At 38.0% G+C, this 252,996-nt stretch overlaps 6 protein-coding genes, 1 long non-coding RNA gene and 1 other non-coding gene across 10 annotated transcripts; 6 read left to right on the top strand and 2 right to left on the bottom strand.

Moving 5' to 3' along the window:
• Positions 1 to 9,909: 9,909 nt before the first annotated feature.
• LOC149075307 (outer dynein arm-docking complex subunit 2-like) lies at positions 9,910 to 12,000 on the top strand. The gene has a single exon (XM_089245397.1). The coding sequence runs from the start codon at positions 9,910 to 9,912 to the stop codon at positions 11,998 to 12,000; it is 2,091 nt and encodes a 696-aa protein (XP_089101523.1).
• A 7,511-nt stretch (positions 12,001 to 19,511) lies between these two features.
• Positions 19,512 to 42,720, bottom strand: LOC149075306 (uncharacterized). The gene is made up of 11 exons (XM_089242656.1): positions 42,296 to 42,720; positions 38,690 to 38,752; positions 35,992 to 36,130; positions 32,436 to 32,529; positions 30,854 to 30,956; positions 30,334 to 30,497; positions 25,983 to 26,018; positions 24,400 to 24,552; positions 23,143 to 23,231; positions 22,009 to 22,187; positions 19,512 to 21,894 (listed from the first exon to the last, which is right to left on the bottom strand). The coding sequence occupies exons 1-11, from the start codon at positions 42,366 to 42,368 to the stop codon at positions 21,728 to 21,730; spliced, it is 1,260 nt and encodes a 419-aa protein (XP_089098782.1). The 5' UTR covers positions 42,369 to 42,720; the 3' UTR covers positions 19,512 to 21,727.
• A 38,939-nt stretch (positions 42,721 to 81,659) lies between these two features.
• Positions 81,660 to 82,871, top strand: LOC149075305 (F-box/LRR-repeat protein 6-like). The gene has a single exon (XM_089245396.1). The coding sequence runs from the start codon at positions 81,660 to 81,662 to the stop codon at positions 82,869 to 82,871; it is 1,212 nt and encodes a 403-aa protein (XP_089101522.1).
• Positions 82,872 to 86,986: 4,115 nt separating this feature from the next.
• Grp170 (hypoxia up-regulated Grp170 co-chaperone protein) lies at positions 86,987 to 140,234 on the top strand. Of its 2 annotated transcripts, none has more exons than XM_089242652.1 (21): positions 86,987 to 87,165; positions 90,476 to 90,544; positions 93,905 to 93,969; positions 95,823 to 95,854; positions 96,860 to 96,938; positions 97,815 to 98,046; positions 100,685 to 100,813; positions 101,820 to 101,991; positions 102,570 to 102,756; positions 102,970 to 103,104; positions 103,597 to 103,812; positions 107,938 to 108,125; positions 110,859 to 111,003; positions 112,388 to 112,555; positions 116,602 to 116,637; positions 121,756 to 121,925; positions 122,326 to 122,536; positions 125,353 to 125,571; positions 126,505 to 126,721; positions 127,353 to 127,430; positions 139,276 to 140,234. In XM_089242652.1, exons 2-21 carry the CDS (start codon positions 90,487 to 90,489, stop codon positions 139,353 to 139,355), a joined length of 2,817 nt encoding a protein of 938 aa, XP_089098778.1. In that variant the 5' UTR covers positions 86,987 to 87,165; positions 90,476 to 90,486; the 3' UTR covers positions 139,356 to 140,234. The 2 variants fall into 2 exon arrangements, with proteins under 2 accessions (XP_089098778.1, XP_089098779.1); XM_089242653.1 differs by lacking the exon at positions 86,987 to 87,165 and adding an exon at positions 88,579 to 88,663.
• An 11,469-nt stretch (positions 140,235 to 151,703) lies between these two features.
• LOC149075302 (uncharacterized) lies at positions 151,704 to 227,349 on the bottom strand. Its single transcript, XR_016193979.1, has 3 exons — positions 226,386 to 227,349; positions 154,280 to 154,443; positions 151,704 to 151,948 (listed from the first exon to the last, which is right to left on the bottom strand). It is a non-coding gene; the product is annotated as an uncharacterized LOC149075302 (long non-coding RNA).
• Positions 164,534 to 238,441, top strand: LOC149075301 (uncharacterized). Of its 2 annotated transcripts, none has more exons than XM_089242651.1 (6): positions 164,534 to 164,939; positions 223,676 to 224,005; positions 224,091 to 224,234; positions 227,345 to 228,916; positions 229,019 to 229,144; positions 231,422 to 238,441. In XM_089242651.1, the coding sequence occupies exons 1-6, from the start codon at positions 164,891 to 164,893 to the stop codon at positions 231,643 to 231,645; spliced, it is 2,445 nt and encodes an 814-aa protein (XP_089098777.1). In that variant the 5' UTR covers positions 164,534 to 164,890; the 3' UTR covers positions 231,646 to 238,441. The 2 variants fall into 2 exon arrangements, with proteins under 2 accessions (XP_089098777.1, XP_089098776.1); XM_089242650.1 differs by lacking the exon at positions 164,534 to 164,939 and adding an exon at positions 218,907 to 219,586.
• Positions 188,828 to 188,899, top strand: TRNAA-GGC (transfer RNA alanine (anticodon GGC)). The gene has a single exon. It is a non-coding gene; the product is annotated as a tRNA-Ala (tRNA).
• Positions 238,442 to 250,286: 11,845 nt separating the features above from the next.
• LOC149075300 (armadillo repeat-containing protein gudu-like) lies at positions 250,287 to 252,137 on the top strand. The gene has a single exon (XM_089245395.1). It carries the CDS (start codon positions 250,287 to 250,289, stop codon positions 252,135 to 252,137), a length of 1,851 nt encoding a protein of 616 aa, XP_089101521.1.
• The last annotated feature ends 859 nt before the right edge of the window (positions 252,138 to 252,996 follow it).

Raw genomic sequence — 252,996 nt, 5'->3', positions numbered from 1 at the left:
CTACCACATTTATCGCCTTATGCGTCTAATACAGATCATTCAAATTTATCGCCAGCAGCTTGTACTTGAAGGGGTTAAGATACGACACTTTCTTTCAAACCGAGTACAACTCTGGTCTATCGCCATCTATGGGCAATTTACTACCCAGTGAGTTGTGCCGGAACTGTATGTGTAGAATAAGACAACCATAAGTATTCTTTATGGCATTGTATAATATTTTATCATGTGCATATATTGTTTACAATTTTTGTTAATTGCATTTTTAATTGGGTTGCTGTTTTTTTAAAAATATATGACATCCATATTTTTATGGGCATCTTTTTATCAGCCACCTCGTTGGGCATTTTGCCTGTTGTGGCGTTGTATTTGTATTTGTACCTAACAGTTGAGTGTGAATCTAGTGTTGCGTCTGATTTTGGGGGCCATTCAAGTATTACGTAAGCAGATTTTCAGCCATTTTTGACCCCCCCCCCCACAACTTGTCAGCAAAACACTGACCTCCTATCATCAAAATTTCGTCAGCAGCTTAGAATATTTCATATCTTCAAAAAAGGGGTGGTTGATGACGTAAGCAACCTTCAAATCCCCCCCCCTTGTCATCAAAAGCCCGGTAACTCCCCCCCCCCCTTGATGCTGACGTAATACTTGAATGCCCCCTTTTCAGTGCTGCCATGTATATTTTAAAGTAAGCGAAGTGTAATGATTGAATATTTGTACCGTTTGTAGAGGTCTGTTGCTCTCTGTGGCAAGACTTTTTAAAGGGGAGATCGACTCGCATTCGCGCCTCGAAGTTGGGAACCACAGAAAACTAACTTCTATCTTCACAGAAATCCATCAAATCAATTTAATAACTCTTCTTTGAAGCGGGAGGGTAATGGGTGCACCTGTTTACATTTTTCGTAGGGGTTTAGGAAAAATTGTCTGCCCTTCAAAGGATTAATTGAGTTATTTGACACGTATAGGTATATATCATATAACGCATTAAAATTCTACATAAAATTTACTAAAAATAATTGGAAGAAAAATCTTATTCAATCAATTATCACAAACGTGCTTCTGCGGACTTTTATGAGAAAACATGAAAATAGATTAATATTCTTCCTGAATCCAAAGGCAAAATTTATTTGTTGCAAATCCGAGAATCGCTCTCCTTATTTTTCCTATATTTTAGAATCATGATTCTCCGCGTTATGATGTCACGTTGCGTAGCATGAGCATAAGTTTTTTTATTTATGCGTTGCTATAAGAAATTTTCTAGCGAAGTGAATTCCTTGAATTCGTACGTTTGTGACCAGAGGCCTAGTACGCAAGAAAGAAAATAGAGGGAGGGGCGTCCGAGTCCTCCCCAAGGCGATCAAAAATTTAAAATATTTTTAAAGTAATAATAATCCAGTAAAAAATTTAAATATCGAAAGAAAACACCTTTACGTTGTATATCATCTTCTCATCAGTTTCTGTTAATTTAAAATGCGTTCTGATATCGAGTAGCTCAAAATTTCTCTGGGAGAAAAATTCCCCGTTCTCCCCAAACCCAATATGCCCCAATAAAGGTCGATCTTGTATACGCCTCATTACCAGGGTGCGAGGTATTGTAATGTAGTAGGTCGTCGTCTCATGATGCAACCTTTGCAACGCAAACTCTACCACAAGTCATTGTACAGCTTGATCATTGTCTCTAAAAACCACCCTCTACCGCCTTTGCTATTGCGATTCGACCACACATTCTATAAACAAAAGTGCTTGTTCAAGTGTTTTATGTCACCTCTTATTAAAGTTTGTCCCATGAATTTAGAATCACCCAGTATTACATTGTGAGAAACATTAATGAAGCAGAACCTCTTCTGCCACCTATCAAATAAAGCTATTACAATTTTATTTGAAAACAATTTTAGATTGAAATTAGTATTTGGTTTTTGATTAATGTCCTGCAAGAAAAAAGAAATATTATATGATACATTAGCTAATATTTTTATAAGCAATACTACACTGGTGTAAGAAATTAAGAGAATTTGCAGACTTGGTCGATTATCTCTAGAACTACTGTACCGATTTTAATGAAATTTGATATGTACATACATTGATACAATACAAAACAAATAACCATTCAATAACTGTAATACACACGCATGATCGTGCGTAACACTCGTTGGAGTCGGAAGGTATGAAACACAGTGGCGGATTACCGCACAGGCGCATGAGGCGCGCGCCTGGGGCCTCCGCAGAGCGGGGGGCCTCCAAATAGTTGTGTGCTTCATCCTACATATGAATTTACATGCGCATCAACAAATCTCTTGAACTAAGTACAGTATCTGCTCTACCATTTTTTTTTTTTAACCGCAATTTTTTTTTTTTTTTAATGTATACTGTACCTATAAGAGTTATGGAAGAAAAACGGGAACTGAAAGAAAAGAACAATTTACAAGACGCAGCTCTCAAGGGCCAGTTCTTCCCCGACAAAGAAAGAAGAGACATTGTAAAGCGATCATTCAGGGAGGGTCATTTTCAAACAGTATTTCCCTAAGGGCACAAGCAGGAGGAGGGGTGAGAACAGCAGGTCCTAATGTCTGTCCGAAATGAAAATTGGAGTGAAGGCATAAACAGATGTCTCATTCCACAATATTAAATGCTTTTATAGGCGCCAATAATACGACAGCTTTGGTGTAAGCTTTTGTATACAGTATAATGGATGACAAGATGGCTATCGGCAAGCGGCGACATCGACAGGAAGAGACACTCGTACTAATTAAAATGAATGTAGTAGAGCTCTTATTGTGATTTTGTCTCCCACTTGTTTGAATGAAATACTATAAGCTGGTTCAAACAACATATACATTTGCAATCTATGACTGGAACCATACGACCATATGACAAAAAAAAAGTGGGGTTTGAAATGAATGCTGAATGACATGCATTCTGAATCACGTGATTTTTCTGTTTCTCTTTTAACACTCCCTCCCCGGCTGAAAAAAATCAAGGGGGTTTCTTTTCCTTCTTTCTAAAAAAAAAGAGCTACATTTTTGGATTGATCAAGGAGGCTTGGGTAGACAACATCTTTGTGTCAGACCGAAAAGTGTTTATTGTTAATGTAATTGTAATATGTGTTATTGTAATGAAAAAAAATTTCATGCCGATCCTCAAGATTTCCTTTAGGATTTAGATGGCAGAATCTCCAAAAATAACGGTAAGCAAAACTAAAAATATAAAAATTATCTGATAAATTTTTATTTGAGCATTTCAATTCAACTACAGTAGTCTCTGGAGAATTCGGTCGTGCTCTAATCCAGCACGTCCAGTAGTCCAGGATATTTAGGTGGTGTGGTGTCACTTTTCTCCTGATGCCCTAACCCCTTAACACGTTCTAATATTTCTTAATTGCTGATCAAGTCCTGACTATGTCTTTGCACGAAATTTCATATATTATTTCAATGGGTTTCTTCAAAGTTAATCCAGCAATTTCGGTAAAATCTGGCACACCGTGGTCTAATACGTACCGGATTAGCGAGAGGCTACTGCAGTGGTCTTCAACCTTTGAGGCATAGCAGACCATATTGAAACATTTTATAAAGTACGCCGGCCACAATGTTATACTGTGGCATTTTTCGTTATTAAACGAAACGGGGGGGGGCATAATATAGAAGATTTTTATTCACTCTGAATACAAATAATACAAAGGCAAAGGCCACAACAGGCAGAGTGCCCAACGAGGTGGCTGAAAGAGAAAATAATAATAATTAATATAATAATAGTAAAAATAAAATAGAATAAACAAATAAAAAATAATAATTTCTAAAAAATTTTTTTTTAATAATTTCTTTCATTGACAATAATTTTAATTCATTATGAAATAATTTCTTTCATTAAATTTTATTCATTCTGACCTAATTTCTTCCATTAAAAATATAATTCTTATATTTACTCTGATATAATTTCTTCCCTCTATTGAAGAAATGTTTTTCTATTAAATATTATCAGTATCTTTATATCAAATCAAATATATTATATTTGAGATATTATCAAATCTTTATTAATCAGTAATATTAAATTACTAAAACTATGACGGATCTCCATTTTTGCCGTGTGGCTGGCTGAAGGCACCAGGACGGACATCTTAGATTACTAAAAATATGATGCAGAATTTTACTGTGATTTTTTTTTTTTTTTTTAATGGGAGTGTGATTATTTTTGATCTAGTACCAGAGAATATCATTATATTTCCTTATCTTATTTTTGTGTTTATGGTTTTGGTGATGCAAAAATAAAAAAAAAGTTATGATTTTCATAATACTGTTCATTTTAGTGAACCATCTCGTTCTTATTAGGGCCAAAAGGGTGCAGCGGTGGATAAACGCAAATTTGTGGGTGGGGGCGGTGGTTGTGACAATGTGTTCAATTTTTCAGGACGGTTCTGATTTTTTTTGGAAAAAATTCTGAATTTTCCCCCTTTTTTAAGCAAATTTATTTTCTTGGTTTGTTATTCAGTCAAAAACGTAGAAAATATTTTTTTTTTCCATTTAATTTTTCTGCTCTCGGGGGGGGGGGGGTGACAGCCCCTACCTTTAATCCGCCCCTGATAGGGGGGCCTCCAGATCAGGTTGCGCCTGGGGCCTCCCAAAATCATGATCCGCCACTGATGAAACAGCGGTTGCAGAATAAACAAAAAAATGGGTTAATAGGGGGTATGGTCCCCTCTTACAGATATACAGGTCTCGCAGCGTGATTTCATACTTGAAATAAGGCAGTTTATCATTTCCTGTGACAATTGGTCCCACTCGTTCAGCAACGCTGTTTTCATTCCCTGGATGGTTCCCGGAGGGGGGTTGCGAGTTGCAATTGCCATCCCCAGAGCGTCCCAGACATGCTCTATGGGGTTAAGGTCTGGAGATCTGGCTGGCCAATCCATCCAGTGTGTGTGAATATCCTCACTCTCTAGAAAATCGTCGAGCAGAAGAGCTCTATGTGGCCTCGCGTTATCGTCCATTAAAATGAACTCAGGGCCAACTGCACCCCTGAAAAGGCGAACATAGGGCTCCAAGACCTCATCCCTATACCTCACACCAGTCACAGTGCTGTTTCAGAGACATAGAGAGGTGTGCGGCCATCCAACATGATGCCTGCCCAGACCATTAAACCTCCTCCATCATAATGGTTGATTTCGCGGACATTGGAGGGTAGGTAGCGGGTCCCTGGTTCTCTCCATATGAACGTACGGCGAGAATCGGTGCTTAGGCTGAACCGGGACTCATCAGTGAAGAGAACGGTCGCCCATTGATCAATACTCCAATCTCTGTGCTCTCTGCACCATGATAAACGGATTCTCCTGTCCGTAGAAGTGAGCGGGACGCAAACAGCAGGTCTTCTTGCAAACAACCCTCTCTCATGAAGTCTTTTGGAAACAGTCACCCTCGATACACGGGTTCCTGTGGCTGCATGCAAGTCACGAGACAGCTGAGAAGCTGTAGCACTCCTGTTACGCCTCGCTATAATCGACAAATGGCGATCTTCTCTGGCCGTCGTGGCTCTTGGACGACCTTGCCCAGGCTTTCTCTCGATGGATCCGGTATCCTGGAAGTGTTTCCATAGGTTACACACGACGCTAGGCGTTAAATTGAACTCTCTACAAATCTGGACTTGAGATTGGCCTGCTTCTAGCCTCCCCACCTCATTCCATCATCTAAACGTTGGTGGTTACTCATTTTTACTGTTACAATTTGAAATTAACCGATTGCTGCAAAATAACACCAAGAAATTCGCCGAGGTGTGCTAGCGAACGAAATGCGTCTTAACTTACGCGCGCTTATAAAGTCTGTTTCTCTACTGGCTCCGCCTACACACACACGTGTACGCTTACGTATTTGACGTACAAGATTTGCATTTTTGTCTAGAAACAGTGGTTTTTCATTCAGTTCAGTTCTTTTCATGAAATCCGATAACATATGTTATCGAATAAGTTTTACTAAAGTTTATTTACCACATTCAAACGACAACTGTTAAAATTTTGAGGCAAAATTGATAATTTAACTAATATTATTGTTCATAAAATAGCAACTAATGCCATGATATTTTTTTTCAAGTTCACATTAATCAAAAACCTGTTGCTAATTTCTGTCGAAGAATTGTAACAGTTTTATTTGATAGGTGACGGAAGAGGTTTTAGTTCATTGATGTCTTTCTCACATGTAATGTAATACTGTATTGTATAACTGTTTTCAATATTTTGTAGAAGGCATATTTTTGCTGATGAAATTTTATTTTTGCCCGCCCCAGTAGCACAACGATATAGTACAATATTTGGACCATATCGTTATATATCGAAATGTCAGAGGAATATCAGATATCATAACTATGATATAGAACGATCTCGTCTTATATGGTGCAAATTATTTATGATGTTAATTGATCAAATGTTTAATTTTTCAGCCGAATATGTATTTGATTCCATGTGAATAATCTCTACTTTGAAGGACAACAACTTGGGACAATAAATTATTTTAATATAGTTTGAAAAACATAGATCTATATCGTGCACCTGACAAAGATCTATATCAGATTCTCGATATAGACCTGATATAGATCTATCAAAGACGACATAGCTCTATATCCTGAGCATGACATACATCTATATCGTGAACCTGACAAAGATATATATCAGATACACAATATGCTGATATATCACCATATTGTGTGCCTTTAAATAAAAATATTGCCTTGAAATAAAAATTTGGAGGAAATTTAAAGTCGAGTGTACAATTCTTTGTTTGAATTGAAATTAAAAACGTTTGAATTTTTCATATGAAATTTTGATTTTAATATGATTAATTATGTTGATATATCAAAATCATTTCGTCAGTTATAATTGAATCCTTACTGTGTATGTTTTACATCGTAGATGTTGGTATTTTAGAAGGAGCAAGAACTTATCCACCAGTGGCTTTAATTGCCACTTTATAATTGCACATATTTTTTAATTTAAAAAAATTGCTTTTGTTTTTGTTGTATGTGTGTTTTTCTTAAAATTATTTATTTTTTTCCTTTGATGTTTTCTTTTTTACCATACTTTGAGAATTTTAACTCTTTTGTGATGCATATTTTTTATTCTGTATTTTTTGTTTCATTAGCATATAAGTTAATAATTTTAAATAAATAATATACTACACAATACATTAATTTGTTTCTTGTGTTTTTTGTATTATATATAATTTCTTCAATTATAATATAATTTTTCTATTATCTGCCTCAAAATGATAAATATGTCTCACAATTTCTATTTTGTAATCTTTGTGCATACATGAAAATGAATAAAGTAAAAAAACTATTACTTGTAATTTAATGTTATAATAAGAAACTACAACCAGTGCTGTAGTGGTGGGTTGGTAAGGTACGGGGTTACAGATGGGAAGAATTCAGGGTACATGGGTTCAAATCCACCCAGCTCCAAGTAATTACACTTTTTTTTTTTCTTTCCCCGAAAGAGCGCCATCTATCGTCCAAAATTTGAAGTACTTGAATATATCACATTCACGATATAGATCTATTTATCTCCGACTATGCCTTTTTTAGCCAGAACGATATCGTGGCCCGATATAGATCTATATTGAAAACTGAAATTTTACGATATAGATCTATATCTTTGTGCTACTTGGGCGTTTACTGGTTATGAACAAAAGTGCCTAAGAAAGGTACCATTTTTTCATGGTGAAAAAGTTTACATATTGACGTTTAGAGTCTGAGAATGGGAATGCTCCGTGCACCAAAGTTTTTTTGCTGGCCATAAAAAAATACCCTATGTTGTATAAGGCGACATGTTATTTTGTCATTTCGCATAAATATCGAAATTCTGTGAGTAAAGAAACAGGTCCGTGCAAGTGAAATAAAAGGCAGTGCGTGTGCCCCCATCTGTAAAAAAAAAATTAAAGTGCACATTTCATGTAAGAATAACATTTGCCCATGATACTGCGAGTATCTCGGCCCTAATCATTCCCTCCCCCCTCCACCATAATGGAGCTACCCCCCACAAAGAGTGAGCTCTTTGGTGGAGCCTCTATTATAGTGAATTTATAGTGTATAAAAAAACAAAAACAATGAGGTTTGCGGCCCATTGCTATAGCCCTCCCAGCCCTACCCTTGTAGGGGTGGGACTTGAAACCATTGGGGATAAATGATTGATTCCATACTCAGGAGATATTCACCGACAACTCAGATGAAAATCCTATAATTCAATGATTAGCATCAGCGATGTGTCGGAGTTCTTTTGTGGGTGCTTTTCTTCTGGTAATGGTTACAATCAAAGCTCCGATTCGTGAATATATCCCAATAGGCTGACAGAGCTCTAACGTCGTGAATCCCAACCATGGCTTCAACTTGGCACGCCACAGAGACCCATGTCTCCATATTTTCCAGATTTTTTTTTTTTGCGGGTGTGTTTTTGCCAGGAAAAATTGTTGGGGCTGGTTTATCAATCAGTATAGTGGCGCCATCTGCTGTAAAAATTGGGGAAAATGGCATCACTAAGGTTGCGCATGCAGTCGTCCTGCTTCCTCAGTTTTCGAATCTGGTAACCCTGGTCGAGAAAGGTGACGGATTGTGTACGTTCGTTGGATAATCCGGTATTTTACGGGACACAGACGAATTCTCCCATATTATTCGGCTCTTGGGAGAGCTCACCCCACCGTCGCCGCAGTGGTAGTCGGCTGAAGTTGGTTTTTTGCAGTTCCCAACTTCGAGGGGCCGATCTCCCCATTAAAAAGTCTCGCCGCAGAGAGCAATAGGCCTACAACGTTACAATTATTCATTCATTACACTTCACTCACTATGAGTTGAGAAAAAAACTCATAGTTCAAAAAAATTGATTGCAGGTGGCAGCACTACACATAACAAGCATTAAACAGAAACAAACTTCACGGAAAAGGTTCACTATCCGTACACACACATTCCAACATGTACCAATTCGTTAGAACTTCCGCAGAGGAATATGGACGAGGTGCATGTCTGTTTTAGTAGTAGTAGTAGTAGCTCTTGGGAGACCTAAGTCTGGGTTGCGACCCACAGATTAAGAATCCCTACTGTCAGTGCCGTCTTATCGCATGGACCCACTCGAGCCCAGCCCTGGGGGCCCCTCATGAAAATGAGATCAGGTTGAAATTTTTGAAAGTAAGCATGTAAATTGGTAGACAGGCATTTCTAGCCAGGTAGAGAGGAGAGAGGGCCCTCAGAAAAACTATTTTGACCGGGGGGGGGGTGGCCAAGTTGTAAGGGCGTAGAGAGGAGGGGGACTTGGGGGGTGTGGTTCCCCCCCCCCCCCGAAATGTGAGAAAATGACCGAAAATGGGAAAAAGATGGCTAAATCTATTGCTCTATCATTTCGGTCCCCCTCCCGAAATGAAAGTGGTCCTCCCCCCGAACGAAATTTCTGGCTACGCCTCTGCCAAGATGATCTTAAGACGGCCTTGCTAGCTGTGCGTGAAAAGGGATTAAGGCTCAGTGCCGTCTTAACGCATGGGCCCACCCGGGCACGGTCCGGGGGCCTCAAGAGAAAAGGGACCTCACAAAAATGAGATCTGGTTGAAATTTCCGAGGATTTGCCTGGTAGGACCTCAGAAATGTCAATTGGACCGAGGGGCCATGATGCTCTTAAGACGGCCCTGTTAAGGCTGTTAAACATTGGATGTGGCGTCGTTGTGTTGGCCGTTTATAAGCTTATAATTTAGTTTTCTACGCATATTGTTCCGGATTTACATTGAGTTCGACGAGAATTTTCAGTGAATGTACGATCTTTCATCATTTCTGTCAATGATGAGTTTTAATATCGAAATACGTTTTTAATATGCGATTTTCTACTTCAAAAAAAAAAATCGCTTTGATTTTGATGTCGTGAGTAATGTAATTCCACCTTGACTCCCGTCGAATGGAAAAATGCCCAAATACGAACCCAGAACCGGGGTTTACAACTGGATCGAGTACAGGAAGAATCAGAAGCTGGAAGAGCGCGAGAAGGTGGTCCAGCCGGAAGAGTCTTTAGAGGATGACACCGGGGACAGCACCGAATCCGAAGAAGAGGAATATGTCGAAATCCGCAGGCAAACGGTCAAGATCTACGAGGAGGAGTTACCTCCGGATTTCTGGACGGTGAAGAAAATCGGCCTATACATCAAGCCGGGATGTTCTTCGGGCCCGGCAGTCGCAACGTTGGGCCTCTTGAGCCTCAAGCTGTGCAACTTCAACCACGTGACGGCGATTCAAGCTCTGAAGGAAAATAACCAGATCAGCGTCATGTTGAACTTCGTCACCTGCGGGGATATGAGGCTTCAGCGGGCAGCAACCCTGTGCCTCACTGAACTGGCGAACATCAAGAGCCTGAGATACGAGATCGTTTATTACGGTGGCCTGCAGGACATGGTATCGTTGCTGTGGGAGCCGAACGTACAACAGTGGATGGCGGCAGCAAACGCCATAGCCAAGATCGCCGTTTTCCACCGAGCCCGGAAGATCGTGCGCTTGTCCAAAGGCATCCCGTTGCTGGTCAACGTCCTCTACTGCGCCTACAAGCACCTGAAGAAGCAGCAAGCGCATCGTAGAAGCAGTAAACCCCTGCCTCGTCGAGGAAAACGCGACGTTTATTTCGAGGCTGCGGCAGCCGCGGCTCGCGCCCTGAACGTCCTGTGCGAAGACAGCAAGAACAAGCAGCACCTGATGAACTGCGGTGCGCTGACACCCTGTATTTTCATAGCGAGTTCGGACTGTTACGAGGAGTTGACAGCCGAGGTGATAGGTTTGCTCCAGACGTGTTCCATAAAAAAATACTTCCGCACTGCGGTCATTGACGAGGGGTTTCTGGAGATTGTCGAGAAACATCTGCAGTCGGAGAACCGTCACCTGACGCAGATCTGCGCCCAAGCGATATTCACTTTCACGGAAGACGTCCGAGCCAGGCGGTTTTTCGGAGAGGTGACGATGGAGAAACTCTGCGAAGTCATCAGAATCAAGGAAAACCATACGGATGAGGAACTCATGTCTTCGGTGACGGGAGCTCTTTGGAAGTGCAGCAAAAGCTCTGCCAACGTGGCCACGCTGTTCAGGGTAGGCGGCATTCCCTTGCTGATATCATTCCTCGGACTGAACTTTATCAAAGTCCACGTGCACGTCGTAGGATGCCTCGGGTTATGCTTCAGGCACAAGCAGTCTTGCGAACTGATTAAAAAGAACTGTATACTTACATTGGTGTCGATGTTGAATACAACACACGGACCTCTCATCGTGAACTTGACGAAAGCGATGGCCGAAGCGTCTTACGATTCTGAATGCTTGGATATTATAAGAGCTAAAGGAATCGTCGAGAAGGTTTGGTCGCACTTGCGCAATGCCGACCCGTGGGTCGGATCGAACGTGGCTTGGAATCTCTGTCCTATCCTTAAAAACATCCAACAGTCTTCGGCTATTGTAGGAGAGCTCATCGGCGGGATGGAGCTTATCGCGAAGTACCTATTGTCACGATACACCAGGTTGTCGACTCCAGCTTGTCAAATAGTCTGCATTCTGTCGGACTCGGAAGAAAACTTGTCCCTTCTCACCGATCACGGTATCGTGAAACTCCTCAGCTATAAAGTCGACACGAAATGTAAGAAACTCAAGTACTATCTCTGCGAGGCCATCGCCACCTGCTGCAGTAAGAAAAGCAACAGGAAATACTTTGAGAAGGAAAAGGTGCTGAATTCGCTCATTCTGATGCTGAACAGCAATATCATCTTCATCAGGCGGGCTTCGTGTAAGGTTCTCGGCAAACTGTCCATCAATCCTTCGAGCTGCAACTTCATTTACCAGAGTAAGGGGATCCTGAAGAACCTCGTGGATCTGGCCGAAGACAGGGAAGCCCAGGTACCTGCTCTCTGTATTTTACAGAACATTCGCCTATTCTCACTCGTGCAAGGAGGAGTTCTCACCGACTTGCTCTCGAGGAATATCTCTAGGAGACGCGAAGAGTGTCAGCGGTTGAGTCATTTCAAGTAGAGCAACGTTTTTCTCAACCTTTCTTAACACAAGGACCAGTAAAATGTATGGAACAATTCGACGGAACCTATCCCGTATTACGGGACATTCCAGTAATTTTAGTTGCTCCGAATTTTTTTTATACATTTGTCCCATTTTTTCAGTGATTCTTATTTGAATTTGTGATGTGTACTAAAATCGTGAATGAACAGCGTTTTCATACTTAGGTAATTGTTATAGCTGGAAATACAAATTTTCATTTCTCATATTTGTCAGGTTCAACATTTTTTCCTGAATTTTACAACGATTTTAACCCTACAATTGGGGATTTTGAAGACTTATGACAACGTTTTCAATGACAATTGGCGACGTCCCTAACCTAATTTAAGATCCCCCAGTTTCCCTTACTTTTCCCCAACGAAATATGTTCATCCTGTGGTTTAAATATTTTTTTCGTCAAATACAGTTTTTGTTTAGTGCAATTTACACAGCAGCCTTTTAGTTCCTCACAATTAACCCATTTTAGTAGTCGTAAATTACATTTTTTGGCTGCAATTAGTGATATCCAGTATTGAGGATCGCAATTTCCCGTATTTTCCTTGATGACGTAAGGTGAACCTAAGTCTGGACATACAAATTTAATTGAACCTATGTAGATATCGCGTTGATATCAATTAAAACAATTGAATAATTTTCATTTAGTTAAAATTAAATTTTCCAGTCTGTTTGCGGACCACCTGTGCCATCGTTGTGGACCGCCTCTGGTCCGCGGACCATAGGTTGAGAAACGCTGAAGTAGAGACCATTTGAAAAGCTTTGTGAACGGATCGATTCAATAATACGGGATTTCGAATAGAAATCATCGATGTTCGTCTTTTATTATCAACTGACGATCTTCCTGCCATATGTTTTTATATATATATACCTGCGTTCTTTCAAACATTCTCATAATTATATGCCATAATGCACCGAGAAACAATCAACTCGCTCCTCAAGTTACGGGGGCATTGAAATTGTCTCAGAAGCTTTTCATTACGCGAATTTTAGTAAATGATTGAGTTTATGTATTGCTTCCATTAAAAATGAATTTATATTTTTCATTACTTTCAATCGATGTCTAAGGAGACATCTTTTCTTTGTTAAAAACGATATAAAGTATTTTTTTTATTAAAAAGAAATTCTGTACATCTATTCTCAGACTGATTGATATTTTGTGTTCTTCATTCTGTGGCTTTTTAATGAGTGTGGCCAAAGGCCACAAATTATTCAGATTTTTAATTCAGGGTATCCCATAACTTCGTAAGTGGTTTAAAAATTCATAAATTTATTTTGGTACAGAAAAAAAATTAGTTCAAATTTTTGCCGATAGGGGACCAGGGGAACCAATCCGGCAGATCTCTTCTGTGTTCGAAACGTTCGTATAGCTTCAGCTGACCATTCGTGGCTGTTGTGAAACAACTTGACCAATAGTCCCTCTCTAACCACCAATGTCAACATCCCAATGGAAACCTTATGTAAGCGCTAGTCACAGGAAAATTCAGAAATGAGTTGTTAATCGTACTCCTTGTATGTTACAGAATTATGATTTGCCTTCATGCACCGTCCTCTATCGAAAAAAATTTGAACCAATTATTTTCCTCTACCAAAAAAAATCCCAGTTTGTGGGAATAACTTTTTTTTGCAAATTACATTTGCCACTTCGCATACAGCCTTTTGCCCCTTATTATATTTATACTAGGGGGGGGGGGCTCTCTCTCGTGGCCAACCCCCTAGAATATCCCAGGACCGCAAGGGGGACATATGGCCCCAGGTTGAGAACCACTGCTCTAACGAATTGGTACATGCGGGAATGTGCGTGTACGTGTAGTGAAACCTGACGTGAAGTTTGTTTTCGCGTAATGCTTGTTATGTGTAGTGCTGCCACCTGCCACCAGTTTTTATAACTATGAGTGAAGTGTAATGATTGAATAATTTATCGTTGTAGGCCTGTTGCTCTCTGTGGCGAGACTTTTTAATAGGGAGATCGGCTCGCATTTTAAGAGTAGAGACTTAAGGTCCGATCCGCACCTTCTTATGGTGCAGCCCATAAGTAGCCATGGGACGCGGAGATGGGCTTCCTGACTCTCATTGGAAAGCGTGAAATACTATGGCCAAAAACCCTTTTAAAAAATGGGTTGGTCATATTGCAAGAAAACAGGACAACAGATTGGGACCCCCGGTGCTAAACATCCGAGAAGGCATCCCCAAACAAGATCCGAAAAGTGACGAGTTAACTGAATGACATAAGCATCAGACACAGTAGAATGGAAAAATTTCACCATGATGAGGATTGAAAATGGTGGATGATGATAAAGATGAAATGAGGGAAAGGAGCATTTTTTGTCTGTTAATCTTTGCTGTCCTTTCATAGCTTTTCTTCGGTTTTTTAATTCAAATAGCTTAGAGAATATTGCACTTTGAAACGTGAAAATTTTTCTGTTGGCCTCAGAAGATACATGGCAACAATTTTCTAATTGGAAGTTAGAGTACAAGGGGACTGTATAAAAATTTAATTTTTTATTTTTGTTACACACACTATTTTCACTCTCAAAACTGGTACAGGGTAGTTTATGAACGTCTTTTGAGCATTTTTTGAATTGAAATCCATACCTCTACGACGGACGGTTGATGAGATGAAAGCAACATTAGCACTTACAAGACACTCTGCATAGCATGGCCACTACATGAACTGTATAGTACAGCCCTTGTGGTGACACCCACATGCCACTAACAACCGAAATCACCATAATGTGAAGAAGCCTAACTTCATTCTAATTCAATGTCGGATAAAAAAAATGTTTAAGCTTAAGCTCTTTTAATGATGAAAAACTTAATTTAGGAAACTGAACATGGGCATCATGCAATTAATTATACAAGAATTACAGGCAAGAGTATGTGAAAAAGACACGATTAAAGAAAATAATTCACAATTCACGAGCATTTAAACATCAGGCACTTTTATTGAGAAATGAATTCATTGTACACTTTTCTGTTGGTTTCATAGGGATATTCAAAGCTAAAAAATGTTATAACAAGTACCATTCAAAGTTTTTGAGCGCTTTTCTTTGTCCTGTATAGATATCGCAGTCATAACTCTCAGGAAATTTGTTTTTAGGCATTAAAAATATAACTTTACATAATTAGGTGGTAAAGGTCATACAAGACAGTAATGATTTATAAATTCTATTTTTGGCGACACAGAAATTCTTGAGAATGTAATTTAATTTTTTTTAAGCAAATAACCTACTAAGGCACATAATTCATCCAGATTTTTGAAAATGACAAACATCGCATTTAATGCAAATTGTAGCAAAATTAAAGGCAGCAGAAATCCCTTTAAAAAAACCCACTTCCCTATATGACATCTACTAACACCGCAAATCTACGTTTAAATTCATACAGTACAAATATCTATTCCATGGAAATATTTAAGGTAATAATGATAACATAATATATGCATGGGAAAAATGCATGAATCATTCATGGTTTAGAAAAATATTTATTGTACTACTGTAATATAAAACTTAAAAAAGAATACACGTGAGAGTCATTGAATCAAATATTTTAACATTCAAATGACACTTGATTCATACTTTGGTAAGTAGAGTATGTTTAGTATGTGAGGGGAAGGCCAATTTATTCTCAGCTTGAACAGAAATTTTTATACATAGAAAAATGACAATGAGTGACATGGTACGTCAAACGTTTCAAAATCATATCACTGCCTTGGCAAACTGTCACAAAATGTATATAATCACCTAGTGCTAATAACAAAAAAAGGAAACAACCCCCCCCCCCCACCCCCAGTATTCTTATGTTTTGCAAACACTATTGTATACATAGACATATACTCGAGATGTCTTCCCTTCAAGAAAGGACTTGTCATAGACGACAACTGACAAAAAACCACCTTAATGCATGGGTACACACAGCATTTAGAGCATGAGAAGCTCCATTATAACCTCGTATAACATTCAACATTAGTTGTGGCCAGCTCATATAGATACTAAGCACCAATTACATTTCACAGAGACCCTGTGATGCTGTTAAGATGGCACTGAACAGACCCGTAACAGAACTCTTTTGCCGATATCTCACTTCCTTTGGATGATAGATGGCGACACTTCCCGACAACCAACACAACAGATGCATAACACAAGACACACACCACACTGGAATTTTTCTTTAAATTTAAACTTCCAATGGCCAAATCAATATATTTTAATTTTGATTTTCCTTAATTTTTTTCCTCCCGTCTGATGAAGAAAGTATGGGCCGAAGGACACTTCCTTGGGATCATACTTTTTCCACTTTCTATCGATAAACTTGATCAGGGTATCTATGGATTGTTAGCAAATTTGTAGATGACTTGAAGCTGATGGGGGTAGTTGGGAATATAAGAGCGACAGAGATGCTCTACACCAGTGATTCCCAACATGGGCATTAACGCCGCCTGGGGGGGGGGGGGGGTAGAAGCTAAGAGTATAACATAGGATCCTATGGATTACATTGCATTGGGGGCAATGGGACAAAAAAGGTTGGGAAACTATGCTCTAGACAAACTTGAATATGATTGCAGTATGAGCTAATGAATAGGGCATGACTTTCAGTGTGGATAAGTGCATGGTGTTCATTTTGGTTTGAACAACCCACTTTTCACTTACGAGAGAGAGTTGAATGGTATTACTTCAACAATCAGTGTGTATGTATGTGTGTGTGTGAGACCCTAGTTGCATACATGATACTTTTAGGTCACAGATTTGGGAATTCTCATTGATGAGCAGCTTAGGTTTTCTGGACATTGCTCAGTGGTGGTCAAAAAAGCTAATAGAATGAAGCTCTGAGCAAGAGATTCATTCTTAAAATGGTCTCTTTGCGTTCTCTTAAAGTCTGCTTTTTTAGGCTTAGTTGGTCCTGCACTGGAGTATGCAGTAATGTTTTGGATATCATACCTACAGAGGGACATAGACTTGGTTGAGGGTGTGCAGAGAAGAGCTACGCATGATCTTGTTGACACACAAGTCTAGAACTATGAAAAAAGACTTGATTTTTTTAAATATGTTTACATTGGAAGAATGCAGGTGTCAGGGGGATATGATCAAAGTATTTAAAATTTTCAACAGGATGGATATGATGAACCACAAGTTGTTAATACATCGCCAGTCAACTGCTTCAACAAGGGCACACCAGTATTGATTGGTAAGGGACAATTCTAGGTTGAGGTGGCGCAGGGAGTTTTTCCTCTAATAGGGTTTGCCAATAAATGGAACAGACAGTCTTACCTCAGAAACAGAATAGTTTATCTCCAGGGGTCATAATTCTAACAGAAGTGATAGTGTTTGCATTTGTACAATTGGAAACATTGGCCATTGAACGGTTAATGTGTGATGTGGTAAGACACCTCTTAGTGCATCACTATTGAAATGAATCTACCACAGTGTTATTTTCCTTACAACTTGCTTGAATGCCATTGGACATTTGTGAGAACAGTACGAGTATGCTTTTTTCTCATTAGCAAAAAAAATGAAACACTGAGAAAGAAACTCATTCTAACTCTATTAGCAGACACACATAAACTACATAAATAAACTGTATATATATATATATGTATATAAGAAAATATGTTCCCGTGATAGCAATGAATTGCTCACAACGAAAGAAAATGACAAGTATAAAATATAAAAAATTTAAGACACAGAAAACAATTCTACTTGGTTTCCATTAAAAAACCAATTTTATAAAAAAAAACATTTGCAATATATCTAACAGAAAAAACATAAAATATAACAATAAAAAAGTATTTCAGGCAGTGAGGATGAAGAAACATTTTTCTTTGCGCGTGAGAAGGAACTGATTCAGTGCAAAAAAAAACGAACATTTTTCAAAAGAGCTGCCTGATGTGAAAACCTTGAAAAATAAAATTCTCAAATCATTAAAAAAATTTCATTAGCGGAAAGGCATCAGCAAAGAAACAGATAAAAAGTTCTACCTTGAGAAACACTTTCCTGATCTGAACAGCATGAGTATTTGTGAATGATCATAACACTTGCGAGTATGTGAACTGATATGATAACAACATTGACAGCTAACATTTTCAAGAAATAATACGATTACAATAAATAATAATTGTACATAAATGTAAAAACAGGAATAGGTATTTTAATTATAAACAATGCAGACCAAATAGTTCTGATATTCAAAATTTCTAGCTTGAAAATCATACTTAAATATTCCAAACATATATACATGAAAATTGTGTAAAAAAAATAGCTCGGGCCACAAAAGCCAGCAGAACATGAGATATGTATTTCATACAGATTCTGTACATGAAATATTGCTTTACAAATATGTAGGTAAAAATATGTGAATATAAGTTTATAAATATTAACGTTTCTGTTTTGTTAATTTATTACAAAATTAAAATATATATTAATACCATCTTTTTATTTCTAGAAATATATGTATTTTTTACTTACAGAATATCATGAAAAAAATGTCTTAGATTTAAACATTTTTTGAGCTAACAAAACATTTTAATGTTCACTTATTTCTGAAATAAATTTGTAGATAAGGAATCTAGAAGGGAAAAAAGAAGAAAAAAAAATCATTATCAAATGAATGTCTTGCCTGTAATTGAAATACCCCTATTAACCCTTAAATGTGAAATTTTTTTTAAATGATCATTATTTGAATTTAGGGGTTAAAAAGAGAAGCTAAAAAATATATTTTTCTTGTGGTACGGTATGCTATACACTTCCTTTTCCTAATATTCTTTTTTCAAAAAAATTTGAGTAAAATTATAAATTTATATGTATGTAATATAAGCCATTCCAGTTTGAAAATGCTTTTCACATATTAGCTTCTGCATTTAAGAGTCAAGAGTTTTGGTGTAACCATAGAAATCTATACAATGCTTTACTTTCATACAAATTTACAATTTCAAGGCACATGCATGCGAATGTGTGTATAAATGTCTTCCTACAATACTGTACATAAAAGCCTGTCTTTTTGTTGGAGCAAAACATGAAATATAATTGACTCCGAAAGTATACACAATACCACAAATAAAAAAGTACTCTTGAACTTACGAATATCCAAATATACGAATAAAAATATTATGGTGGGCTTGGTGAATCTGAGATTGATCTCGATAATGTTTGAGGTAAAATAGTTCAAACTTGGTCCCGATAGATATGACATTTTATGTTTCATTCAAATTTATTAGCATTAACTAACTTATCATAAAGATGATTGCGAAGAAAATGCAGCTTGTGTCGTTATCCTACGAATAAATACAAGATGTGTGTGATGTCACTCTCCACTGTTTATAGATATAGATAAATCATAGATATTCATGTGTGTAGACAACTGGATACAATGTGATGAATTTTTAGAAGGAAAATTCTGCACAGAGGTCTGTAAAACTTTTGCACCCTGTATACTGATAAAGTTTCTATATATGTGTGTTTTTTTCTAAATATTTATTTTGTTTTCTGTATACTTATGTTATATTTTAATATACTGTTGTATCTGTATTAATTGTGCAATGTCGTCAGAGAGAACCCATAGCCAATCTGGTGGGCTTCTATTTTATGGTCAATTTATGTTCAGTATACCAAATTACACAAGAAATGGTTATTTCTGTTTGGGATGCCGAAACTTTGTCACAATTTGTTGTCCAGTATAACCGAATTGCTTTATTGACCTTGGGTGAGATATGTTATACTTCATATCGCAGTTCAACTTATAATAAATTTGATTTACATACAGGTGTTTGAATCAAAAAAAGTGTAAGTCTGGGAGTGGCTGTATGACCCCCCACACCCAAAGGCAAAACTGAGAATAGACATAACAGTGAGATAGCAAAAGCAGAGGATAATTCTATGATGAAAAGAAAATGTGTAAAAGAACAAGAATAATATAATACTACTTGTAGACACACAATCTGACACATTACATTTTTGAAGATAAGCAAGGTTAAACAAACATAATCCAGGGGAAAAAATAGCTGCAATGGGGAAAAAACATAGCATACCAGCATCCTTTGCTTTATGCCAGGTATCTTCAACCCATTGCTCGTGAGCACTTGATCAACGTTCCAAGTAAAAAACTTGCAAAATTGCATTGGAGGATTGAAATCATCCTGATTTCACATTATTGGTATGTCAAACTTGCCATAGGGGTGCTCATCTTTTGATGATGGATACAAGCAGTGCTTACAACTAGAAAAAGGTTGAGGACTTCTGCTTTATGTGATCAATTGGTTCTGTAAAATCCTCACGTATGACAAAATCATGTAAATTCAGTTGAATTTAGTAACTGGTAAGACAGGGATTGGGGTTTTATCTTTCTTCAGAAAGATGAAAAAAAAAACCCAACTTCCAGCAGCAAAATAATTTTTTTCAATGAATTGAAACTGAAATAAATCTACATAAATGTAAGCTACATAAATGAATTCAATTAATACTTTCTACTTCTATCTTCAGTAGGTACTTCTGATTAATTCTAGTGAGTGTGATGTTTTCTTTCCTTAAAAAAAAAAGAGCCTGGTATGATAGGCTGATAATTTTTTTTAAATGGCACCATTTGAGATTCAAGTGACAAACAGCCAATGAAAAACGCTACTGATTTCAAAACGGCAATGAAAATAGCTGTCTCTATAAAAAATATAGTGATATCACTAGCAAAGACATAAATTCTAGTGTCATTAAGATCTTTTTCTTTGATTAAAATTCTGATATCCAATGTCATCAAAAGATGTTGATTAGTGTGATATGGCGAATTGCATTTGAGCATTTGCCCCAAATCTGCTCCTTCTAAATCATAAAACCCAATTTGTCACTTTAGTTACATCATATTTTAAATTTGCAACCCATTTTGAGTATTAACATCAAACTTCAGGCCAAATTTTACAGGTTGCAATTTTTTAAATAAAATTTCCAAAATTGTGTTATAGCGAAATTGTGTAAAGTGAGACTGCATAAAACAAGAGATACCTGTATGGTTTTTTTTTTTGTTTTACATCTATATGTATTTTTCTAACAGTGGTTTTTGGGAACAAACATTGGTGTTCCATGAAGACTGTGTAAATATTTCATAAAAATCAAATTTTTTGGTAATCCTTTCATCAAAAGTAAAATCAAACCACCCATTTTAAGGACAGTATTTTACACGATAAAATAAAATAATTATCGCTGAACAAACGTCTTGTAATGGTCTAATATTGTAATATTTGTGCAAGCTTTCACAAAAATATAACAATTGTTTACGCGGCAATATGAGTGTTTCATATCATACATTTGTTACAGCAAGTTTGAGAAATACTGATATAGACAGATCTGAGAACATCCAAAATGATACAATGTTGTTATGGATACATCTTGTATGCAGGATTCGGTAAAATATTTACTAAAAACAAAGGCTTTATATAAATTATGAAAAATAAAACACGAGACTTCAAGACTATAAAATACTAATTAAAAACTCATTTCTAAATTTAAAATAAATATGTGCATAATGAGTACAGCTATACTATCACTAGAATTTGAGAAATACAAACATTGTGATTTAAAACTCACAAAAAAAGTCATCATTCGGAACATAATATAAATTTGTCAAAATAAAACCAAAGATTTTGTTTTTCATGAATTTTTTCCATTCATTGTTGTTTCCTATAGCCGCTGATATGATTATATGCATGTAGAAATTTCTACTGAGTCTTGCATCCATCTTTATTCTTACGGTTTTTCTTGGCTTTCTCGAGAGTCTGTGGCCTTCTCTGACCTTGAATTGGCATGTACGGGGGTGCAACATCATCATCCTCTGCATGTAAGTAGAAGTTTTCATTCAAGCTAGTAGATGGACATAGCAATGGATCTGGAATGAATGAAAAAAATAACCTAACTCTGTGTTTAATTTTCTTCTTATATAGATCTAGATATTAATTTAATAATAGTGCTATCGCAAAACACTGAAGATTACACTATTTACCAGCTGGTGAACCCTTGGATGATGGAGATGAATAATCGTTAGGCGAATGAGGTGAAATCGGCAAATCCATTATATGACTCTGTTTGTTATATGTTGGATCAAGCATTGCTGCGATGTTGCCACTTGGATGACTGATCGTTTCAGAAACTGGACTTCTATAACCTCCTGTCACACCATAGCTATTGGGGAAAGGGGGAAATATAACATGAACATATTTCAATTAACAGTATGATGTTTCTCCCATTAATTCCACTATTATGCACTTGAACATTTGAAACAAACACCAAGCAGAATTAAGTTTCATACAGAATGCAAAAACATATAAAAAATAATTTTGTAAAGTAGTCCCATTATAAATTAAAGCAAAGTTTTCATCGCAAACATTTCTCTTGTTGTCTCAATATTTCATTCATGGACATGTTACGAGCAATGTTTGAAAACTTGGAAAAAATTTTTATCACATAAATATACAATAAATAGAATCTACAGGAACCACATGAAAGTATGTAGGTGTACACATACAGTTTTGAGTCAGGACCAGCCTTTTACTTGAAGGGGGGGGGGGGGGTTAGTAAAATGCAGACCTTAAAGCAGTAGTTCTCAAGACTTTTCCACACACAACTCTGTTGGCCCTTTCATCATTTATCTGTGGCTCCTCACATAGAAAAGAACCATTTCAAAGCACTAATGGGCATACATCAATACGCCAACTCTTTGTGGCATCCCCGACAGCCTTAGGAGCTGGGATATGTACTTTGGAGAACTATCTTAAGGGAAGGACAACTTGGTCACAAGCGTTTTTCTGAGTCAAAAAAAATATGTTAAACTTTTGGAGAATCAAAATATTTACAAGTGGAATACAGGAGTGGCTTTATAGCATTTTTTCCCCCATGCATCATGAACATTTCAAACATAATACAGGCAGATCTCTATATAACGTCTATAACTTTTAATCTCACCCAGCTTTAACATCAGTATTTATTTATTTTGCCATAATCAGAGAATTGTGGGCTTACTCATCATTAAACCACCTCACATGAAGTTTCATTTGATCTCTAGGGGCAATGCTACACAAAAAATTGTGCATCATATATACTTTTCTTTATTAGAAATGCCAAAAGTATTTTTACTTACCATACATTCTCTTTCATCATTACTTCTGTTTGACTAGTTTCAATATCTTCAATCGGACTCACAGCATAATGAGAGCTGTTGGCAGTGTTCTAAAAAAAGCAATCTTAGTCAGAGGAAAAAAAATTTAAATTGAAAATTATTTTTAAACTTTTAGATGAAGAGAAAAAAAAAAGGAATTCCAGCATATATATCAGACCTTATCTCTTTCATACATGAATGACATATGAATGTAAAGTCTCATATCTCTTTTTTGGACTGATTAATACAATGTATTCTTTATTCTCAATAAAAAATGAATTCTGCCAAAAGAAAGTTTTTACTAATTAGCGTGTAAGGATGTCTAGAACACTTTTCTAGGGTCCTGTTTTTGTGAAAATGATCCATAATTTTGTGCACAGCAAAAAAATCTAATTTTTTACAAAAGAAATAAAATTTTCAATGGTTCAAATTTTATAGTTTTGCTCATTTGTATTTTGTGATGTGCGTTTTCCAGATTCAGAATTTTGTGAAGAATTTAGAAAACAGCCCCGAATTTCGGCTGAAGAGATCCCTGTGTGTTATAGGCACCCGAGTACCTTGAAGTGTGAACTACTAAACCAGGATTTTGGGTGTGTTTGTGGGCCCCTCTTTCTATTAAATTAATCTTCTGATGAATTTATGGTATTAAAAATTTAGCTGTTGGAAGTGGGCATCGCGATGGACTCGCATCGCAAGGATCAAGGTTCGAATCCTGCTGGCAGCACAGTTGTGGTTGGTTGAAGTTGAGTTTCTGTGATTTTACAACTTTTAAAGATAGTTCCCCTTTTTTAAAAAAGCCTCAACAATAAGCAGACAAGAGATATACAGATATGTAAAATGAAAATTAAGGGAAATGCCATTTTTAACTTCCGATATGAAAGTCAGATGGCAGCACAACTTGAATATGAAACATAAATAACTCTGACACACATAATAAATATGTTTGAGCCACACATAACACAACTTTTTAACATGCACGAATTTATTCGAAATTCCCCAGAGAAATGTCTATGAGGGTCTTGTACGGTGTGGTAGTATAAAAAGTTTTTTAATAAATGAAGTTGATCCCAGGCCTCTCTTCCTTGTGGTGGCTGTAACATATAAAGATTTATCTGAAAACTCATCAGATTGCATCGTCATTTCCACTGAATTCTCCCTCACCAAGTCTTTTTGATGCCATATATATGCTTAAAGTGAGAGTTATATATAACTGAGATTGAGAAAATTTCCAATAGGCACCTCAGCTTGTTGTTGCTGGAGCATTGCCTTCTGTTTTGCACGCTCTTTAGCACGCCTCGCTCGAGCACGCTCTTGTTCTTGAAGAATTCTGGCCAATTCTCTATCTTGTACTTCAATGGCAAGTTGTTGATCTTCGGCACCGGGATTTCTTCTCTGGAAAAAAAAAGAATTTATATATTTTGCTTTATAAACAAATCAGGTAATATAATATGTACGATAAGATTATGTTTACAGAATTAATAAATTCACAATTCATCTGTGTGCGAAGGTTTTTATAACCTTTTCACACGATCCCTGCATGTAATGTTACTGTTAAAGTGTATAATTCAGTTATGTCATAGAATAGCTAGCTATTTCATGAAATAACGGATCAAGATTAATAGCTAATCAAAATAATTGATACAGAATTCAAGGAAATGCTGAAAAGTACATAACTTAATGAAAAAATAATTTCAGAATTAGTGAAAGAAATAATTTCAGCATTAGCAATAAGAATTATTTCATAATCAATAAAAAAATAATTCAAGAATTACTGAAATTTTTTTGGAATTAATGAAAGCAATATTTTTGGAAATAATGAAATAAATAACTTCTGGACACATTGAAGAAATAATATTAGGATGCATTGAAGACAATATTTCCCATTGATGGTATAAATAATTGCAGAATCATTTGAAATAAATTCAGAGTAATTTTAAAAGTAGTAATTAATCAGAAACCTTACCAAAAGTGGTTGAAGAAATGATTTCAGAATCAATAACCAAAAACTAACACTTAATGACAGAAATAATTTCAGAATAAATGAGGTTTTCAATTATTTTGGGCCCCATGGGGATCCCAACTTTGGGATCTTGTTGGCACTTCTGTTTGGATGTCACTGTGCCATTGTAAATCTGGAGTCCATCTTCATAATTCTAAATACCTCATATGTAATGAGTTCCGTGACACGCAGTCTTCGTGGGAAGTTTTAATTTAGCCCACGATATCCAAAATGTTGAAGAACCCTACGTAAAGGCTAGACAGACTGCAGCCAGGGGCTTAGAGGTCTGCAGAGGGCCTCAAAAATCTCAAACTGTTATTTTTTGGAGAAATCGATCAAAGATCATATCCATAAACTACCATATATCATATATTCAACAAAAAACAGTGACAACTAGTCATTTACCAAGGGCAGCTGGAGTTTGAAATATAATGGGCTCCAATAGCCTACAGCCTCATCAAACATAAATCCTAACCCAAATCTAAGTTAAATGTAAATGTGTTTCTTTTTAAATTTTAATGGAGTGTAGATTGTTTTGTATGAAATAACTAGTTAAAGTATAGAATACAAGCATTATGCTTTAACTGACTTGATCAGTTATTTCATTAAATAATTAGGTATTTTATAGAATAACAGGATTTCATACTTCAACTGTAGCATATATATACGACAGTCAGTAAAGCAATTTATTATTGTTTATTTATTTATTATTTTTATTTATTATTGTTAGCATACTTTTATTATTGTTTCATTTTATTATGATCATTTTTTAATTCACAATTTTAATCTCTTTGGCAAAATAAGATTTCAAATAAGAGTATACCTTGAATTCCTGGTCTTGTAAAAATTTTGCCAATTCCTGCAATAGAAGTAAGACATGATGAGCATATGGAAATATGCAGTAATACATTGACTTACATTCAATCAAATTCCCCCCCCTCCCCCCACAAATTTAATTATGGAGATCCTGTTGATTCATTGTATGATCACAAAATAATAAATTGGAGAATGCACTACAATCTAACTTGGTCATTTCGAAGCTCAAGGGAACAGCAAAAAAGTTCAAATTATCCGATTCACTTTATAGAATGTAACTATACTTTAACAAAAAAATCAAACACTCTCTTGACAATTATATAAATATACTGACTGAATCACTAACTTAAAATGCATGTTTCCTCATTGTTGCAATTAGTGTTCATATACAGGGTGGGCAAAAAGTCTGTAGAAACTTTAAAAATTCATAAAAACCAGAAAAATAACCAAAATAAAAACCGGTTAACAGAGTTAGCATCATTAGGTCACAGGAATTTTTTTAAGACAGGAAAAAAATAACTAAAAAACAGCCGATAGGTGGCGCAGACGTACACAAGTCAAAGAAAAGGTATGCAAATAATGAACAGAATGCCTCCAAATCGTTTATTACAGCAGTATGTATTCCACATGATCACCACCACGGGGGATAACATATTGCAGGTGAGTCACAAATCTAGCAATGGCTGAGTGCAGCAGGTCCACATACACGGTTTACAGTGGTGAACTGGTTGTGAATTAGGAGCCCAAGTTCTTATAACTGGTTGTAGATTGGAGCACAATTTTTTATAACCGTCTCATTTGCATATTTCCACCGAAGCAGCATGTATGCCACCTATCAGCTGTTTTTTTCCTATCTTAAAAAGTTCCCGTGATCTAGTGATGCCTGCAAACCATTTTTTATTTCGGTTATTTTTCCGATTTCTATTAATTTTTAAAGTTTTTACAGACTTCTTGCCCACCCTGTAAAAATTTAAATGATCTCATGAAAACTATTTCATTTATACATTTGTAATCTCCATTTTTTTTCACCGAATGCTCTTAAATATTGCACAAAATTTTCAAACTGATTTAGAGGATGGAAAAACTTGATTTTTGAGCTTAAACAGCATGTTATACATGTTCCCCGTAGCCTCTGTGAGTGTTGTAATAAGGACATCTTGCTTTCTTATAGTTATTTGCATCCTCTTCATAAAATGAAAATATGTCTTCAATATATGAAATATATAATGAAAATATGGTTCACTAATGTCTGCATTTCCATAAGTCAATTAAAAAAATTTATCCAGAGTTGAATGAGCACATGAACTTTGTTTGGACATGGCAGAAATTGTTGCTATGTTGCATTGATATTCCAAAATAAATGAACAATAATACAGTACTAGAAAGACATGAATCTTCAACACATTTTACCAGTATTTTAATAATAAACTGGGATTTCAGCACTCCAGGTTTTAAGCATAGTGTCTGTGGAGAAGTTTATTATCACACACATAAATTTTTCATATTTCCTGGGTTAGTAGTATTTGCATCTGTGATTGGCAGGTTCTAATGAAGTCATTCAAAATTCAGTAAAACTGCAGCTGCCAACGGAAAGACAAAAACATGTGTGTGGAACTGGCAACAAACTTCTTAACTGGAACCTTAGCAAAAAAATTTCAGATAGAAAGAGAGATTTTGTTGATCATAATTTTTTAATGTTTTAATTTATGGCTACATGTCTTATTATGGAAAGATTAGTAAGACACGTATAGAAGAAAAGTATAACTAAAAATTAGTTAAGAATTCAAAGAAAAGGGACATTTCACAAAAAAAAAAAAAAAAAAAATACGTATGATATCAAACTTTGAGTTAAGCATTGAGAAAAAAATTTAATTAAACAGGCAATTTCATTAAATTGAATAGGGAACTCCAAAGGGAAATTCTTAAAATTCAAGTTACACTAAAAGTTCTTTCATAAAACTTGAAAAATGCATCCATTAAGCATATCGGTTACATCCCAGTATAACCAATAGGGTTATTGGTTGTTTTGTTCAAGTTTTGTAAAAGATCCTTCATCAAACTTTTACAGAATAATTCAGGCTTTAGCAAAGAGTTTGCCTGTATTATATATCAGATGTAGACGTAAAGCATATGTTTGAGATTTTATTTTTCAGAGTACAAATTTAAAAACTATACAGTATTCTAGAAAATCGATGCAAATAATACAAATACAAGGCCACAACAGGCAAAATGCCCAACAAGGTCGCTGAGAAAAGGATGCCCATAACATGTATAGATGTCATACATTACTAAACTACAACCCAATTAAAAATGCAATCACAAAAATTATAAACAATGTATATATACATGATAAAATATTATGCAATGCCCATAAAAAACATTTATGGTTATCTTATTCTAAGTATGGATAGCTTCTCGATTTACCCCAACATGTTTATCGTATTTCTTTTTAAACGTGTCAATTGTGTTAGAATTTACTACCTCCGGTGGTAAGCTATTCCATTTATTAACAACCCTATTAGAGAAAAATTCCCTGTGATAACATCACCTAGAATTGTTCCTTACCAAATGATACTAGTGTCCCCTTGTAAATGTAGTCGATTGATGGGGAATTAATAAATCATGGTTCATCCTATCCATACCATTGAAAACTTTGAACACTTCGATCATATCTCCCGACATCTGTGTTCATCCAATGTAAACATATTCAAAAAATGAAGTCTTTCTTCATAACTCAGGCTGCATGTACCAAAGAAGACACATGTAGCTTTTCTGTGCACCCCTTCAATCAAGTCTATGTCCTTCTGTAGGTATGGTCTCCAAAACCTTACAGCATACTCCAGTACAGGATGAACTAAGCCTCAAAAAGCGGAAGAATGACTTTAGGAGAATGCGAAGACATATTTTTGATAATAAAACCAAGCATTCTATTCATTTTTTCTACCACCTCTGAAGAATGTTCTGAAAACATAAGACGCTCGTCAATGAGAATTCCTAAATCGTTGAACCTAGTTGCATCCGGGATAGTGACACCATTCATCTCGTAAAAGAAACGTGGGTTGTTTGAACCACAATGAGTGACCATGCATTTGCCAATGCTCAACTTCATGCTCCATTAATTTGCCCATGTTCCAATCCTGTTCAAGTGGGTTTGGAGCAACTCCCTATCACTTTGATTCCCAACTACTCCTATTAGCTTCACATCATCTGTGAATTTGCTAAAAATCCTATCGATACCCTGATCGAGTTTATCGATAAAAAGTGAAAAAAGTATGGGGCCCAGGACACTTCCTTGAGTAACTCCACTAGTGAATTCCCTGTCCACCATAGCCAGTTGTGACCAACCTCTCAACCACAATTCTATCCAATTCAGCAAGTTGTCCCCCAATCAGAATCTCGTATAAAAATGATTCAAGAGTTTACCATGTTGGACCTGATCGAATGCTTTCTGAAAATCAAGGTAAACAGCATCTGCATTTCTTCCCTTACCCAAAGCCTTTTATTTTATTACTCAATGAAACACCCGTGCATTGAATATTGTATTCTCTATTACAAACCGATGCGAAAAAGTCACTACACATACCTACATTGCTCTCTACCCTAGACCCTCCTATCGAGATAGGGGCAACTGTCCCCTTACATCCATTATTGGCGTACCTAAAAAATGATTTTGGGTTGGAGCCAATGTTATCTGCCATCCTAGATTTAACTTCCTTTTTACTATCCCTTACCGCTTTCTCAACTATCAGTAAACAATGACAGGTCACCTCGTCCCCTTTTATACTCTTTGAACGCTCTTTTCTTTTCAAGATAGAGGTTACGCATGTTATCTGTCAACCATGGGGGCATGATGTACAAACAAGCTTTTTATGAACAAAGGGAATGACATCATGCAAAACAGAAGATAGTTTCATACTAAATTATTTCCATTGACTTACCTGACTGATTCCAACCAATGTTTGAAAAATTCTGCTAACATTTCTCTCAAAACATCAAAGTTAGTTCTCAGAAAAAAAGGAACCAGGCTTTTGTTATCAACCTTACCCAAAGAAAACTTAGAGAAAACTGAAAACAGAAAATTGACGACACAATGATCACTGGAAGAAAACTCATCCCCCACCAAAACATGTTCAACAAGATCCTCGGAACTAGTAAGAACTAAATACAAAATATCAGTACTTCTAGTGGCTTCTGAAACAAAAAATTATAGAGTACCAGAGCAATTATCGAGCAATTTAAGAAAATCCCTTTCATATTGATCTCTAGCTCTATCACTATCCCCCTCTACCTCATCAACGACCACCCATTCACCCTCTAAACTGTAGTTGTTAATATACAGAGATAAGACAACAACTCACTGCATCTTGCTCTTCACGAAATCTTCTTTGCTCATCTTCAGTAAGATCACGGGGAGGCTTCAAACAAAGATCAGAAAAATCACGTTCCAATGGACTAGCAGAAGTTTCTTGAAGAGGTGAACTCATAGCTATGAAACCATTTTCTTGTTCAAAGTCATTGTGAGCTGTACAGTAAAGATCATAACTATATTATTGCAAATAATTTCATACGCATCCCACAAAATGTATAAATTTTTTTAAGCATAAAATATATGGGGGAAAATTTTCATAAATGAATAAAAAGCATCAAAATTTGTACAAAGAGTATCTGTGAGAACTAAAAGAGCATTTTGAATTTTAGAAAACTTTTCTTTTGGCAACTATACTTAAATTTTGTAAAAAAAAAACAAAAAAAAAGGTTTTAAAGTTCGAGGGAATATTTTGAGCTATTATTTATAGTTGTTTATATGCCAAAACTTGAATGAAAAATAGCAAACTTTTTCTTTTCATTATAACGTAGAAAAAAGCAGTATATTTGTACCTGGTTGACTCGCTTTAACTTTCTCAAGTTGTCTGATTTCCCTCTCCTGCCTCTTACGCTGAAGCCGAAGTTTTTCTTTTCTCTGCAGCTCCAATGCAATACGCTGTTAAAATATAGGTATACGCATTATGAAAATAGATTACAGAATTTTTTTGTTTTTGCATCTGAAGCATAAAAAAAATACATTGTAAAATAATATGTGTGTGTTATATTAAAAAAAAATCCACATGAGAACGCTGACTACACACATGACAAAATTTCTTTTCTAAAGACTTTCCAAAGCCAGATAAAAATGAATTTATCAAATTTGTTAACATGTTTATCACAAAAAATTTAATTAATTAGGTACAAAAAACAAACTCAAATATACAGGCCTATTTTTTAATGCAGTCAGACTCGCAACATGAATATAAACAAGAGAACATGAATATTACAAATTTTCATGGAAAATGAAGTTTGTTCATTTTTTTTGTGAATTTGTACACCTTATCTGTGCTTATCAAGGTGGTACAGATATAAAAAAAAATGTGTATGGACGATTCTCACAAAATTGGCTTAAATTGTGTCCCCAGCAGTCTACATTTAATATATTAGGTGCACAATTTTTTTTTCTCCGCCACCTTTATATTAATATTCCAGTTCCTGAAAAGTCGCCACTCTCCAATTTTTTCATCAAGAGATTTTTTAATGTCTGAAGAAATTTTCATTTGTTAAGGAAATGTCCTTCTCCTGGCTGTCCCCATCCAGAGCTGTTTCCTTTGTTATTTGTGCTTTGTGTCTGTCTACTTCCTTGTTTTTCCATTCAGATTAATAAGTCAATTGGTGATTATATCAGATTATATCGGCTTGGATCTATGTGATTCTTGCACAAATCAAAAGAGCTTTTTCCTACATATCTGACAGGATGTATCACTACCGCTGCGGTGGTCGAGTGGTCATAGTGACGGACTCGCATTGCGGGGACCCCGGTTCGAGCCCCACTGTCACCACAGTGGTGGTCGGCTGAAGTTGGTTTTCTGTGGTTCCCAACTTCAAGGCGCAAATGTGAGCCAATCTCCCCGTTAAAAAGTCTCGCCACAGAGAGCAACAGTCCTACAAACAGTACAAATATTCAGTCACTACACATCACTCACTTCACTTCTGAGATATAGATGGCAGCACTGAAAAATCATACACAACACTAGATACGCACTCAGACTGTTAGGTACACGCAGTTACACTTCCGGCACAACGCACTAGGTAGTAAATTGCCTATGGCAATAGAACCGAGGTGTGCTCAGTTGGATAAAAAAAGGATGTATCACTAAAGTTATCCAAAAAATAAAGAAAACTCTTTTTTTTGAAACAAACTTCTCAATTGCAAAAATAACTTGAGATATATCAATAATTTAGTATAAAATATGCTTTATGAGAATGAATGTGTACAGTATGTTCATTGTTTATCTTTTAATGCGCTTCCCCCCCCCCTCAAAATACAGAATGAAAAAGAGTAAGATGTGACCGAGTTTGAAAAAGTGAAAAAAATACATATTTAGGTCTATACTGTAACAAAATTTAAAACAACAGTGAGATAATAACTTGCCTTATCTTCCTCTTCGACCCGTCGTTGTTTTTCAAGCTCTTCTTGGATAAGACGTTCCTGAATTTGTTTTGCCACTTCAGCATCTGCATTTTCTCTGAAAGTTGGGAAAAAAATATAAGATTTGAGGCAAAGAACAAAATTAATTTTCAAATCTTTCATTGGTTTGTTTCTTTTTAAACTCAAAAAACTTTTTGTTCTTTTTCTTGTTTTAGTCAAAAATTTTTGTTAAACATGATGAGGAATGGGAATTTATTCCTAATATAATGAAAAAAAATTCAAATGTTATGACAAACTTTGAAATCCTTTATGAAAAAATTAGCTAATCATCAAAAGAAATATGGTGCCGTTAAGGAGTTTTTCTTTAATAGCGTTACTAATAAATGAAAAAGCTTACTCCTGGATGAAAAGAATTCTAACACATCTGACACTTCTAAGAAGAAATATGATGAATTTACAAGCTATTATAGAAGCTCAGATAAGACAACCAGAATCTTCTTTATGAGCAGTGTATTAGTTTTTGCTTTTGTGACATATGCTTTTATATCGGGTTGCTGTCATTTAATTATATTTGACACCCATATTTTTAATGGGCATCTTTCTTCAGTCACCCCGTTGGGCATTTCGCCTGTTGCAGCCTTTGTATTTGTATAGAAGGCAAGATCTAGTACACAACAGAGCTCAGATTATGCTAACATAATTTTTTTGCAGAAAAGGAATATGGGATGTCAATTTCAATGGGATGATAAATATTTCACATGGAAGAAATGAAATCACACCAAGCAAAATCTAAAAAATACATCATGTTTAGGACAAACAGAAAGATATCAAAGAAGATAGGCTAATACAAATTTATACGAAGATTTTTAACAGCTGGCTGATGCAAAGATGAACATAGGAAATAAGGAAAATTCAACTGTCCTTACTGGGAATAGCACCCACATCCTGTTACTTGTCGGGTGAGCACCCTAGACCACTAGATTACAAAGGCAATGAATTTCAATCTTTCCTTAGAGCTGGTGTGCACTGAATGAGACTGCACATGGACGGTTGGACCTAACTCAGGCCAAGCTCACAATTGCTGATACTACCACCAGATGGCTAATTATCCAAGGGCTATCATTTGTTCATAAATGACTAATTTGTTCAACTATGTTTGCGAATATTTTTTTGAAATACACTATTATTGTTTCTCAATTAAATATTGTCACTCTCCACTATCCATTCAAAGGCTTTTAACAACTGGCTGATGAGAAGATGAATTTAGGAAAAAAATAAAATTCAACTGCCCTTGCGGGAAATCAAACCCATGTTGATTTTTTCTATTTCAAAATTTCTTTTTTTCCCCCTAAATTCATCTTCATATCAGTCAGCTGTTAAAAACCTTCGTATGGATAGTGGAGAGTGATGTCATCCTTGGACAGGGTTGGTAAAAAAAACCGGTTTTTTTGGTTTAAACCAGGTTTTTTGGTTTAAACCGGTTTTTTGTTTTAAATAGTATTAACATTAAAAACAATGAAATTTCTGAAAAATCATTCAAACTTCTAATAATTAACTAAAATGAAATGGTTATTAATGTAATTAACACTATTCCCATACTAATTAATCAATAAATATTTCTTACATTTTAACAAAAACCAACTTTTGCAATTTAATTATTTTTTGCTCAACTCAATGGATTACTGTGTGTTTGAAAATTCTTTCAATGTTATTATTAATCATATAATATATAAAGGTTTTTCTCCAGTTACTTTCAGTATGATCAATTGGGAAGCTATTTTGAAAAAAGTAATAAAAATTAAGTGAATATAATGTATTTAATAAAGCATAAATAATGCAGATTAATTAGCAATGATTTACGATATACAGGATGATTATAACTAAGGTTCTGATTTCAAAACACTGTAAAAAAAGAACGATTGTCAGAATAACTTGAAAATTAACATGAATATTCTTGAAGAAATGGAATTTTATTAAGTAAAGGGGGGAAAAATACTTAAAAATTTAAAATTAATGACATCATCCAACACGTGGGAAATTTATTCCAGAATGGAAACGATAGCCAGTCATGGCAAAATGATAACTTAATTATAGCATTGCACGATTTCATAATTCATGGAAGCATCACAAAAAACGAAGTAATTGAACAAATAACTACAACTTACTTAAGAAATGTTAAATACGTTGTCAACCTGAGGTTGAAAGCACAAAAATTGTTGTTCAACAACAGAATCGGAGTATGCCATGGTCATGATGTGGATGTGCTTGCAATTCAGCTTCATTAAACCAAACGCGCCCCCATGTTAATATTCCTGAGGAACTTCTAACATACAGGGGATGTGCTGGAGATTGCAATTCACCAAATTTTGCAATCTGACCACTGTTTATGACATTTTGAGGTACCCCCCACAGCCAGAAGTTAAAAGGGTTAAGGTGCATCCTGTCAAAATGGGTTTTCAGCAGCTGCTTTGCTGGTATTGCAATGTGCATCTTGATAGAAGTTCTATCCACACACTGATGCTGTGGAAGTGCCAAAACGATGTGGTTGCACAAAATAGATTATACTGCTGGCCAAGTACAGCATCATCATCTACCTGCACATTTTGCACTACTTGCATTTATTTTTCCTTTTGCGAAAGAAACTTTCATTGCTTCAGGAATATTCATGCAAATTTTCAAGTCATTCTGACCAGTAGTTCTTATTGAATAGTTATGGAATCAAAACTTCAAATTATAATCACCCTGTATATAGCTGATTATTTTTCATAAATCTGTTATTATTATTCAGTAGAACCCTGATTAACTTTCTCTTCTTCTTTAACAGTGTGCAAGTATAAAAAAAACTACTATTGAATATTAAGACTGGGAGATATACGGTAGGAGACGTGCTACTTCTTATGGGAAAGAAAATGAAAATGTATGTGAGGTAATGTAACTACTAGTACACTGGTCTTTGTCCTTTAAGGACAGTTGGTGTCTTTATTGGATTATAGGACCACCTGCCCCTAGCATGATGGTGTCACTACTGTTGCTGCTTCTTTGTGAAGGGAAAAAGAAACCCTGTGAGATAATACACCACTACATTTAGATGTGTGATGCAATCCTTATTCATGAATTTGCTAAAGATAGAGCATCAGAATGTAGCCAAAGGGTAGAAAATGTTGTAAGAATGAGAAATTTTGGCTTTTGTATACTAAGATACTTCATATGAAATATATATATATATATATTCTGGCCACTTTTATGAGACTTTTTGAAAAAAACCGCTTATAAAATCTTATGTCATTTAAAGATATACCATCAGAATGTACCCCAAGGATATAAAATGTGGTAAAAATGAAACATTTTGGCTAATAATGAACCAATATGATATTTTTCGAGGAAAAAAATTATATTTAGGCAACTTTTATTTGAATTTTTAAAAAACCACTTGGTTCAAACCAAGGTTTAAACCATGGTTTAAACCAAACAACCCTGTCCTTGGATAATATGAATTTGATCCCAACAAAAAATGAAATCATGAATTATGGGTTACAACAAGTTAGAGATGAAGTCTTACTGGTCTAGAAGCATTTGTTCATATGCTCTCTGCATCAGTTCGGCTTCTTCTTCTTCTGATCGTTGAATCACTTTGGCCTCTTTCAGATCCGCTCGAACAAGCTGACTGCGCTCTTTGTTATGCCCATAATGGTGTTGGACTGCAAACAAAGTTTACATTAGTAAAAAGAAGAGTAATGTAGGTAAATGTGATGTCTATATCAGGACTTGATAAACTGGAAAAAAAATTAGGTGCCAGCCAAATTTCTTAAAAGCCACACATTGCTTTTTTTCCAGGAAAAACAAATAAGTAATCGTTACCATCCTAAATAACATTTTTTTGTCTTTTCCAAGACTTTATGACCTCTTCCCATGGTGGAAGACATTATGATGAAATCAGAAAATTTTGTCATTCTTTCATCACACTTTGGAAATTTTAGGCACAAATACAAGTTATTTGGTTGACATGGCAACCTGTCAGACCAGACAAGACCCAGGTTCTCTCCCTTCTGGGATGTAGGCCCTTTACCCATATGGGTCGGATCATGCTGGGGAGGACATGGCAATCTGGCACTTGTCAAGCCCTGGTCTATATGGTGTAAAAAAAAGATAACATTCACTAATGATGTTAGACCATTATAGGAATTGGGGGGGCCTATTCAGAGTTTTTTGTAGAGTTCTGTTTTTGTGCAAATTTTCTTTATTTTTTTGCCAGTTATTAACTTTGTGAAAAATAAGTAATTTTGTGTAAAGCGAAATAATCTAGTTAACTTATCACAAAAGAAATGAAATGCAGAATTTATGATTTTATCCATTTTTACTTTGTGAAGGGTCCAGAAAGTGGACCTAAATTTTGGCTGAACAGACCCCTAGAAATGTCTACTAGGTATGTGTGTGTGGTATAGTAGCAATCCAGCATGTATTTGTGGTCTTTTATACCACCTGTGTAGTTGAATATTTAATCTCAACTCAACTTTAAGGAGGTTCAAGTTATGAGACCAATTTATACTTCACCAAGCTGAAACTTGCTGTTCTGTTCATTTGTGAATGCTGGACATGTCTGAATAAGGCCCTATATAAAGTTCATATGGTTTGAAGAATCGTGTTTTAATATAGAAATTATAAAAACCAATTCAAACTTTCATTTTATTTTATATTTAGAATAAATGAACGTTTCAAATCATTTTTAGAATTACAAAAAAAAATGTTTTTGTAATGCAGGTATGATTCGGTTTATAATGTAACTAGGTACAATACCTGGTACTGTCCGGGTTTTCTTCAATTTCTGGGAGGATTGAAAAATGACAAACCATTATAAAGGAATAAACTATTATACATAACACCGACAGAATTAAAGAAGTGGCAAACCATTGTAAAAGCATATACATGTCTGAAATTCGTTGCTAGGGAAACCACGGTAACCAAAGTAAACATTCCGAAAGTGATTGTTAAGGGTTAAGGCCGAAAAAACATTGTTGCCCGACAGTTTTTTACACGTTTCATGCCCTGCTTTGACAAACTTTTAAAGTAGCCCATCGTTCAATTCTTGCCATTTGGTACATACACAAAATTTGGCAATGATTGATCTAAAACTGTAGATTTTTATACTGAACATATACACACACAGAAAATCAATTTTATATAAATTTGATGTTTTCATGTAATTTTCGAAACATTTATATCGAAGGAAAATAGGTGAACAACAAATAAGATTTGATGACTCTGGGAGGATTAAACAAGCCCATAGTTGCACCTTCCAGGTGCCACATATATATATATAGTCCATGCTTGCTATAACAACCACATTTGTTCTGACGTTATATTGGATGGTCATTATATTGCATGAAAAAAATATACGTGGGTCATTTTATGACATTTGGAGCTTATCCTACATATCCGTGTAATGGTGGTCACTACAACATGGAGTCCTTATAATGAACATTGACTGCATAAAAAACATGAAAATGTGACCGCATTATACATATTAAAAACAAGCGCTTCGCTCACATGGATTTGGTAATATGGAATATAACTCAAGTTCAAATGCTATATGGGCAAATCATCGCTATCATGATCCCCTTGGGGGTTGAATTTTCAGAAATCCCATTTTAGTGGGTGTTTACATTATAAAATATAATACTAATCAGATTTCATATTTATTGCTTCAGCGATTTCAGCACAAGCCATAATTTTGTCATATAGCTAACTTTTGAACTGCCTTATGACCCTGTCAGAGGTGGAAATTTAAAAAGTCCCTCCTTAGTGCGTGTTCCACATCATAAAATAAAACTAACTAAATTTCATATTCATAGCTTCAAGCGATTTTGGCTCAGCAATGAGATTGCTCCACATAACCTTTGAAGCCCCCCTTACGGGTTGCATTTTGTAATATCCCTTTTCAGTGAGTCTCTAAATGTAGAGACTCACTGAAAGACATTACAAAATAAAAATACTGAACGAAATTTTATATTTATAGTTTCAGCGGTATTGGCTCTGTGTGATGCCTCTATATAACCTAAAGACCCTCCTTTGGGTTGAATTTCGCAAAAACACTTTCTTAGTGAGTCTTTATGTCATGAAATAAAACTACTGACTGAATTTCATGTTTATAGATTCAGCAATTTTGGCTCGGATATGAATTAGTGACTCAACGAATTGGTCAGTCAGGACATGTTTTATTTTTATATGTGTAGATTTATATTTAAAAAAAAGTCACTCACTTTCTTCATTCTGCAGTTTGTAAGCCAAGACCCCATCTTCTCTGACAAGCCATTCACGACAAACTAAAGTCATATAGAAAGATAAAATTTATTTAAGAAAAAAACATGTAAAAGGACATTTTTTGCAATCAACACATAAACTTTAATAGCATTCTTTCTACATAGTCACACAAAAATTCCCATAATACAGTATCTAAACATTATTGACTCTTCTACAAAATCTTTTAAAAATCATAACCACCCTAAAACAGATTGAAATTATTATTCACTGCTGGGGTACAAAAATTAAAATAATGATTTAAATTGCTTGATTTAAAAAAAATCATTAAATCATAAAATTTTAAATTTTATTTTTTCTTTATATAACTTCAATGATATTGAAGTAAAAGTAACCAGGTGTGGTATGCATTCATACTCCGGGAACGCTTTGATATCTCAATGAGATGGGAAGCGGGGTGTGTTTGGTTTTTAATAGGTATGGAATGCATGTTATTGATATGTGTTAAAGCTCTTAATTAAAAGAAGTATAGGAGATCTTTAGTAAATACAGACTTGAACCTAGATGCAGTGTAGAAAGAAAGCTGTTCTATTTCTAGATTTTGTGCATTGAAAAAAAATTGCAGAAAAATATAGTTAGATGCACTTAGCTAAACTGCACTAAGTATTTTCAATGCATTACAATGGGACACTAAGGTTCCCCTTATTAAAATACAGAGGAATTATTTTTTTGTATAGAGCCTAGAATTCTGTGCCCTAATTGCTACATGTTGTACCAACATAAATATCATTGGGCTTTCGACTACTTTCTGTATTGAAATTTCGAGTTTGCTCTTTTTATTAAACCAAAACTCATCAAATCCATGAAAGAATAAAAGTGTGTAAACTATTAAGCAGCACCAGTCGGAAACACATCTAGCAATTGTGCAAGAAACAATCTTGCCAACATATAGAATTTGTTTTTTATTTAGTTGATGCTGAATGGCCCTTTGCTTGTACATAGAGTGAATCAAGAAACCTGCACCATATCTGTGATACTGAGTTGCCACCAGGCATTGGAGGGATGGTCCCCTCATGAATAAAAGCACTTTTCTCTATAAGAAAAATGTTAATCCACAAAGTTAATTCGGGCTCAACGACCTTTCACGTTACATAAACACAGATTTTTGGTGTTTGTATTTTTTGCTTATAGTTTGTTTTTAGTTTATTCATTAATGCTGAATTAAATTTGAGAGATTAGGAGGAAAAAAAACAGTTAGGTGATATGAAAATATGCATTCTTAATGATTAACAAGATTTACTTTAATTAATAAGCAATCACTTAATTTTAATATTAAAAAAATCTGATTTAAATTGAAAAGATCATGATTTTATCACTCTGACCATGGATATATGCATAGCAAATACATTTGATGACTCTGGGACATTTTTCAAGCTCAGTTAAAAATAAAGTAAAACAGTTTTTCCAATATTTTGATTATTCTACAACTTCTGGAAATCTTAATCTGCTTCCTTTGTGTCATATTGCTCTTTTTCTTATTATACTTTTCTTAAGCCCATAATAAAAGCTTATGCAATTTTTAAGAGATAATGTATCCGAGAGAAAACCACATATAGTTTACTGTATTCCTAATTTCAGGAAATTTTTTTGCATAAAAATTTTCTATTACAATTGAGCTTGGATATAATGAAGTCTGATGAAAATGTGAAAATCATTTGTTATATGATATTCATTCGAGTTAAATGAGAGGCATCCACTTAAAGCAGCGTTTCTAAACCTATGGTCCGCAAACATTGGGCAGGTGGTCTGTGGACAAACTTGAAAAATAAAATAAAAATTTTAAGAATTAGATGTTAGATTGTGCATTGCACTTTCAAGCCCATTCAGTACATTTTAATGGCCCTGGGGTTCACAAAGACTGAGAAACGCTGCTGTGAACAAAACTGCACATCCCTCTTCATTTGAGCGGTTTTGGGAATGAACAGAACCAGACCTATTTGTTATTAGAGATCGATATATAGCTGTAATGGTGCTGACAGAACAGTCCTCTCTCTGAATGGTACAGTAGTGCTTAACATTCACACTTTGTTTCTGTATTAAAACTGGAGATACAGAACATGCCCACATACATTGCATTTAAAAATACATTATTCAAATCATTCACTTCAATAGAGGATGTAGACTCTTATTTGGTATTTTGTATAAGCTAGAATTTATCCAAAATACTGTATTTTAGCATATATAAAGAACCCCGATTTTTTTGGATTAAAATTTGGAAAAAAGTTGAACAAAAAAATGTGTACATAATACTAATCATGTATCCTAGAATAGTGCTGACAGAACACAGCCATTCTCTGAATGGTACAGTAGTGCTTTACATTCACACTTTGTTTCTGAAGGAGAATTTCTCTTTATATGGAACTTCACTCTAGGAAAAATATACTATTCTGGCCGAAAATTTTGTTTTTCTCCAATTACTAATCATGTATCAAGAATTCCCCCCCCCCCATTTTTGGCAAAAAAAAGTTCCTAATACACATTAAAATATGGTAGTTTTTAATTCCGAGAAATTTGCTCTTGTTTGTGTTTTTTTTCCATCTATATATATATATATATATATATATATATATATATTTTAAATTTAATGTTTTGCATGTTTAATCATACATTAAGAATTTTGCCTTTTTTGGTGTTATCTGCGTGTGTTTTTTCTCTGCTTATCTTATATTTTTTGACAAAACAATTTTGTTTTGTTCCTGTTGTTTTTTTTTATGTTTGTTATATTTAATATTTTTTATTTTATTCCTTAATTACAATGTAATTCAGGGGTCTGTCCACATAACATTTTGGTCTGTTTTCCGCACCCTGCAAAAAATAAAAATGAATGAAAAACTATAAATTTGGCATTTCTTTTGCGATGAATTAACTAGATTATTCCGCTTCCCACAAAATGACTTATTTCCAGAAAATCAATGGCCCTTTTCACAAAAAGCAGGACCCCTACAAAAAAGGCTGGACAGGCCCCAGTAATTTTTCAGTCATCTGTACAGGCATTGTTTGCCTCTATCTAGATCAGTGATTCCCAACGTGGGCGTTAACACCCCCTTGGGGGCGATGGAAAGTTCCAGGGGGGTGGTAGAAGCCACGGGTATAACATAGAATCCTATGAGTTAGATTGCGTTGTGAGAAAAAAATCGCTGAAGGGGGCAATGGGACAAAAAAGGTTCAGAGATTTTTTTTCTCCCATTGCCCCCAACGCAATCTAACCCATAGGATCCTATGTTATACGCGTAGCTTCCATCGCCCTCAAGGGGGCGTTAACACCCACGTTGGGAATCTGATCTAAATTATAGAATCCCAACCTTTTTTGTGCAATCGCCCCCTCCCCCCAACGTAATCTAACCCATAGGATCCTGTTGTACCAGTATAGCTTCTACCACCGGAACATTCCGTCGCCCACGTTGGGAACCACTGATCTAAATGGTAAACATGTTCCCCCATAAATGCATTTAAATTCTGTGTAGCCTATATGAAACGTATAAATTAGATTTATTTGTTTTTTATAATTAAAAAAAATTATAATATATAAATATAACAAATTAACTTACCAGCTTCAACTTTCCCTTGAGGCACCGGGGGTTCAGCGTTTGATTCAGCCATACTTTGGATACGACACTCCATAACAAAGAGAGGGGAAAAATCACATAATCAGTCTCATTGACAAAAAGATTTTCAACAATAAATCCAAAGGCGCGAGCGAGTTCTCATTAAACCTGTCATGTCCGATGTCAATTTCATGTCAGTTCGAATATTGGACGAGAGACAACACTGAAATATTTGTATCACTTCCACAATTAAATCCCCAACATTTCATCTTTTGTGTTGGTCAACCGTCAAAAAAGAAAAAACAGCTGCCATTTAAACGGCGCAAACCCGTTGATTAACAAACGAAATAGAAGTCAACACACACACAATGCAACAGAAGCAACACAACAACGGACCAGTCATCAACAGCTCCTAGACTCTGTTGTGGAGAGGGAAAAACAAGCGCTCTTTTTATCAAAGGATTCTCAGCCTGTTTGGCGAGTTTATTAGCGCTCCTCTTCTCCTCCCCCCCCCCCCCCTCGAGATTGCTCACGTGACCAACACTATCGCTAATGGGAAAAGAAATACGTGCAGACAATTAGACAACAAAGGACTTTTTTTTTTCTCTATCAACAATCGTTGCTTTGCCACGACTGACCGTGACAATAGTATGTACCTCACAGTCCCCTCCTTCTATTGCTCCATTCAGTGAGAAATAATGAAACATTTAGAACTGATGAAAAAAAAGAAAATCCCATATGATTGATAAAAATTCGGAATTAATGTGAGGAATAATTCCAGAATTTATGAGAGAATTTTTCATCATTTAAATAATTGATGAAAATTCATAATTAATGAGAGGAATCAACAGCTCCTACTCTGTTGTAGAGAAGACATCATTTCCATAATTAATGAAAATTCAGAAATAATGACAGGAATAATTCTGGTTCTGGATTTGATGAAAAATCCCACAAATTCACAATTGATGAGAGGAATAATTCCAGAATTTATATGAGGGAAATTTTCATTATTTCCAGAATCGATGAAAATTCCGAATAAATGAAAGAAAAAATCCCAGAATGGATCAAAATTCAAAATTACTGAGAGGGAATAATTCCAGAATTGACAAGAATTAGAAATTAATGATTAATTAATTAGGAATTAATGGTTAATTAATTAGGAATGGCTAATTAATTGGGAATTAATGATTAATTTCGGAATTGATAAAAATTCAGAAATAATGGGAGGAATAATTCCGGAATTAACGAGAGAAATTTTTATAATTTCCAGAATTGATGAAAATTCAGAATTAATGAGAGGAATTATTCCAGAATTGATGAAAATTCAGAATTAATGAGAGGAATTATTCCAGAATTGATGAAAATTCAGAATTAATGAGAGGAATTATTCCAGAATTGATGAAAATTCAGAATTAATGAGAGGAATTATTCCAGAATTCATGAAAATTCAAAATTAATGAGAGGAATTATTCCAGAATTATTAAAAATTCAAAATTAATGAGAGGAATTATTCCGGAATTGATGAAAATTCAGAATTAATGAGAGGAATTATTCCGGAATTGATGAAAATTCCAGAATCAAATCAGTTGAAGCTAGAAGACATCTCAAACGGAGAAGATATCTCGTTTACTTCGAAAAAATATATTCATATATAACGTAAATTTTTTTCCTTCCTAACCGCGAGGCCCGGTTCCACCTCACCTGACGAACACGCCTATAATAATAAGGGCGGTTGTATCCGGGGCCTGCGTGTTTTTTTTCCTTCTTACCAGTAAGGGGGGAAAAACGAACATCACGAAGGCCCCGCTCTGCCTCAGTTTAGAAAGTTTCACTTTATCAAGTGGCGAAATATTGGCAATTACGAATATTTAGCTATGTTTGGTTAAATACGACCTAAATTATTAATTCCTAATACCATACCGCCCGTCTAAATCACTGGTCCTCAGCACGCGGCCCGGTTTATTCCTTTTTTTGTGAGCGGAAGGCAGGACCGCTTTTTCCAGATGCGGAGCCCGGTGGGAAAATAATAGCGGGGCCAGAAACGTCTTAATAATTTCAGGGCCATTTTATATATTCTGTGGATATTCAATATAAGGAATACTGACAATTTTCCGCACAACAAAACATAGACACACACAATTAAATTTGAATTAACAAAAAAAAATTTAATAAAAACTTCTTGCAGAACAAAATTTTAAATTCACGAAAGAAATAATTTCAAAATCAATTAAAATTGGGACCGAAAATTCAGAATAAATGAAAAAAATAAAACCAGACCTGATTAAAATTCAGAATTTACCTAAGAGATTATCATCACCGTAAGTGCAGGGGGCCCCCTAAAACACGGGACCCGGTGCGACCGCCTGTAGCACACTCCTAAGGGCATCTCCCCTAAAGGTGGAAGGCCTAATCATGCACGCAACTAATGTAAAATAAATAAGGAAAAATGAAACTTTTTTTCTATGTGAGAAACTGAATGTTTGGTTGGGTAATGGGTTGGTTGGTCAGTATAGATAACATAATTATGTTGTTTAAATTTTGGGTCCTGGTCAAATGCTTTACCTGCTCATACGGGAAAATATGAAGGCCCAGCCCAGCTTTGTGAAAAGTTGTTACTGGCCAAATTGACTTTCAGTGAAGCCTGCGGTCCACTAACTGGCACTGCAGTATTTGTACAGTAAAACCTCTCTTTTGCGGACACCGACGGGACAAAAAAAATTCGACCGTAAAAGAGGGGGGGTGACCGTTAATCATGGGTTTGAAATGCACACTTTTATTATACTAGGGGAAATTATTATTTGGCCGTAAAGGAGGGGTGACCGAATCTGAGGGGTACCCGTTAAGAGGGGTTTTACTGTAATTGTAAGATTCACACGGACTTAATGTCATACACAGTGGCGGGTAGGCTGATGGGACATTAGTTAAACATGGGCTCTGTGGAGAGACTTCTATTTATTCTTCTATTTCATTGAATATAAATTCTCATAAATTCTGAAATCCTTCCATTGAAAATATGAATTACTTTATTCAAACACCATTACTTTCATAAGTTTTATCAATTCTGAAATTATTTCTTCCACTGAAGAGAATTGATTAATTATTTTTTTTGTCAATTCTGAAATTATTTTTTCACTTATTCTAGAATTATTTTTCATTAACCACTTATAGTTATGAATTAGTGAATAAAAATTCACTAATTCTGTAATTATTTCTTCCATAATTCTGAAATTATTTTTGCAATTATTATGAAACTCCCCCAAATAAATAAGAAATTATTTTTGAAAAAAACTGTAGAATTACAATGTTTCCATTACTTGTTTTATCGATAACATTCAAATGATTTCTTTGAATACAGTAGTTTTCGACGTTATTTCTTTCATCAAGCTGTTTTCTCACAGTACTTATGTAAAATCTCCAAAAGAACAGTATATGACTTTTTTAATGCCGACTTTTGGAGGGGGGGGGGGGGCAAAAATTTGTTCAAGTCCTAGATCTACGCAGTGTTACTAATGAACCTGGAAAACAGTTAATTATAAATAAAGTGAATTCGTGATAAGTCGAACTCCATTAGCTCGAATATCTGTTTTAGTCGAAGTTCTGACTCAGCTATTCTAGACCCCAGAACTTTTTTTAGCGTTAAAATTTTCCCTTAACTCGAAGTTTTTTTCCTTTAAGTCGAAGTTTTCGGGAATGAGAGAAATTTAAAAAATAGCATTATCAATATAGAATTTATAATTTAACAACAGAATTTACCATTTAACAACAGAATTCAGCATTTAGCAATAGAGAAATTCTATTTAGCAATAGAGAAATTCTATTTAGCAATAGAGAAATTCTATTTAGCAATAAAATTTAATATTTAGCAATAAAATTTAATATTTAGCAATAAAATTTAATATTTAGCAATAAAATTTAATATTTAGTAATAGAATTCAGTATTTAACAATGGAATTTAGAATTTAGCAACAGAGTTTAGAATTTAGCAACAGAATTTAGAATTTAGCAACAGAATTTAGAATTTAGCAATAAAATTTAGCGGATTGATTTCGTCTGCCCGTAAAAAGTGAATGACTTTACTCACGAAAGGACAAAAAATAGACAGTCGATAATCACTGAATTTTTTGACAGAAAATAATCTCGTACACACTTCATTTATTTGATCATTTTTGCCGCGCCACGATCATTTCGTGCACACGAGGGCTCCAATAAATTGTAGACGGGATCTACAATTTATTGCCGATTCCGAACCGCAGCCTTTTTTTATACTCACAGAAGAGGTTGCTACCCCTCGGTTGATGTAACCCCTCGATATGGGGCTCCCAGCGGTAGCTATTTTTTCCTGTGGTCACGGCACCGTTTCTGTTGCACCACGGCGTTAAGAAAATTTCTGACAAGGACAAACCGGTATCGAACTCGTGACACATCTAAACATCCTTTGGTACTTTATAAGCGAGTATCTTATAAATTGTACTTCGTAGCTTAATACTTTTTTTAGAGGGTGTTGTATTCTTTATATACATATTTATTTTATTCTTCGTGATTTAGTGCTGAGCATTCTACTTTACGTAATTTTTTCGTATAGTCTCTTACGTATATTTTGCATAGTAATGTATTTTACATTATTTTAATTTCCAGTTAACGTTTCTCATTTTCGTATTGTTAAGTATTATTATTATTATCTAGCTTTAGCAATAGTGTTAGTATGCCTCGACCTCGACTAGTGTTGTGTAGAGCTTGCGACGGGAGGTTTCCCTGGTCTAGGGGTATAGTAGCTGATAGTTTCAATTGTAAAGGGTGCTTGGATAGAAAAAGGCTGGAAATCGAGGTCGAAGCTTTACGGGAAAAAGTTAGGGTGCTAGAGGGCCCGGTTATAACGGACCCTCTGGTCGTCGAGCCACCTGTTGATGAAGAAGCAATCTCCACGAACAACGACATTTTAGAGGGCGAATGGGTGGTCGTGGATGAGGTAGAGGGGGATAGTGATAGGGGTTTAATCATCGGCGATTCTATGGTTAGGGAACTTGGGAACCGAGTGTGTAGGGATTTTCGGGGTTTCGAGCGCTGTTGTCTTCCTGGGGGGAAGATTGGCAACGTTCGAGACGTTTTTCATCGCCGAAAGTTGCCCTTGCGGGTGATTCTGTGGGTGGGAACAAATCAGGTAGGAGCGAATATTAGTGAGTCTCTGTCAGAATACCGGGATTTACTATTATCCGCTAGAGAGGGGGGTTCAGATGTGGCAGTGATTCCAGTGCTGCCAAGGGGTAGTAGGGGATATAGGAGTAGGATCCACCAATTCAATATAGGCCTGAAGGACATTTGCTCCTCACTTGGGGTCACGTTCTTGGAGCTTCCCGCATTTACCGATAGGTGGCTTCGTTCGGATGGGATCCATCTAAATAAGAGAGGGGTCTGGGAGGTTTACGATAGTCTTAGGTCAGGTTTTTTACTCCCAGACCACGTAGTCGGGAATGCGGGTTAGTTAATGATAATCACAACAGTACTGACGGGGAATTACCCACCTCTGACTTGGATGGCTTCTCGATTGACAACAAACCACCGGGCAAATTAAAATGTGTGTTAATAAATGCCAGGAGCTTGGGTAACAAGAAAGATTTTTTAGAAACTATGATAGTTGTGGAGGACTTGGATCTTATAGCCATTACAGAATCTTGGGCAAGCAATGGGGATGAATCTTTCTTACACATCTCCGGATACGATACTTTTTTGAGAAATAGATCTGATAGGAAAGGGGGTGGAGTGTTGATATACGTGAAATCATGTTTGAAGGCTAGAGAGTGTAACGTGCAGAGAAGTGATATTGAAACCATATGGGTTGAACTTGAGAACAAAAGACGTCATAAGCTTATTGTTGGGGTTTGTTACAATCCACCGAATAGGGATCAAAACTATATCGCCAAAATGCATGATGAAATTTCCTACATGTGTAAGCGAAAGAGGGTTCTCATACTAGGGGATTTCAATTACCCGGGTATTGATTGGGAGAACCTTTCATCTGGAAATCAGTATGAAAGAGACTTTCTTAAGTTGGTGCTCGAAAATTTTTTGTATCAGCATGTATCAGAAGCCACTAGGGGTACTGCTATTTTGGATTTAGTTCTTACTAGTTCTGAGGATCTAGTTGAACATGTTTCGGTGGGGGAAGAGTTTTCTTCCAGTGATCATCGCATCGTCAGATTTCACTGTAACTTTTCCTCGGGTGAGGTTGATAACAAAAGACTGGTTCCTTGTTTTCGGAGAACTAACTTTGATGTTTTGCGAAGAAGGTTAGCGGAAGTTTTCAAAGACCGGTTGGAATCAGTAGGGGTGGTAAGTCAATGGGAAGAATTTAGTACGAAGCTGTCCTCTGTTTTGCACGACGTCATACCCTTTGTTCGAAAAAAGCGTGTTTGTACATCACACCCTCTATGGTTCACGGATAGCGTGCGGAACCTTTATCTTGAAAAGAAAAGAGCATTCAGAGAGTATAAAAGTGGACGAGGTGACCTATCATTGTTTACTGATAAAAGAAGACTATTGATGAAAGCGATAAGGGATAGTAAAAAGCAAGTTGAATCTAGGTTGGCAGATAACATTGGCTCTGACCCAAAATCATTTTTTCGATACGTCAATAATGGATGTAAGGGGACAGTTGGCCCCCTATCGATAGGAGGCTCAAAAGTAGAGAGCAATGTAGGCATGTGTAGTGCTTTCAATGACTTTTTCGCGTCGGTTTTTAATGGAGATAATGATATTCGATATACGGGTGTTGCATGAGGTAATAAAACGCTCAACGATATTCAAGTGGAAGACGTGGAGGTCCTAAATCTTCTAAGAAATGTATGTGCAAGCAAAGCACCAGGACCAGATGATATCTATCCCAGGGTTCTCAGGGAAGGTGCTAATGAATTGTTGGGGCCAGTCGCACAGATATACAGGAGTAGTGTTGCTGAGGGTATCGTCCCAAGAGATTGGAAACTGGCTAACGTTGTTCCGATATTTAAGAAGGGTAGTAGAGAAGTGGTGTCTAATTATCGTCCAGTGAGTTTGACGAGCTCCCTCTCGAAAATTTTGGAAATTATCATCAAAAGACAGTTTGTGAAGTGGATAGACGAGAATAATGTATTGTCGGATAATCAGCATGGGTTCAGGAAGGGGAAGTCATGTGTAACTAACCTCCTTTGCTTCTATGATTACGTGACTAAGGCTTTGGGTAAGAGCAAAAATGTCGACGTTGTTTACCTTGATTTCCAGAAGGCATTCGATCGGGTCCAACATGGCAAACTCTTGAAGCGTTTACACGAGATTGGAATAGGGGGCAACTTGCTGAATTGGATAGAATCGTGGTTAAGAGATAGGTCGCAACGAGTTATGGTGAACGGGGAATTCTCTGGTTGGACAGACGTCACAAGTGGAGTTCCTCAGGGAAGTGTCCTTGGCCCCATACTTTTTTCACTTTTTATCGACAAACTCGATCAGGGTATCGATGGAATTACTAGCAAATTCGCAGATGATGTGAAGCTAATGGGGGTAATCGGAAATGAAAGCGATAGGGAGTTGCTCCAGACCAACTTAAACAAGATTTCAGCATGGGCAAATGAATGGAGCATGACGTTTAGCGTAGATAAGTGCATGGTCGCTCATTTTGGTTCGAACAACCCACGGTTCTCTTACGAGTTGAATGGTGTCACTATCCCGGATGCAACTAGAGTCACCGATTTGGGAATTCTCATTGACGAGCGACTTAAGTTTTCTGAACATTGTTCAGCGGTTGTCAAAAAATCGAATAGAATGCTTGGTCTCATTTTCAAAAAGGTCTCTTCGCGTTCTCCTAAAGTCATTCTTCCGCTTTTTCGAGGCTTAGTTCGTCCTGGACGAACTGACAACGGTATGCTGTAAGGTTTTGGAGACCATACCTACAGAGGGACATAGACTTGGTTGAAGGGGTGCAGAGAAGAGCTACGCGTGTCCTTATTGGCACACAGGGCTTGAGTTATGAAGAACGACTTCATTTTTTGAATATGTTTACATTGGATGAACGCAGGTGTCGAGGAGATATGATCGAAGTGTTCAAAATTTTCAATGGGATGGATAGGATGGACCATGAACTTTTAGTACACCGCCAATCGACTGCTTTTACAAGGGGACACCAGTATCGATTGGTGAGGGACAATGCAAGGTTATGGTGTCGCAGGGAATTTTTCTCCAATAGGGTTGTTAATAAATGGAATAGCTTACCCCCGGAGGTAGTAAATTGTAACACAATTGACACGTTTAAAAAGAAATACGATAAACATGTTGGGGTAATCGAGAAGCTATCCATTCTTAGAATAAGACAACCATAAGTATTCTTTATGGGCATTGTATAATATTTAATCATGTGTATATATTGTTTGTAATTTGTGTTAATTGCATTTTTAATTGGGTTGCTGTATTTTTGAAACATATGACAACCATATTTTTATGGGCATCTTTTTATCAGCCACCTCGTTGGGCATTTTGCCTGTTGTGGCGTTGTATTTGTATTTGTATTTATCGACCTGGGCTACCGCGCCCACAACTTATTTTTAATTCGTTTCATTAATACGAGTTTCATTAGTGCGCGTCCGTTTCCATAATACAGTATATGCACGTCTGGTTTATTTCTAAATATTCTCATTCAATAATTAATTAAGATTGAATTACAATAACTTATCTTTTCGAATTTCTTCATCTGCAGTAGTTTGACATGTTTTACTAATTGCGATATTCGTAAATAGCACTGTTAATAAAATAAATCTTTATTTTTTCCCCCTTTGGAATCGGAATTTCCGATAAGTCGAAGTTTTTTTTATCGGCTGCTGCACATTCGACTTATCGAGATTGAACTGTACCGCAGTATAACGTCTCACTGACCTTCGTTCTTTATCAAATAATTTCTTTTTTTTTTGTCGAATCGTCTTGTTAAATACTATATTACTGTTATACTATAAATACTATATTACAGGCTGGACACTGCAAAAAAAAAAAAAAGACTTCAAGGACCACGTCTTGAAGACAACTGCCTTAATAGGTATGGATGGATATTTCATATTCATTTTTGACCGCATATTTTTCGTCGAAGTTTAACACATGTGATGATGTGAGACATAACACAATGAAGTAGAGAAATTGTAATTCGTTTGGACGATGTGGAATTTTCAATACCCAGTGTATGTCTACAGCTTGCAGCGGAAGTGCCCAGGACAGGAAACAAGTAATAATCACCGCAGCTTTTTATGCTAAGTGAATGAATATGGTTATCATAGGAAAGAAAGGAATGAAAAATAAGGCTCGAGCGTGTGGAGCAAGAACAATAATGGGAACAATTGATGGCTGATACGCTTTTCACACTATTTAACCAAGCGTTGCTAAGATTGTTATGGCGCCGTGAGCTTTATAGAGTTTTGCCAACCATGCTTGCTTGATCTTGATTTTTTTTCTTCAAGGTTACTCCTCCACGAGGAAACCGTATTCGCATCATTTGTTGTAAACGATACACCGAAATAAATGAACGAAAACGATCTCGTAACTAAACGCACTATTTGTGGATACACATTATAACCTCGGGTCATGAACTTCATGGCGGGAGTACAAGTTAAGAGCTTCTAACATGATTTTTTCGAATAAAATCTGGAATGTGGTCTGTGTTTTTTTCCTCCTTTCGATTACAAATGGCACGACTGAATCCGAAACCTCTATCGAAAAAGTCTCTGCTATTACCAATGAAAATGAAAATAATAATAATAATAATAATGATTTGAGGAACTTTCGAGTAAACAAGTCAAATTACAATTTTATATGGTATATCAACAAAAATAAAAAAAATTATTACAAGGATTTTCTCGGATACATGGTTAAACGCATAAACGATTCGGATGGCGTATTATTATGGTAATGAGCTCTATAATCATCCCTGTCTGTCTGTCGGGGGTTTACGGTCACGCTCAAATAGCCAATGAAAATAAAGAAGACTGGCTTTCAAGAAGCAAACAACAAGTGACCCTTAATTATACCGAGAAATGAAAACTTATGCTCGTTCGTATATATTTGAAAATCGATCCTGTTGTTTCCAGTTGACCGAATGCAGAAGAGGTCGTAAGCATGCGGGCACGATTCGATTTTGTGTGGACTTATTTCGGTTACACTTTCTCAGAACCTTTAAGGAGAATCAATGTGTGCATAGAAATATATCAATTGTAATTAATATATTTCGCAGTTGGTAATTGTCAACTGGGAGTTATAAGAACATTTTTCACTGTGAGAATTTATTTTGTGTGACGAGGATATAATACAGGGGTGTACAATCTTCGGCCCGCCAAGGGTCTCATCCGGTCCATAAAAGGTGCCCCGGGACGAAAGTATGAATACCCGCAAGCTCAGAGGGGAAATAGAGGTAATAGAAAATTAGAGTAAAAATATAGACCTTATACTTCTCCTCAATGCACACAACACGATAAATACCTAGCATGACCGTATTCACTTCATAGAAACATGGAAAATTGGGATCCCTAATGGACATTGGCAATTGCCACTAAAAAAATTGCCAAATGAAAATCAAGTTGGCAGCTAACCCTCAAAAGAAATTGTCAAAGGCAAGTACAGCTGGAAAATTTCTCTCGCCACAGAGAGCAACAGGCCTACAACGTTACAAATATTCAATCATTACACTTCACTCACAATTTGAAGTATAGATGGCAGCACTGAAATATCATACACAACACTAGCTACACACTCAGATTGTTAGGTGCACACACTTTGTTCCAGACTCTGCCACGAAGCTGGGCTGGAAGAGATCTCGGCAACGGGATAAGTCCGGTGGCAGAGACCCTGGTGTTCATTCAGCCGGAAAATTTGTCAAAAGCAAGTGAAGTTGTCAAAGGCAAGTAAAGTCACTTATACAGCCAAAAAAATTGTCAAAAGCAGAAGTTGCAAACTATCGCTACCATTGCTGAAAAATTGCGAATAACAGGATATAGAGGGCTACAACATGTCGCAATGGGTAAATGTAATTCATCGAAAAAACGTGAATGCTTGACAAATATGTGATATAAATTCTGATTAGGTCATAATTATCATTACATAACTTATAAGTCATGAAAAAACTTGATTCACGACTTCAAAAATTTCAGTAAATCTCGTTGTCTCGTAAAAAATAAAGGCAAAAACATGACATTTTCACAAAAAAAGTCGGGATCACCAAAATTACGGGAATGTCTCTTAAAATCAGGACCGTCTTAAGAGCATCATAGGCCCCGGGGCCAACTGATTTTTCTGAAGCTCTACCTAGAAATTTCTCGAAAATTTTAACCAGTTATTATTTTTGTGGCCCTTTTCTTGAGGCCCCCGGGCCGTGCCCGGGTGAGCCCATGCCTTAAGACGGCACTGCTTAAAATACAGGTCATATGGTCACAATACGTATACAACTTTCTGTCCCGCGAGCGGCAGAAATACTGCATATCAGGCCTGCGAACAAAAAAAAAATTGTGCACCCCTGATGTAATAAAATTGATGTAGGGCCATAATTCAAACCATGAGTCTTCAACCTTTTAGACACGGCGGGTCAAATCTGAACTTTCCAAGAAGCCCGCAGGCCACCAACTCATCTAATTCAGGGCATCTTAAAAGAAGGGGGGAGCGCCAAACACGAACAAAAATAATTGAAGACATTGGTTCTGAAATTATTCCTTTTATTATCAATTTTGATTAGTTCTTAAATAATATTTTTTTCACTGTTTCTAAATTGTTTTTGATTAACTACTGATTAAATTAATCAATTATGGGATTAATTTTAATCTGAAATTACTTTGAATGATTCTTTAATTATTTATTTTAGTAATTTTGGAACCACTTTCCTTCTCAATCTTGAAATCATTTCTTTCAAAAGTTATTTCTTTCAGAAGTTCTGAATTTTTATCAATTTGTTCCGGAACTATTTCTTTCACTTATTGTAGAAAAATTTCTTTCATTTTTATTGTAGAATTATTTCTTTCACATATTTATGCTATATATAAATATATATATATATATATTATTTTATAGATTTTTTTTTCTTCATTTATTCTAGAATTATTGTTTTTCAGTGTTTTCAATTTATTTTCTGAAAACGATCGGTGGGCCCCGACAAATAGCTCCGAGGGCCATATTTGACCCGGGATCCGGAAATTTTGCCTCCTGCATTTCGTCCCCGTCATCCCGCCCCTGGTAGGTTTCGCCTGCCTTGACCATAGGAGTGACCGAGGGAGTGACCAAGTACTTGACTGATGGTGTGAGTGACCATATAAACGGGATGAGGGACCTTATGAGTGAGTGAATGACTGGATGAGTGACCGAGTGAGTGTATTATTGAGCGTATGAGTAAGTGAGTGACCGTATGAGTGAGTTATTGTGTGAGTGACCATATAAGTGAGTTATTGTATGAGTGACGAAGTGATTTGCTCTAAGAGTAAGTATGATTGACTGAATGACCATATGGATGATTAGGCGAGTGACTGTATGAGTGAGTGAGTGAGTGAGAGTGACCATATGAATGACTATTTCAGTGATCAAGTGAGTAACCATGCTAGTGATCAAGTTGGTGACCGTAAGAGTCACAAAGTTAGTGACCGTATGAGTGATCAAGTTAGTGACCGTATGAGTGATCAAGTTAGTGACCGTATGAGTGATCAAGTTAGTGACCGTATGAGTGATCAAGTTAGTGACCGTATGAGTGATCAAGTTAGTGACCGTATGAGTGATCAAGTTAATGACCGTATGAGTTACAAAGTTAGTAACCGTATGAGTTACAAAGTTAGTGACCGTATGAGTTACAAAGTTAGTGACCGTATGAGTTACAAAGTTAGTGACCGTATGAGTTACAAAGATAGTGACCGTATGAATTAAAAAGTTAGTGACCGTATGAGTGGCCCAGACTCACTTGATATCTCATATAGTCACATACTGTCATTCACTCATCTGGTCATTCACCTCTTCAATTGGTCACTCATACGGTCACTCGCCCACTCACTTGGTCACTCATACGATCAGGGCAGGCGAAATTTCCGTAAAACATTTGCAACCGCTGGCCATGGGTTGAACACCCCTGATTTAAACAAATGGCTGGCATAATTTGGCTGACGGAAAAATATAAATTTCTAAGCATACTCAGAAAAAAAAATGCTTATACGAGAACGGATGCGTGGCTGTTTTGTTTGAGCATCACCGGTCACCAGGTCATCATCATGGAGACTTAAATATCGACCTCGGCTTAACGAAAAAATAAAAAGAAGAGGAAGCATAAGCTGCAAATAAATTGCATTAACTGCAGCATGTGTGTGTTGTGGGATGACCCAATTTTGACCCGAGATTGTCACAAATGATGACATGGCATGAAAAGACGAGTAATGGAAGGATAGTAATTTTTTTAAGCACGTACAATATATTATTTTGCATAATAACATTAAAGTTAAAAAAAAAGATTCTATACATTCAGACGAGCTTAAATAACTTCTGAATTAAGTTTAATTATCTGAAGAAATCGCGTCGAAAGGGCGGCCCTCAACCATTACTTGCTACAGGAATGCTGAAACTTATTCAAGCAAAAAATATTGACACAATATCAAATGTAACTTACATAAGTATGTAACATAATGTAATGGGAATTATATTACATAAATTAACACAAAAACTTTGTGTAAGCATGGTGTTGCCAATCTCTGTAACGGACCAATGGCCTATATGTAAATAAAATATTATTATTATTGTTATGAGATGTTTCTAAAACTAATGGAAATAATATATATAAAACCTAATGAAAAAAAAGTCGTTCCAAAACTAATGAAAATTCACATCTAATGAAAGAAATAATTCCAGAATTAATGAAAGAATAATCCTATTAGAATGATGGAAATTCAGAATTAACGGAAGAAATAATTACATTATATTGATGAAAATTAAGAAATAATGAAATAAATATTTCTACTACTGATGAACGTAAAGAATTTATAGACGAAATAATTCCGGAATTAATTAAAGAAGTAATTTCAGAATTAATGAAAGAAATAATTGCAGAATTAATGAAAGAAATAATTGCAGAATTAATGAAAGAAATAATTGCAGAATTAATGAAAGAAATAATTGCAGAATTAATGAAAGAAATAATTGCAGAATTAATGAAAGAAATAATTGCAGAATTAATGAAAGAAATAATTTCAGAATTAATGAAAGAAATAATTGCAGAATTAATGAAAGAAATAATTTCAGAATTAATGAAAGTGGTTCCATTATTGATGGAAATTGGAATTACTAGGAGAAATAATTTCAGAATTAATTGCAGTTAAAATTTTCGATTTTAATGTAGAAATGCGGAAATTTGGTGGAGTTTTCTGTCACATCAATAATTTTAAAAATTGTATTAAATACTCGATTTTTGAATTATTGAGTTCGCTTAGAGATATACGAAGCCCAGGAGATTAAATATGAAGCAATTAACCGGACCTACTTTCGAGTTGGATATCCATGCAATAACATTGATTTCAACTTTTTATTTATATCTTCTCAAGCATGAAATTAATGTCTCCGTATTGTCTTTTGATATTCAACTTCATAAATTCACATATAGTTTAGGTTGATTTAAAATTAATCATGGGCCCGTAAAAAGTACATCGAAAAAACTCCACAGCTTTAATTAAGCATTTTTTGAAGCAGAAACAGGCAGAGATGAATAACTTGAAGTTCAAAGGAGGGGAGGGGGGATCGAAATACCTAACACACCCTTTAAAAAAAGAAAAATATATATATTTATTTTTACGTTTCTTTAAATCTAGATTTGTTTCTTTCATGAGTCGCGCAGGAAGTCGCCATATTGGTTAACTTAGACACAGTGTGCACGTCTGTCAAAGAAAGAGGGAGATATCACGTGATCCAGAAAGCCCCATTGAAGAAAACCCGGGCAGCGCCGGGTATTATAGCTAGTGGTATATATTTTTCTACTTCTATTACCGTGAGTGTGCTTTCCCGAAAGGAGTAACCAGAGGCACATCTACGGGGTGGCTAAGTGGGTTATAGCTCAGGGTGGCAAGTTCAAAGGAGTGTTAAATAAATTAATTGCTGGTCAAGTGCATGAAATTAGAACGGGAGAAGGGCGACAAAATTTGAATACCTATCCCGCAAGCGGTGAAGCCATAAATCTTCCTTTGAGGGTGCCCGCACCTCTCGCAAACTCACTCATAATAGCTATAAATCATTGTACGAATTAAAAGAAAACTAGAAACTATCCTTCTCGAAATCCTCTATTTTTGATCCAAATACCGTACGTAATAGCCATCGATACATCCATAAATTTTGATGAAAATCCTCTGAAAACAGTACTCAAATGTGCGTGTGAATGCTGCAGAGTGTCTTGTCAGACGGTGTTGAAGACATCGAAGAAGAAGCCACCGCTTAGCTTTAGTTCACCGGTCACCACGCTCTGATTGCTTTACAGCAGAAAAAGGTATAGAAATCGGCCATTCGCATCACCATCACGCATGGGAAAATAGCAGCACGTCCGAACAGCAAAAAAAGTCATTCTTGTTGTAGGTAACTATGTATATAATTCAAACAGCGCGAGAATCGGAATTCTCCTCCACCGCAAGAGTTAGTTCTCAAGCCTGTTTTGAGAATGTTTCGTTCGAAATTCTCACGTTACATTGTTATATATGGATGTAAACAAACTAATTCGGAGAGAAATGGTGAGGCCCCCGATTTCCTTCTTATTAGTTCAAAACAAACAAGGAGGAAAACCTCTTCTTTTACACGCAAAACCATTTTTATTTATTTTTGTAAAGCAATACACAGTTTTTTTACAAGATCTTTTCGTGCCGAACACGCCCCGATTCAAGAGTTCTAAATTTGGCACCAAATCTTGAGAGCACCATTGTTGAAATATTCCCCCTTCCTTTTTTTTTCAAACAAACCTAAAAATAAGACATATGGATGTTACTGGTCTAATTAGTAGTCACTATAGCCATAATCTTGGAGCTAAAATCTCAGATTCAGTGCACCTCAAAGTGCCACGGCAAGTTAGTTTAGGCAGCTTCACTGCTTATAGATGAGGTGGCACCATATGGACCCCTCACTGTCCCGAGGTTTCTGAGGGCCGAGGAATGGTACGGGTGAAGTTCAAGTGAAAAGAGACCCATAGCACGTGGTTAAGGGGCATCGCCGAGATATGTGAAAAAAATTCAGATCTGAAGTTTTTTTACGTGAAATATGGTAGGAAAAAATATGACTAACTTTCAGACACACTTGCAGAGCTGCCGATAGAATCATGTCCATCGTAACGCATGAACCCACCGGGATATGTCACCGTCCATTGCACGGAGCCATTCAGCATATACATATGCTCCAAGGAAGAAAAATTCTATCTGTCTTCATAGCTTAATTGGTAGAGCACTCGTCCGGCATACGAGACATCGGGGTTCGAGTCCCCGTGAGGGAAGAGGTTTTCCTTTTTCCTGAAACATCGATATTTCCTCACTCAGCCAGTTACATATGGCTTATCATTTTCTCATCACTTTTTTTTAAACTGACCTACTGATAATCCTGGCCTTCAGTAACCAGACACACACAATCGGGCTTGTTTAGTCCACTTCCAACAAGGCCTTGCAGGTTCCTTCAAAATTTCATCATTTATTTTACCTTGAGCTCAAAAATGTCTTAGTTTCCGCAAACAATCTCGGCTTAGGCCTGCCACTTGACTTTATTATCTACCTCGCAAAATACAGCGAAACCTATAGAAAACACTGCTGCATAATTATTATTATTCCTTTCTAATATTTTCCAAGTATCGGTCCATCAACTCACAAATCAAACACAGATTCGACCTGGAAACCATTTTTTCATTTTACTCTGAACAATCTGGAGCTGAACTTATCATCTCCAGAACCTCATCAGTCAAATGAATGAGATTTTTCTAATTGATATGCGATATACAAAAAAAAATATATATATATATATTTACATAGCCCATACCCTCAATAATTTCGTTAATGGAAACTGAACGCTGGAGACGTTGATAATAGTCGTTATTTGTATGCATTGCCACTGCCGTCCGTCTGTCCGCCTGTCCGTCTTACCGTTTTCATTACGTAATAAAATAATGAAAAGCCGGTTTCTTCAGGATGTGAGAGGAAACGCGTGAATAGGAATAATCTCTATAGAACTATAGCCACTATATAAGGGGGCCTTATACAGTCGCCTTATATAGAACGGACTCGTTTTACGTCATCCGATTCATAAGCGGTCAGTTCTCTCCTCCTTGCTATCTTTTTTCACTCACGTAGCAGTGAATTATACGTTCCGTAAATTGGCAACGCCTTTCTAAAGATAATTTTGGGGGAAAAAGAACCAGAACCAGAATAGAAATTTTTCGGAGATTAACTGACCCTAAAAAAGAAGAAAGGATTATACCATTTACAGTGGAACTCGGGTTTACGATAGATTCGCAAAAGGACCAAACATTTTGAACTAGTTTTGACTCGATAAACGAGCTATTCATCTGTCATTTTAACTATAATTGATCATTATCCTATATTATATAAACTTTCATACACTAAAAACAATTCTAGCAAACCGTCCCACAATCCTTCTAATAAAAAAATCCAAAGCTCTTGATTATAGTGGCATTTCATCTTATTTAAATAATTATAAATTGTTCTCTTCTAAATATACTCTTCATCATCAGCTCGCCCATTTTCGTTTAATGAATTCATTTATTATGTCGAGATTGTAATTAATGACTTGACAAGATATATTACAACTAAGACTAAAATTACTCTTTTAAGCCTTTAATTTCACCAGAACTCAAGATCTATATTAAGACGAAATGAAAAACTTTATCTAAAATCTAAAAAATATCCATTTGATATTCTGATACAAACAGCTGTTTATCGTTGTATTGCATCATTTGTCAAATCAAACATAAAACTAGCCAAATGCATTTATTCTCAAAATCACTGCTTAAATTGTATTGCACCTGCTAAACGTTGGAAATTTTTCAATAAAATACTAGGATAGAATAAAAATCATATCATGTTGCTTTCAGGTACTAATATGATTCGAATAGCAAATGAATTCAAAATGCACATTTTATAAATATTTCTTTTCTATTTCGTAACACCTGATGTGATTTCAAAAACTAAACTACTGATAACACAGCAATTCCATCTTTCTTTATACAACTGCACCTGATAAAATACAAAAGATCATAAATAATTACCTTACAAAATTTCCAGTACTAACATGATTAATTCTAAAATTCTTAAATGTCTACAGCAGTGTTTCCCAAAGTGGGCAATATCACCCCCTGGTGGGCGATGGAATGGTCTAAGGGGGCGATAGAACCTACTGATTTAACATAGGATCCTATGGGTTTACTTGAGTTGGGGGGCGATGAGAGGAAAAAATTTCTGATGAAGGGGGCGATGGAACAAAAAGTTTGGGAGACTATGGTCTACAGGATGACACTATTGTGCTCCTGGCTGACTTGATTAACAATTGCATTGCAAATGGTGGTTTTTCCAGATTCACTTAAATCTGCTACTGTTTTCCCAATATTTAAATCACATGATAAAAGTGATGTTAATAACTTTAGACCAATCTCTATTCTATCTCCACGGTCTTTGAAACTATATTAAGAACTAGACTCCATTCTTTTTATCTAATAATAAGTTATATTCTGAAAATCAGTATGGTGTTTCCTGCCAAATAAAAACACTTGACTCACTATGACTCCGCGGTGAGCCAAGACAGCCGGAGAAAAAAAAAAAGAAATAAAAACACTGAATCTGCAATCCTTAAATCAACTTCTTCCGTTGTACATAACCTCGATGCATCAAGAAAGACTCTTGCAGTTTTTTGTAGACATAAAAGAAGCATTTCATAGCGTAAATTATAAAATCCTTTTGTACAAACTTTAAAAACACTTTACATTTATTTATTTATTTATCACACAACCCAGTAGGCAGATTGCACTTACACTGGTTTATATTATATTCCAAAATTTTCTACAATTCATTTCCCATCCACCCATGCCGAGCAATATGGCGTCGAACCCCTTAACTAATAGACTAAGGCTCCCGGGGCACTGCCCGATGCCCCCGAGCTGAATGAGAAGGGGGCCCACAGAAATTTTACACTTATTGCGCATAATAATCTTCCATAAACTTCTTCCAGGAAGACCCCAAAGAAAATCCTGCCCGGGTCCCTGAATGCTACGGTTCTGGTCTAGTTTCATTTTTTTAGCATTTGGGGGCATTGTGTCGTCACCAACCTGAACCAAAGATAAAAATTAATGCAGTTCGTCTGAAAAAGTGTTTGCACGATCACAATGCATAAAATTTCGCATTGCAAATATACAGAATCTTCACGAAGATTTGAGGATTTCTGACATTGACATTGAACTAACGTTTCTATTGAGGTCCCGGATTCCGCTGCGGTAGCAGTCCATACCAACACCTCCTATAACTACTAAAAATAAAACATATGGATTTTACTGGTCTAATTAGCAGTCACTATAGTCATAATCTTGGAGCCAAAGTCTCAGATTCAGTGCACCTCAAAGTGCCGCGGCAAGTAGTTTAGGCAGCTTCACTGCTTATATATTATCTAGCTATAGATGGCGTTGTCCATACCCCCTTCATCAATTCTTCGCCTTCTGCGCAGCGAGTAATGGAGTAGCCATAACTGAATGCAGAATTATTATAGTATATTTGTTTTCCTTTTGAAAACTAACCACCATTTCGGGGAGGACAAACAAAGAGTACAAGAAAGGCATTATTATCGATACGAGAAGATAGCATAGACAAGTGACCACCGGAGCCGTTATCCTATTTTGAACCCTTTTCTTCCTTCATTATTGAAGGATGGGGGGGGGGGGGACGAGGCCAAGTCGTAAGTCGTATCTGTCGTCTAAAAACGGGTTCTTCTATAAGGGCCAGTGGTGCCGAGGCACCGGTATATCATTATATATGCAATCGTTTGATAGTTTATCTACATCATTACATGTTACAATTAAAATATAAAAAATGAAAATGAAACCCTTCACCAAGATATGTGCAGATTATATATACACCGCCGGGCGGCGGGTTTTCTTGAGCCTCCTTCGTGCCAAGAATTCGTCTCTTTCGAAGTTCGAGATTTGGGTTAGATGGCGATGTTCTGAGTTCTCGAGAGACTCAAAAAATCTTGTGGCCAGTTTTTTATTAAAGTCAAGCAGCGTTTCTAATTCCGAGATATTTGGCTTTTAAAGTTGGCATTATCCAAGCTCCACTGACCTCGAGGACCGCATTCGGAGGGAGATTTTCCGGGCGTACGCCCGTGATCCACATAAAGATCGTCTTGTTTTCGTTCCTGCTGTCACCATCTTTCTATCTCTTTTGCAGTCTTTTGAAGGGCATCTAATGCCTTCAATGGGCTCCAGTGGCACTGAGCGCGACCGCACTGTCATGAGCGTAAAGGGCCGTGAGCCCGGTTGAGCTCACGGGGAAGTCATTCATGTGGTAATTACGAAGTGCCGGTCCGACAACGCTTACTTGGGCGATAGACGCCCGTAATGGTCACTCGGAGGAGTATGTATCATGAATTTGGACTTTGAAGGTTCTTCCTTCAAGATAATTTTTGACAAAGTTAATTAAGCTGCTGGGTAAGTTCATACCAATCAACTTATACAATAGCCCATTATGCCAGACTTTGTCGAAACTTTTGGATAAATCGTACGTTGCGATGGGTGCGAGCCCATTGAAGATATTCAATGCCCTTCAAAAGTTGGGTCGTGGTTGAGTGCCCATTTCTGAAGCCATGCTGCTCCGGAATGATGACGTCATGTTCATCGTTGAAATTGTGGAATCTCCGAATGACAATCCTCTCGAATACTTTGCCAAGGGAGCTCAGTAACGATATCGGGCGTCAGCTAGAGGCGAATGTCAGATTTTGTCCAAGTTTCGGCATTAATCTAATGACTGCGAATTTCCATATCTTTGGGAAGTGCTGATGCCGCATCATTTCATTGAACAGTCTGGTCATTCATTCATTCATTCAAACCGAACACAACTCCGGTCTATCGCCATAGGCAATTTACTACCGATTGAGTTGTGCCGGAAGTATGAGTGTGTCCCCCCCCCCCAAATACCCCGGGCCACGAAAGCGACTGTATGCATTCAACCGCCTGACACCTGGCCAGCCGTCACCCAGCCCTCAAAGTGCAGCCGCTCATCCGGCATGGTTTCAAGGGAGCTGCCTCGCGACCTTCGCCTACAAGGAACAGCTTTCGCCCTTATTTAATTAAGTCTGGTCAGTATTCTGACATGATTCGGTGGCATCTCTTTAATGATCCGGTTTGTGATGGTATCGTACCCAGGGTCGTCTTAAGAGTATCATTGGCCCCCGGGCCAAGTTTTTTTTCGGAGGCCCTTCCTGGTAAATCCTAGAAAATTTCAACCGGATCTCATTTTTGTGACGCCCCTCTTCTCTTGAGGCCCCGCGGTCCGTGCCCGGGTGAGCCCATGCGTTAAGACAGCACTGATCATACCCAGAGGCCTTTTTTGTCTTGAGGTCTTTTATAACTTTTTTCACTTCCTCTTCATCCGTTGGTACCAATGCCGTGTAGTATTCGAAATTCGCTGAAGAGAAGTATCTTGCCACTTTCCTGTTGATCATATTCACCCTCTGCCTTAGCGTGTTGTCATTTGGGCTGAATTGCTCCTCAAGGGAGTCTGCAAATATCTCGGCCCTGTCCTCGTCCGAATCGCCACAGAGAGCAACAGGCCTACAACGTTACAAATATTCAATCATTACACTTCACTCACAATTTGAAGTATAGATGGCAGCACTGAAATATCATACACAACACTAGCTACACACTCAGATTGTTAGATGCACTCACTTTGTTACAGACTCAGCCACAAAGCTGGGCTGGAAGAGATCTCGGCAACGGGATAAGTCCGGTGGCAGAGACCCTGGCGTTCATTCATTCATGTCCTCGTCCGAAACTGCAAGGCTGTTGGGACCGTGAATTGCCCTCATGGTTTCTGCTTTCGGCTTACACAGTTTATACACCTTGTACAGAGACCCGTCTTCGCAGTTACGAATTTCTCTCGAACCAGATTTTTGAAATCTCTGTAGTTTTGCCTAGTGCGTGCATTTTGCCAATTTCTACGCATTCTGTTCTTTTCTTTAATCATTTGTTTAAGCCTATTCGGCAAAACTAATGGGTTTCCAACATGGGGGGGGGGGGGGGTACACCCGAGATAAACTATCAATAGCATTTTTTATGCGTTCGGTTAATAAAACATGTTGTTGACCAAACATGCTAACTTTCTTGTCATCGGATCATAAATCATTTTACGGTCAAAAAGATGCAATATTGAGGAATCGAACTGTGATACATTGAAAACTTATTTTTTTGTCGTGGAGTTAATACTGCAATATAGGTGCATTATCCATGTTGGTAAAATCAACTATACTAATTGATACAATATAAAAATTTATATTTAATAGGGTTCGCTAATAATGAGAACTTTGGAAATAGTTTGACGTGATTTAGGGAAAATTCTTTGATTTTCCAAAATTTTACCAAATAAATTTATAAAAATTTAAGTAAAATATATACGATTGCAAATTTGGGGCCCCCCTTAAAACATGGGACCTTGGGCAAATTCCTATGTTGTCCATGCGGATATTGGGCCCTGCTTAGGCTACTAGATCTCTAAACAATCTGCCAAACGTTTACCAGAAAAAGTAGAGCCAATTTTCGATATTCCAAGACCTAAAGCAATATTCATTGTTTACGATATAATTTTGTATTGTTTCGGGACGTGTATTGTCAACTAACTCAAAAATTCGAGGTTTATTTCTCTGTGCTGAGTTCAACAATACCCTATCAAATACATAATAGTTACTGTTGGCATGGTATTGTTGACCATGAATTATTTTTGTTTGTACAATATATAAACCGGTGCTATAGCTATTTAAACCCATTGCACAAAAGATGATCAACGCTCTCAAATTCTCAGAGCTTGAAATGATTATACATTTCTCATGGGTGGGCGTGCAGATCTTCAGCATTTCTTTAGTTTTCATCCTTGCAACATCCAGCCGTTTCGGGAGAGAAGAGCGGGCAAATGTTCCAAGTCTTGGAAACCCATTTCACTGAACTTCGTAGACTCTACGAACCAGAAGACCGTCGGCAAGGGGCAGGTTGGGAGGACTTCAAATTTATACCGTGGATATATTTATGAATGAGCTACACATCTTTCTGGTTCGACTTTTGCATACGATAAGTCAGGCCGAGCCGCAGGGCCTCAACCTTGCTGAGCTTTCTCTGTTTGAAACACGTGGCCAGAGTGGGCATTTTCTGTGCAGAAAAGAAATGCTTATTACCGACTCTTATATTTACGAAATTAAAGAGAGGTCTTTCAAGTAAAGGTAGGGGAGAAAAAACAGCCGCCCTTACGGGTGTGCGACAGGTGCGGAAAAATCGGGCCTCACTCTCTGGGGCACCCGCGATTGCGGTAATGTAAATGAAATATATACTATATATATACAGTAATCTAAAATCTAAATAATGTAATGAATTAGCGAAAATTATTCGTCACACGCACTAAATATCTAAGGTGATTAAAAAAAATCATTGAATGTTAAAAATGAGGATCTCTTATCAATCTGTGGTGGTGTATAATACAGTATTATCTCACAGTTTTTATAAGGCAGAGTTTGAAACCTGGTATAAACTTACCTGTTCATTAACTCGATGACATAGAATGGCTAAAACATACACAGCACACACTGGAGGAGGCAAGTATGAAGTGGCACTTTGGCTGTTTTGAGTATTTTCGACTATCGGGATCCATATAATCACGGCCGACTAGACATTCATAATTGTTTAGTGGGCTATGATATAATACTGATTAATACGAGTACGAAGAGGAATACCCTGGAAGGATGAAAAATACATGTAAACGAGTTGAGTTCTGAAATGAGTCATACCAGTTTCGAAATCTCAACAGGTTTTATTTGATAATATTGAGAAATACTAAAGAATACAACATTTTTTAGAGAAGATGATGTGTATATAAAAACACCTGTGGACAGCAAGTCCCCAAATCAAACGTATTGACGTTTATAATTATTACCTACCTACTGACTATCATCAACTCCATCTCGGAAGCATTTTTCCCTAATTCTGGTCCATATGTCCATGGTGAATATCGTGGAGCTGCTGTTAAATATGGATGTTAGAGAACTCATCAGTGTAGCAAGCATGACCGACATCATCAAGCCACGAGCTCCTACGATGAGAAACGAAATTAACTCTTAACCATGTTGAACATGCAACATACATACATAGAGGGTATTTCGCAAAGAGAATGTCCAAAAGGAATAAAAATTCTAAGGTTAGATTCTAAAATTGAGTAAGCTACAAAAAATAGCAAAAAAAAAAAATTATATTGAGCTGGACAGTATACACAATTTTGTAAAGTAATTGGGGGAAGTATTGAAATTAAAATTTCTATCTTATCTTGTTTAGAAAATGGGATTTTTCCAGACTCACTCAAAAATGCAATAATAACCCCTATCTATAAAACTGGCGATAGTAATGATTTAAATAATTACAGACCTGTGGATCTTTAGAGACCAGATCCTTAGCACTGCTACTGAAATCCTGGAGACCATCATCAGGGACAGAATATTCTAATTTTTAAACTCTAATCAATTTTTCTCAAATACTCAACACGGCTTTCTCCCTAATAAAAATACAGAAACTGCTCTTTTCGAATTTTGTAGGCACATCATTGATATCATGGACAAATCTAAAAAAGCAATAGAAATTTTTCTCGACGTTCGCAAATGTTTAGACAGTATTAGTCATAGCATTTTGCTTGACAAACTCTATACATACGGCATTAGAGGAAACGCGTATAATCTTTTCAACTCTTACTTTAATAATAGAACTCAAATAGTCAAATGTGGGAAAAGTGTCAATAGTCCAATGATAAAAAGGGCATTCCTCAGGGAACGACTTTGGGACCTCTAATTTTCCCAATATTCATCAATGACTTTTGTAACCTCAATTTAAATAGCAAAATAATCACATTCGCAGATGATACAGTACTTTTATATTCATCAACAGATCACCACTTACTGTCTAACACAATTAATCATGATTTAATTAGAGTCCGTGAATTGTTTTTGGCAAATGACCTTCATATCATAACATATATATCTAAAACAAAATCTATTCAAACATTCTAACATTCACCTCGTTTTCCATAACTCTAACTGCCTTCCCAACTCACACTGTACCTGAAAATCACCATCAAATATCTCGGTGTCTACAATGACAAAAATTTTAAATGGAAATCACATGTGAAGTACATTCAGTCAAAACTTCTTTTCAGTCTCTACAAATTTTATCACATCAAAGGCAAAGTAAACCTTTCTTTCCTACTTTCATTTTACTACTTGTTTTTTCACTCACATTTAGTGTATGGCCTCACTATGTGGGGCAGTGATTACATTAGTACGATTCGCCCTATTGTGCAAATGCGAAAGAAAATAATTAGATCTATTACTTGCGATTACACCTCCCCTATACATGAACTTTTTAATCATTTAAATATACTTCCACTTGAGATATTTGTTCTTTTATAAATCTATAATTTTTCTTAAAACAATCAGATTTGCCTACCATTAAATGCATCGAGATCATCAGCCAAACATACCCTGCAAATTCCTCTGATACACAAAACAGTTAAGAAAAACCATTTGACTTATCTCATCCCAAAATTTTATAACAATCTTCCAAACGACGTCCTCAGTTCTATATCTCTTCCTTTGTTAAAAAAACGGCTCAAGAATTACTCATCTACCATAAACAACATCGACGGCCATTATGGAAATCTCGCTGTATAGATATGTGTGTGTGCATATATATATAGACGTATATACACGCAATTTTCGAGCTATAGATAAAATATAATAACGTTAATTGATACGTTTCTATTCCTCCAATCATTGCCCATAATAAAATGTTATTATTGTTATTATTATTATTATTTTTATATATTGTTTTTCCTATTTTAGCTAATTATGATTACACACTAATTTCATTGCATACGTCAGATTCACCAATAAATATTAATATTTGTGCAAATCATGACTTGTATAACAACCTATTATGTCTCTAGATATTACTCTGTTTTCTTCCCCCGTTTCCCCCTTTTTTTTTCTGTGTTCATAATTCTTTTTTTCTTCTCGTTAGTTTTTCATTTTAATGGATGTATTATACACATACATTATATACTTGATTCAACTATTGAAAATGACTGTACTCTTATGAAGTTGGTGTGTCAACCAGTATGGATCCTATTGGATCCCTTGATGGATTTTTCTTTTGTTTGATTTATGTTTTTTAACAATAATAACAATAAGACAATAAAAATGAAAATTAACCTTCGAATGCTGTATTAATAGAGCACACCAAAACACTAATTTCTTTTTTGATCATAAAATGCTGGTTTGAAATAAAATATTGCATTAGAACAAGATTGTTCCACTCGCGGTGATTATGTAATTTACATTTACTCTCATTCATTTTGATTATTATTGATTAACTTTTTTTTTCCCTCTGTCACATCTCGAAGTTTAGCCGCATCTTTTTCTTTTTGTAAATTAACCCCGTGATTGCAGAGACTGGACATTTACAAAATGCTTACCGATATTTTCGTGAAAACGTACAGCAGCAAGGCTAGTACCGAGAGGTAAATCCTAATCATCTGTCAACTCTTTTCAACTCTTACTTTACTAATAGAACTCAAATAGTCAAATGTGGGAAAAGTGTCAGTAGTCTCTTCCGTTGGTATTCGGACATAGTGTATACCTGAAGAATCAAAAAGAGTGAAATCGGATGCAGATAAGTAATTCGGAAACATAATGTATGGTGATATCTCGGCTAATGAAAGCCTCAATTCACGATTTTTTTGCCTAATGAATATTTTTCCCGACGTTTTTCTGCCTCAGCTAACATAAACTAACATAACTGCCTCAGCCTTCATAAACAATAAAAAACCCGCATTAGCCCCCCCGAAAGGGATTCGGCAGTAAATTGTCCCTAGACGATTTGCCGGGGCTATTGTCGGCGAATTGAATTGCCTCAGCTAACGAATATCAATTGGACTGAAGAACATTTCAACTGATATGGATGCATGCGCTCACATGAAACAGCCGCGTTGTGAGCTACATTTTCGTGCTGATCAAAATGGATCCAATGAATAACTACTGCTTTTGCCAGATTAATTTATTTCCACCCGGAACGGCTTTACAGACATATCCTTCTTTTTCTCCTTCAGAAAGATTTTGAGCCATTTCATGTGAATTAAATGATTATATAATCTAACAAAAAAATACATAAAAGGAAAAGTCTCACACACTTGAATGGTTTCAATGGATACGGCGAGACTCTAAATACCAAACTGAACACTCTGGACATTCTAGGAACTTATAGTTCTCCATCTGGTGAGAGCTGGGTCGCAACTAGGAGAGAAGCAGGCCTTGCCGCAAAACGTCTTCAATAACCCAAAAACTAGTTTTGACTATTTGAGCGATATCTATGTATGTAAAATTGATTTTCTGTGTTTCTGTCTGTGTATATTTCGTTCCCTCTACAAATTCTCAATTTACCAAATTTCACATATACTCGTAAACGAAACAGGACTCGACTTGAACGATAGGCTACTTCCATCCATTACAAACTTTTATTATAAACTTCTGTGTTTAAATTACGTTTTATGCTTATTTTAACTTCCTGTTTTTACTTCTTTTTGAATTCTTAATCAATTTTTTTATGCAGCATTTCTGTTATTATAAGTTACTAGCTATAATACCCGGCGCTGCCCGGGGTTTTCTTTAATGAGGCTTTTTGGATCACGTGATATCTCCCTCTTTCTTTGAGGGACATGCAAACCGTGTCTAAGTTAACCAATATGGCGACTTCCTGCGCGACTCATGAAATAAAAAAAATCCAGATTTAAAGAAACGTAGAAACGAATATACATGTGCATATATATATATTTCCTTTTTTTAAGGGGCGCCAAGTATTTCGATCCCCTCCGAACTTCAAGTTATCCATCTCTGCCCGTTTCAGCTTCCAAAAATGCTTAATTAAAGCTGTGGAATTTTTTCGATGTGCATTTTACGGGCCCATAATTAATTTTAAAACATCCCAAACTATATGCGAATTTATGGAGTTGAATATTAAAAGACAATACAGACATTTTCATTTTCGAGCTTGAGAAGATGTAAATAAAAAGTTGAAATCAATGTTATTGCATGGATATCCAACTCCAAAGTAGGTCCGGGGCTAATTACTTCATATTTAATCTCCTGGGCTTCGTATATCTCTAAGCGAACTCAATATTTCAAAAATCGAGAATTCAATAAAATTTTTAAAATTACTGATGCGACAGAAAACCCCACCAAATGTCCGTATTTCTACAGTAAAATCGGCAATTTTAACGCTGATTTCTATGGGATCACCCTTTGCCTGACCCTCAAACCGATGCTGATGATGACTATGACGTCTATTCAAAAAGCCTCATTACTGGGAGGATTGAAAAAGTGGCAAACCATTATAAAGCCATAAACTATTATACATATACTAACAGGATTAAAGAAGTGTCAAACCGTTGTAAAGGCATTGCCTTTATTGCCATAGTCTGAAACGCATTGCAGGGGAACCACGGTAACCAAAGTAAACGTTCGGAAAGTGATTGTTGAGACCCAAGAACCATTGTTGCCCGACAGTTTTTTGCCCGTTTGGGGCATTTGCCCTGCTCTGACGAAATTTTAAAGTAGCCTATCGTTTAAGTCGGGTCCCATTTGGTATATATATGCAAAATTTGGTGACGCAATATTCCTGCAGTGATGAGCGTACGTATTGAACGTGTACAGAAAAAGTTTTTGTGGATATTATTCCGGAAGACTTTTGGCGTGTACGTCCCAGATGCGCCTACTTCGGATCTTCTCTCTTTTTTCAAGATGACATCTCTCGATAGCAGACGTACAAAGCGAGATCTATCATTCTTTCACAAAGTTCTTCACGGCAGAATCGATGACTATTATCTGACGAGCCTTATTAATATCTCCGTGCCATCTCGCGAGTGACGCGTTCATAATTCCCGAAATTTTTTTATTTTCCTCGTGCACGCACGAACATTTTAAATGCTTCACCAATTTTGCGAGCATGCAAAAATTATAATATGGGTGAATTCCCAGATATTTTTCCAGATTTATTCCATGTTCTACTAGGTGCTACGTATATGAATTTGTATATATTTTCTTGTTTTCTCATCTATTTTCGGGTTTTCATTCTTTATTTTGGACGTTTTGTCTCTTCCTCATATTGAATTCTCAATGTGTGATTCCGTTGCGCGTATATATTTTTGTATTACATGTTTGTTGACGATTTTATTTTTAACGTGTAAATTCGTGAATTATTATAATTATTTGCTTTTCTATTAATTTTCATTACTTGTATTTATCGTATTCTTATGTCGGTGTGTTTCCCATCTGTGTAATTTGGCTCAGCCTGTTGAGATGTGTAAATAAATAAATAAATGATGAGGTATCATGAACAAATGCTACGTTTTTTAATCGCAATTCTATCAATAGCCATAATACAGACATCTTTTTTTATCCATTTCGTATCCTTAAAATCCCTTTATTCACATAATCTGCGCCCTGCCGTTAAAAAAGCATAATATTTACTGTTGCAAACAGTTTTCAAGAATATGCAACAAATTTCAAGGCGAGTAAAGAGTTTTGACCACGTTTTTCGCAAAACGCACCACTGTGGGACGCTTGAAATGACATCAAAAAGGATAGGGTTACCAGATTCGAATACTGAGAAAGGAGGACACTTGCTAGCTCTCACTTGCCAATATGTCACTTTTAAAACGTTTCACAACAGATGACACCACTATAAAGACAAAAAGAACAAAAAAAAACAACACCACCACAATAATTGTTCCCAACTAAACCAGAAGCGAAAAAAGCAGAAAAAAAGAGCAAATAGTGATTCATCTCTCTTAGCTTTCTTTATGAATTGTTCCTACAATCTGATCAGTGTTTTCGCTTTCTCTGTGAGGGATTTTCTTTGGCACAGAACCTTGTCTTTTGTTGCATTCCTTTGTATTTCTGAAAGTTTCTTTACCCTGAACACCACTACTACTAAACCAGACATGCATCTCGTCCATATTCCTCTGCGGAACTTCTAACGAATCGGTACATGTTGGGATGTGCGTGTACGTGTAGTGAAACCTGACGTGAAGTTTGTTTCTGTGTAATGCTTGTTATGTGTAGTGCTGCCATCTGCCACCAGTTTTTTTAACTATGAGTTTTTCTCAACTCGTAGTGATTGAAGTATAATGAATGAATAATTAAACCGTTGTTACCCTTTGTACACCCTGTATTTTTGTACCCTGAACACCACCACTCCTTCCCCAATCCAATTCAGGGCATTAGCCAGGGCCGGTCCTAGAAATTTTGCCGCCAAAGGCGAATAGTTTTTTGCCGCCCTTTGGATATAACTACAGTGGAACTTCGGTTAACGAACAATTCGCATAACGAGCAAAAAGTTTTGAAAAAAAAAATTGATTCGATGCAAGGCGCGTGTACACTAGCGCACGAATCATGCAATGGAAGCATTTGCAATTGGTCGCTCAGTAATTTGTACGGTGTTGCAAACGATTCTTGAGCTGTTTTCACTGGACCCACCTGGAATCGGTTTTTTCAACGAACATAAAGGAAAGAAAGGAACACAAAGGAAGTTTGTGTACCCACCAGTGGATTAGAACCGCGACTACTACTAAACCACGTATGCACCTCGTCCATATTTCTCTGCGGTACCTCTAACGAATTGGTACATGCGAGAATGTGCGTGTACGTGTAGTGAAACCTGACGTGAAGTTTGTTTCTGTGTAATGCTTGTTATGTGTAGTGCTGCCATCTACCACCAGTTTTTCTAACTATGAGTGAAGTGTAATGATTGAGTAATTTATCGTTGTAGGCCTGTTGCTGCTCTCTGTAAAGAGCAACAGGCTTTTAATGGGGAGTAGAGACTTTTTAATGGGGAGATCGGCTTGCATTTGCGGGATTAGAACCACTGCAGGGGGTGGTGCGAGATCAGCCACGCTAGTGTATACGCGCCTTAACGAGCGATCATTCGCACTACAAGCAAAAATTTTTCGCTTTGTCTATTTACTGACGCGTTATCACAACTGAGCTGATGGTTTTTCACTTTCGTCCACACACGCGCTGTGGAATTGTGGGTGTTGATATCCTCCCCTAAGGTCTCCGGTCAGCGTGCCTTACTCGAAAAATGAACACCAGTGTACGAGCTTGACTGTTTACGATACGAAACTAGATGTCTCATTGTAACCCCGCGTATGGTAGCATGAAGTTGTTGTTTTTTTTTAATTCTGTTTGGCCGGAAAGGGAGTGCTCACAAACTGATGGACCTCCATGCAGTGCCGTCTTAACGCATGGGCCCACCCAAGAGAGGCCTCACAAAAATGACATTCGGTTGAAATTTTCTAGGATTTAGCAGCTAGGGCCTCTCCGAAAAAGCACTTGGCCGGGTGCCCATGATATTCTTAAGACGGCCCTGCCTCCATGTATTGCATGAAAACAGCAAGTTCTTATGGAGGTATCTTTTCTGAGGAAGAGAGAAATATATATATTCTCACTTCAAATAAAATAAGAGATACGTGTAAAAATGCGGGAATCAATGCAAAATTCTGTAGAAAAGCACCAATCAAATAAATCTGCGGCAGGTGCGAGAAATGAATCCGTCCAAGAAAAATGCAAATTTTTCTTGTATCCCACAAGGGACAGAGCGGGGGCCATGTTTGGTGTTTGCAGTCCAGTGCTTGGATCTACGGGAATTCTGCCATTGTCAAGTTTGACCAAGTTTGATGTGAAAATGGTAGCAGTGCTGAGTAATTTTGCAGTTGAAACTCGTATGTTGGTGGATAATAATATTTTTTTTAACTTCGTGCCAGAGTGTTGATGATTTGAGGCAAGAATTGAGTTCACCAGCTGGCGTTGAATAGTTTTATTCTTTGTTTTGTCGTCGTAGTTGTTGTTCTCTGTTGTTAGTGACATCATGCGTCCAGCTTCTGCAGCGAATATTATTCAAACGCCTTTTAAACATTTTTTAAATTGAAACCGTACCTCTACGATAGGCGGTTGATGAGATAAAGGCTGCATTATCACTTAAAGGACACCCTGTATATAGGCAAGCAAAAATATCTGGCGCTTCCCGGGTTTTCTTCAATTACTGGGACGATTGGAAAAGTGACAAACGCCCTCGTTGGGCATTTTGCCTGTTGTGGCGTTGTATTTGTATTATAAAGGAATAAACTGTTATACTGGCAGAATTAAAGGTGTGACTAACCATTTTAAAGGCATATACATTTCTGACACGCATTGCTAGGGAACCACGGTAACCAAAGTAAACGTTCGGAAAGTGATTGTTGAGGCCCCAAAACCATTGTTGCCCGACAGTTTTTCGCCCATTTCGGGCATTTGCTAAAGTCTGACGAACTTTTAAAGTAGCCTACGGTTTAGTCCCGGTCCTGATTGATATATATGCAAAATCTGGTGACGGTCGGTCTAAAACTGTAGATTTGTATAAAGAACAGACATACATACAGACATACTTTCACATTTATATATAAGATATTATATATATTATGTTGTATTATTTATTATATTATTATTATGTTTTATTATTGAATGAAGAAATTTTTTATTAGTCACTTTTATGTGAATGAATAATTGTGGAACGAATTATGCGAATTTCCATCATTTCCTATGGGGATGTTTGATTCGAATAACGAGCGCTTCGTATAACGATCACGTTGGCAGAACGATTTAAGCTCGTTAACCGAAGTTTCACTGTGTATCTGAAAAGAGTTTTCGCTCTCTTTCTTCACATCTATTACCCCAATAAAGTTGTTCCGAAAGTGTGGGTCGGGAGGAGCGAGTCATACTGATAATTTAGGGCTGTTCTTTTCTCAATCTTTTGTCATCCGTGGTTCCACAACGTTCACTCGCAGCTCCCCAGAATTGTCTAAAACAGAACCACTTCAAAGTACTTATAATAGGCAATCATCAATGTCAACAGCTCTCCGCGATGTTCTTGACAAAGATTGGCGACTGCAAACTCGAAGCAAGCAATATCATTGAACCACAGAACTTACGTGAACTTACCGACACCCAGAACCGTCTTAACGCATAGGACACCTGGGCACGGCCTAGGGGCTTCAGTTGCGTAGGGGTCTCTAAAATAACGAGATTCGGCACTGTGATTTGAGAGTATAAATTGAGAGATGGAGCCCCCGGCACATATCATCCACGATCCCATGGTGATGTTAATACAGATTTGAAGACACACCTTGCATAAAAGATAAATACAGTGAAACCTCTCTTTTGCAGACACCGGTGGGACAAAAAAATTCATTCGTAAAAGAAGGGTGACCGCATCTGAGGGGTGTCTGTTAAAAGGGGTTTTACTGTATCAACAATTTGTTTGGGTTTTGTGTAACAGTCTCATTACAATCAAGGGTTTCGCCTTTCGCAGAACAGCATCGTAACCCTTAAGGGTTCCACGAGAGCTTTAACGTTGGAAACCTCTGATCTCAGCAGTCAGGGGTGAATTCAACGACAATCGCAGCTGGTGCGTGCCCGGTACCCCGACTTCTGAAGAGCCCCGCAAAACCTAAGGTTGCGGCATAACTCTACACTTTTTTCTTTCCAATTTTAGGTGCTCAATATTTTCTTCTTCTCCCAGGGCCTCAACCGGCCAATGAATGTGCAAATTTTCACTTTATTTTTTTTACCAGCTGGTTGCAGCGGCGGATTAAAGTCTCGGACGCAAAAGAAAATATTGGGCCCCTAGAATTAGAAAAAAGTGTAAAGTTTGGGTTTTTCGGGGCCCTTCAGAAGTCTGGGCCCCGGGCGTGCATCCGGTGCGGCCGCCGTTAAATTCGCCTCTGGCTGGTTGGATGCCTTATTTTTCTATCCAAGTTTCGTATGAAACTCGAGTGTGTGTTTCTCTATTGAAACACATGTTGTAGAACATTTTAGAAAAATAACTTCCATAGAATAACATGGTTATGGGTAAACATTCAAACGTAATTTCCCGCGTTACTGTTTTTTCAAGGTCACCAAACATTCTCAGGGCCGGATCTTGAAATCTTGCGAACTACGAGACAGCAGAAGGCGCCAACTGAAAGGGGTGATTTTTGAGGGCGCTAACTGAAGGGGAGGGACGATGTTTTTATCACCAAAATATCATTCACTAACACTTGTAAAATGTCCAGAACTGGCCCTGCACTTCTGGCATGAGGGGGGGACGATATGTAGAAATTTATGCATCTAAAGATTCTTTACTGCATTCTATTTTCCCTTATATCTCACACACACACACACACACACACACACAAATGCATAATTGCTCATTAAAATATATTACCTCTGTCGTATCGATGTGAATCGTGCGAAAGCTAAGTGGAAAAACGAGTTTTATTATCGAACAGAATTTTGATTGATGATAAGAATGATAAGAACACACACATGTTGCACCTGCTTCTCTCCATTTTCGACATCCCTAAAATTACCTCAACGAAATTATTTGGCAAGAGGGAAAGCAAATGACAGAAAATGTAAAAGCTCAGATGAATTCTATCTTTCCTTCTTCATAATACAGTATAACCTCTAGATAACGGACATCCTTGGGACCGAAAATTTGCTTCCGCTAACGGGGAATATCAGTTGATTACATTGAAGCCCGTTTTTACGAAATTCAAAAGTTTCCGGTAATAGGAGGTGCGCGTGAACGGGGAATGCTCGTTATGGGAAGGTTTCACTGTGTTCGATGAATGAAAATTATTTTACTTATAAAAAAAGATCTACAACGAGAGAAAAACTCAATAGCAGACTTTGACTTGAGGGTTTCGGGGTCAGGGTCGTAACTAGATGTTTGGTCATTAGGGGCAAGCATGCATTTTAGCGCCCCTTTGTAATGTTGAAGAAGAGGTTAAAGAGTGAAATTTCCTCCCCACCTTGTCCGGTGACCGGGGCACTAGATCCGCCTGCTTCCTATGCTGAATTTTGATATTTGCTGAATCATTCATCTGACATGAAGTGGTTCAAAAATTTTTAGAAAGAGAAGTGCAGGTGTTCGAGAAAAAGGATTCCGAGGTGGACATGAGTGAATCGGGATCTAATGACAGTCAGCGTAGATTAGTGCTACTCCTCAATATTTTCAAGAGTAATTTTACTCCTTTTTAAAATTTTAAGAGTATTGTTTGTAAAATTGTTTGTAATTTTTCGTAAAAAGAGGGGCACATTTTTTTGCCTTTATACAGTGAGAAACAACTATTTAAAAAACACCTAAAATTTGAAGGAGTATTTTTTACTGGTGATGTATTAACAACACCCCTGTCCCAGCCCTAAGGCCGCGCAGAAAAATCCGTAAATCAGACGCAGTAGTCCTGCCCAGTAAAGTACTTGGCTGGGCGAAACGGAAATAAATCCCGAGTCAAGTGTCAATGGGGTCTGATTCGAGAGTGGGGGGGGGGTTGTCCCTCTTAATGTCTGTCGTGGGGGTTTTGCTACAGATACAAATCAGTAGCCAGGGCTTATCACTGCAAAACGGCAGCGCCAAGCTGAAGACCTACCCTACACGCAAGTCAAAATACCCAACAGGTTAAAACTGTCTCACGACGGTCAGCGAACACTGGTGACAGTAATTATTGACGTGGAGCGCCCGAGTGATGCAGTGGTTAGATGCTCGTCTTCTGCTATGAAGGTTACCGTCGCGGTGCTCGGGATCGAATCCAGGTAAATAACATCCGAAATTAGTTCTTTATTCCCGAGCGACCACGGATAGATGGTACCTTCATTTCCCACCCAACTCCACTGGTTGGAAATTGCCATATGGTGATATATGATCGGAGTTGGTGTGCGGTAAAGTAGTAATTATTATGATGATTAGCGCGAAAATTCGGCTCAAGATGCGGCTGTTTTATATTCGTACGTGCGTCCATATCAAGGAAAATGTTCGTTAGCTGAATCCCCACTCGTTAGCCGAGGCAGAAAAATCATGAAAAAAAAGTCTTCGTTAGCCGAAAAATTCCTAAGCCGAGGCGTTCGTTAGCTGAGATATTACTGTATATTAATGTCACGTTTAGTAAATCTCGAAAAAATGTTTTTTTACTCCGTTTTCTTTCGAGAAACTTCTGTTTCCTGTTATCCTTGACACAGTTTGGTTTCTCGTTTGTGATCGCCTAGGCGAGTAGAACTATACAGTATAACTCATTCATATCAAAGCAAAATGTGCATCTCAGGTCTACCGTTTTATTTATTTATTATTTGCAAGCTTTGAAAGCAAATGAAAAGAAAAGAAACTAAATATTTACTCCAAAATTTTGACCTTCAGATAATGAAATCTGATTTGTAGCCCCTTCCCATGTTCTATTGCTAGGCACCTAGGCCGAGATTTATCATGGACCTCTTTGTACATGGGCCCACTAAAGCTCCTCTGGGAGCTTCGATTGTATGAGGAGCCTCGTGGGAATGAGATTTGCTAATATAATTTTCGATAGTAAGTATGTAAATCGATGGACAGGTACACTTCTAACTACAGGGGTGGAGAGGGGAATAAAATCCCACTTTTCGGACCCTCGTGGTGCTGTTATTGTTAATTGAATTTGCCGTCTCGGAATCCAGCAGCTTATCGTACGATGGTTACGTTTTCCCGGAGACACCCGAGTCCTCAGGGACAATGTGCTTATATCACCGAGTGTGACAGAGCCTGGGTGTCTCTCGGTTCCTATCACTATCAGTTTATCGGACGGCATGAAGCCCTGCCTATGTACGGGGCCGTATCCTGCCCATCAGACATTCTTTCAAAAAATATACGTTGTTTGGGTACATTGAGTGGAGTGAAAGGCGCTAAGAAATACATTTTTGCATGTTATCTGCGAATGAGATTTACAGAATTAAATAGTAGTAAAACTCTTCTGTGTTATCTGAGTAATAATTTCAAATTATGATACTGTAACTTTTGAATTCAAAACTGAATAGTTTTCTTTTTTATACGCGCAAATCTCTCAGCCGCGATATTATATTATTTTAGAAATCACAAAATACCACTTGCGATGCGAAACATATTTATAAGGTGCCGCCAGTGGCGTATTTACAGGTGGCTTAGCGTAGGTGGCTATAGCCCAGGGCGGCAAGTTCAGAGGAGCAGCAAATTTGAAGAATGAGTGGCCAAAAAAATTAGTAGAATGAGAGAATTGTGGCAAAATTTTCATAACCCTCAATAATTCCGCCTCTGCCCAGACAGCTAGCAACTAGGTCAGTGAGTGACCAACAAAGTGACTTATTGCAAGCACGTGAGTGACTTAGAGCCTGAGCAAGCACATGAATGACCCAGAGCAGCCATCTCCAACCTGTCGCTCACGAACACCATGGTGCTCTTTGAAACATCAAGAGTGCTCAATGCCAAAGCCTCCTAGATACTACATTCTAAAAGGCTTTGTCGGTGCTCGTGTCTGATTTCGTGGTCATGAGCACTTAATATACGCTTCAAATAAACGCCCTGCAAGAAGTGCATTCAAGGATTACAGGCATAAGTACATCAAAGTTGATGTAAGAGGTGCTCCTTGTTTGATGAGGGGCATTGTGCCGTTCTCGTGGCTCGATAGTATTTCGGCGACCCAGTTGGAAAACAGCTATGCGGCCGTCTAATCTAGAAAGGGTCTGTCAAAACCCTAGACCTGTAGGTTCCCTGTCTTGGATAGAATTTTAAGTATTTTTGCTCCGTTTTGTGACCCCCCCCCCCTTTAAGATTTAGCGGTCCGGTGTGGCTGTAACTTTTTCCACCTGCGTAAGTTCGGTCCTGAGCGTAACAGCTTACATATTTACACGCTCACTTTTGAAAATCAATGTTGTTCCAGATCGCATCTTGATTGGTTCAGGCAAAATGGTCATTCATGGTCATTCTTGATAAAATGACCATGATACCTGTAGAAAACCCCAGTAGCAAAAAAATCGACCAACAAGTAACGCGGCGTGCTTAGCTTGCGCCGCGGATATAACCGCTTCCCGCTCGCTACCCTCGCAGCAGCAGGTTGTGGCGACCCGCCCTTCGGGCGTGGGGGCCGCGGGGCACAGCTCCCTCGCTACGCTCGGTCGCCCTGGGTAAATATTGACTTTGTTTCAACAGCACCAAGAGATCTGTAATTCAATAAGGGTAAAACCCGACGAAAGGAGAAAATAATCTTTAAAAATTCTTTACGGATTGGTGCGACCCTTTTCGTGGGCCATACGAAGTACAGCCTACAGGTGTCAGAGCATGCAATATTATTTGTACTTAAAGATATAGGCATAGATACATCTATTAATGATCATTATACTGTTTTTTTAGAATATTTATTTCATTAAATATTAATTAATGTTATTATATAATAAATTAATGTTATTCATATTAATCAAGTGACGTCACAGTCTGGCCAATCGCTGTCGTTATTATAAATACCATCAAATACAGCGAAATTCAAGTATTTGATTCATCAAAGCCGCACAGGTGGTCGAACGCGTCCGAATTCCAGATGTCAACAAAAAAAAACAAACATGGCGCCCCGGTGGAAGAACATATAGACAGAGATTAAATCACTCATATTACCTTTAATTTAAATTCATCACTTCAATAAAAGATTATTTATCATAAAATTGATGAAAGGTAATTATATGTAACAATTAAAGTTAGTTTCTCAGTGTGTGGCATCATCAAAAACTAATAATTAAGTGAATATCATGGCTCCATGTCTTATTAGGGTTACCATAGCTATAATTCCTGAGGAATTATGGGTAATATGAAACTCGCCAAACTTGTTACAGAGAATTTGCCAAGTTGGCAGGAAACCCGATTACGGAAATATAACCCAAATCATGATGAAATAACATATGTGATTGCATCCGATAAAATTTTTCGTTTAAAAAAAAGTTCTTGAAAATGTCAACCTCGGTTATAACGACGAAATTTCGCAGAACCAAGTTTGAGTGCACTATACCACGACAGTGCAATCCAAAGATTCTAGCCGTTATAGAGACATTAATATATCACATGCCAAAACAGATTATTTTTTGAAAAATCGAGCATGACAATATATGTCATCGGTTGATGTAAAAAGGCTTATAGTTCGATAAATTATTCGCAGCATTGGACTTGGAGTATTTGCAGTCAAGTGTCACAACAAAAACCATGAACTCGATCAATGACCTACCAGCAGATGTTCTGATGCGGATATTCTCCTTGTACATCGAATCTGAAGGGCATAGAAGATTTTTGAAGAAGATACCGCTGGTCTGTAAACGATGGTGCGATCTTCACTCGAATCCATCGTTGTGGGAAGATATCAATTCCGCCATGCCATTTCTACCGTTGAAAGAACTGAACGAGTTGGGTGAAATGCGAATGCTCTCGCACTCTCGAAGTCTCCAATTCAACTACGGCGTGTATCCCCCAGAGGATAATGAGTTCATCGAACTGCTGCATCATTGCCACCAGTTAGAAAAACTACGAGTTACTGGCGTGTATCACCTGACCAAGCGTTCGATGGAGGTATTAACCGAAGAGTGTCCGAAGATCGAAAGCCTAGACTTGAGGCCTTCCAACGAGAACCTGGAGGATGTCATAGGGTATTTCCTAATTCGTCGAGGCCAAAATCTGGAAGAACTGAGGTTGTGCTACGCATGTGCCTTCCAAGACAAATTCATATTCACGGTCGCTCAAAATTGCCACTCGTTGGTGAAACTAGTGCTTCTAAGCGCAGGTTTCGGCCCAGTTCGGCAGGTTTCGGTTTGCAGGCTCCAGTTTCCAATCGACGAGATCGTCATAGGGTGTCCACATCTACAAGAACTGTTGATGGACGTGTCGTGCTTCCTGGCTCCAATGGCAAACATAGATCACAACGGGTTCGAAAACCTGATATCCTTCACTGCGGTGGGAACTAATTTCAATAACGTTAGCCTACCGTTATTGTTGCGCAGTTCGGTCGGACTTGAATATTTGGAGATAAACGGAAGCCAAAATATCATTTTAGACGGAATATCGATGATCCCATCAGTTGGAGTAAAAGTTCTTGAACTGATCGACATAAACCTTGCCTTTGGCCTTATGGAGAACATCCGTCCGTTAAAATGTCTGGAAGAAGCAGTGGAAAAATGGAAGCATACTCTGACGAATCTTCGTTTCACTGCCATGGGCCGTAATGCAACCAACATCTTCAACATATATTTACGGAGCCATTGGAGACCAAGGCTAGAAGAACTTTATCTAAGGGATTGTAAAGTGAGCCTCCAGCATTTAAAAATACTATTTCATAAGTGCAGGCAGTTGAAGCACGTCAACCTTCTTGTTCCGGAGAGGATTTGGCTCAATGGTCGTAACAGAGTAGAAAATTATTTTGCTTAGTATATTTGAAGCGACTTTTTCTTATTCATATAGATTTTTTTGGTCAATATTTTAATTTTTATTATTCATATTAGAATATATATATATAGCAGTTTTTCTTTGGCTATGTTCTCGAAATCACAACCACAATAAAACTTTTTTATTATACGTTACGATATATTGTGCAAACGCATTATAAAACTTTTAATGTGCACGCTGTTGTGGATAGCGTGATCAATTTATTGATGAAATGAATTTTAGAATTAATGAGATAACCTTGAAACGTTTCAACAATAAAGGATTCGCTCACGGGAAAAAAAAGTATTTTCTTTCCTTTGAGTTGTTTTTCTTTTCATTATCAACCGTTGATTTGTAGAATAAACGATCAATTCGATAGTTTTATTAAGGTCGAGCTTACCACGTGGCAATTTAATTGAATTATCTTCATCCTGCCTATTATCTACGTCTTGCCATCATTACCATTCCATCCTGCCATTATCTACGTCTATGTCATCATTATGATAGGGTAGTGACAAATCTGGCCTTAATGGGGACTAAAGAACACGGTAGCCCAGGTCGATAAGATACTCACTTAAATTATCAAAGGATGTAAAGGTATCGTGCGTTCGATACCCGGTTCGTTCTTGTCAGAAACTTTCCTGACACGGGTACAACAGAATCGGCGACATGACCACAGAAGAAGATTGCTACCGCAGATAGTCCCGCATCGAGGGGTTAGCACACCAACCTCTCGGTGAGTATAGAAAACGCTGCCGTTTGGAATCGGCAATAAACTGCGGTCCCGGTCTAGTTAACCCTAATGTGGAGAAAATGACCTTGGTGCAACAAAAAGGATAAGAAATGATCAAATGAGGACTGATTATTTACGAGCAGCTTCTTAACAAAAACTCTCGGCATTGGTATTTTAACCGTTTAACGCTAGATAAACGCGCTAGATAATTCCGCGTGGTAATTCTGGCCGCTTCCTGAACTTTGATCACCCCCTTACATCTCTCTTTACTTTTCAAAATTTTTAAATTTCGCTCCGTTGTGCTTTTCCTAATTTGACAAAATCAATTTTTTCGCACAAAAAAAAAAAGTTTCATTCAAAATTTCAAATCAAAAAAGTCATTTCATTGATCTTGTAGAAAATCTTCTATCTAGAACACCTACCGGTCATTTTGAGCAAAGGATCTAATGAGGGAACTTCCAAAAGAATGACCAAGAAAGTGTGCTAGCATGCGAGTGACAGAAAGAGTCACTTAGATACAGAATCGTATTCACAGGGTCGAGGTTAGCCAAGCAATAGCCCGGGAAGGCGAATTTGAGGAATGGGTGGTCAAGAAACGTTTACACTAGAATGAGAGAAGGGCAGCAAAATTTGTGTAGTCTACAGGTGGCTAAACCATAAATCCGCTTCTGTTCACTCGTTATAACTATATAAAGTATAACTATAAAGTTAACTATAAAGTTATACAAGGTGTCCAATTGAGACCTAATGCGGCCTTTATTAATACAGTTCGTGGTAGAGGAATGGTTCCAATTTAAAAAATGCTCAAAATGTGTTCAAAAATTACCCTGTACCAGTGTGTGACAAAATCAAGAAAAATCCAAATTTTTATATGGACACCCTGTTCCAAAAAATCCAATTAAAAAGTTGTTGTCTTGTCTTTCCTGAGGCCAACAGGAAATCAAATTCACGCTTTTAAGTGAAAAATTCGTTGAGATAATTGAATTCAAAAAACAGAAAAAGTTTGGAAAGAAGCTTTGTCCGTTATTGATCATACTGTTCCATCCCAAATTTTCTCCGAGTTTTGAATTCAAACATCTCAGCGAATGGAAACTTTAAATTTTTCCTGTTGGCCTCAGGAGATACAGGGCAATTACGATTGTAATTGGATGTTAGAGGACCAAGGGACCATATAAAAATTTGGATTTTTTATTTCGCTACACACTGTATTTTCACTCTCAAAACTGGTACAGGGTAATTTTCGACCGCCCTTAGAGCATTTTTTTTAAGTCCGTACCATTCCTCTGCGACGAACGGTCGATGAGATAAAGGCCGCGCATTAATGCCTTACAGGACACCCTGCATATATTCAGGTTGATTGAATCTTCATCTGAACTTAAATTGAAAGATGGCTTATTTCTTTAGAAGAGAGTTCCCAACGCGTCGACAACGTATTCATGTGCACGCAAATAACAGAAATCGGTGATTAGCCTGACGTGAATTCTTCTTTTATTTCTCTGCAAGAAGTACCAGAAAAACCTTATTGAAATCGATTTTCACGTGAATTTCATTGCGTCGTCATTTATATCTGATACTGGAATTGGGCTTTCCTGTAAGTGATTTTGATTTCTGAACAAATGCTGGAGGTGCTCAATCCTATTCTAGGAAATAGTGCAGTGGTCGGTCTTGCAGATGTGGTGGTCATACTGACAAACTCGTATCGCGAGGACCCTGGTTCGATCCCCACCATCGCCACAGTAGTGTTCAGCTGAAGTTGGTTTCTCGTGGTTCCCAACTTCGAGGCGCAAAGGAGGGCCAATCTCTCCATAAAAATTACAGAAAGCAACAGGCCTACAACGATACAATTATTCACAATCATTACACTTCACTCTTAGTTAAAAAAAATACTGACGGCAGATGGCGGCACTACACATAAAAAGCATTACACAGAAACAAACTTCCGTCAAGTTCATTACACGTACATTCCAACAGGTACCAATTCATTACAAGTTCCGCAGAGGACAGAATGTTGACGAGGTGCATTTATGGTTTAGTATTAGTAGTGGTCGGTCGACTGAAGTTGGTTTTCTGTGGTTCCCAACTGGAAGATGCGAATCGATCTCGTCCGTTAAGAAGTCTCGCCACAGAGAGCACGACCTACAAAGGGTAAAAATATTAAATCATTACACTTCACTTCTGAAATGTAGATGACAGCACTGAAAAATCAGACACACAACACTAGATACGCACTTAGGCAAAGCGTAAATTGAGTCGCGTGCAGCGTCCGAGACATGACATAGGGCAGCACGCTATTCTACAGCCAATAGAAATCAGAAAGACAGCGCAAATTGAGAGGCGACGCTACGGTTCGCTAAATCGCGCATGCTCGCGCACCTGTGGGGCGCTGCTGTCCAGCCGTAGATTCTCGTGTCCCACGTGCACGTCTTTTCCATTTTCAATAGTCATCTCCGGCTATTTTTGCGGTCAAAATAATCGAATTAATTAAAATTTAAAAATATACTGCGTTGTTTACTTTTCTATGTTAAAATGGATGAGGAAAAACTCGAGCATTGGAGAGCAGTCAGACAACACAAACAGCTAAAACGACACCACAAATTTAAATTATATGAAACCAGCATTTTTTGAAAACCAGGATTTGGTGTGCCATCGCAAAGGATTTGGATTTCAATGTCGGTAAGTTACTCTATATATACCATAAAATATTATTTCCGCATTATTTTTTTAAAAAGTACACCGAGTGGTTTCTTTGAAGCTGATGGTAATTCAAATTGCCCATGTTATACCATGCCCCCCCCTTAACTAACTTATTATTAACTAATTAACTTAATTAACTAATTGAGTTAACTTATTAATTAAAAACCAGTAAAATTTAAAAAATATTTATAACTATTTCTTACTGGTTATTTTTAATTTCTTCGAGCAGAGCCCCTGGAGAATGCACAAGGAGCCGCAAGGGCTCCACGGAGTACCGGTTGAGAACCGTTGTTCTAATAGTTTCTATTCTAATGAATAGATATTGATTACCGGAATTGCTGCTACCATCTACTAAATATAAAACAAACTAGGGAAACTATATCAGATAGTTTTGTTCAGATTCAATAGATGGCAGCAGAAATTCTAATTTCTCTCCAATACCCTGAGCACCACGAGCGTTGCGAAAACCGTAGACTCTTTGTTCGTTTGCTTCAGGCTATCAATATAGAAACAAATATTTTATTGATGAAAATTCGATTAAACACGAATAATAAAATTATTTGAAATAAAAGAAAAATTATGAATTAATTTATTATTATCATTGTTGATAATATTTATTTTTATCGAACCAGACGAGAATTATTATTATTTTTTTTATTAAAGGGACGGATCCCCGAACTGGAGGAAAAGGGAAGTCGTGGTCCAATAGAATACCGCCACATTGACCGGCAACGTGCGAAAAGTTGCATTTGTCAGTTTTAAAAACATTTCGCATGTGAAGCTGGTGATTGATTTACTTCCCGTTTCTGCGATCGGTGCATCGATCCCATTGAAATTGATCCAATCCTTGCCGTGATCCAATCCTCAGGGGTGAGTGCAATGATATCCCCTCCCCCCCCCATTCCTCAATGTAAACGATATGGCTTTTGTTTTATCATGTCATTACCCCCGTTTTAATCATTAATTGATGGTTGCAACTCTACCTCTGCTAATTATGGACAATATATTGGTGTTGGGATATGTTACGTTGCTATCGAGGTCCAGGGCATGATTTCCCCCTGAGTAAATGGGGCATTCTTCGGACGCCCCCTTCCTAATTTTACGTTAATTTAAATCGCGTGAGCAAGAATGCATTTTAGCGCCCCCCTGTTAATGTTGAAGGACAGGTCAAAGGGGGAAATTTGTGGCCCCCCCCCCCGGTCCGGCGCCAAGGCACCAGACCCATCTGCCCCCACCCCCTGGTTGCAGCCCTGCTTACTTTCATACTGTTTCGGTCACTTTGATCTCTCCTGACCTGGTGCATTGCTCTTTCGAACACTACCGTACTAATGAACTCTCTAGGTCTCTCTTTTGGTTATTCACGATTTGGGTCACTCTTTTTGATTACTCACATCTTCCTAAGCTCTAGGTTGCTCATTTGGTCTGGTTGTCCATTCTCTATGCCTTTATTTTGGTCATTCACATACTTGCACACGCTGTAGGTCACTCATGTGTTTGTCATGTTTGTACACTCTCCAGGTGACTTTGGTCACTGAATGACCTGGTTCCTTGCGCTATAGGTTGCTTACTTACCGGGTCTCTCATTCTATAGGTTGCTCACGTACCTGGTCTCTCACTCTCTATGTCACTTATGTGCCTGTAAATTCTCTAGGTTATGTCTGCCTTAGTCCTTCTTTCTAAGCAAAGGCAGTTGTATGGCTTTACCACCCTTTTCCATTTGACTAATTTTTTTGACTACTCATTCCATAAATTTGCCACCCTGGGTTATAACCTCCCAAACCACCCCCCTGCAAATACACTTGGCTGCCACTCAAACTTGCACACACTCTAGGTAACTTTTTCTGTCACTCATCAACAGAGCCGTCTTAACAGCACCATGGGTTCCTGGGCGAATCAATTTTTCCAAGTCCCCTGTCTGATTAGAAATGTTTTTCTACCAATTCACAGGTTCGATTTCGAAAATCGTAACCAGAGTTCTCATTATTATGAAGTCCTCTATGCACTTAGGTCCCTGGGCTAGTCTTCTGCTCTCTAGGCCAAGTCTGATTTATAGTTTTAACACCTGCGGGCTACAGATTTTACAGTTCTCTTTACCATTTCTTTACAGAGGATGGACAGTTTCTCTCTTCAGATCATGTATGTATACTGAACTGGACTGCACTTGGACAGCCTCTTAACTCATCCAAGTATCCAAGTGCTCTTAACTAGTCCAATAGCCATCTAGATGGCAGCATACAAAGAAAAAATGTCATTCTCTGGTGTTCATATAAAGTACCAAAGACTGGATACTGGTTCACCTCCGTCTTCCAAGGTTGTTTGACTTTCCTCCAGAAGCATGTGAATTCTTTCCGAAATTCATCTCGGCTTGGTATCCAGTTTTTTCGTACTTTGTATCTTACAGCTTCATTTGTGTACATGTGATTCACTGTCACTTTATCAATCATCATGCAACCGTCATCTGAATGTTCATAATGTAGTTTGCACCGAAAGCTAATTACATTTTTTTTTGTTTACCACCAATCATGGGCGTTGGTAAAAGGGACCTAAAAGATTTATGCCCTCTCCCCCAGCATTGATAATGGGGGGGGGGGGGAAGAAAGCAATGTATCTAATACTCGAGCCCTGATGACAACAGGAATGATTCATCTAGGCACTTGACAAGGCGTTTGGGTGTCATATAGAACCTAGACATGCACCTCGTCCATATTCCTTTGCGGAACCTCTAATGAACTAGTGCATGCGGGAGTGTACGTGTAGTGAAACCTGATGTGAAGTTTGTTTCTGTGTAATGTTTGTTATGTGTAGTGCTGCCATCTTCCACCAGTTTTTCTAACTATGAGTGAAGTGTAATGATTGAATAATTAATTGTTGTAAGCCTGTTGCTCTCTGTGGCGAGACTTTTTAATGGGGAGATCGGCTCGCATTTGCGACTCGAAATTGGGAACCCCAGGAAACCAACTTCAGCCGATCACCACTGCGGTGACGGTTATAGAACCATGACTTGTGTAAGGTATTCTACAGTTCACAAAGATTTTGTGGGTGATTTTCCAGAGCCTGAACATCTTTGTAGATGGCATCCCTAGCATGGCCAATTAGATTGAGATCTGGTGACATACATAGCTGGCAGAAAATCTAGTTGATATGAGCTGAATCAAGAACACTCATAAAATGATTATAATTATCTTATTCTGTTGCATTTTTAGAAATGTATTTTCATTGTTTTGTCCATCTCAAAATTTTACACCTAATAAAAAAAGATCAAGGAATGTCATCGCTTGATCAATAGATAACCTTGTGTATTACAATGATGTGTAGGCCTATATAATGGTCATTCAATGTAGCAACCATTCTATTACAACTACTAGTATTATATAATTGTTATCCTACATGCTTTCTTTTCAATATGATGATCTTCCAATGTAATGTTAGTTTTAACAAAATGGGGGAGGCAGGGCCAGTCCTGGACAATTTGCAACAATTTCAATACATCTGTTTGAAAAGAGTTTTCTTTCATGTCTATTACCATAATATAGGGGTTTCCAAAGTGTAGGTTGTGATTCCCTAGAGAGGAGTGGACCATACTTGTTTTTTAGAGCACTAGTTCTCATACTTTTGCTGACCCTGGCTCTCTCTCTGGTCACAATAGTGTTTATCTGCAGTTCCCCAGAATAGTTTAAAGAGGCACTTCAAAAAACTTAATAGGTAATCATCCTTGTCAACAGCTCCCCGCGACATCCTTAACAAAGGTTCGCGACGCCCCTAGGACCTGCAGCTTTTACTTTGAGAAACAGTGGTCCAATCGTATAGAAAAGACACAGAAAATAACTCAAATGTAAGGTGTTCTTTGTCTGAGGCGAACGCAACGTAAATATAGTGTCAATGTTTATGGTGATATTTTGGGCTATATCAGCTTCCTATTGGGAGGAAATAGGTTGAGTCGGGCTGCAACTAGTGCCCATGGTGTTATCTTAATGGTTGTTTTCAGGTGAAGTGTAGTAATGTAGTCACAGATTTTGATCTCGGTCGTATTGTGAATAAAAATTATGTTTTACTATGATTTTGCTGGGTAAAGTTCTAAGATTTTCTTTTTGTACAGACATTTTGCACCATTCGTATTTCCAGATAAATTCTTTGTAAAGTATTTAAAAAATGAAAACCTTTGAAATGTGGTTTTTTACAGGGATTTCCAAGATGTTTCTCCACTGTTTGAAATATGTTTTTCTCCTGGCTTTTTGTTTCTCTCATGCAGGTAAATTCATAATTTGTTGTTTGATGCTTCCATAAATGGAGCGTTTATTTATTTTTATTATTTATGTTGAGATGTTTGAATCTTTCAGACCTGAGCATTCATTTTTTTTTTTTTTTTGGAATTTTCAAAATGTTTGATTTCAAATGCATTAAAAACATGATGCATAGTTTTTTTTTATGAAGAAATGATGCACTTAATCCAAATTTTTTCTGCCAAGATCATGCAGGGTATGTTCATCTTCAAATGGAATTTTTTCTAGAATTTTATTGATAAATTTTAATAAATCACGTTTTTCCCAGAGGCATTTCTCCCGGAAGTCATTTTAAAAAACCCCCTGAAAGTTTAGCACACCCACTCACATTACATAGGAGTACAGCAAGATCATTCAAGAACAATGCCTAGCACACACTGTGTATGCAAACCTTAAGAGAATTAGCTTATTAAAATTCCGATTGATTTCTCAAAGTTAAAGCTTTGTTCAGTTTTCCAAATCATTATGTATCATGTGAAAATGTTATCGATCACTAATATCATAGATCATTTTGATCATTTTTGTCGCACCACTGTCATTTTCTGCAAGCGAGGGCTAATTAGACCGATTCCAAATGGCAGGCTTGTTTTTTGATACTCATCGAGAGGTTGGTGCACTAACCCCTCGATGGAGGAACTCCTTGCAGTAACAATTTTTTGCTGTAGTCATGTCGCTGTTTCTGTTGTACTCCTGTGTCAGAAAAGTTTTCTGACATGCACTAATATCACTATCAAAAAATCTGGGAGAAAATGGAGTGGCCCAAAGACTGGAAAAAATCTATATTCACACCCATTTATACAAAAAAGATTATCTTAATGCTCCAATTACAGAACAATCACCCTAATATCACATTCCAGCAAGATTCTATTAAAAATTGTTCAGAAAAGACTCGAAGCCATTATAGAAAGAGAATTAGCAGAAGAGCAAGCAGGTTTCAGAAAAAATAGGGAACTAGAGACCAAATTGCCAATATAAAATGAATAATGGAGGCAGCAAAAGAACATCAAGAGAAGTTATATTTTTGTTTAATTGATTGCACAAAGGCCTTTGGCTTTGTTGATCATGATAAACTTAGGGATATTCTTGGAACAATGGGAGTGCCTAATCACCTCGTCTGCTTGATCAGAAATCTATATATTTACCAAGAGGCAAGTGTAAGAACAAACTATGGCTTAACTGAATGGTTTGAAATTGAAAAAGGAGTTCGGCAAGGATGCATTCTTTCCCCAAGCTTATTTACTCTCTATGGAGAATATATAATGAGAGCATCAGATTTAGGGGAATTGGAAACAGGTGTTAAAATTGGAGGTAGAGTGATCAAACAACCTTAGATATGCCGATGACAGAACTCTGATAGCAGAACCTGAAGTGAACCTGAAATACATTATGTCAAGAGAAATAACAAAGTGAGAAGGTTGGACACTAAATACCAAAAAACAAAAAAAAAAGATCATGTTTACAGCAGATATTCAGTTTTCAACTAGAAGGTGAAAGTTTTGATATTGTAGACAGATTTGATTTCCTAGGATCAAGAATTATGAGGCAACATGCACAGTAGAAATAAAAATATGAGTAGTTCTGGGTAAAACAGCCATGAGAAAGCTTAATATAATAATGAAAGACAAAGATATATATATATCAATGAAAACAAAAATTTGGATTATAAATGTGTTGGTCTTTCCTGTCTTAATGTATGGATGTGAGAGCTAGACATTATGCGGAAAGCAGATAAAAAAATAATTGATTCCTTTGAACTTTGGTGCTGAAGGAGAGGATGCTTAGAATTCCATGGGCAGCTGAAAGGTCTAATAAATTGGTTATCGAAGAAGTCAAGGCTGACTATTCTCTTGAAGTAATTTACGAAGCAGAAACTATCTTACTTTGGTCACATAATGTGTACAGAAGGCTCACTAGAAAAAATGATAATGCTTGGAAGAATGGAAGGAAAGAGAGGAAGAGGTAAGACCGAGCACCAAATGGATGGAGGAGGTGTTGCAAAGTACCAGAATGAAGCTAGCACAACTGAGGCATGCTATGAATGGCAGACCAGCTTGGAGAGCCATGATCTATAGTCATAGCTGCCAAGTCTCCCGAATTTTTCGGGAATCTCCCGAATTTTAGCTTCATCGCTCGACCTCCCGAAAAGTTCTTAAATCTCCCGAATTTTTACGAAAATCACAAAAATCCCTAATTGTCCCTTAAAATTCCCTACTTCATTAAAAAAAATCCCCGCTTATAAAAAAAATCCCTAAGGAATTTCTTGTGGGGCATGAAGCATCTTTTTTTTCCCCTTTCGAAATGACGTCACACGTCGTAAATGGGGAAATTCCCTTTTTAAGGAAGTTTTACAAACCCTCTGATGGTAACAAGAAAGTTGTTTGTCTTATCGTGCAGGGAAATGGCTTAGCAGCCAATAGTCCTGGATAATAATTGAAGATTCTAGTGACGCGCATATGGTCAAAATTTCTTTTGTTGAAGTACGTACGTGCGATATAACAAAGCATGCATAATGATAAGCAAAAACATATTTAATCAATTTTAAAGATAATTATTCCGATAAATTTCCTTTCATCAAACGTTCCAGAAGAGGGCCGACTTTTCCTTTTCGTACAAGTTGTGTTACGGACATAAACATCGGTCATGGAAAGACTGCCATCATCACTCGTGAAATGAAAAAAGCAAGTGTCACAAAAAGTCAGTGTTCTTCAAAAATTGACTGTGTTTTCCTTCATCTTCCGATGATTTTGGGGCCATTCGCGCAGAATGTTCGTTCACGGCGTTTCTGATTGAACACAATATTTATTTTTACATCATTGAAGTTTTGGCCTCCAATTTCACTTGTTTTTTTGCTTAGGAATTTTATTCCCAAGGGTTTAACTTCCATGTGTGTAAAAAAATCCCTATTTCAATTTGACTTCAGTAGGGATTTTATTCCCTACGCTTTAACTTTTATGTTTGGAAAATCCTTATTTTATTTGGAAAAATCCCTATTGTATTTATTAGGGAGTGGTTTTAGCATAAAATACGGGTTTGCGCGAAAATCTCCCGAATTTTCATTTTCAAAAGTTGGCAGCTATGTATAGTCACCAGGAGTCAGAATCGACTCGATGGTTCCTAACAGCACAACAATGTATCATTTTCATCGATGGCAAACTTAATATACCGTACATTAATGTTCAGATTTATTACCACACTTTTTCACTTAGAAAATGAAAACACATTAAATTGAAAAAAGAAATTTCATACCAGGATTCTTAAGATATTTTTTGTCTAACACATTGCGATACTGTTGGTGATTGCTCTTTTAAAAATGTTTTTCCCCCTTACAGTGAATGGGTTGGCAGTAATGTCTGTGGATATTGGAACTGAGTGGATGAAAGTAGCCATTGTTTCAGTAAGTGAATGGGTTTTTTTTATTTCTAGTTTTTGTAATATACAGTGAAACCTGTGTATAACAATACTGTCTATAATGATAAACCTGCCTATAATGATATTTTCTTTGGTCCCAGCAGAATTCCTATTTACCAAGTATAGGTGAAATATAGGAAAAATTCTGAAGTTAACTGGGTTAAACACGTTTACATGTGTCCCCTCTCCCCTATTTTGAACCTGCCTACAGCAAAATCATTTTTTAGATGCACCTGTCTTTAATGATAGTTTTACCTTTTTTAAGTAGTACATAATATATCCCAATTTTTTTCTTTCGTGAAAAACAACACCCCATGGTCCAGAATGTGAGATAATAAAATATTGTGGCACAAGAGTGATAAGAAATTATTGTCACAAATTTCTGCTGAGGATGTTGTATCCCTAATTAGCAGTCTATAGGATTTCGTTTCAACATTATCAAATATTTTGATGTGCATCTGAACTCATTAGATGGGCTCAAACATGAAAGTGCATTTATATCAAGTGAAAAACAAAATGAATATTTTTTCTGAATAGAAACACTTAAATAATAATTATTCTCGCGTCTCCCTTTTATGCATACTTTTATGTATATTGTTAGGTAAAAATTTTAACTAAAAGTTCTTAAAGAAAGTTTAAATAATTTAAAGTTCATAAAATAGAGTTTTATGTAAGCAAGTATTTTTGTAATATGAATCAATAAGTGCAATAAAATTAGTTAGCACTATATAAATGGTGCTTACATAAACATCGGATGTACAAACGTTCAAACTTTGTCTACGGTGATAACTTGTCTATTACAATATTTTCTTTAAGTCCCTACAGTAACGTTGTGGACAGGTTTTATGTATATATGATGAAACTTGTTGATAATGTACGCTGCCATGGGGGGGGGGGGGGGACAAAATTTGCTAACAATGTGTTATTGTGAAGGTATAGTGTTAAAGGACACATTTTAAAGGAGGGGGAGATCAGCATTGTAAATGACAAACTGGGCGTTACACCAGTTGGTTTATAAGCAAGATAGGTACTTTACTCTTCCTAGCAATATATATTATGGTTGAACCTTGTTATATTTCATGTTTCAAGGGAAACCTGATTCCACAGAATGTAGAGGCATCGTACAAAAGGGTTCTAATGTAATTAAGTAAAACAGTAATTTCCAAATAGTATACCGCAAGATATTTTGGGTATGAATTTATAAGCAAAGCATAATTGTAATTAAGACACTGTTTTCTAACTGATGTGTTGCAGCACTTTAGGGTTCTGCTTTATTCAAAGCCGAGAAAAAGGTGCTTTAAATATATCAAAGAAAAAGAATAAAAGAAAAAAAAAAAGCAAATGAATGAGCATTGAGGTGGTGAGCTCAACTGAAGCATATTCTCTTGGTTTTGGCCTTCTTTACTGTAAAAGTGTCAGAGATAAAGCTCTTTTTCTTTGGCTGATTTTTATGTTCATTGTATATTGTAATCCCAACAAGAAGTGAATATCTGTAGATGTAGCGTATTCTGCCTATTCAGTGTAATCTTATATTCATTCAAATTTCAAAATATTTTGGGTGGTGTTATCTGGAATTTTATTCATTCACATATTTTTTCCATGTAGCAGCTAAAACAAGCAAATTTTGTTTCTCCTATTAACACAGTTCTATTGTATTATCTTTGTATATGTTATGTTATGGTTTATTCCAAAGTGTAGCACTGTTGCGAAGTTGCAGGTAACTAGTTGATCACTTTGTGAAGCCACTAGACTTTAGATATTGGACCTGAACATTTTCAAATGTGTGTGGTTTTTTTCCTTTTGCCAAATTAATGACGGTTGGGTTTTTTTTATTTCCAGCCTGGCGTTCCCATGGAGATTGCATTAAATAAGTGAGATTTTTGTTTTAATTTACTTTTTTTTTCTATGCAATACATTTTGTGCTCATTGCAGTGTTTTGTTTAGTTCAACCACAAAACTTCTGTAAATCTCTTCACGCCATATCAGACTACCTTGAACACTAAGTAGCACATGAATCTTATTTGGAACAGATTTATTATTTATAGTTCAATGGCAAAGTTGACTATTATAATGATTTTATACAATTGTAGATTTTAGTTGACAGCTTGTGGGTGTTATGTTTTTGTTCAATGAATTTCTGAATGCATCAATCCTCTGGAAACGCTTCGATATCTATCAGAAATATCAGCAGGGCATTTCCAGTCCTTCAATGTTCAATGTATATTTTCTTGTTGATGCCACTTAAAATGTGGTACTTTGACTCACTAGAATTTGCATCTTTGTAATTTCTTAAGAGAAGTTAATCTCATAATTTACTCTCCTTAAAAATTCATTTTTGATAATGCAACATGATTTTCGAGATGAACATGAGGACAGATTTCGGAAAAAGATGAGAGCAGAATCTAGAGGAAATTAAAAAAGTAATTGCATAGCGAAAGATTCTTCTATACACTAATATGTGTGAAAAGTCTATTGTAAAGATTTTTGAGGTAAAAAAACCTGCAGCAATAACTTTAGAAAAAATTTTATCTTATAAAAAATGAAAGGGTGCATCATAGCTCAAATCAATTAAAACACTTGTCTACTCTACCAAAAGTTATTCAGAGGTTGCATGAGTTTATAACCTTCTGTCTTTGTCAGAATAAGAATAAATATACTTAGAATAAGACCAAGACTAAGTTAAGAATCTTTTCTTTTCGACACAGAAATTTTACTTTTGCTTGTAAGGGAAGTAAGCTATAAGACTAGATATGCATTGGAAGCCACCACAATAACCTGTTAGCACACTTATATCATTCTGTGAGACATTAGTAATATTTAAATCTTTGATTTTATATGTGTATTAGCATTATAACTGTAATTTTATGTTGCTATAGGGAGTCGCAAAGAAAAACACCAATGTCTGTAGCTTTTCGAGAGGGTGATAGAATGTTTGGTGATCCTGCAGTGTCAATTGTGAGTATTCTTTTCTCCCTTAGTTGTTATTATTTATTAATACAGTAAAACCTGTCTAAAACGGACACTGCATGGGATGGAAACTTGTTGTGAATGGAATCGAAATATAGTCTATAGAATGGAAATTTGTCTAAAATGGAATATTATTTCGGTCTCTTGATGTTCCGATTCATACAGTTTTCACTGTACTAATTTGTTTATTATATTATATTCTCGTAAAAACTATGAAATCTGGACTAGTCTGATTAGCATTTGTCTGTCAATTATTTAATTTTTAATCATTATCTAAACCAATACAGACACCTTAAAAAATTATGCAAAAATAATTTCTGCTTTTAGTTTGCAATCGCTCAGGGTATTAGCAAAATTTAAAAAACACAGTTGGGAATATAAAATGGATGTAATAAAAAATTGAAAAAAGGGGGGGGGAAACCTCTATTCTCTGCAATTACCAATTAGTTGATTGGTAAGGGACTAGCAATTGCAGGTTGTGGTGTCGGAGGGAATTTTTCTCTAATAGGAGGTTGTAAATAAATGAAATGGCTCACCTTCATGGGATATAACTCAATTGACATCTAAAAAAAAATTGATAAACATTGGGATCTCAATCGAGAAGCTATCCATACTTAGAATAAGACCAACCATAACTTTTTTACAGGCAGTGTATTATTATAATTATTTGTTTTTATTGCTCTTTATTGGGTTGCTGTATTTTTGATATAGTTTAGATATATTTATGTGACATCCATATTTTTTATAGGCATCTTTTTTCATCCACCCCATTAGGCATAATGCTTGTTGTGGCCTTCGTATTTGTATTCTTTAAATCCCAATATTCTTACAATGGTCATGTTTTTTACTCATTTTTATCTGCAGGGTGTCAGATTTCCTGATAAAACATACTCTTATTTACTGGACATACTGGGAAAAAGGTTGGATAATCCAGTTGTAAAAGTGTTTCTTAAGCGCTTTCCCTATTATGATGTTGAAGCCAGTGATGATCGGGGAACTGTTGTATTTAAACATCCAGAAGGGCAGAAATTCACTCCTGAGGAGCTTGTGGCAATGATCCTGAAGCAAGCAAAGGAAATAGCACAAAATGCTGCGGGTAATTAATTTTTCTCTGGTTTGCATGTGTTTCTATATTGAAAGAAGTCCCCAGACACTAGAGTGTTTGAGAGCATTTTGCTTGTAGTAGGACACTTCTGGTCCTATTTTAATCAGTTTTTGAAAATATTATTCACCACAAGTATTAACCCTTGTGAGAAAGGAGAGAAAGGAGCAAGTTTGACCATTTTCTTTGTAATGGTGAACAATAGCATTGTTCCCTAATTGCTTACATAAAATCATTGGAAAGACAGTTGAAAGCTAATAGTATCTCAACATCTTTCACCACCAAACCCATCGCCATCTCTTCGCAATCATTTTCATCCAGCATCCTTTTCACATTCTTCATTTTTTGAAACACATTGTTTGATGTCTATATCTTATTAAAAAATTAAAGCTACAGTAAGTATGCTAGTACTGCTTTTGCTTGTCTTTTTTTTTTTTAAACCCAACATTTAAAGCATTTTTTGTTTTTTGGATAGTTCAAGTGTTTTGATAAACTGAAATGGCCTTTCACCCACCTCAGACTATCGAGACTCTACTATTTATTATTTTCCCTCTCAACATGGAAGTTTGCCAGTATCATATACCTTCTTCAACTTGGAAGCTAGTTGCAACAGAAGTTAGTCATGTTGGCAAGAATCATTTGTACTTTTCTTTCAAACCGAGCACAATTCTGTTGTGCTTGCTATTTTGCCTGTTGTATTGCCATGGGCAAATTAATCATTTATTCTACTGGCCACGGGAACCACTGATTCACATAACGGTAATTTGCAATTAATCATTGGTAATCATTGCAATTAATCAGGTGTCTAAATTTTTTTTAAATGTCATACTTGTTAAATGTCATTTAGGTTTATAAATATATAATAAAGATGAAAGATTTGAAAAAAGCAACTGTGCGTTATGCTAAAAGTATTCAACAGTTAAAAAATCGAAGACGAATATTTCAAATTGAAAAAAAAATTGGCGAAAGTGTTGAGCTGAATATGTAAAACTATCTCTGGGCTCATCATCAGGGGTAATGACCTAAGAATTGCCAAAAAAATATACAAACATTTCTTATAGTATACATTGGCCTTAAGCCTAAACTAATGTACTAGTTCCCCAATGTTTGCAATGTGTACTTATGAAAAAATAACAAAATGTCAATGAAACAGACAGACAAATATCACCACACAATATGAACACAGATACAAATATGAGATGTAGAAGATGCAGAAATAAATGACATAACCTAAAAAATTTCTTGCTAATAATTACATCTTGTGAGGAACAAGCCTGTGGGCAGAAAACACAATCATATATATATATATATAATACTTTTGTGTACAATAAATAGACCCACCATTAATGCACTTTATACACATGACAGAGAATTAAAATAGAAAGTTTAGATATTTATAGGGCTATTAATTGAACTAGTTTTACATTTAATTCAATCACTTTATCTCTAGTCATTAGTTGTTTGGAACTGGTTTTTAAATCTTTTTACATAAAAATGATGTAGTCATATGAACGAAATATTGGGTTCTTCCAACCCACCTCCACAGTTATAGGTTAAGAGGATACAGTAATTGAAATATTTGGATTGAGGATTTGTAGAATACATGAAAAAGGAAATTTACCAAGAATAAATTACTTCAATTTTATATCTAATCCAAATCCACAGATACATGTTTTGTCACTTTCAGAAATATCGTCATATAATCCGCAGTGGTATATAATCTGCATGTGAAAATTTTATAAACCAGCAAAAGAATCATAAGAAATATAAGGGGTTGTTTTTCCTGTTTTGCAGAAAATAAATGTGTTGATTTTTCTTGCATCTATGTCATCTAGAAATCTTAAAAAACAATTTTTTAAAAATTAATTTATTGATAATTACTCTTAATACGGTAATCACTCTTATTTTGGGTTTCTGTATTTTTGTTATATTTGACATCCATATTTTTTTGTGGGTATATTTTTTAGCCACTTCATTTGAGTATCTTGCCTGTTGTGGCCTTGGTGCTGATATTTGTAAATATGTATGCATATTCCAACTTTTCTCAGAAAAAGAAACAGCTATAGAGATAAAAGATTCTGCATTATATAATCTGCACTAAGAAATTCATATGTTTTTGTAACATGATCTGCGAATTATATGCTGAAAAAGATTATACTATTTGAGTATAAAAACACAAACTGAAGTATAAAGAATATAATGAAGCTACTTTAAATTAATTTTTTTTTAACTTCATCAACTGTGTTTGGCATCTGTGCAGATCAGGTAGATTCATTTACAAACAAATGAAAATTGAAATTCAATACTAAATGGTAATTAACGATTTATGGAAAAAAATATTTTTAAATTGCCTGTTTCACTGGTTTCCGTATTTATCCCATGCTAAGTTGTGCTAGTGAAAGGTATACATGACTGTTTAATCTTGGTTGGGCTTCATGCATTGGCTGATAGGTTTTTTTATGGTTAATTAAGGTTTTACTGCAGTGTATCAGCATGAATGTAAATAAAATTTTATTCATTATGATATGCTATATGATATAATTATTAATGTCTATGTATTCTTGTTTTATATCTTACTGTTATGTACAATCTGGAAATATAAAATACATTAATGTTGTTTGTCTTCCCTCAGGTCAACCAATCAAAGATGCAGTCATTACTGTACCACCATTTTTCAGCCAAGCTGAGCGATATGCTTTACTTTTGGCTGCTGAAATGTCGGGCTTGAATGTTCTTCAGCTTATTAACAGTAATACTGCAAGTAAGCAACCCAAAAATGTTGTCCTTTTAAATTTTTTTATCATTGAAATGTATGATGATGTAGCATGGTCATCCAGGTCAGTAAGACATCAACATAATACTTGAAAAAATATGTATTTGTTTAAAGAGATGGCTACAACAAAAAATTCTCTTAGTAGGATGAAACATTTTTGTGGAGAAGCGTGGAAATATAGGTATTTTTGAAATTTGCTATAAATTCAAAATACCTGTCTAATTACATCTAATTAACCCTTATGTGGAAAGGACCTTATGTTAAAAAGGACTGGTTTTGATGAAAATTATCATACAATTAGCTATAATACCTGGTGCTGCTTGGGTTTTATTCAATGAGGATTTTTTGGATCACGTGATATCTCCCTCTTTTTCGAGGAACATACAAACCGTGTCTAAGTTAGCCAATATGGTAACCTGCAATATTCATGAAATAAACAAATCTAAAGAAGCGTAGAAATGAACAATTTTTTCCCCTTTTTTTAAGGGGCGCTAGGTATTTTGATTCCTCCCTCGAACTTCAAGTTATCTATCTGGCTGTTTCTGCTTCCAAAAATGCTTAATTAAAGCTGTGGAATTTCTTCGATGTACTTTACGGACCCATAATTAATTTTAAAACATGCTAAACCATATGAATTTATTCAGTTGAATATTAAAAGACAATGAGAAGACATTAATTTTCATGCTTGAGAAGATATAAATAAAAAGTTGGAATCAATGTTATTGCATGGATATCCAACTCAAAAGTAGGTCTGGGTAATTACTTCATATTTAATTTTCTGGGCTTCGTATATATCTCTAAGTGAACTGAATATTTCAAAAATAAAGAATTCAATACAATTTTTAAAATTACTGATGTGGTGGAAAACCCACCTATAAATTTCCGTATTTCTACGGTAAAATCGGCAATTTTAACACTGATTTCTATGGGGATCATCCTTTGCCTGACCCTCCATTTTAATTATTTCATAAATATTCAATTTTAATTGTTTCAGCTGCTTTGAACTATGGAGTTTTCAGAAGAAAAGATTTCAACGAGACCCCAACCAACATTTTATTCTATGATATGGGTGCTGGTAGCACCATTGCTACTATTGTCAGCTACCAGTTGGTCAAGTCAAAGGAAACGAATGAAATTAGTCCCCAGTTGACTGTAAAAGGAGTTGGGTAAGTCTAGGAATTGAATCATAAAAAGTGCTTATAAAATATACTTATTTAATTTACGTACTTATATTTTTTCAGAATTGACTTGTACACATTTAAATTTGTGCAATCTTGTTTATTACTTTATTAGAAATTTCTTTGCAACAATGAAAGTCAATGCTTGTTATAAGGACCCTATTGTTCCATGATAAATGGACATATTGGAGGGCTGTAATATCAAAAAGGAAAGCCTGTTAAATAGTCATTATATGAAACTGTTTGTTTTAATGGAATAGTTGCTATTGTGTGGGGTCATTATAACAGGCTTCAACTTAGTTATTACTTATATGCTACTGTTAAATATTAACCATTACATTACTCAAACTGTGAATATGTTAGTCCTTTTTACTGGTATTATTTTATATTTGATCTATTATTTTTATTCCTGCATTAATAAATTAAATTTCGTTATACTCAAGTGTTTTCATTCTTACCTTTTTTTTAAAAAATCAATGAATTTAATATACATTTTTTTATCTTCACTGTTTTACTATAAGCTTATTGGTTGTGCTGTCAGTTTCATTTTATATATTTTCCCCTAGTTTTGATCGCACTTTAGGAGGATTGGATATGCAGTTGAGGCTGAGAGATCATTTTGCCAATGTTTTCAAGAAAGAAAAGAAAACAAAGTCTGACATATTCAAAAATAGCCGAGCTATGGCTAAGCTCCTGAAAGAAGCTGGAAGAATTAAGAAAGTCCTAAGTGCGAATACAGAACATGTTGCTCAGGTTGTATGGATATCCCTAAAAACTATTATAAAAGGAATAGTAGCAAACTTCCAATGTAATTAGTTTGTATAATTGTGTGTCTGCATAAACATTTTGCACCAAAAGTCGTCTTCACAAATTTTCGGTTAAAACTACTCGCATAGTTAACACATCATGTTGATTTCTGGGAGTAAATATCTGAATCATATAAAATATTGAAATTTTTTTTTTTAGGTTGAAAGCCTGTTGGATGACATTGATTTTAGGTGTCCCATAAATAGGGAAGAATTTGAAAATCTTTGTTCTGATCTTTTTGAACGAGTGACTCAACCAATTGATATAGCCTTGTCTTCGGCTGGCTTGTCATTGGTAAGTTTTAGTACCGTCTTGCAACAAAGTGTTTATATTTTGCCTTTTTTTTCACCAGCAATGCGAAAATTAACTTCTCGTGCATGAAAAATGGTATCAAAGTTCTGAGATTTTTACAATAAACAAATCCCAGAATGTCTAGTCAACATAAATGATGACTAATTTTTTTCTGTATGAGTTAGTTGCTGTTGAAATATTGATCAATTTTGCTTGTGCTTTAAAATTATATTGTTATATTTGTGTTACATGTGTAAAGATTTTCATATTTTGGTTCATGACATAACTTGATTTCTTTTCGATGAATGTTTTGAAAAAATTATTCTTTGATATATAGGGATTCAAATAAAAAAAAATGTCAAACATCAGAATCAAAATTTAACTTTTTCTTTTTTGTATTTCACAGAAAAAAAATTTAAACATACCTAATACACTTTTCATGAAAATTTTCAAATAAAATACACTGAAGTGAAACATGTCTTTTTTGGTTTACAGGATCTCATTGACCAGGTTATACTTTCCGGCTCCAATACCAGAGTTCCAAAAGTTCAGCAGATATTGTTAGATCACATAAAGAAACCGGAATTAGGCAAGAGCATAAACACAGATGAATCAGCCGCAATGGGTGCTGCCTATCAAGCTGCCCACCTCAGCAAAGGATTCAAAGTGAAAACTTTCATAGTGCGAGACATAAATGTCTATCCAATACAAGTAAGTATTGATTAAAAATTAGAAATATATACAGTGAAAATCCTAAAAGCGATACTCAAAGAAGCGGACAAGTATATTGTTATAGAAGATTGGCTGTTATAGATGGAATAAACAAATACTATCAAAAGTTTCATTCCAAAGATAAATTGTTGTACACTAAAACCTTCCTAAGTTAGACACCTACGGTTCCATCAAAATCTGTCGGAGTTGGGGAGATGTCCAACATGTAGAGATATAAAGAAATATTTCATGATGTTACTAACATGCTTCAAATGATAAAATGAGACAAACAAGAATTAAAAAATTATGCTTTCAAGCTTTAACTTTTGGGATATGTGTTAGAATAAAATTGTCTATAGTGAATTTATTTTTAATATTATTTTTAACAGTATTTTACAAAGATAAATTCACCCTTCAGCAATGCCCAAATACACTGCTGACCACCGTAAATGCAACACCCTGAAGGAAGCATGCAAATAATATGAAATTTACAACATGCATTAGCGGAGGTGAGATATGCAAATGATTAGAATTTCAGCGCAGACGCACATCACGCGCGCCTGTGGCGCCACTTCAAAGCGCTAGTTAAGGCTGGGAGATTTCGACGATTTGAAGTACGGCAATTGTGTTTTTCTTGTGGTTTTTTCAAAAAAAGATCAATTATGCCTCGTAGAAATCAGCGATCATCATTTGATCAAGTATCCGAGTTCGACAGAGGAAGGATAGTGGCCTACCGAGATTGTGGATTATCTTTCAGGGAAATCGGTAGTCGTGTTGGACGAAACCAAACAACTGTAATGCGGATATGTGATCGTTGGATGCAGGAGGGTACGATGGACCGACGTGTTCGATCGCATCCACCTCAGTGCACCACTTCACATGATGACAGGCGTATTGTGCGTATGGCAGTGATGAATCGCTCAGCCACATCACGAACCATAGCACAGCACATTCAGTCTGTACCGCATCATCCAGTGTCTGCGCGTACCATTCGACGCCGTTTACAGCAGAGTGGTCTGTCCGCGAGACGTCCATTGTTTCGTCTACCCTTGACGCAGAACCACAGACGTCTCTGCCGCCAATGGTGCGATGAAAGAAGGATGTGGATGGCACAATGGAATGAAATTGTTTTTACTGACGAGTCACGCTTCTGTCTGCAACACCACGATGGTTGGATTCGAGTCTGGAGACACCGTGGAGAGAGGATGCTGAACAGCTGCGTTATGCACCGCCATACTGGTCCTGCACCGGGTATTATGGTATGGGGCGGTATTGGATATCACTCTTGCACTGCTCTAGTATGCATTGCCGGTACTTTAAAAAGCCAGTGCTACATCTCTGAGGTGTTGGAGCCAGTTGTCCTTCCTTACCTTCAGGGCTTGCCCACAGCCATATTTCAACAGGATAATGCGCGAGCACACGTGGCACACATTGTCCAAAGGTTCTTCGTTAATCGCCAGATTGAATTGCTTCCCTGGCCAGCTCGCTCTCTGGATCTTTCGCCGATAGAAAACATGTGGTCCATAGTTGCTCAACGATTGACCCAGATTACATCCCCAGCTGCCACACCAGATCAACTTTGGCAACGCGTGGAAGCTGCTTGGTCTGCTGTACCCCAAGAACACATCCAAAGTCTCTTTGAATCAATGCCGAGGCGTTTGGCAGCGGTGATCTCCAACAATGGCGGCTACTCTGGCTACTGATTTTGGCAGGAACCACACTTCACAGAAGTCTATAAATTTAATCATTTGATGCTTGGTCAACATGTTATCTACAAAATAAATATTGTTGCGATATCTCTTGTTTTTCTTGGTGTTGCAATTTGGGTGGCCAGCAGTGTATTTAGACTCTTTTGCAGCCATTTTGTTCCCTTCAAAGTAGACTTGTCCAAGTTTTGACTGCTTTTTTCCCTATTTTCCCCCTGTTTTTCCTCACCCTTTTATGCAATTTAGACTTGTTTTTCAAGTTTCCACCTCTGACAAGATCTTTTATTTTCTTTCTCACCCCTCCACAAATCCAAAACAAACCCATACTTCCTACCTTGGCCACCTTCTGCCATCTTGGACTTTAGAGAGTTAAAAGGCTCTTATTTGTGATTTTGCAAATCACACTTTCCCATCAAACTTGTTTTCAATCATCTCTATTTTGTCAGGTCAACTGGCATCAGGTGGAGCCATGTTTCGTTCACATTTTTAAAATGGGAAAATAGTCATTTTCTTTTCCTTCTGATTCAAAGACTTTCATAATGGCTTTTGCAGCCTGATTATGTCATTGTGAGCAAAGTACGGAAATGATTGTTAATTGATACCTTCTGACCTACTTCGTCTAGCAGAACATTAACTTATTGGGGGGGGGGGGGGTTATTTGGTTCAGCCTTACTTTCAAATGTGCAGAAAAAAAATTAGCAAAAAGTAATTGGTACCATAAATTGAAATCCTGATAACTAAGAACATGTTTATGATATGAGCATACTTCTTAAAACTATGGACCATGTTTTGATATGGGCCTGTTCGATACTTTTAACGGTGATTATATAACATCCAGATAACATTATTTGTCATTCCAATGAGCAGCATCTACTGTCTACTAATTTATAAGTTGGGAAAATAATTTTATTCCTTGATTTTAATAAAGAGTAAAAATTCAAGTGGGCTTTGTTGGAAATATCAGAAAAACCAAGACATTTGTTTAACCCCTCAGCGCTGTCTTATGTACCCAGTACATTGCAGCGATCAACCGCGTAGCTTGATTTTTTTAATCCATTATATTATTTCATGATCTCTGCATGTTTGGTATCATCATTCAAAAGAGGAGTAATATTGCTTTGTACAATTGTAACTATTATATTGTTTTCATTTATCATATTTTATTGTGAGTGGTGAACATTTGCTGCTTAACACGGGGAAATCAGAGATAGTATTGTAAAGAGCACGTTTTAGCCTGCTGAGCTAAAATGCCCAGTTCAGTTATTATTGTATAGAGCTTCTTTTAGCCCTGTTGATCCAAAATGTCCTTTATAATTGAGTTAGTTCATTGCAAGCACAAGGCTAAGTTATAAATTGTGTAAGTTGGTAGTTCTCCTCGTATGGTGCACCCCAGTTAGCAAAATCTACCTTGTCTTTGTTATACCCCATCTTGAAATATTTTTTTTAGCATATGTTATTGACCTATTTTATGAATTTTTCTATGAGTATTTATCTAGTATTGTTTAGAATTATTTAGTCAATATACAAAGGATGACCTTATAGTTGCATAATGCCTTGTATCATCTGAAGAGAAGAATTATAAATCTAATTTTTAGCAGCGGTGGAAGAGAAAAAAAAAATTGGCCACAAAGAAAATATAAATTTTCAAATAGTATAAGTGGTGCTATATAACATTATAGACAAAATAGTATTTTATAAACATAATTAATTGTAATTCAATGATTTGTTTAAAAGTTATAATTTTTGAACTAAAAATCTGCAGAAACCAGTGATTCCATTTAAATCTCTGACCTACGAGATGGGATTCATTTAAATCTTTTCCAGGCTTGAGGAGTTAGTCTGAGCAGCCAAAATTAGAAGAAAATTTGGAAATGTCCTGAGAAATACTGATCATGTAGTCACCTCAGGCCTATTTTATAAAAAAATAATTAATGCATAATGCAACAGGCTTTAACACGCTGTGTTGTTTACTTCCAAATTCAGAACAAATGGCAACACTTTTTGAACACTTATAAGGCATTTCTAAAAAAAACTTTGTTAGATGCAAAACATATACACATAGGGTTACCAGGTCATTCTAATTTTTTGTCACTTTGAGCATCTTCATTCATTTCTAAACTTTTTCTCCTCATTTCCAGGTTTTTAGAAATATTTTTCCTTAATTTTTGGTGGGGGAGGGGGGGGGTCGTGTTGTGAAACACAAATCTGTTCATTAGTGTATGGTTTCCCTCCACCACAAATATCTACACGCTTCAATTAATCTCCACCTGATATACTGTTGTATGTGCTATTATCTTTATGGAGAGTATCGTTATATAGGATTTTCACTGTATTTATATTCTTTATTCCTGTTTATGAGCTGGACAAAATATGTAATTTACATTTTAAATTGTTTATTTGAGCTTTTTTGTACTTCTAGGTGAATTTTAACAGAGAATATGAATCTTCAGATAATACTCCAGCTATCAAAAGTGTCAAACGCACATTGTTTGGAAGAAATAACTTGGTACCTCAGAAAAAAGCAATGACATTCAATCGTCTAGACAGAGATTTCGATTTTTATGTCAATTATGGGGAATTGAACTTTTTAAGTGAATTTGATACAAAGTAAGTTTATCAATCATAAAATAAGTTCACATCCTGAGTAGTAGAATTTTTTCTCATTCAGAGTCAGCTTTTTGCATTGCACATATGAATATGAACTGTTATGAATATTCATGATTTGTTTCAGGTTTACTCTGAATGCTTGCATTTGATTTTGATTTGCTCATTATAAATTGACTCTGAAATTACTGCAGTGATACCTTGGCTCAGGGTCGAAACTGGGGGGGGGGGCAACTGCTCCTGTTAGCAAATTTTAGGTTAGAACAAAAACACTGTTATGAAATCAAAATTTTATAGTGTTGGGGGATGGAAAAAGATCATGTTTAAACTCCCCCCCCCCCCCCCCATGCACACACAAAAATTCTAGTTATGGTCCTGCCTTGGCCGACAAATTTTTGCAACTAACAAAGATTTTCTTTCACAATACTTTCAACTTGGTTAACAAACGTTTTAGTTTGCCTATGGCTATATATGCTCCCCCCACCCAAGTTCTGATCTGTGATGGCCACCTAGTCTAGAGCTGGTATTACACACCTTGATTGACAAATGCAACCAATGAGCATATTGGTTTCACTTGAGCAAATACAACTGGTAAGATCATGGTTACAATTGTCAAGTTTCGCAAAAGAACTTTCATAAAACTTATATAGTGTGGCTTACAAAATTTATCCTTTCATATTTTTCCTACACATTCAAAACAAATGAGTTGCCCTCTATTGATGAAAATACGCACTGAAGAATTTGAATAATGAGAAATGTGTGTATATATATATATATATGTGCATTTCTCATTTGTTTGAACTCGCAAAATTTCCCATAAACCCTAAGAAATTTCCCCCAATTTTTTTTACATGCCTGCATTGGGCATGTGGTTGAAAACATACACGCCTCAGTGGAGTTTATACATGCCCTGGGCATGTCAGGCAATAGACTTGTTAGCCCTGCTGGAATGAATTAAACGATTTTTATAGAAACCTATGGGGAAATCATGTGTTAACTAACCAAAACCTTGGTTAGGTTGCAAAACCTAACAAATGCAATTCCAGAACCAATTACACTGGGGAACATATTTTTCCCTTATTTGCATGAGATTTTTCGACTGATCTAAGTTTTCTTATCGCTTATTTCAAATCTGAAATCTATTTCTCTCTGCAAGCTCTAGTTTTTATGCAGTTTGATAGTATACTGATACATGGCCAAAGGCCCCGGGCTAATGACGTACACTAGCTTAGTTGTTGCAGTTTAGTTGTACCACTATATAGATTCACTAGTGTGTCAATTTATCAGTCTGTAGCATCAGTTTTATAAATTTATTCCTGAAATATCTCGAGCACAATTAGATCATTTGTGCTTGGCCAACAGAAAGGATTAACAAAATTTCCATGCTTGCTTTGCATGTGGAGCAGTCAAGCTCAAGACAAACACTAAACCCAGAATAGTGGCCTGTCCGTAAAACTCTGGAAGCAGGCATGCCAAACATTGTAAGTGATCCAATGGTCATCCGAGAGATGATTGTTTTTCCTCCATTTCACCTCAAACTTGGATTGATAAAGCAGTTTGTCAAAGCATTGAATGTTGATGGTGAATGTTTCCAATATGTAGTTTCTTTTCTTGTTTTCTTTCAAGATCAAAGCAAAAGTAATCGATGTGTACCTCAAATTCATGCCCTTGTGCGTGATCCTGAATTTGTTACAAAAATTAATGGAAAGGAGAAGTCACACAGCGTGACTGTCTTTCAAAATAGTTATATAAAATTTTCTTGATAACAGAAAAACTATGATATTCTGGTTACTAGAACACTGTTGGCTTTTCATGAGCTTGAGTGCAACATGAGCTTAAAGCGTAATTTCCTGTTGAGTCACCTTGACCAATTTCCCAAGAACCTTGGGGCTATAAGTGATGAACAGGGAGAGTGCTTTCACATCAACATTTCAGGACGATGGTAAAGTGCTACCAAAACCACTGGGCAAAAAATATGTCGACGGACTACTGCCAAAGCGTCAAACAAGATTGCCTTCATAAAGTCTGCAAACGTAAGAGTTATAAGTGCAAATTTTTATCAGTAAAGTATCAGAAAAAACTAACAGTGCTATTTTGAAGAAAAAAAAAAGTCTATAGCTTACAAGGAAAAACTAAATTCAGATTTGAAATCAGCATATCCAAATCAGGTGAGATCAAGTGCTTTGGGGTCATTCAAGTATTATGTGAGTATCAAGAGGGAAAGGGGATTTGCTGACTTGTGATGACAAGGGAGGGGGGTTTGAAGGTTGCTTGTGTCATCAACCTCACTTTTTGAAGATTTGAAATATTTTAAGCTGCTGACAAGATTTTGCTGAGAGGGGGGGTGTCAGTGTTTTCCTGACTTTTGTGAATGGTCCCTTTTTATAAATGTAACAAAACTTTTGTTTCCCAATGATATCTTTGTCCAGGTACGACTGTATTGTGTTATAACATGCACTTCAATCATTTAACTTAGTTCATATGTGTTCGTGGATAGAGAAGGTGGCTATTTTCTCTTTTCTATATGCAAAGTGTGAAATGAAAGAGTGCTTGTATAAAGTATATGAACATATCACTATGTTGGAATTATGTAAAACCGTGTGAAATTCACAAGTGTGTAAAATAGTTAAGTAAGTATCAAACTGAGATTGAGGGGTTTTCTTTTCTTTAAATGCAACAATTTCCAAGTTAAAAGTTAATATTTGCATTTATGAGCTAAACTTGTTTTTTTTCAAGGTCATTGGACTCTCTGAATCTATCTAAAATTAGTGTGCATGGTATAAGTCAGGCTCTTGCAAAACATCCTGCTCCTGCAGCAGAGTATAAAGGTGTCAAAGCGTACTTCAGGATTGATGAAAGTGGTTATTTCCATTTTGATTCTGTGAGTTTTCTACAATTAATATTTTTCCATTGCTTTTACTTTGCAAAACATTATTTTGATTTTGATTGTTTTTTGTTTTTTTTTTCTTCTATTAGATCCCTGGGAATAGTTGACATGAAAAATTTAAATAATTGGAAATAATTTTTAAATAATAAAGTTTTATATTAAGGTTGTTCACTAAAATTAAGATATTTTTTTAGGTGCAAAATGTATTACACAGTTGTAAAAAATGTAATTCATATTAATATTTAAAACAAGATTTTCCCCATCAATGGCAGGGACTATAGAAATTAAAAAATATGAATCACTAGTATAAAAGAAACCAATTCCATCAGTTATTATTTTTTGTAATCTTTTTTTTCCTGAATTCAGAATTTTTTTTTTTATGAATCTTTAGCTAATGAATTTGTTACACTTTGATATCTGAACCACTACTACTTCAATGATTTTTTTCCGAAAAAAAGATGGGGGAAACTTTGAGGAGAACACATACCTGAATAAGAATTTTGGTCATATGTATGGCACATTGAAACAGCAAAAGTTTCAGAGAAGTTTTTGTTCCCTGGAATTTTTGCCCCTTTTTAACATCTTGTACTTGTATGATATTAAGCAGTGCTTGTTGTAAAATTAGATCTTGAAGGCATCTGATTTTGATTCTCATTAATCAGCAATAAATGAGGGCTCAGAAGGCAATCAATGTAAGTCAATAAACATTAAAAATGAGATAAAAGGATCTTTTTATTCTATGGTCACTGAATGGCTCTATCGGTTGTAATATAGCAACTTGAATGTCACTATTCTAATTTGCAACTGAAAGTTTTAATAATGAAGAGCCACTTGCAATATGAAAGTCACTGACTTGCACTAATTGGCTTCTGAGCCCTCCAAATGTTGAATAGATCATCTGTAAGGAATTTTTATGTGCATGGCATGAATATCTTAATGAATTTCATGAAATTTTTAGAAGAAAGCTGAAAATTTCTTTTACAATTTAATAAAAATATTTTTATGTGAGAGTGAAGGATGATTTCGAGATATGTAAGAAGTTTTGTTCACACCATTCTCAAAAGGAATAGCTCAGATGAGAATGTGCTAGTTAATGAAATCGCTTCCCGACTAGTTATAGCAGTATTTTCTTATTGTGCATTATGATCGCTTTTCCCCCTAGGATTTTTTAGAGTAAGTTATTCGTAACTTCATTCATTGCATGATTTGTCTAGGATTTTCAATTGGTTTTGATTTAAAAATGAATGAGAAAATAACAATGTTATTTAACTGTTGATTTAACATTCAAACTGTTTTATTCTCCCATATTTTCTTTTTCTCTGTTAAAGCAAACATTATCACTGATTATTAAAAATTTCTTCTGCATCTACATTTGAAGGTTGAAGCTTTGTTCGAAAAGTCTGTGACTGATGAAGAAGCTTCTCCAGATTTGGAATCTGCGTTTTCTAAATTGGGTAGCACTATTGGGAGATTGTTCTCATCTTATGACACAAAGAAAGGCGATGCTGAGTCTACAGAAGAAACCACAGCTAAGAAAAGTGAACAGGTATATTAGCTAAATTTTAATTATTAGACATTTATATAATTGCTGCATAAGTTAGTAAATATTGGTTGTGATGCTACTGTGATATCTAATAGAGAGCTTGCAAATTTTCTGCATAGATAACCATTATATTTTAACACTTTCTCAGCTGGATAGAAGTTTGAATCATGTAAAAACTAGAGAATCATATGTTCAAAACTAGCAAAGTTTTGTTATTTCTACCCATTTATGACCAAATAGAAATATTGATATCATAGAATTAAAAGGTGTATGAGTTACATACAGTAAAACTTTGTTAAGTCGTCATCCTTGTAAGTCATCACTCTGGTTAAGTTGTCTCAACATTTTTCTTCGGTCATGTCAAGCATTCACAGATAACAATATTATTAAACCCTCGTTTACTTGTCGCTAATTTTGGTTAACTCGTCACTATGAAAAAGTATGATAGATAGGAATTTATTTCTATGGCTTCCTTTAAAGGAATTACTTGATAGCAGCATTGTCATGTGCTCAAAAATGACCATAAAAGCTTTTCATTCCAAACCCACCTTCTGCCAACTTAAAAAAACAAATGTTATTGAAATGTTGGGGCTGTTTGAGCTGGACCTGATTTCTGTATAGGCTTCCCTAATTTAGGGCTAAAAAATTTAAACAAAATATCTTTGTTGAAAAACCTGCCCTTTCTTCAAGGCTTTCTAATGTCTTTTCCCTGCCCATTGTCCCCCTCAAATCAGAAGTGGGCCCAGTGTTCAAGATAACTTTATAATTGAATTATGAACATTAAAACTACAATTCAAAGCACTGAAATTAAATGTCATGTATATCGTAAAATAAATGTGGAATAGTTCTGTTACTGAGAAAAGCTAACTATTATAGTAGGTGCTCCGATTAGTCTAAATTTAAAGTTACTAGTATACCATATAAAGCTCAAAAAAGGAAAAAATCTCTTAGTTTTTTTGTTTTTTTTTTGATCATTTATGTTGCACCTTAGTCATTTTCTGCACATGAGAGCTAATTAGACAGAGACCAACAGTTTATTGCCGATTCTGAACAGCAGGCTTGTTTTTTTATACTCATCGAGAGGTTGGTGCGCTATCCCTTTGATGGGGGACTTCCTGTGGTAGCAATTTTTTGCTGCGGTCAAGTCACAGTTTTTTGTTGTACCCTTGTGTCAGGAACGTTTTCTGACAAGAAAAAACCGGGTATTGAACTCGCGACACCTCTAAACATCCTTTGGTACTTTAGAATCTATAAAATCTTGTTATTGTAATTTTAATTATTATTTTAATAAATGTTATATTATACTTCAAATTTATACAATTTTCACAATATTGCACATTGAAACTGACAGCACTTTGCTTAACACTTGAAGGGCCAAACCATACATTATACCTATAAGGGCGACCGACTGTGTCATTTTGACTGCTGCTTTTCACAATATATTCGCACCAAGTTTTTAAAATAAAAAATAGCAAACATTGTCCCACATGGTAAATCTATTGATTTTGAAGGAATTATTGCTAAACATACAGGGTGTCCATAAAATAACTCCATCTTTAAATATGAAAATATAGAGGACACTGTTGATAAGATTATGAAAAAAATATTGATAAACATTGCACCAACATCACAATGTACATTGCTCCATTTTGATATGTGCCATTTTATATGTATATCAAGGTCTTTTATATTCAGACTATTTAGTTGTTCACGCACACTGTGGATAACATATCTTATGCCACCATGAGTTTGCAATAGTGGGGGGGGGGGGAATACTAAAACACTTACTAAAATTTCATTCTACAAATTCATTTATAAACATTATACAAATTAAGAAAAATACTTTGTCTAAAATCTGTATTATCTGATTCAGACCAGCCACTTCCAGAATCACTGCTTACTCTTTCGGGTGGATATAGCAAAAAGTCATGGTCTGCATTGTCAGAGTTTGCATTGCAAGCCTCCTCAGCCATAGATTCATTGTCCCAAATCTCATTTAGTACTGATAAAGTACAATTATTGGTCAAACATGTCTTGTAAGAGCCTTTTTTTCCCCCTACACATTGTGAATGAATTTGTGTTTCCTAGGAAGCTTTCAAATTAGATGGTGATGAGAAGAGTTATGAAAAATCTAACAAACAAAAGCTGAGCTTGCCAAGTGAATAATGGAAGAAAAACAAGTTTCAGTAACTTTGATAATAGAGACTATAGCTAAATAAGAAATGGTGTTTTGGTTGTGAATGCATGAATTTCTGCTGTCCCTGCAAGTAGCCTTTTAGCTAGCCGAGTAACATCATGCAGCAAATATCATTATTTTGTGCACCACACAATGAGAAAACATAAATTTAAATATAACGGTCAAAATGACTGTTCTTGGCTATTCTAGGTACAAACAACGAGATATCTCCCGAACCAAACATTCAATTTAAAAAAATTTTTTTGTTCACAAAGAGAAATACAGAAATAATGAAAAGTCACCTGAATTTCAAGTGCGTATGTCAAATACTGCTGAGATTATAGTGTTTTTAAAAATCAAAAATTGTCAAAATGACTGATCTAGTGTCAAGTTGTCTCTCCGCTTAAGCCATCATAATTTTTTGATAATGTAAGTGACAGCTTATCTAGTTTTTACTGTATTTCATCTCGAAGTGGTTACACGCTTTCACACAAGCTTTGCCATTTTTTTCAAATAGACTATTGAGGTAGTATATTCAATTCAGTAAATGCAGGGAAAAATAATATATAGTATAAAAAGCAATTAATAAATATTATGTAATCAAAACATGCTGCTTTACTGAAATCAAAATCAAGAGGTCCTGCATTTGTGACAGATTTCATACAAAATATAATTGATTATTAGAAATAAATTACCTTTTAGGTGAAATAATAGACTAGAAAATAACAATGTGTGTGTAAGTAAACCCAAAATGTGATAAAAACAACACTAAAGCTGTTGTTTTTCATCACATTTTGGGCTTACTTACATTGTTATTCTTATGTCTATTAATTGATTATTAGTTGATAGTCTCCATCTGTATGCTAACGAATAAAAATTCTTAATGCTCTTCTCATAACTAATAAAATATTGGTTCATTTTCAATAAATTACTGCATTTCAAAAATTCACAAAGGTAGAACCTCAGAAAAAAATATCATCTATTCTCTGCATGCCAAAAACTAATAAATCATATTACCTCATTCAAAAATTATGAATTACCTGAGATCAACTATTTGTAATGAATTTGGAAGGAAAAAATTATCTAATATAGTGATGTCTCGAAGAAATTTTTTATGTTTGCGAATTTGTTATCAAACTTTGAGCATTCATTGAAATATAAGTAAAGGCACTCACACACGAGGCAATATGAAAAAATTTCTAAAAAATCGGAAGTAAAAACTAAGAGTGTGCAATTGAATAATCGACGTTAGATATACCCAAAATTCCAAAACGAACACGGCTATACGTGTTTCGGAACTATATGAAGTTCCTTCATCAGTAGCAGAAACAAAGAAAAAACAAAAACTCCTTATAGCGGGAGTTACTCGCTGTTGTAGACAAGAGTCAAATTCAAAAATTTATTTATATTTCGTATTATATATATTTATATTTCGCATTATATATATTTATATTTCGCATATTTGCATTATATGTGGTTTTTTTTAAATTTGACTCTTGTCTACAACAGCGAGTAACTCCCGCTATAAGGAGTTTTTCAATATTTTCTTTCTTTCTTTGTTTCTGCTACTGATGAAGGAACTTCATATAGTTCCGAAACGTTTATAGCCGTGTTAGTTTTGGAATTTTGGGTACATCTAATGTTGATTATTTAATTGTATTATCAAACCCAAAAGGTAATTCATTTCAATTAAAAGTGTGGCTTATTGCTTATTGAAACCAAATTTTATTAATAAAGAAGGACCTTATAAGAATTGGTCTTTAAGAGCATGTACAGTGTGTATTTCATTCTTATATTGTCTCTTTTGTATATGTTCGCATTATATGTGATTGTGTTTTGTTGCAAATAAAAAAACAAAATTATTTTCCTTCAGGATTTGAATGTTACTGCTAGTAGTCAATCAATAAATGTAAGTTCATGTATATTTATTTTCTTTTATTCACTGTGTTGTCATATCACTTTAATGTGAGAACCAAAATTTCAACTTGATCAATTATGATGTCTATGCAATTGTGCTGCAGTTCACAAACTAAAAAATAGTCCTTTTTTTGGCTGTAATTCGGGCCATCTTAAGAGCATCATGGACCCTCGGGTCAAGTGATTTTTTTGAGGCCCCCCTTCTTTTGGGAGCCCCCAGACCATGCCCAGTTGGACCCATGCATTATAAGACTATACTGCCTGCAATAATAAGACTACTTTTACTAGACTTATTGTAGGCTACTGTTACTGTGAAATGCACATGAACCTCGTAAATATTCTTTTCAAGAACTTCTAATGAATTGAAGCATGTGAATGTGCTGTGGGTGCCTGTTATGTATTTAACAAATGCATACATCTGTTTTCTGAATTTTGAAGCCAACTTATTCTGTCCAATATTACTATTAGAATAGTTTGTAAGTTTGTTGTTTTTGTCAGTTATTGTCTGTTGTATGGGGGGGGGGGTGTTATAATTAGACTGACACTACTTAAAACTCTGTGGCACCTGTTTTGGTGGACATCATTGAAACTTGATATATACGTTATGTGGACCGTAGAGTGAATTGGATTTTTTTTACTTCAAAATTTTTCTTTTTTTGTGATTTATTTTTTTGAGAATATCATTAAATGAAACAATTTTTATTGTACTGTGTATATATATATATATTGGACTCGTATAATGGTAACGCTATATAGTCCAAACTATTAGTTTAATTTCCCCTTCCTAAAAAAATATTTAAGAAGTAAATGGGAAAGCAGTATACTTTACACAACCTTGGAAAAGATTAAAGAACAAGAAACATAAATTGTAAGCAGGAAATTTAATCTAATAGTATTTTTTAATTTTCCGTAATGTTACTGAAAACTTCTGCAGCAGCAAATCATTCCTACCTAGAAGTATGTGTGAAGACTACAGTCTTCATGCAAGAGTGTGTCTCCATCCAAGGTGTAGCATCCACATATTGGCTGATAATTGGAGGAGGAGTTTTATGCTCACTTTGAAGATGCTTGGGTAATTTCAAGAAGTGTTCAGAATACCCGGTGTCCTCATTCTCCAGATTCAAATTCCTGTGAATTCTGGTTGTGGGTAATTCCTGAAACAGGTACATGGAGGAAGCATATGGACTGCCTGAATCGAAAGCAAACATAACGCGCCATGTTGCTGCAATTCCTCAAGAAACACGTTACTGTTGAATATGCTATAGTGGGCCTTGAACACGTGATTGATGCAAATGAAATGTACATTGAACAAATACTGTCATTAGATAAAGTTCTGTGTTTAAAAAATGCATTTCTTTTTCTTTAAGACCAATTTTTCACAATCTGGTGAAAAAGTGAACTTTTTAATTTGTTTTTTTTGCCATGGTCCATATAATGCATATACCATGTTTCAATATATATATACACTGCTGGCCACCGTAAATGCAACACCCTGAAGGAAGCATGCAAATAATATGAAATTTACAACATGCATTAGCGGAGGTGAGATATGCAAATGATTAGAATTTCAGCGCAGACGCACATCACGCGCGCCTATGGCGCCACTTCAAAGCGCTATTTAAGGCTTGGAGATTTCGACGATTTGAAGTACGGCAATTGTTTTTTTCTTGTGGTTTTTTCAAAAAAACGATCAATTATGCCTCGTAGAAAACAGCGATCATCTTTTGATCAAGTATCCGAGTTCGACAGAGGAAGGATAGTGGCCTACCGAGATTGTGGATTATCTTTCAGGGAAATCGGTAGTCGTGTTGGACGAAACCAAACAACTGTAATGCGGATATGTGATCGTTGGATGCAGGAGGGTACGATGGACCGACGTGTTCGATCGCATCCACCTCAGTGCACCACTTCACATGATGACAGGCGTATTGTGCGTATGGCAGTGACGAATCGCTCAGCCACATCACGAACCATAGCACAGCACATTCAGTCTGTACCGCATCATCCAGTGTCTGCGCGTACCATTCGACGCCGTTTACAGCAGAGTGGTCTGTCCGCAAGACGTCCATTGTTTCGTCTATCCTTGACGCAGAACCACAGACGTCTCCGCCGCCATTGGTGCGATGAAAGAAGGATGTGGACGGCACAATGGAATGAAATTGTCTTTACTGACGAGTCACGCTTCTGTCTGCAACACCACGATGGTCGGATTCGAATCTGGAGACACCGTGGAGAGAGGATGCTGAACAGCTGCGTTATGCACCGCCACACTGGTCCTGCACCGGGTATTATGGTATGGGGCGGTAATGGATATCACTCTCGCACTCCTCTAGTACGCATTGCCGGTACTTTAAAAAGCCAGCGCTACATCTCCGAGGTGGTGGAGCCAGTTGTCCTTCCTTACCTTCAGGGCTTGCCCACAGCCATATTTCAACAGGATAATGCGCGACCACACGTGGCACGCATTGTCCAAAGGTTCTTCGTCAATCGCCAGATTGAATTGCTTCCCTGGCCAGCTCGCTCTCTGGATCTTTCACCGATAGAAAACATGTGGTCCATAGTTGCTCAACGATTGACCCAGATTACATCCCCAGCTGCCACACCAGATCAACTTTGGCAACGCGTGGAAGCTGCTTGGTCTGCTGTACCCCAAGAACACATCCAAAGTCTCTTTGAATCAATGCCGAGGCGTGTGACAGCGGTGATCTCCAACAATGGCGGCTACTCTGGCTACTGATTTTGGCAGGAACCACACTTCACAGAAGTCTATAAATTTAATCATTTGATGCTTGGTCAACATGTTATCTACAAAATAAATATTGTTGCGATATCTCTTGTCTTTCTTGGTGTTGCAATTTGGGTGGCCAGCAGTGTATATATGTTGGACTCGTATAATGGTAACTCTAATAACTACTACTCTTCTACTAACTATTCAAGAAATACTCTACCATAAAAGGCCCTACATGGGTATGAGTAGTGTCTGTGAATTTTTTTTAATGTTGTAGGTTTGTCTTCTTTGTGGAGAAACTTGATATGCATAATAGCAAACTGGACTTCTATTTATATTTCAGTTATATAGTCGTAATTTTGATTGATTCAATAACCAATATGAAGTTTGAAAAATTCTGTATCAAACTTTTTTATAATTTTCATGTTTAGAAAATCTGTTTATTAGAAAATGAAAATTATATCAAATGTTTTTAATTAGGTTAAAAGAGTTGTGCTTTTCTATTTCATTTTTTTTAAATGTTTTTATTTAAAGTTGAATAAAATTGAAATTATTCAATAGAAATAAATTTAAAATATTTTTATTTATTAATTTAGGCTGCTGAATTTATATCAATATTCATACTTGCTATAGGTGTATTTTTGAAAAAAAAATTCCCCAGGTTTTTTCTCCCATTGGAAGATTTACCTATTTTGGTGTTAGTTTGTATTTGTTCATTTTACACATTAACTGGTTCTGTAAAATAATCCTTCGAGACAAAATTATGTGAAGCGAGTGGAATATAACATGAGTAAGGGATAGGAATTTTATTTAGAAGGATAAAAAATAATAAACTCCCTGCAGCAAAATTAATTTTTGTGAATTGAAGCTCGTAAATAAATCTTGCGAGTTTAATTATGAATGAGTTGAGTAAATTTATGTCTAGCGTCTTCAATCAGATGATGAATCAACTGGTTTTGTTTACTAGGGATCTTTTCTGTTGTGAACAGCCTGAGAGGATAGGCTGAAAGCTAAATCTCTGCCGTTTCATCAAAAAAGTTAAGCTGTATTTTTGTCTTTCAAAAAACTTTAGTAACAAAGCCAGAAAATTTTGAATGTGACAATTGCAAATATGACAATTCTATTTTGATTATTTTCAATTTAAGTTCTGATGGCATTGTCAGTGTGTCACCAAAAAATAAGTTAATTGATTAATGATTAAAGTATTGATTAGTTAGCATTGACAAGTTAGATTTTATCTTTTCATCAATATCTACATTCTCAAATCCAACAGATTTTGTCGTTTTAACTGTCATATCTTTGCTTTTAATCCTGGATGTGAGTTTGCAAAATTTGGCCTATTTAATGTTCAATTTAAAGGGTTCCCTTCCTTGCAATCTTTTATAAATTAACTTTTCAAAATCATAAAATCACGCAAGAGAAATCCTGTGAAGTGATGGATATGTGTGAAACTGCATAAATGTACAGTGAAACCTATCTAAGACTGACACCGTATGAGACAGAAACCTGTCTTAAATAGAATCAAAATTAGTCTGTTCAATAATTAGGGCTTTTATTTGCACTTTTACAAAATATATATATATTTCAGTCTATTGATGTTCTGTTTCATACAAGTTTCACTACATGGATATATTCTTTGTCTAATCTGAGCTATCTAATTATACTGTGATCAGTTTGACCACATTGTATTTTAGAATTTTTCTAAGTTTTTAGAAAATTTGTGAATTGTTGAAATTGTTATATCAAATTAAATATTTGTTTTTAAAATTAAAATTTGAACAAGAAATATGAACATATCTCTTATAATACTTAAGTACTAATATTTGAATGCTTATTTTCTAGAGCATTGTTTTTCATCAAATGTAAAATCGTGATATTTTTGCAAGACAACTCTTCAGTTGTCTTGGAGGGAAAACATTTGTCTCTTCAGTTGTCTTGCAACTGAAGAGACAAATGTTTTCCCTCCCACCCCTTTGATTCACTGCTCCTATTTTAAACACCTGTACCTGCTTATGTTCTGACTTTTATCGTTCAGCTCGTTTTCCATTTTCGAAGGGAATTTATTACTGAGCTCTGATTTCAGTTTTCTCAGCATCTCATCTACATTTCCAAATGCAACAGATTTTTGTCATTTCAATTATGCCATGTCTAATTTTCAAACTTATTTTAAGAAAATAAATGATTACAGTGAAAATAGAGGTTAAATTTCACAGGTTTTTTTGTTTTTACTTTTACATTACTTTTTCGAAATCATTCTTATGACAAGAATGTGTAAAACATGAAATATACCTGAATGAATAAAACATTTTTTTACCTTTCTTACTTCTGTAATTAAACATTAAATCTGTCTATATCAATTCGTTATGTTTTTTCCCATTGTAGGATACAGCAGCTGCTAACGAAACAAAACAATCTGAACCATCAAAGAATGAAACAGATTCACAGAAGAAAGAAGTCAAGATGATTGTGGTGAAAGAACCACTAGAACATCAGAAAACTTTATCTGACCTCGAAAAATTGAGTGTCAGTCAAGCTAAAGAATTGGTGAAAAGGTTGGCAAAAAAATTTTATGAATTAAATTTTTGAAAAATATAACCAATGTTGAGATGCATAAAGTTAAAAATATAGAGATCCTTTGTGTAAATTTATAGAACTTAAACAAAATACCTATAGGTTCATCAGGGAAATGATTGATTTTTTAAGATAAAGCAAAAGTTTGTTTTATTCAGCATTCTTTTATTATTGTAATTGTTTATTTTTAATGTTTGTCAGAAATTATTTCTTGTTTAAATTTTAAATGAACGAAAGAGTTAGGCATTATTTTAGAGCTTATTTTTTGCCAAAAAAAAAGTTAAAAATTGCATTTTATTTCTTCCCGTTGATTTTTTTATCAATCATTTTATCAAAAATCATTTAAAAAAAAATTCTGCAAATCATGATCTGATATAATAGGCTCGAAGAATTGGATGCCCGTGATCGAGAAAAACTTGATAGAGAAAAGACCAAGAATTCACTGGAATCTTTCATCATTGAATCAAAAGACAGGTTATATAGAGATGAATACGAACAAGCTTTGACCGGGACAGAAAAAGATGAAATCACTAAAGCTCTTTCTACAGCTGGTGACTGGTTGGAATTTGAATCAGATGATGCTGGAACCGAGGTAAGGTGTAACTTTTTTTCCAAACTTTGAAACTCTTCTTTTTTTACTCTTATGTTATCTATCATGATAACAAAAAGTTGAGGTGCAATCATAACTAAAGGTTTTTACCCTTATTTAAAATACAGTAAAACCCTCTTAATGGTCACTCCCTCTTTTAAGGTTAAATAATTTCCCCTTAAATAATAAAAGTATACTTTTCAAACCCCTGAATAACAGTCACTTCTCTTTTATGGGAGAATTTTTTGTCCTGTCGGTGTCTGTAAAAGAGAGGTTTTACTGTAATAATGAGTTAACGGTATTTTCAAATTGTAAATGCATTAAAATTTTAAATATTCTGAATGACTTAATATATTGCACAAATTTAATTTTATGTTATTTATGTTCAGTTTAATTTACTAAAAAAATATTTTAAGGATCAATTTTACTGAAGATAATACAGTGAAACTCTTATATAATGATACTCAGTGGACTGACTAGCGAAACATGTTGTTATAGATGGGATGTATTAACACGAAAAAAAGTGCATTCGAATTGAAGATTAATATTGTTACACAGGTGATTATCATTATAGAGGTTACTGTATAGCGGTAATGTGTAATTTTCACTGTATTTATCTGTGTGTAAAATTTGGAAGATGTAATACAAATACTAGGAGTTTTATTGATTCTGTTAGTATTCTCTCTAGTTAGTGTTGGAAGGACATATAATTTAAGATAAGAATATTTCGTGATTCAGCCTATTCATTTGTTCTGCTTAGTCTTTGAGAAGTCTTTACACTTGTGTTTACTTAATATAGTTAACTGTTGATATGAGTTAATGTTATGATCATATTTAAAATAGAAGAAAAATTTATAGATTAAGTTTGTATTATTAGTTAGCAATTACTAGCTTTGTCACCTGTAATACGAAGGGCACCCAAGATTAACCAGAATTTCCTTACGGTAAGCGGAGCATCCCTAGTATGTAGTTCTCACACTAGATAAGCATAAAACCCACGCTTCCTGAATCAGTGTGTGAATTGGTGTGTGGAAAGGTTATGTTTGGCATCTGAGTTTTTTATGTGGAAGTTGTTTAGTCTGTTCCTCATTTTTGGTCATGGCGAATTTATTTGAATAGTGCCGGACTGTCCTTAGTAGGAAGCTCTGGGAAAAAAACAGCAGAAATTGTTGGGATTTTAGAAATAGCTTACTGGGGGGGATATACTGCTATAGATAAAAGTCAAGTGTACAGATGCTTTTTTACAGTCTAAGCTGCTAAGAAGATTGCACAACAGTGTGTGAAGAAAAGACCCAATATATGAGAGATGGGTGATTGGTTTTTGCATCATGACAATGCTCTGTTTCACACATTCGTCACAGTGCACCAATTGTTAACAAGAAAAAGTATGACTCCTGGTCCTACTTGGACTATTCACCTGATTTCCCCAGACTGTTCACCTGATGAGCTGTGTGCGACTTTTCTTTATTCCTTGAACATTGACCTGAAATGAAAGCGTTTTGTTCCAACATGGACAAGGTTCAAACAAAAATAATGGAGGCCTCAACAGATGAATTTCAAAAATATTTTCAACAATTTAAGAAAAGACTCAAGTTAGTTCTAATGGAGAGCCCTTTGAAAAAAGGGAATTGAATTTTTTTTTTAAATTGAATAAACAAGAAAAATTGTAAACAAAAAAAAAAAAAAAAATTCCTGTTACTTTTGTGTACCCCTCTCATTACATGAAATCTGAGTAATTTTACAGTGAAACTTGCTCAAGTCTAGTCAATGATCAGCACTTTTTCAGTTGCAAAAAAAACCTTTTTTAAGACTAAAAAAGTTAATGTCTATTTTTTTAAGACAGAACTTTAAATATGTCTTGTTTTCATATTAGTCTTTTTTTTGTGGGAAAACTTGTTAAAACTGAAGAATTTAATGGACTAATTGTCATTTTAGTTGTTTTGTCATTTTAGTAATATGTTGGGTTGTTTCTGTCAGCTTTGTTAGGAAATCCTCTCCTCCTTTGAAACTGGTAATGGGAGGGTTTTCTTGTATATTGAAAATAGTTTGGGCGTGTAATAGGGCAACTTTTTGTTTAAAAGTGATTGGAAACTCTTTTTAACATTTAATTTAGTGTTGAAACTTGTCTGAACCAAGTTTCCACATTTCTTAAAATTTGGCTAGTATATTGTGGGACAAGTGTCAATTTTGTATCCCCCATGCCATGACCAAAGCATCAGATGTCATGTCGGCAAATGCCTCAACTATTAAAATCATTCATTCCCAAGTCTTGAGATCCAAGCTTCAACTGTGAAATAAAATTCATAACAGTAGAAGACACAAATTAATTGTAGGTCGTACACAAGTAACAAGAAAGAAAAATTACCATTAGGAAATCTAATTTTATGAGGTCTTTGAAATCAGCCAATATCCGAGGCAAAGATTTTGATTAAACCACCATTTCTGTATCAGCAGACAAAATTTTTAAAAATAAATATAAATATATGTCTGGCTTTGTACACGTACATTTATTATATTAGAAGAGAAAAGGGATGGGTGGGAGGTATTGAAAACTTAGCATTTATTTTTGTATTTAAAAAACATCAAAATTTGTTTTAATTTTCTGGTCTTATTACTACTACTAGATCTTCAGGTTCAACTGTACAATATTATAAATTATGAAAAAAAATTTGTCTATTTAAGAATTTTTTTAATGAGAACTTTTTTAATGAGAATTTTTTTTTGACTGAACTGAAGAATTTTAAGTAGTCTCAGAAATTTTTTAACTATTTACTGGGATGAATTCAAAGTACATTGAATGCAATTTAACTTTTTTTAAGGTTTTCCGGAAAAAACTTTCAGAACTGAAAAAGCTGACAGTCAGCTGGTTTGAAAGGGTGAAGGAACACCAGGAAAGACCAGAAGCTGTGAAAGCTTTAAAAGACATGCTGAACATAAGTGAAATATTTTTGACAGGAGCGCAAAACATGACAGAAGAGGAGCAAATATTTACACCCGTTGAAATAACAACATTACAGAAACTCATAGTTGATACCCAAGTTAGTAAATATGAAATTTTTTATAAAATTTCAATTTGTGATTAAAAGATAATAAAAAATATATAAATATCGTAACTGGTTTGTTTGATAATGGATAGTGTTCACCCATCAGTTGTTTAATCTACATTAGTGTCTTTTATAAGCACTTACCTTATGCAGTCCAGTGGTTAGGATTCCTGGCTTTCACACATTGTGTCCAGGCTCAATTTCTAGCATGGCAAGTTAATTTTACGATATGACTGGAGTTGGTGTTTGCTGAAAACAAAGATGAACACTTATCCAAGAATGCTTTGATCACATATAGTGAACTAAAAAAGACCCCCCCCCCCCTATGTTGTATTATAATTATCATAATTGCCTTTGTGTACGTATACAGATTTTGTATCGTTTAATTACTCTTCTGCTTTGTACTACTACTAGTGCATGCATAGACTACACATGAATCTTGTAAGCATTTCTCTGAGGGATTTCTAATGAATTTGTGCATGCCAGAAAGTAGCACATGTATGAGAGAGGGTCATTGCTGTCTGTGACATATGTATTATGCATGCATCTTTAAAGGAATATTGTAAGAGGTTTTTTTCCATCTGAGAAAAGGAAAAAATCACATTTTTCCTATAATGTTACAATGACTGCTTCCCATCTGATGTCTCTGCATTAAATCTCTCACTACATGCTGTGATTGTAGTTGAACCAGTTTTTTTTAGGCATTTTATGCATTTTTTTTTCACTGCACTTCCTTTCAAAAAAATTAATGTATGGTAAGTACCTCTGATAGTCAAGGTCCTACTGTATGAGTAGCACCATCAAATTGTCAGTACATTTGAACTATGAATAAATCAAGTATATCCAGATTTTTCAATAGCATTTATGGATCACTGTAAAATTTATTTATAGCCATTGTGATATTTAAGTTGCATTTGACTTTTTCAGAAATGGCTCAAGGATAATTTGGCAGAACAGGATTCTTTACCTCTTAATTCTCAACCAAAACTGACAGTGAAACTTATAAGTGAAAAGCTAGCTAATTTAGACAGAGAAGTCAAGTACTTGCTGAATAAAGCTCGTTTTGCTAAGCCATTGAAGAAGAAAGCAACCACAGAAGCACCATCTGATAAAACTGCTGCAGCTAACGAGACTAAACTAGAAGGTACTTTTTACCCATTTCATTCTTCTCTTACTGGTTCTAAAACAGGACATTCTCTCAACACACTCTCTTGAGTTTAAATAAGTAGAAGTCAAGTGAGAATCAATTAGAAGTAGAAACATTTGAAGTAAGCAATTGTAAAGCACATTATCAAATTCTTTCATCACTATCAGGGTTGTCCATGAAAATAATTTTGAAGGGCAGTTTCACTCTTCTCCAAAATTTTCATGGAGTATTGTTTTTTTAATGAAAAACAGAAAAATAACTGTTTAAATATTCTTTAAGTTTAGGTAATTTTCTAATTTAAAAAATTACATAAAATTTGAGGTATTTCCATTTCCCAACTAAATTTAGAAGACTGAAACTGAATTTTGATGCATATCGGCAAACACTGAGCACTGTATTTTTTTTTACTTGTGAATTCAGAAGTTTCAAGATTAGAAAATATCAGGTAAAAAGTATATAACACAGATGACTATCATTGGAATGCAAACTACTTTAGTATGCATAAAACAACTTTTAATTTTTTTTTATCCACCGTATATAAAAAAATTAACTAATAAATTGTAGTCTTTTGATGGCAGAATTTTATCCTTTTTTTTTTTAAACTTAATTATTTATCCTTTGTTTTTAGATGGTGATAAAAATGAAACAAAGCCAGACATTCCAGAAACTCCAGAGGTTGTAATAGAAGAGTCTGAAGGAGAAACAGGTGATTTTCAATTATTCATTTTCTAGACATGGGATATTTTCAAAATTGTTTTCTTCTATGATTTTCAGAGTTTTTTTATGTATATTTCTTACTTATGATTAAAAACAATATTTTACTGCTGCAGAGAAATGTTGGTGTCCCAAAAGTAATATGGGATTTTGCTTGCTTTTGTTTTCCCATCATTTGATAAGAATCAGAATAAGTGCAGGGGTGCAAGAGCTGCACCAATTGCGCCAAACTGCGCCGAAACAGTTCCCTTGCTACATGGTGCGCCAAGGCGCCGAATCCCTGCGCATTTGTGGCAATTCTTGTTTCTGGTTCGCGGAGGTACCGCTAATGCACTGTAGTGCGTCAAATACCGGGAATTTAGGAAAAAGAAGCATGAAGATTTCGTTCACGGGACGCGTTCTTTTTGAGACACGCAAAAAAATACGGAGGGAGAGACTAATTTTTTTTTACACTTCCCACCATGTACCACAATCGCGTTATGTCGTGACCTTGGAAAGTAGTTCTACTACCTTGAAATATAAAGTCCTGTACTATTATTGGTTAACCGGCGGTCTATCAAAGTCCCTGAATGAATATGCCGAATTTTCAGATTTCGGAGACAGTTTTTTCTCCTTATATACTATAACACCAAACATGGCCCCCGCTCTGTCCCTTGCGGGATATAAGCGGATTACCTTGCGGCTGGGCCATGCTGGAAGCGGGTTATATACTGAAAATTACGGTAATTTTGCGGCTGCCAACCTGCGTTCAAAGACCGCATACATCGAAAAGAGGATTGGTTTACTTGTTTAAATTACCGACATTTTTCGAAGATCATTGGAAAAAAATGGGATCTGTTAAAACTCCAGCTAAAATATTCGTAGTTTTGTCATCTAGTCACTATGCGGTCGTGTGATTATTGTTGGCAGTTGCCGATCATGGCAATTTCACATTGCGAAAATCCGGATTTGGTGAACACGGGCGGCTGGAGGAAAACAATTTCTACCCATGCGGAATCTGTTTTTGGCGCTACTGACGGAGTTTTTTTTGTTTTTGTTTAACAAAGCTTTTTTCAATTCCATTTGGCACTCCTCCTAGGGCGGCGCCCAATATGGCAGCACTGTCCGCCACTGCATTGGTGGGGGAGGGGCATGCTTTTAACAATAGTCAAGGGAAGGAGTTTGTACTAGGAGCATGTGCTCATTTTACATAACTTCTGTGAGATACCTTTTTTTTATATTAATGTCCTACCTTTCCAAAACATGTTGTTGGAGAGAATGAAACGTTTGCACTCCCTCTCGTGCATTGCTGGGATGGTACATTACTCCCTCACGTATTGCTGGGATGTTGCTCAACTTTGTATCACCAACAAAACTATTAATTATGTGGGATGAAGGGGTTGCACTACAATGCAGATAATTACAAGTGAAATCAGTTCAGAGAATAGATAGATATTGGGCAGACATATTCAAACTTTATAACCTTGAAAGCAGCCCAAAGTTCAAAATTTTGCCAGTTTTGGTGAAGGCTTTTTTATCTTTAGCACATGGTAACGCAGACAGTGAAAGAGAGTTCATTGTTAACAAATAAATAAAAGTCTGTTCGAACATTGAAAAATCTGTCCATCCAATGCTTTAATGGAATAAGACATAAAATCTTATGTTCAAGGGCATGAAATATTTGAAAAAAAAAAATTGTCATTGAGATGCTGAACTTCTGAAAGCAACTCGTGATTCGTAATATATTAACATGCTATTAGGTTGAAAATTGTTTAAGTAAATAAGGTATTTATATTTTTCTCGTTTTTTGCATTTTGCTTTTAAATTTAATAATTCCTTTAAATTTTGTGAGAAGCTCATTTTTTTTCACGGAAACCATTATTATATTCTGCACACACTTTTTTTATATATCAGGATGAATAAGATTTTGGTGTTCAAGCAGCAGAAATTCTTGTTGCCTAGGTTTTTAGTATGCATGTTGCTTAATTTGAAAAGAGTCTCATAATTTTTATTCGTCATTTCAGTAATGCATGTTTTAGTAGCGACAGATAAGATAATTCAGAAAAAATTTAAATGTATTTTAATTTGTGAAGGAAATTTATTTAGAATTATTTGTTTCAACCATTTTTGGCAAAACTTTTGGCATTTCACAGAAAAATTACTCCTTATATTGCAGATATAGTTCGTTTTTAGTTCTGCTCCATTTTCAAAATTTCTGCTCCAAAAATGAAATTTGCTGCTCCAAAATAGATGAGGGGCACTTGCACCCCTGTAAGTGGCAATGCAATATGTGCACACATTACAGTTGATCAAAATGTAATAAATATCAAAATTAGGAGTTTGTCACGGTTGTTAAAATAAATTATGAATATTGGGGAAAGTTTTGTAGAGATTCAAACTATGTGGCATATCTCTGGTTGACAGAATGCACTAAATGCTATTAGCACAGAATGATTCAAAAGTATGAAACAGACAGTATCTGTGATGGAAGACAAGTTACTTGTCCAGCCTTGTACTGGTAGATAAATGTTCATGCAAGATACAATTTGTAATGTATATCAATATTCTCTGAACCTGTTCTCTTTTCATTGTCACCTTCTCCACTCACCTGCCACTCCCTTCTTGAGAAAAGAAAAGTTAGGAAGTTTGTGCTTCCTTCAAGTGTATATTTTTTGATGAAAAACTGGTGTTTGTGAAATAGATGTTTGACAATCAGTTATTCTCGTGGTGGTTCCCGAACTTTGGTAAATTCCTACCAAAGTACCTGACATTACATCGATAATTAATATTCTTGATTTCTCATACATGATTGACTACTCAACAATTTTGTGTATCACCAATAATCACTGCATCATCTGCTTTTGATAGTAAGTCCAATGTTGCTCAGTTATTTTGCAAAGTTGGGGCATTATTTTGCCTTAAATGCTGTTCCAGAGCATCTGCATTGTCAACTCACAACTATGTCTCTCACAAATGCAGTGCTAAGTTTTTGAGCAAGTATTGCTATCCAGGAATATGCTGTGTGAAACTACAATGAGTTCAAATGTTCTTTCGAAGATATTTCCTGTCACACTTGTTCCCATACTAACCTTGCAGTTAAATATTTTGGAGCCGTCATTCATCTGAACCAATCATTAGTTAATTTCATATATGTGGCTGATCTTGCGAGACAACTCAATGTCATAGCTCAAATTCAGTTTTTCAATTCTGAAATAGTGTATACTATTATGTAAAGACTTCCTTCAGACGTGTTCAAAGTTTAGTGGAAATTAGTTCAACCGATTTGACATCATTGATTCATTTGTGTACCATTTACTCATGCCAACATTGCCGATTTTGTACACAGTTTCAGTCCATGGAGCTACTTCCTTCGAACTGAGGTTTTTTTTTAGCACTAAGCTTCCCCTGCTCGTTAATGGCAACGCATGCCTCAGTCAGATTTTCAGTCATTACCAAACTTTTCGCAACTTACTTTACAAGCAGTACCAGGTACTGAAGCCAGAGTGATATATTCCACACCTGATGTTAATCAATCGATAACCCTGTTATACTAGAATGGGGGGGGGGGGTCTAAGATAATTCACATTCATTCATTCAAACTGAGCACAACTCTGCAGCTGGAATCAATCCTACAATTCCAAAAATTGCTGCAGATACTAGAAACGTTTACTCCTTTCCATTAATCTTAAAAACTGTTATTAAAACTTCAATTGATCTCGAAATTAACTTCCACGAGTGTGGATAAAAGTAAATAGTCAAAACATTTGCTCTCATGTTGATACAGCTTGTGAAAACAACGTAAGCACTAAACTGTTCAATCTGTGTTTCTCACATTCTCAAGCCTGACAATCCTCAGTCTAGTTTTTGGCCTCGTAACATGTGAATGTGTGAATGCTTCAATTTATTTCATTGTCAGTTAAAATCCAATCTTTCGTTTCCAATCGTAACTTTGATATTATATCCAACATGCATATACATATTCAATGCTTACTTGGTTTAGATTTTATCACATCTCATTGTCTTCATTTAGATTTTCAAAAATTATTATGGATATTAAATTCCTGGATGGATCATTCTGATCTCTTGGGAATATGTGAGGATCACGTTATTATTAAAAAAAATAAGTTTCCTGAATTTCGAACTCTAATTTTTTTAACCAATGAAAATTATGGTAAGCTTCATGATCTTAATTTATCAGATTTCTAGTTGCAGCCTCATCAGCAATATGAGCTGAAAATTTTTTTATTTTGCTTTGATAAAATGTTTTTAAGAAAACCTGGATGAATGTAAATTATATTGCATTCAATTGATACAGACCATCATTGATGAACTGGTCCCATGTAAACCTTACTGTATGAATTTTATAAAACCAGCTGCAATTTATTGTCAAGTGAAAAAGATGTTAGATTTGGGAGTCGAAACCAGTGCTGGTCTATGATAGTGTTGGTGGAGGAAAAGGCAATACGTTTTTAGATTTGATATAAATTACTAAAGTTACATCGAATAACCAGCATTAGTTCTCTGATACCTATTATTGATGATATTTTGGCAAATTTGACTACTACAAAATGTGCTACTGCGTTAGATTACGGAGTGGCTATTTTCAAGTGCTAATGCATTGGAATGATGTAGCAAAAACTACATTTACAGTGAAAGGTGGTCATTATGAATTTTCGCGGATTCCTTTTGGATTATCTGGAGCTCTGGACACTTTTCAAAGATTGATGAACAAAGTTCTTGTTCTGTTTGGTAAGTGAGTTAAGATCAGTTTAGATGATGTGATAATTTTCAGTGAAACTTGGGAATGTGTTGAGCATTTGCTTGAAATTTTCAAGTGTTCACTTTAGCCAGAGTAGCTTTAAATCTTTCAAAATGTGCATTTGCAAGATCGCAGTTGACATATTTAAGAGTTGTCATTGTCAGAGATGGTGGTCACCCTACGAATGAAAAAATAAAATCGATAACTCATTTCTGTGACCACCTTCCCTAACAATTTTCATGTTTCTTAGGCATGTGCAAATTGTATCAGAAGTTTATTCCAAATTTTTCAGAAATTTGCAAACCACTTCACCACTTGAAAAAAAAAACAATATCACTGGTTGCAAGTAGCAGAAACAATTCTGAAATTTAAAAACTGTTTTGACTTCTAGTCCAGTTTTGAAATTTGCCTCACAAAAATCCCCTATTTGAAATTCATTCTGATGCTGGAAAAGTTAGTATTGTGCAGCAATGCTGATACGAGAAAGTAATCTAATTATATACATTAGTCTTACGAAAGAAATTACAGTGCTACAGATTTATAGTGCTTAGCTGTAATTTTTGCACTGAATAAATCCTGGCCACTTTGCAATAGTTTTCCTGTTGTGTTGAATGATGCAGCACTTCCTTATTTGTGCTCTAAAGATTTGAGTTTTCGTGTGCAGAGATGGGCTATTCCATGCATGCTAACCTTCGGACCAAGCCTCTCTCTGTAGTGGCAATGTTTACTGATGGGAGAGGGAGACCCCCTATTTTGATCATGCCTATTTCAAAAAATTCAAATCAATTTTCTTATTTTCTTCTTGATCTTAGTGAGCATTTAATCAGCGCAGATAAACATTTAAAATGGCATTTTGCTTAGGTTTGGGCCTGTTTGCTGTGAGTATTCCTCATGAAATAATGAAAGCTCTTCGATTTATTGGACCAAGATGCTATCGATGCTTTATCATCATCGACACCCTTCTCTCGCTTCCCTTATAAAAACTTATTCATAAAAAATTTTATGAAGAAACTTGGTAAATTATTAAACTTCTTTTTTTTTTTTTTCCAAATCAGCAGTTAAGTTTTTAGTATAATGGCCCACCTTGTGATTCAACTTGCGAATATGCAGACAGCTGAACAAAGCAAACCTTTACAACGACTATTAACAACAAGATTACTTTACTTCATTTTAAATTCAGCTCAATATTCAGTCTTTTTTGCTCAATAGGATAATAGAATTCATAGAAATCTTTGATCAAAAACAATTGCTTTTAAAAAAACAGACTTCTGTAGTTTTTGCGATTCATTGTAATTCCATATTTTATGGTAGAACATCCGTAGAAACTACAGACATTCTGTAATAGTTGGCAAGTATGGCTATTCAATTGACAGAATTCAATATTGACATTTGTCATCACCAAGATGTCACAAATTACCTACCCAATGTACTTTCTAGAGCTCTATTACATTTAAAGTCAGACCTCATGGGTAATACAGACCAAACTATACCAAACGTCTAGATGCTTATTGGCAAACACTGCCTGAGTGAATGAAGCAAATTTTTCTTTTCTTTCATGAATAGCCCTCAAGCTCTGCAAATTTCGATCCTTCATAATGTTTGCGACTTCCTTTGACTATGCTTGAGCTTTCATAATTCATAAAATTTCAAGTGTTCGAAACTTTTTGAAGTTTTCACGAAGATATGAAATTTTATTTATAAAAATGTTATTTTGTAAAAATATTCATTTTTCTGGAGGGATTACTATACCTCAACTGATTTTGGAACTGATAAGTTATGGGTTTTTGTGGATTCATCTTTCTATAGAGATGTGTGCAGTTTGAATATTCACATCATTTTTAGCTGCAGAATATTTCCATTGCAGTGAAAATCTTCTATAACAATACACTCTGCAATTATTGCCTATATAATTATATTAATCTCTAGTCTTACCAGGGTATGAAAAAATCATTTCTTTAAATAAAAATTTGGTTTTTAAATCATTTTTTTTATTAAAATCAGATTTTTTGATTTAAATCAACTGATTGCTTATTAATTAAAACAAATTGTGTTAGTCATTAAAAATGCACATCTTTTCACCTAATCTCTCAAATTTAATTCAGCATTTGTAAATAAACTAACATGCAATATAAGAAATATGAACACCAAAAGTCTGTGTATGTAATATGAAAGGTTGTTGATCTCGAATTAACTATTTCATGGAATAAAATTTTTCCTTGTAGAGTGTTTTTACTTATGAGAGCTCCCCCATCCCCACTTTAAAGTAAATGCCTGGTGGCGACTCAGTATCAAATATGGTGCAGGTTTCTTGATTCATCTACACCACTGGAGACACAACCCCGCATTCCTTATCATGCACTGTGGCGTGAGGCGCTGAAGCAGAGGCACCAGTAGTCTCCCTCAACTTCAGCAAAGAGGGCCTGGTTTGAGTCCAAGCGAAGACCTGATGACTTTTCGTCCCGAGTTCAGCTCAGCATAAAATCCATAAAATATCTTTCCTCAATATATTGAGCTGAGAAAAAGCTATCTATTCTTGCATGATATTGCTTACATATTTTTATTCTTCCACACATTCATTAATTTTTGTTTAAAAAAGGGCAAACCGCAAACTTTTTTACTTTTTGTATTAAAATCTCATGTCTGTCAGTATTTATGTTGGTACAATATCTATTATTTTAAATCAGAATTTTTTTAGGGGAACCCTACTGTCCCATTTTAATGCATTTCAGATACTTTTTTCAAGTTTAGCTTTTTAAATGTTAATTTTAATTTTTGAATTTTTCCCAATCATAAAATTTATTTTAAATTTTACAGCTATCTTTTTGCATACTAAAACAGCTATCTTACAGAAAAGCTATCTTTTTTGCACTGTATCTAAAAATCAGGTTCTAGTCTTTTTTAGAAAATTTTCTGTATCTTACCACATTTCAATAGCATGCATATGAAAAGCATAATATGTAATATGCATTCAATAACCATACTAGGTTACTCTTACTTCATTATCATTGGAGTTGAATAAAACAAAAATGAAATTCAAATTTTGTGATTTAAACCAATAATTCTAAAAAAAAATCAAGTGATTTTTTTGAGTCTTATTGCATTTTTCATAGTTTTAGAATATTCTATCTACAACAATAAATTCTTTTATTACAATATGTTTTTCCTGCTTGTACCTTGAGTAGCCTGTTTATATTGGAGTTTCCCTGTGATACATTTTGCAGACCTGCCATGCCAACACTCTGGATATGGTCCGGCAATGCCAGATTTTTTAAACGGTTACAGGGTTTCCGGATTTTTATTACATATTGCCGGAATTGATGAAGAGGGAAAAAATTGAAGAAAAATAGAAATCAATTTTTTTTTTTTTTTTTTTTGGGTTAAACCGAAATTCTAATTAAATAATCAAAATATTTCTCGGTAAACAGATCTTTGGATGCAGTTTTTTCCCACAGGAATCTTCGTTATTCAAACTTTAATTGCAATACCAGAATAGGGCGCTTACACAATGTCGTACAATCCTGACTCGGATCGGTTGTGCTCCAGGGTACCTTCATGTTGATATTTTTCTGGATGATGACGAAATTTTGAAGTGTGCAGGGGTGCAAGAGCTGCGCCAATTGCGCCAAACTGCGCCGAAACGGTTCTCTTGCTACATGGTGCGCCAAGACGCCAAATCCCTGCGCATTTGCGCCAATTCTTGTTTCTGGTTCGCGGAGGTACCGCTAATGCACTGTAGTGCGTCAAATACCGATAATTTAGGAAAAAGAAGCATGAAAATTTTGTTCACGGGACGCGTTCTTTCCGAGACACGGAAAAAAAAAATACGGAGGGAGAAACTTTAATTTTTTTTTCACTTCCCACCATCTACCACAATCGCGTTATGTCGTGACCTTGGAAAGTAGTTCTGCTACCTTGAAGTATAAAGTCCTATACTGTTATTGGTTAACCGGCGGGCTATCAAAGTCCCTGAATGAATATGCCGAATTTTCCGATTTCGGAGACCGTTTTTTCTCCTGCGGGTTATATACTGAAAATTACGGTAATTTCGCGGCCGCCAACCTGCGTTCTAAGACCGCATACATCGAAAAGAGGATTGGTTTACTCGTTAATTTACCGACACTTTTCGAAGATCATTGGAAAAAAATGGGATCTGTTAAAACTCCAGCTAAAATATTCATAGTTTTGTCATCTAGTCACTATGCGGTCGTGTGATTATCGTCGGCAGTTGCCGATCGTGGCAATTTCACATTGCGGAAATCCGGATTTGGTGAAAACAGGGGAGGCTCGAGGAAAACAATTTCTACTCATGCGGAATCTGTTTTTGGCGCTACTGACGGCTTTTTTTTTTGGTCAACAAAGCTTTTCTCACCCTTTCAATTCCATTCGGCACCCCTCCTAGAGCGGCGCCCAATATGGCCGCACGGTCTGCCAATGCATTGGTGGGGGAGGGGGCATGCTCTCAATGGAAGGAGTTTGTACTAGGAGCATGTGCTCATTTTACATAACTTCTGTGAGATACCTTTTTTATATTAATGTCCTACCTTTCCCAAACGTGTTGTTGGAGAGAATGAAACATTTGCACTCCCTCTCGTGCATTGCTGGGATGGTACATTACTCCCTCGCGTATTGCTGGGATGTTGCTCAACATTGTATCACCAACAGAACTATTAATTGTGTGTGATGAATGGGTTGCACTACAATGCAAATAATTACAAGAAGTGAAATCAGTTCAGGGAATAGATAGATATTGGGCAGACATATTCAAACTTTATAACCTTGAAAGCAGCCCAAAGTTCAAAATTTTGCCAGTTTTGGTGAAAGCTTTTTTATCTTTAGCACATGGTAACGGAGACAGTGAAAGAGAGTTCATTGTTAACAAATAAATAAAAGTCTGTTCGAACATTGAAAAATTTGTCCATCTAATGCTTTAATGGAATAAGACATATAAAATCTTATGTTCAAGGGCATGAAATATTTGAAAAAAGATTGCCATTGAGATGCTGAACTTCTGAAAGCGACTCGTGATTCGTAATCTATTAACATGCTATTAGGTTGAGAAATTGTTTAAGTAAATAAGGTATTCATATTTTTCTCGTTTTTTGCATTTTGCTTTTAAATTTAATAATTTCTTTAAATTTTGTGAGAAGCTAATTTTTTTTTTACGAAAACCCTTATTATACTCTGCACGCACTTTTTTTGCTATATCAGGATGAATAAGATTTTGGTGTTCAAGCAGCAGAAATTCTTGTTGCCAAGGTTTTTAGTATGCATGTTGCTTAATTTGAAAAGAGTCTGATAATTTTTATTCGTCATTCAGTAATGCATGTTTTAGTAGTGACAGATACGATAATTCAGAAAAAATTTAAATGGATTTTAATTTGTGAAGGAAATTTATTTAGAATTATTTGTTTCAACCATTTTTGGCAAAACCTTTGGCATTTCACAGAAAAATTACTCCTTATATTGCAGATATAGTTAGTTTTTAGTTCTGCTCCATTTTCGAAATTTCTGCTCCAAAAATGAAATTTGCTGCTCCGAAATAGATGAGGGGCGCTTGCACCCCTGAGTGTGGTCAAAGCCGTTCAAACCTATTAATATAAACAGCGTGCCTTAGAAGCATGCAGCCGATAGCTCTGGATAACTCAATATCGGAATTGTTTTTGTCATGATGTGTAAAGCCGGGTTTTCCTAAGAATAGATTTTTTGCACCGCAAGAATTAGACCATTTTGCTTTGGCAGAAACGTGTTGTATAGTCACGCTACGCGTTTGTGTTTTCCTAGCTTGGCGCATCAGCTCAGGGCAGCTATATAGTATATAGCCCTGGCATCAACTACTCTGTCATCTGCATGCTCTGGTTTGAAGGGAAAGAAAACACTACAAAAATGAAGAGATTGGTGAAACATGCGGCGCATCACACATTTGACTCCAGAAGCAGTCGGCAAATCACGTCTGACTTAAAGCTCTGTCATGAGCCGTATTGCACTTTGTAGGAAAACAGTCATATGACTTTTCTTATTTTCTTTATTGGTTTGTGGACGGCATGTCGTGCTGGATGAATCGCATTGCTCGCGGCACCTAGGAAAACCAGGCTTTAGAGCTCACAATGGCTGGTCGAAAATATCAGTGTGTTTTCAAGACGGTAGACTATCCTTGCATAATTGAATCAAGGAAGGGCCAGCAGTTTGCTTTCTGCTCCATTTGTAGATGTGATTTTTCTGTAGCACACCAAAACGAAGCAGATGTCGTATAAAACGCATTCGTACACAAAAGCTCGTGGACAGTTGTAAGGCTGCGGAAAGTAACAAAAAATTAAATCTTGCTCAAAGCAGTTCCGCTTCTGGTGCTGTTATCCATGCTGAGTATTTATTTACATCGTCATTGTGGAATATAACTTATCATTATCTCGTGCTGAGCCAGTGTGCTTTTTTAAAAAATGTTTCCAGACAGTGAAATTGCCAAAAAATATCCATGTTCAAGAACTAAAGTACATAGCTGCAATAAATTGCACATTGGCATTTCACTTCTTTAAAGCATTGAAAAATAAGAATTTAAAAAAATGTCCTGCAATCTACATGAGTAAATTTTATTTCCCCTTTAGTGAAGTCTTGAGAAATTTAGGGAAAGTGTTTGTGATTTTCAGAGAGAATGTTGCATCTATGCAGTCTGTTACTTTATTTAAAAAAAATACACATATTTCGCTAATTTTACATTTAATTCTTTATTTTGACTTGTACTCCACGGATTATGCCCAGGAAATTACGGTAGGCTTGCGCGATTTTTTGGGAAATATTGCAGGATTTTTGTAAGAAAATTACAGGACTTTTGCGTTTTCAAGGTTGGATGGTCTGATTTTGTAAAAAAAAAAAAAAAAAAAAAAAAAATTGAAAGTATCTATTTTGCATAGGTCCATTATGCAATCAAGACAAAAATGTGTTCGGAGATAGGAGTGTATAACTTTGAAGCAATCCAAATGAAAAGAATGATTCTTTCAAATGCATTTATATAGTGATTATCCTTGACATGACTTTTTTTTATATCTCTATAGAATTTTATATATTTTTCAATAATCACTATAACTTAGTATATTTTCAATTTCAGTAACAAAAGAGCCTCTTAGGACAACAACGGAATCTCCTGACCCGGATAAGGTGAAAGAGGGTGCACATACAGAATTATGAAGACTGTGATTTTTAAGAGTAATTCAATTATTTATGAGAACGTTTCAGCCATCATCACCACTCAATGCATGGTCGATCGGGTCAGCAGTTGAAATGTGTATTTTACATGCAGCGCATGGCTCAGGGGTTTAGTTAGAGAAATCAATTCATTTTATTTATTTTTGTGGGATTTTTTTAAGTTGATTTAAAACTTTTGTACTTCATGAATGTTGGTTTTGTTACTCGTCATTAAATATTCTTAATGCCCTAAAAAGTTGAACCTAATTTCATTTTTCTATTAGTGTCCAAAATGTAAAAAAAAGACTCATTCTAAAATTATTCTAATGCTGAAGAAGTATCGAGATGACTTTTACTTGATTATTGTGCATTATTTTGTATTTAATTTTACTTAAGTAACAATTAAATGGATTTAAAAATCAATTTTTTTTGAGGAATTGTTTTTAGGTAAATATGTTTAACACATGCAAGATTCAAAATAGAAATAACTTTTGAAGAGTGGTGTACAGTTAATTAGAATAATTGCATCAGTGTATCTGTCGAGATATTTTATGTCAAATGCTCAAGAACAAGTATATATCACTTTTAAATGTCAGAATATGCATTGCGTGTGACATAGATACATTGTATGAGCCATACAAGTTTTTAAAGATGAGTTTCACATATAATCCGCAATAGTAAAAATTATTTTAAACTTGTTAGTTTCTTAACATCTTGTAAGCAAGTAAGGCGTGACTCTATGCAATTGGTGAGTTGAAATGTATTTTCACAGAGTGTGTGTGATTCAATTGTGCGATGATGCCTACTGTGTATATTTCATTTGCGTTTTCTTGTATGGGTGTAATAGTTTATGTGTAAATATATGAAAACTTATTTTTCGGAGACTATGATTGTTGAAAATTATTTGTCATTATAAACTTCAGCTCGAATAATATATATATATATTTTTTCTTTGGATGTATTTTTTCATTGATTTATTTTCATTGATTATTTCCCTGCATGAGAATATGTGAAAAATTTAATCAGGAATTGACAAATCTGAGGTGCCAGGTCACTAAGATTAGTACTTGCACATAAAACTTATTATATGCCATTTCTGAATTCAAATTTTATGTTAATGTGTTCATCAACATGGAAAAAAAAATCACAAAGCTCTAGGGAATTATGTTTTTTTTTACTATCTTTCTCGGTAAAGAATAAGATACCAGTCAAATTTTTTTTCAGAGCCAATTATGTTTTTTGTCAAGCCCTGGATTACATTATGCATGTTTCAGTGTAATAGCCTTTTCATGTTTTTCTGGTGTATTTTGATCACCTGAAGCATGATTATTGAGACGAGTGGAGAAAAGTGTCGTGCTACAAAATCATGATTACAAAGAATTGAATGCAACTTCTATTGACATTGTGATATTGTATAGGCTAAACTGCCCTTTCAACTGCTGAGAAATATGCTGCATTAGTGAGTGAGGATCTTGAAGGTGGTATGCAATGACTAGTAGCACCGTCATCCATGCTATAAGAGTGCATTTAAAATTTTTTAGCCCAAAACCGCCTTCCACTTGGGTCTTCAATTTATTCTTGTTTATTAAAAAAAAACATTAAATTTTTCACTTTGTTAACTTTTATTTTCTGCAAATAAATCTGGAGCTTTGGTCATGTCCCATGAAGGCAAATCAAAAGTTAGTTACACTTGGTGCTATTTGGTAAAATATTTCAGTGACACCAATTTTGGCACAGATCTGTAATCCCTGTTTCAGGACTAGACTTGTATGTCTAGTTCCTTTCTCAGGCACAAAATGACACTGTTGTAAGATGCTCATCTACCACCTTGAAGGTTGCTTTCAGGTCCCAGGTTTGAATTGGGGAAGAAAGAATATGGCTAACAAGATATTTTTCCTAATGAGCCTGAAACAACCACAGTATATGACGCCTTCATTTCCAATCCAACTTGTTAATGGCAGTAAATTGCAATATCGTTGTGTGTGGTGAAGTTTTTCCTTTTTAAAACTTTGCTAGACATTTGTAATGACGCATCAGCTTGACTCTTATGTCCTCTTATGTCAAATTGGAAGTGTATGAAATTAGATTTCTATAAAAATTTTGAGGGTTTGGCCAAATAGCAGTCTGTTACATTTTTATTACAAAATCAGGTTTTTGACTGAATAACTTTCTATATGGTTTCTTAAGTTTCTGCAGAAACCATTGGATGTAGTTGCTATGTCACTTTACACAGCTGCAATCCAGGCAATAAGTTTCCCTAATTCAGTGATGACTTTTATTGTGACTCCTCCAAAATTTAAAAAATCACATAGATCGTAATTTGGCTGAACCCTTCATTTTATAATACAAATGATGATATTAATTGAAAGAATAAGATGTATAAACATGTACAATACACTTTAATTAAATACAATTGATGATGAGAGAGAGCAATTGAGTAGGTCAGAAGCAAAGAGACGTAATTGACAAAATTTGTTAAATTGAGAGCTTAAGGAGGTTCTTTTACCCAACATCTCTGACTACTAGCAGACTAACAGGCCCATTCTAGTCACCACTAGTTTGACTTTTGACTACTACATAGAATTTATAATGTTACAATAACTTTGAAGTCGATTTTCTCGAAACTGAGTTTTGATCACTTGCATCCCTTTGCTTTTGACCCCCACAATTAACACATTAAAAATAAAGAAACAATGTGTTGCCAGGCCAGACTGTCTGGTGGTCAGTTATTCTTGTTTGTTCATGCGTTGGTAGATATGCGATGTTCACATCTTCAATGTTTCCTATTGCCATCATTCAAATTACACCAATATTCACCATGGACTGAACTGCTCATTATATATGGCAAGGATAAATGCAAAATCTTGCCCATACATAAATTGGGAATCACAGAAATCACCAGTATGTTAGATGTGTGTATTCTATTATCCGGATTAAGGCATGAGATTATTGCATTCGACATCAACCTTACGTGGCATGTAAAACCAAAGATTGTGCTGGGAAAGTTTGAATGAGTGTTGTGGCCACGCACACATTTTTGACCAAACAGCCCGACTTGTTGACGATACAGACTACTGTGATTTTAATTTTTCTGGTAAAATAAAACAATCTCGAGGGGGGATGAATGTTTCAAAATATAATACTGCGTAATAAATAACTACAGTTTTGAAATGGCTACATCCTACTGGAGATTTTTTCAGACTTGCATGGAAAAATTTATCACGCATCATAAGTGTTTAAATTCATTAATCTACGAGAGGTAAGAAATAACCGGAATCTATTTTTTACAATTTGTGTATATTTAGAATTCTTTAATTCCTTTGAAAGTACTCTCCATTAGAGCTAATGCACTTGTATCACAAGTTTTTTCTTTCATTGTTGAAAACATTTTTCAAATCACTGATGCCCAACATCATCTCTATCATTTTTGTTTACACCTCATCCATGTTGGAAACACATTTATTTCACGTCCCTTTTCATCTGTAGGAATAAAGAAAAGTCACTCTGAGCTAATCAGGTGAATAGTCCAGGCACAATTGGTGCACTGTGATGGATGTGTGAAACAGAACATTGTCTGATGCAAAAACCAATCACCCATCTCTCACAAATCGGGTCTTTTTTTGACACACTGTTGTGCAATCTTAGCAGCTAGCTTGTAAAAAAAGCATTCATACACTTTTTGCCCACAGCAGCATCCCATAAGCCGTTTCTAACGTCCTAACAGTTTATGATGTTTTTCTAATCAGAAAGCAAAACATCACAGCCCCACTCTCTTCATGTAAGTCTGCCATGACCAAAGACGAAAAACAGGCTAAACAGCTTCAACGAAAACAATTCACTAATGCCAAACACAACCTTGTCAAGCAACAGCACTTGGCACATTGGTTCAGGAGTGGTTTTACACTTACATAGTGGGAGAACTGCATAATATGGATGCTCTGCTTACCGTAAGGCGATCGATTCCGGTTACTTTTTTGGGTATCTCCCCCCCCCCCCCCCCGTTACATTATATTTTTTATAACAAATATTCACAAGTAAAAGCAACTTCATGATTTATCTTTGTATTATGAGGGGACTGTATACAAAGGTACTCAAGGGTAATGTTAGATCGTTATCTATCTAGAAAATCACCAAAATCATGTAAATTTTTTTTCAATGAATAATATATTTATAATTTAATGTATATAGTAGCTTTAATGTATTATAGTCCTTAGATTTCAATTGATGGCTTATTTCTCTGTTCCGAATAAAGTGCAGATACTCTGGAAAATTCAGATTATTTTTGATAATGATAATGCATAGAAGTATTTGGCGAGGAAATATAAGAGGGTGGTGAGAGAAAAATCTTTCATTAAATTTCAAGCCCAAGGAAATTGGTTCATTAACAGTTTTTGTCAGTGGGACCGGCAATCTACTGATAACCAAATGCTCTCAAGTGATTTGTATAGCTTCATAGTTGGAGCGAGAGTCTAGTTTATGTGTTCAAATGTGCGTGAAATATTACTTTATCATTTCATAAACTTGTGTAAAAAGCAGATTCCAAAAACTGTCACAATCATAAAATACTATACATTGCCAATCTATAATTAAATTTGCAGTTTTAAATTAGTCAAAAAGTGTTTATTCTATTCAATTTTCACTGTATTTTGATTCGTTTTTTTTATGATGGTTATTTTAGTTTTAGATGAATATATGCTTGTGTTGTTACGCACAAAACAGCATGCGTACTGATCAGTGTGATGTATGATGGTGTCTTAATGTGTTGCACATTTAGATTTGTGTATGTAACAAAAAAAATGTTGAGAGTGCGACAATATTGTTTTTGATGGTTCCTAATTCATAATCGAAGTTAAATGTCTGTATTTTTTTTAAGGGAAGCTTATAGGACAGAATGCCTAAGAAAAATATTTTATTCCCTCAATTAAGAACATGCCCTGTAATGATATTCATGCATTTGAAATTTCCTCAAACACTCAGCACTCCCACAAAAAGTTGTCCATGTATTAGAATTGACTCGAATGTGAAAGAACGCAGACTGAAATGAACACTTTTCTTGTCAAATTTGTATGTGATGAATTTTGCAATTAGAGGAAAAAAAGTGACGAGCGATGAACAATTCCTTAATTATCCATTCCACAGACTGTTTTTCTTGCACTTATGTAATGAACTTTGCACAGTGCACATAATATTGTTATGGCATTTGAAGCGCTGATCTTAAGGAAAGTTGACTGTTTCATGTGGAGGTTTTTTGTAAATAAAAATGAAATTTCACAGCGTGTGTTGTTTTCATAAAATGAAATACCCGTATTATCATATCTATCGGTTGATTAACATGAAGTGATGCATAAAGTAAAAATTCAGTTTTAAGAAGATTTCGCAAAATCTTGCAAACATGCAGCAGGGAAGTGATATTCTTCCACTAGGTCGACTGGAAAATTGATGCCTAAAATTTTCTGTGTTGTGTATTTGATTCTAGAGAGCAACTGACAAAAAAATTTCTGTTCTCATTGCAGTGCGTCTTTTAACATGGGGAAGGAGTCCCAGAATGTTAAAAAAATAAAAACATTAGTTATACATTTATGGGATCGTTTCTTTGAGCAGAAACCATGCTTTGGCTCCTATGAAATTCGGCTGGCGCTATTTTCTCGATTTATCAAGCCCTGTCTTCGTCCAGTCGCGTTTCGATCTCAGGTTTTCAGCTGGATGAAAGATGACCGTGTAATGTGGCATATGTTTTAGAGTTTAAATTTATTTGTATCACTTAATTATGATCGAAAATTTCAACAGCCTTTCGTATCCGTACTCCATACATATGTGATTTAGGGATAATTTCGTAAATACTGTCGTTTTAAAATTCTTAAAAAAAGTTGAAGGAATCTGTATATTTGATTGCGGTGAAAACGTTACTCACGAAGAGGTGTTTTTGGTGGTACAGAAAAAATAGCTAGAATTGTTACCGATAGAGGGCGCTGCAAGCAGTGAATTGCAGCATATTTTTCAATCGCTTCTGTGCCCGGAACGGTCGTAAAGCTTCAGCTTATTTCGTGGCTGAGATAAACCAACTTCAATGCAGTATAACCTATTTAGATAACGAACACCAATGGGACCGAAGATTTTGTCCGCTAATGAGGGGGAACTTGGAGGGTCTGATTCCCCTTCCCCCGAAATGTGAGAAAATAACCGAAAAAAGGGGAAAAATATAGCCAAATCTATATATTGTTCTATCACTTTGGTCCCCCCCTGAACGACATTTCTGGCTACGAGCTTGGAGAGGGGTGTCCGTTAATGGTTAGTAAAATGCATGGAGGCCCATTGAGGGACTTCAAAAAAGTGTCCGTTGTGGGAGGTCTCATTGTAGTGCTTTATCCAAATGTCAACATCACAATTTAAAACCTTGTTAGCGCCAGCAACAGAAAAATTCAGAAAGTAGTTAATCGTGCACTCTACATTTTATAGGACACTCAGGTTTACATATTTACAGTGATTTGCTTTTGTGCAGCGCCCCTCTATTGACAAAAATTCGGAAATTATTCCCCATGAAAAATCCCCGTTTGTGAGAATAAATTTTTCCGCATTTCCCAATTACTCCAACTTTTATGAATTTTTAACTATTTGCGAATTTATGGGACACCCTGTATATTACCAAGGGAATTTCAATATCGGCTCCCATTTATGTTGCGTAAAGCTCCTTGAAATACCAGGCTGATTCATCCGCCATCTTCGAGCCGAAGTGTGATCTGGTATATCGCCATATAGACAATTTCTTACGTACTGTTGCACCTGTGTAGAGGTGATTGAGCCGGATCCACAACAGCAAGCCGAACTCTGCAGAATTCCTCTCGCAAAAACCGGTTTTGAGGTGTGGTTAGCACAGCTCGTCCGATTTAAATGTTCAGTTTTGCGTTGCCACACCGCAAAACCAGCTTTCGCGCTGCATAGTTCTGCTGGTGTGGTACCGGCTTTACATGCTGACATCTATACCGAACTGGAAGTTAAAAACAGACGATGGATGATCACATTTTTCTTGATTTCATTTAAATGTTGTCACGACATGTTTTTTCGAAAGGAATAGACGGGCTCGAATTTTTGGCTCTAGAAGTTGGGAACTAAATTATAAACTCAACAAGGTCTGACCAGCGAACATTCCATATTACGAGCAAATATTCGCTGAAAATTCAATTTATTCGCACGGGTTGAGCAAGTGCGTGCCTCTTATTGAAGTTTACATTGACAGAAAAACACGCTGCTTTTTCGTTAATTTACTTTAGACAGGGTTCCCAGTGACCTTACAGGGTCAGGGAAATGAAAAATGCTAAATGTTTCACAAAAGTTAGATAGATATTCATATATTTGACGGCAAAAGTCAGAGAAATACACTGCTCAAAACAATTAGGAGAGCAAGCAAAAAAGTGAAGAAAACCGTGCGAGACAGCCACGTATTGGCATACAATGGATAGTACACGCGTATCAATGCGCAATACAGAAAAAAGACGTAAAAAAATTTGGACTTAAGCTTTAATTCTTTGAAAATATGGAAAGATGATTTAGGGCAACAATTTGGTTACATGTAAACGATAAAAAAAAGTACTGTTTAGACATGATGCATGAGTTTTAATAGGGCGTGTGGTCTCCTCGAACAGCTAAGACTGCTGCACACCTGTTTGCCATGGATGCGATGAGGTTATCGATCAGACTTTGGGGAATACTGTTCCACTCCTCAAGAAGTGCAATCTGCAAGTCTCGGACAGTAACAGGCGGCCTTGGTCGCGCAGCAATGCGTCGTCCCAAACATGCTCGATTGGATTCAGGTCAGGAGAGCACGCTGGCCATTCCATACGCTGTATTGTTTCAGCTTCAAACATGTTCTCCACCAGACGAGCTCTATGCGGTCGGGCATTATCATCCTGGAAAACAAAGGAATCTCCAATGGCTCCAGCGTAAGGGATGACATGAGGTCGCAGTATCTCGTCTGCATACCTTCGGGCCGTCAAAGTGCCATTCCGAATGATATGCAGGTCCGTACGTCCGCCTACGCTGATTCCACCCCATACCATCCAACCAGCTCGTCTGTATTGTGACCTTTCACGAACGAATGCGGGGTTATTTCGAGTGCCCCTGTCCCTCCATATCAGAACACGTCGGGTGTCACACTCCAGACTGAATCGGGACTCGTCTGTAAACAGCACTTGGCTCCAATCATGTTGCTCCCAATCTCCATGTTCAGCAGCCCATCTTCTTCGGGCCGCACGGTGGCGTGGGATCAACGGAATGCAGACCATTGGCCTACGTGCATAGAGCCCTCCCTCATGAAGCCGATTACGTACTGTTTGGCTGGACACCCTTCGTCCTGTTGCCAAGAGCAACCGTCTTTGCAGCTGCGTAGCATTCTCTGTTCTGTTTCGACGGGCTGTTAACCGTATATACTGGTCATCAGTTGCTGTAGTGGCGCGTGGCCGACCTTGCCCTGGTCGACGTCTAACATTTCCTGTTTCTTGGAATCGATTCCACAGCCTTGCAACAACACTTCTGGCGACTCCAACAGCGTCCGCGACACTACGTTGTGTTTGCCCGGATTCCAGTCTGCCTATAACACGCCATGCCATGGATTCCGGTAAATCACGTTGTTGAGACATCCTCAAGTCACCTTGTCTCAAAAAAAAAAAAAATGCTGCGCAATCGAATTTCACAGTTACGGCAGTAAAACAGACGTTTCTGCATCATCCCGATTTCTGCCCTTATCTCCTTTTTCTGGTTTTTGACGTCATGAACTTTGATTTGCATATGAAGTTTTCTTCTTCCATTTCCTGCTAGGCTTTAAATTATGGATGATTCATTTGATGTTACTTATCGGTATACATCTTTGCGTAATTTTGTTAAAACCATGTGCTCCCCTAATTGTTTTGAGCAGTGTATTTGACAAAAGTCAGGGAAGAGTATTCGAATATTTGGCAAAAGTCAAGGAAATAGGCAAATGTTTGGCAAAAGACCAGGCAATGAAAAATGGTGAGGGAAAAATGTTAAATATTTGGCCAAAGTGTGAAGGGAAAAATTCAAATATTTGATAAAAGTCCGGGAAAAAATTCGGTGTTGGGGGCGGGGGGGAGGCAGTTTTAGGTGGGAACAAAGAACATCGGTTACAAAATTATCGAATTTTAAAGTTGTGGGCGTCAAAAATCCTAGTTACGGCCCCTCAAGAGAAGAGGGCCTCACAAAAATGAGATTTGGTTGAAATTTTCTAGAATTTACCTGGTACAATTTACCTTTCTTTACCCTCCCTCAGAAAAAATACTTGGCCTGGGAGCCCATGATGCTCCTAAGACGGCCCTGCCCTATGGGGATAAACTGAGACTCGAAAAAACCACTAAGGCCGAGATAAAAGCTCTTTTATGAAACTTGAGAAATCTAACCAATAAACACATCGGTTAGATTCGAGAAAATACAACTGATGATCTTATTGGTTGTATTTTCAAGTTTTTGTTTTATTTTTGGTTGTGTTTCTCAAACTTTTATAGTGTGTATTATAAAAGTTTGATAAAAGCCCTTTTATAAAAGCGGAAAAAAAACAACCAATAATCGTAACAATTACATTTGCCAGAATGTAACCGATGCGCCGTATTGGCGGCATTTACAAGGAACGTTTATAAAACTTTTATAGTATAAAAATTATTTCATAAAACCAGACAAATGCAACCAATGAGCTTATTGGTTGCATTTTTCAAGTTTTATAACAGAACTTGCATAAAACCTTTTTAGTGTAATACTGACGTTGTGCCGGTTTGATAAGAGTTCTTTTATAAAACTTGAAAATGCAACCAATACGCGCATTGGTTACATTCGAGCGAATATAACTGATACGTTTATTGGTTGCATTTTGCACGTTTTATAAATGAACTTTTATAAAACTTTTATAATGTAATCCCGGCCAGATCTTATAATTAAGATGAGAAAGGTTAAGATTTTCAATTATGTGTAGCCAACACACATGCTGTATTTCTTTCTTCAGGAGTTTCAAGAAAATAATCAAGCAGATTCAGAGCCGCTCCCTTAGGGAAGGGGGGGGGGGGGTGTGACAAGTGCGGTCACACCTGGCCCCATGGTTTTGGGGGGAGCGCACTTACGGTAATTAGAGCTGAAAAAATAGGTGCCTGAGCTTCAACTGATTTGATTCTGGAATTTTCTCATCAATTCTGGAATCATTTCTCTCATCAATTCTGAATTTCTCATTAATTCTGAATTTTTATCAATTCTGAGATTTTTCTCTCTCACTAATTCTGGATTTTTCTCTCTCATTAATTCTGGATTTTCACTGGGGAATAGATATTTTTCATCATCATCCGCGTATATTCTGTGATAATGCATGAACTTCCGAGTGCCCTCCCCCGCAAAATATAATAAAATCGGGGCTGAGGAGCTCCCCTTCAAAATATTTTCACACCGCGTCTGATAAGCGCGGTCCTGGGAATATTTTACTGGGAACCCCCGAAGATACCGTATTTGCCTTATAAGTTGAGAAAGTTTATAAAATAACCCAGAACAAGGTAACAACAGGAGCATGTTACGTCATTTTCCGAACTCTACGTACGTATATAGGTACGTATGCAACCGAAGCCGGAAGGCATGCGCGCCATACTCATAATAATGCTCCAGCTTACGCAATCGGGTCGCACATAACGTCAGCTGCTTGATGTGGCTCAGTGCACATTCCAGAGGCTTTCTCTGTGTCAATGGCGTTTTTACGATTTCTTTCGGCGGCTTCCATTCAGCTAGAACAATGTCTTCTTTTGTTAAATGCTGTTTATTGAATCCTCTCATTGCGGACACTTTTTGAATATCCCTTCGAATGAGGTTTCAATTTATTTCATTACCAAAAACAGACAGTATACAATTTAAACATGAAAAAAAATTTAGTGTCATTGATGTCCGTTATCGAGAGGGTTCCAATGTAAATTTTTGACCCTCCTTGAGAAACAGGTGAATTTATGGTTTCTGAAGTCGCCATTTTCGTTCTAGTCTTATGCTCTAGTCTAGACTCTAGAGCAATAATTCCTAACGTGGGCGTTAACGCCCTCTTGGGGGCGATGGAATGTTCCAGGGGGCGGTAGAAGCTACGGGTATAACATAGGATCCTATGGGTTAGATTGCATTGGGGGCGATGGGGAGAGAAAAATTTCTGAAGAAGGGGGCGATGGGACAAAAAAGGTTGGGAAACTATGCTCTAGAGTCTAGACCAGTGGTTCCCAAACTTTTTGAAGCTTTTTGGCGACTCCCATATGCAGAGAAAACCCGTCTTAACAACATCGTGGGTCCCCTTGAAAAAAGTGATGTTCTGGAACCCCTGCTTATCTGGAAATATCTGCCCCCCCACCTATTTACGAACCTACTCTCAGCAACGACTGTACCAAATCTCAGTATCACAAGGTGCTCTGATGGTGGCCTATTTCATAAATTCTGAATTTTTATCAATTCTGGAATTATTTTGCGAAATAATTTTCAATAATTTTTTTATTGATTTTAGAATTATCTTCCGCCATTTCTGTAATAATTTTCTAATAATTGTGGAAATTTTTTCATCAATTCTGGAATTATGTTGTTCTTTAATTAATTTCGAATTCTCATCACGTCTGAATTTTCACTGGTGTTTGTTCAATGTGTTCATAAAATAAAGCATAGGCCTAGATCGATTTCAGCATTCGTTTGCATTCTGTAATAATATCATCAGGCCCATAACTAGGCTAGGACAACCGGGGCACTGCCCTGAGGCCTCGAACTGAATGTGGGGGGCACGGAAAATATACACTGTTTGCATAATAATCCTTTCTCTCTCTCTCTCAGGGCCCTAAGAAAAGTCTGCCCCGTGAAGGCACGGTACGGTCCTGAATATCATGTCATTTTGGATACCGAATTCTCCCTAAAATACTGTACATAAAACCGTGGCTCAAGAGAGTCCCAAAGATATCTGGGTCCCAGCCAAGGCCGCCGAAATCATTAAGACGCTGGTACAGCGAAGAGATTTATAACCAGATTGTAAATGGATTCGGACGATCCATCTGAGGATCCCCTGCGACCAAAGTTCGGGTCGAGATGTTCATGTTATGAACTCGCCCCCTTAGAACTTTCTTCATTCGTTTTAAAGCGATGAGATTTATTCTGTTATAACCAGGGCCGCAACTAGATCAGCCGGGGCAAGCATGCATTTTGGCGCCCCCTCATAATGTTGAAGGAGAGATGAAAGAGTGAAATTTGCGCCCCCTCTAGTACAGCGCCCGGGGCACCACACCCGTCAGCAACCCCCTGTTGCAGCCCTGGTTATAACGCAACTCAATCGATTGTACAAACTAATTCCACTTAATTAAAGAAAGAATACAGTTTCTTTATTGTGAAATATATATGAGAATAATACGAGGATTGTGCAAATAGTCATTTCCTGTCCTACTCTAAAAAAAGAGCACATGATTGACGTCTAATTATTCTTGTCGTATGAATCCTGCCAATGTGTGACGGTCGATCATAATCAGTTGCCGTTGGCGAATTGCTGCTGGTTCGGGAAAAATCCAAACACTTTCCCGGAGCGAGTCGTCCTTGCAACGTATCCTTCCCTGAATATCATCACAAAGAGCAAAAAATTCGTATATATCCATTTTTACTCGGATTTTTTTAAAACGACCTAAAAATCTTAAAAATATGAAATCACGTGATTGCCACCAGTATAATTCCTTCATTGGCTTGCCTTGGACGGATCATACCAGATCCCTTAGGGGCCGTTCAAGTATTGCGTAAGCAAATTTTTAGCCATTTTTGAACCCCTCCCTCCCCCCTTGTCAGCAATATTTCGTCATCAGCTCCACCCCTCTGAATCCTAACGCATATTGGTGGGATCAGAGACGTACACAGGTGGGGAGGGGCACGGGGGGGTGCTCATGCCCCCCCCCCCGACGATCAAAAATACATTTTTTATTGCAAAAAAATATTGTTTTAATTGAAATTTCGGAAGAGAAAATACCTTTATATGTTATTATAATCAATTTTTGTTAATTTCAATGCTATTTGAAGGCTATGAACTCAAAATTTATCTTTAATAAATTCATTGCGACCCACACTCGAAGCCAAGGGTTCTCAACCGGGTCTGCGTGTGCACCTCCCAGGGGTTCCGCGGCGACTCGAGAAAAATAATATAAATCAGTGAATTTGGTAGATAAATAATTAAAAGAGGTCTACAAGGTTCTGCCATAAAAGTTATGTACATAAAAGGGCTCCTTGGGTCAAACCAAGGAGCTCCACCATAGAAACTGTATACTGGATAGGGCTCCACGAGTCAAAAAATGTTGAGAACCGCTGCTCTAAGCCATATAATGATAAATCCCGTAAAGGCCCTTGGCCCGCGGACCAAATATGACCCTGGGGGTTATCTGATGCGGCCTGCCTTCCTCAAAACTAATTTTTTAAAAATGAACTAAGCGACACATTTACTTTACAGATCGCTTAAGTGTCCCGTGGTACAATTCCAGAGCATTTAAGCGGCTCGTGGCACATTTTCAGATCACTTAAATGACCCGGGGCACAGTTCCAGAACACTTAAGTGCTCCGTGACACATTTAGAGATCCCTGACGTAGTGACGCGAGACATGTGAAGTAGTTTTAGAGCATTTAAATGGCCCCCAATGCGGTTCTACATCACTCAAGTTACCCGCGGCATATAATTACGGATCGCTTGAATGATGCGTGGCACAATTGCAGAGCACTTAAACGGCCCGGACACATTTCCAGATCAGTTGGATCCGCGAAACATTTAGAGATCACTAAAGTGGTTCTGTAGGACACTTATCAATTGGGGGGGGGGGGGTGTTACTTCAAGTGCCAACAAACTATCGAAAGTTTTTTCTCGTTTTTTGGCACACCGAGTATAAGATGTCATTTTAAAAATATTTCATATTTTCGTAAAGGGTTGTTGATGACGTAAGCATCGTCCAACCTCCCCCCCCCTTGTCATCAAAAGTCAGCAAACCGGAAACCGCCTCCCACCATCGATGCTGACGTAATACTTGAATGGCCCCTTAGGCTCAACATAAGCGGACCATGTATGTGTTTATGTATGTTTCGTGTATGTCCTGTAATTACTCTCTGGTGTATTTATGCATATGTGTGTGTGTAAATGTTAATAAATTTCAATTTCATTTATGACCTAAAAACAAAAAAATATGACCTTTAAAATTTTCCCCTTATTAGTATATTTTTTCCCCACTTATCGCCGAAGTGATCAAGTTCTGCGCGAATCACGGAGGCCGGAATAAAAATTTCAAAGTAATCTTTCTTGTGAAAAGGTAAAGTAAAAACTTATTAATATTTCTTTCTCTCAGAGCGATAAAAATCAACTGCAGTCAAAAGAAAATGAAAAAAATCTTCATTTAAACGCGCAGAAATCGGTATGAAAATGTGACTCTCTAATGAATAATCAATAGAAAACATCTGAGAAACCACTAATTATATTTTGAATACGTCAATTCGTAAAATGACTAGTTTGACTGAAAGTTCGTGATCGAATCGCTGTTATTATTTCACTGTTTTTACACGTCAAGCAACCATTTTTACAATCTTCGTTGAAGTTTTTTTACACGTGACGGTTTTCGACGAAATTTTAAAATAACTCAAAAAAATATTGCCCTGTTACATCGATCAATATGTAATTTGATTAACATGACAGCGTATAAAAACGATCGCGTAGTAAACGCAACGCACTGTGTACGCACCTTCTCCAGAAAAAAATTGACTTGATAGTGAAAGAGAACAAGATGCTTAATAAATATGACCAAAAACTGGAAAATTACCAAAATATGACTTGTCACAAAAAAATATGGCATGTCATATAAATCCGAGCCCTAGACATGAATGACCTGTAGTCCTCCACATAAACGAATATGGATAATACTTACGGGATGGTAGGCGGCCTGGTTCGATCACCCAACTCCACAAGGACGTAGTATAAGCAAGACAATCCGGCGAAGAAGATGACGATCTGGATCGCCACGAATATGATCGAGCACACCGTCGACCACATGCACACGGGAGTCTTGGCCACAAAACATGTCATCAATACCTGCAATCGTGAGGCGTATGTTGGGTTATTCGTCATACATGCATGCGTACATACACGGGCTAAATTCGGATCATTAATCCACCATTTTATTCAGAAATGTCATGGGCTGTTATTTGTGGTTTTGCCGCCTCTTGGTCTGTGGGCTAAACAAATTATTTAAATAAATTTCCCGCTCGGTAGGTCACTCGTTTGGTCATTCACATGCTTGTTCACGCTCTAGGTCACTCACTAACCTAGTCCCTTGATATTTGGTGAAGCCGGATATATTGACGGTTGTACAAACTTTGCCGCTCTTCTCCCATTCTACTAATTTTCTTGGCAACTCATTCCTCAAATTTGCGCCTCTCTGAACTTGCCGCCCGGGTAGCGGTGGGAGGAAGCCTTAGCCTGATAAATCCTCCTGTAAATACGCCGCTGATCCCGAAAACTCGCTGTTGTGTTCCCAGCCTGATAGAAACAGGCATCAAAAATCACGGTTTTCTCTGCGAATCATTCAGTCCCCAATTCACTAATAGTTTGAAATATTTTGCAAAACTACTTTTCCCCCCTTTTTTTTTTTTTGCATATTGTAATTATTTTTCTACTTCACACCCCCCCCCCCCCGAGATTCTCTGGAACGAAGAGGTACGCCATCATACAACAATTTCGAGTAGGAATGAAAAATTGCATAGGGGTTGGAGAAAGGGATGCCTGCACATAGTCACTGACAAGGAATATAGAGCAAATGGCTGGAGGGGGTGTTCTGAAATGTAAGGGTGTGATGATGACGATCCCTCTGCAGAAGTGGGAAGGAAAAAAAAGGGACAAACGGACCAATCAGCACCCAGCGAAACTCAGCAGACCGAGGTGAAAACAAACAAAATTGTTCGAGTCGCGCACCTCGTTGCCTCTTTCTCTTCTTCGTCTCGCTCTTCTAGCATGTGCGGTGTAGAACAAAAAAAAAAAACAACACAATCGTTTTCGTCGCTAGTCTTTATCATACACTTCCGAACCTCTTGGTCGCCGCACTATGTGCACGGCCTTAGTTCGATCCACCGTAGAAGTAAAAGAAACGCTAATAGATGTCGATTGCAAATCGAAAATGTATCATAAAGAAAAAGTACTCGGCGTCTGTGGTTCACCAAAAAATAAAGTTCATCAATAATAACCATAATACAGACATGACCGCCCAGAGAGACTCATCTTGAGATGGTTTGCGCTCTTTCCCAAAGGGATGGACGGTCTCGGAAAGTAACCATAAGACAGATGAAGTTTTAAATTTCATTCCTTTTATTTACTTTAGAAATACAAACATGTAATACACAAATTTAGACATATGTGTCACACGAATACAAACATATAATACACACGAAATGCATACACACACATATTACAAAGAAGCACTTCGCAGCCTCAAGGGACTAGAAAATCCTTCCAACACGCCTAAAGGAATAAGTTATAGAATATTTTTTGTAATAGCGTTATTATATTTATTAGATATGTGTCCAAAGGCATTTTCGTTTGTTTTTATATCGGAATAAAGCTCACTGATCGTGAAGCTCAATATAATACAAATACAACGCCACAACAGGCAAATTGCCCAACGAGGTGGCTGACTTAAGAACATCATGGATCCCCGAGCCATTTTTTGGAGGCCCTACCTACTACTGCTACACCACACACCCCCGCTCGCGGAACCCCCAACGAATCGGTACATGCGGGAATATGCGTGTACGTATAGTGAAACCTGACGTGAAGTTTTTTGGTTTTTTGTAATGCTTGTTATGTGTAGTGCTGCCATCTGCCACCAGTTTTTCTAACTATGAGTGAAGTGTTATGATTGAATGATTTATCGTTGTAGGACTGTTGCTCTCTGTGGCGAGACATTTTAACGGGGAGATCGGCTCGCATTCGCGCCTTGAAGTTGGGAACCACACAAAACCAACTTCAGCCGACCACCACTGTGGGGTACGAACCCGGATCCTCGCATCGCGAGTCCGTCACTATAACCACTCGACCACCACAGCGGAAAGTATCGTACACATTATTCCCCTGTATTATATTATTGTACTCGTTACTTGTACTCTGTTCAATATTGTTTTTATACATCCGTCTTCTAAATGGTTTCATAATCTATGCGTCTAACGAAGTCAAAACTCATGTGATTATTTTTTTATTATTATTATTAAATTGATTTTCAGTGTGAATCTTAGGAATGTAGGAAAAGCTTTTTTTATATAAGGTCTCATTGATTTATAGATTCAATATCGAGTAAAATATACTTACTTAAGGCCTTGAAATGTCTTAAATGTGGCCTTGGCATGCGTCTAGACGTCACTAATCAACCGAAAAACCTTTATATTAGCATAGATACTTCTACTGTATGAGGAAGGTTTGTCGATTCATCGGAGGCTTTCGGGCCGTGCCTGGTTGGGCTCGGTACACGTCGCTCGATCAGCTCGGAAAGTGACGTTTTGGCCAATCCACGAGCTTCTCAAAGCCGACGGAGAGGATGGAAAAAGAGCTAGTCCCCTAACTCTTTTCGTGGCCGGTGAAGAAATGGTTTATCTACGTAATAGCATTCAAACGGCCGGGAAGGAACGCGTAATATGTATGTATATGCATGAGTTATTACATTTGCATTACTGATCAATTTTTTCCACTACAGAAATTACTGGCCTGACTTGGAAGGGGCTTGGCCAGTCAACCGGTCAATACCGGCTTCGTAAGCTTCAAAAATTTGAGAAAAACATCATTTGAATAAGAGTACTTTGACAGATCAGTCGTGACAGGGCCGTCTTAAGAGCATCATGGACCCCAGGGCCAATTGATCTTTCCGAGGCCCTACCTGGCAAATTCTCGAAAATTCCGTGAGGCCCCTCTCTCTTGTCTTGAGATCCTCGGGCAGTGCCAGGGTCGGCCGATGCGTTAAAATGGCACAAAGACGTGAGACATATTGCTAGAGAGAGCTTTCAAGGGAAAAAAACAACTTACGTCAAGGACGGAGCAGCAATCCAATTGCCAGAGATTCATCGCGCCGGTTCGTTTGCAACCCTTTAACGGCGGCACGAACTTGCGGAATATGCAGCTGATCAGGACCGTCAACAAGGCTTGCACAGCTGCCAGGGCCGTGCAGTTGAGGCCTCGAAATCCGAATGACTTGAAGCAGGGAGCGTCACTTTCCAGGGCGGTTGTGAGAAGAGCGGTGAAGATCAGGACGCTCGCGAGTCCCGACGGATGCTCACGCGGAAGGAAATCGGTGGAACCCGCCGCTGCTTTTCCGCGGTTGACTTGAGTTTCTGAGCACACCAAACACGAACACTTGGCCATTTTCGATCTGCTTTTTTATTTCTTTCTTGGCTCGAGAGATGGGAATTTCAGATTCGGAAGAAAACTCTGGACTACGACGGAAGACAGCCTCCTGTTCGCGTCGGTTGATCGTTGGCTATTGTTTTGGCTGGCAGACGCGATTCCGTATTCGGGGAGGCAACAATCGGTTCCACGGAAGGGATATCCACTGTTGTCCTAACATTTGATTTTCATTTCATACCATTCACAGCCCAGGCTCTATCGACAATTGTTAATTTTTTAGCCGTTGCCCCGGATGAGGGGTTGTTCGTTGTCCGGTTCTTTATTATGCATATATGAATTAAAAATATATCTCACGTACGACAATAAAACACATAAAAAAAACAAATAGCAAAAATTCACAACAGAAATTAGAAAAACAAAAATTCCAATAGCAATAAATTTACAAAAATTGCAAAACATCTCTCCGATATCACCACCATGCAAACAGAAGCCTCATTCAGCGCTGGTGTGTGCTTTTCAATCATGTCTCCACATTACCGACAGGCCCAGGTGTCCGCTACTCACGGTTGGTCCGGCCACTGGGACTTTAGTATGGCCCGGTTGGACCCTCAGTTCTCTTGTTGCCTTATAACACATTTCTTAGCTATTCACATTTCACTAACAGCAATTATCACGAAAATAAAAGCAATTATCACGAAATACTATAATAATTATGAGAAAATATATACAGGGCCGCAACTGGGGGGGGGGGGGGGGAGCAAGCGGGTCTCGTGCCCCAGGCGCTGGACACGAGGGGGCGCAAATTTAATTCTGAAACCTCTCCAACATTACAAGAAGGCGTCAAAATGCGCGCTTGCCCCGGGTGACTAAGCATATAGTTGTGGCCCTGAATATATAAAACACTTCCCATAGAAGATTATGGTTGGCTTATCTAATCGTATGGGTAGTTTCTCGATTTTTATTCCAATATGAATATGGCATTTCTTTATGAACGTGTCGGGTCAATTGTGGTAGAAAATTCACGACACCGGCCCGGAGGTAAAGCTATTCCATTTATTCGACTTAGAGCAGTGGTTCTAAGATGCAGGAGGTGAGAGATGGAAAAGAAATTGCAACATGTTGACCGATTATTAAGGAATATTGAAAAATGATGATTAAAAAAAATTAAATTTTTCAATTCTTAAAAAAAATGTGAATCCTGCCAATATTTCGACAACCTTTTATCTCTTCAGCTTTTGCTTAGGTCGGCATTACACTACAAAAGTTTTAGAAAAGTTCTTTTATAAAACTTGAAAAATGCAATCAATAAGCGTATCGGTAACATTCGCTCGAATATAGCCACTAGGCTTATTGGTTGTTTTTCTAAGTTTTGTAAAAGATCTTTTATCAAACTTTCATAGTGTAATCCTATCCTTAGAGAAATGTGTGACGCGAAAGTTTTTTACGATGTAAAAGTCCCTTTTTCGATTAGCGATCGCATGTTGAGAAGTACTATTATTTACCTAAACTATTTCATGGTTTGTTTACATTGGTAGCTCGTGTTATTAGCATGTGGCACTTAGATTTGATACAGTCGTGAACGCGCATGACTCATGGAAAAATGTCAAAAAAATTTAATCAAGTGTCAAAGAACCATTAATTTGTAGTTGTTGCGACTGGAATCAATAAGTGAAGAGCTATTGAATGAATCATTTTTTCCCAAATGTTAAAGAATTCTAACTTTTTTTTTTAGTTTCGTTTTTGAGTTAACCCATACGCTTACAAGGAATTGGCAAGAAATTTGGATCCTCTCTATTTGACGAATCGGCGATAAATATGGTAACCTTGTCGAAACCTAACCGTACGTGAGAAAGAAGGAAAAGAAAAGGAAAGGGAAAAAACAAATTGAAGAGTAGTATAATAAATAAGGTGATAAGAATGTGGTACACACAAAGTTGGATTTCTCTTCACCCTCACCCCACCTGTTCTCTCTTTCACTCTCATAAGAAAGATACATATCATGGGGGGGGGGGGGATCACTATCAGGGTATGCAAAAAACGAAGAAGAAAAAAAAATTTATAGGGTTGCCTCAAAGCTCAGCGATGATAAGGTGAGAGGAAAGATAACAGTGAACTTGTTTGAAATTTTATTCCACTGGTGTTTGGATGCAATATTACGCGTCCTTGATCGTAAAGAGGTTAATTTAAAAGAAATAAAGCAAAAACTAAATATTAGGCGAAACGGGCATTTATTAAAAAGTAAAAGAATTCATGGAAATTAATTAATGGATAGTTAATGTAATTAATTACAGAAAAAAACTGAACTTTCTAACAGATAAAAACGCATTACCCAAGGGAAGTGCGGGAAGGAAATAAGGTTCCGTAAACGTTTATGAAACTTATTCATCGTGAAAACATGGTGCCTTAGTCCTTTTTTTCCACAACAATAAAGGGGTAAAAATAATATTTTAACTGCAAAAAATATGCCTTCTAGAAAATATTGAAAGCCTATTCGTTTCTCAAACCTATGAAACTAACCTTTACGTGCATAAAATTCTGATGAAATAGACGTTTCACCAGCCATTCCCTTTATAGAAGAGATCATCCGTTTTTTCCCATTATAATATTACAAGGAATACCTTCATTGTACCAGTCTTGTACCGACAAAAAAACCCCCATCATTTTCTGTACGAGACACACATGCATTCCGTAGGCAATGCAGTTTTCGCTGCCACAGGTGCATATACAGTCACGGCTGATCGAATTTCAGACAGACAGATTCCCTTTTCTTGATATATCTCACCGTGGATTCGTTGATTCCGTAATGGCGAGCCACAGCAGCGATTGATTTACTTTCATCAATATATCCAATTTTTCATGTAAAGTTTTCACTTTTTTGTTTTTAGAAGCATTACCAGTAGCACTAGAAAAATGAACCATCCTAAACACGCACAACTCAAATTTTGTAAACAAAACACGTGAATGACGATTGCTGGGTACAGTGAAACCGCGCTACAACAACACTCGATATAACGGTAAATCCCTCTAAAAAGATATTTTTTCGAATCTTGTTGGGATTGCCTACAGTATAATTATCAGACTCTAAACACCTCTCGATGTACCATGATAACCTCTACTGTGAATCCATCTATAGCGAAATTTTCTAAGAGATTTTGAAACCGCTACAGCGATGTGTTTTTATATTTCGCTCAAAATCGTCTTAGATTTAATTTTAACTTCGTCACTAGTTTTCGTTCTTCCAAGAGCGTCTAATAACATTGGTGTTTCCCATCACATAATCACCGAAAATGTTGATGAAGTTGTTAGTATTTGCTATTTTCTCTGTACGACTCAAAAGTGCACAATACGATGTACTTCTTTACAGGGGCAATGCACCTGAAAGAATTTTATTAATCAACTATAATCTCAATTACAGTTTTTCCGCGACGAATAAATATTTTAAAGTGCGTTTCCTGATGGTAGTAACGGCGCAGATTTGGAAAAGATGCCGACAGCATAAATTTGGTGGCACGTGATGACAATGTTGCCTCTCTTTAGAATGATAATCCCCACTACAACGAAATTTTTTCTTTTCCCGTAGAATGTCGTTATGTCGAGGTTTCGCTGTATACACATTATACAGTATTATGTAAAATGATATAGTATAGATTTTATTCCTCCGAATTTCATTCAAGAGTGAAAATACTCCTTCAAATTTTAGGTTATTTTTCTTCCTCGGAGCCCCCCCTCTTTTCACAAAACTATCACGAACTTCAAATTTTATAGGGGGAGCGAAAAATTACCCTTCAAAAAATTATTTTTTTCGCATAACACTTCATTATGTACAGTATTATATAAAAATGTAAGAAACATCATTGAACTAGAGCTCCTGCTGCCACCTATCATATAAAAACACAACTGTCATAATCAAAATTGATGACCGGTTTTAATTCATGTTCAGCACAGGAAAAAATGTATGGTGTGACATTATCACAATTATTTTCTAAATAATAATATTAATTTAGTTATTAAGTTTATCTCGAAACTTGAGCAGTTGTTGTTTATGTATTGTAAAATAATATTAGTACAACCAGCAATATTAAATTCTGCATTCGAAATATAAACTAATAACTAAAGCTACGGGGACGCACTTTGTGCGTGTTACTAATGCTGTTTTACAATGCACAAACAATAATTGTTGAAATTTCGAAACAAACTTAATAACTAAACTAATATTATTGCTTATAAAATATTTGATAATGTCACATTACATTGATTTTTTTCTTCGTGCGTCACATAAATCAAAACCGGTTATCAATTTCGATTATACCAGTTCTGTTTTTGTATGATAGGTGGCGGCAGGAGCTCTAGTCCGATGATGTTTCTTGCATTTTTATATAATACAGTCGAATCCCGTTATAACGAACGGGAAAGCAGTTCATTATAACGAAATTTCGTTATAAAGGAATTTGAGGTTGTTTGCATTGTTCCTATGTATACTTATTTGAGGGATTAGAAAACCGTTCGTTAAAACGAGATTTTCGCTGAAACGGCATTCGTTAAAACGCGATTCGACTGTACAGTTGCCCCCCCCCCCCCACCTCCGTATTCGCGGTTGCCGTGCTCGTGGTTTTCGTATTCGCGGTATTTTTTTCCTTTATAAATTTCTTTTTTCGCAACACTCAGCAATCGTCATTCATGTGTTTTGTTTACAAAATTTGAGTTGTGCGTGTTTAGGATGGTTCATTTTCCTAATGCTACTACTAATGCTTCGAAAAAACTAAACACACACAACTAAAATTTTGTAAACAAAACACGTGAATGACGATTGCTGAGTGTTGCGAAAAAAAATTATAAAGGAAAAAACCACGAATACGGGGGGGGGGGGGTCGAATCCCGTTTTGACGAATGCCGTTTCAGCGATAATCTCGTTTTAACGAAAGGTTTTCTAATCCCTCAAATAAGTATACATAAGAACAATGCAAACAACCTCAACTTCCTTTATAACGAAGTGTTTTCTCCGGTTCCTTGAAGTTCGTTATAACGGGATTCGCGACCGTATTGTATAAAAATGCAAGAAACATCATCGGACTAGAGCTCCTGCCGCCACCTATCATACAAAAACACAACTGGTATAATCGAAATTGATAACCGGTTTTGCTTTATGTGACGCACGAAAAAAAAAATCAATGTAATGTGACATTATCAAATATTTTATAAGCAATAATATCAGTTTAGTTGTTAAGTTTGTTTCGAAATGAAGTAACATCATTGGGCTCTAATTTTCGTTTTGAAATTGTTTCTTTCTTCAATATTTATAATTTTTCTTCAGTTTTGGATTTTCACCGATTCAAAATTTTCGTTAATTTTTGAGTTAATTTACATTTAATTGCATATACGTTTTCTTGCCAATGGATATTTCTCACAGCATTCTTCTGTATGTATTTTGTGATAATGCATGAATCTTTAGATGCACGATATTCCCCGCTCCCCACAATATGTATCAAATTGGAGCTATAAGGAGCCCCGAAATTATTTTCGTACCGGACCCCGCATCTGAGAAGTGCAGCCCTCTCTGTAAAAATGTACGAATCAATGGATACCGATTCCCTTCCCCCCCACAAAATATACAAATATACATGTGAACGGGCCTTTCGGGGGTGAGGAAGGTCTGAAATGGTTAAGGCGACTCCCGCACTGGGTCCCGCGTCCTGTATGGGCGTCCCTGTCGCTTCCGAATAGTAACGGGGAAAAATGATGTGACCATCAAATAAATACATTAGACCGTAGTTTCCCAACCTTTTCTCTCTGTCCCATCGCCCTCTTCTTCAGAAATATTTTTCTCCCAGCGCCCCCCCCCCCAACGGAATCCAACCCATAGAATCCTATGCTATACACGTAGCTTCTACCGCCCCCCTGGAATATTCCATCGCCCCCAAGGGGGCGTTAACGCCTACGTTGGGAATCACTGCATTAGACGATCAATATACATAGTAATTTTAGTTTGGCGATTGTGACTTTTTTTCAGCTTTCCCAGCAGGAAGTAAACGCAGCCAGAGAAAAAAAAAATCACCGAAAATGATGAGAGAAATAAGCCAGAGCTCTGGTCCATGCTATTTTTTTTCGCACTTGTAGCCCGGTGTCTGGTAAGGGCGGCTCTGGTCCACTCTATTTCTATTCGCGCACTGGGTCTCGCGTCTAATATGGGCGGCTCTAGTCCACACCGTTTTTTATGCACTGGGTCCCACGTCTCAGCTCTGATCCACACTTTTCCTCGTTTGTAGCCAGCGTCTGGTAAGGGCGGCTCTGGTTCACACCGTTCCTTTCGCATTGGGTCCCACGTGTAATAAGAGCGGCTCTGGTCCACAACATTTTTTACACACTGAGTCCCACGTGCAATAAGCGCGGCTCTGGTCCACACCGTTTTTTACGCACTGTGTCCCACGTCTCAGCTCTGGTCCACACTACTTTTCAGCACTTTAGCCCCGCGCCTGGTGTGGGCGGCTCTTGTCCACACCGTTCTTTTACGCACTGGTAAAAGTGTCCTGTAAGGGCGAATCCGGACCACACTACCATTTTCGGCACTTTTAACCCCGCGTCCTGTAAGGGCGTCCCAGTCGCTACCGAATAGTAACGGGGGAAAATGATGCAACCATCAAATAAATACATCACACGATCAATATACATAATGATTGTAGTTTGGCGATTGTGACTTTGTTTCAGTTTTTCCTAGAAGGGAAGTAAACGCAGCCAGAAAAAATCGCCAAAGACGACGAAAGTGAGCCAAGGGGTTTCTCGCCAAAGGAGAAAAATCTCATTCATCCACAGGTACTGTATTACGCCGGGTCGATGTTGCAAAGAGTGCGCCACTGAGTGTGTGTGAGTCTCTCTCTCGAATAGTAACGAGGATTAAAAGCATAAGCTGCTGCTGCTGCATCGTCAGCTGATGGCCGGCGGTTCAGCCAACACCGGCGGCACCTTGGAATAACATTCGGCATATTTCAAATATTAAAAAGATCTGTTAGAAAAGATCGTTTTTCTAAATGAGACGATGCTTTTTTGTGAAGTGTGTGTTGATCGAAGATCTTGACGTTTGATAAACGATTGTTGACAACAATTGAAAATAAACAAGGAGGCTTTTATTTGACATTCATCTCCGAGTCTATCCATCGCCGAGATGCCACCCCTGAGAAATGGATCTTCCCTCTACCTCAACGGCGGATCCGGTGAGCCCTTTTCCTTATGTTTTAAACCACGTTATCGTCTATATCTGTGATTATTTTCCTGGAGGGTCCGCGGACACCTCCCGGGGATCCCCCGACGGGTGAAAAAAACGATTTTTTTTTAGAACGAAATTATAGCGAGCGGATTTGGAATAGCCCATGGAGCCGTCCACGGTCCCCTTGGCTTCTGACCATTAGTGAGTGGGGGGGGGGGGGGTCTTCGAGATTATGTTCATTGAAAAATGGCCTCTTGCTCAATTCATGAAGCGTGCCAAATGTGGCCCTCGAATTCATCTGATCAGGCCCACGACCTCTAACTTAATTTTGTAAGAATGAACTAAGTGACACATTTATAGATAACTTAAGTGACAGCGGCACAGTTCCAGATCCCTTTGAGGGGCCCCTCGCCCCCTCTTTTCGGCACATTTACAGTACTAAAGCACAGTGCCGTCTTAAGGCAAAATTCTACCCGGGCGCGGTCGTTGAAAGAAGAGGGGGTGGGCTTACAGAAATGAGATCAGATTGAAATTTTCGAGAATTTGACTGGTAGGGACCTTTTTAATGAGCTCCCGGGTCAAGACATTTTTCTAAATAACTTGGCCCGGGAGCAGGCCCGTCATTTAGGGGCTTTTGAAAATACACTACAAATGGTATATATATATATATTTGCCCCCCCCCCCCCCTGGAAAAAGTTGAAATGATGGCCCTGCCCGGGAGCTCACGATACTCTTAAAACATCCTGCTAAAGCAGCCCGTGGCACATTTATAAATCACTAAAGTGACTTGCGGCACAATTTCGGAGCATTTGAGTGGTCCTCGGTGCAGTTCCGCATCACATGTTACCCCACATTTATAGATCACTAAAGTGGCCCACGACACGTTTTTAAACCAATGAAGTGGCCCGCACTGGCCTAAAGGTTGAGCACTCTTGGTCCATACCAGGAGTAGCCAACAGCTGGCCCCGCGGGGGCCATCATTATGTGAGCAACATCAGATTTCCTGATTAACAAATTATTTCTAGTGACGCGTAAGTAATTTAATAATTAATTTAAATAATGGTGAACACCGAAGTGGCACCACCGGTGCGGCCCGCGACGTTGCAGCTGACCATTGTGTTGGCCCACAAACAAAGAAGTCGGCCACCACTCCTAGATCTAGACCAGTAGTTCTCAATCCGGGTCCATAGGGGGTAAGGGGTCCCTTTGAGGTCCTGCGTTATTCTAATTATGGGGAGGGGGGGGGACACGGGTGAAAATCTGATGGAAGAGGAGCCACGACGAGCGGCGAAGGGAGCCACAGAGAGCCGAGACTAAATAAAGCTTCCAAGCGCAACATGGTGGGGGGGGGGGGGAAATTTCGATACTTTCAGAATTCGGCAGAGCTGTCCATAGCACCAGAGCCAATATAACCCATGGGGCCCATACCCCCTCTCAAGGGACAATTATCCATGTGGGGGGGGGGGAGAGAAAGCCTACACGATGAGATCTGGTGCTCTGATTTTCAAATGTAAGTGGTATATAAATATGATAAGCTGTCATTTCCAACTTAACTATAGGGCCCGCAGAACATCACTTTGTCCGGGATCACACTGAACTGTAATCCAGGTTAGGCGCTTACACAGGGTGATGTTTCGGTGAGGTTCGATATTCATTGTGTAGGTTCGGCGGATCGTCCCCTATTTTACCACACTTTTTCGAGATTTTGGAGAATTCTGGTAGGGGGTGTTCCGGAATATTTCTCTGCCTGGGGGGCCTAGGGTGTTGACACAGCCCTTCGATAGGCAGGCCCTCCCACAACAGACGACGCTTGGGAGGGATGATCACCCTCATCCGTGCATTACCCAGGGTTCCAGAGATCAATCTTATTTATAAAATTTATTGTTCATCTCATAAATGTTTGGTTTTGATTATATTCGGTTCGAACCGTAGAAAAGGTTCTCACTCTTGGATGAGGGTGGGTCTATACCTCTGGTTCTATTTCCCCAAAGGTGGCTCGAGGACCCCTTCATTCTGGATCCCCGACATGTTTCGATATTTTAGAACAAAAATATAGGTAAGGTATGGAACCAAGTGGAACCCATTATTGAACTCATGGAGTCATCCTTAGTCCCTTATCGGGGAGGGGGGGGGGAAAGGAGAGAAAGAGGAACTTCAAGATGGTGCTCGTTGTGAAATGGCCCAGATCAGTGTTCTTCAACCGCTAGTCCGCGGACCTGTGCCGGTCCATGGGAATTTCCTGCCAGTCCGCGAGAAATTTCGACCAAATTCATTTAGCGGCTACATAATTTTAATTTATTGAATACCTTAATTGCCGGTCCGTAAATTGTTTTTTTTTGTATTTTTTTCTGGTCCGCAATTTGTGTATCTGTTGGCGGCCCGCAAATTGTTTTTCATATTTATGAGTATTTTTAACGGTCCAGATATTGTTCTTATGTTTGTGTGTTGAGTGCTGTAGTGGTGGGTTGGTAAGGTACGGGGTTACAGATGGGAAGAATTCAGGGTACATGGGTTCAAATCCACCCAGCTCCAAGTAATTGCACTTTTTGCCGCTGTGGTGGTCGAGTGGTTATAGTGCCGGACTCGTGATGCGAGGATCCGGGTTCGAACCCCACAGTGGTGGTCGGCTGAAGTTGGTTTTCTGTGGTTCCCAACTTCAAGGCGCAAATGCGAGCCGATCTCCCCGTTAAAAAGTCTCGCCACAGAGAGCAACAGTCCTACAACGGTAAAATCATTCAACCATAACACTTCACTCATAGTTAGTAAAACTGGGGGCAGATGACAGCACTACACATAACAAGCATTACACAGAAACAAACTTTACGTCAGGTTGCACTACACGTACACGCACATTCCCGCATGTACAGATTCGTTGGGGGGTTCCGCGGGGGGGGGGGGGGTTCATGTGTGGTGTAGCAGTAGTAGGTAGGGGCTCGGGGATCCATGATGTTCTTAAGTCAGCCACCTCGTTGGGCAATTTGCCTGTTGTGGCGTTGTATTTGTATTTGTATGTTTTGCGGTTCCGCAAGTTTTCTCTCTTGTTTGTGTATTTTTGACGGTCCGCAAGTTGTTTCCTATTTTTGTGTTTTAGCCAGTCCGAAAATTGTTTGTCCTATTTGTGTACTTTCGCCACAAATTGGTTCTCTTATTTGCGTATTTTTTAGTGTCTCACCTATTTGTGTGTTTTTGGTGGTCTTTAAATTGTGTCTCATATTTGTGTATTTTTTTGCCGGTCCGCAAAATATCCTATTTCTTCCAATTCTTCCTATTTACGTACAGTATTTGTTTGCCGCTCAGCAAACTATCGGTCTTGATGTATTTTTCCCATATTACTTTTTTGCTGGACCGCAAACTATTTCGCCCATTCCCGTCGGCAGGGCCGTCTTAAGAGCAACATGGGCGCCCGGGCCAAGTGATTTTCCTGAAGTTTCTACCTGGAAAATTTTCGAAAAATTCAACTGATTTTCTGAGGCCCCGGACCGTGCTCTAACACGGCACTGCCCGTCGCGTTCCGCAGTTGTGAAAAAGTTGCAGAACGCTGGCCTAGATCAGTACCGTTTTCTCAATTTGGGGCCATATGCACCCCCTCCCCAACTTGCTGGCTAAAATATTCTCTAACGGGGGGAATCAGGAATAAAAATCAAAAATAAGGGGGATGAGATTTTGGAAAATCCTGGGGCTCCAGAACATCTCTTCCCCGGTTGAAGGGACCTATGGTGGTGACACGGCCCTTGGACAAACGCCCCTTCCCACCTCTCAACAAGAGGACACCTCTCTGCACTCTTAGGTGGAAAAATTCCTAACCTTCAGGACTTATCAACCTTCATATACTTTCTCATTATAAATACGGGAGAACGTGTTAAGCAGGGACACCTGCTGCCACCTACTGAATAAAAACAATACTATCTTTTATAATTCTTGTAATGCAATGGTGGTTGGCTTTTTTAACCGATTAAAACTAAAATGAATAACACGTGATATGAAACTATAGTTTTTTTTTATTTTTATACTAGTGTAAATTTTGTGTCAAAATACCGGTTAATACGTTCTTTTGGTGTGTACAGAAAGAAAAATTTATCGGAAAGCATAAAAAAAACACTAACCGGTATTTTGACGCATAGAACGAAGCATTAAAAACAAATAAGTATATGATTTTATAACATTTTTCTCGTTTTCATGTTGCATTCCAGTTTAAAACTAACAACCAACTTTTTTTGAAAAATTACTACAAATAGTTTTTAGTTTTTGTTTGATAGATGGCAGCAGAGGTCCTATAACTTTTTTTTCCCAATGAATACCCCCCCCCCTCCATGTGTCTCAGTAGAAGAGAAATATAGTGCCTGCATAAATATTTTCTACTCTTTTAGAACAATTCTCAGAATTTTTAATACCTTTTAGTAAGGCCGTATGAGATATACAGGGTGTCCAATGGCTACTTCCTTAACCGTTGGTTTTAGAGACAACTTTGAATTAGATAGAATGTTTATAATTTTGAATAATGATGTCACTCATCAGCTTAAATGCTGTTCTAATGGAAAAAATTTACAAAATTTAAATTTTTGTACTATGGTACAAAAATTTAAAGTTTGTAAATTTCCCCCGTCTTCTAACTTCCAATTAGAAAGTTGTTGCCCTGTCTCTCTAGTTGAAATTTTTACATGCCCCGGGCATGTCGGATGGATTTGTCTATAGTCCGTTTCAGGTTAACTTTGCAGTGCAAGAGGAAGCTACGAGGGAACCGCATCACTCGTTGCTATGGGAACGAAAGCCTCTTAACCAATGTATCGATGCGCGGCCTCGGTAAGGTATGGCCGATTCTCGCCAATCTCACCGAGAAAAATCTTTTTCTACGTGTAACGTAATTACACAATTAAATTAGTAATAATTATAGAATTAAAAAAAAAACCATTGCCTATACTTTCAGAAATTAAAGTGAGGTTTTTGAAATCATTTGTTTTTTGATTAGAAAGTGTTTTAAAATTTAGACAAAATAATTATTTTTCATCAGCGTATCACTTACTCTTCATATTGATATGTGCCGTAAGTAACACTAAAAATTTCAAAAAACATAGTAATATTTTTCTGCAATATTTCCCTCCCCTCAGCTGAAATTAATTCACAAAAAAAAAATCCAAACGAAATATTATGAAAGCAACGTATAATTTTAAAATACTGTATATTAACCTTGGCTCTCAAAAACTTGGGGATTTTTAATTTTTTCTTCAATTTATATGGAAAAAATTAATGTTAAATAAAATTTTTGAAGCCAATCAAAAAAAATTAAGAAGAAGCAGATTAACTCTGTTTTCACGTGTAAATGCAGGAATAGCACCAAATAATAATAATGATACGGAAAAGTTTAGAATTTTTCTACTCACTTTTCTTGCCGAAATTTCCCTCGCTCGACCTTCCCCGAACGGTATACGTTAATGCCACTTGTTTTCACGACAGTTTCAGTCTTTTGTTACGGTTAATGTGCTGCTCATGGTTATTATGGATAATTCTTATCGAGTTTTGTTTACAGCGAGTATTCAAAAACCAAAAATATAGTATTCAGGAATGGAAGAGCAGAGAACTTTAGCGTGGCTATTTCTGGTGAAAATAAATGCACAACTGTCACATAAAAGATGAAAGCTCTAACCACTGTGGACCCCCCCCCCCCATTTGTTTTATCTGAAGAGACACTAAAGGCAAGAGGCATCTGGAGAAACAGGTGGGTGGAAGATGGCGTCCGTTCGTGTGAGTGGAAGTCGCGACTCTGTCAACACTCTCCGTGATCGGAAACTAAAACTATCCCATAAACATGCCAAAAAAATAAATAATTAAAAAAAGGACCTAAGACGAAAACTTCTGCACCCCTAAACAGCCTCGCACAATAGTATCGGCACTGTCGTGGAAGAGAAATACTTCTTGTAATCTATGAGTGAATATCTGAACTCACTGAAGCCTATTTTTGGGAGAAAATAAAACTGATTGAATATTCGTTTTTATGTAAGCCTATATATAACTGCATGTAAAACTGAATGAAAAATTGTATCGTTATGGAAAATTCAACCAACAACGAAAAAAAAAAAAAATTGTGTAACGGAAAAAACATGACAGTGATATTGGCGGGGAAAATTTGTAGGATATCGCGCCAGAATGCCGTTGCTATGGATTTTTCATAATGGTAACCAATATTTTTTATAATTTAAAAATTTTAAACAAGTAAACATCGGTTCAAAACGATGTTTTTTCAGTATTTTTTTCAAAATCATAGAAAAAAATCGAAATATTCTGTATAAAGATTCATCTTAAACCTCCGATATATGAGAACTATATTTTGCGGCGAAGGAATACACTCTCTACCTTTCTCTTCACTGCAAAGTTAACCTGAAACAGACTATAGCCCCTATTCCCAGATAACATGAGTGAACCGCGGCATATTTACAGGTCACTTAATTAACCTGCGACGGCACTGTTACAGATTCTTAAGTGGCCCATGGCACTGTTCCAGACCACGGGTGACCTGCGACGGTGATGTTTTAGATCCTTAAGTGATCCGCGACGGCGCTGTCCCAGATCCTCAAGTGATCAGCGGCATGGTTCCAGATCCTTAAGTGGTCCACGGCACTGTTCCAGAGCACTTGAGTGACCTGCGGACGACAGTGTTCCAGATCACATACGTGGCCAGCGGTACCGTTCCAGATCCTTAAGCGGCCCGCGATACGTTTTCATACCAATGAAGTGGCCCTCGCTCTGCAAAAAGGCCAATCAATCCCGATTTAAACCGATCAGTCCTTTTCATATCGAAAGAACGACTATAAGGGGAATCGATTATAAGTTATTATTGTTTTAATTCACGTGGAGCATAGCCATGACGGAGAGATTATAATTGCGAAATATTATTTGTAGAAAGAGAAGAATTTTTAATGATTCTTTCGCAATCGGCCAGAGTCAGTCGCAGGTGCGCTTCTTATAATAACGTGTTATTATTACTACTACTATTATTATATTATTATGCATGCATGATGACCTTTTATATATAGTTTCCCTTTCTGGCTAATTTACGCTTGATAAATGAACCCTTTTTTTTCTTCTTCGGGTGGTTGTCATGTCCGGTGAGAACCGGCGCAAATGCGGTAATCTTCGAACCGGTTCTCATCGGTGCTGTTCGTTGTTTCCTTATTATCCCCCGACCCGACAAAATAATAATCATTCATTAGACGTGCAATCGTTTCTTCTCTCTCTCGAGATGTGGTTCTTCACCTTCTCGCTGGGCCGCACCCTTAATAAGGTTTAATTCACATTCTCGTACACCCCAATAATCTGGAATTGACATTGTGTCACATCCCAATGAGCTTTATTTCACACATACCCTCTCCGCAAATAAGCTTTAGTTCACATTGAGCTCCAAATCCTATTCTCGCTCCCCCCCCAACAAGCTTCAGTTCACATTCTCGCATCTCAATAATCATGAGACGCATTGTGACATCCCAATGATCGGAAATTCCTCTTCTCGAATCCCCAATAAGCTTCGGTTTATATTGAGCTTTAATTTAATTCACGCTTCCTCTACAGGTTTCAGTTCACATGGTCACTTTCGCAATTGGTTTCAGTTCATATCGTCACATCCGCAATTGGTTTCAGTTCATATCGTCACATCCGCAATTGGTTTCAGACAGTTCATATGGCCACTTCCGCAATTGGTTTCAGTTCACATGGTGGTAGAGGAAACATTAGTCCCGGACGCCTTCGAGCAAGAAACTATAGGCTGGACCTCGCATCCTGCAGAATCTCTGCAGGCCAATCAAGTACTCCTAGACTCTTTGGAGGATGATACACCTGAGGAGAAATCCGTCATATATTACACGGATGGCTCTAAACTGGAATCAGGTACAGGAGCTGCCTTGTATAAAAACCGTGGGAACGGAGATCGTGGGTAAATGGGCTGCTAAACTAAAAGAAAATAATTCAGTATATCAAGCTGAGATGCTCGCTATATTTACAGCAGCTCTGGATGCAGCTACAAACAGGAGGCAGACTGTAATAAGATCGGATAGCCGTTCGAGTATCCAGGCCATTCTAAATCCACTCTCTGAAAATGCAATGGCCAGAAGGATCAGGGGTATACTTGTATCTCAGTACTTGTATCAAGGACTTCTCGCGTCCCCAAGCAAGTTTAGTTCACATGGTCATATTCAAAAACAGGCTACAGTTTGCATGGTCACATCCCTAATAAGCTTCTGTTCACGTGGTCACATCCATGTGAAACTTCACGCGCTTTAATTCACAACACAGCATCCTCAATAGTTTTAAGTTCACATGGTCACTTTTAAAATTGGTTTCTGTTCATATGGTGGCATTCCCCCAAAAAATCTTTGGCTCGCATTGAGCTTCAATTTAATTGTCCATCCCTAATACGTTTAAATTCACATAGTGATATCCAAAAACCAAGCTTCTGTTCATATCGTCGCATCCATATTAAGTTTATATTCACATTATCAATAGGTTTCAGTCTTACTGGCCTCATCTCCAGTTCGCATGGCCAACAATTGGTTTCGGTTCACGTGGCCACATCCCCAATAAGCATTGGTTAGCATGGTCACTTCCCCAATAAGGTTCAGTTCACATGGTCACATCCCCGATAGATTTCAGTTCACATGGTCGCATCCCCGATAGATTTCAGTTCACATGAACGCCAATCTATCGGGGATGTGATCATGTACTTCGCCAATAATCTTCGGTTCACATGGTTAATTCGCCAATAAGCTTTGGTTCACATTGCTATGGCGTCAATATAATAACATGGTCGTATCTCCAAAAAAATTTGCTAACAACTCACATTCTCGCATTTCCAATGGAATGGGGCTGCTTCAGCAACGAATATTATCAATAGTTGCAAACCACTTTAATAATTTACTGAAACAAAATCCTCTCCCTAAATGCTGTTTATCTTTTACGTAAGATACGAACACATTCCTGCCGTTCAATATTCATGTGCATTTTTAGGAACGATATTCATTCGAAAAATTATAAAAATGTGATTGACCTTTCGTTAAACTTCAAAAGTATGCACGCCCTGAAAATTCTTAAATTTTATGCATTAATACTAAAAAAAGTTCTGGGAATCGATTAAAATTTTTAACTGGTTAATCGAAAAATTGTAATCGATCATTTTCAAAAGCTATTCATTCATAACAAACGTAGTGTTGGTAACTATATAATATCAATATTGATGCTATAAAAATATATTCTATTCATTTCACGCATCTATCCATTGAACGGATGTAAAAAAAAATATAGAAATAGATTAAGAAATAAAGGCGGCCGCTTGAAGCTATTTAATATCGCCCTCCTTTGACAGAAACATGAATGTGCAAATTTCTAGAACGATGGAAGTTGTTCTCCTAAAATGTGTTTCAATAGGAGATGCACATTCACTTTTCTGGCACAACTTACATAGCAAAATAAGTGATCCAACCAGATGATAAAGTGTCAAAATTTGCACAACTCATGTCTGTCATAATTATTATAGAATTTTTTAACTTGGATCTTGTTTTCTTCAATCAGTAATTTTAGAAATCGTCACTAGTTTTCGTTGCAGTCGACTGGCGTTTCCTCATGTCGAAAAATTTTAGCAAAATATTTTTAAATACAGTCACTTTTCTGGTATGTTATGTATAGGAACGTAATTTAAAACACTTAATCGGTTTAGTCAAATAAATGAAGTTAAATTATAAACTTTTAATCTGATTGATCGATTCGATTAACTCGACTAAAGATTTTTAACCGCGATTAACAATTGATCGATTAATCGGACCATCCCTAGTCATAATATATGTACTAGATTCATTTGCATATAATGAGGGCTCTAGTCATCACCCTCGTCAAAGCATGGTGAAAGTGTGATGCTAATTTCTGAATGGGACAGTTTAGTTGAGGGCGTCGATGAATTTACGCCTAACCAAGTAAAAATATTATCCCTGTGATTAATCACAGCTTAGGAGCTTCATTGAGTACCCCGTTGAGATGCGTGATGTACAAGAATCTTTTGTGACCAAAAGTCACTCTGAGAATCAAATTCTATCGCAGGGCGTCAACACGGCTTTTCAAGTGTAATAGAGTCGATGCCGCTTATTACAGCCACGGGTAATGTTATCATTCGGGCATTGCTATCACTTTTGCAAGGAACGTAATGGACCAATATCATAACATGGGGCAAAATTCGTTAAAAGTTATCGGGACTTTGGATAATGCGGTCAATTTCTTTCCCCCATCGAAAGTTTTTTTTTTTTTTTGCGCATTATGTTGATTAATAATGTTGATTAATAATTTATTTTTCCCCGTAAGTTATCGTTATCGGGCTGCAAGACTGTGTTCAGGCTGTTAGAAGTTCTCTTTCCCTCCCTCTCTTGTTAACAAACATTTCCATACTTAATGTCGTAATCGGTCTGTAGTATTCGCTGCGATCCATATACGTGTGGAGATGCTTTAGAGCAATGGCTTTCATATATTGAAGGCACAGTAGTGGTCGGCTGAAGTTGGTTTACTATTTTTTCCAACTTTGAGGTGCGAATTGGAGCCTATCTCCCCCCCCCCCCATCAAACAGTCTCGTCACAGAGAGCAACAGATATACAATCATCAAATCATTGCACTTTACTCATAGTTAGAAAAATTGATGGCAGATGTCAGCACTACGCATAACAAGCAAGTAACAAACACAGTAACAAACTTCTACGTTAGGTTCACAACACGTACACGCACATTCCAACATGTGGCAATTCATTATAAATTCCGCAGAGGAATGTGGACGGGGTGCTTGTGTGGTTTGGTAGTTGTAGTGAAGGCAAGTAAATGACGAGAAAAAAAAGCGTTTTCCTTCAGGTGATCATTTTCTTTCAGTTGACCAGATTCAAATTTCTTTTCTCGAGAGACTCGATCTCAAGGGATTTATGAAACGTATAGTGTACATTATAAAAAAAAAATATCTTAATTTGTGATGCACATTAAACATTTGCATTCTAACGCCTTGCGATGGCTGATGAACAAAAATGCTAAATTTTCGCTTAAAAGGAAAAAAAAGACCCAGTTTTTTTTTAAAAAAATGAAAAAATTGAACATTTGGCAAGCAATTATGAGGGAAACAAAAACGGTTTTCCCGTTTCACAAATACCAGTTGATCATACGTCTCATTCAACATAACGGGATGTATGGTGACAGTAATTTTGCGAGCGGGACATTTCTGATTTTATTGTTCGGTTATTGTTATCAGAAACCCCCGAGTGACAATATGAACAGAAGCTTGGTTTTTATATTATACAGAAGCAATAAACCGAACCGTTAAGCAGTATACCGAAGATTATTGGCGAAGTACATGATCACATCCCCGATAGATTGGCGTTCATGTGAACTGAAATTTATCGGGGATGTGACCATGTGAACTGAAATTTATCGGGGATGTGACCATGTGAACTGAACCTTATTGGGGAAGTGACCATGCTAACCAATGCTTATTGGGGATGTGGCCACGTGAACCGAAACCAATTGTTGACCATGCGAACTGGAGATGCGGCCAGTAAAACTGAAACCTATTGATAATGTGAATATAAACTTAATATGGATGCGACGATATGAACAGAAACTTGGTTTTTGGATATCACTATGTGAATTTAAACGTATTAGGGATGGACAATTAAATTGAAGCTCAATGCGAGCCAAAGGTTTTTTGGGGGAATGCCACCATATGAACAGAAACCAATTTTAAAAGTGACCATGTCAACTTAAAACTATTGAGGATGCTGTGTTGTGAATTGAAGCGCGTGAAGTTTCACATGGATGTGGCCACGTGAACAGAAGCTTATTAGGGATGTGACCATGCAAACTGTAGCCTGTTTTTGGATATGACCATGTGAACTAAACTTGCTTGGGGATGCGAGAATTAAATCGAAGCTCAATGCGAGCCGAAGCTTATTGTGGAAGTGATAATGTAAACTACTACTAATAAACCACGCAAGCACTTCGTCCACGTTCCTCTTTGGAAGTGTGATCGCATTAAGCGGCGTGGACTGTAATAATGGCGAATAAAATGGTATATAATAAGTATTCTTGAACTTCTAGAAGCTTCTTTTCTCGTTGGACAGGACGACTTCCGCGCCTCGTTGGTTGCACCACGTGCACGAAAGAAGAAGATGTGTTATAAATATAGATCCACTTACACACATTATGTGCGACCACACGCACGCACGCACACATAGAAGACATTAGAAAAGAACTTGAATGCTCTCTTGATTTCCACACACCGACGCTTTTCCTTTTACATAAGGACAGGTAAAATTAGAATCTGAAAATGTGCCAGGTAATAGGCGGATACAGTAGCGATTGCCATCATCCTCTTCGACGGAAAAAAGATTCCGGTTTCGAGAATAAAAACCCCCCTTTTTTCTCTCGGGATTGCGCCCTTTTACCCCGAAAAGCGCCCTTTTGTTAAAAAAAATCCCAGCTGAATAAATTTATGACGCAATGGGATCGGAGCAATATTTCGGATTCCGGGCATCCCTGGCTTTTATACGCTGTGACAAATCCGCCGGCTGTGACATTTCGCCGGCAGCAAATATAATATATAAATGTGTATTTTCTTTCGATGTTTTAATCGTTTTACAAAGGTATTTGGAAATATTTTCAATTTCTGATCGTCTTGAGTTAGGGGGTCACGGGCCCCAGGTGCAGAGGCGGTTTTGCCGTCTTTCCTGCATTTTCTAGTCTAATTTTCTTCACCATTCATTTCTCGAATTTGACAGCCTAGGGGCTACGCGAGCCGGGCCCCTAGGCCGTAAATATTACCCTGCCTTATTCTTTTGGTCTCGCTCAATGCTCACGCATTTCTTAAGCCACTCTTTCCGCTGCTCACTGATCTGTTTCCTCGTAACATAAATCACTCATTTGGTCACTCACATGATTGCTTATGCTTTAGTTGACTAAAGTGGTTTTTGTCACTCTCTAGGTCACTTTTTTTTTAGTCACTTATATGCGTACACTCTATTTCTAGATGTTAGCTCACATGCTAGCACATGCTTGTATACTATTTGGTTACTCAGGTGCTTGCAAACTCTCTAGGCCACTTATATGCTTGCAAACTCCGAAAGTCACTCATTAGCTCAATCACTGACCTACCTACTGCTTCGTTCTCTCGGCAGAGGCGGACGCATGATTTTTACCGCCTGCGACCTACAAAAATTTTGTTGCCGTTCTTTCATTCTATTAATTTTCTTCACCTCTCATTCCTTAAATTTGCCGCCCCTCCCAACTTGCCGCCCTGAGCTTAAGCCCTCTAAAGCCCCTCTGTAAATACGCTTTTGCCCCCGTGCCCCCCTCCCTGCCGCACACTTCTGGTTCCGGCTGACCAAGCATCTAGTTGCGGCCCTGTGCAGTGCACTCCATGCGCGTTGGGACGTGGAATTTCATTCTAATTAGAAGTGTCGATATCGACTTTCGATTGAGGGAATGACACGCTAACCACTCAGCAAAAATGTGTCCCTTATTCAGAGGTGAATGAGTTCTTAATCAAACGGAAATGGATGAGGACATCCGTCCCTTAAATAGAGGTGTTCCTTGTTCGGAGTACCCTTTAACAGAGGTTTGACTGTATTACTTTGTATATATCCGTGTATTTGCATGGGCAAATGAAAGAAGCGTGACTTCTAGCGTTGATAAGTGCATAATCGCTCATTTGGGTTCGAACAACCTACGTTTCACATACGAGTTGAATGGTATTACTATCCCGGATGCAACTAGGCTGGCTCATTATTACTCCGATTTAGGAATTCTCATTGACGAGTGGCTTAGGTTTTCTGGACATTGTTCAGCTGTGGCCACAGAATTGAGTAGAATGCTCGGTTTCATTCTTAAAAAAATGTCTCTTCGTGTTCTCCTAAAGTCATTCTTCTGATTTTTCCAGACTTAGTTCGTCCTGGACTGGAGTATGCCGTCAGGTTTCGGAGACCACATACCTACAGAGGGACATGGACTTGGTTGGGGGGGGAGGGGGGTACAGACAAGAGCCACGCGGGCTATTGGTGTCACACGGGCATAAGCTACGAAGAGACACTTGATTTTTTTGAAAATGTTTACATTAGAAGAGCCCAGTTGTCGAGGGTAGTGTTATCCGAAAGAAAATTTTGAAGGGTTTCTCTCCTTTCCAAAATTTTAAGGAATAATTTTGTAAAATAAGGGGTATTTTTTTTAATGGAAAAACAGTAATACTGTATTGAAGAAATACGCGTACTTGAAATTTGAAGTAGCATTTTCACTCCCCTACGAAATTTGCAGCGATAAAAATGAAATTTTGATGCGTGAATCACGCGTCTAGATGCGTATTGGCGAACACTGGTCGAGGAGGATATGATTTGAAGTATTTAAAATTTCCAACGGGATGGAGATGAAATGGGCCATAAGCTATTAATACGCCGTAAATCGACTGCGTCGACACCAGTACGCGTTTAGTAAGACACAATTCCAGGTTGTGGTGTCGCGGAAGATTTTCTCTAATAGGGTTGTGAATAGACGGAATATCCTACCTCCGGGGGTAGTAAATTCCAACGCAATTGACCCGTTTTCAAAAGAACATGTTGGGATAAATCGAGAAGGTATCCATACGTAGAATAAGACAACAAATTCTTTATGGGCATTGTGTAATATTTCATCATAATATGTTTGTATTAGTTTTAGTGTGAATTTGTTTTCTCGTGATAATTGCTCTTATTTTGGGTGCCTGTATTTTAGTTGTATTTGACATCCATATTTTTTATGAGCATCTTTTTTCAGTCATCTCATTGGGCAATTTGTCTGTTGTGGCCTTTCTATTATTTCTGTGCCCATCCTCACAAAGATAAGACGAATATTCATAAGTAGTGCAGTAAACGAACCTGTCATATTCGATTAGTGGACAATCCAATAAGGAAGTGATTTATTTTATTGTCTATTCGTAATAACGCCAAATCTTACATGGAAAGAACCGTTTAGCGCTCGTTTTAACGCATGGCAGGCCAAGCGTCCAAGTAAATTCACTAAAAGAAAATGCAGAGCAAAACGAAAAACATAAGGAACTGAAATTGGACCAAAAGAGAGAATTTTCTTTTTTTTCTCCTGGAACAAGAGTTTATGAAATTTATGCGCAACTTTCGCGAATGAACGAACGCCGTTGCATTTTTTTCTTCTCATTGTTATTATTATTACTGGCCTTCGGCGGTGGCGAAGAAAAAACCCGACGGCATTTGCATGCGTATTGTTCCATCAGATTATTTTTATCGTGGTCCGACCTTCTCACTTCCAGAACACAGGAGCCACTGCCGGACTTGAACGGGTGCGAAGGGTACGGCCACACAACGGGGGCACAAAATATTAAGCTTCGTAAAACGGGATTATAATTGCCTATTTACTCAGAGATACGAGAGTGTCACGTACTCAGTGGCGTATTTACGGGAGAGGGCTTAGCACGGGGCGGCAGATTTTAGGAATGAGTGGCGCAGAAAATTAGTACATAAAAGAAGACAAAATTTTATAGCTATGAATCCGTCTTTGCCCAGAGAGCGAAGAGACTGCATCAGTAAGTGACCTAGAGAGTTTGCAAGCACGTGAATAAACAAAAATGTGTCCAAACACGTGAATGAGCAAAAGAGTGACCCATAGCATGTGCAAGCATTTGGAGTTATCGAAAAAGTGATCTAGACATGTGCAAGCATATTAATGGCCAAAAGAGTGACCTAGAGAGTAGAGAGTGCGAGCATGTGAAGGACCAAAATAGTAAACCTAGAAAATGCGTGAGCATGAGTGACCTAAAAGAGTGTAAGCATGGGAGTGACCACAAAAAAATACGCAAGCATGTGAGTGACCAAAAAAGTACTCAAGCATGTGAGTGACGAAAAGGAGGACTTAGAGACACAGGCATATTTATAGGCAGAGGAGGGAGCGAGCGGGTTGTAGCACATGGTGGCGAATTCGTGGAATGAGTGGTCAAAAAAATTATATTAGAACGAGGGGAGGGGTGACAAAACCGTACATCGCCCTCTGCACCTACTCTCTCCTAAATGTTCGAAAAACATTAAAAAAAAATCCCATTCTTGAATCTGGGGCGGATAATAAGGGGTCAATGCGCAGTGTTATCCGAAAAAATAATTTCGAGATGTATTTTCACTCTTCAACATTTTAAGCAGGGGTTTAATTTTGGAAAAAAAGCGGTATTTTTTTTATGAAAAACCAGAAATATGTTTCTATTACAAAAAGTTAACTAAAATTTGAAGGGGTATTTTCCCTCCTGAACGAAATTTGGAGGAGTAAAATTGATTTTTGATGCGTATTGGCCAACACTAAGGCCAGTCGTGGCCCAGGCTCTGTCCCATGAGGGATATAAACCTTTAACCCCAAGGGGTTGGACCACGCTGGAGAGTGTATTGGCCAACATCGGTCAGTGGTAAGTAAATAATTAAAAAGCACACGTCAACGTAATATGTATTCAACTCCTTTTAACGTGAATCCCTAGCTTTAAAATACAGTAATGTAAATTAAATTGTAAATATGCCTCATAATAAATATGAGTCTTTCCCCTAAGGCATGGGGGAGGGGGAACTCCTTCAAAGCATGGTCCCACATTTTGCCCTCAGTCTTTTTGTCGTGACCCGCCGATCATTTTCAGAGAATGGTTGAAAACCTATTAATTTTTTCTAGAATTAGCGGAAGAAATAATTTCTGAATTAATGAAAGAAAGAATGAATTCCAGAATAAATGAAATGGATAAACGAAATAATGAAATGAATGAATGAATGAATGAATAAATGGAAGAAACAATTCCGATCAAATTGATGAAAACTCAGAAACAATTAAATAATTTTTGAAATAATTATGAATAATTTCAGAGTTAGTGAAAAAAATAACCTATAAATGAATGAGAGTCCGATTTTAATTTAAAAAATCCTTTATTTAATAAAAAAAATCCGATTTAAATAAAAGAAATTCAATTTTTTTAAAATTTAAAAACAATATTTTTATCATACCCTGAATATAAGTGATGATATGCAGATCGCCCCCCCCCCCTAGACAACGCATTCAAGAGAGTGCGGGATGGGAAAAAAGGATCGAGAGAACCACTGAAGTAGAGGGTGGAATGCCAAAGGAAATAGTCTAGTCTGGGGTGGCCAGACATCTCCTGGTTTTTCGGAGTTAGTCCTGGCTAATAAATGCGCTTTACGAAGGTTTCAACAGCTTGCTGATGCGAAGGTGAGTTTCGGGAAAGCAAATTCAACCGCCTCTACGGGTAATCAAACCCACGTCCTCTCGCATGCCGGCGAGCGCGCCTGGCCACTACGCTGCACTAGTAACGTGTCTCTTTCCTTAGAGCAAGCAGTGTTTCTCAACGTTTTTGATGCCGTGTATTCCCACTGTAGTGAAGGTGAATGCACCTCGGATTCCCTGTAGCATCAGAAGGGGTGAATTTCGAATCCACTCTGCCCTAAAATCCTCAGTGTATTTATTTTTTTTTAGTTTGCACATACCATAAAAAATTGAATAAATTTGAATTTCACAGCTCATAATAATGTGTCATTCATACAGTGGTAGTATGTATGTAAATGATCCCGCAGACCCCTTACAAAGTACTTACGGACCTCCGGTTGGAAAACGCTGCAGTAGAGCTTCAAATATGCGCTGACCGTGACCGTACATGGACAGTCAGACCCAACTCGGCTGACAGCCCACGTACATTGAAATTTTTGCCATCAGATGGCGACTTACACGAAGATGTGTGATGTCACTCTCCGCTATTCATTACGAAGGTCTCAACAGCTGGCTCATGCGAAGATGAATATTATTCAGGAAAGAAAATTCAACTGCGCTTAACAAGGGAAGAGTCACAAGATGTGCGTCTTTTACAAGTTTTGAAAAAACTACCGCTGATTTCACTCATTCAAATATGCACAAAAATATCCAAAAATCTGGTGGAGTTATCTAAATCTAAATATTAATATTTTGAACGGCAATAGAGGCCAAGAATGACCTCAATTCAAACAATACTGATCAAGTACAGCACGGAGAGACAAAAAAGAAATTTGACTAGAGAGGGTTTCTAGAATACAGCGAAGCTGGAGGAAAGAAAGGAAAAGAAGTTTTTTTTATGGATATCACCAAAAAGCGCAAGAGGCGACGAGTAGCTAACTGTTACCACTTTTGATAACTTTTTCTGGCTTTAATAATATTGCATTCCACCGCTAATTTTTACGTGTTTCTGGGCGAGATAAATGTACTTAATTTTTTCATAATTTTTTGAGGACCGCTCCTTGGACCCTTCCCTTGTGAGCAGTGTTGGGACCACGCACAGACAGAGACGCTATTTTGGGTGCCTGACAAAAATTGGATTATCGCATTGATATCTCCTGGGATACTCCAAAAGCTTATTGAAAACCAAATGATTCGTATGCACCTTTAGTGATGTTCTGGATAATGTGTCTCACAAGCACTCGAGATGGCAAAGCACGAAGCAATTTGAAGGACAACACAGATTTATTTCATGGAACAGCTACATACACGTATTCACAAGCAGCGACTTTGACGAAACACCCTATAAACAGAGAGCGACTTCTCGCTCACATACAAGAGGTCTCGTCTCCAAGAAATTTCAAAAAACTCTTACTTCTCTTTCAGTGGCGCTTTTGGCGCATAGGGAAAGAAAAGTCAGGAAGCATCTCGAAGGACGTCATGACATCTAAACTTTTCGTCACAATCGCCAAACACTCCAAGTTTGTCGTCAATTTGGCGAGGTTTACAGAGATATGCCTTAATGGTTATTTGAAGGCGAGTAATGACATAGTAAATGATGAATAATGACTATTCGCATGATTTTCGTAACAATATTTTCTTACGAAATGTTGAAAAACTATTATATTTTTAATTTTTCGGCTCGCCCTGTACGGGATTTTTCTCCTATATATGGTCGAGGATGAATGGTAACGAAACCGCAACTAGGCTAAAACTATCGATGCAAAAAAAAAAAAAGTGAGCTTATCGATTATAAAAGGCACTTTCTCTACGGGAAAAAAAATGTTTAAGGCAAGACGTGGAAAAATGTTGTTTTATAAATGGATGGCGGTCGATCCTCTCATATCTGAAGGGGGGGGGGGGGGGTTCCTTTTCATTCCGCCTCAGCGATATTCTGTTACACTTCTTTACGTGACTTCGCACATGCATGTTGGAGAGGTTTTTTCTCCCTTGAGACCACTATTATTTTAGATATAAGATTCCCGGGACGTCAAAAGAAATATCGACAGCTTTAGTTGTACGGATCGAAGTTGTATCCTTCTCATAATGCAAATGTATCGAGGGGAGGTGTCGTCGCCATCTTTGGTATTTTCAGTCTCTAGTACCGATCCCGTAACTAACGGTACGTTATTGAATAAGTCCAAATTTGTTTCTGGTGATTTCTTTACGTCAGAAACGTTGAAAAAAAAGGATTGTTAGGATTGGATTGGATTTTGGAGTCATTGTCAAGGAATTGTTAGGATTAATGGAGGCGAGTATATTCAGATTCGAGAATTGTAGTGGGGGCAGATTATCTTCAGCTGAGAATAGATATCGGTCCAGTGTATGTAGGTGCATCGAATTATCCCGTATTTCACGCAAGGGGAAATTTCCCCCTTATCATTCGGCTCTTGAGAGGGGCGATCGCCCCCATCGTCTCCCTCTGGATCCCGGCTCATGGTTCTACAATAATCCTAATTTCTGTCCGTGAAATACGGGATAATTTAGTGCATCTACATACACTGGACAAACGTACTGGTACACACTGGACCGATATCTATTCTCAGCTGAAATAAATCTGCCTCTGCTACATCCACGGCTGAAGATGTCCGCCTCCGCTCCATTCTCTCTCTCTCTCGAATCTGAAGATGCTTGCCTCCATTCCATTCACAGCTGAAGATACAGCATCTATCTGCCTCGCTTCATTCGCTGCTGAAGATGCTTGCATTATTATATGCTCCGCTCTATTCGTAGCTGAAGATGTCTGCTTTCACTCAGGTGCAGATCCGGAGGATGGGGGGTGATAAGAACAATCCCTCCACAAGAGCCAAATAAAATGGGGGAATTTGTCTGCCCCGTAAAATACGGGACGATCATACGAACTTACACGATTCACCCCTCCCGTCACATCGCCCTGCGATTGTGTAGAACCTCCGATATTATAGGGTTATCAGGTTCCGAAAGTCGGAAATAAGGACACAAGCGCGTCTGCCCTTGACAACGTTACTTACACATGTTCACAACAGATGACGCCACTATACCAACACAGAACAGCAATCGTTTTCCATCCAAAACAGAGCCGTGCACAGTACTTTTTCCCGGGAAGTGGGGGGCGGGGAGGTTCTTTCTAACGGAGGGTTTTGTTTAGCCATGGGCATTGGGATTTGTTGCACCGATTTTGTTCAGTTCTAAATGGGAGAAAAGGAAGAGGTAACCCCCCAGAACCATCTCACCTCCCGGGCCCACCAGGGCATGAGTTTTTTTTTTGTGGGGAAGAGAAGGCTCGGGTTTCCATGATAATGAGTCCAGTGCTATGATCTTGAAAAGTTGTTCTTCTAAGAGCAGGGTTTTAACCAAGGGTCCACAAACCCTTCTTAGAGGGATTTCAGAGGGTCCGAGAGTTTGAATTAATAAAAAATTTATTGTTCTTGATCATTAGTATGTACTGAATTTTATTGTGTCAAGGCGACCGTTGTTATTCAGTTTATTGGCATTGAGGGTTCGTGACACTCGAAGGGTTCAGAAACCTCTCAAAGAAGTGAACTAATGAGGGAAATAATTTTACGATTACTAAAAGAAATAATTTTGGAATTATTGACGGAAATAATTTCAGAATTGTTCGAAAAAATCATTTCGCAATTCAGTAAAATTCAAGAAATATTTTCATAATTAATGAAGATTCATATTTTAATGAGGAAGTGATTTCATAATTGATGGGGACCAGACACATCCCAGGTTCTGTCCCATGGGCGACGCGGTAGCCCAGGTCGATAAGATACTCGCCTAAAGTACCAATGGATGAATAGAGATGTCGCGAGTTCGATAACCGCTTCGTCCTTTTCAGAAACTTTCCTGACACATGAGTACAAAAGAAACGGTGACGTGACCATAGAAACAGATTGCTAGCGCAGGAAGTCCCACATCGAGGGGTTAGCGCACCAACTTATCGGTGAGCATATAACAAAAAGGCTGCCGTTCGGAATCGCCAATAAATTGTAGGTCCCGGTCTAATTAGCTCTCGTGGGCAAAAAATGACCGTGGTGCGACAAAAATTATCAAATGCCTCGTGGAGATATATAAGCACTGCACCCAGAAGGGTTGAGCCACGGACCTCTGGAACACAGAAGAGATTGACGAAAGACAGTGTTGCCAACTGTAAAAGATTTTTCTCAAGTAGATTATTTATCAAAAACAGCCAGAAACCGGGTTTAAACAACCAGAATTAATTTCGGCCATTATTTGGACGACCATACGTCCCGTATTTCCATTTTTTCTCCATTTAATAATAGATTACTTGTGCACCGGAGAATTATTGAAAAAGACTAAAAAAAACAACTACTAGCAACTAGACGGGTAATTTTCCAGCTAAATTGTCGAAAGAAAAGACGAGATCTAGTTGGAAAAGAACCAAGTTGGCAATTTTGAAGAAAGGTTAAAGTTCCAGAATTCTATGATTTGCAGCACCCTCTATCGACAAAAATTTGAACTAATTTTTTTTAAGTTTAAGGAAAAAAAAAAAAAACCCACCACCACACACCTCCTCATGAGAATAACTTTTTTCCAAGCAGTATCCAAATATACCAATTCCTTCAATTTTTATGAATTTTCAAACTAATTTATATGAATTTATGGGACACCCTGTATGTTTCGTCAAATCTGGAAGATTGATGAGAACTTCCCTTTTGGAGAAAGAAGAACCGACAACAAACAGCCATGTTGTGTCTGACCCGTGTCTGACATTTCAAACTGACCGTGTAATAATGCGCGTGCATGTAATCAATCACCCACCCAAGTAAGCAAGGGGTAGACCATCACTGACTGAAAAAATAAAAACAAACCAAAAATGGCAGGTTGTTTTTCCCCCTTAGAAATTTTTCCATATAAGTCGGGAATGTTTGAAACCCTGCCAAGAACCCAAAACGGTTTTAAATGTTTCGCAACACCAATGGCGCGGAATTTTCTAGAAGTTTCTTTCCCGATTTCGTACCTTATAGTATCATCGCGCACACACACGTGCCGTTTGGCTGACAAAATATTATCGCGTAACGCTAAATGAGACGTGAGGAATAGTGTTTACCCCAGAGATTCGGGTGAGGATCAAATATATTTCTCCCATTTGCAAGAAAGGAAGGAAGGAAGCGAATTCCTGATCGTGCCTTTTGTTATTTCCCAGCTGTTAGATTGATTGGACTGTTGCCAACGAGGATATTGGAAAAAACAACGGAGTTTTCACCGCAAACACATAGCCCTTGCAAGAAAGTCTGTGCTGTTTCATAACCATATTTTTTTTGTTTTGTTTCCGACGAACATTTAAATTGGTTCAACGATCGAGGTCCCGTTTTTTGTAGTAGCTGTTGCTGTTCTCGGAAGAGGATTTCTCCAACACCACCTTCCGGGAGTTAGTTTTATAAGAGCTCTCTCTCTCTCTCGAGATTCTCGAAAGTGTGTGAGAGGATTCGAGATATCGAAGATGGATGGGAACTCCTCGAAGAAGACTTTGTGACACGCAAACCTCTTCTAACAGTGTCTGGCCAACGGGGAAAGATGATTCTGTGTTGCTATGGACGGCCCGCGAGATGCAATCGCATCATTCTCATAATGGTAGTTTTGAGAATCAAAGTGGTCCACAATTCACTGAAGTGAACTAATTTCTGGATATTATACCGAATCGAACTCGAAAGTCATCTCTGGTCTCCGCTAGGACTCGTACCCAGGCCACGTCGACATAATATCCGCAATATGTTTCCTTTGATATCTTGAGACCAGGAAAAAGTCGTCTATTTCTCTCTACCGTCTCACCTGGAGGCCATTTGCTGAAGTTTAGAGAGGCTACTATAGCTTCTAATTGCTACTATTCCCTCACGCCACAGTACGTGAAATAAAAAAGGCAGAATCGGGTCTCCAGTGGTGTAGCTGGTAGCATGCTTGCCCGGTTTGCAAGAGGGTCTGGGTCCGTGTCCCGGTGGAGACAAGATGACATTCCCTTCCGAGTTCACCTCGGCATAGTATCCAGAAAATACCTGTTTAATTGATATCTTGGGCTGAGAAAGAAGCCGTCTAAAAACGATCTTTCCTGAAAGCTCCCAAAAAATCAGTTTTCCCTTGTAATGATTTTTGCTTGTAAGACACTTTAGACTCTGAAGTGTAAAGTATTTCAAACAAAACTGATTTTTTGGGAGCTTTCACAAAAAAGCAGCTTTATTATGGGAAGTTGCACTCCAATGACTTGGAACACTTTGGTTGTCGACTCCTGAGATGGTGCATATAGAAACGTCCTCTCCACTTGCCAATACAAGATTCATTGAGAGACTGATTATTTGTGGAGATGAAGATTGCAAGGAAGAAAATTCATCACTGCCCCCACGGGGACTCGAACCTCGGTCTCTCGCTTGCCGGACGAGTGCTCTACCATCTAAGCTATGGTAGCAGATAGAATATTTCAACCTTGGAGCGTACAAATAACCAGTCTTTCGCTGAATCTTGTATTGACAAGTGGAGAGGACATTTCTATATGCATGTGGCCATCTGGTTGGCCTATGTCATTCACGAGCTATTAGTTGATTGTTGACGCCGTCCATGTACGGTGCCTTTCAACATATATATATACGCTCCAAGGTTGAAATATTCTATCTGCTTCCATAGCTTAGATGGTAGAGCACTCGTCCGGCAAGCGAGAGACCGGGGTTCGAGTCCCCGTGGGGGCAGTGATGATTTTTCTTCCTTGTAATCTTCATCTCCACAAATAACCAGTCTTTCGATGAATCTTGTATTGTCCTGATATGGTGATTTTATTTCTTCTCTGTGTTGTGTTATTTGCATATACCATATTTCCCCGGCAAATCGGAGGATACCAGCTTATTGACTGTTGGAGTATGGTCCATGCCGGGAAAAGCGAAGTGTCGGAAAACCGCTGATGTGCGGCGATCTTTGAAGCGGTTGCACTAATATTTTATCGGTGTTGTACTTATTTCTTCATCACCGAAAGTCTGTGGAATGTGGCAATTTTTTTTGCGTCGCTCGGGAATAACCAGGCTCCACACAAAATGCAAATGCCATAGCGTTGTTCAAGTTTTTCCTCCTGTCTTGTCAAAACCGGCGCTCACTTGACACTTCCTCATTCGTCGGCGACTTCTGCAGGCAGGTGAAAATTCAAGCACGTATGTAGGATCGCCTACATGCGTAACCTCCCTAGCTTCATTGATTCAAGCACGAACGAACAAGTACTTTTGAACAAACCTCGTACATTAAATCGGTAGGCTTTCTGGCTATTATGCCGAGGTGATCTTGGAAAAAATAGCCGTTCTGTTCACCGGGAATTAGATCTCGGAACTCTTGCATACCGGGCAAGCGCACTGACCATTATGTCATAGAGAGACGATCCTTTTTTTTCACTTTAAACACGCACAGTAGCGTGCCTTGCTGAGTAGAGACATTGCAGCCTCTCTTAACTTCAGCTAATGGCCTCCAGGTGGCGGTCGTAGGGATGAATGATGATTTATTTTTTTCTCTGCCAAGGTACTTGAAATCAATAGGCTTTCTTCTGGATATTACGCCGAGGTGAATTTGGAACAAAATATCCGTTCTCTCCACCGGGAATCGAACCCAGGATCTCTTTCATTCCGGGGAAACCTCGCGCACCCAAACAACACATTATTGCTTCAATTAAACGCAACTGATGTTCAAAAATAGGAGGTGGTCACAATAATGTGACTCGACTGTGTCAATAACCACTTATTCCTGAGTAACGGATTATTTTAATTTCCTGATGCAACAAAACAGGGGTTAGAGAGAAAGGGGACTGCAACTTCACATTATACTACGAGCCGCAGGTGCAACTGGTTAGCATTCCCTTGGGAGCCTAGGGTTGAATGATACTGACGAGAGAGAGCACGTTGTTATTGATTTGGCTACGGCTTCCTTCCAGTACGTGGCGAACGCGATGATGACAACAAACGTCAAACGAGGTCACGCGCGTTCGTTTTATTGCACGCAACATGCATTTACGCACATACGCGAAAACTCTTTCACCATCAGCCTTGTTTATATTAACGCCGTACGTGAGCGAGTTTCGTATGCACAGCTTTTCACTGTTTCAACATTACACGTATATTTCGTATCGGGAATAGAATTGCGTACATGTTTTCTTTTATTGCGCACGAGATTTCGACCTCAATCGCTTCGGAAACGATTTTCCATTCATCGATATCCGATCAACAAAAAACACGTGTTTCCTGGGAATTACTACTATTCTATCAGCGAAATCTCCCCACGTGGAAACATCCTAGAGCAGGGGGTACTCAACCTTTTGGAGAGTGCGGGCCACTTCATTGGCTTGAAAGCGTTTCGCGGGCCACTCTTGAGTTATATAGAAATGTTCCGCGAGTCATTCAGGTGAATCTGAAAGTGTGCCGCGGACCGCTTGAGTGATTTGGAAATATGTTAAAAGCCACTTAGATGATTCATTAAAAATGCCGCGGGATACATATGTGAACTGTAAATGTGTCGAGAGCCACAGCGGTCAACTGCAAATGAACCGTGTCACTTAAGTGGACAGAAGGTGTGCCGCGGGTCGCTCAAGTGATTTAGAAATGTGCTTGGGGGTCACTTAAGTGATCTCGATATGCTCCGTTGGTAGCTTAAATGATCCGTAAATGTGGCGTGAGCCACTGTACTCACCTGGATTTGTTCCACGGGCCATTTGAGGAATTTGATAATCTTTCGTCGGCCACTTAAGTGGTTTGGTTATTTGTCTTGGGCCACAGCAGATGATTCCAACGGCAACATTCGGCTCGCGGACTATGGTTTGAGGATATATGTTCTAGAGCTTAGAGCCGAATATAAATATCTCGTAACTGAATACGGATACAGAGGGCCACATAAGCCTAATAATTGAATGGCCCAATGAACAATACATGCAATGAATGGCCCACCATAGCCCAATGAACAATACATGCAATGAATGGCCCACCATAGTCCAATGAACAATACATGCAATGAATGGCCCACCGTAGCCGAATATTTGAATGGCGCAATGAACAATACATGCAATGAATGGCCCACCATAGCCGAATATTTGAATGGCGCAATGAACAGAAATGAAAGTGTATGTGTGGCCCACCAGAGCCTAATTAGTTTCGAGGTTGGAAATTTTTTCATGAAATACGAATGCATTGTTTATTTTTCGCACTTCCTCAAGGAAGCCTCATCTCAGGGCGCGAGTTAAACTTGAAGAAGCACCTTTCCTTTCAAACACCGTACGTGGCCCAGACTCCATTGTCCATTGACAATTTTGGCCCTTGCTCCAAAAATAAAAATTGGGCTTATATGGGGCCTGGACAGAGCCGGCATTATCCGGCCCATCGACAAAGGTTGGTTGGCAAACATATATTGTTTAAACTCGGAGGGGGGGGGGGGCAAAAACTATGGGTGCTCTTGAAAATGCGGAAGTCGGGCCCAGCTCTATAGGTCTGTGCAATCTATAAATCCCATAGGATCTATAAAGTAATTCATGTTGTTTTAATCTTTCCCGTCATATTGAACTCATACCAGACTTGCCACAGACACACACACTTTTCTTCAACGTCAGAAGTTGGCACCAGAATGAATTCCGCGGCACCCGCCCTTCCCCGTCATCAGAATAGAAGGGGGGGGGGCATCCAACCCATCATATCATGCCTCCTCATCCGATATCACGGATCCCGAACGGATGAACGGCAACAGCTGTGTGTTTCAGTTACGAAACATGATGGTGGTGTTACTGCCGATGATGTTTTCTCAGAACACGAACCAACTCGTTCCCTTCCAAGAAAAAAAAATCGGATCTTTTACACACGTGTGTGTGTTATATAATGTCGGCCCTTACCACCAACCACACCCAGATTTGGAAGCAGGCAGCAACAAAAAACTGGTCGGGGATGCTTATGATATGTAAAATATAGGGTGACGTCTCATTAACTCGGTTTGTAGATTGGTCATAATTAGATATTTCACGACACGTTTCGAATCGAGGAAGAAAAACGTCGTCCCTTTTGTATCTGTGGCCACCTAATGATTTCGTGTTCCTTTGGCATCGTTAATGGCGTTTCAAGACACTCATCGGTGTTTCGTAAACACGATGAGGTAAACTTTTGAAACAAAACAAAATAGAATAGAAATTGAAGTGAACGTCATCATCATCAAACTTTTCTTCCAACTCGAAAAAGGACCATTAAAATTAATTATTAGTAATAATCAATGTCGGAAGTGTTTGTGGTCGTCGACGTCGTTTCAGTTGCAACAGCGACTGATTTCTCAGACCTGTCTGTGCATTTCCAAATCAGACATTCGTTTTTTGAAGGTCACGGTAACATCATTCGAACCCGATTTTTCAGAGCAGGCATTCTCATTAAAACAAATCTCCACAGTCAAGCGTATACAGGTCTCCCTCACTTTACGCCATTTCGCTATAACACGATTTTGAAAAGTTGATTTTAGAAATAGCAAAACCTGCGAAATTTGGTCCGGAGTTTGATGTTTATCTTGGAAAATGGGCTTCTAAATCAAAGATGTAGTTGAAATGTTAAAATCCGTTGTATTTTCACGATTTAGATGAGACAAATGTGGGACAAACGCTGAAAACCGATTCCCCGGATGTCACTAATGAACATCTTTTTAATGCCATTGACAAAATTGGTCTGATTTTGCCCAACCCGGAAAAACCCACGAAAAATTACACCTTAAAACTGCACTTACTCGCAAACAGTATGCTTTCTAATGGTGTTGTTGCATTGTCATACTCTATCTAAAGAGAAATACATTAATAAATCTATGTATTTAATGCAATGTATTACATGTATGTATTTAATTTCGATTGTAGGGGTTAGAGGGGAAGAAATCATTTTATGAACCCATTTATAGTAATAAGATGCAAAGCGACTTTACCCCCTCCCCCCGACCCAGAATTTTCTGTAATGAACCACCACTGATATAATAATTACATAAATTATTGCCATATATTACTAGGTCTATTATACAGGGTGTTTCAAAAAGAGAATCATCCAATTAAAAAAAAAATCCTAACTATTCAGCTTTTACTCCGTTTTGATCGAATAATGTATAGGTAGAAAAAGGGAAATCTCGAGTTTCACGCAGTTGCCGACAGGTAGCGCTAACGCTCTACGTTCGGCCGCAACTTCGGTGTTTGTCAAGATGGCGACGGCAGAACAGAAATCGTTTTGTGTTCTAAGCTTCGCGAAGTGCGAGTCCGTAAGTAACTGTTCATCGTATTTTCGTCGACAATACCCTGGGTGTTGAACTTCCTACCGCTCAGAGCATTAGGCGATGGTATAAACAATTCCGAGACACGGGTTGTCTGTGTAAAGGGAAATCCTCTCTGGCCGTCCCCGCATGCCAGACGAAAATGTGGAACGCATCCGAAAGAGTTTAGCACGTATATAGTCCACAGAAATCCACTAGCAGTGTATGCAAACATGATCGCAAAAGTTTGGGACGAATCTGACTACCGTATAGACATATGCCGTGCATCTCAAGGTGGACATATTAGAGTACCTTTAATTTGGTTGTAAAAAAACCTTGATTAGCCATGTCAAATTAATCTTTTGTTCAATATTTTTCGTAATATACGCTTTTCAAATCGGGTGTTTCTTTCTGAAACGCCCTGTATTTATGTTGACTACAGCATATACACCTTGCTTTCCTTATGCTCCAGTATCATAAACCAAAAAAATACCCGAAAAAACACAGTGGGTTGGGTCTTTTCTAACCCTGATTGACAATGCTATCAGAATTTTGACCGATGGAAAAGATCCTAATACAGGGCCGTCATTTCAACTTTTTCCGGGGGGCAAAGAACATGTACTCAATGTATTTATAATTTTATATATGTATATTTGTGTATATATATATATATATATATATACCATTTTTAGTGTATTTTCAAAAGGACCCCCCCCCCAAATGATGGGCCTGGATCCTAATGAAACTAGAATTTTCTTATTCTCGAGGAATATTTAGAATTATCTGGGAATTATTTTGGTACTAAAGTAGTTTCCTCTTGTACTGAAGTTTTCATGAAGAGACGGGGAATGCTGAGATTGCCACCTGAGAATCTTGACTATTTCATTAAAAAGGCAAAATTATAAGCCAAGTTATCAATCATACCTCCAGTGAAGAAAACAACCATCACTCACTAGAATCAATCAGAAATACTGAAGACAGAAGTAAAAAGATATCAATTAAATTCACTCATATTTGCTCGAATTCACGAGATTTCATTTAAAAGTTTAAATAATCAATGCATTTAAAAAAAACCCTATTTTTCTGCTGGAAGTTTGGCTCATTTTTTTACCTTTCCAAAGAAAACTCTTTTGCCCCCTATTCTTATTTTTGTTAAAATCAAGCTTACTTTACGCGATTTCGTCTTACGTGATTATTTTGCGGAACCTTATAATTGCGTAAAGCGAGGGAGGGATGCCTGTACATCGAACATTGAAGGACCAGGCACATCCCGCTTCACAGGTCGGAGAGATATCGAAGCATTCCCGAAGGATCAGTATATCCGGAAATTTTAACAAACGTATACAACATGCGACAAATAAAATGAGTGATTCAATATTACGTAAGATTAACTCAATGACGACAGCATTTATACTAAATATAGTTCTAGGCACCAGCACCCCGATGAAACATTGTGGGGGGCGGGGTGCGATGGCAAAACGGTATAAATTTATAATAGACTGCTCTTTCGAACGGTGTACAAGAAGGCTGCTCGATCTTTATTAGAGTTCGGGCCACTTCATTGGTTTTCAACGTGTCTCGGGCCACTTAAATGACCTGGAACCGTGTCGCGTGTTACTCAAATGATCTGTTAATATGTCACGGATCACTAAAATGATTTGGGAATGTGCTGCGGTCCGCGTAAGTGATCTTGAACTGTGCCGCCCATTACTCAAGTGATCTGTTAACATGCCCGGGTCGCTTTTAAATGATGTGGGAATGCGCCACTGTTAGCGTAAGCTTAAAGCCACTTGAAGTGAACACATGGTGTTCATGTGTCATCGTGACTAAGGCTTTGGGTAAGAGCAAAAATGTCGACGTTGTTTACCTTGATTTCCAGAAGGCATTCGATCGGGTCCAACATGGCAAACTCTTGAAGCGTTTACACGAGATTGGAATAGGGGGCAACTTGCTGAATTGGATAGAATCGTGGTTAAGAGATAGGTCGCAACGAGTTATGGTGAACGGGGAATTCTCTGGTTGGACAGACGTCACAAGTGGAGTTCCTCAGGGAAGTGTCCTTGGCCCCATACTTTTTTCACTTTTTATCGACAAACTCGATCAGGGTATCGATGGAATTACTAGCAAATTCGCAGATGATGTGAAGCTAATGGGGGTAATCGGAAATGAAAGCGATAGGGAGTTGCTCCAGACCAACTTAAACAAGATTGCAGCATGGGCAAATGAATGGAGCATGACGTTTAGCGTAGATAAGTGCATGGTCGCTCATTTTGGTTCGAACAACCCACGGTTCTCTTACGAGTTGAATGGTGTCACTATCCCGGATGCAACTAGAGTCACCGATTTGGGAATTCTCATTGACGAGCGACTTAAGTTTTCTGAACATTGTTCAGCGGTTGTCAAAAAATCGAATAGAATGCTTGGTCTCATTTTCAAAAAGGTCTCTTCGCGTTCTCCTAAAGTCATTCTTCCGCTTTTTCGAGGCTTAGTTCGTCCTGGACTGGAGTATGCTGTAAGGTTTTGGAGACCATACCTACAGAAGGACATAGACTTGGTTGAAGGGGTGCAGAGAAGAGCTACGCGTGTCCTTATTGGCACACAGGGCTTGAGTTATGAAGAAAGACTTCATTTTTTGAATATGTTTACATTGGATGAACGCAGGTGTCGAGGAGATATGATCGAAGTGTTCAAAATTTTCAATGGGATGGATAGGATGGACCATGAACTTTTAGTACACCGCCAATCGACTGCTTTTACAAGGGGACACCAGTATCGATTGGTGAGGGACAATGCAAGGTTATGGTGTCGCAGGGAATTTTTCTCCAATAGGGTTGTTAATGGATGGAATAGCTTGCCCCCGGAGGTAGTAAATTGTAACACAATTGACACGTTTAAGAAGAAATACGATAGACATGTTGGGGTGGATCGAGAAGCTATCCATTCTTAGAATAAGACAACCATAAGTATTCCTTATGGGCATTGTATAATATTTTATCATGTGTATATATTGTTTGTAATTTGTGTTAATTGCATTTTTAATTGGGTTGCTGTATTTTTGAAACATGTGACAACCATATTTTTATGGGCATCTTTTTATCAGCCACCTCGTTGGGCATTTTGCCTGTTGTGGCGTTGTATTTGTATTTGTATTTGTATAAATATAGTTCTAGGCACCAGCACCCCGATGAAACATTGTGGGGGGCGGGGTGCGATGGCAAAACGGTATAAATTTATAATAGACTGCTCTTTCGAACGGTGTACAAGAAGGCTGCTCGATCTTTATTAGAGTTCGGGCCACTTCATTGGTTTTCAACGTGTCTCGGGCCACTTAAATGACCTGGAACCGTGTCGCGTGTTACTCAAATGATCTGTTAATATGTCACGGATCACTAAAATGATTTGGGAATGTGCTGCGGTCCGCGTAAGTGATCTTGAACTGTGCCGCCCATTACTCAAGTGATCTGTTAACATGCCCGGGTCGCTTTTAAATGATGTGGGAATGCGCCACTGTTAGCGTAAGCTTAAAGCCACTTGAAGTGAACACATGGTGTTCATGGTGTTTCGCACACATACACACATTCACCATTAACAGGAAAAGATGACACAACGCATTTGTACAAACAACATTCGTACTTAATTCCGTTATTCTTCCTGACGGAATTCCGCGACGACCGACCGATCGATAGCACTCGAGAAGATCGCGGATAATTTTCAAGGAAGATCGATTTCGAAAGAATCTGTGCCCGTAAATAAAGCCGTTCCTCAGAAAATGTGTATTTCTTCTGGAGAAAAAAAGCGTTCTTGTCAATGTCACGAAACGAAAGGTCAAGTTCTTTCCAGCAGAGAATTTCCCAAGAAGCATATAAAAAGGGATTTATTAAAGAGTAAAATACTCTTTACCCAAGAACTTCATTCTTTTTCTTATAAAAAAAAGACATCAAGGGAGATATTTCTTTCTCGCTGTTCCTATGCGTAATGCAGGTGAAGTCGGTATATAATATGATTGCATTGGAAGTTTGAACTAGTAACCTGGATTCGAGCGTAGAGAGAACAGGCAGCACCATTGTTGTTTTTTTTTTTTGCTGGTATCGTGTCAGTAATGAATTCATCCGCCAGGTGTCGCATTTGAATACGTACGGTTTAAGATATTTCTTGCGAAGTCATCAACTGTTTTAGGTTGCGCCCTAAATACTCTTTTACTCGTTAGAATTTGAAGGAATACGAGAGAGAGACGCGCTTAACATTAAAGGAAATGGTAAAAATGGCTTTTTTTTTTGTCTTAAGTCATTTTTGTTCCGACGACTAATAATGAATGGTAGTCTTTGGAGAAAAAAAAAAATCCCCAAAAAATGACGACTATAACCGTCATCATCATTATTTGGCACAATCACCGCCAAAAAGCAATAGAAGAAGAGGCTACTAGTTAGAATGAGGACTAAAAAAAACGCACTTACAGTGGAACCCCGTTTATGCGTCGCTCAGTTATACGACTTTCACATTTATACGACGTTTAGCTTCGGTCGAAATTTGTTCCTGTACATTTTAATGTTAAAATAATTTCGACGTTTTCACTTCGATTCGAATTCCAAATCTTTTGGGAAAAAACGTCGTTTATGTCCATGAAATGCGCGCAATTTCTGCGGACCAAGGGCGTTCAACCTTCGGGAGAGTGCGTGGGGCACTTCATTGACTTGAAATGTGTCGCGAGCCACTTAATTGAGTGATCTGGGACAGCACCGCGGATCACTCGAGTGATCTGGAAATGCGCTGCTCTTATTTATAAATATGCCGCGTTTCACGTTAGTGCTCTAAAACTGTGCCGCGGGGATGTGTAAATGGGCTACGGGTCACTCGAGTGACCGGCGGCAGTTCCAGATCACTTAAGTGATCTGTAACTTTTATGTTATCCATGATCTCGTCGATCCATCTTGAGTGGAGACGCCTTCTCGGACGTTTAGCAACACGGGGGTATCAACCCAGAATAGGTTTGTCCCTCCCTACTTGTGCTTCATCTGTTGTCCCGTCTTCTTGCAATATGTCTATTTTATGTCTATGTAGCCTATTTTAGACGTTTAATTCTTTCCATGACATATACCTTTGTGTGGTTCCTTACCCAAGTGATTCTTTTTCTGTCTCTCCTTGTGAAGCCTAAAACATCTTTCCATGCTCCTTTGTGTTGTCTATAGCCTTTGTATCGTCTTGTACACTTTTAAGTGTCCATGTTTCACCTCCATAAGTCAGTGCTAGTAGCACACACTGGTTAAACACTTTCCTTTTCAGGCATAATGGCATGTGGCTTTTCAGAATTAGTTTTTGTGCTCCATCCAATCCTGATCCTTCGGTTTATTTCAATAATGATTCCGTTGTCCATAGTAATTTCTTGTCCCAGGTATACATATATTTCTACTTCTTCTATCTCTGTGTTGTTGAGCAAGATTGTCCTCTTCAATGCAAAGGGGGTTGAACATAGCTTTGGTCTTTCGCAGATTCATTTTTCATTTTGTATAATTCCTCCTAGTTCGTCTGGATTACTGCTGATAACAATAATGTCGCCGGCAAAACGCAAATGGTAGAGTCAATCTTATAGGATTCTGAAATAGTGCTATGAAAAAATTAATCAATTTAAACTTAATTTTTTTTTAGTATGCTATGATTATGTTGTCTACGGGGGTACCCACCCCATCCTAATTTTTCCAAGTTTTTTGAGTGGGAACCCTGCGTTTTGACTCGACCTCTTGAAAGTCGTATAAACGAGGTTCCACTTTATAAGTGCGATACGTTTGTATGTGCCTTCCCCCCCCCTCTTCTTTACAAAGACCTATACAGAAGGATATACATAAAAATGTGACGGACACCACGAATTACGTGGTCATTAATATTTCGAACTTTTGATGCCATTATTATTTTATTATTATTATTACAATTAACTGGCAGCGGGACTCGTATTATGGTTTGTTTTTTTACGACCCGCTGAAATGTCTATAAATGAGAGACGTTTTTTCTCCTTGGATCTGAATTTCGATCACGTATTGCGAATGGCGATCGCCTCGTAGCTATTGAATCAGTTAATGGAGAAATGCCCCAAAATGCCCTAAAGGTGATTCTTTTCATCAGCTTGTTGCTAATGTAGCCTATCACATGACTAATGAGGATTCTGCGGTATATACTGTACATTGAGAAGTTGGAATCGATGATAAAGGAGAGAGGGATGATGGGATATGATGAGAGGAGATAGAAACAGCTTCCATGAAATTCTCATTTACGATACTATTTCGTTTGCAGCTCGGGTTCCGTGATTTTGAAAAACGAGTCTTATCTGCAAGACTGTACATGCTAAACCCGCGGCCCGCGACACCGAATATAATTTTCCGAAGATGAAGTAAGCGGTGCATTCTCAGAAAACTTGAGTCACCTGCGACGCAGTTCCAGAACATTTTAGCGTGCTGCGGCATAACTCAAGCGGCCCGTGGCACATTTTTAGATCACTTATGTGACCGACGGTGCAGTCACACATCACTGAAGTGGCTTGCGACACATTCCCAGACCACTTAATTGACCTGTGTCACATTTCCGGATCACTTAAGTGTCCCGCTACTATACCTTCCAAAACCAGTGAAGTAGCCCGCACTCTCCAAAAGGTTGAGCACTTTTGCTCTAATCCTGTCTTTGACCTTATTATTTTTAAAATTGTCATTGGTATTTTTCGGTATAATTAGACTTGCGAGCCGATCTCCCTGTTAAAAAGTCTCGTCACAGACAACAACAGGCCCACAACGATGCGATTATTAAACCATAACACTTCACCTATAGTTAGAAAAATTGATGGCAGATGGCAGCAAACTTTGGCGCACAAAAACACACTTTACGTTAGGTTCACAACACGCACATTCCAACGTGCACCGATTCGTTAGAAGTCCGCAGAGGAATATGGACGAGGTGCATGTGTGGTTTAGTAGTAGTATAACTATAGCGTAAAGAGACCTAGAAGCCGGAAAAACATTCTTAGACTAGAGGCCTTGATGACGACGAAAAAAGAATTTTCTCAAATAGAAAATTTTGCTTATACAAAAGTAAGTCCTATTGTGCGGCGTTTCATCTCATCAACCGTTCGCCGTAAAGGGATCGGTTCCAATTGAAAAAAATTGCTCAAAATGTGTTTGAAAACTGGTATAAGGTGATTTTTTTGAGTGGAAATATGGTCACAAATTTTTGTACTTTCTTGTTTCCCTTGCGATTAGAAAGTTGTTGTTCGGTCTCTTCTGAGCCCAGCAATAAAAATCCTGTTTTCAAATGCAATATTCACCGAGATATTTGAATTCAGAAATCGGAGAAAAGTTGGGAAAGAACAGAAAAAACTAACAGCCAACGCTAACTTCCCCCCTCCCCCCATTCTTTGCCAATTTTTCTCCGTTTTTTTTAATCCAAATATCTCAGTGAATATTCCACTTGGAAACATGGGATTTTTATTATTGACCTCGGGAAACAATGCAACAACTTTCTAACTGGGTGTTAGAGGACAGGGAGGACCTTATAACAATTTAGATCATCCCATTTTGCAACACACCGCATTTCCGCTCTCAAAACTGGTACAGGGTAAGTTTTGAACGCATTTTGGGCATTTTTAAAATGAAAAGCCATTCCTCTCTACGACGAATGGTTGGACGTGACGAAAGCCGCAATAGCGATTATAGGACGCCCCGTATGTTGATATGCAAAATTTAATTTAACCGCAGAGTAATCGACGGTGGATCCATCTATCGGGGTAGACGATTGTTATCTATTATCAAAGGGGGGACTAAATAAACAAACGGCGTAGAAATTGATCGTGTCCTCTGGCAACATTCGTGGAAGAAGATCGAGACAAAGGAGACCTTGGGAGCTGCATTAGATTCGAATTCCGGAAGACATAAACACCACTTCCTCGTTTCCAACCAGATTATTATTACATCAACGTTCGGTCTCGACCCTTTTCCTCTCTTCCGCTTTCTCTCGTAAACAAATCGACGACAACATTTCACGACCGATTCCTCGGCCACTTTCTGCTCCATAGTGTTAATGATGTTTGAAACACTTTCTTTTCTGACTGCACATGCGAATACCATAAAAGATTGTCATCGTTGGGGGTCATTCAAGTATTACGTCAGCATCTATTTAGAGGTGGGGGGGGGGTGAATGATGCTACGTCATAAACCCACACTTTATAAAAATATTAAATATTCGTAAAATGCCATCTTTATATACTGAGTGTGCCAAAAACGTGAAAAAATCTTTCTGTTGTTCGTGGGCACCTGAACTAAGTATTCTCCCTATTGATAAGTCCTCTACAGCAGTGGTTCTCAACCTTTTCAAGCCCGCGGCCCGGTGCCGTTAATTGTTGTGAGTGGAAGGCCCGGTCTCAAACACGACCAACTGAAAATGAACGGGGAGAAATGAAACGGCAAATCACTCAATCGCGGCCCGGTATTAATGATATCAGGGCCCGGCGGTTGAGAGAGACTCCTCTATACAGCCACTTCAGCGATCTTTAAATGTTTCGCGGATCTTTAGAGTGATGGAAATGTGTTCGGGCCGTCAAACCGAAAAGGTACCTGGGCCACATCGTCTCACTGCCCTCACGGACTGGATATATCTCTGGTAATTTATTTATAAAAAGACATGCATTATAAAAAATACATTACAATCATATATGTGAGTATATAAGTATATGCGAGCCGATCTCCCCGTTAAAAAGTCTCGCCACAGAGAGCTACAGGCCTACAAACAGTACAAATATTCAGTCACTACACATCACTCACTTCACGTCTGAGATATAGATGGCAGCACTGAAAAATCATACACAACACTAGATACGCACTCAGACTGTTAGGTACACACACTTACAATTCCGACACAACTCGCTAGGTAGTAAATTGCCTATGGCGATAGACCTGAGTTGTGCTCGGTATGAAAAAAAAAAATCATAAGTATAAAATCAGTTGCAACATACGTGTACAGTCTGAAATCAAACATATAATCCTGTATCGCATATTAAATCTTAATATGCGATACAGGATGTGTCCGGGCCGCTCAAGTGCTCTGGAACTGTGCCGCGCGTCACTCGAGTGACCCGTAATTACTCTGCGGATCACTGAAGCAATCTGGGAATGTGCCGCGATTAACTTGAAAGATATAGAACTGCACTGCGGGCCACTTAAGTACTTCAAAACTGTGCCACATGTCACATAAGCGGTTCGTGGCACATGCTCTGGAAATGTGCCATGGGTCACTTAAGCGATCTTTAATTATGCCGGTTAGTTCATTTTTGCTAAATTAGGTTTGAAGTGGAGGGGCCACATCAGGTAACACTGAAGTCCACATTTGGCCCGCGGGTCATGGGTTTAGCATATATGGCTTAGAAGGTGGGTCGCAATGAATTTCTTAAAAAGAAAATTTTTGATTTCTTAAAGCCTTCAAATAGCATTAAAATTAATAGGAAATTGATCATAATAACGTGTGTAAACGTAGTTTCTTCCGGAATTTCAATTTTTCTTCAGATATTTTTTGCATCAAAAAATAAATTTTTCATCATTGGGGCCTTATACCCCCCCCCTCCCCGCGTACTTCCCTGATCCCGATATGTGTTAGGAGGCGGGGGCAGAGCTGACGAGGGGAGTCAAAAATGGCTAAAAATCTACCGACGTAATACTTGAACGACCCTTTTCACTTACAAAGCCTGGTCTAATTCAGTGCCATTCTTACGTACGTATCGGGGCCCTCAGTCTTACAGGGCGCCCCCAAATTATTTAAATTTTAATTTTCTTCTTGGAATTTTTATTTGGCAATTTCGCGAATTCCAAGTCTAGGCATTCTTGTGTTGACGCGGATTTTCCCTTTTCCCCCAAGACGTGCGAAATTTGGCTGTCTGGAAAATTCACCGACAGCAAAATCACCGCTAGTAAAATTCACCGACAAACAATTCATCGACGACGGTTCGCGGCCTAGCGAGCGAGCGAATGAGTTACCGAAGTGAATTAGTAGCTCTGTTTACGACCACCACCCTGGTTAACAATTCCACTTCAATTTCGCATCTGCCAAGCTGGACTAAATGAAGCAGTCGTTCTTTCGTCTCCCTCACACTAGCGATGATATCACTTGGTTGGTCACTCAGTTGCTGAGTCAGTCACTCACTCGATCACTCTCTCACTTGTGCCGGTGAATTTCCCTCTTTGAGCGATGAGTGGCGGACGGGGGTGTTCTCTCGTGGACTAGGGGAGCCGAGGGCCTCGGAATGTTTTTGCTGGGTCGGAGATCTGGCGGGCGGTCCACCTGTGCTCCTTCTTGACCATCGGAGGTTTCCGGGAGCTTCCCGGAGTGTGGCTGCTTGGGATGGAGTGGGGTCCCGGCGGGACGGACCCGGTGGCTTGCGAGTCGGGGGATGTTCGCCGGGCCCGGATGTCAGGAGAGTTCTTCCAGCATGGCCCAGCCGCAAGGTAATCCGCTTATATCCCGCAAGGGACAGAGCGGGGGCCATGTTTGGTGTTAAGGTGAATTTCCCTAGCGGCAAAATTTCCTTTTCGGCAGATTTCGTGGCGGGGAATTTCCCATGAATCCAAAATTTCTGCTCAAGGGTCCGAGACGGTCCTAATCAAACTGGGCCTCACAGCCAGCCACTATGCAATCATATTGGCATCGCGATGGACTCTCATCGTGAGTACTCGGGTTCGATCCCCACAGTGGTGGTCGGCTGGAGTTGGTTTTCCAATCTTGAGGGGGGTGAATGCGAGCCTGTTTTTCGTCTTGGGGCCAAAAAAATCTCGCCACAACAAGAGTATAGCCGGTCTTACGATATTTAATTTCACTCATTTGAATATTCATTCCTTGCAAATTTCGTCTTTAGAAGTTGGATGGCAGCACTCGAGCAGGAAACTTGCATTCAATGCACTGTTAGGTTCGACAGCAATGAATTCCGACGCAACCACCTCTTCAGAAGTAAAATGATAGTGATTTATCACAAAAAAAAAAAAAAAAAAGAGTAACTTTGCCTGGTTTTAATTTATACAAAAATTGCCACGTTTTTAAGACAAATAAATTACACTGGTCGAATGGTCGACGCGTTTCGGCTCTTCAATGGAGAGCCGTCATCAGGACCTCGTGGTCAGAACTCACACGAATGAAGAGTGATGTTTACGTCTGGTCGTCCGAAGAGTTCGCCTTTGTATTTGCTGCGTCCGAGTGGTCTTTGGAGGCGAATTGGGGAGCCATCTGTTGTAAAGTGTTGAAAGTTTTTTCACGACTGAGGTTAATAGTGATTTGTGTCTTCGTGGCGATAGCCCAGGGTCGTGTTCAGTTTGAAAGAGATTTCACACACACCTCATTTTTATAATTAATGTCCACGGCTGCAAAAATAATTTCGGGGTCCCCTTAGCCCCGATTTTATAAACAGCCGATTCCCGTTTTAACGAATACCGTTATAGCGAAAAAATCTCGTTTTAATGAAAATTTTTTTTAATCTCACAGAGATGAGTTTACATAGTAACAGTGTGAAAATCTGGAATTCCTTTACAACGAAATTTTGTCATTACGAAGTGATTTCTCCAGTCTCTTGGAGTTCGTTATAACGGGATTCGGCCGTGTTTCGAGGCAGAGGCAACGACATGAAAATATTAGGGGGGGACGGACGAAATTCTCCATTTGACCCATATATACGGGACTCAAGCCTGCACTCAAAAGGCGGAAATGTGCGTTGTATTGCATACCCATGAATTATTGGGGGGCCCTCAGTTCTCTCACAAAACATATTGGAGGGGGCTCAAATAGCTCAGCCCCCCAAGTTCCGGCGCTTATGTTTCCAGAGATACGGGAATCAGGCATCCAAGGATTCATGTATTATCACAGAATATACAGAAATACTAAAAAAAATATCGCGCCAATGATAATTTCGAATTAATGAAAGCAAAAAATTCCAGAATTGATGAAAATCCATAATTAGTGAGAAAAAAAAAATCCCGGAATCGACGAAAATTCCGAAGTGGTGGAAACCCTTCTAGAATTGATGACAAAAATAATTCCAGAATTAATGAAAATTTAGAATTAATGAGCGAAACAATTCCAGAATTAGTGAAAATTTCAGAATCAAATCAGTTGAAGCTCAGACACCTTGCTTAGTACGAGAAAAATGACTTTGATATACAAGTGTGTGTATATTTTTTCACTTCTATTATCGTAAATGCGCTCCCCCCCCCCCCGCACAAATCGCGGGGCCCGGTGCGACTTCACCTGCCGCATACCCCCTTCCTTAAGGACTGCTCTCTTAACCCTTTGACGGGCAAGGCCGTATATATCCGATGAAGAAAAACCTGCTGAGAGAGAGATTGAGATTTCGATTATTTTTTTAGATAATATATAAATTGCTTTGTGATTACTGGGAATTGAAACCCCCCCCCCAAAAAAAAAGAAGATAAAAATCGTTTTCTGTGTGATTTCCAGCGAAAATCTCGTCAAGATCGCGATATTTTCCTCGCATTTGGCGTGATTCAGTGGCATTTCCTCCGTCATTCCTTGTAATAATAATGTTGACCGGAGAATCTTTTGCGTTGGTGTCAAGGACACTTTCCCCAGCGAAGATCGATACGATTCGGCGTGTGTGTGTTTGCTGATGCTGCTTCCGACAGCGAATACGAGACAAATTGATCTGATATGCATGGGATCCGGAGATTTCGCCACCGACACGTTTCGTACTCGGTACATTTCGCCCCCGGAAATTTTGCCCCTGACAATTTCGCCTGCCCTGACTGTTTGAGTGGCCAAGTGACTAACTGTGAGCGACCGAGGAAGTGACTGACTGTTTGAGTGACCGAGTGATTGGACAAGTGACCGTAAGTGATTGTATGGTTTAGTGAATGACAAGTGAATATGAATGATCAAGTGGTTGACCGTATGAGTGATAGTATTCGTGATCAAGTTAGTGACACACTGAGTGACCACACTCACTTAAATACAAATACTACAAATATACAATTGTATTTGCATTTAAATGAATATGAGTGACTTGGTCTCTCATGTGGTCCCCTGTTGTCACTCACTCATACGTTCATCCACCCACTCACTTTTTCACTCATACTGCCACTCATCCCTTCAGTTGGTCACTCGCACGGTCACACAGGCATTCAGTTTGTCACTCAAAACTCACCCTCTTACTTGATCACTAATACGGCCACTCAACCAGTCTCTTTGCAACTGATATGGTCAGGGCAGGCGAATGTCGGAGGCGAAATTTCCGTAAACCGATATGCATAGGCAACTGAATCGAAAGGGCTTGGACTGTTTGAGCCCTATTTCATTTTACAATCTTTGTGAAGGGGCCTTGGCCTCACCGTCATTCGCGAATGCATAATTCTCCGCACAATATACTCATGTGAACTATCAGGGTCTATTATATGATATCAATTCTAAATTTAAAATTTGCATGGAGAAATAAACACCTAATGCATTAGCAGGGCCGTCTTAACAGCATCAAAAGCCGCCTTCTCCGTGTACGAGCGGAACCCGCAACTTATGGTAACAAAAATTTCTTTCGTGAATTCTGAATTTCCATCTATTCTGGAATTTCACATTTTCACCTAAAAAGAAAAAAAAAATTGAATTTACACCAATTCTGAAACTGTTTTTGTTTTTTCAATAAATTTTAGAATTTTCCTCTTTTTTTTGGAATTCTGAATTATTTAAATTATTTTTCATTTATTCTGAATTTTCGTGATTTCCCCTTTTTTTGAATTTTCATGATTGATTTTCGTAATTTTTCGTTTCTAAATTTTCATGATTTTCATTTCCTGAATTTTTATGATTTTCCTTTTCTACAATTTTCATTTTCTGTATTTTAATTTTTTTTTTTTTTTTTGGATTTTCGTGGTTTTTTTTTTCTAATTTATTTATTTTTATTTTCTGAATTTTCATGATTTCCATTTTCTAAATTTGCATTTTTTGGATTTTCGTGATTTTCTTTTTCTGAATGACTTCTCTTGCGAGTGAGTGTCTTACTCACTCACTACGTTGTAACTTTATATATGGATAGTCTGTCGGTAATTGTGTGGCGGTGAGTTGTTGTCGGGGAATCTTCCGCTCACGGTTGTCTCCGCATTTTCTATCACGAAGTTAAAAGCAAAGCAACGTTCTCTACACAAATATCGGCCCCGACAGCCAATTTCGACTTTTTTAAATTTCATTAACGATTTATTGACGTAATTGGTTATTGAGATTCTATTATACGTGATCATTACGCATGTAAATTTTATCTTATTTGAATACAAGTTCGACGTGGTTTGATTCCTCTTCGGGGCAATGGCTGGAATTGCCAATCGGCGATAGAGTACGCGCCTTGTTCAGTTCAAATAGAAAAAGGAATTATTGACGTTAAAGCGAAAGTGGAGTTATAACCTGACTGTCTATAAGGTGGATCTTCAAACTGAAGCCCTAGTGGAGGGAAATGTAAGTTAATGATTGGCAGTGGCATTCATAGGAGGGGCGGCAAGTTCAGAGGAACCGCATATGTGAGAAATGAGTGGCCAAGGACATTCGTAGAACGGGAGAAGGGCGACGAAATTTGTGACCCCTCAATAAATCTGTCTCTGCCCAGACAGCCAAGGGACTGACCTAGGGAGTTTGCTAGTACGTGAGTGAGTAAAAGAGCGACGTAGAGCGTGGACAAGCGTGTGAATGATCAAACGAGTGACCTACAGTGTTAGGGACAGGGTCAGTGAGTGACCTTAGAGCGCGCGCAAATATGTGAGTGACAAAAGTTTTCAAGTATGCGAATGACCAAAAGTTACCTACAGATCGTGAGCAAGCATGCGAATGGCTTACAGTGCGTGAGCAGGCATGTGAATGACCTAACGAGCGGCCTACAGTGCGAGGGACCAGGTCAGTGATGACCTTAGAGCGTGTGTATGTATGTGCGTGACAAAAACAGTTTGCAAGCATGTGAATGACTAAAAGAGTGAATTTAGAGACACAGTGTACTTGCAGGAGTGGGGAGACTTGGTGCGTTATTGCACAGGGTGGTGCATTCGAGGAAAGAGTAGTCAAGAAAATTAGACTAGAATGGGATAAGGGCAACCTAATTCGTGTAGCCCCACCGGCGGTAAAACCATAAATTCGCCTCTGATGATAGGGCAATGGTGACTGCCCAGTAACAATCTTGGAATTTGCAAACATCAATTAGTACACAGTAGAAGAAAGAAAGAGGAAAGCCATTATATACGTCTCGAAGAATCGAGGAGACAGAATCGCTTCTGAGGAGGAAGTTTGACTCTTTTGTTTTTTCGTTTCTGAAAGACATCATGATAATAATAAACGACGAAGAATAGGGTTAATTATATATTCCGCTCGTTAGGAAACAAATCGCTTTGGGTTATGAAAAACGAGAACAAAATTACGTTTCGAGCGAATTACGACACAAAACAAGTTTCAAAACTTTTTACTTTTGTCGATTATGAAATGAAATACTTTCGACAATTTTGAGTATTTTGTTTTCTTTCTGTAGCGTGTTAATCAAATTTGTGGAAATAATACTTTTGAGTGGTATTTTTCTACGAATAAACCGCGGATTATACGTTAAAAAACATACGAATTGCTTTTTGTGTATTATACTGGGAGCAAACAGGGAGTACGACATTTTACTGGCTAACTGTTCATCCTAGAGGTATACTTCCAGCTAGAAAAAGTTTCCGAACAACGCGTAGTACTCAGATGTATGCCATTCATGTCTCAAGTGGTGTACAGTGCGAGGGACCAGGTCAGCGAGTGACCTTAGAACGTGTGCAAGTACGTGAGTGACAAAAGTTTGCAAGTATGTGAATGACCAAAAGTTACTTACACATCGTGAGCAAGCATGAGAATGACCTAACCAGCGACCTACGGTGCGAGGGACCAAGTCAGTGAATGACCTTAGAGCGTGTGCATGTATATGAGTGACAAAAACAGTTTGCAAGCATGTGAATGACTAAAAGAGGTACTTTAGAGACACAGTGTACTTGCTGGAGTAGGGAGACGAAGTGCGTTATAACACAGGGTGGTGTATTCGAGGAAGGAGTAGTCAAAAAAATTAGGCTAGAATATGGGATAAGAGGACAACCCAATTCGTTATATAATGCGGATAAGTCGCCATCTGGTGGCAGTGTCAGCAGTTATGAGCTCTGGCCTGAGTTAGGTCTGACCATCCATGAACGGTCCCGTTCAGCGCACACGAGCTGTAAGCCGCAGCTTTTCAATTCTTAGAGGTTGAAATGAATAGATAGATATTTTGTAAATTAATTCTTGTATAAATCTTTTTTCAAATTTTGTGTAGATGGCGTGCAGATGGGAGTGGAAAAAATTCTTTTCTTTCCCACAAAAACGGTACAAACAACCCCTGCCTTTCCTTGTAATTTCATTCTTGATGAATTTTCACATGAGGATTATTCGACGCTGCGGATTGTACGATGATATTTTTTCTCCATAAACGAAATTTGCATCTGCGGATTATACACTAGGAAATACGGCGCATTGCTGGGAAACGCGTTTTGTTTGGGAACCATGCTCACCAAACTAAACACTCCGTAATATCAGTCATTATATTTGAGACTGAAAAAATTTTAGCGCTCGCGGAATTCTCGAGAAAGACGGATTTTGAATAGCAATCTCAGAGCAATACTCGAAAGCAGTGTTTTTCAATCTTTAGAAGCAACTCAATCGGTTGCAAAATTCAACTCAATTGCCCACGACGACGGACCGGAGTTTTACTCGGTAAGAAAGAAAGAAAGAAAACCTTTTTGAATGCCCACGGTCCGATTCAAATACTTGTAAATGGTAAAGTCGGTACATGCGAGTGAATGTAGCCAAATTTTTCTTAAAGTTTTATAAAAGAACTTTTATAGTATAATCCCGGCCCGATTCCCATCAATTTGAATGCCATTCATTTCGTGAAAAACTCTGCATTTTTGACAGTACTTAAATTCTTCTTTTTGATGGCGGTACTTCCATATTGTTCTACTGTTTCTGTTTTCTCCACGTTATTCTCGCTAATACCACAATGGAACGGTTTCTCTCCGTTTCGAAATAACTCGATTCATAAAATAAAAAAATTGAGCGCTCTCTCTTGTATTATTATTATTCAACCCGTCTCTTTTTCCTCAACCTTCAGGTGAAAAAGAACACGGTGTCATATTTGCTGCTGCAATGGACGGCGGATGGAGGGGTTGGTTGGTTGGTTGCTGCATAGAGATTGAGCCGCATTGGGTCGCACACACACACGCGCTCGCTGCTGCTGCTGTTTCCACCTAGTAACAGCCCATCTGCTGCAGCTATTTGCTTTTGAACTCTCGAATATGTGAGAGAGCGAGAGAGAGCAGCGCTCGCTCTCTCTCTCTTTCCTCCCGTCGTTAATATTGAACGATAGCAGGAGTGTGTGTGTGAGAGTGAGAATAATATTCTCGTGGAATGGTGGAACGTCGTCTCTCTCAGCAGATGGCGGTACAACCCAGTCACGAGCAACAAAACATCGCGATGGCTGTTGCTGCCGACATTACGAGGTAGTCGTATGAAATCCAGTGAGATCCTATATATTTTGGAACATTACACCGACCCGTGATTCGATTTGTTTTGTTTTTTTTTGTAACCACCCCCCCCCCTGTTTTTTTCTAACATTTTTTTCATTCTCACGTGACGAGGATACACGAGCCATTAATTTGTCAGGTGAATGGCCATTTTTCGTGGGATGATAGCCAATTTTTGCTGGTTTTTTTTGGGTACTGACTTCTCTCTCTTGATGTGAACTTCATCAAGAATCGGCATATGGAGCTGTTATTTTCTGGAAGGTTGCCGAAATGGTGTCGTGAACTCTCTGTTGGTATTACATTGTCGTCTTTTCTTTTTCCTTGCTGAAGGTGTTGTCGTTGCATAATTTACTAATGTCTGTCGCTACATGGCCAGACTTTGACATGTAGAGGCTCTGGGAGAGGTAGGTGTTAGGGGAGGAACACACCCTCGACCGGAATTCCCTAAAATACGTCATCGACATTTTTTTTTTAATGCGTGGTATATTGACGATACAATTAGGTGCTAATGGTTTACGAGGTGATTCAGTTTTGTGAGTGTTCTATTGGATGGAACATTGCGTACGACTAAGGTCAGGGATTTTTGGACTGGTCACAGTGAATAGATGTGTTGATTTTTCCCTTTACAAAAGGGAAACAAACCCATGACGCCCTCAGAAAACGTCGATGTAGAAATCGGTTTAGTATGAATTAAATCAACACATTACGCTGAACAACAAATTTTGACAAAGTTTATACACCGGAAACAAAAATATTCATTTCTCATGTGCTGAACACGAATTTGACCCCAAAAGGGCAGGATAAGCGAGGGTTTTCTCTGAAATTGCACGCATGTAATCACATAATACATATAAAATATATTGAAACACAACAAAAATATATCGAAAACAAAATGTAAGGAAAAAACAACACAAATATGCATGTATTTCACCAATATACAGGGTGAATCCGACCTATTCTGTCAAGTGAAAGGGGGGGGGGGGATGGACGAGTCCAAGTTGGATCAGGAAACACACCCACCAACCCCGTCCTATCTCAAACCGTTTTCGAGTTACGGTGGATAATTGATTATGGAAAAAAAATGAGTCTAGTCTGAAAAAAACCGGAATTTGTGAAAGGGGGCCATTCAAGTATTACGTAAGCAGATTTTCAGCCAATTTTGACCCCCCTCTCCCCCGTCAGCAAAATTTCGTCAGCAGCTTAGAATATTTCATGTCTTCAAAAAGGGGTGGTTGATGACGTAAGCAACCTTCAAACCCCCCCTCCCCCCCTTGTCATCAAAAGTCAGCAAATCCGAAACATTCCCCCCCCCCTCGATGCTGACGTAATACATGAATGACCCCAAAGTCTCTGAAAGACCTTTTCTTTCAAACCGAACACCATTCAGGTCTATCGCCATGACCAATTTACTACCTAGTGAGTTGTGCCGGAAGTGTAAGTGTCTATACTTGACAGTATGTGTGCGTATCTAGCGTCGTGTCTGATTTTTCAGTGCTGCCATCTATATTTCAGAAGTAGAGTGAGTGAAGTGTAATGATTGAATATTTGTACTGTTGCTCTCTGTGGAGAGACTTTTTAACGAGAAGAGGTCGGCTCGCATTCGCTCATTTGATCATTTTTGTCGCACCACGGTCATTTTTCTGCACACGAGGGCTAATTAGACCGGGACCTACAATTTATTGCCGATTCCGAACGGCAGGCTTGTTTTTTATACTCACCGAGAGGTTGGTGCGCTAACCCCTCGATGGGGGACTCCCTGCGGTAGCAATTTTTTGCTGCGGTCAAGTCGCCGTTTTTTGTTGTACCCCTGTGTCAGGAAAGTTTTCTGACAAGGACGAACCTGGTATCGAACTCGCGATACCTCTAAACATCCTTTGGTACTTTAGGCGAGCATCTTATCGACCGGGCTACCGCGCCCCTGCTCGCATTCGCGCCTGAAAGTTGGGAATCACAGAAAACCAACTTCAGCCGACCACCACTGTCGCGCCAGTGGGATTCAAACCCAGGCCCTCGCGGGGTGTCCATAGTGTGTCCATCACTATGACCACTCGACCACCACAGCGGCTCTGAAAGACCTACACGCAAACTAAGCCCACATTTGTAAAGAACAGGAAAAATGCTATAATGTGACGCGAATTTCGTGGAAATGCCTAGTTTTAATGGTATGCTACAAGCGCTGAAAGATTGAAAAAGTTTAAAATCGCATTTTGCGCGCACTGTTTTTTTCAGACTTCAAGCATTCCTTTTTCCACAATCGATTATAACTCGAAAACGGTTTGAGATAAGACAGGTTTTTGGTGGGGTGTTTCATGTTGTACGCTCGTCTTTCACCTTCTTTCGTTTGGCGGAATAGGTCGAATTCACCCTGTATAGAGGCACAACATTAATATACGTAAAAACACAACACAAACGCGTAGAAACATCAGCGTCTGACATGTTCAGCAAAACCCCTCTTTTGCGTGGGCACCTCCGGGACAAAAAAATTCGTCCGTAAAAGAGGGGTGACCGTTAGTTAGGAGTGTGAAATGCATACTTTTATTATACAAGGGGGAAATTATTATTTGGCCGTAAAAGAGGGGTGACCGCATTTGAGGGGGGTGCCCGTTCAGAGGGGTTTTACTGTACTTCGTTCTGCATTACTCTTATACTGGATGAACATAAGGAGCATCTCTTACAATTGTCCAATAGTACTCGGCCAGCATCGTGTTGATCATTTTACGTGAAAACGTTTTATGATCCTTACCAAATTTTCATCATACCATAACGCCCGTAAAGCACCTTATCGTTATATCTCAAAAACAAGATCCAGTAACACTTTCCCATGGTGATATTCGCGTGTTCAGCAAGTCGGAACCATTCGGAATTGTACATTCTACTATCTGACACACACACACACAAAATCCCTCCGCTAGTTTTGGGGCCCTTGTACCCGTGTGGCACCGCTAAAAGCAATGCAGTGGAAACCTCTACCTCCACTCAAGATTAACTTTCTTTTCCCTTATTTATCTCTATCAAGAGGCGGGGGGGGGGGGGGAGGCTACCTTTCCTACTGAAGCCCGGTCTATCGAGGAACAAAGGGGTTACCTGCTTATAGAGGTTTTACTGTATCCGCGTAGGATGCAGACCAACACCCCCACTCCAAAGAAGAACAACAACTAACCCCCATCTGTAGGGGTTGTCGCCTCGACCCACTTTCAGGCAAGGGTGTTTAACCTTCAGAAAAATACGAGCCACTTCACTGATTTGAAAACGTGACGCGGGTCACGTCATTATTAGAATGCTAATATGAAAAGCATTTTGATATTAGCAAACCATTAGCAATTTTGATATTAGCAACTAATTAGTAAACTTGGATTTAACCCATTTCTTAGCGTACTACGAGATTACAAATAATACCACATACGCATGCCTATGACACTGAAGCAAAACCATGAAAGCAATATCATTCACTTAAAACAGTAAAGTAAGCAACTAAAATGTCAAGAAAGCCCCGTCAATTCAGCACGTTTTGTGTGCTGATGTCGTCTGTTGAAAAAAAGGTTTTGAGCAGTGACGTCACGGACTCTTCAGGAATGTACCTCAACAAGGCTATGACGACGGTGTCAAGGGACGCTGTTTAGAGCGCATGGACGCTAATGTTCATCTTCGGATGGAATCAAGAACTTTCGGAAGATTATGATGTAGATTTTATAGTTGCTTTTTTTATTTCTTCCTCCGGATATTATGATCCGTGACGAACATTGATTATGTGTGAATTTATACGTGCAATCTTTATGTAATATTTTTATTTACTACTCTGAAGATATTCAACAAAATTTCCAGACACACCCATCCTCCGGGAACGCTTCGATATCTCAATGAGATGGGAAGCGGGGTGTGTTTGGTCTCCAAAGGTCAAAGTGACGTCACGCAGTAACTCCGATACTACGCCCACTGAGCCAAGGCAGCAAGCGCGACTTGAAAGGGATGAAACAGCCCTTACTATATAGCCCTGCTGGTCTTCTCACCTCGCAATACGTGTTTGACTCTGTATAAGTGAATAAATCAGTTTCAGGGTGCTTCTTCTTCAGCCGGGAACGCGAGTCGAATGGAACACATCTGTGAAATATGTTTCGAATCTGTTCGAAGTATTTTTCGCGAGTCTGTAGATTTATTGTGAGGCTTAAATAATAATTAGGAAAGTAAAAACACCGAAGAAAAGCAGCAGCAATTGCGCACGGGGAGAGAGAAAGAGAGAGCTTTGGCCTTAAGCCAGAGCCGACTCCAACAAACAAGAGATCTTGTAGTGGTGGAGGTTCTTTATGACGTCATTTTCAGCTGCTGCCATTTTTACTTTTTCCTTATATTTTTCTCCAAAACACACACGAGGAATGAAAAGAAAAAAGATTTCTCTCCCGAAGAGTTCCATTTGACAACAGCTGAACTCGTCCTTAAGAGTTTTGTTCAGCAAAATGCTCCCGAGATGATGATCGTGGTCGTACTTCTTCCATGTGTTTTTTCTCCTTTTCTTTGGACGTCACTGGATGTTGTGAAAATTTCGTACTTGGACGATGTCCTTGTCCGATGCCACACACGCCCCTGACTTCGAGCAAGAACGAATTTATTTTTTACTCGGAGCAAAAACTAACACTACGTTCGTGTTTTACGTGAACACTCATTCCACAAGTGTTCCGTGGAGATAATATGTCAATGACCACATTACACAGGGGGCGTCCATCTTTATCTTTGCACAATGGCTATTTTCTGAACCGTTAGTTTAATAGAGACAACTCTCAATTAGAAAGAATGGTTTGAAATGATGTCGTCCATTATCTTAAATGCCATTCAAATGACGAAAAAAAATTAATGAAAAATGTTTACAAAATTTAAATTTTTATACGTTTCCCGACTTCCAATTAGAAAGTTGTTGCCCTGTCTCACCCGAGACCAACAAAAAAATTTCCATGTTTCTAAGTACAATATTTGCTGACATATTTTTGAATTAAGAAAGCAGAGGAAAAAGAGGAAACGAGCGTTTTGTCCTTTAGTTTATTCCCCCTCCCCCCCGATTTTTGGATTCAAATATCTCAGCGAATATAGCAACGTAGAAACATGGAAATTTTTTTTGTTGGTCTCGGGGGTGAGGACAGGGCAACAACTTTGTAACCGGAAGTTAGGATACGGGGGGCCATATAAAAATTTAGATTTTACAACTTTTTTTAATAAATAATATTTTTTTATTTGAACGGCGTTTAAGACGATGGGCGACATCACATTTGAAACATTTCTTTCTAATTGAAAGCTGTGTCTGGAACCAACGGTGTTCAGGAAATATCAATTGGAGAACGATAAGAGTGGACGCCCTTCATAGCAGCGTTTCTTAACCACGGTTCCCTCAGCTAGAGATTCCTTAAGAACCGAGAATATCAGTGAAAATAGTTATGGTGATATTATAAAGAGCGTGGATTATTTCAAGTGTTCTTCGTTACGTGGCTTTTTTTGGTGATTGGTGTATTTTGAGTATTAAAGGAGGCACAGGTTATGAAATGCTACAGTTGTTTTCACGATTTACTCTTTAATGGGGGGCAATATTGTTCAAAAACTTCAATAAATATTTATTAAAGTCTATGGAGATGGTTTTTTTTCATTAACGTCAACGTTCCCCCCCCCCCTCCTTGCCCTTGCGGAACTCTTGAAACAATTTTCATGTCCGCTAAATCCTGTCAAGTTGGACAACTCTGTATCTTGGACCCCTCCTTGCTTTGCACGGTTTCGAATGGAACCAGCCACAATCCTATAAAGCTCAATGTACTGGAAACTATATCTTAACCAGCTCTTTAACTTAAATAGATATTAATGGAATTGTATATGTCTAACTTAAATAGTCATTGCGGAACTGAATGATTTTTGAAATCATGTTACGGGGAACTCTTATAAAACGACATCGATGTTCTATGGAACTCCTGAAATGATGTCCACGCTCTAGGAACATGAAGTTTCGTGTTCTAGGGATCAACTGGAAAATAAAGATGGTGTAGGGGGGCTCTTACCATTTTCTGTTCAAGGGACCCCTTCTGTCAATAAAATGAAGGCCACATTTTCTTGAACATATTTAGTATATACCATATACGAGAGAAAACTAAGTTTTCTCGTCCAGTCTCGCGGACGTCCTGAAGGCCCACCCCCCTCCAATTAAGAACCCTCAGGGTATAGAACTCCTGAAATAATATTCATAGCAATTTGCGCTGCTGTGCACAAAAGCGATCATTCTCTTGGCACCACTGAAAGTCATGCACCAATCCTTTGCTCATGATGCAATCATATTCAAGTTGGTCTGGAGCAGATCGCTTTGATTTCCTACTACACCCATTAATGTAACGTCCTCTGCGAATTTTCTAACGATCTCATCTACAGGGTGATTCAGAAAAGATGGGAAAAACCTTAAGAGAGATGATAGTACACACCAATACAAATAACAATTGTCAACAAAGAATGCGTGGCCCGAGAATAACATGAAACGGCCGTCCGCAAACGTTGAAACGGCATTCCTGTTGAAATTTATCGGGAGAAAAAGAACACCATGCATGCAAATGTAACCTGGGAAAGAAGAAACCGTATGTAAATCTGCGTCACAGTGAATAAAAGGCGGGAACGCCAGCCCTGTGAAGTTATTCCGCGTGCAACCGTTCTAACAGTTGTAACGTACGGGAAAATGGCGCACTTCAGTAATAGTGAAAAAGCAGAAATGCATTTCATTTAAGGAGCTGCAAACGGAAGTACCAGAGGCATTTTTTTTTTGCGCACTACCAACTTTTTAAAGTTTTTCTCATCCTTTCTGAATCCCCTTGTATATCCTCTTGATCGAGTTTATCGGTAAAGATGGAAACAAAAAGAATTGGGGCCATGGACACTTCCTTGAGGGACTGCACTTGTGATACCTGTCCCCATTCATGAAATTCTCCGTTCATCATAACCCGCTAATACCTATCTCAAAACCACTTTTCTATCCAACAACTCGGCACGTTGCTCCAAATACAGTATCGATTTCGTGCTTTAAGAGTTTACCGTGTTTTAACTCGATCAAATGCCTTTTAAAAGAAAATCAAGATAAACAACGTCTACGTTTTTGATTTTTAACAAAGCCTTAACCATGTGATAATAGAAACGAAAAAAGTTGCTTGCACAAGACTTTTACTGATCTATTACTACAGAGAAACCCCAATGTGGTCTCGGGGAAGTTCTAAGGTTCCGCGCAACCCGGGTAAAGAAACGTTTTCTTCATACGGAAATCAGCCGTTCGACGGTTTTGCTAATTCGAGTAGGAATTCGTCTTTTCGTCTCCGGATTTCGGAAGAGAGAAATGACAGCACTATTTGAACACGTTACAAGCATTTCTAAGAAACAAACTTCACGTTAGGTTCAAAACACGTTCAACAACTCATAAAGGGATTCCATATGGATGAGATGCACGTGTGGGTTTTGTAGTAATAGTAGAATTTTTTGTCTGTAAAGATGATGTGTCACTTCCACAAGAATGGAATTTTGAAAATTCCCGCGAAAAATAGTTTAAAATGACTAGAAAATAAGTGGAATAAACAATTGTTTGCTCATCCTACAAATTTGCGCTCGAGCGATTCATTAGCCGTAATCTCCGGAAAGTCTTTCTTCATGGATAATTTGTTTCTTAGGCTAAATTCCGAGGCTAAATTGACAAAGTGGAGAAGTTATTGTTTTGTTGCCTTTTTTTCTTTTCGGACGGTGTTTTGAATTCTCGGGACATAATCATCCACAATATTCGAAGAGACCTTGAACGAGAAAGGGCGAGAATGGTCATGTGTGCACGTATTATAATGTGTGTGTTTTGAAATCTCGTTCACGTTCGTAAGAGAGAGAGAGCGAGCGACCGACAATTATTGTTAGGAAGGTCGTCGCATTGGTGGCCCGCGCGCGTCACGGGGAACAAAGTGGTCCGTAATGGTGCTTTCTTCCGGGCGAGCGCTGCTTTGCTTTGGCTTGCTGCGCACTTTATTGCATGTCCTTTACTGGAAATCACCCCTCACGCTTCTTGTGTCCAACTTTCTTACCGGCGGAGCGGTCACGGATATTTGAGTGGACGATGCCCTTAACGCAAGGAATGCCCTAGTGAACGTCCGTGTGTGTCGTCCACAGGTATCGGGGTGGACGGGACATCGTAACACTCGGAAATCGGTCATCGAATTCGTATCTGTCTCGTCGGAATAAATGGACCTGTCCGTGAAGAATTTCGGTTTAAACCCAGAACTGACGAATTTAAGATCAGGAGTGAAATGTCGCTGGTGATATGTAAGACACGGATAGATATGCTTTTCTTCGCCGAAGTGTTGTGGTGAAATTTGCCAACTTGGATCATTGGCGGAGAAGTATGACCAGAGACACAGAATCAAGCCTTCAAACAATGATGCACCGATTAAAAGAATAAGTTCTGACGCGGAATCATGACGAAGTTCGATTATCATCAGAGCAGCCGGAAGCGTATGGACAGGAGATTTAGCGCTCCTTCGGCTGTCATCAGTCACAAGCCGACACCTACCCGACAGAATTCCGACACGTTATGGCCATCCGAATCGATGGGTAAGTGACTGATTCAAAACTTAGGATAAAAAGCAATTAGTCTGCTCATAGGTGTACGCAGAATTTTCTTGGAGGGGGGGGGGGGTTCAATTTTTTTTTCTTCTCAAGGGGAGGGTTTACGTTTTCCCCCCACAAAATAACACTAATCTCTGCTTGAGGGGGGGGGGGGTTCGAACCCCAAAACCCCCACTTTGCGTATGAGTGATGGAGGTGACATGGCTTTCTACAAGATAGGCATCCCCGGGTCTTGTCCTATTATTGCATTAACTTTTCTTTTTTTTTAAAATTTATATTTACAGTGAATAAGAATTCTAAAAATACAGGTCGGTCTATGAATCCCTGGTCTGAAAGCCGCTGAGCTTCCCTCTTGTCCTGGTTCTGTGCAGGGCCATCTAAAATCATAGTTTCTGGGAAACGTGATGTGTTCTAGGAGCCGCGTACTAAGCTGGAAGTTAACAGCTTAAATGGTTATATACTTACTCCCGAAAACATAAGGACATATGATCCCGTTCCACATGATGGTGGGAAGCTCCTTATTGGTTGCATTGCCCTGGGAGGAAGGCCCTTTTACTTGAATATATATATCAAGGCCCACTTTAGGGCGATATCACCCCTCAGGTGATATAATGGACTGTTTGATTCTTAGGGAGGGTGTAGAAGCTTATATAAGAATATGGCAACATAATCTCAGAAAGGGAACTGTAAGATTTTGCAATAAATGAATGGGTACAGGCGTATTTACAGGGCGGGCAAGTTCGGAGCCCACCCAAGATTTTGCGACCAGAGAGTTTGCAAGCATGTAAATGACCAAAACAGTGACTCAGAGAGCGAGTGACAGTTGTAACTCAATGAATTAGACCTAGAGCAGGAAGAGGTAGCAGGTCCGTGAGTGACCATGACCAAAACTGTGTGTCAGCATATTTGAATTTGCATGTTGAAAATTTATGCCCCGAGTGGCGTAGTGGTAAGATGCTCGTCTACCACCATCAAGATTTGTCAGATCCCAGGTTAATAAAGGGGAATATAGATAACAAAATATTTCCTCTAACGAGATTGAGACGACCACCGATAGATGGCGCCTTCATTCCCAACCCAACTCGTTAACGTCAGTAGATTGCAGTATAGCGAGATGGTCGGTGTGTGGTGAAGTAGCACGTTTGAATGACTAAGAGAGATGTCCAGAGAGTGAGGGAACAGCTCAATGCTTGACCTAGAGAGGGATGGATGTACCAGTATAGTGAACGACCAAGCGAATGATCCAGTTCACGTGCAAGCACGTGAGTGACCAAAACAGTGTGGTAGCATGCGAATGACCAAAAGAGCTACCTAGAAATCGAAGGAGTCAGTGAGCGACCAAAAGGGTGACCAAGAAAGTGTGCAAGCATGTGAATGACCAAAACAGTGGCTTAGAAACACAGAAATGAGTGACCCAAGAACTAGAATGGGAGAAGAGCGGTGAAACCGACTCTCAATAGGAAATGTTTTAAATTTTTTTCTTGAGGATTTCTCCTCACTATCGAGACGCGAATTTATGGTTTTGCCGCCTGTGGGCTACACGAATTTTGCACAGCCTTCTCCCACTCTAGTCTACTTCTCCCGGCTCACTTATTCCTGAAATTCGCCTCCCTGTGCTATAACCTGCTTGATCTCCGCCCCCACTCCTGCAAGTACACCTGTGTTTCTGTCACTGTTTTGGTCACTGCCATACTCACACACTGAGTCTTTAAAGCATGCTTGAACACTGTTTTGGTCACTCACCTGCTTGCAAACTCTTCTGGTCACTCACATGATTACACATTGTTTTACCAACTTACGTGCTTGCACACGCTCTAGGTCACTCACTGATCTGGTTCCTCGCTCTGTAAGTCACTCTTTTCCTCACTCACGTGCTTGCAAACTCTCTAGGTCACTTAAGTCATACAAATTTTACTGCCCTTCTCCCATTCTACTAATTTTCTTGGCTATTTCATTCCCCGGGCTATAGCTTGCTAAGCTCCCCCCCCCCCCCCACTCTAACTACGCCACTGTCGAGATGTAATTCTTTTGCCCCCATCAAAGCGAAGCTGAAAAACACTTTCTTCAGCCCAATATGTATGTTGTTGAGGAGGAAAGTGCTGGTGTGTTGACTATCATAAACACAGGAGGACACACATCTGGTTGTTTTCTTGGCACTTCGCCCGTTACCCATTAAAAAAGAACTCGCTTCCAGCTGAAAACTCCCTCTAGAAAGCCTCTTATACAGCTACAGAGTATGTATTTACGCCACTGCGTGATTTTTCTTCGCGCGATGGAAAAAAAAGCCACCCCATAAAAACTACGCCATTGTGCTACAAACATTTGGAACAATTCATGCTCAAGATTTCTCATTAATTTCGATACTAATGTCAAGATTTCTCTTCTTTTTGCCACTGTGCTGTTCTGTGTGTATATTTGTTCGACGCCGCTGTATGTTTATGTCACACCATTGTCGAAATGATGAAATGATCAACATCAATCTGACTTACATGCTATTCGACATGTCCGGTATGTCCCAGCGAACATTTTCGTTGATATTGTTGATACACGGGCTAAGACGAAACAGCTGTGAGCTGAATTTCAGCGCCAATCGTTATCAGAATTACTGTCACTAGAGCCCGATTAACCCATGTCCAGAGGTGGATTTATAGTTTTGCCGCCCTTCTCCCATTACAGTCTAGTTTTCTCTACTCGAATTCGCCGCCCTGGGCAATAGCCCGCTTTGTAAATACATCTGTCTCTCTGAGTCACTCTTTTGGTCACTAAAATGCCTGTGTACTCTTTTGGTCACTCGCATGCTTGCGTATTTTTTTAATATTTCTCACTCTCTAGGCCACTCTTTTTGGTCATTAACGCGCCTTGGAAGCTGAGATTATTTCAACCACCCCCTAATAATATTAATGCAGCGCACTCCGCCCCCTCTAACACACGTGTTTGAGTTCCGTTTATATGTGACGACTTCTTTACCGCACACCGTTTCGAACACCCTGCGTTTTATAAGACTCTGATTTGCATATTACCAGTGATTTGCTTTCTTCGCCATCTATTGGCGAAAATTCTAACCAATTTTTTCTGCACAAAAAAAACCGACCAAAAACACACACACACACAACCCTTCGTGAGAATAACATTTCACAAACCGCTTTCGAATTTTCCTTCAGTTCTTATGAATTTTTAAACTATTTACGAAATTAAGGGACACCCCGTGTCCATTGCCAACTATGCATTCGCTTTGTGACAATTTTATTTCATTCTCGGAGAAAAATCTGCACTATTATTACTTGGCATTTCGCTGCAAATGGCACTCTACGCGCCTATTTGTTGATTTTATTTTTTGAAATGTCCAACGGACTTTCGGCACGTCCTGTATCTTAATTCCTTTCTCCCTAATATTGTTATAGGCTGTACCCTTCGCACCCGGCTCTGTTTGTATCTGCATTCGGTAGAAGCTCGTGATGATTCATCCAAATGAGTCAAGGACATGTCCGACTTCCGTATGGTAGCGATGTGTGCGCAACTTAATTGGAATGTTTGAGTCACACGGAATGGATACAACATTAGTATTATTTTTTCGGATCCGTCTCGTGCACTTCTGGATCTTTTGTGCCGGATGTCATTGGCCTTAACACACGTTTGTCAAATTTCGAAGCTTGCCTCATTTCCGTACCAGATAGTGTCAGGAAACGGGGAGTGATGTCGCCTGATTTCACGATTACTTAACTCAGTGAAATGGCTGGCAAGGCCGATCACCTGTAATCACATGATGGTGTTTTAGCTCGGTGGAAGGTAAAACTTTGCAATTTGTTTCCGTCCTTTACATTGACATCAATGCCTCAATAGTATTTGCTCTGGTATTTCTCACATTGAATGTCATTAAATGACTTGGAGGCAGAGGCGGATTCACCAGTGGGCTCACCTTGCCCTGATTTCTGAAGGGACCCCAACTTTACACTTCTTTTATATAATTTAAGGGGCTCGACATTTTCATCTGCGCCCAGGGCCCTCGACCGACCTTAATCCGTCTCTGCTTGGAGGTGATTGTCTCCTTATTTGAATATTTATTATTTCTTGCAGACAAGATCCTGCGGGACATGGAGGACCGATTCTACTTCGTGTCCCCGTCCAGCTCGACGCAGCCGTCTCTGTCCGGGGACGAGAAAGACGACGAGGACGGCTGGGACGACGAGGAGGCTGCCGATTACAGGGCCGCCATCATTCCTGAACCCCCGGACGGTGGCTACGGGTGGATAATCGTCGCCGCGTCCTTTCTCTGCAACATGATCGTCGACGGCATCGCCTACACTTTCGGCATATTCTTCACGGAATTCGTCAAATACTACGATGCTCCCAAAGGAAAAGTTGCCTGGGTCGGGTCGCTTCAGTCTGGATTCTATCTGAGCATTGGTGAGTGAAGCAAAGGCTTTTCCTTTCCGAGTCTTTATGTAGGTCCTTCATAGAATGATATTTGTCATTGGTTTTTCCTTTGCAGGTCCTCTCGTGAGTGCCTTAACGAATCGTTTTGGTTGTCGTGTGGTTACTATAATTGGCAGCATAATCTCTTGCATAGCACTTCTACTTAGCACCGTGGCTCCGAACATTGACATCCTCATGCTTACTTACGGTGTGATGGGAGGTAAGTGAAGAAAGATATCGCCTTCCTCTTACATTGAAACATATTTGATGGCATCTTCTAATTTGCTGGTGATATGAGGTCTCTCTCTGTGGGATGTGAAGCGGGGTTTGTCCGGTCCTTCAATGTTCATATGAGGGGCATTTTTCAGGTAATAACTGTTCGGCAATTTATAGGGTGAACGGAAAATTTATGACATTTCAAAAATTACTGAAAAATTGACGAATTGACATGGGAGGTGCGGGTTGCTTTGAAATACTTATCACATGGCGTAGAGTATTTTTTAACCAAATTTAACTTTTACCAGCGGCAATCCCGAGTGAGATATCTCGTCTTCTTAAAACCCTTTCATTTCGGCAATCCTGAGCCCAGCTAGCTCTCTGTACAGATAGAGTTTTGCCTGATAACACGTTTCCCTTCCCCTCCCTCAGTTCTGTCAATCAACTGAGAGAGTGAGCAGAGTCAGCTTTTATTCAACGTTAGATAACAAGAGAGAGAGTTAGATAACAACTCCCATCTTTTTGGAGTTGCATAGAAATATGCGAACAGAATAAATGATGGAAAAAGACGTAGCGTATTTATCTTTTTTGTTATTATTATTCTCAGCTTCGGGGAGGAAAGCATTTATCACTACACGATAGTAGTGGGGAATAAAATTATTTTCCTTGCAAAACGGTGGCAATTTCTAGAATGTTTAGTGATTTCCCACTATGGCAGTTATATATTGCATTCTTTTACTATGGTAGTATAAGCATTATTTTTCTATTGGATGCTGCTCTATGTCATCGTCTGCCTGGTATAATCACCACTGATCTTGTCCTTGTCACACTCACAGCAAACATCTTCTGATAAGTTATGTTAACATTACATCAAAAGGATATGTGGCTCTCTTCCTCGGTGCACAACAAACTAAGAAGACATGCAAGAATGACGCTCCTTCAAGACTACTTCCAAAAGCACTGTGCAAAAAGTGTAAACTACATGGTCAAACGTTAATTAGTTAAGAAAAACCAGACAGTTTTTTACTGCACCGCCCATCCTTTTTCTTAAAAGGATTTGCTTATATCTGGACAATTTGTTTACACCTTACATGGTGAGGTTTGATCAATGGAGCACTTTCATTTCTAGCTCTGATAGTATAGCCGAGCTTTGTAAACATTGTTTATGGTTCATCATGTCCTAATAATACGGAAGAAAATACAGTAAAAGTCCCCGTTATAACGAGTACGGCTTGTAACGAGAATCTCACTATAACGAGTGGTTTGCAGCTGATTGTCAGAGAGCTGATGTTACAAGGGTAGTCCGTTATAACGACAGTTTTTCCCGTGATTGCGAGCTGTCGTTTCAACGGACTTTTACTGTACAATGCTATTGGGCAGGGCCGTCTTAAGAACATCATGGGCCCCCGGGCCAAGTGATTTTTCTGAGGCTCTACCTCGTAAATTCTCGAAAAATTCAACTACTCGTATTTCTGAGGTCTCCCCCGGGGCCGTGCGTTAAGACGGCCCTGCTATAGCATCAGAATATCAAAACTAAGAACAGGTACCTACGTATCCAACTGCTTTGTTATGCAAAAACTTGTTTCACCTATACACAAAATATACACCTCGATTTTGAATGACGAGTGTCAGTTACTCACAAAAAGCTTGAAGTAGTAAATAATAGACGCTTAGCTCCACATCCAGACAGAAGCGTTTAATGATCTTAAAAACATTGATACCAAACGTATTATTTATATAAACACTCAAATTAAACAAAAGAAAATGAATAAACAGAATGTCCCATACGCAGCTCAAATAACCTCACCCCCAAAAAAATACAATTTCTCAGTAAAGTTCGAATTTTTCGAAATCGAAGATGTTCGCCGCCCGTGCGAACGAAAAGTCGAAAGACAAAAACTTCACGTTATGCCCGACCAAAAGACTCCGAAGACTTTGAATTTTACTTACGTTACATCAGCGGTTCTCAACTGGTGCTCCGAGGAACCCTTAGGGCTCCGTGTGAACTCACAGAGGATCGCAGTAGCTCGATAAAAATACAAAACCCAGTAAATTAAAAAAAAAATAATTATTAATGTTTTTGAATAATAAGTTAGAAACTTTGATGAATAAATAAAAAATAGGCGTCCGGGCCTCCGCCATAGAAATTACATACCGGAAAGGGCTCCGTGGGTCGAAAAATGTTCAGAACCGCTGCTTTACATGATGGGCCACGAAAGCCTTGTTTGTTTCGATGCAACTTCTTCTTTGGCAGAATCGAGGCAAGGACAACATTAATTGCTATCTGCTACATTTTTACTATTTGGCAATATATTGTAACGGAAACTATAAATAGTTCATTTATGTCATTTTTCGCCTGTAAATAGCCATTATCTTGATATAAAAATGAAAATTGACGCATTCCTCTGTAAATCTCGCCTAACTGGCAACAAACTTGACGAGTTTGGCTACAGCTCCGATGATTTAGCGACGTCATGGCGTCAGAGAAATTTGTAGAAATAATGGTATCTCGCGAGAATGGCGGGGAATTCTCTCGAACTTCCTCATCTGTAAAAAGCACCGCCAAAGCGGAACTGAGTAATAGTTGAGTCGATAGAAAGAGGAAAAACTCTTGTGTATGTTTGAAATGTGTGTATATCAAGAGCTCTATGTTTAGCGTGTATTGTCAAATCGCTGCTTGTGAATACGTGTAAACGGCTGTTCTAAATAAATCTGTGACGTCCTGCATTTCATTTCGTCCTCTACTTATTTCAATGACTTGCGTGAAAGACATTATATCTAACAATCGGAACTGTTAGTAACATTATATCGGAACTTTAATTGAATAATATTATATCGGAACAATGCATCGATGATTCTCTTTTCATCTACAAAAACTTGCATGCATTACAGGACCTGGTAAAAAAATTAGGGTAATTTTACCTGGAAATAAGAATAGTAAGACAAGTGGATGTCCTGCATCTGTTTGTGTACAAGGGATTCCGGAAGTCACTTCGCATTTTAAAAATTACGAACGCGTGCGTTTTCAAAAAGGATTGCCAAACGGTACTTTCGTAACGTACGTTTTTTTTATTTTCCGCACTCATAATTTTGTCGGTTTTTTTTCTCTTGCAGGAATAGGATTCGGCATGATCTTCCTTCCCGCTGTGGTCAGCGTCGGCTACTACTTTTCCACCAAGAGGGCCATAGCCACGGGTATCGCCGTCTGTGGTTCCGGAATGGGCGGCTTCCTCTTCGCGCCCTTCACGCAGAAACTCCTGGAGATTTACGACTGGAAAGGAGCCACGACGATCTTGGCCGGGCTCTGCCTGAATTGCGCCGTTTTCGGAGCTCTGATGAGACCGCTCGAAGAGACCGCTCAGTACACGAAACCGCTCCTGCAAAGAATAGCCGAGGAGAAGGAGAGGCACAGGAATGCTTCTCTATGTAGCAGCCAGTTCATCATAATACAGCATTCGGACGGTACTTTCGAGAAGAGGCCGAAATTCGTGCTGAACCTGGAGCCCGGCGTCCATTCCACTCTGTACCTGGACCAGTTCGGGAAATCCCCGGCAGACACGCCAGTGTGCACATTATCCCCGATCCAAGAGGTCAGGAAGTCACCGGCGAGCTCTAAAGAGGACGAAATGGATGAGAAGGACGAAAATAAAGCGGCTTCGACGTCGTCGTCACCCTCACCGAAAGATGTCTTGACGCCACTCACTTGTTCTGCTGAGCCACAGGAGAACGAGAAAGAAGCCGAAGAAGAAGAAAAGGAAGCGTCTAATGAACAACCGGAACAGCAACAGGTGCCACAAATGCCAAACGGAACAGTCGCATCTCTGGCCATCCGAGAAATTGCCAAGCGCAAGGGACTACTTCCTAACCAAGGTGCCATGAAGATAAGCCTTAGCAATATAACTGTCAATAGGGAAATGCGTAGGAACAACTCGATGAAGTTCTCGTCCAGCGGATACCTGTGTCCTGGGCAGCAGAACAACAACTACATGGCGGACGAACTGTGGAAGCAGACGGTCCGCGAACAGCACCAGCAGCAGAGTATCCCGCTCGACGGCAACAGTCGCCGGTCTTCGCTGCGGAGGGACCGCAAGGATTACTGCAGGCCCCTGTACCGCAAGGACGTCTTCTACAGCGGGAGCATCAGGAACCTACCGGAGTACAAGCAATCCCAGGGCGACGTCCGCTCGTACGTCGCCAGCGTGACCTCGATTCCGAGGGACACTTGCACGAGCGTCGTGACCGGCATGGCGGCGGCGGGCGTCACCACGGATTCGGCGGCGAAACCAAAGATTTGTCCGGACTGCTTCAGGCTCCCGAAGAGCATGACAGACACCATTTCCGAGATGTTGGATTTCTCTCTGCTGAAGAACAAGGTCTTCCTGCTGATATGCATCTCCAACATGTTCGGGATGGTCGGCTTCTACGTGCCATACGTATACATCACGGACAGCAGCATCACCAAAGGCATACCGTCGGACAAAGCGGCCTACCTTCTGTCGGCTATCGGAGTCACGAATACCTTGGGACGGTTATTATTCGGTTACGTGTCCGACAGGCCGGGGGTGTCGGCTTTACTAGTCAATAACATTGCCATAGCTCTGACCGGAGTGTGCGTCTTCATTTTACCATTCTGCAGTTCGTACACGGCGACTGTCATCGACTGCGTCTTCTTCGGTCTCTTCGTATGTGAGTAGCCATTTGTAGAGTTTTATTTCTTGGGGAGCGTCGACTTCGTTGTCACCCTATTGTAATGTGTCTTGTCATTCTTTTTGTTTTCCTTTCTTCCAGCTGCGTACATTTGCTTGACGTCAATAATATTGGTGGAGCTGCTCGGACTCGACAAGCTGACTAATGCGTTCGGCCTCCTCAGTCTTTTCCGTGGTTTCTCCTGCGTTCTCGGACCTCCTGTAGCAGGTACGTCCACATTCGATACGAGTATCTTTTCCACCCATTGATGATCTTAAAGAAAGTTGACTGTTTTATGTGGAGATTTCTTTTTTTGGAAATAAAAACGAAATTTCACAGCGTATCTGTTGTCATGAAGTGTAAAATTGACATTTATTTTATTTATAACATTTATTTATTTTAACAAGTTATTTATAACATTTTTATTTATAACAATTTTTATGTAACAAAGTCATGAATGAAAAAAAACTTCAGTTTTAAAAACAAAATCTAGCAACCTACTGCTTTGAGATTGTACGTGTGGCTGTAACAGTTTATAGAAATGAGCTGCATTCTCTCAATCCTCCTCCTTTCAACCCCACACGTGCCAACTTTTGGAATCCGGAGATTCTCCCGGGGGGGGGGAGGGGGTCAAATAAAATTCACAAAAAACTTTTCTATTCACAAAAAATTACTTTTTTAAATGAATTAAAAAAGTAATAAATTAAGTTTAATGAATTAAGAAAAAGTTCCATTCCTTCCCCCCCCCCCTCCAAGGCAGGTTCTGCATTGCCCCTGAGCAGAATATAATTTCATGTCAGTTTTTCCATGCAGAATAGAGAAATCACATCTACATACTGTTCATAAAATATGTGTTTCCTTTCGTGGATGCTATCAGTGATTGATAATCTTGGGTATATGAACTCTTAAAAGCTTTATATATAGCTTAAAGTTTTACATTTCCTTTCTGAAGACATTTAATCGGAGGAAACAATTAAAAAACTTCAAAATACAAAGCTGCTGACGAAAAATCTTGTTTTCCGCACGGCTGTTAATGGAAATACAATAATGATTATACAGGAATTTCGGCAACCAAGGGCTTACCCCTGATAAATGATTGCCGATAAATGCTACGTAAACAAAGTCACGTCTTTGCAAGTTGCTTAAATGAGGTCACCAAGACTTTTTTCCCGGTTGCTCGATGGAAATGACCAAGGCTGTCCTCTATGGGTGTTTTTCCTAACGATGACGGCAGTCAATGACATCACGACAGCGTGAAAGCTGGAGTAAAATCTAATTTTCTGCCAAAATCCGGAGAAATTTTAACAAATCCGGAGAGGAGGAGGAAGGATGAAAAATCTGGAGAGTTGGCAGGTCTGCAACCCTTTCTGACGTGAATTTTTCAGACAACAACTCATTTTGTCTTTTAAGTCTGCCCGAGTGGCGTGGTGGTAAGATGCTCGTCTACTACCGTGAAGGTTGCCGTCGGGTCCCAGATTCGAACCGGGGAAGAAGAATATAGATATTTTCCCTAACGAGCTTGAGGTGTCCGCCAATAGACGGCGTTTTCATTTCCAACCCATCTCATTAATGGCAGTAAATTGCAGTATAGTGGAGTTGATGTTTGGTGAAGCAGTATTACACTATAAATTCACTAAGAGGGATCCTTTAAAGACTTCAGCCTAGGGATCCGGATCCGCTTATAAACAATCCCTACATTTTTAGCTACAATGTAGAAATTTAGCGCATCGTAATTGGCTAAAATGAGTGATTAACCATTACGTCACTCATTGTGAAATTTTTGCTGGCGACGTTTAACAATAGATACATTTAATTTATCTTGAATCCGACACCGTTAGAGTAATGGTTATAGTACGAGACTCCCCTACCTATGGTTGTGTGTTCGATTCGGTCTGAAACCCATCCAAATTATTTTCACATCCTTCCATCTTTGCTGTCATTTACTAAAAAATGTTTCCATTTTTGTTTCTGATTTAATCAAATGCGGTTCACGAGCATCGAGAAGACAATAATAACGGCTTGCGGAGTGAGCCATCATTTACTGATTCAATAAAAAATGCTTTTTGAACTTTGAAATTCAGTTTCGCTCAAATCTCCGCATCTCCTGAGGTCTTGCTAGCTTTTTTGCTCTGCCAATTACCGGCGTGCTAATGCTTCCTGTGTTACTAAGAAAGTAGGGATTATAATTACGCATCCGGATCTAAGATATGGGGGGAGGGAGGGAGGGCATGGTGCCACAAATGGATTTACAATCGGATTGTAAGTAGAGACGTATGACCTATCTCAGGAGCCCCAGGGACCCAAGTTTGGGTCGATAGCCATAAGTTAAGAATTCCTGCTCTAAAGTCAATGTAGGGCTTGAAGTAATATAATAGAGAAACAGTTATTATTTGTTTTTGTTGTATGATATTATGATAATGATAGTTGGTTTTGAGCTATTCATTTTAACTGAACTGTACGCTTATTTAGGAAACTGAATGGTATGATATCACGGATTTTCTCTAGGTTTCATATACGACATGACGGGGAGTTACGACCTGCCTTTCTACGTGGCGGGCATCATGCTGTTCATCTGTTCCTCGCTAAGCTTCATGGTGCCCGTGGTCGCGAGGCGAGTCCAGCAACAGCAGCAGAACACGCAGCAGCGGCAGGACGACGGCAACGTCCAGTCGCCGATGTCCAGAGACGAGAGTCAAGGCATGTTGAGCGACGACGAGAGCGTCGTTTGAGCGTCTTCTATTCACCGTCATCTCTACGATCAACCGATTCAAAAGGGAATATTATTATAATCAAATCATCGAGACATTCGGTAAAAAAAAGAAATCCGAACTGACACCGAATTTTCCAAGAACGGCTGGTGGCGCCCCCCAGCTGCAGTAGAGATTATTATATAGATGAACAACGCTTTTCTCTCCCCTCCCCTGCTGCCAACACACACACACACATACCACCCTCTCAAGTACAAGAACCGAAGGGAGCCAATTTATACATTCAAAATACATTTATTTAGGTGTTAACACATTTGCTTCAATACTACGCTGTCTAGATCGTGGCATGTGTCGAATTACTTGACGAAGCAAGCTCCCCCTGGTGTCGCGCACGTGTGTTGGTGTTGTTCTCTATCTCTGTCTGTCTGTAGGGTGTTAAAGCCTGTGATATTTATATAGTGCGTGGATATCAACTAAAAAGCATGGACGCTCTGTGGTCTAATTCTTTCGTTATTTTTGTTTAGAGCACAAATAACAACGACAATCCTTTATTATAAACTAGGAGCCATTCAAGTATTACGTGAGCAGAATCCTTCCCCTCCTGCTGGAAAAATTAAGCCAGCTGGGGCCAAACCTCCAAGACTAGTTGACCCTGGTCCCTATCTAGGAGACTTTGCTGACCCCCCTCCCCCCATCCCACGAGAGGACTACGCAAGGGTGTAGAGCTCTTGCTCCACATAGCATTGAAAAACTAAAATATTAAAAAAAAATTATACATTGAAAGTGAACTGGGCACGTTCCCAAGGCCCACAAATTTTCAGGAAAAATTGGTGTAGGCCGATTGCCCTCAAGCTTCCAGAAAGACAGTTCGTTTGTACTCACCCTAATTTTTAAGAATTATAAATAAATAAATCATTCAAAATAATCAGTAAATCGTAGCAAATAAATTCATTTATTCTGAGGATGATAGACCTGTTGGGGATGAGGGGGGGGGGGGCAAGTTGAAAGTTCCAACCTTTAGATTTTGAAGGCCCTGCGAAATTGACTACTTTTTGTATATGAGCCACGACTCAGATGCTCCTTCCCCCTCAAAGACGAACATATATAAGAAGCTCTGAAAATTCGTATTTGCTCAGTGTTGGAAGGAACAAGCCCTGTTTTTTCACATCGCGGCCTTTCGCCGTGATTGCCAGTTCCAGATCACTCAAGCAGCCCGTGCAGAGATGTACAGATCACCCAAGTGACTAGCGGCACAGTTTAAGATCACTCCCGCGACCTTCGGTTCATGTTCCAGATCGACCAAACAGCTCGTGGCACACAAACAAATCACTCAAGTGACCCGTGGCACGTCTACAGATGACTCAAGCAACCCGCGGCACAGTTTAAGATCACTTAAGGCCCTTTAACACACGTCAAGTAGTTTGGTAAATAATTAAATTTAATGCCAAGTGCTCAAAAAAGCTTTCCCAACGTAAGTGATCAAGTAGTTGATGCTCATTAAATAATAAAAAGCCGCGCCTATTGACGCATGCGCATAGGATCTAGTTAAACGAAAAAAATAGGTTCATCTACTTGACAATCCGGAAAGACATTCTGGGAAAGGTTGAGCACCCTCGGCATTCAAACTCCCTCCCCATTGGTGCTTACGTAATGCTTGAGTGGCACCCTATTAATTTTCATTTTTTTTTTTAGGAGGAACGAAAATTTCATTGAATTTTTTGTGTGTGCGGCTATTTTGTTTTCGTTCAGTGCTGGACAATGCAATATTTGTGTAACTCACTGTCTCTCTATGGGTGTTATTCAAATTCATCCAATCCCATGTTTCATCATTTGTTTTCTCGTGTTTTATATGGATGATGATAATGAAAATCGTGCGTTAATACTATATATGTTACTGCCGAATCGCGAACTGACCGGCTCAGTTGACCCGGCCAATGTCCGAGTTTCGGCCTTTACATATCGATCCTTACAAATAGCTATATATTGATCCCTAAGATTAAAAAAAAATTACGCTAACGTGGCTATGACCCCGAATCATAGGGATCGATATGTCACGGTAAATGTGTGATAAATCGGGGTTTTTTTTTTTTTATCACATTTACATAAAATTTTTCGGTTACTATGCATACTTACCAATCGTCTAGGCAAATTTGATGAATTTATCACTTTTTTTACCGGCAAATATGAATAATACCCAAGTGTCGTAGGTAAATTTAATAAATACTTGAAATTTATCGCCCTTATATATCTGCGATTATGCATAATAGTCTAATGTTATAATCGGTGAATTTGATGAATATGGAAAAAAAATTTCGAATGAGTCTAGTATGTGTGATGAATATAGTCTGACCGCGATATAAAAACAAATTTTACGATCGTACCCGGATGTTATGATACAATACGTGTATGAATTATCGTGTATAGTATATATATATATCATATAGTACGAATTATCGTGTATAGTATATATATATATATCATATAGTACGAATTATCGTGTATAGTATATATATATATCATATAGTACGAATTATCGTGTATAGTATATATATATCATATAGTACGAATTATGTTTACCAACGACGCGACGCTTGGGTACTATGCATAATCACCGGTAAAAATGATTAAATTTAGGGAATTTGACAAATTTACCAAAATGCTTGGTATGCATAATAACCGGTATGTACAGTAAAACCTCTCTTTTACAGATACCGGTAAAGAGAGGGCGTGACGATTAATCAGAGGTTTAAAATGCATATATTATACAAAGGGGAAATTATTATTTGGTCGTAAAAGACGGGTGTCCGTTAAGAGAGGGGGAGGGCTTTACTGTATAATAACGTCATTAAATATATAGGGGCCGTCCAAAGCTCGAAATTTGGACATTGACCAGGTCAACTGGGCTGGCCAGTTCGCGAACTGGCCGATTTAGGGCTTTGGCAGTAACATACACACCAACATTCCAGGGTAAAAAACAAACAAAAAAAAAAAGCTAATGAATGAGACGCCGATCATTATTAATTATGTAACTTTTTCACTTGTTTTTTTTTTAAATCATTTTTTTTAATGAAAAAATAATCGAATTCTCAAATTTGTTTCTAATGAACTAATCCGAGCTAATTATTAATTAATGAATGAATGAATGGAAGAGAGTGTGTGAGAGAGAAGGGAGCTTTATATTTTAATAAACTATACATAATACTGGATCGGATATTTTGTGAGTGCTTTATATACTTAGGCTCCAAAAAACACTGTAAACACTATTATATAGAAGAATTTGAAATGCCAATCATAATCCCACCCCCTCCCATAATCCTTAACGAGACTGTGGTTTTTCTCGTAAATATGTATATTATAATCGTTATTATTATAACTAATTAATGTAGTTTGGCTCGATATTTAAATACCAATTTATTCTGTGAAAACCTATCCCGCCCCCTCGTAGTAGAGGAAAAATATTGTCAAGTTGAGATTAGATCAGTGGTTCTCAACCTGGGGCCACGTGGCCCCTCGTCGAGCCTTTTTTATAACACGTTAACTGGTCCGGCCCACCAGTAAAGAAGAAAAAAAATGTTCACTCTTGTTCTATGACCAATTTTTTTTGTCAATCATTATGACTCCCGCCACACTGTTAGATGCCCGTTCTTCAAAGTGGCCCACCTCCAAAGTTAAAATTTCTTATAAAATGGCCGGGGGGGGGGGCCCTTGTGGTTGGTAATGAGATATTCAAAGCCCCCCCCCCCCCTTTGTAGAAAAGGCAGTGATAAGTGGTGAAATAATGCTTTACAGCAAGGGTGCACCTGCCAAGGGATTCCACCTGGCTCGGGAAAGTTGTCCCGGTGGACAAGTATCCAGAGCGGGGGCCATGGTTGGTCTGCTGGTTGACAAGTATCGATACGCACAGCACGATAAATACCTGGGCTGACCATATTTATGTCGTAAACGGGATATCCCAAAAAAAGTTACTGGGCGCAAGGGGAATTATCATTTACAGCCGAAAAAATTGTCGAAGTGAAGTTGCCAACTATCGCTAAAATTGATGAAAAATCGCCATTTCCAGAAAATGCTTGGTACTGAATGTCAAAATGTAATTGATCAGGGAAAAAGTATAAGTTTGACCAATATGCGAGATGATTATATTTACGTGGCTATAATTAATAGTAATAATTAATGGTCATAATAAAATTTATAAGTCATGAAATCTTAATTCTTGATTTTAAAAATTCAACTAAGCTTTGTTGTGAAAATAGGAGAAAAACGAAACATTTTATAAAAAAAGTTGGGAGAGCCGAAATCGTGGAAAAGTCCCGTAAAATACGGGTGATATAGTCACACTTGATATATAAAGTTTCTGGTTCGCGAGCGGTAGAAATACCACACATCTAGCCCGTGGTCTGAAAAGGTTTCACCCCAGCTTCGCTATGAAATATGGGAAAATAATAAATGTGCGACCACTTTTAGAATTCAACGAAGCTGTTTGTAGAACTAGGGCTGTCTTAACCCATGTCCACAGCTGGGCCTACCAGCACTCCTAGAGATAGGCTTCTGCACGCTGCTTGTGACGCCGTCAAGCTTGGTCAACAAGTAGTCCATTTTCCCTCAGAATTGGCGATTTCTATGCCCCACATCCAATCACCACGCGGTATTTGTGAGCCAACCCGGAAGATTCTACACCAAAATAAGAAACAAAATAGGATGCTGTGGTGCAAAATATGGCAAACTTGACAGGTAGTCTTAATGACGTTATAGATGAACTTGGCAACCTGTGCTGGTCCTACACGATGAGATCTGGTACTATAATTTCGAGTGTAAGTATGTTAATAGTTGTTACTTTTCCAGTTAAAGCCCCGTTCACATGTGCAAGATTGGGGGTCGCTTTAGTGATAATTACCGGCATGACAACTTTTTCCCCCTCGTAAGGAAAAAAGGTGGGAGAGAAGCTCATCACAAAAAAGCCCATCTTTCTTGGGGTGGATTGGTGGTCGACACCGACCTTCTCTCCCATAATCCTTTGCGCCGCGAAAACTACTGTAAGCTCCTTCGTCAGCCATCTTGAATCAACCACTTCCGTTCAACCCACGTAACCAGTGACGACTTCCGGAAAGAAGAAGGGAGATTACCGGCATAAACTTAACGTCGTGTGAATGGTTTATAGCGAAAATCTCCGTTACCGGGAACTTCCCGGGATGTGTGAACGGGGCTTAAGTATGGGTTCCTAGACATTGAGACGGCCATGCCCTTAAGAAGGAAGCTCACTGAACTCTAACCTAGGGAAGGTGCGAGCTCTGCTACCTGGATAATTGTGTAGGTTCATCGGATCGCCCTGCATTTTGCACAGACCAATTTTTACTATATAATTTAGGAGGGATAATCCAATGCCGTCTTAACGCATGAGCTCACTGCTCGGGGGCCTAATGAAAATGAAATCTGGTTAAAATTTTCGATGGCAAGTATATAAACTGAAAAGAAAATTTTTATACCCAACGTAGGGGGCCCTCAGAAAAATCATTCTTACCCAGAGGCTCACAATGCTCTTAAGACGGCCCTGGACACAGAAAATTACCGTACATAAAAAATTTACTTCACCGCACACCAACTCTGGTCATATATCGCCATACGGCAATTTCCAACCAGTGGAGTTGTGCGGCAAATGAAGGTGCCATCTATCACTGGTCATCCCAGGCTCGTTAGGTAAAGAACTTGATTTCTCTCGATGTTCTTCCCCCGGATTCGAACCCATGGACCTTGACGGTAACCTTCAAAAAATTAGTTGTTTGTGGGCCCCTGTGGTTTAAGGCCCCCAGTGCCGTCTTTACGCATGGACCTACAAAAAATCAGAAACTGCTGAAATTTCCGAAAATTTGCTAGGTAGGGCCTCAGAAAAATCACTTGGCCCATGATGCGTTTAACACGGCCCTGGGACGATCGCCCACTTTCTGGGTCCTTGCATGGCCTAGGGTTCCAGAGATCAATTTGATTTATATTAAAAAAAAATTTGTTATTATAAATTAAAATTTGACTAAATTCAATAGGAAGAGTAGAAAGGGTAATATAAGGGCTCAATATTGAAAGGGTCTCGCTTCTGGATGAGGGTAGGGGGGGCCCTCGAGAACGAAATGCTGCAGTCGAAAGGGAAGTTTTCAGCTTAGCTAGACCCTTGGCTCGTGCACGGGTGATCTGTTGGATATTTCGTACTGCTTTTTTATTCTTAGCTGTGCAGTTAATGCAACTCTTTTCCTTGGCACACGTCTTGTGCGGGTGGCCGCCTTCCCCATATTTTCTGCAGCTGTCTTTTTGCCTACTATTACTTAACCGTACATGCGCCTCGTGCACATTCCTCTATCGAATTGGTACATGCCAATCGATGGTCTTTCTGGCCGAATTTGCAGCACCGATGATATTACAGGGTTTTAGATACTCCCTGACAGTACGGTGGGGCCATGGGCTAAAAAAAGGTTGAGAAACACTGTATTTAGGTGATTTATTTTTCTTAAATTTTTAGTGGAATCTTATTATTTGAGTGTTTTTTCGCTGTCGTCATTTGAACATTTTGTGATTTATCTGAAGAGTATTAAGGTATATATGTATGTGTGAAAAATGGAGAGTGATGTGAGGAAATTGTAATGATGATGGGAACAATTGTAATTTTAACAGTAAAAAAAAAAAGGAATGTATGCTTGTTATTGTAAAAAAAAAACCAAAAGAAAAAAAATTCCATCTTTCTAATAAAAATAAGATTGGCGTAAATTGTTAACAGTGCCTTTTATTGGCTGTAAAGAGAAGATTCGCAGTATTGAGATATAAATATTTGTCTTGATATTATGGTGTTTGTCATTCATTTTTTGAGTTTTTCCGCGTCTATCATCGTGAACGCAACATTCTTTTGAATGTTTGGCAACGTGCCAACAAGAGAAACGCTGACACGTAAAATTAATCAAACATTTTCCGTTAATTCCTATAATGCTCGGTATATACATATGTTGGTGCCGGAACGGCTGAAAGCCATTATATAAATTGAAGAACCACAAAAACAAGCAAAACACCCAACAAGTTGGCTGTTAAAAAGATGTAAAAACAACTACCCATAAAAATATTTTGTGTGTTACCGAGCACTTGATCAAAGCTTGAATTTAAACACCTGTAAAAATGTATTCAAGGATTACAATAATGTATATTTCAGGCATAAGTATGTCAAAGTTGCCGTGAGAGATGCTTTTCGTATGATGTTGGGTATAGGTAGTGCTCACGACTCGAGAAATGTAATGCGGGGGTCCCACGAGAGTGGGTTGGAGCACTATTGGTAAGATAATAAAAGTCTTTGTCAGGATTCGCGGTAGCCTCGGGGAAGCAATAATTTTTATGGCTTTCAATACAAAGGCAGCGGAACGAGCGTCTTCCTTTGTGAATAACCGAACAAGTAGGGATTGCTTCACGCCGGCTGTGGTTTTTGCGGTTATGTTCAACAAAGACTTTTATTATCTTTAGGCTTTTATTAACTTTAATTATCTTACCAAGCTCCAGCTACACACTTTCGTGGGACTGAAGCTTTAAAGACTCCTACTCTAAATCACTCACATGCTTGCCCACTCACTGGCCGAGTTCCTTCCTCTATACTCTAGTTAACTCATTTGGTCACTCAATGACCTAGTCCACCGTCCTCTGGGCCGAGAACGATTCACTATAAAAAAATACAAATTTTGCCACGCTTTTCCAATTCTACCCCTCCAAATTTGCCGTCTTGCGCTATAGCCCGCTAAGTGCCCCCCCCCCCCCCGTTAATACGCCACTGCGTATGCTGATGGAAAATATGAGGAATGGTTCTAAGATAAGCTCAGTTTGATGCCAAGAGTCACGCACAGAAAGTACGTATGCAATAGAACGTATCCAAGTACATTACAGTAGTTTTATCCAAATGCATTTTTCGCTTTGCATGTTCATTTTACGCAAAACGACTCAAAAGCTTTTTGGAAGAGAAATAGAGGCAGATATGCATGAAAAGTGATTCTGAGGCGGATATAAAGTAATCGTCGAAAGACGATGTGATGATTGGGCGAAAATTCAGCTTACGACACGGATGTCATGTGAGCGTGTGCATCCATATTAACTAGAACGCTCGTTAGCCGGGGTAGAAATATTACGAATAATCTTCGTACGCCGAAAAATTCGTAAACAGAGGCGGCGTTCGTTAGTCGAGTACCAGTGTATTAGATTTTTATAATCATGAGGCCCTCCTATGTATCTTAGGCTTCTGGGTGGAGCTGCGTCAAGGCAGCACTCAGATTACCATCACATACCAATGCAATATTTAGGCGGTTATTTCCATCAACCGGAACCACCTCCTAACCAGATCATGGGCCGCCGCTGTCTCAACGAAGAGATTTTTAGCAGGTGGTCGAAGACCTGGGCCATGCTGGAAGCTGTGTGTGCATGTGTTGTAAACCTGAAGTGAAGTTTGTGTAATTATTGTTGCGTAGTGGCTGCCACCTGCCGTCATTTTTTCTAACTATTGGTGAAGTGTAATGATTGATGAATTGTACTGTTGTAGGCCTCTTGCCCTTTGTGGCGAGACTTTTTAACGGGGAGATAAGCTCGCATTCGCACCTCGAAGTTGGGAACGACAGGAAACCAACTTTTAACCGAAACAGTACCGATAGTAAATGAAGTCGTACAGTAACCTATCACCTAGAAAATACATAGTTATTCTCCGTGATTCCAAGCTGCTCCAAGTCTCAGAACAAGTCGCATAGGTGCCAATTCTCACAGGCTAGAAAAATCGAATTTATCACGTGATACAATCTTCATCAAAGAAACCATGTCACAAATAAAAGGGAAAACACGGACATTTTTTGGAATTGCAACGGGCAAAAACCATACATAAATACCGTTTTCCCGGGACGCATTTTTCGCCGTCATGATTGTTTCAGCAATAATTGGCACAACTTTCCTTGTTCTTGAAATCATATTTGGCAATAATTACCGATTTTTCGTACTTAGAAATCCTGATTCCCCGTATTTTTCCTGCGAAAACGTGGTCAGCCTAGAATTGCAAGGACTGAAAGTCTTTTCTTTAGGGATTTTCCATACAAAGCACAGCACAATTTGAGGACTTCTAGAGGGTTTTTCCATGAAGATACCAAAAATTAGAAGAATCTGATTTTCGACCGGAAGATTTTATAAGGCTGAAAAATCGAAAGCGTTGCCATTTATGAAGGCGCAAAACTACTATAGCGGTCTTGCTCATACACGCGACTTGTTTTCGCACGTGGTAGTTTCCATAGGCGTAAACTTCTATATGGCCCATGGGCCCGAGCCCCCCCAACATTTTTGAAGACGCGGCTCAGCCCCCCCAAAAATTCGTATGAATATGGCTTATTCATTTTGCAATGATGAAAATTTTTTTTTTAACCAAAAGTTGTCCTAATTATGAATTAGTTAATGGAAACAATCTGCTCAAAATTTTAGTTCTTTTAAAAAATCTGGATGGTCTTTGGCTTTTTTGTTCCATGACAATACGTTTATCTCATTTCTTCCCTGCCGTTGAATCCCCAATTGCACCCTCCATCGGTTCCAATCCTTACTGCCAGAAGGCACGGCTGAGAGGAAGATTCTTTGAGGTGTTGAGGGGGCTCTTTCTTCTTTGCCTGTGGCAAAAACTGAGTGTCTCTTCTTTTGTTCACTGCGACCGGAGGACGGCCATGGCGCCGACATGAAAATAAGCCCAAAGATGCATGGTGGGGGGGAGGTTGAACATTGGGAAGCAATGATATTGAAACCGAAATAAATTGCACTCTATAAAGAATAGGTGCCAGAACCTAGAGGTAATTACTGAAAAAAACCATTGTGCAATGCATTCTCCCTCTCCTTCGTACACGCTTGAGTCCCGTATATGCGGGAGGACCAATAACTTTTAGGCCCCCCCCCCAATGTTTTTTTGAAAAATATTGGGGAAAAAAAGCACATTCTAAATGCCCATTCATAACAGATCTTGAGGACCGATGCCGAAACATTTTTCAAGCCCCTTTACAACAAAATTTGACTAGGGGGGGGGGGGGGTGGAACATAGAATCAAATAAACAACAAGTGAATTATAATATTGATTTTAAAAAAGGAAATGAAAAATAAATGATAATTTTTCAAAGGTCCAAGACCAACCCCTCGACCGGGCTTTTTTGGCCCATTCGTTAAGTCACCACTACATTTTAACAATTAATACAAAATATTATCTTTATAACTAAGGGATTCCTGAACTATTTACGTTCGCAGCACTCATGGAAATTTTAAACCAACACCTCAGCCAACGTCTTCCTAAAGAGTGTAGTCAACACCATAACCCTTGTTTTGTGGAACAGATTTGCACCCTCCACTAATATAATTTGACTGGCTCTTCGTTTTCGTAAGAATGCTCATTTAGGAAAGAAAATTAGAATTTTTTTTTGAATTTTTGAGTAGGAAAACTGAACATCCTAATCTAAATTGTGCATGTGTATCAACAAAAATTGTACAAACTGTATAATTTTTATTGATGAGGTGACTGAAAAGGCAGTGACAGCAACGCCAATGAGGTATGTGATATCCCCGCCCCCTCAACGTTTTCTCCCCATCAAAGCTGCATTAAGAGCTGCATTAAGATTATCTTTCAAGCGGCTTTGCTCCCCATCTGGTTGGGAATTTCGAAGATGAGAAACGAAACTAAAACTAATTCAATAAAAAGTTATTAATTAGGTCATTGCAAAGATGGCCTACTACACATTATCGGTGGGGGGGAGGGAGATAGCCTACAAGTTTGCTACAAGACTCATTCATTCATAAGAAAAATATCGCTCACAAATTGAAAAGAATTTCTTCAATTTAAAAAGTAAAAATTAATCTTCAATTACCTAAGGAAGCAGGTTGGCCACCCCTTTATAAATAGTGAAATGCATGCACAATATCGGTATGTAAGTGCCGCAAAATGTATCTATTTAAAATTCAATAAATCATAAATAGTCAGTCCTCGGGGACCAAATGAAAATGACCGGAAGCTGCGATAACTTGATAACGAGTAATCCCATTTCACTAATTTTGTTGGCAAGGACTATAAAAGAGATGTTATAGGCATCCCCTATCCTGCATCAGGGCCTTTGGTGGATACAGTGAATTTTTCGTGTGAAAAACAAAAAATGATAGGGGGGGGGGAAGAATCGTCCCCCCGCACTGGAGCCCTGTTAGTCCAATACCTTCTAAAGCAGCTTGCTCTAGAAGGTGTTGGTTAGTCCAACCGTTGAGCGGGGGGGAGGGGGCATGTTTATAGTGCAATGTATGTCTGATGATTCTGATGATAATAGTTATGACTTTACAACGAGATCTTTGGTCGAGAGATCTTTTCAAGCCTCTCTCTCGGTCGGTCATCCGTTTATAAGATTTCAAATTGAAAATTAATTCAACAAAGAAAAAAATTATAGGTTTTCTTTCCATGTTTAGCGAGAAAATTCTTTTTCTATGAACACAGGACCATAGCGTGCCTTTTCGGGAGCCCCAGGGCACACTTTTTCTGGGGGCCCTTGGAAAGGATTATTATTATGCAAAATAAATGTACATTATTTTGTGGCGCCCAATTAGGCATGTGGCCCTGGTGCAATGCCCCGGTTGCCCCAGCCTAGTTAGGGGGCCTGTATGACCATATAGTAGTTATTCCAGACAACCAGCTTTCGCGGGTAGATAGGACAAGGCAAATCGCTTTGGGACAAGATCAAAGAAAAGCGTTGGGTCGCAATCAGCATTAACCATTGAGGACAACAAAGCCCGTACTTCTGACACGGGCATCAGAAAAGAGCAATCACTAATTTATTTTTTCTTAGGATTTTAGCTGAGGATTGTTTACTGTCTCTGTAGATCGGCTGGCGACAGAAGTAGAAAATGCCACCAAAATGCCATGAATCCTCTTGAATGCACTTCTGTACTATGCCTGTGACAGATACCCATTATGAGTTAAGAAAAAAAAAAGGAGAAAACTGTTCAACAGAATACACCCCAACTCCCCCCTCACTTGTTAACTTGGGAACTGGTTGACCGGTCTATATCGCTTCCTGTACGATCTCCTTCCTCATTGTTTGTACACCCCTCTGGAGGTAGCAATGTATTATATGATAGCAATAACGAGATCGATGTTGTAGTTTTCTTGTCAGCGGCGCTTTGACTATTTTTGTTCCACTGTAGAAATTTAGTAGCCTTTCTAGCATACAACTGCCCTGAAGCGAGGCGGAGCATACACAAACACACACATATATATAGGCGAATTCCGAACAAAGACACACACGAATGGGCAGCCAGATGTATTGGAAATTTTTCCCTGAGGAAGCGTGAGAACTTTCCCGAAATTTTCAGTCATGGATACCGCCATCTAACTGAATCATGTGTTTATAGGTGTTTAAGTAACACACATCTATGTGTCCCTCCTTCAGGAAGCTAGCACAGTGTTACATTTTTATGTTGTCCAGATGTACTAACCATGAGAAAAGAACGAAGAATAAAAGACATCCGAAATGGTCACAAAAGATGAATTCGGCTGGTCAAATCACCATTTGACCAGCAGAATTATAGTAGTTACAAAAGGTAATTGCCGACAAATGGTTGCGCACGAAGACGTGAGAAATTTTTCTGTACAGAGTTGACAATACCGAAAACAGGATTGTCATATTAACTATAGCATATAAGAAGAGGAAGAAACATCCAGTTGTTTTTGAATCCAAGTGTCATCGTTGAGTGTTCATGTTACAAATTTTCAAGTCAACGCTGATCGATCGTTGCATCCTTACTCATTCTTCATGATGAAGGAATCATCATCAAAGCCCAATTTGTAGCAGAGCAACAATAATCTTGGTAAGTACAACCTCATTAGCAGTTTCTCTAATTTTTTGGGAATTTTGCGATTGCATAAAATGTTTATACAGATATTCTTGAGGCCAAAAGCTTTTACGACAAACATTGTTTGGAACAAGATTGCTAAAGAAATCTAAAGTACAGTAGAACCTCGATTATCCGAGCGTGGATTATCCGGAGTTCAGAAATTACAAAACTACGAAAGGTGAAAGAAAACCGACCATGAAATTATTGATCAGACAACACAAGAGATTTTGGTAATAATATTCGGTGATAGTGATTAGAAGAATGGGAACAGAGATTGTTATTGAAGTTATGATCAGTTAGATCAGAGTATCCTATAATGGGCAATATCGCCCCTTGGGGGCATGGAAAGGTCCGGGGGGGGGGGGATTGAGAAAAAAACAAATTCTGAAGAGGAGGACGATGAAACAAAAAGTTTGGAAAACTGCGAGTTGGATTATTCAAATTTGTTTTGCTTAAACAGTGGTCTCTAATAACAAGGAACAAAATAAGTCGAAAATAATTTGTGTAAAAAAAACATCTTATGACACCCAAATTTTTTGGTTTGATATTAATAGCAACTGATCACCTATGTTGGCCAAATAAAATCGAAACCAATGTTTTTATACCCTCTATGGTTCTCCTCCATAAAACGTATTGAAAATTATTTTTTTTCCAGAAACCGATGCAAATTGGCACTGTTAGCATATGTTAACAGCAATTTAATTAATTATACTGGATTTAACTAGCTAAAATAATTAATTAAGGGTAAAATATAGTCTGCCTTAATTTTAATGTTATCTATAAACAGATAGAATTTTGCTCAGCAAAGTTGAATAGTTTCGTCCTTGAATTTTATTTCCATTTCCCTCAATTTGGTGCTATAATATAAATCTCTGAGCATGTAAAATTGGGACAGCTCTCAAATACGACACCAACAAGGAATCAGCTTTTTCTAGATAGATAAAAATTATTGTACTTATATAGCTGTACCTTTTACTGAAATGACACTAAAGGATGTACTTTCTGAAATACCAAAAAACCTGTTTGTGTTTTTTGACCATTTACCATGTCTATTCAAAAATCAACGGGACTATATAGGGTTAATGCGCAAAAAAGTTGCTCTTCCTTCACATTTTTTTAATTGATGCAATAAAATTATTGCATCATTGATTTCATAATGAGATTATCACCATATCAGATATTATCTACACCGAACTTTTGTCATTAATTACGCAATAATAATTTTCTCATTATTAATACGTGAAAGCTCAGTATGGTGTTGCATTTTTCCTCTCTTTAAACACTGTACTCACTCAGACATTTTAATATTTTTGTTTTGTTTGTTTATATTGAATTTTTTGCAAATCAAATACGGTACTCCTGTACTATATTGAAATGCACATTATTGAACACAAATGAAACGAAATTAAGTATTTCTGCTCGAAGAAATGTCGACCAACAAAAAACCAAAATATCAAATCGTAATATTTTCAGTGATTTTGTCCTCTTCCCCCCCCCCCCCCCCCACCTCTAAAGCGAAAAGGAAATGAACATGAAGTAAAATCATTTGTCAAACATTTTATAGGATAGCGGCTCTGGCTGCATAAGCCTATATGACCATGCTTTTTGAATTTTTCATCGAGTATAAATTTCAATACTGTTTTAAAACATTGAATGATTCCTGTTTTGATGTCATTTGAATATAGCCGATCTTGACAAATCAAAAACTATGTAGGAAACAGCCATATTCCTGAAGAGCCAAGCATGGTTTTTGCTGAAGAAAAACGGTCCGAAATGATGTTTTTTAGATTTTTTCAGGACTTACGGAGACCCCCCTCCCCTCCCATGTTGAAAGCCACACTGTTTTCGTCATCCTATGATTCCACTCTAGCAATCACATGCAGAGAATGTTTGGTGCCGATACCGATTTTCTAGTCGCCATGGTGACCTGGAGCCCGAGATTTGTCAAGCCCTGATATATAGGGACAGGGTTCGTACCCTCCTTGAAAATCTTTGGAGAAAAAGTTCATTTTCAAGTCTTTAAAAGTCCTTGAAAAAAATTATAATAATTTTCAAAGTGTTCCTGCGGATGTGACCACGGAATGGAGGTGGCTTCAACAATATCTGTTGCAAGTTCCGAAATGAACTGACTGCTAACGGAGGTTGATTGTTGACCGTAGATGCACGCAAAAACAGTTCTTTAAAACAGAACTGATTTTTTTCAGAAGAGCTGAACTCGATGCTTTATTGACTTTTTTCTTGAATATAGAAATCGAACAACACAGACGAATTTTTTGTTTAAGTTTATAAATAACGCATTTTTGTATTTCAAATCTTGAAAGGAACATCATAAGAGTGCTCGAGGTTTATGAAACAGCAATGTTATGTCAATCTTAGTGCTGTATTTCGAGTAATTTTTTTTGTAATATAATTTTTTCTTGATTTCAATTTCATGAAATATGGTTTTGAATTACAATAATTTTTAGTTTTCTTAGGGAAATTTTTGCGGAAGAGTAAGATAGAGATAACGTTTCAGTTATACGATTTTTGCATTTATACGACGCTTTGACCCGTCTGTTCGACGACGTGCTTAAAAACCTCGTTTATACGACGCGACGAATAAACGAGGTTCCATTGTATGGGGCTTGAGCCCCCCCAACATTTTCAATAACTTTACGCCCTTGGTAGTTTCCAGCGGACGATATAAGCTCCGAAATCTCCCGCGCTGTGCTAGCCAGACCTTAAAACCGGACTGGTTTTCTCGCGGGTTAGAGACTAAGTGGAGGGACATAGCGTCGCAGAAGAAAGCTAAGTGAGAAGCCCTCAGTCATCTACACCAGTGTTTCTCAACACCGTGCCATGAGTGATTCATCATTTCATTTCCCCCCGTTTATTTCCCGTTAAGAGAGTTTACGACTGGGTCTCCAACTCAAAAAAGTAATTCTACACCGGGCCGCGGGCTTTCAAAGGTTACTACTTAACCGTACATGCACCTCGTACACATTCGTCTACGGAAATTTATAACGAATCGGCACATGCCGGAATGTGTTCTGAGTATGTGTGGCTTTAACGTATTTATGTTGTCGAGTTATGCTTGTTTCGTGTTCATGTTGCCATCTTTCCTCCATTTTCTGAAGATGGAAATGCTTGAATTTTCATATTATCGTGTTGTAGGCCTGCTTGCTTTCTACGGAGAGACTTTTTCAAATGGGAGACCCGCTAGCATGCTTTCAAAGGTTGAGAAATGATCTCTACAAGGATTTTTAAAAACTAAAAACCGTGAGTTTTGACTCTTTCATCTTAGGCCTGCCTTTTGACATTTGTGTTATCACTTATCAATGAATAGTGAAATATATTTTACGTTGATGTGCTATTTTTTTTAAAAGCGCACGATATGCATTTCATACTGTATACGATTTTTTGTTTCTTACACACACACACACACACACAATCAAGATAGATATAAAAGAATTTCTCTTAACACATAAAATGTGTCGAATATATTGTGCCCGGTATTCTTGGACCATTAATTCTGTAATAAATTTTTAAAACGTAATGTTCCGTGCATAACAGACATTTATTAAATACTCCCCTGTACTCAAAGGTAAGAAAATATGAGTAGAAGCGGAGTTTAATATAAAAAAAGTGTTTGATGGTATGGGTATAGGAAGTGACATTTCCTAGAACTCCGACCTACCCGGCTTTTCTGTTACCCGGCCCGCCTTTCTGCCACATTAGGCCGGACAGTCAGTTTACTATATCTCGTTCTTCCACATGCTTCGTTTTTAATATAAAATTTAAGAAACTGGATTTCCAAAACATAATGTAATTGGGGAAAAAAAAACCGAACTTAAGAACCAAGATAAAACGGAAATTCGTTACGACTACGTTAAATGACATGGGTAAAATCCTCGATCCTTCGTCTCTTTGACACAAAACATTGTTCGTTGCGAGGCTACGGGAGAAACAGAAGTAGGCCAACGATTTTGTAACATTTCCGACAAATATCGACATCGACGAGTTCTTCCAAAAAAAAAAAAAAAAGGTTAAGGTTGAAACAAAAAGAACCGCGCCATAGAACTTTACAGAGAAATTCGACTAAAACGATCATATTGTCATTATTCACCTACGAGTATAAATGAAGGGGCCCTTTTTTTGTCACTTTTTTAATTTTTTGCCTTATAAAATATTTCGCGAATCGGATTACGACATCAAGATCTCTCGACTTCCACTGGTCAAAGTGTTTGTTATTTATGGAAGAGCATGCCGACGGAGTTTCGAGATGCCGCAAGTTCAATTGCTAGGACATTACTACTAATGAAACCGCTTATGCACCTCGCAAAAACATTCATCTGGGGAACTTCTTAAGAATTCCGGAATACGCAGTGCATGTGCTCTTTACCTATTGTGAAGTTAGTGTCTGAGGAATGCTGTGTTACGTGTTTGAGAAGTGCTGTCATTTGGCTGCCGAATTCAGAAGTAAAGCAAATAACAGCAGGTTATTTTGACTGTTGTATTGTATGTGAATTTTAAATGTCGTAGGCCTGATTGCCCTAAAGAGGCGTCAGAAGCGTTTCAGACATGTGTGTGGGGGTGCTAAACTTTATCTTTATATGATATTTTGATTTCTGAAATAATTCTGGGAGTGCCCGGCTCAGTGTTACAAAATACTGTGAGTGCTCGAGCACCTACTGCACCCCCGGCTCCGACGCCCCTGCTGCTCTCTACGAAGATACTGTTTTCAAAACGGGATATCAGCTCACATTGATGCTTCAAAGTTTTGTATTCTTGACAACTTTTCTAAGAAATATTATGCACGAAGGCAGTAATATTTAAAGTCTGTCGACAAACACATATATTCACCATCGAAACATATAAACAACCACATCCCGTATTTACTCGCATGTAGGGCGACGTACGATTTTAAAAATCAAAAATGAGGAAAAATAGATTTAACTCATTATTTCGCTTATTTACACATAATGGCATAAATTTTTAGGGCGAGACGACGTAAATGTAAAGTGACTTAAGTCGGGGAAATCAATATTGATCAAAAAATTAGCCACATCATCATTTAATAAAAATCCCACAATATCATTTTAAATAAGAATTATCGTTTGAGTTCTGGAGTTATTTCTCAAATTAATCGCAATTTTCCATGAATTTTTTTTCGTCTTTTAATGATATTTTTTGTTCTGATATTCTCTCGCGCACATAGGACGACCAAGGGTTTTCAAACAGTGAAAACTGAATACAATCCTCATCCTATAAGCGAGTAAATACGGTATATTCAATTGCTGTTTCCCACTGTTTTATGTGAGTGTTGTAGTATTCTACAATAATTGACCATACATAAAAGCAAATTTTACAAGATGCTCTATCATCAAGAAATAGTGAATCCTACTGCTGACAGATGGTTTTTATATCACTGATAGAACTAAACCAAGCACTTGAAATGACGCTAATTGAATGAGCACTGAATTTTAATGCTCCATCTCAGCAGTTGATTAGAAGATAAAGATAATGCATCGACGTAGGATTTCACGGCCGGCATCTAATTGAGAATAAGGATTTACCGGGCTGTTAGGCCATGGTCTCCTATTAACTAAACTGTCCTCATTCTTGAAGATAAATGTAGTTTTCTTTTCTCATCAGATAGGCCAGAGTTAATGAATTCCAAGCTAAGCTTGGGAACAAGAATGAAAGTATCTATTGTACTGCCTAGTGGAATAATTCAAAAAGTAGATGGATTACCCTTCACTTATGAAAAAAACTCATGAATGCAGATTTAAATAAGCATGTCAACAACTAGAAGCACAGATCATACTGATTTTTTCCCATCTGATACCAATACAAGGTCTACTGAAGTGAAAGACCTAGAAACAATATTGAGATCCATAAAATTTTTCAGTCCAACAATCACCACATTGGCGTTAATATGCCTATACAAGTACAACTTCACCCAATGTGACATTGTGAGTTCTCTAAGTGATGAATACATAAGGATCATGTTAAACATTCTTCGCACCAATGAGTCCAGAGCATCCATGGCAGCATTACGTTGTCTCAAAATATTAAGTCACCACTTCAAGCAGAAGTCATACAGAGTCATAGCGACAACTAGAGTAATGAGGTTATTGAAAAGCTCAAACTTCCAAATTCAACTGGAAACGGCAGTAACTATGAAATGTTTCACATTTTTAAATGAAATGAACTACACAAGAAAAGCTAAAGTAATTAAGGAGCTGCTACAAATGTTGTGTTTACCCAATGGTTTACTTCATACACAGTCTTACAATTTGGTACGGGAAGATCATGAAAGATTGATGCTGGCTGTTGCCGCAATTGAGGCACTTGCTACTATCTTCAGCAATGAGCACAAAACTCTTTTGTGGAAAAATATCACTGTTGACGGATTCATTTCCAGAATTATAGAAAGCAGTAACATTAACATGGTTACAGCCATTATACAACTCATGCACAGCTGCTCAACAAAAAAACTCATTCGCAGCATTGTAGAACATCCATCTGTTTTACCCAAGATTAAAATGCTTATGAGGAAATCTGATCCAGACATCATGAAAGAATGTGCCCATCTCATAATGAAATGTGCGGGATATAAGATGACTCACAAATTTTTGAGAAAACGTGGTTGCATTACTGTGCTCTGCAGGATATTAGCACACCAGAGATACAACAGCAAGAACGAACTCTTAATTTATGTCACTGGTGCTTTGTCGAAATGTGCAGCAAGCATGCAAAATGTCAAACTGATCGTAGAATCATATGGAATTCAAAATTTGGTGTACATATTAAAACTCAATATTAAGAAAGAAGTTTCGATAAATGTAATTTCTTGTTTGAAAGAATGCTTTAATTTTTCTCTAGGTATAGATATTTTCATCGATCTCGATGGTCCGAAAATGCTTATGGAAATGCTGAACATGAGTGAGGAACCATTAAAACTGCAGCTGGACTTGGTCATGGCAAAACTTTCAAGCAATGAAACATGCTTGAATCTGATATTAGAAATGAACATTTTGAAAACAATCTGGTCACATATGAACAAAAGCATCCCAGACATACTAAAAGCAGCAGCAGCTTGGAGCTTATCTGAAATTTTACCTAGAATTAAAGACAGCACAATTTTCTATCAATTATTTGTGCAGACCGTTCAAACAATAATACAGAATGTAAAACTAGGAACCACAGAAGTGAAAACTTCATCTCTGGCTCTGGTAGCGGTTCTATGCAAGTGCAATGACAATGCTTCGGTTTTTGTTGATTGTGGCTTGGTAGAGGTTCTGTGCAGCCAAGTAAAGAAGAAACGGAAAACCAAAGAATCGTGGTATTATCTGTGTTTAGCTATAACAAATTGCTGCTTCAATAAAGTAGTGGTTGAACATTTTTTGAATGATGGTGTTGCACTGTCTTTGCTTAGAATCCTAGAAAACACAAGGTGTAAAAATATACAAGAAGCTACGTGTCAGGCTCTGTACCAGTTGTCAGTTGTGCCACAATGGTTAAACACAATGCAGAGACGGCACAAAGCACTAGACATCATGATAAAGCTGTTACAAAGTGAGAATGACAACGTACAAAGATCTGCTGCTGGGATTCTGATTAATATCAGAAGACAAAAGCTATAATAATTAAAATTTCATTTTCATCGCATTCACTTGAATGTCGTATATAAAATTATTATTGTATAAAAATACACTGTAGTGTCTGGGCTAAAGATATCCAAAAGTAAGGGCTTATAATCAGACAACCACCCAATGATTAGTTATAAATTTTAATTGCACTGAAGAGGGCAGGCAACCCAAGTATATTTATGGGCATGCAAAGTTCAATGTGAGCACAGTTAGTGGCTCTGCAGATGTCTAAGCCAGGCATCTTCAACCTGTTGCTTGTGAGCACTACATTGCTCTCAGAGGCACCCAGAGTACCCGATGCTCATGTCTAATTAGATCAAAGCTTCAATTAAACCACACTGTAAAAATTACATTCAAGTATTACAATGCAAATTTTGGCCATACTACGTATGTCAAAGTAGTGTAAGGGTGCTCTTTGTTTGATGATGAGTATAGGCAGTGCTCGCGACTCGAGAAAGGTTGAAGGCCACTGATCTTAAACACATCTCACTATCTCTTGTCTAGTGTTTGAAGTGTTATTAATTCAACTTGTGCAGAGATATGCTGTTTCAAATCATGTTGGAGGTTCCACATTCCGCTCAGGCCATATACAACATTTAACACACATTACGGATTAAAATTCAGTTAGCCAAAGCATGCACTGAATCTTATATTGTGGTGTCCCCATGACTACTACTTAACCGAACATGTACCTCGTACACATTCCTTTTCGGATTTTCTAACGAATCGGCACATACCGGAATGTGTGTTCTGAGTGTATGCTTGGCCCTAACGTATTTATGTTGTTGAGTTGCGCTTGTTTCGTATTCATGCTGTCATCTGGCTTCCATTTTCTGAAGGAAGGATGGAAATG

This window comes from Pholcus phalangioides, unplaced genomic scaffold (genome assembly GCF_987345545.1).
Source record: "Pholcus phalangioides strain wild (caught in Gottingen) unplaced genomic scaffold, Ppha-v1.0 ptg000015l_1, whole genome shotgun sequence".
In the NCBI taxonomy this organism is placed as follows: Eukaryota; Metazoa; Arthropoda; class Arachnida; order Araneae; family Pholcidae; genus Pholcus; species Pholcus phalangioides.
Note: the sequence above shows the minus strand (reverse complement) of the source record. Positions and strands in the feature narration are given on the sequence as shown.

Coding starts and splice junctions, on each gene's coding strand:
- LOC149075307 (XM_089245397.1), top strand. CDS start 9,910: ATGCCCAAATACGAACCCAGAACCGGGGTTTACAACTGGATCGAGTAC.
- LOC149075306 (XM_089242656.1), bottom strand. CDS start 42,368: ATGGAGTGTCGTATCCAAAGTATGGCTGAATCAAACGCTGAACCCCCG. Junction 30,957..32,435: donor GGGTCGAAGAGGAAGATAAG/GCAAGTTATTAT, acceptor ATATTTTAACAG/CGTATTGCATTGGAGCTGCA. Junction 21,895..22,008: donor ATCCAAGGGTTCACCAGCTG/GTAAATAGTGTA, acceptor CATTCATTCCAG/ATCCATTGCTATGTCCATCT.
- LOC149075305 (XM_089245396.1), top strand. CDS start 81,660: ATGAACTCGATCAATGACCTACCAGCAGATGTTCTGATGCGGATATTC.
- Grp170 (XM_089242652.1), top strand. CDS start 90,487: ATGTTTCTCCACTGTTTGAAATATGTTTTTCTCCTGGCTTTTTGTTTC. Junction 98,047..100,684: donor AATAGCACAAAATGCTGCGG/GTAATTAATTTT, acceptor GTCTTCCCTCAG/GTCAACCAATCAAAGATGCA. Junction 108,126..110,858: donor TTAAGTGAATTTGATACAAA/GTAAGTTTATCA, acceptor TTTTTTTTCAAG/GTCATTGGACTCTCTGAATC.
- LOC149075301 (XM_089242650.1), top strand. CDS start 219,451: ATGACGAAGTTCGATTATCATCAGAGCAGCCGGAAGCGTATGGACAGG. Junction 224,006..224,090: donor TGGATTCTATCTGAGCATTG/GTGAGTGAAGCA, acceptor TTTCCTTTGCAG/GTCCTCTCGTGAGTGCCTTA. Junction 228,917..229,018: donor CTTCTTCGGTCTCTTCGTAT/GTGAGTAGCCAT, acceptor CCTTTCTTCCAG/CTGCGTACATTTGCTTGACG.
- LOC149075300 (XM_089245395.1), top strand. CDS start 250,287: ATGTCAACAACTAGAAGCACAGATCATACTGATTTTTTCCCATCTGAT.